Raw genomic sequence first — 287,227 nt, forward strand, 5'->3', positions numbered from 1 at the left:
GTGGAAAGATTTAAAGGCAAGAATGTCAATAGGAAAAACCAATTAAATCTTTCAAGTATGGTGTTCTATATTCCCTGAATTTTACATTGATATCTTAGGAGAAGAATAATTAAAAGCTGTATCGTTTGAGGTTCCTTCAGCTGCAAATGCAACTGATAGAAGGAAGGGAATGTGCACAGTAATCCTCTGTGGGAGTCACAAAAACATAGACTGCTGGATATACTCGTCGCCCCAGAGAAATTGTTGTCATCTGCTTTCCACACACTGAGCTGTGGAAACAGTGGACCTGTGAGTCGGGTGGATGAAGAAGATGGTTAGCATCCTCCTAAAGTGTGAGACCTCCTGCGTCATGTCCCCACTACACCCTTGCAATGCTGGTACTCTATCTACACAGTTTTCCTGTCAGCCACCCAGAGGTTCCCAACAAACATGTGTCATCCTACCCTACAAATCACCAATCCCCCTCACTTGGGATCCCTGCTGTGCTGTCCCTGTTAGGGAATTCTGCCTGTATGTAGTCTGGGTGCTACAGCACCTTCCCCTGTCCTTAGTAATGGAGCTGCAGTCAGTACGGGATTGGCACCTGGCATTTGGGAACTGCAGCATACACAAATTAACTTCAAATTACTGAAAGCCATGCACTTGCAGCTGCAGAAAATGCAATTCAGGTTGCAAAGCTTGAGGTCCTCTATAAGCCCATTGATGCCTTGCTCTGCACTTTAGGACTGACTCAGCAGCTCAGAGCTTTGCATGACTTTCATTCACACCTTTCCCTCAAGGCAGGCATTCACTTTTGTACAGGACATCAACTAAATCTAGTTTAAGAATTTGAGAATGCAGGTCTTTTGCTGGCCCCTGGTGTTTGCCTGAATCTGAAGTTTACTGTTTTGCAAACCGTTCACACTTACTTGTTCTATTTTGCTTTGACTTCCGTTGACTCATTTCCATCAAAGTCCAAGCCATGGCCTGGGAAGCTACCTAAATTCAGTGAAACAGATAGTTCAGGGATACTCAGCCTTTGCTTTGAGAAAGACGTGGCTGGACAGAATTATATCCCCTGCAGTGCTATCTAGGTGTTAAAGATCAGGTGAGTGTAATGCCATGTCTCCAGAGAAGCACTGCGGAAAAGGCTTTACTGACAGCAACAGCATCAGACTGTGTTTTCACCCCTGTCTATATTTTGTCTCAACAGACCTTTTTTCTTTAAGGTTTCTCCATAAGGATTCCTATACAGTAGAGACCACTGAGCTCAGTACTTCTACTTCAGAGAGCAGATGCTGCCACAGCTGTAGAATTCACCTTTACAGTTCCAAGAAGAGACAACTTCACTTTACTTTTTAATATACTTTTGATGTTAGATAAAGAGCTTGACCGGTTAGGAGCGTATTGTGGTAAGGGTCATATAAAGATACAATAAATTACAGGTCCTGTCCAAAGAACACTCAAAATTTCAGCCCAGTCACCTTTTCTGCTGACCATCAGTCAAGAGAGGTATTACATCCTTGCATCAAAAAGTCAGTATTGCACCTTTGTGTGCAAACAACAGTTTCATGAGTATTTTGCTTTCAGCTGTGATTGTCAAAAAGGAAGTGTATGGCAAACAGGATGCAATCAGGCAGTTCATAAGATGGGCAAGACTGTCTCACCGGAAGGGTTACAGTGAGGCGAATTTCTCGTTGTTGCTAAAACTTAATCCAAATACATTTATGTATGCTTAGTTTTGGGCTTTGGCAGGAAGCTTTAATGCAGAAACAGCATGCCCTTCCGTCCTCCGTGTGTTTGAAAGCTCTTTCGGTGTGAGTCATCGGAATCCTGTGGTTTGTGTATCCTGAGAGGAGAAGGGCTCTCTGTGATTATCAGACACCATGAAATAGTAGCAGTTTGAAAATAAAATGATAAGGAAGTCCATTATTTCATAGGAAATGTCTGCTGAAGCCTTTTTTTCTTCTCCTGTAGGTTTACTGTTTTGTATGGAGGTCTTGTGAGTGTACATGGTCCTGTGTGGTTTTGCTTCACAGGCACATATCATCTTTCAGAAGTGCCACTGGTTGCTAGAAGGGGGATCTCCTTACAAGTTGGAGAAAATAAGATAGATTGAGAAAATAAGACTCCTTGAAAAAAGGGAGTCTTCCTGAATGGCTGACCGGTGCTGAACTGATGTGCAGACTTGTGCCACTGTGTAATACTGTTCAGTAGCTGACAAGGTGCATCATATCTCACAAGACAAGATGAGAAGTTGTCCATTGTTACTGACTTTCTGTTAGTGCCCCATTGACACATAAGTGGGCTAATCCAAATATGGTTCCCCAAAGTGATGTGGATTTCTCATGGTGCTTTCTCAAGATGGTTCTCAGCAATTGTCATTGATTTCTTTGTCTTTATACCCTGCTGAAATCAGGGGACATTCAGGGTCCTGTCATTGTGGCCGATTGTCGTGACAGAACATGTTAACAAAATGGGCAAATGGGATGCAGAATTAAAACTAAGGTTTTTTAATCTCCTGTTATGCCCAGAGTGAAGCTATCACTATGTGGGATCTCCAACATTTTGCAAAACTCTTTCACAAAAGAGCATTGGAAGAACACCCTCACTGACATGGTTGGAGTGTATTTCCCTGAGGGGCTGCTCATTGAGTGAACAGAAGCACCCTTTGAGAAAACTCTCTTCTTCCTGGCAGTAGAAAGGAAAGGAAAAAAAAAAAAAAAAAAAAAAAAGAGAGACATAAAGTAACTCCATGCTGACTAGTTCAGCAAGCTTGTAAAGCTGAACACCACCTTGGAGAATCCTGGTATGTGAGTTTATTTAGAAAAATCAAACAGTCTTGTAACCTTCTCAATGATCTTTCATCCTGCAGAAGCAGACCTTCTACAAATGTAGAGAAAACCCAAATTCTAGGAAGTGCCTGGAACACCCAGACTCGTGTAATATTTGAAGGATGAGTTAGAGAGTCTGTAGGCTGAACTTGAAGTGATGCTCTTACAGTACTTTCCGTGTGTTTAAAAGGATTCTGTATAGATAGCAACCAAGTTGCTGTTTGACTAGCAAAGGTGTGCATGCACCCTCTTCTCCCCCACCCAGGTGCACAGGCACGCTAGCACTGGAAATACCTTAGTGCAGGAGCTGCCAACTGGAGCAGTGTTGCAATGGACCACACCACCACTCTGTTGTGTCTTGTAAGCAGTGCCTATACAGGTATTCGGAGCAACATAACTAAGTCTGTGGCATTTAATTTTGGAGCAAAGGTACAGTGTGCTATATTATTTAAGTAGGAGCCTCTTAGCGTATGAGTAAAACCAATAGCCTACACAGTGCAGTGAAGTGTGTTGTCGTTTGAAATCATAACTGTTTTTCTCTGTGTACTGTGCCTTAGAATTTTATTCTCCATGTGACCTTTATCTTGACAGTCACTTTGTCGATAACAATAAGAATGCACATCACTTCTAGAAAATATTAGAGATGCTACTGATCTTAGAAAGAAGAAAGGGTTATAAAAGACTGACAAATTCTTTTATGGCTGTAGGACATAAATGAGGTCAGTCTCAAGTTAGGTAAAATATAATTTATGTGAACATCTGGGTTACATCCAAAGTCTTTGGTTAAATAGAATTACAGTGAAGAAGAGAGTTGCAACCAATAAAATACTAGTAATAACAAAGTTAAGTACAGTTGGTGAAATTCTTCTCAGCTGAGGTAAAAATGGCAGACCACCCTTTGATTTTCATTTGGGCAGTGTTTCACTTTACTTCTGAACCCAGCAATTTAGGGAAAATAAACTTAAAAGCTGGTTAATGTGAAAAAAGGCAAAAAATCGTATGAAGCATTACCCGGGAGGATGAAGTTGAACTCTGTTTAACCCAGCGTCTTGTGTAATTGGGATTCCATTACAGAGGACCATGCAGATTTCTACAGGATATTGATTCATTCTTAAGTTTGGTAGGGAGTCTCCATAAACGTCCCAAGGCATACACAGAAAGCTAGTCATGTGCTGTGTGAAAGTCTTCTTCAGTAACCTTAGGAACTGTAATTAGACACTTAATTTCCCACACAGAGCCTGATGCACACGAAATGTACAGCAACATTTGCAGTGGCTTGGTTGTTCATTGTTCTTCTAAAAATACACAGCTCACTTCTGCAATCTTATAAACTATTTGGAAATATCGTGCTGTTGCTAATCACCTGAGTCACATACATTAGTCAGCAATTTGACATGAAGTGGTTTGCAATCTATTTTATAGTTTGGAGAAATTTGAAGTAATAAGCAAAATGACAGCCCTAGAAAATGAGGGCCTTTGACATGGGTGTAAAGGACTGTGGTTGACCTTGTCATAATTTATTGCCATGTAGTTCATTCTGAATCACAAAACACAGAATTCTTTCCTATTTTGCATAAAGTATTTTCCACCGTTCTCTTTCCAGTATTGAGTGAAGTCAGGAGAAAAGCGTAACTGATGTTTTCTTCACTATGTGTAACTTGTTTCACTGTAGGAAATTAAACAGCAGCATGTCTCAGAAGAATTAGAAAACCTGTATGTGTGCTGATTTGAGTGAGCAGACATGATTGATTCAGGTTCAGTACATATTAGGTCAAGACATGATGTTTTATCAAAACTGTCCTCCTCGTTCACGGTCTCAAAGGTTAGTGAGAAGTACTCTGCGTCTGGTCCCTCCAAAACAGCTGACATGTGTTGGCGGGGTTCTTTTTTGTTCCCACCTCTACCAGACTGACATTTTTGTGACTTCTTATTTCACTCAGAAATAATATCTGTGGTGGATATATTTCTGTTATGTGAATTTTCTCTTAGTGGAAAACCTTAGAAGGCAAGCTACAGACATCAAATGCATTGCTGAAATTAGGGAAAAGAGATTTTGACTCCAAGCTCTCTCCTTCTTTACAAGCAAGATGACATAAAGCACAAAAGGTGCCTGTAGTGACTGGCATGATTGCACAGGCCTTCTGTTCGCTGATAAGATGCTGTAACCCACCCAAAAATTTAGGGTTTTATTGTTAGCAGTTGAAAAGTGGTACCAATCGCCAGCTGATGTAGAGCTTCTGGAGAAGTCTATAGATATTTAGAAGGACAGTGCATTTTCATGGTGGTTGAAATATGCTCACTTTTATGTACACCATTTTGTGATCCCATAACGTACCAAGTCCCATATATTTTGGATAAATTCAACATTTTTTCCTTCACAATGAGATTCCTCCTACCAATAAAGGTGCTTTTCACAACATACATTGCAGATGGGAAGTGTTGCTAAAAAGCTACATTTAATATGTTTTAAAAAATTAACAGCATGCAGGAATAAGAAAATCCCACTAATTTTGAAAGAATCTCATCCAGAGCAGAAATTCTTCCAGGCACAGACATATTAATATATGCATTTCTATTTTTATATATACATATATATACACACACACACACATAGGTATATGTGTGGTGTTTCTTGCTTTTTTTTTAACCTGGCTGGCCCTTTACTTCATTATTTGTGCTGGTAGCTCATACATCTGGTGGAATGTGGTTAGTCCTATCTAAGCACAAAGTTGTTTTATTAAGACCTCTATTTTCTTTAACCTATCAGATTTTCATGTGTATTAGCAGTGACGCTACACTTTGAACTCAATAGGATATCAAATAAAAAATAATTCATATAGCTTTTATGAGCAGTAGAAGTCATAGACTTTAATAAGCAGAGACCCATCCTTAGACCCTCTATATTTTCTAAACTAGGTAGGTATTGCAGGTAACTTTCTGCTTGAAGCCTACTTTTATTTCATAAATTCAAGGAAGCAAACAATGGTAAATCTTCTTTTCTTTCTTTCAGGGCAACTTGCTCTGGCCTTCACGACTGCTAGCTCTAGATATAGAAGATGCCTTTAATTTCTGCATTAATTACTGTTACCTGCTACCGGGAGAGCATCTGATGTTCCTGTCAATAACCAAAGCAAAACTTCAGTGGAAGATTTTTTCAGACTTTGCTGATATCTTTTTAATAGCCATTCGGCTTCATCCATGGAGTGATCTTTGATTTGTCTTTGGTCATGGTCCTCTGAGAATCCCTCTTAAGCCCCCCTTGGATCTCTATTAAATATAGAAAGTCCTACTACAGCCAGGGCCATGAATATCCCTGACTTAGATTTGGGTCATCTGTCCTCCTCATCCTCATGACCTTCAAATCTTCTTTCTCTTCACTAGACGTACTGAATTAATGAGTCCATGGATTCCTTTTCCTGCGTTTCCCACACTGCTTTCTAGGTGTCTGACCAGTTCCCACAGCAGATATCCCTCCCTTCCACCACATTAATTGTTTCTAAAGGCTTTTCTTTGGCCTTCCCAAAGCACGGATCTTCCTCCATAAAAAGCCGTCTCCAACCTGTTCATCTGTGCATTGGACAGAGCAAGAGCAAAGCTTGCAGTTAAGTTCTCCATGAGACATGCAATGTCTAGAGAGATGAGCACAGACAGCACAATGTAAGTGTGTCTGTAAGACCATGGAAATGAAGCAAGGAAATTCAGCAAAGTGCAAACTGAGTGTGAGATGAGAAACCAAGCCAACACAGTTATTGTGAAGGAAAGTAAACAGTTAAATTCCCACTTTTATGCCGGGTGTCTGAGTGAAAATCAGTTTGCTTTATGATTAAGGATGTTCTTTTCAGGTGTTTGAGAGAGGAATGTGAAACTCAGCAGAAGAAAGATGAATCAGAGTCTGTTGCGGTTAGTTTGTAAATTTCCACTGCATACTGTAAGACGCCAATACCCCAAGATCTGAATTCCTCCACTTAGGGGAGGCCCAACAATAACATCAAGGCAAGGTTATTTCTACACATACGGATGTACACGCCTTGAAATTATGGATCAATTTCCTGTAAAAGTTTACGTGAGAGAGAACATGGGTAAGAGAGAAACGAATATACAGTCTGGTGACTATGAAAGTGAATTATTGTGGGCTGCTTGGCAAATGGCAGTAGATTTTTGTGGAGGATAATCCTTGTGAATAACAAACATGAAAGGTATTTATAAGGGACTTGAGGTGTATAAAGATGATACCAATTAAATCAGTCTGAACTTCTAATGTCCACAATAAAATTGTATTTCTATTAATGCTGTGTTAATTGGTGCAACAGATGACTGAATAAATTTTAGCAGGTTTAAATTCTTGTCACTAACTTACATGTAGTGACTACAACCTGTAGAAGCTCAGAAAATATAGATGACTTCCATGAAGACAAGTTCAGATACAGAGACACTCAAGTGAAAAGAACATAAAAGAAATTAAATTAAACTCATTAAAGAAATTTTCAGGAGGATAGTACAACAAACAAGATCACCAAATGCTGGAAAACTACCTGCAGTGTGTTGGATTGATAACTATTGATTGTCTTCTGTCAATCTAAACCTGTATAACTTATCTTTTTTCTGTTGTGTCCTGAAGCACTAAGTTTTTCCATATAACAAGACAGCCCGAGTTAACTGTTCAATAAACATTAAACTTTAACTATTCTTAAATCTCTTTGTTCTGAAATTTTACTGTTGATTCTGCTTTTACAGTCTCCTCATTTTCAGTGACCAGCCTCTCCCAAGAAAAGAAGAAAGACTTTGCAGTTGGAACTTAGTGTTAAGTCCAAAAGAATTAGTGTGGTAGTTAAAGTGAAAACTAGACGTTACTTACAGTGTCCTGTCCTCTAGTGCAAAGTCTGCAAGTGTCTTGTATATTTTTACCTGAAAGTTATTAGGAACCAGGGCTGGCATCTCTGGGCAGCCCAAAACCAACCCTAGTGTGAAGGGGGCTTTTTTCCATGTATTTCACACCTCACTCCAGTCCAGAAATGGGGCATGACTACTTTCCTGGGGGATCCTGAGTCAGAAGCTGCTCTCAAAACACTCTCGAACATGTGCCATTGCACAAAAGGGCCTGTACGAGGACAGACAGGGAAAGATACACCATGAGTGCGGCCTTCAGACAAAATAAGAAGGCATATCCTTCTTCCAAAAATTACTCTCCATTTTATTCCAAATATGTTTAATGTAGGATAAGAAAATTATAGTTGCATCAGGGCTGAGATACAGTGTTATTAATGGCCAGTTATGTACTCTTTATTTTCCATTAGAACTGTTTTGAGGGAGCATTTTCATTAAAATGGTGAAGGCACCAGAAAAACAAGGTATTGCACGCAGTTCATGACTGAAATGTTGTGTCATCTGTCTTTGACCTGTGTTTGATGTTAGTGAAGCTGGGCAAAACACACTGAACTCTTTTTCACCCATTACATTGGTTTGCTATTGGCAGTATTTACCGGCTCAAGTCCTCAAATAGCCATGTAACAAATAGCCTTTTGTACGATGCCACACTTTGCTTTCTCATCTGTTCTTGTTTTCATGCCAGCTTGTCTATAACATATAGGTCTTTTTATTGCTCTTATCAGATACTGTCTGCCTTGCAGTAGTATGAGGCAACAATATCCCCTTCTCTTACCTAGCAACATTTAACCTGCTCAGTAAGGGAAAACACAATGTTTGCTGGAAATGCAGACGCACGTGGCATGGCGGAGGCTGTGTGACACCTCTGTAGGATTTCAGTGGGAACCTGAAGAGCATCCAGAACTCACGGCTCTTGAAGTCAGGGAGATGCAGCAAAATCAGTTATCACCTCTTCAGGACATGGATCCCCACATTTATGGCGTTATAGAATTGTTTTGGTTGGAAGAGACCTTTAAGATCATCAAGTCCAACTGTTAACCTAACACTGCCAAGTCCACCACTAAACCATGTCACTAAATGCCACATCTATCCATCTTTTAAATACCTCCAGGGGTGGTGACTCAACCACCTACCTGGGCAGCCTGTTCCAATGCCTTACAACACTGTTGGAGAAGAAATTTTTCCTAATATCCAGCCTAAACCTCCCCTGGCGCAACTTGAGGCTGTTTCCCTTTGTCCTATCACTTGTTACTTGGGCAAAGAAGCTGACCCCCACCTCACTACAGTCTCCATTCATGTAGTTGTAGAGAGCGATGAGGTCTCCCCTCAGCCTCCTTTACTCCAGGCTGAACAACCCCAGCTCCCTCAGTTTTGAGCCCAAGTCCCTCATAAGGCTTGTTCTCTAGACCCCTCACCACCTTTGTTGTCTTTCTCTGGACACACCCCAGAACCTATATGTTCCTTCTGCATTCAGGTGTGACAAAAAAATTCAGTTATAATTAGAAAGGCTATTCCGGGCCTGGGCTGGATGACTAATCCACTTTTGTCATGCTGACTGAATGGGAGAAACTGCTGACTGAATAAGCAATAGAAATTAACTAAAGTCTTGCTGAAACAGAACTACTTTCTGCAAACCAAAACAAACCAAGAACTACCTCCAGATTTATTTGGGTCTTCCCTCAAACCAAACATTTTGCATATTTCTCAGTAACACCTCGTCCTTATTTCTAGATTATTTAATCCCTTTCTTTTTTTTTCTTTCCCTAAATTAGGTCCCATTTAAAAAAAAAACTCAAACGTTTTCAAAACTGGGAGTAAAATGTTCTGTTTTGAAAAAGGGGAACAAATGTGGACCTTTTCCAAGGGGAATACATGCTGAAAAGCAAATTGTTGTGAAGTTTTAAAAATCTTCCTATGCTTTTTTTTAAGATACATTTAGATAAATTTGCTCATGATTTGTGAATAATTTTCCCCCCTGTCCTGCTTCTTTTTCCATTGATGTGACAATTTATTTGAATGCTTGTCCAGCTCTGTTGCAGCCACTTGGCTTGCCACATGCAAGCATGTGAGTATTATTTGTGGTTCCTTATTCCTTGGATGTGGTGAAGAGCAAGAAAAAAGAAATCATCTTACTTAAAGAGCTATGTGTTAGTTATCACTAATTTCCTGCAAAAGCTTAGCCTAAGCATATCCACCGAACCACTCCTACTTGCATATACTATTCCCAGCTCGATTGTTAGTGTTCCTGCTGCACAATACTTTAGAAGATGCTCAGACAGTCTGTTGATCTTCAGGGAAACCCCTAGATTTCCTGTGCTATTATTCATGGGGATTTCCCAGTCTGCTGCAGAAAAACAAGGATCAAAGTGTTTTACATGCTGACAGATGTCTCCAGCTTCTTCATTGCACTTAAAAGCTTTAGCAAGTGAGTGGCCCTAAATAGAACTATTGAAACAATAGAAGTGGGAGGACCACAAGCATATTTTACGAACTGTTTTATTAAAATAGCATTCATAACACAGCTCAAAGCTTTAGTTTTTACCATACATCAGGGTGTACTGGAGAACAAAAGAAAGGCAATCTGTAGTTTTATAACTATACTTCTTTCTAGCAAGATAAGCAGAAGAGAGAGGATAAAATTAGGGAGAGGTCTCAAAATGAAATTAATTAGAGATACGCCTGAGTGTTCTGTTTGAGATCTGTCTGCGTAATCAGCCTGTTTAAGGACGAAGTATTCAACAACATAGACCTTTCAAGCCAAACTGAGGGCATTGGGCTGGAGTGTGGATTTGTGTCTGCTTTGTTAGTTGAATACAGCAGAAGAACAGCCCAGTTCTGCAGTTTGCTCGTGGTTTCAGAAATCACAGGTCTCCCACCCATGCGTCCGGAGTGCCTGGCCCTGCCTCCTGTAGCTCAGCAAGGAGTTAAAATAAATGGCATGTTTATGCAGACACACATTTCCCTAACACTTAGTCGAACAGAATGCCATACCCAGAGAAGATATTTTCACATGTAGTGGGTAATTACTGGTGATTAGCATGTTTCCAGGCTGTGGAGAGATACTAGAACGAGCTACCACAAGAGCCACTACCCAGGAACAGGGTGCTCTCTGCTTTGGCTCATTTCCCTTCCTAAAGGAGTCATTTAGACCCTGAGACCTCCATGCTAATAAAGCAGTGATGCTGCAGGGCTGTCTCTCCGTGGTGGCGGCCTCTGAGGCCGCTGTTGTGGACAGCAGTGATACTGTCAGACTTGCTATCTGCTGTGGAGGGGACTGGAGTGGGGAAGAAGACATATCTCTTGCAGTAATGGTGGTTGCTCTGTGCACAAATGCATGTATGAAATACACTGCTCATGTGAGACGTAGCTGCAAAATACACATGCATTCAGATGTTGTTTTAATGCATAGTCTTCAGAAATTATGAAAACAAACATCCTCGCTTCTTTTCTTTTAAGTAATGTAAATAAAGCAAAGAGAAAACTCTTATCCTAAAACCAAAGGCTTCATTAACACCAGTCTGGATAGTAAGCGTAAAACTTAGAAAAGCAAAGCTGTCCAAGCCTGGCAGCTGCCTGATTTGGTAAAAGTTAAGCACTAAAATCGTCACAGCATTGTACCTCGTTTTCTCGAAAGATGTACTCCAGGATGTGTCATTTATTGTCATGCAGGTTGTTTGCTTTATGCTTTGTCCCGATGAACGCTGTAGTAGCAGAGTCGGTAACTCTCCCTGCCACCTTTCTACCTGCCCACCGTGGTTTCGGTGGGTTTACCGGGTTGGGTCACACCGTGCACTTTCCAAATGCCAACGCTAGATGGTGTCCCTAAACCTCCCGAAAAAACAGCCTGGTTTCGGCTTGGAAATCTCGGAAACAGTTAAAAGAGTGGAGTGATGTGATGTGGTGTGATGTGATGTGATGTGATTGCGTGTGTGTGTGTGTGTTTTAATCCCCACACATTATTTATGTGCTTGGTTAATGACATGTGAAAGAATTTTCTCTGCTAGTCCCTGGTAACAATTATTTTAAGTAGGCGCATGCTTTTCCTTTCCTGTTTTCCTCAAACACCCACACGGAACTGGAGGCAAGTCAATTCGAGGGCATGTTAATGATATTTCCAGAAGACAGGACAGATGTTAGCAGTTCTGGTCCCAATCAAGTGAGCACTCTCTGTGTAAGGGGCAGCTCTCCTAATGCAAGTTGCCTCCTTGAATTTCATGGCAGCATTTATGAGCATGTATCTTTGCCAGACTGCACTCTGCATGTCCACAAATGTCTCCCTAACATAATGTTTTGTGCATACTATGCTGAATCTAATAGCAATTACAGAATGGTTTGGGTTTGAAGGGACCTTAAAGTTCCAACCCCCTGCCCTGGGCAGGGACATCTCCCACTAGACCAGGCTGCTCAAAGCCCCATCCAGCCTGGCCTTGAACACCTCCAGGGATGTGGCATCCACAGCTTCTCTGGGCAACCTGTTCCAATACACACTTAAAGCTTCATTCTGCTTATACCTGAGAAAAACATATATAACTTCATTTGCAAGAGAAAAAAGCATAGGCATGTTTTGTCTGAAAAACTGGATAAGAAGGATTTTTCACCCAGGTTTTATAGTGCTTAGGGTGTTTTGGGGTTTTTTTGGTTATTTTTTTCTGTGTTCAGCAAGCAGCATAGATATTGCAGAAAGGTGTGCAGCTGACAGTGTGAGGAATATATGAGAATGAGGAATAAACACTGAGCTTGCGCTCTTGTTGCACCTTTCCTGAAGGTGCAGCATCTTTTAAAGAGGAGACAGTTCAGTCTTAAACGCTTGCAAAAATCCATCCCCTGTAACTCAAGACACCCACCTGGACCTCTAAAATCAACTGGCTGGCTTCCTTGTATAGACAATGAGCTGGGGAAACTGGGCGTTTCCAGCAGGTGATCTTGAGGAGAAGCTTAATTCCCCTGAGTAAACAGGGGGAATCCCGTGGAGACAAGTTTCCAATTTAGCTGGCATGAAGTAATTCAGTGGGTGTGGAAACAGAGGTGAAATGACTGCCACTCACCTGATTACTCACCACAGAATGTATTTTTTACTGATGTTAGCCTTTACTTTCTGTTATTATGCTAGAACTGTAATTGGTATTGCCTTGTGGCCAAGTATTTCAGGTTTTTTGCAAGATATGTTGTACTTAGAGGTTTTCTTCAAGCCTTACTTCCTGCAAGAGGCACAGTGTGACTTAATCTCTTCTTTTTTTTTCTCTATTTATTTCATTTCTAGAAAGAAAAGGATCATTTCAAGATTTCTTGACAGATTTGGAAGGCCTCTTTAACATTTGAAAGATGGGAGCTGGCAGATGATGTGAATCCCACACTGTTTCACATCTCCTTGCACCCCACCCCTGGCAAATGTCACCGAGTGTGTCCCGCAGCTCCCCACAAGCTCTCATTCTGAGGCTGGACCAGCCCAGGACTGGGTTGCGAGTCCATCTGGTTCATCTGGGAGCTCTCTTTGCTGCCTGCACAGCCCTGAAGGAAGCGATGGGAAGAGATGGACCGAGGCTAAAGCATGAGTAGGTCCTGAGCAGTGGCTCGCTATCGCCCGCACAGTAGGTGGCACATCAGCACTTTCTTTAGCATCTTCACGGGTTTTTCTGTGGTTGTAAACTGCAGGGCACCATCTGCTGACCGTGCAGTGGTGGGGTTGGGTGACTTCTCTAGACGAGAGGCCAGAGTCGTCCCTCCAAGTGCCCACAAGACACAGCAGTCAGATTGGGTGTGTTTCAGTTCAGTTTTTGCCCCTTTGCGCAGCTTGCACTGGCTGGTGTGGTGAGGGCTCTCTCTCCCGTTCCCATACACGCCTCCCACATGCCTGCGCCAGGCTTTTAAAGGGTGGTTAATTCCCCCGATGCTTGTGGTCATGGCGTGGTTCTAAAGGTAAGCCGTGCTGAGGCCAGGGCTGGTGACACCTGATTTCAACCCTCTTGCTGTTCGCACAGCCTCACGCTTGGGGTTAAACTCCATCCGTGAGCGCTACATGCATGAGATAATTGTTCTGGACCTCAAGGGGAGATGAAGTAACTGCTGAGAGAAGAGGAGGCTTAACCAGCTGCTTCCCCTGACGGCATTCACTGCTGATGTGACACTACAGCTGGTTTATATCTCTAAGGTTAAAGACGTGGTGAGCTTTTGGGTTAGATTTTTGGGAAGATAGAAAGTGTGAGCCTGGGTAATTTATTTTAGTTTTAAAAGGTGGAGTCAGATTAAGGTTGGAAAAGCGATGCGATTTGATCATGGCATTTGATCATAGCATACTCAGGATTAGAAGGTGTTGACATCTTGTTGGAGGAGGTGACTATGCTAAGATGCTGGTAAGGACTGACAGACACCTTTGGGAGAGGGAAGGCATGAAGGGAAGAGGAGAGCAGGCTCTGATTACACTTCCTACCACTAAGGTCTTTCCTTATTGCCCTCTCTTCCAATTGAGTAGACACAGTAGGGGGACTCTAAAACTGGGATTACAGTCTGGGTTATTAAAGTGCAATGAAAAGTGGAGGTAATTCTAATTCAAGACTGCTTCTAGTTAAGATCACTGAGCAATGGTCAGACCTGGGCTAAAATAGCTCACTATGGGTGGGTGAGCTATTTCTCCTTTGACAGGGAGGACTGCGGGGAGATGCAAGAAGGGCTGGAAGGTATCCTGGTGATGGTGGTGGTGTGTGGGCAGGGGAGCCATGTTGCTTTTATGGCTCTTAACAAATCACTGTGTTCCCTTCTGAGTTAATAGGTTACTTGGTGGGTTAAGTTTAGGGTAGGTTTAGGGTTTAGGAATGGGAAAAACATGGAGATAGGGTATTATGTGTTCACAAAACTGGACCTGGATGATTTTAGGAGCGGCACCAAAGAAGGTCTTCAGGGTATTCTCTTGGGCAGGCCAACTCAGCAGGCCCTCACTGATGCTTTTGTCAGAGCTGAATTTAAGTGAGTACTGGACATTGAGAAGGGTCTGTGCTGTGGTCAAAAGTGGCAAGCAGCCCTTTTTAATGCCTGTTGCCTAAAAGAGTTTGCTGGCTGCTGTCTCTTTCTGCAGTTGGTGGTTACAGTTGGGCCAAGGTCTTATGCTGAGGATCTATTAAAGGAAAATATACGGAGTTAGTGCAGGAGTATGTCTTAGATGTTGCCAGGCTGCTTGAGGCTGGTTTGAAGCTTATAATTTTGAAGCTCCTCACAACCATTCTTTTGGTTGAAACTGAGTGCAAAACTCTTGCTGTTAGAGGAAACAATTTGGAAGTTTTAGTGCAGCACACAATTTCTCTCTTTTTACCTATTTTCTGCTTATTTCATGGGGCTTATGGACAGGATTATGACAGTAGAAATTTAGCACTCTAATTGTAAACACATGCATTAATCACATTGTTATGAGTACCACATGTGAAAGACGTACTTGTGAGTCTGCACTAAGTTTTTAAGAAACCTTCAGAAAAGCATAGCAGGCAAAATAAAAACAAATTTGGGAGGACAAGCAAAGAAAATTATCACTAGGAGAGCTTTGTTGGACTTCCAGTTGGTTATATCATCATAGAACATTGATCAGTGAGTCTTTCAATTTTTTCCTTTTGTAAGTCACCAGAACATCTGCAGGTGTTGTGTTTGTCATGCTTTTGAATATAATGTTAGAATTTGATCATTAGAAATGAATTCCCCACAACAGCGTTATTTAAGCGTCACTCTGTTGTGGTAGAAATCCTTGAAAAGAGTAGGAATAGTTTGAATGTAGTTTAATTTTTTTTTGGTCAGAATTTGAACCAGCTTTTTAATTGATAAAATATCTTAACAGACTTCAAATTTGTGTATGCCAAATATGTGTATGATTTGAGCAATTCCAAAATGAGGTTTTGTTTTATAAAGGGTTCCGATTATAGATAAGTCATGCATGAAAAATGGGCAACTTAATCCATGCAAGGAATGTTTTTATGCAACTACTTGCAATACCTCATTTTGCCAACAGAGAGCTAAAGGGAAAGCTGTAACTGAATTTGAGGCTGTCAAACACAGCAGCATCATTTGGCTTCTTTGCTCAAGAGAATGGAGGCAGTATGTCTTCCCTGACATTCTGACAGTGAAATTGTAATGGGGCTCAAAGAAGCGCTTTAGGTATATTTGCAAAATGGGTCTCTTCTGCTGTGCTGAAAATTTTCCTGTATATTTCCCTCCCACCCTGGGAAAATGCAGCTCCAAGCCTAAGTTACTGAAATCAACTTCACTTCTTATCTTTTGAACTCTTGGGTTGTTCTTGGTGGTTCTGTGCAGGTCCACAAAGACAGGCTTATCAGCCATGGACAAATCAAAATAGTGAGTGAAGTGTTCCTAGTTACACATTCCTACACAGAGTCAGAGGTGGTGTCCTTTTTTTTGTGAAGTGATATTTGTAAATAGGTTTTACACAAATTTGCTAAGTCTTAAGTCCACATTTTTTCAGATTTGGCTTATCAATATGTGGGTTAATAATGGAGGATAGAAGTACATTCTGAAAAATCACCAAAGACTAATCAGAAGGTGCGTGTGGATATCTCTCTAAATACAACCATGCAAAAAGCAGTTACTCGTTTAAAGGCCTGAAAGACTTTACCATATGGATTTCCAGAAGTCAGATAAACAAAGAAGGGAATAAAAGAGAAATATTAAAGAGTCTGAGATCATTACAATGGATTCTCAAGTGGGGAAAAAAAAAAAAGCTAACTGGCAAAAGGTAGTGTTTTGTTAAAGATGTCCCATAACTTGCTTTTTGTTTCTCTGTGTGATTTAAAGAGAAATAAATAAAATATTTACAGGTATATCTGGTTAGAGATGCTAAGTAAAGAGCCAGATTCTGCCCAGTAGTGCCCAGTGAAAAGACAAGAGGCAATGGACACGAAGTAAAATACAGGAAACTTTATTTAAACACAATTAATATTTTTTTTCACTTTAAGGATAATTCAGCAGTGGAGCAGATTGCTCACAGAAGTCGTGGAGTCCCAGTCCTCAGAAATATTCAAAACCTGAGTGGAAACAGGCCTGGGCAACCTGCACTGGTTGACCCTGCTTTGAGCAGGGTACTTGGACTAGGCAATTTCTGGAGGTGCTCCCAATCTCTGCCCTTCTGTCATTCTGTGAAATACACTCTCGTATAGAATAACCTTTATGGTTTTAGATGAACTACAATAATAAAAAAGAGGAACACACAATACACTAATAGTAAACGGTCAAGGGAATTAAGAACTTAAAAATTTTTACATTGTATGACTGAGGTTTCAAGACCTAAGTGTCAGAAGTCTGTTTTGAGAGCGCAAGATGTGCCCCATCTGTTTCTGTATTAGTTCGCAAATCTGGACTTTGGCTCCTTGATCACTTAGCTTATTTTGAAAAACATACTTCAAAACTGGTCTTTTACCAGAGTTGCATGGGAATTAAGCTTTACAATGAAGTTTTGCTCTGAACTACAGTGCACATTTTTCAGGCATGCTCTAATGGCTTGGTGGGCTGCCCACAAGCATTAACTGCTGCTTGATCCAACCCTAACTCTGACAAAAACCATTTCTCCCTATGCTACTTCATCACCTGATGTTGTGACATTTGAAATGATTAGCTGATTACTTTGGGCTTCATAATTTGCTCAGGAAAGCTTTTACAGCCACAAGCTCAGCCAAAGGGGGCAAATTTATTGTATTTCAACATTTCCTTCTAGATGTGTTTTCTCAGAAGAGCAACAAACTGGCTCCTTAATTTCATTTTCCATTAAAAACTCAATGATGTCCTCTCAGCATATTAATAATTGTTGCAGTTACAGAACTGCAAAGTGAGGTGGTATTTTCCCATGTACAGTTTTGTCTTCTCTGTGCAATGATGTCATGGATTCCAAGTTGAAAGTATTGAAGTTGGCTGGAAAATAACTTCTGACTTTTTTTAGGGTGGTTTTGAAGACCCCTGCTTCAGTGCCATGAGTATGGGGTGCATACTCATCAGCAGTGTCAGTATAAGCAACAGTGTACTTTAAACATGAAAATTTTAGAAACATTTCATTGTTTAATCCACGTTCCCAGTGGGGGGAGGTCCGTCACCTGTGGGCAGGCACGTCCTCAGGGAGCACCTTTGCCAAACGGCGCAGGTGGGTTCCTGGACCTCACCCCTGGTGAGAGGTGGGCAGGCAGTGCCTGTACATGGGAGCAGGACAGCGGGGGAACCCCTGCCTTGTCTTCCCCACCAAGTCTTTCAGGGCTTCCGTGCTCACAGCCGATTTCTCAGCCTGATTTCTGCGGGGAGGACCTTGCCTAGTAGGTGCATTAAAATCAGTTGTGTGCAAACCACTGAGACCAGCAGATATTTTTGGTTTCCTAGTTTCCAAGTCCATGATCCATGACATGTCACAGATTTCTGTCCGGCAGACCACTGTGAACATGAATTAAATGATTAATTATTTCTGAAATGCACCAGCAAGCACAATTGGGTTAGCAAGTACAATTTGATGTTGGCAAAAACAAAATTCCACATGTTTTTATACACTGGCACTCTGTTTTTCACCGGGAAGTTAGCCTCCATGCTGCGGCATTTCCATGAGCCACCTTTTAGTGACTGGACTGTAGGATCACATGTGGGAATTCAGGAAACGTAAGAAGCTGCTGGGTATGTTCATTTAATGAGAACTGTGCATTTATCAGAGGATAACACATGCTCTTAGGATAGTACACCACAGTGCCCATCTCTGCTGAGGGACCCCAGGACTGCCTCTCATCTTGCTGCTTGGGTTGCAGATGAGGGGCACATCCACTGAGGTCAGTGGTGTCACATCAGCGGAAAGGTGGCCTGAGAGGACAGTTGGAGGTTAAAGGACTTGTCAGACCCACGTGAGTCATCCTGTGCTTAGTCCACTGACTCATTCGTGCTTTCCGGTGTGACTACCTTTACTGTGTTTTAAGCACAGATGCTGAAACAACAATTCCCACTTTTTCAGAAATTCTTGGCTCTGAAAACATCACAAAACTTGTTGACAGCTCTGGACAGACTGAGTTTTTTCCCTTGTACTTTGAAAATTAGACCTGTTACCCTCCTGTGATAAATATCGAAGAGAAAAATTAGATACTCAGGATAATGACTGAAGGAATAACCAGCCACATTTGAATAGCATATCACACAGTTAAATTCAGTTTCTGATTCAGATCACTGGCTGATATAATCAGTTGATAAATAAGCATCTGCTTAACTGTATTATACGGCTACTGTTGTTACTTTAAATAATATGATTAATATTTATTTTCTGTAAAAGTGCTAATGGTTTCTGGCAAGAACAGGACAATATTGTCCCTTCCCAGGACAGGTCCCCTCAATACCTGAGTTTGCTGGGTTTGAATGTATCATGGAGGGAAACATATCACATAGTTTTGTTGAACAGGTTTCAATTAAGACATAAATCAGAGAATGGAAAAGATAAGTGGGAAATTGTATGTTGATTAAAGGAAAAGGACTTAAGAAGACTTAGGAGCGGCTGAGGTCACTTGGTTTGTTCAGCTTGGAGAAGAGAAGGCTGAGGGGTGACCCCATCACAGCCTACAACTTCCTCAAGGAGGGCAGTGGAGGAGGAGGTGCTGATCTCCTCTCTCTGGCGACGAGTGATAGAACACGAGGAAATGGAATTGGAATGAAGCTGCGTCAGGGGAAGATCAGATCGTACACTAGTGAAGAACACTAGATTGTTCTTCACTGAGAGGGTGGTCCATCATTGGAACAGGCTCCCCAGGGAAGTGGTCACGGCACCAAGCCTGTCAGCATTCAAGGAGAACCTCGACAATGCTCTTAGTCTTATATGGTTTAGTTTTAGGTAGTCCTGCAAGGAGCAGGGAGTTGGACTCAATGATCCTTATGGGTCCCAGCCAACTTGAGATATTCTATGATTCTAAGGAAAAAAATCTTTTACTGTAACTTGTGGATTGGAATTAAGAGTTTCTTGTAAAAGTTGGCAATATTTTTCTTTCATATTTCAATTTCTCTTTCATACTATTCTAAGAGGAAAACTATATTCTGAGACTGAAGTATATGTGGTGTGCATACATCACTGAGTTGAACATAATGTAGTGAATTTCACAGTATATTTTGTAGTACTAAAATTGAAGGTCCAACATGTTGTTGAATTATGACCAGATTTCTTCCATTTTGAATATTTCACAGTACGCTGAGGATGTTTGATCTTGGACCAAAAAAAGGTCTTTTGACCTTCACAAGGAAGTGAAAAATACATTGGTCCAATGGCTTCTGCAGTATTTTGGAGCAGAGGATTGTGGGGTACCAAACGCCTGCTGAAAAACAGGAGTGATATATCATACGTGTTGGTTGACAGAAAAGCTTTAGAAGTCTTGTGAAAAGTCAATGAAGCTCCCAGATGTGCAGGGTTTCTTGGTGAGCGGCACTGATTGGCACTGCTGGCAGCACTCACCGGGTCTGCTCCTTAGGCCACAAACATTAATGACAGTGGTCAGCCCCTGTGCTCTTCCTTCTGACTTTTTGTATGTTAAACTGCTGGGTTTAGGTGTAGCTTCTGTCTCACTGTATCAGGACCCAAAGGGCTTGAGCAAAAATAAATTGGAATGAAAAATTGTCAATTTCACAGGGGAATGCTGGAAGCATCAGAGGAGATCCAGGTCTTCTTTAAATGGTGGCACCTTGAAGAGTTCCCTGGAGCCAAGGATAAAAGAGGGCAACAAGGCTCATTTCTCTGTTACAAAGCTACTTGTGATCTGTGCTGAGTTCCTGACATAGTACAGGCAAAGGTAATTTAAATAATCTTTTCTTCTATTTCTTTTCCTTTGCCTTGCCAAGGGTAAAAATAAGGTCTAGCATAATTTTATTGTTTACTAAGGGCTTTGCATGGTGCCTTCCCATACCTTTGTCAATGATGGGATATAGAAATCTTCAGAAAAGAGAAACATTTTTTAACGTGGAAAAAAGAATTTTAAACCATAGAGATCATGTTTTTCCCATGAAACATAAAACATCATGCCAAACATCACTTTCAAGGGGCGTTGGACCCTCTTACAGGTTAACCTGAGGGGGGCTCACTGGAACCAAATGGAGGTGTTTGTACAAATGCTGTTCTGGAGCCTTGGCTTAGAGACCTGTGAGGATCCTGCAAGTGGAAGCTGCCAGGAAGACATTACATACCACAGCAATACACCCAGCTCAGGTGCTGCAGCTTATTTTGAAGCATACCCATGCGTTCTGCAGTAACAAAAGGATTAGGACAATTAGGGCTTGCAGCCCTCGTCCTGTGTTGTCCTCCATCAAAAACTTTGTGCTTTTCTCCTGCCACAATGGAATCTAGCATCTAGTCTCTCATGACATTAATTACTATTTAATGATTACATTTAGTTAATTATTCTCTGCATAGTGGACAGTTATTGAGGAACTTATAACAATGGGCAGTTTTAAAGACCACCTTAGATTCATTCGTCAGAAATAAAACTATGCTCAGAAAGCTACTATTAACTTGAATGTTAGGTCTGATACAAGTCTTGATCACCAGGGGGAGTAAGAACATAATTTATTACAGCATTTCTGAGGTGAATATGCGGTCAGTTTGTCTTCCACACAGAACACGAGGGACTTAACAGATCTACTTCATTGTGTACTTCTTTTCCTCAGTCTTCACTGGCAAGGGCTCCAGCCAGACTCCAGGAGTCACAGAAGACAATGGCAGGGGTTGGAAAGAGCTGCCCATCATAAGTGAAGATCAGGTTCATGACCATCTGATGAACCTGAAAGTGAACAAGTCCATGGGACCTGATGGGATACACCCACGGGTACTGAGGGAACTGGCGGATGAGGTCACTAAACCGCTCTCTATTATATTCCAAAAGTCATGGAAGTCTGGTGAGGTCCCCACTGACTGGAAAAGGGGAAACATAATCTCCATTTTCAAAAAGAGAAAAAAGGATGAACCAGCGAACTACAGGCCAGTCAGTCTCACCTCCATGCCTGTTAAGATTATGGAGCAGATCCTCCTGGAGGCACTGCTGAGGCAGAAGAATAACAAAGAGGTGATTGGGTACAATCAACATGGCTTCACCAAGGGCAAATCCTGCCTGACAAACCTGGTGGCCTTCTATGAGAAGGCCACAACATCAATAGACAAGGAGAGAGCAACTGACTTCATTTACCTGGACCTGAGCAAAGCCTTTGACACTGTCCCACATGACATCCTGCTCTCCAAGCTGATAAAATATGGGTTTGATGGATGGACAATTCAGTGGATAAAGAACTGGTTTGATGGCTGCACCCAAAGAGTGGCTGTCAATGGGTCCATGTCCAAGTGGAGGCCAGTGACAACTGTAGTCTCTCAAGGATCAGTACTGGGACCGGTGGGACCATGACGCTATTTGTCAGCGACATGGACAGTGGCATAGAGTGCACCCTCAGCAAGTTTGACGCCGCCGCCAAGCTGTGTGGGGCAGGTGACATGCTGGAGGGAAGGGATGCCATCCAGAGGGACCTTGACAGGCTGGAGGGGTGGGCCCATGCCAACCTCATGAAGTCCAACAACACCAAGTGCAAGGTCCTCCATCTGGGCTGGGGCAATCCCAAGCACCGATATAGGCTGGGCAGTGACTGGCTTGAGAGCAGCCCTGAAGAAAAGGACTTGGGGGTGCTGGTGGACGAGAGGCTCAACATGAGCCATCAATGTGCACTTGCAGCCCAGAAAGCCAATCGTATCCTGGGCTGCAATAAGAGAAGCGTGGCCAGTGGGTCAAGGGAGGTGATTCTGCCCCTCTACTCCACTCTCGTGAGACCCCACCTGGAGTACCGCATCCAATTCTGCAGTCCCTACTACAAGAGAGATATGGATGTGCTGGAACGTGTCCAGAGAAGGGCCACGGGGATGGTCAGAGGGCTGGAGCACCTCTCCTGTGAAGACAGACTGAGGGAGTTGGGTTGTTCAGTCTGCCAAAAAGAAGGCTCTGAGGAAACCTTATAGAGGCCTACCAGTATCTTAAGGGGGCCTACAGGAAAGCTGGTGAGGGACTTTTTAGGATGCCGGGTAATGGTAGGACTAGAGGGAATGGATTAAAACTAGAGATGTGTCAATTCAGATTGGACGTTAGGAAGAAGTTCTTCACCATGAGGGTAGTGAGACACTGGAACAGGTTACCCAGAGAGGTGGTGGAAATCCCATCCCTGGAAGTGTTCAAGGCCAGGCTGGATGGGGCTTTGAGCAACCTGATCTAGTGGGAGGTGTCCCTGCCCATGGCAGGGGGGTTGGAACTAGATGATCTTTAAGGTCCCTTCCAACCCTGACAATTCTATGATTCTATGATGCTATGATATTCATAGTTAATATTTCTTAACTGCTCACCATACTATGCACTCAGGAACATCAAAGAGCTCTTCTGGGTCTCTGCCAAAGAAACACTTGCTCCTGTGTACTGTACTTTTACCAGCATCAGGCATGGAAAGCCTAGGCAGCAGTCTGTGCACATTGCAAACAGCCAAGGACGCTGTGAGCAATGGAGGATCCCTGGGGAGCGAGTTGGGGATGCATGTAAGGAGCTGGGCTGGGAAAAGGGCACTCTGGCTCCCACAGGGACCTGATCTGCTGTCAGGTCCCCTTGTCCCACCACAGCCCCACTCACGTGTTTCGAGCCAGTCTAGCCCTTAAACAGAGGCATCAGCCCGCAAGCAGCCTCTTTGCAAAATGGAAATGGACGATGGAAAGAAGCCCTCTGAAATTCCTGGGTTTTCCTATTAATATCCTCTTGACTTACAGAAGGGAAATGCAATCACCCATGGAAGACCAGCTGCCCTCGCCCAACCCGTCGCCACAATCCACGACCCGCTCTGGCTCACACTGTCTGGCATCAGGTTTGCACGGCAAGCCAAGACAAACACTTTTGCAAAGCTCCCTAGTGAACTTTATAGCCTTTTGTTTGGGCTATCAGGGAGGGGAAGACAGCTGCCTGTGACTCTCCAGTCTCTCTCCAGAGGCAAATTGAGGTTTCTGTGTTATGTGGCACAGGTCTCTGACCATCAGCTGAATCACAAGGGGGTGCTCATTATCTCCAGCAGTGTAAAAATAGCAGTTTTAGACAGAATATGGCCATGTTCTCTTAACTCTCAATTTGTAGGGTTGGAATATGGGGGAATAATTGCATTTTATTTTACACTGAACGTTATTTAAAACGGGGTGCTGGGCTAAACCAACCTCATCTTTCCTCTTACTTAAGAACTCCTGAAAACTCTGGGGACTTCATTTTGGCTTTTTTTCAGACTTCAGGCCTGTGGTAACTTCCTGAATGGTCCTGCTTGACTGGTTTCTGGATTTTTTTTGACACCACCATATGCCTTTTTCCCCCATCTCTGTTGCTCTGTGCATCCAAAATGTAAGTTCTCCGTGGCAGCAACTGTCTCTGTCCACATGGTTGTACGGTTTCTGGGAGTGTTGCACAAACAAACAGCAGCAGCAAGGCAAATTCTATAGTGTGTCCATTCGTATTATGTTACAGAAAACCAAGATGCAGCTGGAAGTTCCCCAGTTAAAGTGACATCCTCATTGTTTGCGGCTACCAAAACTTTTATGCTTTGGAACTTGTAATCCATGTTACTTTGTTTAATAAAACATAACTCAAGGACAGGCGTGTCAGCATACCTTCAAACAGGCTCAGCTATCACAGCCTTCCTTTGAAAAAATATATCCCATATAAAATTTATCCCCGTTTTTTCTGAAGGAGTAAATTGTGTCTTCTGCTCTATATTTTCTATGGGAGGAAAAGGTATGGCATTAGGTTTTCTGAGGGCTTTTGGCTTTTTTTTAATTTTTTTTTTTTTTATTTTTAGTAAAGGGAAGCAATATGCATCATCTTAACTGCAGATCAGTAAGGGAAATCAAACGTATCACGCTGTTTTCTTCTAATATGTAGCTCCTCCCTGCCCCTGCTTGGGTACTGATCAGAGAGTTTTGAAATGGTGTATGTGGCTGTGAGATGTGACTGTGAGTGCAGTGCATGGGCAACACCTGCCACCATGTGTCTCTTGCACTGAAGTGTCTCAGAGACGTGCCCAGTCTGGCCAGTTGCACGCGGTTCGGTGCGGGCTGCCTTCAAGCAGCACACAGATCTGGGTATAAGAAGTGTGTTATTTCATATTAGCTACGCTATTTAGCTATTAGTTCAATGCATAGAGTCATCTGCAGCACAGAAAAACCTGCTGCCCTGTTTGTTTTAAATCAGAGGCTTTAATATTGAAATTCAAGAATTTAAAACCTGTCAGGATTTGAAGAGAGCAAGAGCACGATATTATGCAAAAAATTGCAGAAACCAGAGCTCCTCTACTCCCCAGCATTTGTTTGCCTGGGTGATTTAATATATCTTACAAAAAATAATCTTTTCCTTAGAAAGACAATGTTACTTTAATCCAGTGTGATATATTTTAGGTACCTTATATACCACCTTTTTGACATGGCGGTGTCACTTCAGGTGTCAAGTTCAATATGAAAGAACACTCCAACTAACCCTGATTTGTTTTCTAATGCTTATATAGTGGTGTTCTTTGCATATGCAAGGTTTAGGGTTTTGGGTTTTTTTTTTGATGAAATGTACTTAATGCACATGTAAAACAGTCTCTGGCAGCATATTTTATTTTGTTCTCATCCTGGAGGTGACAAAATTCAGTCTGACCTACTCTGCCAAGAAGCCTTGAGTTGGCTCCGCTCAGGTACACCAGAATGTAACAACACAAACACTTGGGCAACCTGGGGCTACAGTCGCCGTCCCTTGTACATTGCACTTTATCATACCCACAGAACAGATATAATTATGCAAACAGATGTGACTGGGACAAGAACTGACTGAGAATGACGAAACTGAGACTCTGAACTATTACAATTACATGGGATTATTTATACAGACCTGAATGATGGCACTTGTAAAATGTATCACGGGTGTGTCTGCTCGCCGAAGCGGTTTAGGACTCATAAATCATTAAGGCAACCAAGCACAAGTTTATATTTCTAGTCCAAACAGTGCAAACATTTCTTTCAAAGGCCTTTTGCAATAGAAGACAAGTTAAATGGATCTGAAAATCATGTGGGCCAATTTTATAGACTGGCATGTGTTTGAGTAGCTACTTGCACTGCCAAGTTCCAAATGCAGAAAATTGAGTTCCATATTGGGGAAAAAAATTACTTTCAAGAAATACTAATATGTGGTTGTGTAGAAGTGTTATAGACACTTTATTTCCTTTCCAGAAAACGATTTTTTCTTCCTTCCTTCGTGTGTATTGAGGCGCACCTTTCCATATGCCATTGTGTACCAGTGTAGAATTTAAAAAGTTCAGTGTTGTCTTTGCCTTTGCTACTATTTAGTTCAAAATAAAAATAAGTGGCAATATATTTGCTAGACTTTGGTGGATGTGTATAGAAGTATTTAGGATATACATAGTTGCTCAAAGGTCTTCAGTAATCCACGCCCCAGTGTGGTTGTATGAAACTCGTATGTATGTACTACAACAGATACGAACTAACAATACCTAATGAACTTGTCAGAAAATGCGGAAAATGAGGAAATGCTGGGTTTTCTCATTTTTTTGCTTTGGAGAGGAAGAAAGTGTAACATAACACTCTATATCAAGCTTTTTCCCCTCATCTTTTTAATAGGAAAAACATACTTGCCATTCCTTTTTCGAAAGACTTTAGGCAACTCTCTACAGCTTAGAAACCTAGGGAGACATAATCAGATCCTCAGTGAATTCTGCCATATAATTTCATTACTTACACAGCAATTCAAGCCAACCATCTCCAGGAAACACAAACTCACTTCTCCATCTACAGCAGGGATGATACTACTTCCTAACAATTAGCTTCCTGATCACCAGCATGTGGAGAGCTGCTAATGCATAATTAACAGTCCTGTACAATCTTAACCATGAATAATGGTTTAGTCATTGCCACCATCTGTCTGTAGCTGAGAGACTAAAGATCTAATTCCTAAGGGTAAATTCTTCTCGCCTACGGAAAAAGAAGTGTGTTTACATTGTGTAGAGACTCCTGATGGCAGACCAATTTTTTTTTTTTTTTTTGAGGTTTTGGAAGGACATTTTTAACACTTGACCTTAAAATTTGCTAGCTGAAAGTTCTTGGAAGAAAGGATGATGTGATGAAATTTATGTTTTCTCTGTTCATGGTGAATCTAAATACATGTACCCATTAAAAATGAGAAAGACATCTCTGGAAATCATAAACAGAATGAGTGATTAAATAACTGGGGTTTTTATAGACATATGAAGCTATTATATTAATAATACCAAGAAAACATTTATAAAATGTATCCTATGCTTAGGATATAGGCTAAACAGGATATACACATCTCCTATGTATCCCAGTTTAAAAAAATTATCCTATGTATCCCAATTTTAAAAAATTATCCTATATTGCAAACTTTACAGATGCTGCAGTTGCTATCCAATATCTGCTTGAGCTGAAGGTGAATTACGTACTTTGGCTTCCAAATCCTGGAAAAATTAAGCAAAAGTTTTGCTGTTTTTCAGATTTGCGCTCCCATTGACAGAAGCTGCCGAGTCCATCAAGGGCCCCTTGAAATGAGCAACCATGTTCCATTGTGCACCAGCACTACTGAACAGGTCACTACTGTGAGGAGACACAGTGTATTAGAGATGATAAGTCTGTGAATTTTTATGCTACTTGTGTCGGGTCCTGTGTGACCGGAGCAGCTCCAGACACCTCAGTGCTCACACCACTATCTTTCTGTCCTGAGGACTGGTGTCTGGGGACAAGATCGCTATGAAGTCTAAGCTGTACGTAGTTTTTCACTTCATATATGATGCATGCTTCACCAGAAGATCACACAACATCCATCCATCCTTCTAGTATCATCCCTCAGTGCTACAAATTCCAAACATAAAAAAGAGCAAGGTCTTGTTTGTTTTAACCCACCTGTGAGAATAATCAGAAGGGGAATTGGCAAAAAAAAAAAAAAAGAGAAGATTGATTGCAGTTGTAGTGATATGGTTTCTCAGGGTTTGTTCTGCATGATAATAAAATCCTTCTTTTCTTCCCACCCCCCACCCCCCAAATGAGGCACAGAACTTTTCCTGCAGTAAAGTACTTTATTTTCAAAATGCAAGAAATTTGAAAAATCCTGATCGAGTAAATTTGGTAGAGATTTTCACCATGTCGCTGCCTTCAGATGTGACGACTAACCATCATTTGAGTCAACGATGGTGAAGCAAAAGACAGATCTGTGAGTGGGAAGAAATGCTTATGGCTCTGTTTTGTTAGCAACAGAGCATTTTGTTCAGCTCTACTGATGCAATTCCATTTTCCTTTCCATTACACCTAAGAGCACTTTTCAAACTTCAAAATAATTTGTTTGAGGAACACATTTTGTGGTTTTTTCAATATTAAATTGACTTGGTGACATTATAGGGCTTGTTTTCACTGTACGAGTTAGACTTTATGTGCCCATGAGCTGTAGCTGTGGGTTGGCCATCTGGAAAAACAACCTGCTCAACAGCCATGTAATTTGTCTCTTGCCTGGCTTCTGGTACTGTGGCAGGTTTTTTTGTATTAGCTCTGAGCAAACACTGAAAGAAAGCTTTCCTTGAAGCAATCCCCCTTCTCTAAGTGGCATCTTATTAAGTTACAAATTAACAAATAGTCTAATGCTACTAAAACCTTTTATTAACAGCATTTCTGTATAACTTGATTGCACAAGAGAAAACATGTCCTTTTCTTTCCCTTTCCTGTGACCACAAAGCAGAAATAATTCACAGACTTAACAGCTGTGGAAGAAAACGTGTTCCTGTTGAATTAAAATGTAGCTGCCTGACACTGACCTTGATGGAAAGGCCGGAGAGGAAACACTTAACTCCATGTCCCTCTATCATTTTAAAACAAGTGGTATTTAAGAAGAGAGCATCTTCTCTATAGAATAGCATTCCATATCTCCAGCGGTGACCCAACCTGGTGATCAAACGGAGGCACTGACATGGGGCTTAAATTATTAATGTTTAACTGATTAGGTGAGACACAAAACATCAGAATTGGCTCCTGAGGGAATGCGGATATTTAAAATCCTAATAGGAATGATTTAATTTACTGTCCTGGCCAAAATCCAGAGCTTGGCTCATTCTGTTCTTCCAAAGGCTTCTGATGCTTGTCAGCTGGAGCACTGCTCCACCCTAACTTGCAAATTAAAACGTGGCAGTTAAACAGATGCCAAATTATATCCAAGAGGTTTGCATTTAACTGGCATTTTTAGTAAACGTAAGGGTACTATATATGCTCTTGATGCAAAGGCCAGAACTGACCATTGAGCTGATCTGGTCTGACATCCTGTAAAATGTAGGCTGAGGAACACAAAACACTTACTTCCCCTTCAATTTAAATATTTTCATTTAAATTACAAACATGACTTTTGAGAAAGACATCCAACTTTATCTTCTGTTATTTCAACATAAAGTAAGGAGGAAGTGACGAGGAATAGTCAGAAGAAGATCAAACTTCCAGCAAGAGTGACCACGGTTTTCTCAGAACACATATATAATTCACAAACCCTTTTAGACATCACAGCCTCATCTTTTGATTTTGATTTCGACAACTGCTGTGCACTGCATTCCTTGTTGACTTACGTTGGAAGAAGATGGTTAAATTGGTAGGTGGAGAATTGACAAAGGTCTCCCACCACTGCCATAAACTACCTGTGGCAGCACAGGCAACCCAACAGGTAGTACCTTACCTACCCCTGCTCACAGGCATGAAAGCTGGAAGCCACTGAAATGGCAAAGAGTGCAAAATATGGATATCTATCTCTGGGCATTGATTATGCCTTAGTTTCCCCTTTTTAAAATGGAGGTCATATGAAAGTGGTGTGAAGATGTTTGGGATCTAAAAAGTAAATAGGACAGGGAAACTGTATGTATGCATAATTGCCAAGATCTGTTCAATTTCTTGATCTGTGTTTCTTGCAATAGCACAATATGAAACCTGTTTCTTGGATCAAAAGCCTGTATCATACTTCCCTGTTTCTAAGGAGTACTCTTAGTATACATAAAGCTTATTTATGTTGTCCAGGTAGTGTACACAAAATGGGATACTTTCCCAACAGCTGACAACCCATAAGAAGACAAAGAAACTTTAGCATTTTGATGACACTGAAGTTTGCTGTGAGACTGGAGTAATGTTAGATTTTTCCCACTGCTGGTTACAAAGGCAATAATTAGATGGACGTCCTTGGCAGTTAGCATAATAAAGCAGAGACATTCTCTTGATCATGTTTCTTAACAGCTTGGCAGCGAGTGCTTATGAAATGAAAATATTCTTTTGAAATCATACAGTAATGGGTATGTTCAGTTACATCATGTTGTAAAACAGCTGACGTAATAGTAGGTAGTTGGGTAACCTACCCTTGCTGGTAGGTTGGCAACGCAAATCAGAGTTTTGCTTCATACTGGTCATATAAGTGTGGTGTGTCCTTAATGTACCCAAGCAGCCACTGAAGGACCTTGGTGTCACAAAGTCGCTTCAGCTAACGGGCACTTCCCTTGGTTTAAGTAATTTTTAGCCTGGCTCATTTCAAGTAGACGTGGTACAGGGGACATGTGGTTCGTGACCCAGCATCACTTACCTATCACATGTCCTGGCATGGCACTACTTCTGAATGACAGTCTCTCCCTTTTTTCTTTTTTTTTTTTTTTTTTTTCCCAGACAAGGTGAGTTTGCAAAATAAGCACCTCACTTTCACTGATAAAAATGGTAATTACAGAGAGGACTTTCAAGGTAATTTGGCAGGTGCCCTATTCCCACTGTATTTTAATGGGATTTGGGTGCTCTGTTTCATTTGTGACCCTGAAGTGAGGGCATGGGCCACAATAAGTTCCTGATGATGGATGGTCAACCTTCTTCCCATTACAGAGCTGTGCCAGTTGCACGCCCTTTTCTTCTTTTTTTTTTAATGCAACTGCTAAAAATGCCTGGAATCCACTACTGTAGTTAGTGTTGAAAAGCAATAGAGAAGAAAATATGGCTTGGAGTTATTAAAACAATCACAATGTTTAGAAAAATTCCAAATCTATTTGACTCTGACTTAGCATCACTTGTTTGGAGAGATAAATAAAATGTGATAAAACATTACTCAAATATATAGCTTTGGAAAATGTGTTCTCTGTTTTCCTCTGTATCTTGCCCAGAGATGAATAGCTTATAATTCAACTTTTACTAAAGGAAATTACCATCCTTGTATTCTGATGGCCCAAGTAAGACATTAATTCAAATATTAAATGCACTGAAATGGTCAGGTTTGGGGTTGGGGTTGGGTTTGCTTGTTTTTTTTCCTTCCAGAATATGCCCAGCTGTTTATTGCTTCAAAGTGCAAAAAGGTACCTGAAGGTACCTACACTTGGTAGCAGCTCCAGAAAATTCGCTATTAAGATTCAACATGGAAACTCATTTCACTTATGTGCTAACCTGAAACAGAACAAATTGAGCAACGTTTCTCCCACATGACCAGGTGTGCATGTGTTTTCTGAGAAATTCGGAAAGCATGCCTGTGCCCCACTGAATAGTCTGTTGATATCAAACTGTAACAGACGAAAAGAGGCTGTCATGCCTAAAAAACAAAACAAAACAAAAATAAAAATAGGGGTTACTCTTTGTATAATCTTCATCTGGGGAAGATGGACACTCAAAAAATCATGGTGAGAAGAACACCCTGTGTGTTTCTGTAGAGCCCAATGGTTACCTTTGCATGGTAGGCTGGATTAGTCAAAGCTATCATGTTTAATAGAGTTGGTATGTGTAAGAGGAGGCAAGTTTTCAGTCATTTAGAGGCAAATCTTTACTACAATCCTTTCTGCCTTATCTGCTGTCTCTTCTCCCTCCTGCTTTTCCAACCTCATTATTCTGTGGCAAGAATGGGGAGCAATGACTTTTGTGCTCCTTTCTTTGACCTTTTACATGTATTGTCCACAGCATGAGGGCTGCCTCATCACCTGGCTTTTCACTCCTGCCCTTAGTCATTGTCTGAAAATCAGCCGCACCTTCCCCAGCCGGCCCATGCCACAAGTGTCTCATGTAACATCAAGTGTTATGTCATGTCTTGCTGTCCCTAGAGGTTCTGGGCTTCAGGAGAAGCTGAGGACAGATGTGAGCGGTGCTGGCTTACATGGAGTATTTGCTTTAGACGTATGGGAAATTTTGACAACAAAGGATGTAAACAGAATGAAATAGTAGGGACACAAAAGGAAGATCAACAGCTTTTCAACTAACACATTGCACTTGGCAAAAAAAAAAAAAAGTATATTTTTAAAAGCAACAGTTAGTTTTCTCTCAACTGTTATCATGATCCCTGAAGAACAAATTGTATCTTGGAATGTTCTTTTTCCTGTTTAACATTTGCACCTCAGTGTAACTCCAGTGAACACGTGTAACTGGAGAAGGTGTTCTGAAGGTAATCCTGCCCAAAGGCTAAGCTTTTACACCTATAGTTACATATTTGTTGTTCTTTACTAAATCATTCTTGAGCTCACTATTCCTAAATTAGCCTGGAGCCACCCCACGCAGTAGGTACCATCCCACCTCCTGTACACAGGTGCTTTTTCCCTCTGCCTGCCCTGAGCGAGAGCACATCAGAGCACGTAGGGGGTCTTGCCTTGCTGCAGAAAATTATGTTTCAGTCTTTTAAGAACCAGGATACAACCTGTAAATCCAGTTCAGGGTTTTCTGGGGGCAAAAGGGAAGAGGGGTTAGAGCAATGCTCTTATTCGCATCACCTCGCTGTGCCCTCCCTCGCCCCCAGAGCCGCAAACCCCGGGCCACAGCCTTTCCAACCCTGTGCATGCGCATACGTTTGCCTTTTTATTTTTGGCTTTTTCTCCCACTCCCCCCCCGCTCCTTTCCCTTGCTACGGGCGGACGCCAGCGGCACGCAGCGCGCTGGCTCCGCCGGCGGCCCGGCCCCATCCTCCGGGGCCGCTTTCGGTTTCCATTCTCCCTCTGGCCTGAAGTTTCTTTTCCCCGTCCTCTCCCAGCCCAGGGAAGGGAGGGATCCTCTCGCTCCCCGCCTGCTCTCCAGGTGCCAGGGCAGGGTGCTACGGCACCGGGACCGGGATCGGGATCGCGAGTGGGACCGGTGCCGCCGGCGACGGCGGTGCGGAGCCGGCCTTGCCATGACCGCGGAGGAGAAGAGGAGCCTGCAGTGCTACCGGCGGTACATCGAGAGGAGCCTGAACCCCGTCTACATCCTGAGCAACATGACGGAGTGGCTGTCCGATGGTGAGGGGCCAGCAGCGCCCACATCCTTCCCGCCGCCGGCTGGGACGGGGGGGGTGGCTTCCCCCGCCCCGCCGCCGCTTCTGGCCCCTTCCCTCACTCTTTGCCTGCTTCGGGTTTTTGCCAGAGGTGAAGGAGAGAGTGCGGAAGGAAGAGGAGAAGGGGGTGACGGCGGCCGCCGCGCTGTTTCTGGATGCCATCCTGCAGCTGGAAGTGGAGGGATGGCTGCGGGGCTTCATCGACGCCCTGGTCGCAGCAGGTGGGTTCCCACTCGCAAGCGAGGTTCCCAGTCTCCTCCGCTTCGCCCTTTCCCCGCCAGACCCGGCTCTCCTCCGCTTCGCCCTTTCCCCGCCAGACCCACAGCCCCCCGGCACACCCACGATGCTTCTCCCTTTGCCTGCCAGCCCAGGCCAGCACCGCTGGGATGAGAAGCATCGCTCCGTTATCCTTGGCCTTCTGCTGTCGGGCCTTGACACATCAGACGAGATGCGGTAGGAAAAAGTAGGTTGACAGAGGATGGAAATAAAACTCCTCGATGGCATGGGGAAACACCCACCTGCAAAGCAGCTGGAACATTTTTGATTATGGAGAAAGCCAATGAAAGATGAAAGGATGCAGAATAAAGCCTCATTGAGAGGAGATTTGTATGTCTTGGGGCATTTGGAGAAGAAATATGACAGCCATTGTTCTCACCAAGTATAATTAAAGGAAGCTAAATCCTCTGAAAGAGAAAGCTAAATGGGCTTCAGGATTTGTGTGGGGGTTAACTGGTAGTGGAGGAGAACTCAATTCAAGGACAGAGACTTAAATTAGAAACTGATTTTTAAAAATTATTCAGAAGTCTTAAAAGTCATATGTTTCAAGAAGTAAGTAACTATTAATACTTTAAAATGAGATGATTGTTCCTCAGTACCTATGACTGCTTGATGTGTGAGGTCCTAATGCAATTTCCTTTCCAAAATGTGACAGAAGAAAGGTGTAAAATTATGGGGATTTGCCAGCTTTCCTCTGTACATGTAGGTTGTATCATAGAATCTTGTTGGTGATTTGTTAGGTATGTTGAACCCCAAAATCTCATGCCATAAGCCCCCTTTTTTTTGGGGTGGTTTTTTTTTTTTTCATTTGCTCACTATTAACTATGGATAATTACTGTATCTCAGTGAGCAATTATTACCAAATTTCCTATCACTTGGATGTAGCCTGCTCTCCCCTTAAAGCAAATACTAGGTCCAGAGCAGTGATAGTCCTAATACCAGCCTGTGATAGTCCTAATTTCTGACTTGCAAAAATGTCTTCTTTAAACATGTTGATAGCATTCAGTTTGGTGTATCTTCAGCAGAAAACTGGAAAAGTTAACCTGCTGACTCCAAGTGCTATCCTAAGTACTTACTAATTGGGCCTGAGACTAGAATATAGCATTACTCTTGTATTTGGCAGATGCAGAGATAGGTGATAATTAGATTAAAGACATTGTGGTGGTAAGTATCCACACTTTTCTTCTGCTCCTCCAAAAGAAAATAAAAAGTTAAGCAAATTCCTTCTGTTTGCCTACAGTTCTTCTGGGCCCCTGACCTGCTTTCTTCCACCGCTGGAGCCTACACAGCACATCACACAAGTCCTCTAAATACAGTTCCCGGCCACTCTCTGTTCCAGGACAGTATTTTCAGCTGTTTGCTGACCGTCTAGGCTGCAGGTGTCTGGGTTGCTTTCAGTCAGGGACTGACTTGAATCCAGTATGAAAAGGGTTTTTGAAGGAGGGTGGAGCCAAGGACAGGTCTAAAAGGTAAAGAGCTGGTAAATAAAAGAAAAAGGCACCAGAGGTGTTTGTGGTTCTGAGCGGTGTCCTGTGCTCTGGGAATTCCGGTGGAAGAGTATCATGGCCTGCAGGGATCAAAGGAAGGGCGTTACGGTTGCTTGGGTGATGTGAGCTGTGACATTGTGTAGCTCTTTTTCTTTTTCTTAGCAAGTGTTACTGCTCTTTTACCATAGGATTTTTCATGTTATGCATACAAGTGCTGTAAAGGATAAGAGTCACTTAATCTATAAAATTTTTTTGCGATTCACCTAGGTTTTTTGTCAGTTACAGGCCAAAATAATTTTAATTTCTCCAGTGTGGCTGAGACAGTTGGGGTTTTTCTCAGCTTCTTCCTACCTAACCTACCTATCTACCTATTCTCCTAGGTGGAGACTGAAGTCATAGTAACAATTTGTCCCTTTTTCTGAAAGGTTACACCGGACTGGCAGAAGCAATTGAAAACTGGGACTTCAGCAAACTGGAAAAGTTGGAGCTGCACAGACAGCTGTTGAAGCGGATAGAAGCAACGATGCTCGAAATTGATCCGGTAGCACTCATGCCTTACATAAACACGTGCCTGATAGAAAGGGAGTGTGATGAGATCTTGCAGGTACGGTACATCCTGGTATTTACTTGTTTTTTCTGCGGAGACGTGCTGGCTGCCTCACTTGCGGGATGAATTGGTGCCCATCCATCAGGCTACTGAGATGAGGAGGATGGCCAGCCACGGTCCCCTGGGGAGGGACGTCACTTCCTTCTGCTGAGAGGAGGCTTGGCTGTGTGGCTGCAGCTTCCCACAGCAGCGCTGTCTGCGACACCCGCACGTCTCCTTCTTCACCCCTCTGGCGCGGTGGATGAGGCGGCGTGCGAAAGGGTTGCAGGCAGGAAAGCAGGATGGGGTGGCTTTGGCATTGATGGTGCTCAGCTGTGTGTCTTTGCAGAGTCCAGGCTCCCACAAAGAGACCTCAGCGAATCTGATGGTGCCACATTACAGTGAAATGGGTGCCTTGCTAGGCCTTTGAAAGAGAACCCTTTCTTGAGCATTCACGCTGCATTAACTCTCCTAAAAATACAGATGGAAGTAGGCAAAGTGGCATTTAGATGTTGCCTAAATTGATTTCTGCTTGTCATGGGATTTGACAGAGTCCATTACCTAAACTGGGGCAACCCCTGGAAAGGGCAACAGCTAAAGGCAACCCCTTAGCCCTAGAAACTTTGTGTGGCCCTTTGAGTTTTGTCAGCACCCAAAAGAATGGTCATAGAGTGAAATGAAACTTTTGGTCTGAAGTCATTAGCTAAATGCTATGTAGAGGTCAACAACATTTTCGTTGCCTTTGGATGGGAAGCCGCGGTGCTGTTACCCAGTTCTAGCTCAGTGTCGTTATTGTTGACTGATAACAAGTGACATTACCGATCGCTCATCATTTACAACTGGTTAATAATAAGTTACTGATGCTGTGTGAAGGAGCCTTTTAGGTGTTCTCGCTCCTTGTGGCCCCTGAGAAGGGTTGTTTGCAGCTATTTTATTTTTAAAGCAGTATTTCTTTGTGGAGATACACAACATTTGGAAAGCTATTGTATCTGACCAAACATCAGGCCTGCCATAAATTTTGTACTTCTGCATTTTCCTGTTCTGGAATGTTTTTTAACCGGTTTGGCCTCAGAGGTTTATGGCAGATATGGCTTATTACCAGGATGTTGCCAGGTGAAAATTCACAGAATAGCTCTGCAATTTTTCAGACCTTGTGAATATTTAAGTAAATAACCTACCTGTTGATGTAGTCCAGCTGAGTTTAGTGTATGCTTAGGCTGGCAGAATTGCAGCAGTAGTAGGTAAATGACTGAATTTTATTGGAAACCCTTTATTCTGTGGGAAGGAAATGCAATTTTCAACTGAACATCAAACAAACCAAATCAAAACATCAATCAAAGAACAGTGGTTTTGGTCACTCAGAAGCTACAGCAACTTCTCTTTGTTGTGTGTGCAGATTAGCGAATACAGAAGCAAAACAGCTGGGATAACTAAACTCATTGAATGTCTCTGTCGATCGGATAAGGAAAACTGGCCGAAAAGCCTTCAACTGGCACTAGATAACACAGGATATTACAATGCAAGTGAACTATGGGATATGAGAGAAGGTAAACTGCGAATTGTTTTTATGATGATTTTTTCCAATTCTTGTACCAACAGTAATTTTTTTTTCAGGAGAATAAGACTAATTTAAAAGGATACCATCGGACTGCATTGCTCTTTGTTTTTTGAAAATAAAACCTTTTTTTTTTAAATTAAAACATCTTTTCTATAAAATGAGATCTAGGTACTACCCTATAAACCATCAGAAATTTTTTTTTTTAGTATTTTTCCTCAAACTGTAACACACAAAATTCTATCTCAACATGAGAAAAAACTTCTTTACTTTGAGGGTGGCAGAGCCCTGGAACAGGCTGCCCAGAGAGGTGGTGGAGTCTCCTTCTCTGGAGACATTCAAAACCCACCTGGATGTGATCATGTCCAGCCTGCTCTAGGTGAGCCTGCTCTGGCAGGGGGGCTGGACTAGATGATCTCCAGAGGTCCCTTCCAACCCCCACCGTTCTGTGATCCCGTGATATGGTTGTGAATGATGTCTTTTTTTTGGTAAGCAGAACTGGACAGCATACAAGGCTCTGAAGGTACAAAGCTAACAAAATGTTTGTCTTCTTCCCTCCCTTCTTCTGTAATTCACCTTTTGCCATCTTTTTGGTTGTTTGAGTTGTGATAGATGCAATGTTTTCTGATAAAATATGATTAATAATTTGATGGTCTAGAAAGTGATACACTTCTGAGACCCATGGAGCAGATCATATACTTCTTTGAGAAACCGATAGGCTGCCTTTCCTAAGTGATTATGTTCATTTTTTTGTAAAAAATGCAGGATTTCTCCTAATGAGATTTTGCTTTTGTCATTGAATTTACCTTTTTCCACTTGAAAAATACCTATATGAGCACCCTGAAGCATGGGAGGCTTCAGAGCAGAATATGGCATTCCACTACAAAATAATTATGAAAGACAAGTGATTTTAGATAAACTGGATTGTATTTCTTTATATCTACATGTGCTTTCTCCCAAACCGTAAATGATTGTTTGAATTGCTTTTAATTAGCAACTGGGACAAGCTATTTTTAAGTGGCTTCTTAAACAATATTTCTTAATTTTAAATGTTTTTATTGCTGTAGCATGTCATTTCTTATCTAGAGAACTAATTGTTGTACATATAAAGTTATGTATGTAGTTAATCACTTTATAAATAATTATATATATAAAATATATGAGAAGAATATTTATATATATATAGATACTATTTTCTGTAGCTGGTGGCTATACATATTATTTATTTAACAGTTATGTTTTGTAAGTTAAAGATATCCCTGTCTTTTGGGGCAGCTTGTGCTAACCTCCAACTGAAAAAAGCCACAGTCGGTCCACTGAAGAAACATTGTCCGTATTGTAAGCATTTTAATGCTAGCAGTTAAGAAGCGTTGCTAGTAGAAGTTAACTGGAGATACTGTGTGCTTTCTGGAGCTGGATTAGGGTGGAAATCTGCTCTTTCTCCCTCTCCAAAAGCAGCGCTTTGTGATCATGTTTTGTGTTTGCAATGAGACTCTTCATGCAAAGTGCAGTGACAGTTCTTTGAGAAGGTAATAATTATGCAGCCAAATAAAACTTTAGCAAGCGTTTTTGGAACCTCTCTTGATTATCATGTAAGATAAAGGATGGAGATAGTCGTACAATTTCTAGGCCCTTCCAAAAGGTAGGGGGAAAGGGAGAAAAAAGTTTTGAATTTACAAAACTTCCTTGAACTCTTCAGTATTTTTCATGCTTGTGGCTAATGTCCATGTTAAATCTGTAATCTTGTCACTAAACACAGACAATATAACTTTCCTCCCATTCCATTATATCCCTTGATTTTTAAGTGATAGATAAATGTGCTTTGATTACGCAGGTCTTCTAAACTCAAGACTCAGTGCTATCCATCTTACTTGAAAGGGAGCCTGTATGCAGCATCATTTTGTGTAGTCTTTCCATACTAGCAATGAACTTCTTCACCTTGTCATCCCAGCAGACACAACATTTTGAAATCAAAAGGATCAACAACATGCCTTTTTTTGTGATTGTACAGATAATGGCAAAGATGTTGACGGTGAAATCACAGATGCCTCTGAAAACACCTTTGAAACCACTATGACATTCTTTGAAAAAGCAGAATGTGATAATAATCTCAGTGAAAATCTCTGTTCAGCTTTAGGTAAGACTTAGCAACTTACAACAGTTTGTGGCGGGAATTCTCCATTTCCTTAGACTCCTGAAGGATGCAGATGCAGTGTGCCACAAAGGAAGGTACTGAGGAACTAGTACAAATCTCTGACTTGATTTAATTGTCTTCCGTTTTAAAGAATCTCATACTGGGCATTGCAAATGTTAGGGGTTGCGTCTCACTTACCACATTTCTAGTGCAAAGTTGTTCTGTCGGTGTATTATCAAAAAGGTCTCCAAACACCGGGCTGTTGTTGATGCACCTCTTCTCTGATATAACTAATTCACATGTGACCTGATATTAGCCAGTTTAGAGAGGTGAGTGTGGCTGCATAGGATCCGTGCAGTGGCTGTTGTGTCTCCTATGGCAAATTTTGTTCCAACAGTGGTTCCTAGTTCCTGTTCCATAAGTGCAAACCCCCTGACAAGACTACAATTTAAGAGAATATTAACTTCAAAAGTCTGTAGAGCAGAAGGCTAAAAGGCATACTGTGCATATATTTGGGAAAAAATAAGCCCTTGCGTTTTCCTTCTGAGTTGAAAAAGACCAGTTGAGGTGAGAGCTGTCAGCCAAGACCTTGAAATTAGTTCATTTTAGGAAGCACAGTCGAGTGGTAACAAAAGTATGCCATCAAACCTACACAAAACTCTTTCTTGTCTGGTGCGTATGTCCTGTTAAAAGACTTGTCTGTCAGAGAGTGCTTTGTGTGGGGACTGCCAGGACTCTACCTCTATCATTTTAGATAGCAACTGTATGGGGTGCAATATATTTTATGCATTTCTGTTGCAACACTCTTCACAAAAACATGGTTCTCTCCTAGAAGGGGTTGATCAGCCTTTGCCTGTTTATGAACCAAAGAAGGCTCGGAGCTATCAGATTGAACTCGCGCAGCCTGCTATCAATGGGAAAAACACAGTGATATGTGCCCCCACGGGTAAGAAAACACACGTTTCTTTGAAAAATGCTCTTGGTGGAGAGGGCTGTGAAGGATAGGGAAGGGTAAAGGTTGAGTCAAACGTTTCTAGCTGTTTATTTAAAAGCAGTCTTTCTTGCAGGAGAAATTAACGACCAAGGGCAGCACAGAGACTGAGCAGGACAGATGAGCCTCTTGGCACTTCAGTGCTTGCATTCAGATTTCCATGTTCTGACCTCTGCTTTCTCACTTCCCAGTGCAGAGTTTTGAGTGAAAATCACTCACTGATCTCTGCAGATCTTTAAGAAATTTGGCTTGCAAGTTGAAGGAAAAATAGGATGAGTTGCCCTGAGACTCCCTTGCCTTCTGTACTGCAATGCCTGCCACATCAAAACAGCCCAGGAAACTTCTGCAGTAGCTCAGGACTGAATTAAGAAGGTTGAAGGTCAGCAGTGAAAGAGATCCATCAGCTCTTTCTCTCCACCCATGTTTTCCCTGTTGCCCGCCTGATTCTCCCCTGGGCCCTGGAGAGGCAGGTGGGTTAGCAGAGGCAGGGACACAGAAGAGCTCTGGGTGGCCTGGACAGCCAGCCTGAGCGCTGAAGGAAAAGAAATGTGAGAGGAGCAAGGATGCACGCAGAAGGATGGAACTGAAAGTCCCTGTTGCCTGTATCACAGTCTGATTTGATGTGGGAGCACACTCTAAGAGCAGAAATAGACTCAGTGATTTCAAAGAACTCAAATAAAATTGGAAATGGATTTTCCTTCCCAGTGACTGCCACATGGTCTTTACAGACTGAGAAAGGGCTGATTACCCACCTGAGTAGGCAGCAAGCATATGTTCAACTTTGTCCCCAGAGAGTCTGGAAGTGTTACATCCCCCTTGTCAGCTCCCCGTTGTTACAGGGCATCCAGATGATGCAGGCTGCTGCTAACAAATAGCCCCTTTCATACTAGTGCTTTACCTTTCACTTTCTTTGTTTAAAGGATCTGGAAAAACTTTTGTGGCAGTTATGATTTGTGAACACCATTTCCAAAATATGCCTGCAGGACGAAAGGCGAAAGTTGTCTTTCTTGCAACTAAAGTGCCAGTGTATGAACAACAGAAAAATGTATTCAAACAGCATTTTGAAAGAAGTGGGTAAGTGTAATTTGACCTGGTAGCTTCCTCCGCAGAAAATAAATTGCCCTCTAAGTCAGCTGTGCCTAGGGCAAAATGTAATGGGTTACTGGTGACAAGAGTGCTTGGCATTAATGTAAAGATGATGCCTAGTGCTAAGAATGGCAACTTACCATGGTAGACTTTGGTTGGAGAGGCTGAAGTCTGCTTTTGGAGAGATTAAGCACTGCTTGTGCAGCATCTATGGAAATGGCCAAAGTATACCTGTGCTTGCCTCTGGAAAAGGGTGAGGTGGAACTCTTGAGGCTCCTTTCAGCCCTGCTTCCAAAGATGAGGCAGTTCCAGGCAGCAGCAGTGGGATTCCTCTTGCCATTCTTAAATTGCAGTCTCTCTTTCTTTTCCAAATGAAAGGGCCCAAACTTCTTTGGGTTTTCAACCTTTAGTCAGAAAATGACGTTCCACCTCTCAGATGGAATTGAAGACTACTTAGGGGGGTATTTACAACCTATAGCTTCTGACTTCGAGGGAACTGATTACTGAATACCCACACGTGAATCCTTATAATTATGGGAAGATGAGGCTGCTGGGCAGAAAGCAGTCCTGTGCTGCCAGACACATGCAGAAAAGGGATGAAGGGCAGGATCTCCAAATGTGGCTTACATGTGAATTGACAAATGCAGCTTAAATGTACAAAATCACCACCCTTCAAATCTAATATGTTTTAGTTAATTGGCATTAAAAATCTAGTTGTTTACCTTCAGCAGTTTTGTTCTCAGCTTCTGTGGGTCAAACTGCTGGCCCCAACAATTTGACATTTTGAACTTAGTCACTCCCCCTCAGGATTGCTGAAAAGTCCATCCTTCTAGCTTATTTTTGCAGGGCAAGACATACTTTTTCATATCCTATCTTTTGCCTCTTCTTCCTAGATATTCTGTTCAAGGAATTAGTGGTGAAACAGTTGCAAATGTCTCTGTAGAAAAGATTATACAGGACAGTGACATCATTGTGCTGACGCCCCAGATTCTTGTGAATAGCATTGAGGAAGGGATCCTTAGCTCCCTCTCCATCTTCACTCTGATGATATTTGATGAGTGCCACAACACTACAGGCAACCACCCTTACAATGTGTTAATGACCAGATACCTGGAACAAAAATTTGACTCCTCTGCAAAGCAGCTGCCTCAGGTAAGGCCCAGCCTGTCCGTGGTGGAAAAGTTAGAGAAAACCATTTTGCAGTGCAGTCGGCAAAGCCTGAAGGCCTGCTTTTTGTGTTAATCCCGTTCAAACTCCTGTTTAACAATGGCTGCAAATTGAAACAGTAGCATCTGGAACACTTTTCTCCCTCTTCCTGGACACCTCCAAGCTGTTCTCCCATGTTACGTCTTCTCTCCAGCTGCCAAGAAGGACTGATCAAGCATGACAAAGGCTGGAGGACTTGAGAGCAAACAGGATTGCTGGGCTGGGAAGAAAGCATGTGTCCCAGAATTTAGTAATAATCTTGTCACCTCTCTGTTGCTGTCTTCTGCAACAGTAAAATGGGGCTCCTGCCTCCACTGACAGGAGGTTTTGGTCCAGCCGAGGAGACATCTCCTCTGAATGAATGTGGAGGACCATTCTGGGGATGAATTTGTTCTTTCTGTGTATGATGAGCGCTGGCAAATACAGCTGGTTATGGATTTAAGTGAGTGGATAATTTATTTTGAGTTTGAATACTCTAAGCTTGAGTGCCTTGGAGAAGGCACAAGTGGGGACAAGGTTTGGCTCTCAAGATTTAGTCCTTGCACTCACGTTTACTTCCGCTGCCTGTTTTGTTTCCTTGTTTTTGAGGACGGTGACAACTTGGTGATTGGTAACAATGTCTTCTGATTTTTTTTTCCGTTTGTGACAAAGGAACAGCCACTGCTATACATGTGTGTGCTCAGATTGTAGGTTTAACTGCTTCTGTTGGAGTTGGTAATGCCAAGACCGTCAAGGAAACGATCGAGCACATCTGTACCCTCTGCTCCTACCTTGACATACAGGCCATATCCACTGTCAGAGAGAACAAACAGGATCTGCAGAGATTCAGAAACACTCCAGAAACACGTAAGCACGCCGCCTTTTTATTTCCCCGTGAGATGCCAAGCACCATAATTAAGGCAGCTCTCCAGTTCCCCTTTGATCAGGTGAAATTAAAAGCTTAAAACTAAGCTGGAGCTTTGCTTCTTGCTGTCTTGAAAGGAGTTTAAGCATGCACTTCACTGTTGCCCTGCAGTAAGGCAGTGCCCATTTGGGCATATTTTCTCTTTGCTGAGATCCACAATCTCTAGTTTTTATTCAGTTCTGCCAGTGACGATTGAGGGCCATTTCTTTCTGCGCAACTATAATGCTCATTAACAATAAACACCATTATGATTGCATAGAGCACCATATGTTTTGTTCTAGACAGGAGTTTGTTCTGTGCCGCTCAGGGAAATGTTTTACTTATTCTGGCCACTGACTTCCATTTCTTGTCTCTAGATGTCAGATGGGTTAAAATGCGAGTTCAGAATCACTTTGCAGACGTTATCTCAGGTCTGATGTCTGAGACAGAAATGTTGATGAGGAAGATTTACTCCGTAGGTAAGATACTGTAATATGGCCGTAACCGGTATTCAGTCTTTGATTACATCAGTGTGAATCCTCGTGGCTGCTGGAACAGTCACTCTTTTTCCATTTCCTTTCTCCTCCTCCCTTTTTACTTGCCTTTAACCAATATTTCCTAAATAAGAGAATACGGGTAGAAGAGAGCCAAGTCTTTTACTGTTATATGTGAATAGTTTGATAATCACAGATATTTTTGCTTGGATTTCAGCCTGTGTTTCATGCAGCTAAGGATGGTGCGCTTTTGACACTGTCACATCACTTTGAATGTTTAAAGAATCGGAAAAAAAGCTACCAAAAGGCTTGCTTTCAAAATGCAACAAGCTGGATTTTCTTGATGACAGATACCTGTATGTTCTTATTTAAGCATTTCTCCAGATGCTTCATACCTAACTATGTCTCTGTTATGGTGTTAGTCTGAATGTTGTGATTTCTTCCTTTCAGTGGAAAGTTTACTGTCACTCTTGCTGCTCTGACACTTCTTCTCCTATTTTCTCTGGCCTCTCTGAGTTGCACTCAGAGTTATTTCTAGGGGTGCTCTGATCACCTTTTCTGCTCAGCATTTCATCCTCTTCGTACCTGTGGGTACTCCTGTTTCCAGTGTTTACCAGGTCTTCATTATTTCCTACTGAGAAGCATTTAAGGTAATTTTACAGAGGAGGATCTGTGGAGCATGAACACCACTAGAGAGAGGATATGGCTGCCTAAAAAAGGAAACACTTGTCTGTAGGACTCCAACCTCAGGAGCTGCAGTGGTGTGAAGGTTTGCAGAGGGGGAGACGCATGGCTTTGAGAAGAGAACGGGACTCACGGTCATGAGACCTAATTCTGCAGCCCTGCAGAAATCAATTGATGTTTTCTGCTTTTGCAGAGTTCCCAAGTGGTGTCCAGTAAGTGGCTGTTATCAACAAATTTGAGAGCTACAGGGGGTGCAGAGCGGAGACCCATGGATGGCTATGCTCAGGATCAGCTTTGGTCTATCCAGCTCTGAATTACAGGATTTTTTTTCTGTCTTTAGACTGGTTTTTGCAAACTGACTAGGGTGCCTTAAACCTGTTTACCTCAGTCCTAGACTTTCTAGATTCCTTCCCACCTTAACACACACACTTTCCAAATATTGTAGAGTGAACTATATTCTGGGGCAGAGAGGGAGAATTAAAAAAAACAAACCTACTAAAGCAAAACAAAACAAAAAAACCCCAACCAAACACATACAACCCAGCCAACCAAATAAAACACAGCCCCAAACCCAAGAAATGCCAACAAAGAACAAATACCATGGAATTTTTGAACTGCACCCTAAATTAAGTGAACACTTCTGCATCACTGTTCCTCTTGCATGAATGCCATTGGCGTCCCTCTGTGGACCCTCTGGTTACTGAAGTTTGTGAAGCACTGAGACAGAGTATGTATGTGGCAAGCAGGTACTGACTAGTTCTGCCTCAGGAACAGGCCCTTGGATAATGTGCCTTTAAGTAATGGACCATTTAGCAAACGGATGCTTAACTATTGAGTAGCTGGTAATTCAATGAGCAATGCACATGCAGCGTCCTGAATACTGGAGGCTTCTAATAGGATAAGCAAGCTCTAATTTTATTGCTAAAGACTCTGCAGGTGTGTGTATGTACACAGATCCTCAGCTGAATTTTACCGAGTTAATTTTAGCCTAACATCTGGGCATACACTGAAACACAGGGAGTGAAGAAGACAGAGCCAGACTCTTCTCAGGTGGTCCCCAGAGGTGGGACAAGAGGCAGTGGGCACAGACAGAAATACTTAAACAATAGGAAGAACACCTTGGCTGTAAGAGTGGTCAAACACTGGAACAGGTTGCCCAGAGAAGTTGCGGAGTCTCCGTCCTTGCAAGTACTCAAAATCCATTTGGACATGATTCCGAGCGACTGGCTCTAGGTGACCTTGCTTTGAGCAAGGGGTTGGACTAAAGACCTCCACAGGTGCCTTCTGTCCTCTGTGATTATATCATACAGCATTCTTCTGCGTAGACTTTTTAGACCTAACATTCATGGAAAATGTGTTATTTTCTAGCTAACTGTTCTGGTTATTTGTGAGTCAAGATGAAAAATTGTTTGTTTCATCCTTCTTCACTAGATACTGTCTCCCAAATCAACAAGAATGATTTTGGAACACAGAAATATGAACACTGGATAGTTGCAACTCAGAAGAAATGCAAACTGTTGCAACTGGCAGACAAGGAGAAGGAGAGCAGCATTTGTAGAGACCTTTTCATTTGCACTGAACACCTGCGGGTAAGTCTATATTCTCTTTCCTTCCACACAGAGGTGGAGCCATCCTGTTCCTTCTGATACAGGTATATTCATCTAGGAGCAAGTTTTGAACCTAATAATTTTGTTTGACACAGGCACAAAAAAAGAGTTGCATCTTAAGGTACTCGTTAAGAACAGTATAGTGCAGAGGAGACTTTGTAATGCTTATGTTGTCATGCAAATGGAAGAACAACACAAGTCTGTAATACTTGATCTAGCTAAATAAAATTCGTGTTCATTCTCTGCCCCTTGGAAAATCAGGTTTAAATGTGTATGTCTCTCTTTCTGAGCAGAAATTCAATGATGCTCTCATCATCAGTGAAGATGCCCGCATCGAAGACGCTTTAGCCTACCTCACTGAATTTTTCACAAATGTCAAAAACGGACCCTATACAGAGTTAGAGAAGCAATTGACAGCCAAATTTCAAGGTATTTCACACAGTACCTGTGACAGTAGCAGGGGAGAAGAGGGCTTATGGTAGGATGGTATAAGTCCTTGCTTCAGAGTAAGCGAAGTTGTTTTTCCGGAAACTGCACTTTTCAGGAGATCTAGTGTCCATGTGGATGCGAATGTAGTGTTAAGGTAGGTGGGGGGAAATTACTTTCTGGGGCTTCAAGCTTCTAGTGCAGGAGCTAAGGAAGTAGTAGTGTTGTAGCTAGATGCTGTAGCAGGTTCTTACATGCCTGACTTGGAGGTAAAGCAGCGGTGTCCTTAAGTAGGGGGATGGTGTACAATCATGTCTGCTGGCAGCATTAAATGAGCCACCATACACTGCTCAGCGCACTGCCCAGCCTCCTCCTGCCCAATGCTCCTGGACGAATCCCAAACTTCTGGGAAGAGGCAGGTGGCTCTTGTATGCTTCTGATTTAAAGTTAGAGGTTGTGCTGTTCTCTAACTTCTGGTTCAGTAGCAGGGTGCTGTGAACCAGCCTGTGATCCGGTGTGTTGCAGTGTTGGCTGCAATTTTAAATCGCTGGGGTGTCTGCCCTCTAGTGTCAGTTGTTTCCTAAGAAGGAATTGCACCGCTCTTTGCAAGACCTGAGTTAGTTTCGTTGCTGTCTTCTGATGCACAGTATGTCACAGAGGTTCTCCTGCATGTTTGCTACAAAATGTGAGAGATTCAGAATTTTTTTTTTTCCTGGGGATTTTGTTGAATTTAACCTATAGCTTTCTTTGCTTGGATCTTAAAGGGTGGTATAGAAAATAAAAATAGATTCTAAAGAGAATGTGAGTGGTATTTGAAACTTAAGTTTGGATGAGAACTGCATTGAAGAAGGTAAATTATTCAAGACGCTGATGTTTTCTTCCAGAGAAAGAACCAGAACTGACTGCCCTTTCAAAAGATGAATCAAATGAGAATCCCAAGCTGGAAGAGCTTGCTTGCATCCTGGATGAAGCATACCGCTACAACCCGCAGACTCGCACTCTTCTCTTTGCTAAGACAAGAGCCTTAGTAGCTGTAAGATGTTTCTTTTTAACGCTCCTAAAATGGGCAGTAAGAAAAAATAATGCTTTATCTATTACCCTTCACATTTTGATCTGGAAATATAAAAATATGCATGTATTTGATCTTCCTAAGAAAATTCTTGTCTTTCTATGTCTTCCTAAGTACTGATGCAATGAGACAGGATGAGGGCTTTTTTTCTTTTTCTAAAAACTACGGTACAGGGGTGGTTCCTTCATCACTTTTTTCTTGCTACATATCATAGCTGATCATTAAGCTGTCAGATTTTTACTTTAGGTCTGAAGTCAGTTTTAACAAGATGTGTTACAAGGTTTTTGGCTTTAATGAGGCAGTATTATAAACCAGCAGCTCTGCTCTATGACCAACTGCACATCAGGAGGTATTTAGAGGTTTCCCAGAGGATTCCTATGGGCCCAAAGGAGGTCTGTGCCTTAGCATGTGTTCTTGATCAAGAACAAGTAAAGACTTTGTGTGGCAGGTGTTCTCTGGACCCTTCTGATGCATCAAGGATCTAGGCTGGATGATCTTTCTCTACCTTCCTTGTTCCCACAAAAAGTTCATGCTTGATGTAAGTGTGCTGCTAATCATTAGCTTCACTGTCTCTTAAACATTTACTGCGAGGTAACTTAGTCTCTGGCTACTGTAAATGGATTTATCAGCTGAGGGTCCCAACCCCCATTTTATGCTTGGGTATAGACTGGATGAATTGCAAACCAGAAGAAAATTAAAGGCAGACTAAAATCCAAACTAACGCCACCAAGCATCTGCTGGCAATTTTCCATTATAGATGTAAAAGCCTACCATAGCTTGGCTAAATTTTGTTCTTGGGTAGGTGCAGTTTGAAGGTGCGACTTTCACTGTTCAGTGATAAAGTGCAGTTTGTAAATAGCAACTCATTTCCTTTAGATCCCAGCGGTGGTGTATTCAGTGATCTGTTGGTTTATAAGAGGAAAAGGCTTGCCTTTTAGCAGTGAAAGGCTGCTTGCTGTCTTGCCAGCCTTTAAGTTGCAGGGATGGGAAAAGTGGAAATTAGTTGTGGTACGGTTGGAGCTGGCATCATGGCTGTGTCCTTTGCTTTCTCACCTATTAATAGGTGTTCATTCCTAACACACGCTTTCATCTTCTTTTCTGCTTTTGGTTCTTGGAAATATTGATTTTTCTAGGCACACACAGGCAGGATCTACCTATCTACCCCAAACTAGCATTTTATCTGGACAGGGATCTAACTCCCTTATTTGCTTTGCAGGCTTTGAAGAAGTGGGTAGAAGCAAACCCTCTACTTAGCTACATAAAACCAGATGTGTTGATGGGTCGTGGAAGAAGAGATCAAAAAACAAGTACGCAGGTTTGCACAGAGGAATACCAGTTGCTAGGCCTATGGTGGCTACACTGCTAAAATTGTTCTGCTCTTCCTGTGTTCATCTTCTGTGCTCTTAAACAGAGGAAGGCCATGCAAGTTTGCGCTATGCTTTCTTCCGTATCTGGAAGAACTTTAACCAACCCTAAGGAGATGCTTGCTTTTTCTGTTCAGAATCTTTCATTAAAGCAGCATAACACTGTCAGTGACCCTTTGCTGCAGGATTCTTTCACTAGTTCAAAAGAAGTTAAGAAACTGTTTGCTATCCTGGCTTCTTGTGATTACTTCTAGTGGTATTTTCTCTGTTCCTTTTACAGATCCCTCACTTATTTTGTGTTTGGTGTCACAAAGACATTTTAAGGGAGAATGGAAGCTACAGCTGAAATTTATTATGCATGGCTTAAGTTAAGACTTAGCTTGGGCTTAAAATAACTAGGCCGTATGGGTGTGTCTAATAAAGATCAACTAGGTGTTTTGTCTGAAATGGTGTTTCCCAGGCCGACAATTCTTGTGGCATATCAACAGGAATTCCTGCTCAGTGTGTATAGCATGCAGCCAGCTGGATATGCAAACTTAAACTACTTTTCTAGATCAAAAGGACTCATTTCTAATCACTTAAGTAAGAACAAATGCAGGGATCTTGTTCAAGGAACTCTCCAGTGTTTTCTTCCTGACGCAGTTTCTTGGTACTGTAGGTATGACCCTCCCAATGCAGAAGGGGATACTGGATGCCTTCAAAACCAACAAAGACAGCAGACTGCTAATTGCTACGTCAGTTGCTGACGAAGGCATTGATATTTCTGAATGCAACCTTGTTGTGCTCTATGAATACTTCGGTAATGTCACCAAAATGATCCAAGTCAGAGGTATGGAATTTCAGAGCTATTACTTTATAAACCTGTTTTGGCCTAGAAATGGGCATAAAATGCTACTGAATGGCACTCTGGAAGTACTGTAGTAATATGTGCACATCTTGCTGTCGTTCCTCTGTGCCCCTGAGTGAAGTCAGATGAATGATGGCATCAGACATGACAAACTGGTTCACAGAACGGAGTCCTTGATATTGTGTGACTTCTCTTTTGCCATGCAAATTAGCCGTGCTGCACAGGGTTATTGAACTGTTGAGTACTGATTCCTCAAGTGGGTAATTATACATATAAGCAGAAGTATGGCTAGAAGAGCTGTGGTCAGAAATAGTACAAATTGTTCCGACTGTGACAATTTACAAAGGATTGCTGCAATGGAGTTTCATGTGTTACCTTGGCGTCTGAAGACCTTCCCCTGCCCAGTGGCTTATTCCCAACCCAGCTACTCATGGGGTCCCTGAGGCCTTTGCATGTGCAGGTCTCTAACTTTCGAGGCAAGAAAAGAAAAAAGAAAAAAACCCTGTTTCTGTCTTGGCTTGTCTAAAGAAGTCTGTCAAGACTTCGGTCTTGAATCCTGGTGATTTTACAATACGGCCAGTAGAGGGGAATGAAGGGTCGCACCAAATACTGGCTTCTGTTTCACATTCATAAATGTCATAAAATTGCATATGTCTTTCAAGGGTGCATCGGCAATATTTTATCGTATAACCCAAGTAGTTAATTTCCTAACTTGATGGGAATTGATCTCCATTGTACTTAGCCCTCTGCTTTCAGGGTTTGTGTCCTATGATTTTCTTATTTTTGCCTTATAATGAAATAATTGGTCCAAAATTCACATTTATGGGTGAAAAGGTAGTGCTTATCCTTAACAAGCCATTAAAGATGCAAAGAAAATAGGCTGTGTCAGTTTTAAACCACATAAAATCATGATTTTGGGGGAATGGGAGCTCAACAACAAATGTGAGCTTTTTTTCTAACTGAAATACTTCTAAACTGGTATGAGATCCCTGTAGTTCTTAGTTTGCCTGCGTCACAGCAGCAGAAAGCAGGCAGACAGTAGGCATAGGCAGGTGGAAGAGATGGCATTTGCTCTTGTTGTCTCTTCTCTTGCCAACACGGTATTTCCAGTTCGTCAGGTTTTTTCCGATAGAATTCTTTTTTTTTTTTTTTTTTTTTTTTAGTAGACACCAATTAGCAGGGCAGAAAGTAAGACTAAGATGAACTTTTGTCCCCTAGCTTTTGTTTCCACAAGAAGGCAGCAAGATGCTGTAAAATAACTGAAGTGTGAAGTATGCCTGCGCTTAACTGAGGCACGCCTAGCACTGGCTGGGGGATATCCATGAGGATGCCTGGAAGGGCACATCTTGTTCTGGTTTGTGATCAAAGAAGAAAGAGCTGAGAGAATGCTGTTCAGAGGCAGCATTATCTGAATCTGAGCATGGGAAACAAAAGCAGCCACACAGAAGTCCTTAATGTTCTTTTGTGGCATAGCTGCTGCTTTTGCACATCTTGTTAAGAGTAACTAAAGAGGATAACTCTGTTGCTGTATAGGTCGTGGAAGGGCAAGAGACAGCAAGTGCATCCTTGTGACAAGCAAAACAGAAGTGGTTGAGAATGAGAAACACAACCGTTATAAGGAAGAAATGATGAATGAAGCTATTGAGAAGCTACAGAATTGGGATGAAACAACATTTGCAAGAAAGGTTTGTACTTCTGTGGAATTTTCGTACTCATAGATAGGCATAGAATCATAGAATCATAGGGTTGGAAGGGACCTCTGGAGATCATCTAGTCCAAGCCCCCTGCCAGAGCAGGGTCACCTAGAGCAGGTTGCACAGGAATGCGTCCAGGCGGGTTTTGAATGTCTCCAGAGTTGGAGACTCCACCACCTCTCTGGGCAGCCTGTTCCAGTGCTCTGCCACCCTCAAAGTAAAGAAGTTCCTCCTCATGTTTAGGTGGAACTTCCTATGCTCAAGTTTGTGCCCATTACCTCTTGTCCTGTCCCCGGGCACCACTGAAAAGAGCCTGGCCCCATCCTCCTGACACCCACCCTTTAAGTGTTTATAAGTGTTGATAAGATCCCCCCGCAGCCATCTTTTTTCCAGACTGAAGAGACCCAAATCCCTCAGTCTTTCCTCGTAAGAGAGGTGTTTGAGTCCCCTCATCATCTTGGTATCTTGGTAGCTCTCTGCTGCACCCCCTCCAGCAGTTCCCTGTCCTCTTTCAACCAGGGAGCCCAGAACTGGACACAGTACTCCAGATGCGGCCTCACCAGGGCAGAGGAGAGGGGGAGGATGACCTCCTTCGACCTGCTGGCCACACTCTTCTTGATGCACCCCAGGATGCCACTGGCCTTTTTGGCCACAAGGGCACATTGCTGGCTCATGGTCATCCTGTTGTCCACCAGGACTCCCAGGTCTCTTTCAGCTGAGCTGCTCTCCAGCAGGTCAGCCCCCAACCTGTACTGGTGCATGGGGTTATTCCTCCCCAGGCGCAGCACCCTACACTTGCCCTTGTTGAATTTCATAAGGTTTCTCTCCGCCCAGCTCTCCAGCTGGTCCAGGTCTCGCTGTATGGTGGCACAGCCTTCTGGTGTGTCAGCCACTGCCCCCAGCTTTGTGTCATCAGCAAACTTGCTGAGAGTGCACTCTATCCCCTCATCCAGGTCATTGATGAATACATTGAAGAGGACTGGATAATCTATATCAGCCTGTCTAGGACCAAATGATAACCTGAGGAAAGTCTTCACTGTATTTGATTTCAGACCAAGGCTAGATCAGCAGAGAAGAGATAGTGTGTAGTGCTAGCTTGCAGAAGTTCATCTGTACTGTAACTGTAAAAAACTTAGAAGTTAAGGTAGAATTTATATAAACTTCTGAGCTTAGAAATAAAATATAAGCTATTTTGTCCACTGAAAGGAAAATATTGCTGTGTGTGCTTGGGATAGTGGACAGGAAGATGGGAAACTATGCAGATGGTGGTAATATGTCTATCCATATTCATGTTCAGAAGCACTTTATCTTTGCTGCAGGTCAGTACAAGTGCTTTTCTTAAAGTTGTTTGTCATCATGTCAAGTGCTTGTTGATTTCAGAGCAGTGGTTTCTGGGAGATTTCAAGAAATGAATGCCTGGGACAGTAATAGGATGACATTTGGGTTTGTACATTCTCTTCTGCTGGTGACTTCTTTTGTACAGTGTACAGTACGGTTCATCTTTGCTTCAAGCGATGTCTGGTAGATGAACAAGCGTAGTAGAACACCTCAGCACACATCCAGTGCTTGACAGTCACCCTGCTGTGTGCTGCACACTTACCAGATCAGAAAACATCATGAGTGTGGAAGGAAGTGTCAAGAACTTCTGGTGCTGAGGTGACATGCAAGAGATGTCTCAGGCTAAGCTAATGACAGAATTTTGGTCAGGCAGATTCCTGCCTGGCGCAGCAGGCACGTCTGCTCCATGACCACCCCACCTTCCCAGGTGCTCTTGCATAATAGGTACAAGGCTCTGCAAGTGGAACCAAACAATGACAAGGACAATGGTTCATCTAGCTTAGAGGTGTCACCAAGGTCATGTCAGCCCATGCCATGTGTCAAAACCACTTCCACAAAGAAAAAAAGATGGATCATTGTCATAGGAAACTCCTGAGGGACACAGAAGGCCCAATATGCCAACCAGACCCACTTCTCAGGGAAGTCTGCTGCCTCTTTGGAGCCTGGGTTAAAGACGTGAAGAAAAGACTTCCTACTCCAGTACGGCCCTAGAATTATTACCCATTATTGATTTTTCATGTAGACAGCAATGAAGTTGCAACAAGAAGTCTGAGGGCAATCAAGAGAGACTTCAGAGTCTTGGGACGACTGGTTAAGGAATCTGCAGCAGAAGTACTGTTCTCCTCTGTCCTTCCAGTTGCAGGGAATGATGAGGGAAGAAACAGGAAGAGCCATCACATCAATACCCGTCTCTGAGCTTAGTGTCGCTGGCAGAATTTTGCATTTTTTGATCATGGGTCAGTCCTGGTTTATATCAGGAATAGTGTGGCCAGCAGGACTAAGAAAGTGATTGTCCCCCTGTATTAGGCACTGGTGAGGCCACACCTCAAGTACTGTGTCCAGTTTCAGGCCCCTCGCTACAAGAAAGACATTGAGGTGCTGGAGCACATCCAAAGAACGGCAATGAATCTGGCAAAGGGTCTAGAGCATGTCTTATGAGGAGCAGCTGAGGGAACTGGGATTGTTTACCCTGGAGAAAAGGTGGTTGAGGGGAGACCTTTTCGGTCTCTACGACTACCTGAAAAGAGGTTGTAGAGAGGTGGGGGTCGGTCTCTTCTCCCAAGTGACAAGTGATAGGATGAGAGGAAACAGCCTCAAGTTGCAGCAGGGAAGGTTTAGATTGGATATTAGGGAAAAATTCTTCACCCAAAGGGTTGTCAAGGATTGGAACAGGCTGCCCAGGGAAGTGGTTAAGTCACCATCCCTGGAGGTAATTAAAATACATGTAGACATGATGCTTGGGGATGTGGGTAGTGGGGCTTGGCAGTATTGTTTGTGGTTGGACAGGATGATCTTAAAGATCTTTTGCAACCTAAATGAGTCTATGATTTCATCTTCCTAGACCTTTGTAACAAATTTCCCAAAGAAGACTGAAATAAGCCAGTGGCAGCCACTATAAATAAAAAGGCTTTGTAAAAAAAAAAAAAATCCTGTGGATTTTGCAGATCACCTCGTGTTTCCAGGCAAGAGACTGAGCTGTGCAACAAAGGATGTCCAAGACCCTATAGCCTTTGTGAAGTTTCTTCTCCCACCTCTGAGGCTTAGTTTGGCTGCTCCTGCTTCTTTTCAGAGGAATCTGCTTCTGCATGAGCTGCAGGTTCCCAGCTCCAGGCTGTGGCTGTTGCCTCTTTCTCTGTGTGCAATTTCTGTGGTCTCTGGAGCCTACTTTCCAAATGGCGATCTTCTCCTATAGCTACTTCTGCTATAGTGAGTGTCACATGACTTAGTCTTCACAAGGACTTAATAGTGTTACGACCAAAGGGGCCATAGTGGGATAGAGGAGGGGAAGGAACAGACAGCATAAATGCTGTCCATTTTGTAGTCGTATTCTAGCCTTGCATTCTTAACCTGACAAATGTACCATGTTCTGTCTTTGGTATGAGTTGCTAGAACAAGGCACGTTTTGTTTGTTTGCTTTTAAGTAATAGATTCCCAGATGTTACATATCCTGAGTCATGTTTAGACAGACATTGGGGCTTCTCTGCATTTCACAGTGATCTTGATTTTTATTTATTTATTAAAGATACATGACCTGCAAATGAAGGAAAAGGTATTACGAGATTCCAGGAAGAAAGAAACAAGACCTAAGGTAGTGGAAGGGAAAAAAAATCTTCTGTGTGGAAAATGCAAAGCGTATGCCTGCAGTACAGATGACATCAGAATTATAAAGGTATGTCTCTGTATGGAAGCTTACACCCATGAACACCAGGGAAGTCAGCATTATTGAACTAACAACATTGATTATCAGTGTGGAAAGTAGGCTATTTTGTGCAAAATGGAGCAGAAAAAAATTTTGATATGTATTATGTATTGCATAGATACTGTATATCAAGTATTCTTGGTGATGTCCAACGTGTGCAAACATGTGATATGACAGGAATCACTTCAGTTTTCCTGAACCCCCTTCTGCTAGAAATTGATGAATTTTGTGGAAAACTATGTAATCTTCAATGACATAACCTACTTGTAAAACTGCTGGATTTTTACTTTCCTAATTAGCATAAGACTGGAAGTCTTCCTGCAGCTGAGAGATTTCTCCCACCATTTCTGTTGACTGAAAATTATGTGTACAAAGTACTGAGATCAGCTCACTGTTTAGCTCCTTGGCTTATAGGCCAGTTTTCAGTTTTGATAGGTAAGGCAAACCATGGTTTTACAAGAGGAGCCCTTTAATTTTTCAACATTACTTTGTTTTTCATTGTTTAGGTAGTTCACATTGCTTCTATGTATCTCATGGGGACATTTTTATTGCACTCTTTCTGAACTTGAAGAATTTCTCTGTAGGCCCAAGAAGCCAATACTTCACACATGGAAAGTGGTGATCATGAAAGAGAGCCTTTTCTGGGCACTTTGAGCCTTTCTAGTTCTGAAATTGAAGCTGCTTCTATTTGTACTACTCTGAAAAGTGCAGTTGTGATGTGATAAGGGACTTCAGGCCATAGCTGAGCGTTACAGAGTGTTTGCCTTCAGGCACTTCCCTTTTTAATCAAGGAAATCTTTTTGTTTGTTTGTTTTGTTTTTACCAGCTGTTTTTGGAACATAGATGGAGTTCACTGCTCCTGTGCATAGGGAAGGTCCATGGGTGAGGAGCTGGGAATAGTTCAGCCTTGTGAAAACCTAGTTATGGTTCTTTTACAAATAACATGGGATATCTAACATGCACTTCTGGCTATTACTCCATTTTTTGCTGATACCTGTGAAAATAGACCTGAGAGTTCAGAAAATTCTTCAAAATGAGTTTTTGGTCAGTACTCTGCAAATAATCTCTACAAACTGAGTGCTGTCATAGTTCAGCCTATATATTTAATAAAGTTGGGGGGGGAGAGGGGGGAAAGGAATGGTGTTTTTACTGTTAAGCATTTCTGTCCTGTGTTGTTTCAGGAATCGCATCACACTGTCCTAGGAGAGGCATTCAAGGAGCGCTACATAACAAAGCCTCACCATAAAGCAATCCAGTTTGATTGTTTTGAGAAAAAAAGCAAGATGCATTGCCAAAATACTAGTTGCCAGCATGACTGGGGAATCACTGTGAAGTACAAGACATTTGATAATCTACCAGTGATCAAAATTAAAAGCTTTGTAGTAGAGGACGCTGAAACTGGGACACCAATGGATTTTCAGAAATGGAAAAATATTAATTTTTCTTTGAAGAATTTTGATGAAGAAATGTCCAGCTGAACTCGGCATCCTACTCCACTAAGCTGAAACAGTGGATGATCTATTTCCATGTAGAAAAAAAATCTTGTTCTAGGCCCCTCATCAGCATCTAGTTAGATTAAAAAAGGCTAATATGTCCACTAAAAAAAATTTGCTATCTGATTAAATATTTCACTAGAAGTTTTAATATAAGCATGGACAAACAAGTGCCTAAGCATCTAGACCTTAATCCCTGCTGTTATGAAGAAGTTGGTCTGAAAAAACAAAATCAAGTTGAATGACTAAATAAACGTCTAGTTTTAGGTGACAAGCCACAACTTCAAGCATTTCTGTGTGAATCAGAATCTTCTTTGTTACTGGTAACTTCTGGTTGGATTGTACCTCCATGCAGACAACATCGCTTATGCACAGTGACACTTTAAGCACTACTTTAGCTACTTTTAAAGCGTTTTACAAATTACTTTTAATGCTCTAGGGAATTTGGTATATAGAAAATTAAGACAATCTTTCCAGTAACTTTTCTGCAAGGAAGATACTGCATCTTTTAAATTCATCTTTAATAGTGAATGCTTCTGCCAGAGTCTGAGAAAAGCAGTAGGGCTTCATAGAGCCCTCCTGGGGGAGGCATCTTCTGGATTGAAATGGTAGCACTGTTTTCTGCTGTCACTGCATGTTCATCAGGTTGCTGCTGCTGAAGTTGCAGAATGGACATGTTTCTATGTGTTGCTTAACTGAACAAGCCCCAAGGGGAACAAGGCAGCGCCCTGTAAAGTGGATGAAGGCTTAATTTAGATGGTGATTAGCATTTACCCTGATGTCCTGTCTCATGAATTGTCACCTGAAAGCTCTCAGGACACTTATATTAATTCTGCAGATTTCATGTCAGAGCTGATCTAGAATTAGAGCAAAGTCCAGGCATTAGTGTGTTTAAATCCCTCCTCCCCACCCGGATCCCAGACTTCTCTCAGAAAAACAGAAATTGCTACACACACAGTTATGAAACATTGTTAATGATTCTACATATCTGCAACCAGCTTAATCTTAAAATGTGTTTTCCATTCACTTTATATACTTGATAGTGCACTGAGGCAAATATGTAGAAAAATTGTATGTCTGAAACACCTGAACTCTGAAGAAAACAAACCACCTTGAACAGGAACCTAACGCAGATCACAAAAATGATTTCAACTACATAAGCCCTAGTCAGGGAGATTTGTGGTGTTCTTTTAAACAGTGTTATGTGGCATTAAAAGCAAAACAACTTTTTAAGCACTGCTTCACGTTCCACCCCAGTCCATGTCCTTTACTGTGAAAGCCTCAACCTTAGTCCTACAGTAATGTACTCTGTGCTTAGTTTTTACCTAGTAACTTTGCTGTTCTTATAGCTGCTTCCAAAAAGGAAACACAGAACAGTGGATAAAGATGATTTACGGTTGGATAATGCCTCCCCTCCAAAAATACTAGGTCTTCTCTTGGCTTGATGATCATGGAAGATGCTCTAGACTTTGCAACATCTTAGTGGGCTTCCGCTGGACTTGCTAGAGAAACTCTGTTTGTTGTAATCAAGCAAGAATAGCCTGTTGCAGAAACAGTGCCATCTCTGTCCCCTCCTTAAGCCTCTTGACTTGTTTCAGAACTAATTTCATTATTTTTTTCCACATCCAGATGGAGCCAACTGCACAAAAAATACATTAGGAGGTTACTTTGAATGAATTTCTCCACTATGCTAATTGTTGTGCCAGTTGCTCTAAATGAGAGAGTAAGAATTGGTACTATAACCTTGTTTATCTCTGAGTAAAAGGATATTTGTTATCACTGTAACTAGATTCATGTGGTATTGTGGATTTGGCAGTTGCTGACTTTAATGAATGCATTACTGTAATCATTGGTTGCTAACAGCCATAAAAATTGCAGACGAGGATCCTGAAGTTCTGATAGATTGCCTTCTTGAGGACACAAAACAGAGGGAAATACATCACAGTAGAATTCTGCTGGGTTACAAAAGACTGCCATTGTCTCACAGTATTTGTATTCATCCTGTCTCATGAGGATTATTCAAAGAAACAAGAATTAAAATACAAGAAGTCAAAACTTGTATGACTCTGCTCCTACAGGGACAGTGAGAAGGGTTTAAATACAAAGCTTTGTTCTACATCTTGGTACTAAAGATAACATGACAAAATGCACCAAAAACTTTTTGAAAATAAATTTAATTTTATCCATTAGAAATATTATCCCCAATAGGTCCACCTTTGAACAAAGGCGTAGATTTTAAACAACAAAGTTCACATTTTTTAGAATAAACAAACAGCTAAATAATTAATTTCAGTATTAGATTCAGATTCTGGTCAACTGAATAAGAAAGCAAGTCAATATCAGGTAATCAGGAAGAAATAAAAGTTATTTTTTTATACTGTCAGTTAATTTTTGGACCACTGATATGAGCATAGAACTTAACTTCAGAGTCAAACTAAATGGACAAAATATATGAAATCAGCACATCATCTTCAACAGTTCCACAGATTCCAGCAGTATTTTAATGACTTTTGCACTGTATTCTAAGGTAAGTCAAGCCAACCACCATACAAAACAAATAATAAATGCTGTTCATTTTAATTGGGCAAGTGTGTCCAGTTTCCTCATACACAGAATAATTCAGCATTGTAAACAAGCCTTCTAATACAATCCATGAAAAAAACTGTTCACTTTATGGTTCACACTTTCAAATTTATGATTACCGTAGTTTTATTGCGCTCACCAGAAGCAGGCTTGTACCTGGACGTTTTTGCTTAATGTTTTTGATTAGGATGCCATTTTACGGATCATGTAGTTCAGAATGCCGCCGTTGTGGAAGTAAGTGAGCTCCACGTCAGTGTCAAATCTCATGATGGCGTGAAAGGTTTTCCCGGTATCCAGCTGTTAGGGTCAAAGAAAGTCATTCAAGCAGCAGAACTTTCCCTGGCTCACATGACATCATAGTAAAATAAAGACTATTAAGCAATTGTGATAGAAAGCTAAAGTGAACAGGCACTGGACATCAGTATTTCTTTCCACACTAGACTACAGCCAGCTGCTCAGGAGGAAAGTAGTTTAAAATAAACCATAATAAACACACTATGGAGTCTTCTTGCACTGTATTTCCCGGCTTGCCTCATTTAGGTTTATTGTTGATATAAGCCTAGAGATAAGCCCTTAGATAAGCCCTAGATATAAGCCCTTATATCAGGGCAGTTAGTGAGGCACATATAAACAACTATCGTTAGAAGCTAATCCAGGTAGACCACCTGCATTAAATGAACATGCAATAAGTAGATTGTTTTGCTAACCACAATAAAAAAAGCAGACTTTGATACTGTTAAATAAGTCAGTTATACAGATGTTCCAATAAAGAATAAACAAATTTTTTATTGTAGATGCTAATATTTTTAAAAAAGGGCATAGGTTTGGAGGCAAAGCTAGACAAAAAGCAGTCTTTCAAATACAGGGCTTGAAGCTTAACTAGATTTTATGCTGGGTATGCTTAGCCTTCACTTTGACAATTCATAGAATCATAGGGTGTGCTGGGTTGGAAGGGACATTTAAAGGTCATCTAGTCCAACCCCCCTGTAGTAAGCAGGGACATCTTTAACTAGATCAGATTCAACTGACAGAATATTGTATATTGCAGCATTCAATTAATTATTTTAATTTTAAATTAATTTAAATAATTTAGTTTAACTTATTTAATTTCATACTTACAGTTCACTTTTTATTGTGCTTCAGATATTTAAGTGAGACAGAAAAATGCATAGTGTGCTTTGAAAGACTGGTCCAAAACACAGGACTGCTTTGTGCTAAATAAAGCAGTTTGGACATGTTGCTTTTATATCCCATCATAGCAAAACCCTATTACAATTACTGTTTTCGCTCCCTTCACCATCTTAATTCTTCCCCCTTCTTAAGTGAGAGGAGCTTACTGCCATGTAAAAGCACATTGCTTGAACAGACTGTTAATTTTGAGTGACATTACAGTGATTCAGAAAATTAATTCCTTAGGTGTCTCATACCTTGATCTGGACCTTCATCTGTGGTTTTAGTTTTTCAGGAATGATAATTGTGTAACGCTCCCGTCCAGTGAGTCCTAAAGTCATTGCATCCTCTCCAGGTAGATACTGCAGAGGAATCACTCCCATCCCTACTAGGTTGCTTCGATGAATTCTCTCATAACTTTCAGCAAGCACAGCCTTGACACCCTGGGAAATACACAACAAGTATAGTTACCTTCATGGTTCCTGATAGTCTTTCTGTGCAAACAGGAGGGAAACTGACACATTTGTGGTCCACTCCATTTCATTTACCAGCTACTGGTAGAGTCAGCAGGTCTGTCTGACAGCGGATTTGATTATATGTTAACTTTCAAACATCTTTAAAAGACGTCTGATTGTCAAAAAATTACATACTCTTTCTCAGGAATTCTGCATCCTTCTTTAATGTGTCTCACATAGAGCACCACTAGTCTAGTCATGTCCGTAACTCTCACTAGTTCAGTGTTGCCCTCCTACACTACAAGGCCAGGATGCATTTTAATTAATTTCTAAATTTTTACATGTTAATACAAAAAAATCACCACTGGGAAAAAAACCCCAACAATTTAGACAAATGTAATCTTAAACATCAACTCTCCTAATCTTTGTTAAATAATACACACACTTGCCTTCTCAAATTGCACACCAAGAAAGCTTCCATCAGAATTCAGGCTGGTAAACAGTGTAGGACAGGACAGACAATGAATGAAACATATTTCACTGTATGTGGATTTCTATTAGGCTCCTGTAACAATACTAATAAACATCCCTGCAACCTGCATGGTGAAGCCATGCTAAATTTCATTTTCAATGATACTATTTTCTCTTACACTTTCTATCTTCCCTGTTAAGTGAGCTGAAGGAGGCACCTGGAAGCAGACACAAGGTTTACTGGGTTACGGGAAGCAGAAGTAAAGAAAGTGGCCTTTCTGGTGTAGCCTTGTGGATTTCTAGCTGAAGATTAGTCAAGGCTTCCAGTCTGAACAGGATCTCTTAATATTTAAACAGCTTTTGCAACTCTGCTGTGGCTGTTGGAGGCAGCTGAGATTTCAAAATCGCTCTTGCTACCAAAAGTGAGAATGATCTATCCAGGATGTTGCTCGTAAGCTAGTCTTCCTGACAAATAATGCACTTTTAAGTACTGTCCTCCTAGTTTACTGTAGTTACTCACCAAGAGGAATGGTCCTTTAGCTGCCCAGTCTCTGGAACTTCCTGCACCATATTCCTTCCCAGCCAGCACAATCAGAGGATGGCCAGCCTGCTTGTATCTTTCTGCAGCATCAAACACATCCAGCTGGAATGAAAATGCCAAACACTTTATACACTTTTTGGAGGTGGAATCACAGTTCCAGGGAAACAAAGGAAAAAGGGTCCCCACATAAGTAGCTGAAGCCTGCGCTTTCTGCCAAACAGGATGTTTAAGGATATTAACCATACAGTCCTTTATGGCTTCTCGCCTGATCTCACTCCCAACACAAACCTGTGCCTTCCATTACCACTTCTACAGTGGTCATACTCTCTACTGATATGACTCGTAGCACCACACTACATAGGTATGTTTGACCTGCTTCCCCAGGTCAATACAGCTCCTGTCTCCTCATTAGCTTTACTTAAAAGGCACTTAAGTAAATGACCTAAGCTGTAAGAAGGAAAGCCAGTAGTAATCCACTCTACTGTCAATGAGCCTCAGTTTAGAGTAGCGTGTGTACTTACAGTTTCCCCAGAAGGGAAATGGATGGTCTGAGGTCCTTGTTTATCAATAAATTTGTTCACCAAGCGAATGTTTGCAAATGTTCCTCTGGCCATGACAGCATCATTCCCTCTGCGGGAGCCGTAAGAATTGAACTCTCGGGGAGTCAGGCTATTAAGGGAAAAGAAAACAAAGGAAAAAGGAAACTGGTTTTTTTAGACTGAAGCACCCTGTGCTTTAAGAAAAGTAAGTAACGAACTGGTATTTCTGAGGCAGGTATGTGCATGGTTCCCACCATGGCAGTAGCATCCAGTTAGCTGATACTTCTACATTTAAGATTTTTTTTAAAGGGAAAAAGAAATAATTAAAAAAATAGAAGCCTGCCTACAGCTTGGTCACAGAAAGCAGCTTCCACAGTATTCTCATCCCTTGCCCCAGAAAACAGTATCTGATAGTGATGCAAGGATAGAGCTTGTGTTAGCTCAGAAGACACAATACAATTCCATTCTTAATAGCTGGCTAATGAAAATCCTCCTCATTATTTGTATCACCACAGCATTTTGAACAAAGGTAGACACCACTGTGCTAAACATCCAAACTGCAGAGAGAGCCCCTCCTGCAAGTTAGAACTAGAGAAGAAAAAGTTCATTTGCAGAGATAGGGGAATGAGGGGACACTCCAGCCTAACCAGTAAACAAAACATGTGCTGGAATGTGACAGAAAATTGGACTGTTTGCATTGGGCTACATCCAAACAGTAGCTATGACACACAACATCTGTTTTGTAATGTGTGTAAGACTATTTAGATTTCAAAGAGACTGATAGAAGAGGGACAAAGAGTCCAGAGCAGATAGTTTTTAGTAAATCACACTAGTTGAATTGATTTCCTCTCCAGAATTAGTAGATCTAATGAAAGTATTTTTTTTTAAATAACGTCAGTGCTGTTCCTCAAAACACCACTGAAGCTGCAAGAAGTACTAAACCAGAGAATAAATGTATTATATTATCCGTGAAGACTGAACAGGGCAACTCAGCAAGTCCTTGTCTTGCCTTAAGTTGAACCCAGAGTACTAAGCTGACAGGCTGGCCATAGAAAGAGACCAAAGTTTCACAGCAATTTGGACTCCCAACAACAATACCTTTGACAGGTTTCACAGCTGCACTGAAACCTAAACTTCTGGATGTTCTAATAGCTCCTGATAGCCTAGATCTATGAAATAGTTGCACGTGCTAGCAGAAGTGAGAACAACCAACTTTTCACATTAAGGACCATGATCGTTTTGCTTCAATAGGGAGACAAATCCTGATTTCATTATTTATGAATAGAATTACTGCAAAAACTAGCCTGAAAGTTATCTTCTGCCCCTCTCTCCATACAAAGGTCTTCAGCTCTCCAGTGTAATAGATGTGCACACTCTACGCAAGTTCTTACACTTGGTCAGAGCTGCTGAAAGAGCAGAGAAAGAAATGCTTTTCTTTCTTCTGTTATATATTCTCCGGGCATCCATCAAGGAATACAAGCATATGTGAACGGACAGCAGATGTGTGCCTGTAACACAGTATAGTAGCTGTGGCTTGTATCCCCTTCCCAATTTATAAAAAGAACAAGAAATAGTGCTTACCCTCTGCTGGTCAAGTAACGGGCTGCAGGACTATTTCTTGCTATATTCCCAGCTGGAGATATGTGGTCAGTTGTCACAGAATCCCCAAAACTCAACAGGACATAAGCGTCTTCTATTGTTTTTGGGGTCTGAAGAGCCAAAGTCTAAACCATCAAAAATACAAGCAAAATCATTAAAATATGACACAGAATTCCTTTACCTTTCTCAAAAGTGCAAATTGCAAAATAAAGTCTCCTTTTCTATATAAATTAGAAGAAAGAAAAAAATCCAACCCTACTAAAAATGTTTACGTTCTTGAATAAAAGATGATGTCCTGGCTGTCTATCAGGAAGGTCATGCATGAAGAAAACAGATGAGGCAAAAACATTAGCTGAGGCTTCCTGTGGTACACGCATGAACACAGATGAAAAATCCAAGATTCCTAGAAATCTGCATACATTGAAATCTGCATTTGCTTTTAAATGGTACTGAAACAGCAATCTGAACACTGAAGTGGTGCAAAACGCAGGCAGGCAGAGCTGTAGGTTTTGTTTCCTGTCCTTTTACCTCACTTTTGTGACTATTTAAAAGTATTTCAGCTCAAAAGGAAAAGGAGACTTTTCAAAAGCCCTGAAGTGACAGAGAATCCTTACAGTTTTCAGATTCACTCATGCCTTTGTATTAAAATTAATACAATAGTGTAATTCTAACATTTGAGAACCAAGGCCTCAATAGGCTATGATGGATGCTTCCAGGCCCCCTGAAGTGGCTTTGCTTTGCCCTTCACATTAGTCAAGGTCACTACACACTTTGGCTTGATTCAAAAGGGCAGCATGCACATACCAGACCATCAAAGAAAGGTGGAGACTTGATGTAAGTTGACTTGGGATTCCAAGTATATAGTTTATCTGAAGGAGCATCTAAGGCATTCCAAGATTTGTTTACTGTCTGAAAAACACACAAAACCACCACATTGATTTCTAAGTTTTCAGAAGCAATGGAATTACTTCAGAATCCAGGTAAAATTACACATTGGGCTTCAGCAAAAGCCTTGTGTACCTCTTAAATCACTTTGTGAAATTATTATGACAATATACATTATGTTTGGGGTTTTTTTTAAATGATTCTATCTATTAAAAGAATTAGGCGAACCCTCACTTCATTACAAAATAAGAGCTGCTCATCCAGTTTTCTGACAATAACCGGTATTATGTACCCAGATAACACATTATAATTCTCAAGTGTATTTATCATTAATCTTAAGAAGCTTTCCTAACACGTAAGCCTTAAGAATATTTTGTTTCAACACCTGAGAAAGGCTTGCATGAAAGCATTACCAAGTACGAGTTTTTTTCTGATGTTAATGCTATTAAGTAATGCAAATTAATTTTGTCAGGTGAAAAAAACCAAACATCTGTGCAGCTGGAATATCTCACTTTCTAATATCAGCCTGTGATGACTGTTTAAAACACATAAACTATACGTTACATTAAAAAAATCATTAATGAGCAATTTTCAGGACACAACTTCCTGTAAGAACCAATTAATTAACCAGAAACCACTTAAAAAAAAATAATCTCATTTGAATACTTGTCAGAAGAGAAGCAACAGCAACAGAAGGAAAATGTTTGTTTCATTATCAAGACCAGCTTATTTAACAACATCAGAATAGCACAGCACATCAATGAAAGCACTGCCCAGGGAATTAATTCACCTCTATTTTTTGGTAGACCTCCTTGAACATCCCAGGAATAACAAACTGACGCTCAACAGCCTGAATCTCATTTCTTGTTGGCCAGATATCTTTCAGGAAAATCTTCTTCCCTGAAGCATTTATTCCTGTAGAAAATGGTATTGTTATGTTTGTTGCAAGTTTTCCATTAAGAAAGAAAGAAAAAGTTTAGAATGGTGTCCTTTAGCTATGTGTTCCTTCTAACCTTGTCAACACTTGTGAGACACACTATATTTCCCCTACAGGGGTCTGACAGAAGAGGGCCTCATAAATTTCATGATGCCTGTACATACATCTTCTTTTGTGATTTCAAATGGCCTTCCAGAATAATTTATAGAATAACTGAGGTTGGAAAGGATCTTTGAGGGTTATCTAGCTGAACTACCTGCTCAAAGGAAGTCTACTACATCAGGTTGCTCATAAGAGACTACCACCCAGATATAACCAAAAAGATACCTCTGTGGAATTAGAATACTGGTCAGGCTTCGCTTCCCCCCTTCTCCGTCATAAGCGTCCTTGTTGCTCTGTTTCTTAACAATCGCATGCTTTGTATCCCAGAGGTACTCAGTCATTTGAAGCACCTCCCTAGGACAAATGTTTCTCAAGAGCTCAATTCCAACCAATTCAGTTTATAAACTGTGAAAAGAAGCACCCTGACACTGTCTTACCCAAAGGCTCTTTCTCAAAGTCGATCCGGACAGTTCCTGCAATTGCATAGGCTATTACCAGTGGCGGGGAGGCTAGGTAGTTAGCACGGGTGTTGGGATGGACACGTCCTTCGAAATTCCTATTGCCAGATAACACACCCACTGCTACGAGGTCTCCCTGTAAGAAAGAGTTTGAGACAAAGGTAGCAGAGGTGCTTGCAATCTCCACACACCCAGCAGGTCTGTGGAGCTGCACCATGCTGCAATATCAATGACTGGACAGTCACAGAACTGTCTCCTTCCAAACAATCCCAAAGCACTTCCCACAAAAAAGAGAATATAGACTGAATTTACTTTGCACACAGCTAGGAGGAGTTAGTGCACAGTATAACACAGCTCAGAACAGCACAGAACAGAGAACAGCTTACCTAAATAAGCTGCACAGCTATAAGCTGCATACCTGTGTAATGGCCTCAACAACAGGCTCTGGTAGGGGTCCACTATTGCCAATACATGTCATACAGCCATAACCCACCACATCAAACCTAGACAGACCACAAAAATCATCAGCGAACAACAGGCTATTTTGGAGCAAGACATTTAAACCCTTAGCAGTTGGCAAGGGTTACTTTCAGAAGATGTACTGTTTTAACAAATGAATTGCTGATGGAAACAGTGTTTTTGAGAATGCTCAATTCTTATCATTGCAGTGACTGTCCGTGCACACAGAATGAAGATCTGGGAAACGTTTTACCTAGCAAGATGAACAACAATGTAGTGTCATTCATGCTATTTAAAAACATCAGTCTTGAAAAATAACCCATTTTCCCACTTAAGAATATGAGTCTTCAAGAAACTAGAGCAGGCAACAGGCCTTCTCTCTCATTTGCACAAAGTCAGACAGCACAAAAGCAATGCGTTAACTCATGCAGGATCATGCCGCAGGGTACCTGCCATATATTTTAAGCTGTACAGAGAAATAGTCATTCTATTGCATCACTTGTTGTCAATGCGTTTAGTTAAGCAGCCATAGGACAACAGTAAGAAAAGCACTCTTACCCTAGTTGGGAAAGGTAACTCATAACTCCACTCTCCCTCAGGTAGTAAGTGACAACCCCACTTCCTGGGGACAGGCTAGTTTTAATGTATGGCTTCACTGTCAAACCAGCTTCAACAGCTTTCTTAGCAAGCAATCCTGAAAAATGCAAAGGATAGTTGCAGTTTTTCCTGGAAGTGGAACAGTTTGGTGGATCAACAGGTTAACAGAAGTACATTAAATAACTGGAAAACAGAAAAGGCTCAATTTCCAGCAATGAAATAGTAAAGTGAGCCAATGGCACTAATCCCAGAATAACTGGCTATAGAGCTCAAGTGCTCTGTTGAACTGTAGATCCAGTCTGCAATTTCTCCTCCACTGGAAAGCTGCTCAAAGTTGTATATAACAAGATGAACTCACACTGGGGCAGCAGGTAGACATTCAAAACTCAGAACACTATTTGTAAGACAAGTGACTCACAAAAAATGCAATGAAGAATAGCTAACTTCCCACTTACAGTGGTCTACTGACCCGGTGCTGAAATAATGGCCAGCATATGACTCGCTGCCCTGAGAAGCAGATGTCTATGAGAGCACCAACTCTGGCCCTTGTCACAAACAGGCTATATCACAATCTACAGCTTGTTGCAGGAGTGCTGTTTTACCACTCCTGGATTTGTAACATGCATAGAGATGTTTTAGTGGAGTGTATGTGTTACCAGAAACATATTTATCCCGAATTTCTTCCTTTTAAACAAGTTGTCCATACATAGATGAATGTTCAGAAAACAAGCCCTCTCCAGCCCTTTTCAGGATAGACATAAAAGAAGCAGCAGCTATGCAAACTATGCAACACTTCACATTCCCATGCCTTCTCATTCTCTCAAACATCCACTTAGATAAGAAAACATACATCAGCTCCGCTTTGATCCAACATGATGTCCAACAGGAAGACATCATCAAACTGTTTTGTCTTTGCCAGCCGTTTGGCAGCTCTGTTAGACATGACATGGAGACCTCCACTTAACTGTTGCGTGAAAAGGCCTACACCGATAGATTTGGAGGCCTAAAGGTAGATATGTGAATTTAGAAAAGCAGTCCTATTCCTGAAATTGCTGAGGCTCCTTAGCTGCCAGAAGAAGCTGTGGAAAGTGGAGCTCTTGTATACTTTTGAAAATGTGACCACAAGCAAATTATCTCAGGACCTGAGAGCCTGACAGCCTGTTTGGCTTCTGTTGGCTTCTGTTTTCCTGCCAATACCAGTTCTGAAAAAAATGCAAGGTCAAACTCTATTAAACTGGCACAGAAATGCCAGAATTTAAATTGCTTGAGCAGCCTTAATCCAACACCTTTGTAAAGTTGGATTAGGCTGTCAAGGCTACTACAGCATACACTCACTGTCCCCACAGACACACAGCCCCTGCACATCATTTAGTGCACAGGATATACAGCAGTAGTTGGAAAAAAAACATTCTTATTTTGGATTTCTTTTACCTTTGGATTTGGTTACTTAGTGTCGGAGCACTGCATCTTTTGTTTACTTTCATTTCAAACCCTACTCTGAAAGCCAAATTATCATGTTTCTTGTGGGTATCTCGGAGGTCCTCAACACCGTAGTGTACAAACAGTTACCAGAGACTAACAGAAATACTTTTTCCCCTCCTTGTCAAGGCTAAAGCATAAGTGCTGCTGTATGGAAAGGCAGCAAAGGTACAGTACCCACTAAATCTGAGTGCATATGCTGAGATCCTTAGGACTATGTTCTTCAGGGTGCTATGCATTTAGTAGTAGCGAATGTGTTCAAAGTACCAACTTTACTTGTATCTGCAGAGCGTTCTACAGTTTAAACCCATGAAGTAACCCATATTAAGCCAAGCGGCTGAAAGATCAGCATCCCCACTGCCACAGAGAGGGTTAAAAATGCTTGCCATTAGCCTGGAAGCCAAACACTTGGGGAAACTATATCTTAAGAAGGTGGCACAACTGAGGGATACATCGACATAGAACTAAGGGATAGGACAGAGAAAAGACAGTCTGCCCGGAAGAAGCCTAATTCTTGATCCTTAGAAGAAAGAAATTCAGCTCTATTTTTGTGATCGTGATCAGGATGGACCCAAGGAAAGAAGTATGCTGATGGGGCTGTCCTATCAAGGGCAAGTGAATTGGGTGACTTTGTTCAATTCTGTTCCTCTCAAAGGGTTAAGAAACAGCACAGGTCTCCACTCTGCTTCCCTTTCCACACCACATCCTTGTTTACGATAGACTTTGTCCCTGTTGCTTGGAATTAAAAGACCTTTTGCGTCTGCGAAGGGGGTGAGCTGCTGCTACTGTGGAGTACCCAAAAAAAGATGCTAGATGACAAATACCCTATCAACAAACTAAACAGAAAGTGACTGTTGTCAGAGGCTGTCCATAAGCCAAGGTCTTCCCAACACCACACAGGAACAAATGAGACAAATTACGTTACTTCAGCCAGTAAGTAAACCTCTCTGGTCAAGGGCCGTTGCATTGCCCATTGCACAACCCTTCCAACCTTTGTAGAAAATAAGCCTGCATTCTACAAACAGTCTGACAGACTAGAAAGTCCTAATACAGTGATGATCTTGCAGTGACAGATAACATCTATGTATATGTTCGCAGAGGAGAGAAAGAAATATGCGAGCATGTAGCCAAGCACCTGTGAAAGAGGGCTGAACCAGGCTAGTATAGACTGAACCCTTTGAGCTGATCTCTTCATTCATATTTTGTTGCCAGGAACGTGCATTCAGAATGAGAAATTTTCTGCCCACACTAGCCAGGTTAGAAATAAACAACCTCCTAACCTGAATTTTAACACAACCAACTCAGACCAACTGTTTTGTACTATTTGAATGGTGATAAGCAAGAAAGTGGGGGATACAAAGTCCATGTCCAGCCACTTCTTGGATGCAGTTAGGATGTAAATGACAAGGCTCTGCAAGACAGCAATCCTTGAGAACACAATTTTCCTTGTCTACAAACTCCCCACACGTGCCCTCAGACTCTTGCAGTAACAACTTGATACACCTCTAGCTAAGTGTGTGTTTTGTACTCTGCTGCCAGATCAGAGCACCTTCAGACTTAACCCCATAGACTATTCTTCACTGTCCCTCTGCCCATGGCTCTGACTTTCGATAGGCTCTTCTCAGCTCTATATAACAACTTCTGTGCATTTAAACAAGTGTCAGAGGTGCTGGTTAATTCATTTCCAGTTTCCCCTGTAGAGAAGACAGGGCAGGAAAAATACATTTTCTTCAAATGATGTTTCCAGCTACCATTTCCAGAATTCCTTCTGCTGCCCCTAGGGACTAAGCTCAGTTTTAGCACTCCAAATGCCAAAATCAGCATTATGCATGTAGAATTACATCAGTGTTGTATTTGTCTTTAGGACACACAGCCAGAGCCATAAAGAAACTACTGCACATTAAACAAATAAACTTACCTGCTCCCAACATAACTGAAGGGTTACTGGTGTTTGTACAGCTTGTAATGGCAGCAATCACTACTGAACCATGAGCAAGCTCGAAGTCACAGCCTTCAAAATTAAATTTGACTATGCTGTTTTGTCGGTCTGGGGCAATTTGGAATCCCTTGAATCCTTGCTGTAAGTGGAGAAAGTAAAAATCAAAAGGATGTGGTTAATATAAATATTTTGACTGGAAATTCATATGGGCTGGGAATTTCACTAATGAGAAGCATCTGTCAGTCACAACCATGCTTGCACTTTTAGGTCTGGTGGTGAAGGGTTGCATCTCTGGTCAAAGTGGCAGACAAAAATAATTTTTCTGGGGTCTATCCTATTCTCTGTTTACTGGTAAAAGCAGCAGGCTTTGCATCAAAATGTATTTGTGTTTTTTTCCTGCATGAATATATCCTTTGTCAGATTGCTCAGATGCTTCTCGCTCTCACATGCTCCACATTCCTGACCACGTATAGTCTGGTCACACAAACTAGTCCTGAGATTCTAGTCATAACATATAACATTTGTAAGCCACGAATATTGAAGAGCTCAAACTTATGCTTAAAGCTGACTTGAGAGGCAAAAGCCTGACACTTGAAGAAAGAAAACTAACCACCAAAGGCCAAGAAGGCACTGTTCACATCACAAAAAATTATAATTAGAGATCTGAAAGCATAAGGTCATTTAACAGAGTTTGGAACACATAACAAGCCAAGAATTCCTGGGAATTACTGTAGTTTAAGTTTCTTGATTTACATTACTAGAGCTCTGTACTGCCTTTAACAAGGGCAGTTACTGTATCAGGTAGGGATTCAAACTGATTTTGGAAACTTAATTGTATGGGTATATTAATTCAAATTAAAATCTTGCTCTTCCTTCAATGACCATTTTTGACTGGATGATGTAGAGAGAAGTCTTTTTTCTTCTGTCTTTACCACCAGCATCAAAAAGTCACAGAGACACATGCAGTTCTGATTGCCTGAATAGATTCAGCACTGAATGCAAAATTATGTTGAGGAGCTCGGGACATAACCAGCTTGGAAAGCTGAAGAGCTGGGTAGTTAACAGAGCTCAGTGCAGTAACTACTTAGTCCACTCTACTAAAAACACCCACTGTGGCTAGTTCACAGACATCCCTATGTATGTCAAAACCATGTTAGGCCTAAGACTGACCTAAAATCAAAAAGAACTAATACTTCAAAAGGACACAAACATCTTCATGTCAGAGAAGCATTACCCCAACTTTAAACTACCCATTGTTGATGCCATCTTCATTTACATCACAACATTTACATCACGAACATCCTCATTTACTTTTCAATAGGCAAACAAACAACACACAAGTTAACCCCAGAATGTAGTTCCTGAACACTAGACAACTTTTAGCAGCATGCATTAGTTGTATGCCCAAATGTTCCTAGTCTCTACCTTGGCTCCCAGACAAGTCTCAAAATCATTCTTCATATCTGACACAGCAACTTTGTCCTGAGGTCTTTTTGGTCCACTGCAGCAAGGCACAACAGTATGGAGATCCAACTCAACAACCTATTCAGGAAGAGGAACAGAGAGCAGTTCAGCACTGCATGGCAAGTTGAAGCCAGTTAAGGCACAGGTATGCTTACCTCTGCTGTTGAACCAAGGCTAAGTCTGCACATCTTTATGTTTGTTTGCAGAAATTGTCAAAGAGAAGGGAAAGATCAGAAGAAAAGGAACAGTTCTGCTTTTAGACCTTGCCAGGTCCCAGGTATGGCTCTCAAGAGTACCCCAGTTACTGAAAACCCGATGTGTGACTAAAGCCTCTAAACAATACAGATGATTTTGAGAATTATGTCTTTTCACATGCTAGCAGCAGGGTCCTCTTCAGAAAACAATGGTGTGAAGAAATCCTGGTACTGGCATAAACCAAAGCATACTATTCATCTTGGCCTTGGGGAAAACGTTCAGTCTATTATGAAGCAGAGATTATCATATTTTCCTATTCCTCACCCATGCCTGAAATTTATTTTTATAGTGCCCTGCATCTTTCCATATTTAATAAGGTTTTTGCATAATTGTGCAAACGTGAACCTAAGTTACAAGATAAATTCTTACTGTAGAGAAAACCAGAAATATTCTTGAGTTTCCTGGATACAGAATAAGATCTTGATTTTCTTGCATAGAAAACGTCTCTTGTGGTCTGCGGTTACCACACAGAGCTTCTAAGTATTCTGATTCACACAGTAAAATAAGGTGCTGAACAGAAGAAGGATAAACTGGGACAAGGCTTACACAAACATCCACACTATCTTCAGAGCTGTGTTTGAGTCTGGACTGGATTTTTCAAAACTACACGGATCGAATTGCACAATCTGCACCAGCCAGAGCTCAACTGAGAGCTAATTTATACCTATGCCCAAGTTTTCACACCTGGAGAGCCAGCTGACTCATTCCACTGGGCCCTAAGTTAAGACAGCTCCATGGACCAAGTCAAAGGATAAGAAGTCCCTTGATTATTTCTTAGTTTCAGTGAAAAACAGACATTTGTCACATTAAAATAGGGCCGGGCATAAAGCAAGGAGCCAGAAGACAGAGTAGTTTCTAACCTGTGTGAAGTCCGGATCTTGAGAGGAGTTCTTGAAATCTCTCAGCATTCCCACAGCCTCAAGATACCTTTTTGTGCACATAACTTTCTCTTTATCACGGCCTACGGTGAAAGCCAGATATAGCAAAAACAAAATGCAAACACAGTTGAGGAACTACTACGTGACAGAAAAAAAAATGCATAACAGGCTATTTCACTTCACACTGTACATTACATTACAAGACCCTTTCAGCACCAATATTAAAGACTCACTAGAAGCAAAGCAATTAAGCAGACTTAGTGGCTTTTGCAGAACAAAAACTTAAGTTCCTGCATCTGTTGTCTGGACAAGCTAGGTTCATGCAGGGCTAAGCAGGCAGTTAGCTGTGAAACAGTCTAAAACTTGGCTTTTCCTAAATATGGACTCTAAAACCAAGAAGCAGACTGAATAAGCAAGTATGGATAAAAAAAAGCACTCAAGCTCAGAAGGCTCCATCTGACTCAACTCCATTGCTGACTACAACATATAGGCCTGGAGTCCTTGCTTTCAATTACACCTTTAACTTGTGGTCTCTTCTTACACTCACCAGTTTGTATCAGGTACCCAATGCTTATATCATCCACTGGAAAATAGGCAGCTGTTGCGCCGTACTCTGGACACATATTGGCAATAGTGGCTCGGTCCGCAATTGACAGCTGGGCTACACCAGGACCAAAAAACTCAACGAATTTACCCACAACTCCAACTTGGCGAAGGTGCTGTTATAAAAATACAGTGCCTGTGTCAAACAACCTGAGTGTGTATGTTATGAAATCCAGCTTTCAACTTCAGAGAAATCTTTTTCGAAGGTTTCTATAGACATTTGAAACCAGGAAGCTTTGGTAAACTAAATCATGAAGGTGAGTTCACAGAGATGTAAAGTTTCAATAATAAGTTACAACACAGGGGTGTATTCCTTCTAAATTTGCTCTTCCTCTCATTTAAATTAAAATCTATAACAACTGTATTTTTCTCAATATGACATTTTAAGGGGAGGAGAACACTGTGGGCTCTTCAGCCAGCAAACCCTGGAAGATGAGGAAACAGGAAGAGCCAACTGCACAAGTACATGAATCAATGTGTAAACGACCGAACACACATAGTATCTACATGAACTCACAAAAAACTATTGGCTTTCTCCATTTGGAGGTTCTCTCTAGAGAGAGCATCCTATGGCGAACATGTGTGCCAGATTTCTGACCTCCAACAACATTAATGCTGACCCAGTAATACTCTTCAGTCACAACCCACAAAGTGAATAAAGATATTTTGAACATATGACACATGACCCAAACACCTACAGACCAAAGAAATCAGACTGCAGTGCTTACTGTCTGTTTTCAGGTTTCACATTGCCTTATTTTAAGCGGGAACTTCAAAAAAGAAAGTCATCATGTTTCTTTTGAGGCAGTACAGAAGCAAGATCCTTTTACAAGCACTGTTGATCCAAAATAAGTCTACACACAAGGATTGCAATGGGCCATGAGACATCAGCTCTCTGTTCTATTTTGTCTGACTTCGGGAAAACAGATTTGCCTAGCAAATTTGCAGTTGTCCTGGGGCAGGTGATTCCAACCCACACAGAGTAATAAAGCTTCAAAGAAGTCCAGAATGACTATGTGGAAGCACACACAGGGCTCCTACACATACAGTACAGTAGCTCTCTCCTACAGAACGTGCAATAGATTTCAGCAGTACTGTCAAAACAGCAGACACGTTCATTACCTTGGTGATGGTGAGCACAATGTCAGTGGACGTTACCAGCGGCTGAGGGTTTCCTACCAGCTTATAGCCAACCACCTCAGGAAGCACCATGCTGATCGGCTGGCCTAACATCACTGCTTCTGCTTCAATGCCACCAACACCTGTACACAACAGGAGTAGACAATCCAGCTATTCAGAGAGATAGTAACATATCAAAGATAAACCCATGAAGTACGATTGATTGATGATTACTCGATTTAAGGTGTGAAAAGGGAGAGAAGACAGACAGACAGAGGGCTTAGCCTTCTGCTGAGGGGGACTCCTTATCTTGCTTCAGTTTCTGCAATGTTGGGTTAATTTCTTTCTTCATCCTTGTTTCTCAGCCATTAGATAGGATATTAGGTACATCTAAGTAACTTACTCCAAGGACACTTGGCTTTTACAATAGCAGATGTAAAGGTTTTACTTAATGACTTAAACATGCAACGCATAAACAAAGAACGACTGACGTGGCATTGAACTTGGTGTGCTTCAGTGAAATGTGTGCAAACCATGACTAATGGTCATCAAACAAAAACTTAAAAGTTATTTTGAAGGAAAGAAAGATTATTAAAGAGGATAGACTGTTCTAAAGAATACTAACAGAAAAGCTCCTTGTTAAGATAGAAATACCTTCCTTATGTCTATTAAGTTTCAAGAAGGCTCGGCCATGCACAGGTGGGAACCTTTGTGTAAGCACACCTTCAGTATCAGAGGAATGCAATTCAAGTGACTACTTCATTTTGCTAATTTAATAAGGTAAACTATCAAGACATCATAAGCAATCTAGAAAAACCATATTTACTAGCAATTTGGCATTAGGCAGCAGTTTCATAACTTTTTGCCTGTAGAAAGTCCCTCTCATGTTTATCTTTCACTTTCAAACTTCTTTCTACCTTTTGTTTAGCTTAATTAATGCTGAGCTATAACAAATTGCTTGTATAGTTGCTTATGTACAAAATGATGTACCTATGTTAATTAAAAAGATAATTCTGTGACAGATCCAATCACGTAACTTCTTTCAGTAGGTGCTGAATCATTTTTAAACAGTCAAGTTAGCCAACATGACTAACAGGCTACCACAGACAGGCATGAAGGAAGTTCAGCACTACCAGCCACTTGCAAGAAATGCTGGATATAAGAGCGCGCACTTTGAGCGTGTATGGTATGGACTATGCCCAGACATACTTTTCAAATTCTGGAGAAAAACAAGGGTAAATTTACAGACACACTCTTTCAAGCAGCTATTAGTGTTGTGACATCATCCAAATGATGGCTCCATGTGTAAGGTGCAAGCAAATACAGAATCTTATTCCAAAGATGTCATTGTTTTAAATAAAGTGAACTTGTTTACATTTGTATTCCAAGCCAGCAGGTATTCTTCCACCCTTGATGGAAAGTCTCAATCAACCAATATTGCTACAGTAGTATAGGTGGATTTAGAAAAAACACAATGTCCTACTTCTGTCGCATGTGGTACTTGGAACTTGACAAGCACCTTTGTGAACTAGTAAATGCTGTTTAAAAACACAGTGTCTTTCGTATTTGTCCCTCCAAGCTGATAAAATATGGGTTTGATGGATGGACAATTTAGTGGATAAAGAACTGGCTTGACGGCCGCACCCAAAGAGTGGCTGTCAATAGGTCCATGTCCAAGTGGAGGCCAGCGACAACTGGAGTCTCTCAAGGATCAGTACTGGGACCAGTCTTCTTTAACATCCTCATCAGCGACATGGACAGTGGCATAGAGTGCACCCTCAGCAAGTTTGACGACGACACCAAGCTGTGTGGGGCAGGTGACATGCTGGAGGGAAGGGATGCCATCCAGAGGGACCTTGACAGGCTGGAGGGGTGGGCCCATGCCAACCTCATGAAGTCCAACAACACCAAGGGCCAGGTCCTCCATCTGGGCTGGGGCAATCCCAAGCACTGACATAGGCTGGGCAGTGACTGGCTTGAGAGCAGCCCTGAAGAAAAGGACTTGGGGGCGCTGGTGGACGAGAGGCTCAACATGAGCCATCAATGTGCACTTGCAGCCCAGAAGGCCAATCGTATCCTGGGCTGCAATAAGAGAAGCGTGGCCAGCGGGTCAAGGGAGGTGATTCTGCCCCTCTACTCCACTCTCGTGAGACCCCACCTGGAGTACTGCGTCCAGTTCTGGAGCCCCTACTACAAGAGAAATGTCAACATGCTGGAACATGTCCAGAGAAGGGCCACGAGGATGATGAGAGGGTTGGAGCACCTGTCCTGTGAAGACAGACCGAGGGAGTTGGGGTTGTTCAGTCTGGAGAAAAGAAGGCTCCGAGGAGACCTTATAGAGGCCTACCAGTATCTTAAGGGGGCCTACAGGAAAGCTGGTGAGGGACATTTTAGGATGCCAGGTAATGGTAGGACTAGAGGGAATGGATTAAAACTAGAGATGTGTCAATTCAGATTGGACGTTAGGAAGAAGTTCTTCACCATGAGGGTGGTGAGACACTGGAAGCGGTTACCCAGAGAGGTGGTGGATGCCCCATCCCTGGAAGTTTTTACGGCCAGGCTGGATGGGACTCTGAGCAACCTGATCTAGTGGGAGGTGTCCCTGCCCATGGCAGGGGGGTTGGAACTAGATGATCTTCAAGGTCCCTTCCAACCCTAACAATTCTATGATCCTATGATGCCTATTTCAGTAGGGCTTCTATCACCATATCACAGGAAGATAAAAAGCTCAACTGAAGTTTTTGCTATGATGTGTGTGATGATTGCAAATACTTTAATTTCATATCTACTTATTTAGTTAATAATCCAAATGCCGCAGTTTGCCGCTACAAGCCAAAAAAGGAATTATTAGTATTTATTTCTGTAACAAGTATTGTGCAGACTACTGGTATTGGAACATACTTCATAGTGCTGTTTTTCACAATGGCCCCTCTGTCCGTATGTAACTGACTCAAACTCAGCTTTCAGCATCTTCTTTTTAATAGACCAATCACAGTACTTTTTAATAAGGCAGCACTTTAAAAGTAGCTAAGTGACTAAGGAACAAAAGGATGCATCAACTCCCTTGCCTTCCCAAATGACTAAGATGCTTCCAGAAGTATTAATATTTTCCTTGCCTGCTATCTTGTGATTGAAATGCAGAACAGAAAATATATAAAAGAAACAAAACCAAACAACAACACCTGCACCAGATATCATCTGAGGCTGCTATAAGAACAGGGAGGTTAGTTACAAAGTCTTAAATAACTGAAAGAGACCTTATCAGGCTCCTTGAATTTGGGGTTAGTCTGTGTGATATGTCTGGCTGGCAAGGAGATAACTTTTCTTTACAGCAGCCCACAGTGCTGTGTTTTAGATTTGTGACTAAACCAGTGCTTGTAACACACCAATATTTTCACTGTAACGTTCACCAGTATTGCTGAGTAGTGCTCACACAGTGTCAAAGTCTTTTCTGTTTCTCACTCTGCCCCTCAGCAAGTAAGCTGGGGTGGGCAAGACACTGGGAGGGGACACAGCCAGGACAGATGGCCCGAACTAAAACAAGGAGATATCCCATGCCATATAACATCATGCTCAGCATTAAAACTGGGAGGTGGGGAGTGGGAGGAATTTTTCCAAAGTAGCTGTTGCCCAGGGACTGGCTGGCCTTTGGTGTGCTGGTGGGAAGTGGTGACTGATTGTCTTTACATCACTTGGTTTTGTTTCCTTCTCCCCTACCCCCATGCCTTCACTTATTAAACTGTCTTTGTCTCAACCCATGAGTTTTTTTCCTGCATTTGCCCTTATGATTCTCTTCCCCCATTCTGCTGGGAGGAGGAGTGAGCGAGAGACTGGGAGGGGGCTAATATGACAGGCAGAGTAAACTCACAATTCACTGTCTGAAACACAGCTTAGTCAGCCAACAGACTATTCATGATACGCTATTGCACGTACCCCAGCCAAGCACTCCCAAGCCGTCTATCATGGTGGTGTGCGAGTCAGTGCCCACCACACTGTCTGGGTAGTAGTAGCCATCCTGATCCATCACCACTCTTGCCAAGTACTCCAAGTTCACTTGGTGGATGATCCCAGAGCCTGGCGGAATAATCCTCATGTTTTTAAAAGCCTGAGAGCCCCACTGAAACAAAACAAATTGAGTAAAAAAATTTTAACACACATGAGCACTGGAAGAACTTTTGTTCATTGCACTTTTCCCTGTGCAAATAGGATTAATTCTTTCAGTACCTTTAAGAATTCAAACCTTTCTTTGTTCCTTTCAAATTCCAGGTCCTGATTTTTCTGCAAGCTGTCTGATCTGCAAGTGAAAACAATCAGCTGTCAGAACCAATTCACCTGAAATTTATGTCTGGTCAGATATACCCAAAGGTTGAAAGGAAGGAAGAGTATTAGCTAATGTTAATGCTGATCAGTCTCATCTTTATAATCTCACTGCAGCTGTGAACTGCAGGCAACCAATGAACAGGATTCAAGAAATCTTTAGAGGTAATACCTGATGTCTGGTTCAAATGTGAGTGCTAATCTGCATAGTACATAAGTGGCAGGCCTAAAACTTGTAGCTTGGGAAAAGCTACACTACGTGTTAGAGCAATGTGAAGCTTCCAACACCTAAATCAGACCCAATCAGTAAAGCAGTAAAGGGAACTGGGACACAACTGCCCTGTTAAAAAGAGGTTATCACTGATTATGCAGTGCTGCCTGAAGCCCCTGTGTTTCAAAGTAGACAGGGCTAACAAACTTTTCACTTGAATCAGCTGCCTAACTTAGGCCTGAAGAGATTGAAAGAAGTGAAGTGTAGGGCTGGCCAATGTTCTCTCCATATATATATTAGCCTAATAGAAATAAATTAAGGCTGTGTCAGAAGGTAACTATTAGCTACAAATTACCTAAATGAAGTCTTGGATACTACTGATAACATAAAATGAATGTTATTAAAATAATACAGAAAAAAACATAATAGTTGATTTTGTCCTATGGTAGAGAGGAAATTATATCTTGTCCACAAAAACACCACACTGTTTCCTGAAGATCTTAAAAAATGAGGTGATGCAAATTGAAAATAAAAAGGATTAGGCTTCTAGTTTAATAGATTAGTGCTAGAACACCCATTATCCCAGAGATCAGACTTTAGGTGATTATTTCTAATTTTGCATCTGTTTCTAAACTCCTTACTGTTATATTAAGAATAGATTTCTAGAAAAAAAAAGTTGAAGTGAGTTAATTTTCAACAGTTATGTAAGTCAAAATTTTTTGACCCTTTTTCTCCCCTGCCAACTACAAAATGGCATCAGTGAGAATTTGTATCCTTACTAGTCTACAGTTTAAACAAAGTAGGAAAAAAGTTGTGTTTAAAAATTGTCTGGCAACATTCTTCTATGAAGCAGGTTTCACAATACATTTCTGCTCAGAAGTTCAGTATTTTTATTCTAAAGAAGCCTCTAAATATTGCCACTGAGAAAGTGCTCTTTATGTTCTTTAATTTCCACCTTCTAGGAATTTCCTTCTTTGCAATGCTATAACTTAAGTGGCCCGCTTCAAAACTGTCTCCTATAGACAACAATAAATACAGAGTATTATAGCAGGCAAGGTAACTGCAGACCAAAAAACTTCAGGAGTTTGGGAGATGGAAGGAAACCACTAAGAAACATGTAATTGCAGGATATGTTTGGAAGACTAGTTCAGTAGGTCCATGTTTAGATACCAGGGAGAACAGAAGAACCCATGTCCTGGTCCTGTATTTCACTGTAGGTCTAGTGAGTGCTTGTCTCTTTGTAGCATGCTGAGGACTGAATAGCATTATGTTTCTTTCCTGTATTTATAGGGGCCGTATTAATCAGCGCCTTTTGCTCTTCTGCATGGAGGCACTGAACTCGCAAACAGTTCCTCAGAGCTGGGCTAGGGCTGCTCAAGTCTATTCTTATATAAATAAGGAGACATTCTTGTTTGTGCTTTCCAAAAAGCTCTGCAGGGTCAAGAAAGTGCATGTGGAAAAAAGCTATTTCTGAGCAACTAATAATAATGCAGTATTATTACGGAAAATTACGATCACCACAGGTCTGGACTGAGCCTGTTTCTATTAACATTTAGTCCAGGCTTGTGCTGCTGGGAGACGCACCACAGCAAAAACAGAATTCCCCTCTCTAATTCACAGCAATTGATACAACAGTCTAACCTAAACACATCTTAGAGTCTAGGATGTTTTAATCCAAATGTTAAGAATATTACTAATGGAGCTACCTTTTTTATCAGTAATTGGATCCAGCTTACTTATTACTATTAAGAAGTAAGAGTTACTTTGTGTCCTTACCGCCTGTTAAAATCAACCTGGATGGAGTGATCTATCACTAGGTCAGCAGGACAGATAGGATTGATTTTTTCAGGGTCCCCACCAAGTTTCTTCACAGCATCACGCATCGCAGCAAAGTCAACCACAGCAGGCACCCCACTAAAAGAGAAGAGAAATAGGCAAGATGAAACCATTTGGAAATGAAAAAAAGAACAAAACAAATGCAACCGAGACCCTGAGATGCAGAACAGATACCTCCTGTCCCATACATAGCAAACTGCAGCCTTCCCCTAAGTCTTGGGATCATTACTCTATGTCAGAGACAGTACCCTCGGGAAGACAAAGTCATAAGAGCAGAAGGGACGGAACTGTGTCTATATCCTGAGCCCTGTAAGAACGAAAAGCTAAAACCAAAATTCATCAAGTAACAAGCTTGGCTGGGAATCTGGAAACTTACTCCTAGTCAGCATTCCTTTGGGACCTTGAACTGGTTTCTCTTCTTTTGCTCTGTTCTCTCTCTCCTCCCCAGTCTGTTTAAAAAGGAAGGGGGGAGAGAGAAAACAACAATGTCCTTTCTTTGATTCTTTGCTATGTTTATTTAGCTGATTTTAAGGCAAGGGTCATCTCTTCCAAGTTTTGCAAAGCACAGGAGAATCCTCTCCATAATTAGGGCTGTTTGGTACCTTCCACACTTCAAGTAAAAACTGGCAGAGCAGGGCATCGGATTTCTTAAATTACAAAGGACATGATTGCAAAATACCTTTGCAGAATAACTGTATTTTCAGAAGTGGATTTAACTGCCCTGGCAGATCATTGGACAAACATGAAAGGCAGAAATAAGATGTATGAATCATCTTTACTAACAAACTCTTGCACTTACCACTGACAAAAGACCTTATATCACAAATGACATTCAAACAGCACGTTTTCAGGCTATGGGCCAACATTCACATTTTTGTCTTCTCACATACCTTGTGACAATCCTGCAAGGCCTTGAACTCCAAGTGACTCAGAAAAAAGTTAACAGACCTTTTTCTCTCTGTTTGTATGTCTCATTTATCCAAAACAATTTTTAAATGCCTAAATTAAACCTTCCTTCCTAAGTGAGGTAGGTAAACTATGCAGAGGGTCAAAGTAACGCACAAGTCTTCTGTCCATCCACCACTTCCAATCCAAGTTTAGACATCAGCAAACAAGGACTAGTAACCAGATGTTCTGGCACTTCAATACCCACCTTCCTAACAGATCACACATGTTTATTTTAACACAGTTTCTGGCGCTTCTCAGCACATACATTCTCAGCTTCTACCCAGGTATGTACTACCATCAGTTTGGGAAACCCTCTTGCATACTAGCTTATCTGATTTTGCTGGCTGCTGAGACAAGAAGAGCAGACTGTGACATGCTCCCAAGGATCTGGCATCATTCAGTAACCCACTGAGAACACTACATTTCTGCAAGAGCAGTCCAAAGCACTGAAAGTCTATGTTTTCAACTGTGATTATAAGGAAACTATTACAATTTTAAAATATATCAGAAATAATGTAAAAAGAAGAGAAAAGGGTCTGTAATTCCCACAGAATTTTACCTTGAAAATCCTATGTGTTTAGAAAAACAAACTGAAAAAGGGGCCCAAATTATGTAGCCTTGACAGGACTAACTGGTGTCATTCAGCAGTTTGAAGCAGTTTGTCATCCCAGGATATGAATATTCCAACAAAAATAGCAAATGCTATTTTACTACCTAGATGGATTTAGGAGGGAGCAGGGGCGGGAGGAAGGGAGTGTTGTATAGCTTCTGGAAAGCTGCCTTTTCCAAAAGATCCTACTCAGGAGTCTGTTCAAGAGATCGTTTTTCATGAATGCAGCTGCTCTGCAGACTTACAGGCAAAATTTTGAAACTCAGCAGGAGAGCAGGGGACAAGAAAGAAGTGCAGGAACAATGAGAACAACGTTTGCCTTGAAGGTTTGGCTTCCTCTGTGCTTCAGCATTTCCAAATGTTAACAACACCCAGTGGGTAAAAAATAGCTTGGGAATTAGCTTTTTTTTTCAATTGAGGTTTTGCCAATTTTTCCTAGTATCTTTAGGAGTTGAGCTGTACTTAGTCTGTAGCACCTGGCCAACCTTTGGGAAAATGTAAAACAGAAGGTATGACAGCTAAGATACTTTACTGTTCTGAGAAATAAAGTGAACTGACAGCTTAGCAGCATGGGTCTTGTCACAGATGAACTAAACTCTCTTGCAAAGGCACAGGACAAAGGTACAAAGCACAGTGGACTTGCAAGTCAAATGCTATATTAAACAGTTAGAAGCTACTGTTCCATATGAAAATTGACCTTCCACATGTATCAAGGACTATTACAGAGTTTTCAGAGTCCATTTGGTAGGAATGTCAATTCGCATTTCTGGAGAAAAATGGACATTCATTTCTTCAGTAGCAGAGAAGTCTTTAAAAATATATGCGGAATAATACTGACTCAGAAGAGAAAATAATGATGTGGGCTACAAATGAGAATTGAAAAGGGTAGAAAATTCAAAGTAAGAGGACGTTGGCTGACGGGGAAAACACATACACACAGAAACACACCAACACACCCCTCCCGACAGCAACACAACCTCTAAACTCTGAATTCACTCATTTGGATGCAATTTCTCCATCCCATTTTCTTCCCCTCTGTTTTGAAGAATTTCATAAAGATATTTATTTCTCCATCCCAGAAGCACTTCATTTAATGCTTTTATCATGAGTGTTTGCCTCTCCAAGTGTTGTCTGTAGCATGACAACCAGGAAAGATGAAAAAGGTCTCTCCAAACTTTTCACTGCTATTCTTTCCCTCAGCTCACCCCTCCACACCAAGTTGAGCGTTGCCGCACTTTCAAGACCCCCTCTTCCTAGCTTTGGAGAGCATCAGACTCACGTGAAGTCTTGCAGAATAACTCTTGCAGGCTTAAATGGAACTTCAACATTCTTGTGTTGCACCACTTTCCAGTTGAGAATATTCTCAACATCTTCCTTCTTCACTAGAAAGTCATCACAGTTACGGATTGCTGCTTCCAAGAGGACTCGAATAGAAAACGGCAGGCATGCTGCATGGGCAAGAGGCAATAAACGAATTCAGTTTTTACCTTAGGGCATATGTTAGCAAGTGCAGATTTCCACACCTGGGGTAGACGGGTCCTTGAGTGCTGTCCCCATGTTCTCTCAAGGCTTTATCCCAAATAATCAGACACCCTTTTCTAGCATCCAGCTTTGTCAGCAGGTCAGTGCTAACTGACCTGTTCCACCCATTTCTTTGAGCAGATTTATTACCTCAGTCCCTGTGAAACAGTAGACATCTTTGCTAAAAGGACTCTTCTACAGCTCTTCCATCCTGCACAGCAATGTTACTCTGAAAAGATGCTGTGCTCACCTTGTTTCCTCTCATTCTTGCCGCTGAACATGGTCATATAAATGCATTAGAAAACCATAACTTTCTACCTGACATGTTGGAAAGCATAGCTTTAGTGGTCTAGGCAGTCTCTTCTTCTCCAAAGATGGAGAATGAAACTGAATGGCAGTAAGACTGTGCATCTGCTGATCTTCTTTTACTTCAAGATAGAAATATTTATAGAAGAGAACATAAAATATTATTAGAGCAGTACTGTTAGCTTTACTACAAGCAATGGGCGTGAAGAAAAAAAAAAGGTTCCTCTGTCCTTCCTCCTCATGTCCACTGTAATAATAGCTGTTTGATTTCCTCTCAGAATATTTACAGTCAAAAATCTCAAGAATTTTGTCCCAACTTTCTATACAGGGCCCCCAAGACACAAAAGTTGACTTAATCACAGCGAGACCTCATTACTGCTATCAAAAAAACCCCCAACTATTATTTAGGACACAGTCATTCAGAATAATTTGGGATTCTTTTGGTTGTTTTTTGGTTTTTTTTGGTGCTGGTGGTGGTTTTGTTTTGGTTTTTTTTAATCTTCTCCTTCCTCCCCCTGCCCCGTTCTTCTGTTGCTAAGTTATACCATTTTTCTGCTGGATAGTGAGAATTGCATCCTTTTTTCTTTAAAGAATCTGAAGTTTATCACTCTTGTAATTCTGGAATGGATCAACTGGTAATACCATACATGTGTTTGTCTATTTCTTAACACTCATCTCTGCTTTTCACACATGTCCGACTTCAACTGTTCACTATCTGAGCCTGAAATGGACATGTATTGCTGATGTTCAGAGAAAATGTTCCTCCTATGCTTCCTGCATACTCTTTCATCACCTGTTTCCTTTCTGAAAGAGAAAAAAGCACCCAACACAGAGAGCTATAAGCTATAGATACTCACTTTGTAAGCCAGTGGCACGGACTGTAGGATTTTTACCAGTGCCACATGAAAGATGCCTAAGTACATGCAGGAAGTGCCGCAGGAACTAAAGAAAAAGCCTCCTCAGAAAGTATTTCTTAGCCACTACTCTTTCTGGATGATTCAGTCATATCAGTGTTAGGTCCTTTCCAGCCTTTCACAATAGCATAGCAGTATATAAGATAACTTGTGCCCTTAGTTTTGCCTAGTCCTCCTCAACCACTCAAGAAAAACAAGACTGCTGTGTGCACAGCATGTTGAGAAAATAATACTGTGATCTTGCCAGTATTTCCATAGTTCTAAATTTCCAGAATTAAGTCTTGGTAAAATTTTGTTTCCAAGAACCATCTTTTGAATTCATAGTTTTGTCCAGAGACCAAGTATTATCCAATGTTGCAATACCTCTTCAGGTTCTATTCATCAACAGTAACAAAATGCTTTCCTTATGTTGTCAACATACCATATCTCACATCTTCCAATTTGCTCAGATTAAAGAACTTCTTCAGAGGTTGCTTAGGGTCCAGCGGCTCCACAATCCGTACAAAAGGGTTGCTCATGGTTATGCAAGACTCTTAATGTCCCTGAAACACAAATGAAAAAAATCAAAGCCATTTTCACAACATCTGTCCCGCATACAAAGTACATGTCCCACAGTCCCGCAATGTATCTTGTCCCACATACAAGGCCTGTACCAGGCAAAAAGGTCCTCCGTCCTCCACAGTCTGTGTTAGCCATGCCCTTTTCCCTACAAATCTACTTCTAACACGTTCTCAGAAATAAAAGGTCTGCAGGATGATAAAAGCATTGTGAAAAATACGGATACACCACAGGGATTACAAAGGACCTTCAAGGTCTGCACTATTCTCTTCTTTATGCTGCTTCTAGACAGCCCTTTGTGCCCTCGTGATCCACGAACCACCATGACAATGTGGTCCCATTTCTTAAGTGGCATTGGTCTAAAGATAAACAGAGAGACATTTGCATCTTAAGTGGCATTGGTCTAAAGCTAAACAGAGAGACATTTGCATTCAAAATTGAGAACAATTTAGCTAAAACGGAAAACACAATAGTTTTATTTGAGCCAGAAAGTGTTACAGACTAAGATTACAAACCCTGACTACCAGAGACACAAGGAACCCTCCTGATTTCAGCAAGATTTGTTAGGATCACCACCAAAAAAAATAATAAATCAAAGTAGACTCTACTGTAAAGATCATTTTAGTTTGAGATCTTTGCTTTTTTGTGGCTGTCCTCATGGTTTCATGGATAGAGCATTCTACTGGGATGTAAGACTTTCAGGGTTCACTTATACAAGTTAAAGTACCCTGAGATATTCCTAATATCAAAGCCAACTAGCATAGAGGGGTCTAAATTCACTCTAGAAACATCTCTCAGTCCAAGAAAAGGTTAACTGCATGCAAACTGCCTAACGTAACAGTTCCTAAGACACTTTTAAGACCTGAACTCTGCCCAGGGCTCTTCTGTGAGCACTGACTTAGGCCAATACATGCCAAGGAGCAAGCTAAAGATTTAACAGGAAGGACAATTCTCTTCCAGTGCCTGGCAACATTCCCAGTCACGATCAAAAATTTTTTTTTTTAGAAGAGAGATAATCACAGGTCTGATTTCCAGATTCATTGTTGTTTTCCCACAGCACTGTTCCTGTCTTCATTTAAGTAACATCATATTCCCTCACCCTAGTTTTTCAAACAAAAAAACCCCAAAACCAACAAGGTATGAGATATACATCCTTTGACAGGCCTCACAGACTGTTTGGTGCAAGGGGATGCACAAAGCCCAATATTCTTTAAAAACAGTTAATGCAAGGCGAAAGAGTGAATTAATTTATCTCACACGTCAGGGTGTCCTGGTTCCGGCGGGGATAGGGTTAATTTTCCCTGGTATTCCATGCCATGTGAGCCATGCCTGCCCTGATCTGCCGGGGGAGGGGGCAGGAAGTCGCCGCTCGGAGCGGGCGGGGGCGTCCCGGGTCCGGTCGGGGAGCGGCGGTCCCGTAATCGTGTTTGTATATGCCTCTGTCCGTGTTATTGTTGTTGTTTGCCTGTTCCCTTTGCTGTCCTGTTAAACTGCCTTTGTCTCAACCCAAGAGTCTTGCCTTTTCTTACGATTCTTCCTGTATTAGGAAGGCCCGAGCGAGCGGCACGTGGCTCTTTGTTGCCGTCTGAGGCTAAACCAGACAGTCCTTTTTGGCACCCAACGTGGGGCTCGAAGGGTTGAGATAACGACAGAATCCAACTAGAGCTTGAAAAAACGAATGTGTTGTATGCGTTTATTGTATTAGGCAAATAGTCGCTGGTCACCATGTTGCTTGGTTTGTTCTCATGGCTGTGTTATGTGAATTCCTATATGGCTTATGTACTCCTTCTGATGATTTTTGTTACTTCTGGGAGAGGGATGAGGATTATCATTTTGTTGTCCTGTGCAATATCAGCTTATGAGATGATAACATCACTTGTTAGACAGTTACTTTGGGGCTTTTATGTGGTGTTGCTGTCCTGTCCGTACCTTGGGCATCGCCTCTCAGAATTTATTAATAATTACACCCAGTCTGTGGGGGAAATGGGGGGGGGCACTTTCCCCAGCTCTTTTGCCTCCCTTTTCTCCTTCGGGTCAGGTATGGCAGCTTTTGAGAATTTTGAATATCCTTGGGATACTCAAACCAGCCTGGTCCTATTGTTATGTCTGCTGAATGTGTTCCACGTCCTGTTTAAGGTTAAACAGCTATTTAAGACTGCCACCCGGAGATCTGCTCCGAGGCTGGATAGTCAGGGGTGGCATGGCATGTGGGAGAACATGGGCAGGTACCTAGAGAACTTCTCACCTCCAATGGTCTGGGACTTCACCCCTGAACAATTACAGGACCCTGATAAAGTGGTAGAATATTTGAAGGGAAAATGCTGTGGCTATTCTAGAGAGGCACAACTCACCGCGCTGTGCTGGGCCCTGGCCAGTATCTACCAGGCACTGCTCAGAATTATGCAGCACCCTCAGGGGGAAGAGATGGAGACCAGACCAGCAGCCACTGCGGCTGCTGCAACCCCTGCGATGGACACTGCGGCTACTGCAACCCCTGCGGCAGCCACTGCAGTTACTCCAACCCCTGTGGCAGCCACTGCCGCTGAACCAGGGAACCAACCCGTGCCAGTATCAGTTGCCCCCATACAGAAGAAGTAGTACACGAAGAAATCAGTTCGCTTAGTAAGAGATGATGATGAACCAGGGTCATCACGAGAGCAGGAGGAAGAGGCAGAACCAGAGGTAATTACTCGATCCCTATCCTTGAGTGAGCTGCGGAATATGTGAAAAGATTTTAGCCGACTTTCAGGTGAGCACATTGTCACCTGGCTGCTCCGGTGCTGGGATAACGGGGCCAGTAGCCTGGAATTAGAGGGTAGGGAGGCCAGGCAGCTGGGATCCCTGTCTAGGGAAGGCGGCATTGACAAGGCAATTGGGAAGAAGACCCAAGCCCTCAGCCTCTGGAAACGACTCCTGTTAGGCGTGAGGGAGAGGTACCCCTTCAGTGAGGATGTTGTATGTCAACCAAGCAAGTGGACTACCATGGAAAGAGGTATCCAGTACCTGAGAGAATTAGCTGTGCGGGAGATGATTTATTATGACTTTGACAATGCAGACTTACCCACAGACCCTGATGAGGTGCAATGCACAAGGCCCATGTGGCGGAAGTTTGTACGGAGCGCACCATCGTCATATGCCAACTCACTGGCAGTAATGGAATGGAAAGGTGAAGAGGGACCAACGGTGGATGAGGTGGCTGGCCAGCTCCGGAGATATGAAGAAAGTCTCTCTTCCCCCCTTGTCTCAGCTGTGGAGAAACTGTCACGGAAGGTCCAGCAACTTGAAGAGAATATGTCCTACTCCCCACCTGCACGGGCCAGCGTCTCAGCTATTAGAAGCAGGCATTTCCCCACTCGAGAGAGAGTACAGAGGGTACACACCACGAGGCACCCTGTGGTTCTACCTGCGTGACCACGGAGAGGACATGAGGAAGTGGGATGGACAACCTACTTCGACCCTGCGGACACGGGTACAGGAGTTGCAAGGAAGGACAACCACAAAAGGGGATCCCTCCAGGAAAAGTGCCGCCCCAGTTTCCAGTGGGCAGTTCCCCAGACAGAGCAGAAGGCCTGATCTTGCTTCTGATCCTCTTGAAGGAACTTCCAAGTCATTTATGCAAGAAGTGAGTAATGGATACTATGACCAGTATTAGAGGGGCCCTGCCTCCGGCCAGGTGGAGGAAAGGGACAACCGGGTTTATTGGACGGTGTGGATTCGATGGCCTGGCACATCAGACCCACAGGAGTATAAGGCTCTAGTGGACACGGGTGCACAGTGTACTTTAATACCATCAAGCTATAGAGGGGCAGAACCCATTTGTATTTCTGGGGTCACAGGGGGATCCCAAGAGTTGACTGTACTGGAGGCGGAAGTGAGCCTAACTGGGAATGAGTGGCAAAAGCATCCCATTGTGACTGGCCCAGAGGCTCCATGCATCCTTGGCATTGATTACCTCAGGAGAGGGTATTTTAAGGACCCAAAAGGGTACCCTTGGGCTTTTGGCATAGCTGCCTTGGAGACGGAGGAAGTTAAACAGTTGTCTACCTTGCCTGGTCTCTCGGAGGACTCTGCTGTTGTGGGGTTGTTGAGGGTCGAAGAACAACAGGTGCCGATTGCTACCACAACGGTGCATCGGTGGCAATATCGCACTAACTGAGACTCTCTGATTCCCATCCATGAGCTGATTCGTCAACTAGAGGTTCAAGGAGTGATCAGCAAGACTCGCTCACCCTTTAACAGTCCCATATGGCCGGTGTGAAAATCTAATGGAGAGTGGAGGCTAACTGTAGACTACCGTGGCCTGAATGAAGTCACGCCACCGCTGAGTGCTGCCGTGCCGGACATGCTAGAACTCCAGTACGAACTGGAGTCCAAGGCAGCCAAGTGGTATGCCACGATTGATATAGCGAATGCATTCTTCTCAATCCCTTTGGCAGCGGAGTGCAGGCCACAGTTTGCTTTCACTTGGAGGGGCGTCCAATACACCTGGAATCGACTGCCCCAGGGGTGGAAACACAGCCCCACCATTTGCCATGGACTGATCCAGACTGCACTGGAACAGGGTGAAGCTCCAGAACATCTGCAGTACATTGATGACATCATTGTATGGGGAAACACAGCAGAAGAAGTTTTTGAGAAAGGGAGTAAAATAGTCCAAATCCTTCTGAAAGCTGGTTTTGCCATAAAACGAAGTAAGGTCAAGGGACCTGCGCAGGAGATCCAGTTTTTAGGAATAAAATGGCAAGATGGACGCCGTCAGATCCCAATGGATGTGATCAACAAAATAGCAGCTATGTCTCCACCAACTAGTAAAAAGGAAACACAAGCTTTCTTAGGCATTGTGGGTTTTTGGAGAATGCATATCCCAGATTACAGTCAAATTGTAAGCCCTCTGTATCAAGTAACCCGGAAGAAGAATGATTTTAAATGGGGTCCTGAGCAACGACAAGCTTTTGAACAAATCAAACAGGAAATAATCCATGCAGTGGCCCTGGGGCCAGTCCGGGCAGGACAAGATGTTAAAAATGTGCTCTACACCGCAGCCGGGGAGAACGGCCCTACCTGGAGCCTCTGGCAGAAAGCACCAGGGGAGACCCGAGGTCGACCCCTAGAGTTTTGGAGTCATGGATACAGAGGATCCGAAGCCCGCTACACTCCAACAGAAAAAGAGATATTGGCAGCATATGAAGGGGTTCGAGCTGCGTCGGAAGTAGTTGGTACAGAAGCACAGCTCCTCTTAGCACCTCGACTGCCGGTGCTCGGTTGGATGTTCAAAGAAAGGGTCCCCACCACACATCATGCAACCGATGCTACATGGAGTAAGTGGATTGCACTGATCACACAGCGAACTGGAATGGGAAACCCCAGTCGCCCAGGAATTCTGGAAGTGATCATGGACTGGCCAGAAGGCAAGGATTTCGGAATGTCACCAGAGGAGGAGGTGACGCGTGCAGAAGAGGCCCCACCATATAATAAACTGCCAGAAAATGAGAAGAAATATGCCCTGTTCACTGATGGGTCCTGCCGGATTGTGGGAAAGCATCGAAAGTGGAAGGCTGCTGTGTGGAGTCCTACACGACAAGCTGCAGAAGCCAGTGAAGGACAAGGTGAATCGAGCCAGTTTGCAGAGGTGAAAGCCATTCAGCTGGCTTTGGACATTGCTGAGCGAGAAAAATGGCCAGTACTTTATCTCTACACTGACTCATGGATGGTGGCAAATGCTCTGTGGGGGTAGTTACAGCAGTGGAAGCAGGGCAACTGGCAGCGCAGAGGCAAACCCATCTGGGCTGCTGAACTGTGGAAAGATATTGCTGCCCGGATAAAGAATCTGGTTGTGAAAGTACACCATGTAGATGCCCACGTACCGAAGAATCGGGCCACGGAGGAACATCAGAACAACCAGCAGGTGGATCGGGCCGCTAGGATTGAAGTGGCTCAGGTGGATCTGGACTGGCAACATAAAGGTGAACTATTCATAGCTCGGTGGGCCCATGACTCCTCAGGCCATCAAGGGAGAGATGCAACATACAGATGGGCTGGTGACTGAGGGGTGGACTTGACCATGGACACTATTGCACAGGTCATCCATGAATGTGAGACATGTGCTGCAATCAAGCAAGCCAAGCGTTTGAAGCCTCTGTGGTATGGAGGGCGATGGCTGAAATATAAATCTGGGGAGGCCTGGCAGATTGATTATATCACACTGCCACAAACCCGTCAAGGCAAGCGCTATGTGCTCACAATGGTGGAAGCAACCACAGGATGGCTGGAAACATACCCTGTGCCCCATGCCACTGCCCGGAACACTATCCTGGGCCTTGAAAAGCAAGTCCTGTGGCGACATGGTACCCCAGAGAGAATTGAGTCAGACAACGGGACTCATTTCCGAAACAGCCTCATAGACACCTGGGCCAAAGAGCATGGTATCGAGTGGGTGTATCACATCCCCTATCACGCACCAGCCTCTGGGAAGATAGAACGATACAATGGATTGTTAAAAACTACACTGAAAGCAATGGGTGGTGGGACTTTAAAACACTGGGATACACATTTAGCAAAAGCTACCTGGCTAGTTAACACCAGGGGATCTAACAATCAGGCTGGCCCTGCCCAATCAAAACTTCCACGTACTGTAGAAGGGGATAAAGTCCCCGTAGTGCACATGAAGAACATGCTAGGGAAGACAGTCTGGGTTAGTCCTGCCTCAGGCAAAGGCAAACCCATCCGTGGGATTGCTTTTGCCCAAGGACCTGGGTGCACTTGGTGGGTGATGCGGCAGGATGGGGAAGTCCGATGTGTACCTCATGGGGATCTGATTTTAGGTGAGAATAGCCAATGAATCAAATTGTGTGTTGTTAATTACTAAGTAACACTGTCACTGTATGTCCTCATTGCTATAATTGCTATCAGTTGTACTACGAGTAAGGCACAGGGATGATGGGATAAGAACTGACCTCAGCAGCTGGCGCCCAGCAACTTCCTCAAGATCTACATCTTCAGCCCACGGACTGTGAGCATGAGCCACACCGGGTGCACCAGTCACAAGCTCCAAAAAATACAGCATGCAACAGACCAGCACCACACAGCATCTCACCTGCCCTGAGAGACTGTTCTAACAGATGGAGCCCAAAGCCATGGATTACAAGAGCTCAACGGACACTTTTGGAGGGATGGCCCATAAACTAAGGGCATTATATTTGCATGAATATATATGTATATATATATATGACAGGGGAGAGTGGTGGCAATTCATTGGAACCTGTAAGATCTGGGCATGGCATAGATGGTATGGAATAAGGGGTGGATAATGTCCTGGTTCCGGCGGGGATAGGGTTAATTTTCCCTGGTATTCCATGCCATGTGAGCCACGCCCACCCTGAGCTGCCGGGGGAGGGGGCAGGAAGTCGCCGCTCGGAGCGGGCGGGGCATCCCGGGTCCCGTCGGGGACCGGCGGTCCCGTAATCGTGTTTGTATATGCCTCTGTCCGTGTTATTGTTGTTGTTTGCCTGTTCCCTTTGCTGTTCTGTTAAACTGCCTTTGTCCCAACCCAAGAGTCTTGCCTTTTCTTACGATTCTTCCTGTATTAGGAAGGCCCGAGCGAGCGGCACGTGGTTCTTTGTTGCCGTCTGAGGCTAAACCACAACACAGGGAATACTACTATGTGTAACACATTCATGGGGGTATTTTAAAGTATTCCAGCACAAATCGCATTTCATGTATTTTGAAGACAATAACGAAGTTAGAAGTTAGATTGAGACAGAGAGATAGCAGAAATGGTGACAAAGGAAGGTCCAAGGTATAAAGCAGCAACATACTGTAAAAGAAAGGAACAATTCCAGAATTCTGTCAAAGAAAACAATGGAAGTTTCTAGTAAAAAAGTTGAATGCCCAGGGAAGGCAGAAAGGTAAGCAAATGAACAGACTGCAAACACACACCTCTCAAACATATCACCTCTCACATTCCCATCTACGAGTTATTTTCTGAGATTCCTCTTCCCAGCTTTGCAGACAGCCATCCCGCATGCAAGCACATCATGTTTTAGGTATCATCTTCTTTAACAGCATTAACTACTCAGCTATTCCTCTCCTTAAGAAAACTCTGTGCTTCTACAATTGAGCACAATCAAAATAAACTGCTTCCTTCCTCTCCTTGACAGCTATGCTCCTGATGAGCTTTATTTTCTGCCTTCCAAGCTGAGAACTTTATTTTATGCACATCCACTTCTCATGGGAAAGTGTAAGGATAGCTGAAGACAGAAAACGCTGGGATATTCCCTGACAGATAAAGCAGGAGATCATTACTTTGATATGACCATAATGAGTCTGCTGTACTCAGTTCACATATTCTCATCAAAGTATAAATTGCAGCTGTGACATTTTCCATCCAAGTCAGCGTCTTGGCAAACCACAGCAGCAATTCAGGATGCTATGACACATTATCTACTTATTACCATTTCTTTGCCAGCCATCACCCTCTCCCCTGAACCCAGCTTTTTTAGCTCACAGTATGAGATACTTCAGTACAAACTCGCTTTCATCACTGAGTTACACAAATATGCCAAACTGTGGGATGACCAAAGCCTCAACACTGTTCTTTTCACATGCCTGGTCCCACTGATGAGACCAACTCTTGTAACCATGAGACAACCTTGTAACCATTTAGAAATCCCCCCAAAGAGGTCAATTACCTAGGAAAAACACCAACTTGCATCACTGCTGTAGCAATTTCACAGAGCTGGAGAAGCCTCAGTCACAGCAACTGTTTCCAGAGAGTAAATTATAAGCCAAGCAGCCAGAGCACAGAGCTCAAGCTAGTGATCCACCACAAAGATGTGAGTAAGCAATACTCTGCAGGCCGAGTACACCGATTTTTTTTTAAGTAATCACTGCAATAGATACAGATTAACTTGTTATTGCAGCACAGAATATTTATTGAAGTCTTGCAGGCACTGAAATGTAAATAAATCTGTCAGCTAGCAGGCAGGGGAGCGTAGATCTGTCAGCCAGTGCCATGCCACCACAGTAAGCACTGATCACACCTACCAAAGAAAGCACTCGGTCTTCTGCATAACAACCTCAGAACTGTTTGCGTGGATGTCACATCTGAAATGGGATTCCACCGAGTGGCCCTCAGGAAGACAGAAGTACAGACTAAGAGGTTTCTAATGATAACAGCCAACAGCCATGCACACAAGCTGGGCTCATCCTGGCCTTGGAAAACAGCAGCAACTCTAGCCCAAGCTATTCCCTCTCCACAATGATCCACACACACGTTCTTGGTGTTTGTGCAATTCTGGACATGGCCCTAGGACTCCAGGGGTTTCAGCTGACTGAAATCTATGAAAATTGTTCAACTGGGGAGACTAAAAAAAACAAAAACAAACAAAACCCAAAAAACAACAAACCAGCAGAATCTCATTACTGGAACCTTCTCAAAGGGTTGCATGACTTGTATAAATTGTACCAGACAAACAATAGCTTTATTTTAGCCCTTCCTGTGCCTACTAATACAGTTCTGTGAACACTGATAATTTGGCTCACACTAATGCTGATCATCTTTAAATCTACACTGCCTAGCTATCAATACTGGTTTCCACTCACCTTGTCACATCAACACAGGTGCTTAGCGCTGTGCCACCCAGCTCCATCTCTTACTGGAGCATGCCTCGAAGCCACCGCAGACCGCGCACCAGCTCACCACACAAAGTCTGACTGCTGGCTTTTCTCTCCCCCAGCTCGACTTCTCTCTTCCCCAGAGAAGCAAAAGTGCAGAGGGATTCTAATCATGCATACCAAGAGGGGCGAACTTATTTGGACAAGGTCATATCTTTCCAAATAAAGAAAAAAAAAAAAAAGGAATCTGTTTTTTGTGCACGCAACATTTGACCTTCAGAGTAGAGAATGAACCCTTGGCAGCAACAGCTGTTCCATACTGTCGCTATCCCTAGATATGACACAGGAGGGTTCAAATTTCTGTGGCAACACAAGTTTTACACTGGGATACTCTAACAAAGCATTTGCACTAGCAAAATCTGAGTACAACAACGTTCCTCACTTCATCTGTACTGAGTGAGTCAGTGAACTCAGCTTTTGCCATGAGAGCTCAGATGTTTACCAGCAACAAAAGATCAGTGCAAAAATGCCTACTGGCTGTACTCTGTGTGTGGACCCCTACGGCAGCCTGAAGACCACACCATTTGATGGTCATCACATAGGAAGTATGCACAAGCCCAAGGGGACAGAAGGAAAAGGGTGTCTGTACCCTCCTCTTTGCTTGTCTTCGCTTAAAAGTTAATGAACTAAATCAAATATACTTGGAGCATATTAGTCTCATACAGATCCACAAAAAGGATCAAAGTATGCAACTTAACTTTTTTTTATTTTTTGTTAAAGAAGATTAACAGGAGATTTAAACATATGTTGCATGTGTTGATTTAAAATCTTAAGTTGAAGTAACTTTTCTGAGTATCCAACATAAACACAGTACTAGTCACATCTCAACATCTTCTCCTGGAAAAGGACTCAGTTCAGTAATTGAGGTATTATATAAAGCACATTCTTGATTGACTGTGGGTCCTGGACTCTACTTCAGAACCCTTTAAAAGCAGCAGTGTGACTTTGAACAATTTCAACAAGCTGAAATTTTACTTCAATGAACAGCATTGAGAAAGCATCCTGATACATTCTGTAGTTTTGCACTTGTGGAAATTATCTCATGCAGACCATATAGAATGGGAAGGTGTGCTGTTTAGCCTCCCACTATACCCAAGAGAGAATATGAAGACATCAGAGCTGTTCTAGACATTACTTTAATATATTATTCTACCCTCTTCAGAGCTGCAGTAGAGCCTGAAGGTAAAAATTAATACAGCTAATCAGGCTAAAAGCAACAATCTCTTTCATACCAATAAAAAAAATTATTTTTTTAAAAACATAACTGCTCTTAACTTCATTTGTTGTACCAGATGAATACCAGCAACAATATTGGTTTGCGTTTTTTCAGGGATCTCAGGACAGCCCCCTCATCTCTCACCATCCAGAATAACTTAAAATATTAGCACATGGAGTACTTTTCTGCTAAAATACATGCCAATAGTAAATCATGCTCTGTCTGTAGTACATGAAATATGTGTTGACAAAAGACTGCTGATTAGTAATAATCAAATTTATTACAGAAGTGCCCGAGGACAAACCAAGGACACAGATTTATTTTGTTTGACCTGCAGAAAGAAAAAAAAGTAAAAAAAAAAAAAAAAGCCTCTGGATGAGACAACTTCTGTCTAAGCATCAGGCCATAAAGTAGGAACAGAACAGGCACAGTCATTCAGCATTTTAGTACAGACATATTAACGTCAATCAGGGAAAGGGAACATGCCTCCACCACCACCTTTTCTATTCCGTCTTTGGTTTCTTAGTTGTTGTCTTCAAATTATGGACGGGTGCCTACACTATTAACAGGAAGAGTTTTTTCAGCATCTATTCATAAAACTAAACACCAAATAGCTTGACTGAAACAGATTTCACGTAGTAAGAGCTCTTTTTCCTGGAGAGTGGGTAAATTCTCAGCCAGCACCTGGAAGCACACTCTCAGCTAAGGAGCAGTTTCATTTGAACACTCTACCAGATGCTAGAAATGCTAGAAAAGGGTTTTTTCTCTCAGCCAAAGCAAAGACGGTATTTTATCAGCCATCAAGAAAAGGGGGAAGGCTCAGACTTGCCAGTACTTGCAGGAAATCTGTGAAGAAATTTGCAACTGAAAATGGGGAAAAGGAGGGGAGAACTGGTAGGACTGCTATGATAAAAGCCCTTGCCTGGTGATAAGGCAGAGGACATAGGGAACACTCACAGCCTTACCTGCCAAATACAGCATTTGCCACCCATGCTGAATCTGATCTTACCACCCGCTATTGTGATTATCATTCCTTCTCCTGCTCTCCCAAGTAATTTTGCTTAGTTTTGTTCACTCAACTGATTGACATTGTGTGTGTGTGTATCTGTACTTAGCTACCAAGTACGTGACAAGCACTTCTAACTAGCAAAAGCAAGTAACTAAAGAAAATAATCTAAGGAGAGCTGCAACACAGCAGCAGGCTACTGAGCTCTAAATCCATCAAGACAATATTAAGCATGCATTTTCTGATATTACTAAGAATTATATATAGCTGAAGAGCATTTAAACTGAGAGCTATTGCCCAGCTCCCCAACAGAAAACAAGTCTCTGCAACTTAGATAGCTCTTCTCATTGTTTCACATTCTATTCTGCAATGAGCCTTAATTAAAAATGTTGATGACTACTTTCAGTTTGCCTAAATTACAGATCGCTTAGCTATGAACAAAGATCTCTCAGCAGGTCCAGCATGTAGGAATTTCTGTCCTATTGGAATTGTAGAATGCTCTGTTTAAAAGCAAGGAAAGAAAATATCCATGTTAAGTATGTTGCCAGGAGTCTGCATCTTTGATATGGAAAGAGAACACCCCCTGGTATTACTCAGGTGTCTGCTGCAGTAAAATTTTTGTAAGTGAATCCATCCCTAATTTAAGCTAGTTTAGGAAAGAAACTAATACAGATATTTGTGTGGTAGAAAAAAAAAATCAGTTTAAATATCCAAGTTGCCTAAGAAAAATGTTTTTGTTACCCTGGCAAAAAAATGAAAAAAAAACCAACACAAATGCCCCCAGCGTTTGGATAGAGTTCAACACCACTACTAGAACAAGCAGAGTCTTGTTGTATAATGTATCTAGCTATAATTACTTTTGGATGCACATAGAACAGACAAGTACAACTACTACTGCAATAAACACAGGTCTCTCGCTTTAAGAGAAGCTCTTACTATTTACCACTTACTCTACCTGTGACAAATAAGGCCACTGCATAAGAAATACACAGTGTTGCACTGCTGTAAGCAGTCAGTGACGAGATTTCAGCACTAACAGAGATTTGAGAAAGAATCTTTGTGTTTCTCTGTTACAGAGAAGTCCACCGTTACGTACAGATCCTTAAAGAGAAGTCCACCAACAATTTTATGACTGAACAACTACTATGCTGCTATAAACCACATCATTATTGCACACTGGAAGAAACTGCATTAATATATAAAGGATTTTTTTTTTTTAAACACTCTCTAAGCAAAGTTTCAAGAAGCCCCTTTCAACTTTAACGCTCAAGAGGGACTCTGTACTGGAACACAAATGGGACTCTGGATGTCATACTTTATTGCTTTCTCCTGATGTCTAAAACTTTGACCACAATGCTAAAATACTTGTTTATTCAGAGCTATAATGTGCTACACTTCCAGTGCACTGGACAGGTTACGATTATTCCTATAATTTATGTATTTCACAGGCTGTCATAAGCATTCTCACCATTTCACTTCTGTTAGCAGCACTGTATTGCACATATAGGAATTGAAGATTTAGTTCAGAGATCAAGCTTGTGAAATCAAACCTTTAGGTCTTGAAGTACCTCCACCTCCAAGTCAGCTGGAAGTTTAGATGTGAGCCTAGTTCCAGGATGTGGATATTAAACTCCCAGAAGTCATCATCCCTCTGGAAAGCCAAATGCTGCCTCCTCCCTCACTTACTGCCTAAGGGACAGTCAAAACATTTCTCTTGTATACATCTCACCAGCTTTTGGTGAGCAAGGGCAAGCACGCATCTCTAGTACCCTCAGCCAGCCTCTGGAATGCAATCTAATCTTACAGTTAACAAAATCCAGATCCTAATTAAGCAGGCATAAGTGTTAAGGGAATGCTGTGTCAGCAGACTCACCGCTGAGTGTCCTAGTTAAAAAGTAGAGACTAATTTTCTTTTTGCTGCAGGAAAATGAGCAGTTTTATGTCTGAGAATACAGGGAAGCTTATTTGGAGGCTACAGAACACTGAAAAATGAAGCCTTGGATATTTTTTGTTCCCCTGAAAGAGCAACTCTGAACTTTAACCTACTTCCTACCTCTGTACAAACTTGCTGCTCATTTCCCCTATGTTAACAGTCTTAGACTGTTCATTAAAAATATGCAGCATGGACCAGTTTTAACAAAGAACCAGCTTTCACTGTAGTAAAAAAAAAAAAAATTTAAAAAAAAAATCCAGCGTAACACACACAAACACGTTCCAACTGATAAGTTAACACGGAAGCGCTGCAAGAAGCCTGGAATACAGAGAGTGCCGTAAGTGTGTACAAAGGTTTGGTCTGAAATTTGCTTTCAATTTCAGTAGGCACGATTAAAAGACATCTCAGTATTGGTCTGTTGGTTTCAAAAAGCTCAAGTGAAGGGGGGAAGGAAGACTGCAGAGGGGCATGGGAAGGGGAAACAAAATGGGAGTATTGTGAACCAGTCCTCTCTACTCACACCATTACCATCGTACCAGCTCTGTAAACTGCTGTCTGTGCACCCCTAAAACTCCTTTTGTGCAACTTACCATCTGAACTGTTTCAAAGCTACCAAAGATACGTAGGTGGAAGGAGTCTTTTCAGGATGAAGAGCTGATGAGAGGATTACTATGGTTGTGAAATGAATCTGGCATTGTGGGGAAAGAGTCCTAACTTCTCATGCCATTTCAAGACAAATCCTGAATTTGTGCTCTGGAAACAATGAAAGATAATTTTCTCACAACAAAAATTGCTGCCTGCAATCTCAGCAGCTATTCAACTATTTGTGTAGATGAATACAGCTTTCAAATGTCCCTGGCTTCAGTCTCTAAGCAGAACAAGTGTGTATCTGATAAGATTTCATCAATTACAACTAGCTGTTACCAGAGTTTACTAGCCAAGCTCCGTGGGGAGGCAAATTAGGTTTCCACAAAACACTTTAATTCAACTGGCTTTTTCAGAACAGTTTGCCACAAAAAGGCTGGGGCGGGGGGATGTGTGAGCAAACAGAACAGACTGGAAATGAAGACTCCTCGCGACCTTCTCTCTGCTTCAAAACAAGGAAAGGGACCACTCTTCAACTCCTACCCTTCCAGTGATCTTAAATGGATCGTTACTCCAGGGAGGGGGAAGATTTCCAGCTATTATGTGGTGAAATCCTACAGTGAGAGTCTACATTGGAAAACACTAGCAAAAGAGATTTGCTGCTACTTTTACTATTTAAATATTAATACTATTTCTTCTGTGGTTTTCTGCTATTATTGTTTCAGCTCTTCCACCATTACTATAAAAACTTCATTGAGTAATATCAAAGTGGGAGTGCATTATCTTCTCGCTAAAGGAAACCAGAAAAAAGAAAGGTGCCAAATTACAAATGTGATACGACAAAAAATGCAGTTTGAAAGCACTACAGTCTTCGGTTCAGCAGTAGTCTGCATGATATACTCTGCAAGGCACTGCCAAGTGATCAGACTCCTTCATACAGTGAAAATCTCTCCAGGAGGAGATATTACAAAGTCCAGGATGAGTATTTACAATTTTCTGAATAACTCCTCACACGCACCACAGATCCTGGAGGGCACAAAAGTCAGCTGCACTTCCTACTCTATGCACATTAAATTCCTCTTACTTTCTTTGAAGAAGTAACAATCCCCAGAAGTTTATTAGGACATTCTGATGGAGCACAATTGCTTTTAAGCAAAGCAATACTAAATAAACATTCCAGTGTTAATATTTCTCTAGGGTGGTCTTCCTTTACTTCGGTATTGCGGATTGATAATGAGCCAGTCTGAACAATAGCAACAGCACTGAGTGCTCAGAGATATTAATTCAATTCTAGTTGTTTGGAGAGAGAATCCTCTGTTTTACACCAAGTTTCCTGCTGATACTAAAGAATACTGAATTCCAGACCTCTCCGTCTTTCTCCTCTCCAGCTCCCACACCTATGCTAGCTTTAGAGGTGGAAACTAAGTATCAAAGTACAACTTCCAGTTAAAAAATAAGAGAGAACTGTGGTGGTGTTATAAAACAGGGCAATACGCTGAACAGACACAAAGAAACTAATCCGAACATACACCTAATCCAGATTCTGAAACCCGACATCTCCTGGCAGCCGCAGTCCGCAACCAGGTGACTACCAGGCAAGTATCTTTGCTTCAGCCTCCACGACTGTTATTTTGATGGAGCACGTGCACCTGCCATCTGCGCCGTGAATACAAAACAGAGAATTTTGTCATCCAAAGCCGAAAAAGAATAATTAAAATCTGTCACTTCACCTTAACACAGGTTTCACCGCCTAATGCTTTTCTTCCACCCCTTTTCTGTCTTACCTACTCAAGTTGCAGTTTTATTGGGTTTTTTGCAACACAGCAGGGCTGCTGTATGCTTGATATGTGCCCTGTGCACTATCCTCTACTACCTAGATACTACTGAAATACCCATAGGCAAGGCTGGAGCTGTTTTCCAGTAGGAAAACCGAAGGAAAAGCTTAGACAAGGATAGGGCAGCACAACTTCTCCTCCATTCCCGCTCTTAGAACCACAGAATCGCCTAGGTTGGAAGGGACCTTTCAGATCATCTAGTCCAACCATCGACCTAACTCTGACAGAAGCCATCACTAAACCGTATCTCTAAACACTACGTCTACCCGCCTTTTAAATACCTCCAGGGATGGTGACTCAACCACTTGCCTGGACAGCCTGTTCCAATGCTGGATAACCCTTTCAGTGTAAAAATTTTTCCTAATACCCAGTCTAAACCTCCCCTGGCGCAACTGGAGGCCGTTTCCTCTTGTCCCATTGCCTGTTACCTGGGAGAAGAGACCTCTAGCTGAGGCTCTTCGTTCCCAGCGCAGCAGAAGCCGAACTCTGTACCCGCTGTAAGGGGTCCAGTGCCGGCCCCCGCAGCCACCCGGGTTGAGCCGTCCAGGGCCCGGCCGTTCCGCTCCGCTCCCTGTGCCCTTGCAGCCCCGCCGGCTACTGCTGCTGGCAGATGGTGCCACGAAGCCGCTCTCCGACAGCCGCCTTCCCCCCGCGGCCCTGCGCCGCCCCGACGGCCCTTCCAGTCCCCCACCCCGGCAGCCAGGCCCCGCCGGCGGGCCGGCCTGGCCTGCCTTACCGCCGATCCCCGCCCTCCGCCCGGGCCCGGGCCCGCACCCGCCTCCGCTCCCCGCCTCGGGGAGCCCCTCACCTTCCCCCGCGGCAGGCAGGGCCCAGCGCCACCGCAGCAGGGTATGGGGGGATGCAGCTTCAAGGCGCCCGAGCCGCCGCCACCGGGAAGGGGGGAAGCGGGGCGACCGGGGCCCGTACTCACCGGGGAGCGAGGAGGAACGGACCGCCGCCGCTGGCCGTCAGAAGCCGCCGGGCGCAGGGAGGGAAGGGGCGGGGGCAGCTGGCTCCGCCCCACCGCCCTCAAGGCCGTCAGCGGCGGTGCGGCGGCCCGTGCCGCGGGGGCGGGAAGGGAGGGCAGGACAGGGCTGGCGGCCAGCGGGGGCGAGGAGCGGGCTGGGCTTCTCCTTTCTGCCCGCAGCCCTGGCCCGGGCTCGCCCCTTGTGGAGCTTTCCCCACTGGGGGGACGAGCCGAGGGAGCGCTACTGTGTGTGGAGAGGTGGCCCCCGAGGGCAGGGGGTGGCCGGGCTGGCGACCACCGCGGCCGAGGCCGGATCGGCTGAGGGCTGTGCTGGGGGCTGGGCCGTGGCAGGGACGGGCACTGTAAAATGGCAGCGGGGCGCGGGCCGTGGGCTGCTTTGCACGGGCCGTGGGTGCTCTGTGCTCAGGCTTCCAAGGGGTTCCCAGAGTCCCGTCACTGCGGGCAGGACCTGGAGTCAAAGGGGTCTCGCTGGGGACACTGCCCGACTGCTGGGGACACTGCTTCCTCATGGCAGGGGGACAGTAGAGGGACCTCCAGTTGCTTCTCCAGGCCCAGGGGGTGGGGGAAGAGAGAGCACACTGGCCTGGCTGTGGGTGAAAACAGCCTGTTACTTATAAACTGATCAAGATCAATATCCTGACGCCAATATTGAAGAACAACGTCAGAGTACAGGGTGTCCTAATCAACATCACCTCCACAGCCGAGTGCCCCGGGGCGTTTTTCAGTGCCCAGCGTGCCCGTGGTAGAACAGTCTACGGCTTGGGCGTGAGTAAAGTAACTTAAAATCATCCAATTCTAAGAAAATAATTAGATAAATAGGAAATGGGAGTTGTGTGGAAAGGGCGTAGATGTGTCTTACAAGTCTGGAGAAGGTCTTGGAGAGCAGTGGCTAGGAGACTTGCCAACCACTGAGAGTCAGAGCTGGAGGAAAAGGCGACCACTAATGTTTTGGTTTTCCTCTGAAGAAAGCTCAGGCCAAGAGCGAACATGTCTACTTGCTGGCTTTGCTCCAGAGGAGCAGGCCTCAGAGGAGCAAGCTGATGCAAACTGTGAAAATGGAAGTGTTTTGCTCTGCTCAGGAAGTAGTGTGATACCTAGAAAATGCCCAAGATGTCTCTCCTGGTTGTTGGTGGGTTGGATTCCTGCTTACCAACCTGTACTGGCAGATGCTCCTGCCTACACACTGTCCAGCTGGAACTTGCAGACCAGGGAAAATCAGTGGTAGGATCTCAATGTCTAGCAAACAAGATATGTTGTGCAGGGTTTTTGGTTTTGGGGTTTTTTTTTAAACTAAATACTGAAATCCTGGCTTTGGCATACCCACTACTGATTTTACTGGTACAATTAAGACTTCTAGGGCCCCGCTGTAGTTAAACCTACTATTCTCTGACTTGATACCTCTAAATGTCCTGTCGTCTACAAAATACAGTACTTTTGAGTTATCATGCAAAATCTTTTCCAGGTTGGCCTGTTTTCTCTTCAGCATAAATTATCTCATGGAGTATTTCACATGCACTAAGTTCTCTTTGTAGAACTGAATGAGTTTTTAGAACATATGATCTGCTCTAACAAATAGTTAATTTGGACATGAAACTGGACATTCATTCACAATATTTTTCAAACACTTGGCCAGAGAGGTTCACAAGATTGAGTTTGTCAGAACAAAGTAATATTTGTAGTTTGGCAGTGTTACCAAAGACAGGCCTCTGCTTTGTTTCTAAAATAGTTGTTTCTTACTAACCTTCTTACTGTGTGAGAAAATAGCTAATTACTGACTTTCTTACTGTGTAAAAATAGTTAGTCACTGAGCTAATGATACAGATAGTGATAATGAGGAGACAACCAGAAGCAGTTAATCACTTCAAGGTTCTTTTATGTGTCAGGGATGTACTCCTATAGCAATTAGGACCGAGCTGTGGCTACTTCAAGGAACACCCTTATCATCCTCAAGAAGTTGGCAAACTTACAGTAAACTTTTACTGTCCTGTGATGACTCAATACCTTAAAAGGATAACGTGAGGAAGGGTCTTCTTACCCAAACGACCACCAAGAAGTGTTTTGCTGATGCAGAAAAACTTGATACACATGGGTGCAAAAAGGCTATTTGGCCATCCTAATGAATATGTGAGCCTAGGTGGAGTTATGTATTAGGTAGGTGGAATTATGCGCATATTTTGTGTATAAATAATGGGTGCATATCCCCAGTAAGGGGTGCTAGATTTGTGGGTTTTCCCCCTAGAATGTGACGTCAAATAAAGCAATATCTCCTCTCTAAACTACTTTTGGTTTTGAGGGCTTTCATTTCAGGTAAGAGCAGTGGAAGCAGAAGGCCCATGTTTTCTTCAGGACACCACAAAAGAGTAGATGATTCTGGTGGTATCAGAAGCCAGAGAATTTCTAAAACCTCTTATTGCTTGCCTTAGAGGTTTAGATGTTTCATTAATTGATAGAATTTTTTATTCTTTTATATGTTTAGTTAATAGTAATAAAAGTAGTTCAGTATGTTCCTCTTGGTGAGATAAAGTCCTGCAATAAATCTTTGGGTCACTTCCTTTAAAAAAAAAAGATTGTGATTTTCTTTGTTACTGTTTTTTCTAACAGAACAGACTTTCAAAGCCCACATGCATCACTGAGTTCTGAACCTTAAATAAAATCCTTCATACCTAGATACCAAAGCAATTGCTGCAAAATCTGATTGACTTAAAATCTCTTGGGCAAAGAGCAAAGAGTAGTGAAACAGCAGGTCAGGAACAGAAATGGGAAATCCATTTGTCGCCTCTGACTTCTCCCAGTGAGTATCTGCAAGGTTTGTATTTTCTGTTCTGTGTGGAAGGGAGGCCTTGGAGGTTGGGGGGTGGGAGAGAAGATTTCTCACCACAGAGAGACAGTACTGCTGCAGCATCTGCTGGTTATATGTAAGGACACAGAAGCTACGATGGAATTGGAAGATATGCTGTTCATTCAAGGGTTTATGGTAATGCCGTCTGAAGGTTATCGCAGGCTGGTTCTTGCAGCAGGAGTATTTGAGGCTGTCATTCTTCTCAGCCAGGCTGAGTTTACAATAATGTGGCTATTTAGCAGATGTTTAAAAGTTTGTGGGTTTGTCTCTCTCCCAATGCTGCTAGGAGATGAGTATCTCATTAGATCCATTGTGTGTAAGGACGATGTTTACTGAAATGGGTTCTTGGTTTTAATATCAGTTTGCAAGGCTGTCCAATAGTTTTCTTGGGCAATCATGCATTGTGCTGAATCATGGTTAAAGGAAATGACTTTCAGTTCTTGCACTAAAGATGGACAGAAGTAGGAGTAACAATGCCTTTTTCATTGCAGTCATGAGCATCCCAGTGCTTGTGATTTCCTGTTTTTTAGGGTTTTTCACTAAATTATTTTACAGCAGATGAGGAACTGTGTGTCAGTCCTTTGTCCTTTCTGTCTTACTTGGGAAATCCATTTACAAGAGGCTTGACCTAACCTCAGATTCCTTCTAGAGTGTTCTTTGAGGTTATTCACCAAGCAGTGTGCTAGAAGTCCAGCTGACTTCACTGTCATGCCTCTATAAACATATTTCAGTCATTCTGATCCTACCAAAAAGTTATAAATACTTGGGATTCCCAAGAGGCAGCTTTCAGCTCATTACAGCCAATAAAGCCTTAACGCTCAGCAGTTAGTGGACTTCTGTGTTGTGGTAATACTCCATGCAGTCTCAGCTGATTGCTGAGGTTGCAGCAATCGCAGGATTGCTGCAATCGGTCTCAAAGTGGGATAGGACTGCAAGGAGGGAGAGGCAATAAGCTAGAGCTGTCAGCCCAGAGGACCCAGAGCTGTTTGCTCTTTGAAGTAGTCATCCCAAAGAAGCATCCCTCAGTAGCACAACTTGCATGTGTCCTGCTTTTCCTGGCTACCTGCAGTATAATGAAATCACTTGATGAGGTTTGCTCTGGAGTGGTGTTTCCCCACAAGCAGCACCTAAGGGTACATCATATAACATACTATGTTCGCAGACCATGACATGAATTAATATTTTCAAATGAAGTCAGCACTCAGTAAAAGTGTTTCACTCCAGGAAGCCACCTGTGAATGAGGTTGGGAAGGTGGTACCTTGGAGGTTATGGCCTACAGCTTGTCCTGAGTACAGGAAAATAAATTTGTTTGGCAGCTCACAAAGGAGTTCATGCTCAGATTTCATCGCCGGTCATATACACCCAACTGTTTTAAGCTGTTAGAATTGTCACTGTGCAACAGTAGTACAAGTCTGAAAAGAGAGAACCTAGCGCCTCTCAGAAAACCGGTTAAAAATACCAAAGTGGGTTCTGGTTATTTAATTAAGTTACGGCCTGCTGCTTCTGTATCTTTAATGAAATGATTGTGCATCCTCCCAAAGAAATTCCATGGTCAGCATATTTTAAGAAATATATTATAATTTGCTCCTGGCCTTAACACTGATTTACTTAAATGCCTTTCTGTAAACAAGTCTTCAATTCATATAATTGCAGTAATACTTACTGAACTTCATAGTTTAGCTTCAGTATCAAACCAAATCTTTAAGTTCTGTCATCTACTGGTTCGATAGGGTTTAGCGGAGGCTTGGTGTCAATTTACATGTTTGCTGCAATGTGGGAACAAGTTCACCTTCAAAATTCTGGACTTGATAATCGTGTGTACATACAAATAAATTCTGGGTTAGGACTAACTGGTATTTAAGAACAGATTACAAAAGCTGCATAATTGTGCAGATTTAGCCAAAGTGATGTGCTGTGTTCACAAGTGAATAAAAGCATACAAACTTGGAAAATCCTGTGCCTTTTCCTCTTAATAAAGAGTGGGTTTCAAGCATCAGTTACTCCCAACGTCAGGGAGAAAACGTAACATTTGTAACCTACCTAAATTAATTGGATGCATTAAATATCACTGCTGCAGAGTTCTGAGTCAATGATGGGATGGAGGTTTTAAAGCTGTCACTGGTAGAAATTACATAAAAGCAGTTTGACATAAAGTGTGAAGGTATTACATAGAACAGAAGGGTGATGCCAGAACAGTTGTGGTCATTTGCAGTCAAATTAAAACAATTTTGAAGTCAATTGTAATAAGATTGTTTAGAAAAATAAACATTATGTAATGATCCTCCAAATGAAGAATGTGAGAACAAGTCACAAGGAATGCTTTCAGAATAAAAGCAGGTTAGAAAAAGAGGAAACTGGGCCAAAAAGCAAATGTGTTGAAATTCAAGACAGGCACTGTTAGTAAAATGAGTAGGAAACCATTCATAAGTAAATTATACTATTGTCATAAAAATATGGGTAAACTTCTGGATAGATTCTGCAAGGGATAGTATACTAGCCATAGATGATGGAAAAGGCTCAAAGTAATTCATTCAGCAAATCTTGAGCTATTTTTGTGCTGGCTAAAAACTCAAAGTTTGGAGTTTGGCTTGGTTGCAGCCACGCTGCCGTAGCTGCTCAGCTTTTGGTGGGGCTGTTCTGACTTTCAGCAGCCAAGGCATACTGTGACATTTCACTTTACAGACAGCACAAACAGCACTTTAGCTCTGCAGTGAGGAACTTAATCTGCAAAACAGTGTGCAAAACTTACTGTAAGCCTCTCGGAGGAGTACAGCACCTGGGCTATAAATCAGGAGTCAAAGTGCTGCCTTTCTCGCTGCCTTTGCACACTAGCAGTGGTCAAACAGCACAAGACTTTGCTAAGTGGAAAGGATACTGTTCGTCTTCCTGTGTCCCCAGTTGCTAATTTCTGAAGGGAAAATACATCCGGACATGCCTTACTACCTTAGCAAAGTACCTTACCTCTGCATTAACTTAAGTCCTCTGGAGTCCCTGTGGGTCGTTAAAATGGAGCAGTTAAAGTCTTGCTCTAAAAGGAAATAAAAGCCACTACATTACTAATGAAAGATACAAGAACAGCAGCAGGGAATATTTCACTTTCCTTAGGTGTCATTCATCTATGTGTATGTTTAATCCACCTACTAACATTAATTTCAGTGCTTATTTAGGCCTTATTTGCAAAATACCATTTTTACCCTTGGACAACTCATTCAGTCGTAGTAGAAGGTTGTGCCAAACCTTTTCTTAAAGAACTGAGAGAAAAGCAGAGCCAGGTTCAGTGCAAAAGTTAAGAGCTGTGGATCGCTATGCTTTTCTTCCTACTCATATAGAGATGGAGGACGAGGAGGACAAGGAAGCATCTGGAAATGAATCTCACTAATCTCTCTAAGGTATGGGGAGTGATAGAAAAACTTGTTTTCTACCTGAAATTTATCATTTTCCAGTCTCTCTTTCTCTTCTTATTACCCATTTCCATACTCATGTCAGAAGAATTTCTGATGTAAGTTGTAATAATTTCTCCGAAGCGTGAAAAAGGGAACATTCTTCTGTCACTTTGAAATTGACTATTTGACGCCTGTATCAGAAGAAAACACTGAATCAAGCTGTAAAGAACAGGTGGCACATTATAGAAGGCAATAGAGAATGTCCTTCTTGAAATGAGGTCTGTATGTTATACCGCCTATACAGGCTTGTTTTGCTCAAAGAGCATTAAAGACGCAGAGAAAGCAGTAGAAACTCCTCTGCTGCACCCTAGTGGTAGGCTGTTTGTCCATAACATTTCACTTCTATTTATGCCTTTATAATCTTTATGCCTAATAATCTTTATTAACTGTTCTTAACTACTTTTCAATGAAAAGCTGGATATTGCCTATTTTTTCCCTAAATATTTGTACTAGTAATTTGCTTTTTGATTTATCGATTTTCCTGCAGAAAGTTAACATTCTGAATAACAACATCAGTCACAATTCAAGAATCTTCCACTAAGTTTCTTCTGAGGCTTCCTGGCCAGACCAGATCACTTATGATATGCCACAGTCAGGCTGGATCTTTCTCTGACATATTTTCCTGTCTTTGAGGGCAGAGAATAATGCATCATGAAGGATATAACCTGACCTCTGGCAAAAGTGAGAGCACGGAGCTAAATTACATTTCACACCAGGCACTGCAATGCTATTTCTGTTTAAAAAGTTGTCCTTTTTGCCCCTTTGCAAGTAGTCCAAATCTTTCCGTACAACCAAGCTGTCATTGAGATCTACCCACTGAACGTAGCAGCTGAGGATAACACAGTGAAGAAGACAGAGTTCGGTGTTTCTTTTTATCCTGTTTCTTGGCACAACATTTGGATGCCACAAGAGTGGGTAATCCTCTACTACTGCTCAGTGTGCAAATAGTACCTTCATTGTTGATTTGTCTTTCAGTGAACAGACTGCCTCATTCACCACAGACCTTAATCAAAAGTTGTGGTTTTGCCAAGAGCAATCTACCCAATGGGACTTACTGTGAAATGTTAATTTGAATGCTACTGGACTCTCAATGCTTCATTTCCATCAGGGAAATCCCATTCACCTTGCTTTTTTAGTGCAGTATCTTAACTGACCACAACCACCGATAACCTGTTTACTAAACATTGATGAGATACTTCAGTCGTGTTCCCTATGCAAGCAGTACCTGAACAGCCAGATTTAATTCTGTGATGCTTTCAACATATGCCAAGGCTAAGCCTCTTTTTAATTGCCCACCTCCTAAAATTTAGTTGCCTGATGCAGCTCTTGCTGTAATTCTGTCTTTCAGGAGATTTTGTAAATGTGTTATTTGCAGGGTGATGACTCAAAGGGGCTTATTCCACACTAAAGTCCCATCTGGATGGTCTTGTTCTATACTGACAATTACACTGGCAGTACTTAGTTTAGTCCATTTGCAAAGAAAACTTACCTAGGCCACAGAACCCTGGTTCTGGAGTAAGCATTCACATGGAAGTCAATGGAGGAGTATCTGCTGTGCATGTGCTGTGCTTTAACACTGCACCCTGTTATTTCACATTTGCTTTCCTCTGGCTACACCGCAGGCAAATGGCAAGCCATCATAAAATCCCACCCTGAAGTCTGCTTTCTCAACCTGAACATAATGCTAACATACTGGAAGGAAGACTTGAAGGCTGTTTTTTTCCATTTGAAACTAATTTAGGATTAAATCGTCAAACCTCAGCAACTACTTGATGTGCCTTTGATCTTTGAAACTTGTTAATGAATAATTGTGATGATGCATTCAAGTATTTGTTGGTAAATTGAACGTCTTAAGCTTTCAGAAGCAAGCATAAATTACTTTATATTCCAGTGTTGCAAGTAGGCATCTGGGAGTAGGAGCCTTCCAGGAAGATGTAGTATGCTGATTAAAAAAAAAAAAAAAAAAAAGACGACAGTTACTGTACATCTTTAGTGAAGAATGGAGCGCTGCATAGAATCATAGAATGGTTTAGGTTGGAAGGGACCTTAAAGATCATCTAGTTCCAGCCCCCTGCCCTGGCCAGGGACACCTCCCACTAGACCAGGTTTTTCAAAGCCCCATCCAGCCTGGCCTTGAACATTTCCAGGGATGGGGGATCCACAGCTTCTCTGGGCAATCTGTTCACCGCCCTCAGAGTGAAAAATTTCTTCCTGATATCTAATCTAAATCTCCCCTCTTCCCATTTAAAACCATTACCCCTCATCCTATCACTGCATGCCCTTGAAAAAAGTCCCTCCCCAGCTTTCTTGTAGGCCCCCTTCAGGTACTGGAAGGGGCTATAAGGTCTCCCTGGAGCCTTCTCTTCTCCAGGCTGAACAACCACAACTCTCTCAGCCTGTCCTCACAGCAGAGGTGCTCCAGCCCTTGGATCATCTTTGTGGCTCTCTGCTGGACCTGTTCCAACAGGTCCATGTCCTTCTTGTGCTGAGGACTCCAGAGCTGGACGCAGTACTCCAGGTGGGGTCTCATGAGAGCGGAGTAGAGGGGCAGAATCACCTCCCTTGACCTGCTGGCCACGCTGCTTCTGATGCAGCCCAGGATGTGGTTGGCTTTCTGGGCTCTGAGTGCACATTGCTGGCTCATGTTGAGTTTCTCATTCACCAACACCCCCAAGTCCTTCTCCTCAGGGCTGTTTTCAATCCATTCTCTGCCCAGCCTGTATTTGTGCTTGGGATTGGCCCGGCCCATGTGCAGGCCCTTGTGCTTGGCATTGTTGAAATTCATGAAGTCTGCATGGACCCACCTCTCAAGCCTGTCCAGGTCTCTCTGGATGGCATCCCTTCCCTCCAGTGCGTCAACCACTCCACAGAGCTTGGTGTCATTGGCAAACTTGGTGAGGGTGCACTCAATCCCAACATCCCATGTCACCAACAAAGATGTTAAATAGTTAGGATCCCGGTACTGACCCCTGAGGAACGCCACTCATCACTGGTTTCCACTTGGACATTGAGCCATTGACCAAAACTGTTTGAGTGCAACCGTCCAGCCAGTTCCTTATGCACTGAGTAGTCCACCAGTCAAATCCATGTCTCTCCAATTTAGAGACAAGGATGTTGTGTTGGACAGTGTCAAATGCTTTGCACAAGTCCAGGTAGATGATGTCTATTGCTCTTCCCTTATCCACTGATGCTGTAACGTATGAGTGCTTTGGAATGTAATCATCAAAAAAAGGTTGGGAAAAAAAACAAGAGGACTTAATTTTCAAGAGAAACATTTTACTCGTGTGTGGGTTAAACCTCTCTGTAGACACCCTTTACTTAGGTTAAAGTAACTAAGCATACAGAGCAACCTAAGAGTTACTGATGTTAGTGGGGCCTGACTCCCAACAAATCCCAAGCGCCTGCAATGGCACTGTCTGGGGATTGAAGTATTTTTGAGGGTGAGTCCAACTTACAGGTATACTTAAGCTGAACTGATTCTGTCATCAGCTGAGCGGTGCTCGTGGAAGGGGAAGAGGCTGACACAAAGCCCGGGAGTCCACCACAGCCAGAGGCATTTCCAGGAGAAGCATCTTGGGCCAATGCAGTGTTTTGTAAGGAAATTCCTGGGATGAAAGGCAACAGCTCTTTGTTGGTGATCTCTGAGGGAAAGCCAGGCTGGACTCCAGTGCTTAGACTTTCATGATGCCAGTGGTCTGTAGTGGGAAACTGCAGGGTTTATGGCTTTTCTGTCCCATAACTATCCTTGTTCCGAATGACACCTGCAGGTGGCTCCCTGGATTGGGGCTGTGCAGACAAATTCTCGTCTTCTCTCCCAGGGCTTGCTTCCAGGCCTGTCACAGCTTTGGTGATGGAGGTGCTGGTGCCTGTCCCCACGCTGCGATGGACAGGTGCAGGATCCCTGTTAACTTAGCTGTGGACCATGTTTTGATGTTGGGCGCTCATTTCCTCAGGCCTGGGAATTTAAGGGCATCGGCCTCTGCAGAGTTAAGTGCCACTGCCACATTGCTTTCCCTGCCTGACCCTCCGGGATGTCATGCCATTGCCTGAGCCATTGGCTGCCCTGCATACCTTGAAAGTTTCTATTTTACACCCATGACCACCTGCTGGCCCTGTCCAGTTATGTCACAGAGCACACAAGCACATGTTTAATTGTTTTACTTGTAGGATTGTTATCTGAAATAAAAGCTCTGAAAACCAAAAGCAGTTTAGAGAGGAGATATTGCTTTATTCGATGTCACGTTCTAAGGGGGAAAACCCACAAATCTAGCTCCCCTTACCGGGGATATGCACCCATTATTTATACACAAAATATGCTCATAATTCCGCCTACCTAACACATAACTCCACCTAGGCTCACATATTCATTAGGATGGCCAAATAGCCTTTTTGCACACGTGTATCAAATTTTGCTGTTTCAACGAAACACTTCTGCGCAAACATGAGAGACTTGGTGGTCGTTTGGGTAAGGAGACCCTTCCTCACGTTATCCTTTTAAGGTATTGAGTCATCGCAGGACAGTAAAAGTTTACTGTAAGTTTGCCAACTTCTTGAGGATGATAAGGGTGTTCCTTGAAGTAGCCACAGCTCGGTCCTAATTGGTATAGGAGTACATACTTGGCACATAAAAGAACACTGAAGTGATTAACTACTTCTTGTTATCCCATCCTTGGTGATTAGCTATTTCTGGCTGTTTCCTCATTATCACTATCTGTAACAACAGGTCAGTGACTATTTTCTGACACAGTAAGAAAGTCAGTAATTAGCTATTTTCTCACACAGTAAGAAGGTTAGTAGGAAACAAACAACATTTTAGTTAGCATATGGTTATAAACAAACAGAGGTCTGTCTTTGGTAACAGCATGGGTTGGAAAATTCACACTCTCCGCAAAATCTTGAACGGAGTTACACATTGTAAAGTTTTGTCTGAATAACGAGGTGATACAGCAGGTTAGCAGCCCTGCTGGGAGAAAGCAAGGAATTGTTTTAACACCAAAGCTGGATCTAACTTTGAGGTTGCCCCTTCTCTGAGCTCCAGAGACCCCTCCTATCCTGCGTTATTCAATGAAATAAACAACTACAAAATTCTTGCAGCATTCACAGTACATATCTTTCCATGAAATCAAGCCTGGACTGCACTGAGCAGAGCCCGTTTTAGTTACAGACTTACTCTATTATAGAGTAGAAGAACGAAATGTTAACGGTAACCAGGTGGAGAAAAGAGGGACTTTGCACCTCACAGACCAGTGTTTTGTCGTTCAGAGATAGAGACAGGCTTCTGCTCCTACTTGTTTTCTCCTCGTTATGGAGCCACTTTATGCTAGAGATATCTATAGCCCCCCGAGCCCACTGAGCTCTCCTGTACAGCAGCAGGCTGCACAGCGGTGATCTCCCTTTGAGCAGGACACCTCTCAAGGTTACTCTTCGAGGCTGAAGGAGCCCTTACCCAGCATCTGGTATCTGTAACGAGGGAAGTGACATTTTTTATTAGGCCTAAAAGTATATTGTATGCTAGTGAGATTTATATATCCAGCTAGAGCTTAATTATTAGAAGTGTAGTAAGTAGTAGAATGTTTGACCACTGCCTAATCACCGTTTAAATCATTATTTAAATCATTGTCAAATCATCATCAAACCATTGTTTAATTACTATTCAATTATTGCTTAATCACCATTTGATTACTATTTAATTGTCATTCAATCATCGATTAATTATTATTTGATCATCATTTAATCATCAATAAAACCCTTTTAGTTAACCCCAAAACAATGTCTTCTCTTAATAATTCACCTGTGACAGCTGTGTAAAAGGTGGGACAGCTAAAGGCTACGCTTGACTTTCTAGTAGGTTGGGACTCTCAAGGTGGGAAGGTTGGGAGCTGGTGGCTCCTGGCAGCAGGAGAATGGCTCCTTCTGCTCATGCACTCTGGTCCAACACCCTGAGAACAGGTGAGCAGGAACAAGCTCGGACAGGAAAGGCATCTGAGCCTGAAGCACATGTCCCCTCATGAGGACAGGGTGAGTGAAGGTGGCTGGAGCCTCTACTTTCGCTGACCAGACTTACCGTCTCAGGAGGTTTGCAGCTTGCCAGGGCCTTAGATCTGGGATGCTTTTGTCCAGCCCTGGGACCATCACCCCCTGTCATCCACATGGACACTGGTGAGCAAGTGTGGCCACATTGCTCTGGAGTCTGGGATGAAGGGCATGGGAGCACAGGCGGTGTTTCCTTATGTTCTTGCTGGTGCAGGAGTGGATGCACCCTGTGGGCTGGCAGGTTCAATCAGATGTGAAGAGAAATAAGGTTTTATTAAATGTTGGTTTATATACCATGTTTCTGATAAATAATTAGGGTGTAGAAAAAGAAATAGATGTGGTTTTAACAACTTCATGGAATTTTTTTTTTTTAATGTGCACAACTCGTATCAAACCTAAACAGCAATCTGTTATTCCGTACATGGATGTTTCTCCATATTTTGTAGTTCATAATGCATTGAGTTAGCTACTCCATTCATAAGAATTGCTTATGTGTTCCCTACGTCCAGAGACAAAACATGAATAAATAAATCAAACTAACAATCTTTTACAATAAATAAATTAAACCCTAGTTGGTTTTTAGTTTGTTTTTGTGGGTGGCTTTTTTTTTCCCTAGGGAAGTGATTCCTTAACTCTGAGAAAACCCCTTGTGTTCTTTGTCAGGAAGTCACTTGTGCTAAAATGTAAGAGCTGGAAATAAGCTATTAAATGTTAAAAATCAGTGTATTTGGAACACAAATGGTTTGCCTGTCTTATCTTCATATTTGCTAGCTGACTGGACATAAAGCTTCAGCCTCTTGACCTTGCTGTGCTTTTACACAGTTGGGTTTTTTTTCCTGTCAGCTCTGATATGGCTTATTATTTACAAGTCTCAAGTTTTGTTAGCAGAACCAGAGAAGCCACTGAGATAGCAAGAAGTGCAAATGCTAAAATATGGTATAAGTTGTGCAGCTATGTCTGCCCGTGATAAGTGTCTCTACTTTCTTGTTAAACACTTACTGGTGCTGACTATAATGATTTTGTAAAAATAAAGCTGTATTAATTGATGTTATCTCTGTAGGCTTTTTCCCCACAGGAGATGGATGTATTTAAACTGAAGCACTTCCTTCTGTTCTAAGTCTCTGTACCCATGTGTGAGGTGGTATATTTTATTTATAAATATTAATATATAATGTAATATATAATTTATTTTCTGGAGTTCAAGAGAATAGACATTTTAATTTCTCTCTTTTTTTTTTTAAGCTTGTGTAGCCTAATGTGTTCTTTATCATTACCTTTATCTGAAAATTTATAATCTCTTAATCTGGCTATATAAAGAATCAAATATTGAAAGACATGCCAGCTATTTTACTGCATAATTTGAAACTGAGCCAGAACTTTGTGTTGGCTGCCCATATCTGAGCTTTTGCTTCTCTTACTCAGGGGCGATTGTGGCTGCTTTTAACCAAAAAGTCTGCACTTGACTTATTCCTAATGTGATCAGAACAATTGTTGTAAAGACTTTTTTTTTTTTTTTTTTTCAGGAAGTAAGCTGTAGAGCTACTACGAAGCAAAAAGAAAACTAATTTAATGCCAGCTACTAACACTTTTTTGTAGTGTGGATATGAGAAGTTGCATTTCTCTTCTGCTTTCTGTTGCAGGCCGTAGAGTGCAGAAATGTGATCTAATATTTTCCTTGTCTCTTCAGCTGTGAAACTTTTGGAAAAAAAAAAGTATCCCATTTAAATAAACATCAGGATTTGCTTTTGGTTCAGACATCACCAACTTAGATTCTGGAGAGGTGACAAAGCTACAAATCTGAAACTTCTCTTGCCTAGGAAGCTGATACTCCATGAGCCAAACCAAACCAAAACCCCCATAGCCCGCCCTTCCTACTGCCTGCCAACAGTAGGACACATTCAAAGCCCTGCCTGTGTTTTCAGTTCTACATTCTTAGAAGCCACAGACTATTTTAAATTTTCCTTTTCTACCTCCACATATACTTGGAAGCATGTCATGCCTCTCTTTCAAGGCGTAGCGGCAGGGAAAGAAATTCAGAAAACAGAAGTCAGCAACATAGAAGGTCCAGCTAAGCTCAGAAAGGCTTTTGCTCACAACTCATCTATGAGATGGCATACCACCGAATTTCAGACCTCACCAATATGTAAGGAAAACTTTACATAGAAACAGAAGTTTAGTAATCCGATGTGGCATTTGGGAAGCTAATGGCTCTCACCCCTGTTCTGCAAGTGGAGGAAAGTGTTTGGCGCTCTCCAAGAAACCAGGAAATTGGAAAGCCAGGAAAGTCCATTTAGGCTGCCACATTTCATCCCACTGCTTCAGTAACAGCCTCAGTCAAAAGAAGGACTGTCAGTCTTGCCTCTCTTCACTGCCACACCTGCTTCACCAGACCACAGATCTGCAGAGGCTGGCAGGCCTCTGTGGGGTCATCTATCCCACCCACTGATCAAAGCAAGGTCACCTACAGCAGGTGACTCAGGGCTGTGTCCAGTTGGGTATGGAGTATTTCCAAGGACAGAGAGTTCACAACCTCTCTGGACAGCCTGTTCCAGTGTTTGACTAGGCTTAAAGTAAAAAAGGCTTTTTCTTAGACGTAAATGGAATTTGCTGTATTTCTGTTTGTACCCATTGCCTCTTATAATTTCACAGGGCACCACTGAGAACACCGTGCTTTCAACCCCCTGCTTTCCACCCTCTAATCCCAAATTTATAGACCTTTATGAAATCTTCCCTGTGCCTGGATCTGACTTGATTATTTATCGTCAGGTTTTTGCAGCTTGCTTACAAATAAATTGCTTCATGAAAGAGTTGAGTAACTGGATTTCATTGTACTGAGTGTCAAGAAAGCACTGATACAATTTACTGTATTACTTAAAGGATAAAAATATGATGTGATATTGACAGCACATAAAACTCACTTAATCCTGTACATAAAATGGGGGTAATGTACCAGAACTTGCACTTCTCCGTTGTATCAAAGGCTTTCTGTCACAGTACGTTCTCTCCCTACATAGAGAGAGCACAAGAACATTTCAAAAGGTTCAGAAGATCCAAGGTGTAAAGATTGCTCAATTTACAGAATATACCTCTACCAAGCCAGGAAACTTGTAAAAATGAGGATTTTCCTGTATTGCCTGCCATAGAGTTGTATTACTTGAGTTTAATGAGGTTACAGCATACCAGGTACTGCAAAATATTTATCTGGGTATAAAACTAAGTAAATAATCTTTTCAGAGGCATTTCATTTTGACCCATTTTACTAATCCTGTCAAAAAATAGAAAATGGATGCTTTTAGAATTTTGCCTATTTTCATCATGTAGCACTTCTTTATTAAATAAAAAAAAAGTATATCTAAGAAGTGGTAATTGTTCCTGTTGGTTCCATCTTTCAGTCTGTAGAGCAAGAATTCCTGCATGAACAAAAATCCCCTCATATTTACTGCAGCTTGAAGATTTATGCAGATCTTTTGAAACAATCCATTGAGACATGATGGATATCTCATGCTTTTACATATACATACATACGTGTGTGTATATATATATATATCTCTATATATATAAAGACTGCAAGAGCCACCGAGCAATATTTAACAAAAGCAATCCTTTGATCTCTATCAGCTCTATATTTTACAATTAAAGCATAAAGGTAGAAATTACTTCTATTACATGGGTATCTGTTGTTTATGCTAGAGTATGTGGGAATGTTTGTTCTTAATCAAAGGCTTGCTGGAATTCCACAAAATCTTGTAAGCCAGAAACGCTCCAGGATACTTATCCATGAGAATATAAGATTTTTTTTAGAATTAACGAAGATGTTCAAGGTCAGGCTGGACAGATCTGTGAACAACCTGATCTAGTTGAAGACGTCCCTGCTCATTGCAGGGGGGGTTGGACTAGATGACCTTTAAAGGTCCCCTCCAACCCAACACATTCTATGACTCTATGATTCTATGTTTGTTCCCCATAATGTGCTTTGATTGTTGATAACATCAGGTTATTCAGATCCAAAGCAGATCTGAATATAAAGTTGACTAATAATTACAGTATCTGAGGGATGACTCCCCTCTGATAGCCTGACCCAGACAAGCAAGCACAGCTTGACCACAGCAAGCTGCCAGCCAAGAACACACTGCTGCTTAAAATGGGTGATAATTCTGTCCCAGCAGAACTGTCAGAGACAAACAGTACTTATCCAACTTCACATAAATATGTTCCAGATTCACATCACTATAACTGTGACCCTGACCAGTAGCAGCCCTTTTGAATGCTTTGCTATGATCCAGCCACCTCAAACTCTTTCTTTAGGCTGGCTGGTTTTCTGGTTTGACATTTCTGAAACAGGTAGCTGCTTTTATTCTTGTTAGCTGCACAGGTTCCCAGCATTGTGAGAGTGCAGTTAGTTATGCTAGTTGCATGTAACTCCATCCTCTTTGGCTCATGCAAACTGCTGTTTCTTCTTCAAAAACACTTTATCACTTTTGTACAAAGATCAGTATATGTCCTCCTTATAAAGACCACCTTGATAGCTAAAAGAAAAAAAAAAGGGCCAAAAAAAAGCTGGAATTTCTTCCAGCTGTCTTATCATTCTTCTGTTTTTGGATGAGTATCCTGAGTGCAGACATAAAGGCAGTCGAAACCTTGCATGATGAGCTCTTAAGCTCATCGAAACCTTAAGATGATGAGCTCTGAGTCAGGAACTGATACCAAATCCCTCTAGTGAGCTATCACATTTATGAATGTGACAGCTCCGATAATAATTCTTTACCTCACGCTTTTCCTCTGCCTAGGATGGCATTCCTGCTACACAGGTGAAACGGAAAGGATGGCTAGTCTTCAACTGCTGCCATATTCCATGGCTGCTGGCAGCAGAAGTGGCGGCAGACTCAGCTGAAGAAAATCATCAGGTGGTTTATGTTGTTTTGACTGGTTAGACTGGTTGCTCAGAGATGAGAAGGGAAGTTAAGGCACAGTAAGTATAGGTCACACATGTCTATGTGTTACAGCATATAAATATGCATCTGAGGAGTCAGATACTAAGAAATAGCCAAAATCTCACATTTCATTTGCACCTTAATATTAAAACCTACCATTCTACAGGTAACTTCCAGGAAGAAAACCCTGTGACTGGCAGATGATGCAGTAATGTATCTGAATTACTTGTTAATTGAATGCATTTTCATATTTCTATAAAATGATGTATTGATTACTTCCTCAGGATTTTGAAACAGGGCCAAATTCTGATGCCCTTATAAGGCAGTGTATTTTCCTGATCATAGGAAAGATTTGTTCAGATGAGCTTCAGCTTTCCAACTCTTGAGCCTCTGTCTCTTGAAAGGGGAAGGACTATTAGATCCATGAAAGAAAGGCAGTTCAAGAGGACAGTCTATGTGGAAAAGAAAGGCATGACAAGCCAATGGAACAGGTGAGGCAAGATGCGTTGTAGACAAGCTCCTGAAGAAAAGTAAGAGAAGAGGTCTCTCTGTGAGAATATGACAACATGGGCTAGGCACATAGGGAAGGGTCTTCCTCTCCTAAACAAGGAGGAATGTCCCAAATAACAAATCTGACAAACAGCACTGAACTCCATCTGAAAAAACACCGGCACGTCTAATCTAATTGCAACTTTTCTCATGATATAGTCAAACTCAGCTCATTTGAAAGCACTGAAATAGACTACATGGGAGTTGGGGAAAGCAGACAGCATGGCAAACAGGCTGCTTTTGTTAGTCTCAGTTTCCCTTTGTCCATACTCAACAGGAATTTAAACGTACCTGTAGTCTCTCTGAATTCAAACATCCCCTGTGAACATCTGCACTCTCAGCTGGTGCACAGAGAGATAAAACTCAAGGAACTCTGTCAGCTTGCACCAACTGACAACACAGACAAATCTCTAAAAGGGATAGTACTTGTGTGTGTTGAGGTCCATTCACATTTGAAATGGCTGAGTGCAAACTTTTGAATCATAATATCACGGGGTAATTGAGGTTGGAAGGGACCTCAGGAGGTCACCTAGTCTAATTTTCCTGCTCAAAGCCCAGACATCCATGAGGTCAGACCAGGGTGGCCATGGCTTATCCAGTCATATCTTGAAAACTTCCAAGGATGGAGATGGCATAAACTTTCCAGGTAACCCGCTCCTCTGCTTGGCTGGCTTTAGGGTGAAAAGGTTTCTCCTTATATACAGACTTAATGCCTTGTTTAAAGTCCTGCCCTTTTTCTCTTGTCCTCTCAGCATGCACCACTGTAAAGAGCCTTGCTCCATCTTCTTGAAAACCTCTGTGTTGTTACTAGAGGGCTGCTATGAGGTCCCCCTTGGAGACATCTCTTCTTCAGGCTGAGTAAGTCCTGCTCTCTCAAATTCTCTTCACAGGGTAAGTGCTCCAGCCCCTGACCATTCTGGTGGCCCTCCACTGCACTTGCTCCAGTTTGTCAATGTGCTTCCTGTACTGGGGGACAAAACTGGATGCAATACTCCATAATGAATGCTGAGGAGACAGGAATCATCCCTTCTCAGTCTACTGGCTGTGCTCCTGAAGGGCCCAGGATGCCATTTACCCTGGTCATTGCCAGGGTGCACAGCTGGCTCATGTTAACTCATTGTCAACCGAGACACCCAGGACCTTTGCCACAGAGCTGCCCCCCTGCCTGTCTGCTCATTTCTCCTGCCTGCCAAGGTTTCTCTGGATGGCAATGTAATGTGTGCTCCCCCCAGCTTAGTGTCATATGCAAACCTGACAATACTGCTCTCTATCACCATCTCTGTGTTGTTGATAAAGATGCTAAATGCTACAGGTCTCAGGAGAGACCCCTGCAGTACTCCTCCCTGGCCTCCAGCAGACTTCAAGTATGACCCATTAATCGCTACCCACCAAGCCTAACTATCCAACCAGGTTTTTTACCCGTCTCGTTGTCCACCCATGCTGGACCATAACATTCCAGCACGGATACAAGAATATTGTGGGAGACCATGTCCTAAACCTTGCTGAAGTCAAGGTTCCATCAGTCTCCCCTCCTACATGGATCTACCCATTTTGACATGGAAGGCAATCAGGTTCATCAGGCACCACTAACCCTTGGCAAATCCATACTGTCTGTGCCTAATCATCGTCTTCTCTGCCATGTGCCCAGAAATGTTCCATGAGGCCTTGCTCTGTGATCTTCACGAAGACCGAAGTGAGGCTGAGTTTGTGGAAGGTGGGACCTGTCATTATGGGCTTTGGCTCATTCATTGTATTCAGCAGGCACACGTCTTCAAAGGAAAGGGTTTCATACGGCTTCCCTCTTCCCCATCCTCTTGTGTATTTGAGACTCCATAAAGCTCTATAGTATCTTAGGTATGTTTCCTAAATCGTGTTTGTAGGAGCAATTAGAAATATTTCAAAGCTTTTGTATCTTAACTGCTCACTCTTTCTCCAACCACAAAATTACACACCATGCTTTCTTTAGTCTCTTAAGTTATTTCTACTGTTTCTCTTTGAGATGGTCAAATCCTTCTTGCTCTTGATCATAAATACCTTCACATTAACAACAGGTAAGGGAGAGGTAAACTAAGATTAGTAGAAACTAGAAGATGCTGAGAAATTTTAGAAGGACCTCAGTGTTGGTCTTCAGGACAACAGGATGGTTTATTAAACCTTTCACCAAAATACAAATAAATCAGAGTCAGGGATGAAAATCTAAACTACTCTTTTCTTGTCTCTCATGGCTTAATGAACGTACCTGGACATCGTTCCAGACAGCTCAGTGGAGATTAGTACAAAGCTGAGATCTAGGACCCAACCAGACAAGTGCGGATATGGACAGCAGACATCCATATACACAAAATCCAAGGGCACAGCCTCCCTTCTTGTCCCAACCTACTCCAGCGACGATACTTTGCCTAATATAGTGACAGTCAAAGAAACACAGGCATTTCAGAGGCGAGGAGGAGACTAGCAAGGTGGAAACCTCCCAGGGTGTAAATATTTTCAAAACTAGCACCAACTAGCTAGTTTTCATAAAGGATAAAAAGAACCCACAACAAAAACCACACACATCCCCCACCCCGTGCTATAGAGAGAAGAGGCTGCTACACAGAACCCTTTATCTTTTCTCATAAAGGCAGAGATGGCTTTCCATCTCTGGCAAATCCAAAATCTATGGCAATCCATCTTCTCCCAATGCATCATCACAAAACTTCTTGAGATGGAGCTTTGTGCACTCCAAAATCGCACGAGGCTGTGGCAGCGACACTATCCAGTTCTGTGCCATGCTAAGAAACTGGAGGTCTTCTCAGCCTTCACAGCTGTAAATTGCAAAGTGAACCCGCTGCTGGTTTGTGATGAGACCTTCTCACAAGCAGGCCTCTCCCCTGCCTCCACCTTTCCTCCTGCGGCGTTGTCACGGATGGCGGTAGCGGCGGGGCACAGAAGTACTGCCCACCTCTCTGAAGAATCCATACCACACACACTGCTGCGGGGGAGCTCCTTCAGCGCCCTTCCACCTGCTCCTCCAGCGCTCACCTCAACCTCGGTGCGCGATTCGACCTCAGGACGAGCCCAGGGCAGCGAGGCCTGGAGCGGGGCGGAACGGCAGCGGCCCGGCGGGGCGGCTGCGGCCTCCGCTCAGGGCGGGCGGCGGCGGGGCCGGCAGGGGGCAGCGCGGCGCCTCCCAGGCCCAGGCTCTGACGGGGCACCGCCCCCGCCGCCGCCGCCGCCGCCGCCTCGGGCGGAAGCGAGGCAGAAGCGGCAGCCGGCGCCGCGCCGCGGGGAACGGGCATGGCGGAGGGGACGCGCTCGCTGCGCGGCGGCAGCAGCCCGGCCTCCAGCCCGGTGCTGGGCGGGCGGGGCCGCGCCGCGGTGGTGGCGGCGGCGGCGGGGGGGAGCAGCCCGCCGGGCCACGGCTTCCGCAGGGTGACCCTCACCAAGCCCACCTTCTGCCACTACTGCACCGACTTCATCTGGGGGCTGGCCGGCTACCAGTGCGAGGGTAAGGAGCGGGAGCAGGGCGGGGGGCGGCCGGACGGGGGACGGCGGCGACCAGGGTGGGGGACGGCGGGCCGGCTCCGCGCCGCCCTGCTGGCCCGGGGCGAGCGGCCGTGGTGAGGGACCGGCGGGGAGCGACCGGGGCGGGATGGGGCGAGATGGCGGGGGGATGCCTAAATATACTAGTAACAAAAATTATCGTTAGTAATAATAATTAGTAATCAGGCAATTCTAATACTAATTAAAAATCCTAATAGTAAAAATAATATGTTCTACTAAAAACAAAATAGCTAACAATAGTAATAATGAAAATTCTAGTAGTGATAATATCTAGTAATAAAGTGTAGCGACAACTATAATACTAAAAATTCCAATAACAATAGTAATAAATTCTAAAATTAGAAAGTCTAGTGACAATGATACGAAAAATTCCGATGATAATAATAAGTTCTAAAATAAAGAAGTCTAGCGTAACAGTGATACTAAAAATTCCAATAATAATAATGATAAGTTCTAAAATAAAAAAGTCTAGTGGCAACAACGGTACTAAAAATTCCAATAATAATAATAAAGTCTAAAATAAAAAAGTCTAAAAACAATGATAATACCAAAAATTCTACTATTAATAGCAATAAATTCTAATAACAATTAATTCTAATAATAAATTCTAATAATAAATTATAAAAACAGATCTAATGAAAATTTGGTAATAATTATTAAAATTTTAACAAAAATAATAAAAAATCGAAGGTACAGCACTGCCTCCTGCTAGGATCACAGACTCATAGAATAGTTTGGATTGGAAAGGGCCTTTAAAGGTCATCTAGTCCAACACCCAAGAAAGGTCCAAGAACCAGTGTGGTGATAGGGGTGTTTGTGTGATCCAGCACTGCCCCTGCCCATCCCAAGATGGATCCACTGCGAGCCACCAGCCACTACCACTGTGGTGGAGTTTGAACCTTCTAAACCTGGGCTGATGCCAAGGAGGGGAGAAGGAATCTCCAGGTCTCCTTGTTGGCCCTCATGGCAGCTGATGTTCCTGCAGGTGACAAAATTATGGCTTGTTCTGATGCAGAGAAACCAAATGGTGTCAGAGGGAAGAGAGGGTGTCTCCATGGCCCGCTTTTAAGAAAGAAACAAAGAAACAAACAACAAAACAACACCTTGATGTCTTCTTGAGACTATGCAGCGCAACCGGCTTGGGTTGTATGTCCAGGACCATGTCTGTAGGAGTCGAGGTGTACAAGGGCCTCATTGTTCGGGTGGTATCAAACAGGGCGGTGGGTGTAGAGCCAGTAACCTGCAGCGCTTGAAATAGCTCCTGCCTTTTGTCGTTGTGGGTGAAGAGGGTACAGGATGAAGTTGGGTGGAAGTCATGTTCCTGTGTGGTGCAAAAAAAAGTCTTTCAAGAATTGTTTTGTATTTCCTTACTTAAAACTTCGCTGAGAGATGTGTCGTTCTGTCTGCGTAATGGAAAGTCACCGCCTGCCCTAACAGCAAAAAATCCACAAACTCGAGTGAAAATTTCTTAAGTTGTGGAAATGCACAAAGTTGGTCTTTTGTAGTTAATTTTATTATATCACTGCCTTAAAAAAGGGGCACATTATTTGAGTCACAAAAGCATACATTCAGGTGCTAGTTTTGTTACTTGAAGAGCTGAGGGGTTTTGGTATGTTAACAGGTAAGAAAATGTGAAAGGCTTTCATCCGGGGTGTCTCACTTTTTTTCCCATTCCCATACTAGGTATATAAAGGTAGTGCATAGCTGTAACTTGAATTTAGTGTCTTTTACTAGTTTGAAAACTGCCTTGACAGTTTTGTGGTCTGGAATTGTTTTTCCCCTTTGGTTTTTCAGGCTGAATTTTGGGTAAGGATTGTTAGTGCCACTGTCTAATGACCGTGTGCTAATGAGGCACTTCTAAGCTGCGCTGTTAAGACACCTCTTTTTAACCTACATCTGAAAAATCCACCCCAAACCAGGTCGTGTGTGTGAGGCGTAATAAGAGAGAGAAAAATACTCTTTAGTCTTCATTAGCTGAAATATTTCCTGCTCAGAGCGTGGGGGAAAACCCTGTGGTGTCGCTTGGCATGTCAGTGTCTCCTCTGGGTGAAGAACTGATTTTTTTGGTCCATTTGTCTATTTTCAACCAGCTGTGCCTGGTGGCTTGTCCGTCTGTTCCAACAACTTACTGCTATACAACAAATTTCAAAAATACCCCATGGGTCATTTGCTGACGGTGGCCCCTTTTGCCAGCCAGTTGTACACCTTTGTGCCTTCTTGAATAGGTTGGCAGCTCGTTCTTTTCGAGTTATTTAATAAATGCTAATACGATTTCTTGAAAGATATTTTAAATTAATTCTGCTTAATAATTACCTCCTGGTCACATTTGCTTTAACTAATGGAGTTTGATCATTGTCCTTTAGAAAGTAATAAAAGGGTGATCTCTAGGAGTGCCAGGCTGATTAAAATTAAAAAAAAAAAGCACAGCTTTTTAGTGAAGGACATGTTTGCAGTAGCCTGGAAAACCTTGGTAGCTAATCGCTATCTCCTTTTTCTTCTCCCCAGAGAGACTAGGATTGTGTGTGTAGTTGCAGCTGAGCTGATGTTGTCCTTGTTCGGGCTTCTTTTGATAAACCACCCACTACAGGCTTCTAAATGAAGCCGCTGAGTGCCCCTTTTCTACGTGAATTTGCAGTGGTTTCTGTTCCAGATCTGTGGGTTCAAAATGTTCACTCTCCTGGTCCTGTTTGTGTTGATGTTCCCTGGAGCTGCTCTTCATCAAAACAGAAAGTTTCCAAACTTTGAGGGGAACTGAGCATGCTGATGGTAAGACTCCATCAGTTAAAGAAAGGAGGAGGGAGGGGGGGGAAGCTCCTGCCTGTCATTATTTTGAGAGGTTGTGCGGCCTAAATGACCGAGATTTGAGCTTTAATTGTGGTCGTGCTTTTGACCCTTGGAAAATGGCATCTTCTAAACGTCAGTGATCAGGTCTGTGGGGTGTTTCAGCAAACTTATCAGCTACTCAGCAGACTGGCACATGCCCATGTGGCCTACATGGCTGTGTAGCAAAAATGCGAGAAAGTACAATGAATTCTTAACACATTTCTGGTAGTGCAAGCCAAGATAAGTGGTCCTTCCCTTTTCTTCTTGTGTACTCTGAGAAATGCATAGAAGAGATGCTCTGATGCTCTCCGTACAAGGCACAAAGTGTCCTGGATCTAATCCCTCTGTTTTAAAGTAATACTGTTTCCCTCTCCAGTTCAGGGCCAGTACTGCCATTGCCAGCACTTTGTACAGGACAGGAGGGGCTCCTGGGGAGAACTACAGCTCTCTTCCTAGATTGGCAAGGTATTTTTATAACTTAAGTTTTACAGGGAAGACAGTCTTCCCGTGTGTATTAGGTGTCCAGTTGGGTCCGAAGATGTCACTGTGTTAAGCTTTTTGTGCACGTATTGTTGTAATCTCAGGCTTGTAGCTGTGGTTTATTTTTTCTTTCTTTCTCCCTTCCCCCACTCCCCCTGCAAATTTGTTTTCTGTAAACCCTTGGTAAATGACTCTTTATTTTTCTTGTCACTTTACTCTTTGTAGCTGTCACTTCCTTTGATAAGTGTGTGTGTGAAAGAATAAGTGATGTTTGTATTGTAACATGAACAATTGCTCTCTTATATTGCTCTTGCTTTCCAAAGCCTGATCATTTCAGTTTTGAGTGGGTTTGAATTCCCTCCGGCTTGGCAAGGAAGAGCCAGTGTAAGTGACTGGGTTTCTGTGCATCTCTGTGTGCATCTTAAAAATGAAAAATATTAAGTATATGAAGTCTGCATAAGAAATAAAGAGAGCTGAGTTCTCGTTGGTAATGCACAGAGAAACAAATTTCATACACTAAAAAAGTAGCTAGCAGGTATTTTAATTTGGAGTTTGGGATTTATTTTATCCATCGTTAAATGTATTTCTTTTCCCAGTGCTTTTTCTTTTTCCATGAAAACTTTAAAAAAAAAAAAAAAAAAGGTAGGAAGAATTGTGAATCTGTACGTTTTGGGGGCTACAAATGCTTCCAGTGCTATAAATCTTTCTAATGTGAACTCGGTTTGGTTTATTTTATCCAAAGGTAAAAATAATAAGCAATTTGGTTAGCAAATTTAACAGAATTATTTATTTTTAGGTTACAGATAAATATCTCTTTCATTAGAGCATTTATTGGAAGCTTCTGTCAGGGACTTTTTGGTATGTTTTGTGTCTGTTTTTACTAGGGAAATGTCATTTGAGCAGGTAGGATACTTGTCTTGATATGGAGGCACTAAGTCAAATAATACTTTGGGAAATAGCATCCTTGTTTTCTGGTTTTGTAGTTTTGGGTTTTGTTTGTTTGTTTGTTTGTTAGGCTTTGTATTCTAAGGATAAGCTCCAGACTTAGTCCAAGATGCAGAAATCCCGGTTTCTCCTAATACCTGGTTTCAATGTTGGCTAACAACACTGCTGCTTTTCTAGAATAAAATGTACATGGTGAATTGGAATGACGTTTATGTCATTAATCTCTGACTTAGAAGGACAGCCATAAAGCTGCTGTGATTCATACAGGCATGTCCCAGACACGGTCAAGCCACGTTGTGCCTCATTGGTGTAGGAGACAGCATCAGTGAACGCAATCCAGGGATACACATTCTGGGCATGTTTTGAATGGAGTCTACTCCGTTTAAAGACTGTTCTAAGTAACTGGAGTCAGTTAGGGAAGACGTGTTTTAGTTTAAAACTGGGAGTTAAACCAACAGGGAGTTCGTAGGGATATGGAAATAGTGGTAGGGGATAGAGGGATGAGGAGCAATCCCCTAGAACTCTCATCCTTTCTGTTTAGTTGGGCAGGCAGCTGGAAGATCCTTGACCCTGCTGGTTCCATGCAGCTCAGTTTTGAAGGCAGTGAATGATACATGAGATTCCTCAGAAAGTCTTAATGCTTGCAGTTCAAAAGGAAAGCAAATTCTCCCTTCTCTTCTGGCAAGCTTGGCTTGCTTTTGGTGCATTTTGAATTAAAAATTAAAGCTGCAAGAAGGTAGCGCCGCAATGAAATCTTGCCTCTATCCCACAGTCGGTTTCAATTTTCAAGACATGCTCACTTTATTCTTTAGTGGGTTCCTTGTCAGTGGCGAGGCCTTTCCGTGCAACAATGAGATGCAGTTTGATGTTGAGATGCAGTGTGAGTTTGTGGTTGAGATTGTTGTTGGGTGGACGTGATTTTGCTGCATCTAAAATTTAGATTGAGCTGTGTGACTCTGAATCCATCTTGGGAACAAACACAAAGACTGTCAAAAAAGAAAAAAAGAAAAAAAAAAGAAAAAAAAACAAGCCCCAAACCAATAAACCCACTCCCTAAAAGAAACCTGACACAGAAACTTAGCTCAGTTCTGGTCAAGCTGAAATATATGTTAGGAAAAGTATTTGGAGGATTGACTGACACACTGAAAGATGCAATTTACTTACTGGTCTGGATTTGAAGGAGAATCCATTTTGTACTGGTGAATCTATGCTCTTCTTCTGTCCCGCCTTCCTCTGACAGTGCTTTGGAGGACAGTATCACTGTCACCATCAGTGAAGCAGTGGAAAGGACAGGGAGCTTCACGAGGATGCACGCAGCTTTTGTAGCTGGAAGCTATATTTTGTGTTGACAGTGTTATCGCAGATTTCGGTTCAGAAACTCAATTATGTACGAAATAACTTGCCACAGAAAGTGCTAAAGCCAGTAAACCAATACCAGGCTTTGCACGGCACTTTCGTATCTCATCCGTTCTGCTGCTTCAGTCTGACTCGGTGATAAATGACAAAAGCAATGAAGAAGGTGCTCATCAATCCATCATGGTCTGGAGTGGCTGTGGCTTGCTCTCTGCAGGTTTTCTTTCTAGGTGATCTTTCATCTAATATTGCTCAGACTCAATATGCTCAGGTGTTCCTCAGCTATCTTCTAGGCTAATATCCTCTGCTTCTTCCCATCTGGCCAGAAATTTTTCAGCCTTCCTCTGCTGAGTTTCCTGTGGACCATAGCTCTTGCAGTGCTGTGCTAAGGGTCTAAAAAGCCTTTTTGTTCTTTCTTGCAGTTGTGTGTGGGATAAATGCCTGACTAGTTTTTTCTTTCTGATAAACAAAGGACACTGAGCTCTAAGGCTTTCACCCTAAAACATTTTCTAAGCACTGTACTGAGCCACCTACAGCGTTTTCTGTAAAACTTGGGTAGAGTTTCAATCAGAAGTGACCTCAGTACTTCATGGGTGCAGAAGCACTTGCCTGTTCCTATTTTCTGTGGTGTTTGCCTGCATTCGCTGTGTGTTTCTCCCTGGTTCAGGTGTGGTTTCTTTTTAGGAACCAGTACGTTTTGGTAACATCTCCCCTTCCTCTAGAGGTGGTGTGCTACATCCTTCCTTTTGGATTCTTTCCATTCTTTATGGATGTAGATGTTTATATTAAAATAGGATGTAGCACATCTTACTCAGAAGTACACATCTCTGTGTGTGATTACTGTGTCCTTCAGTTTTAGTCCTCAGCAGTTTTTTTTTTAGTGGTGATGTTACTTTTATTTCAATAAAATACCTGATACCATTAGACAGTATCCTGGGGTTTTCCATGTGAAAAAAACCCCAACCCATTAAGCAATCACTTTGCATTGACAATTGTTTTATAACAAGGGAGCGGGCTGGGGCGTCCCGGGTCCGGTCGGTGAGCGGCGGTCCCGTAATCATGTTCGTATATTCCCCTATCCGTGTTATTGCTGTTGTTTGCCTGTTCCCTTTGCTGTTCTGTTAAACTGCCTTTGTCTCAACCCAAGAGTCTTGCCTTTTCTTCTGATTCTTCCTGTATTAGGAAGGCGCGAGCGAGCGGCAGGTGGTTCTTGGTTGCCGTCTGAGGCCAAACCACGACAGTCCTTTATGGGCGTTTGTTCCCTAAGCATAGATGCTGATCTTGAGGTGCGGTCTCCTGCTTATGGTGCCATGGAGGATGACATGCAAGGAATTTCGTCTTCATTCTGCTCTTGGCAGTTTGTAATGGATGTTTCTGTTGATTTCCACCCCCCCCACCTTCCGAACTCCAAGTCCAGGGATAAGGAATTTTGCTGTATTGTTTCCAGTGGGGTCCCTCTGGGCAGGGTCCCTGTTGCTTGTCTGTTTTCTGCTCTTTGATCACATACTTTTTCTAACTGCCCATAATGTTGCTTTTCTGCTTACTATCCCGTAGAAACCTGGTTCTCTTCCTGATTTTTTAGAGCTCTTTTCTCAGGCGGCAGCTTTGAATTATCTTGGAATCAGGCTGTCCCTGGATGACCTTTGCTTTTTGGTTCTGTCATTAGTTTTTTCCAGAGTCGTTTCTAACACTGCATTTGATCAGCTCAAACTGTTTTCCTTCTGGGTGACTTGTTGCTCATTAGGGCCATCCTGAGCTGGCTCAGGAAAATCCCTTCGGCGAAACTGCTTTTGCAACACCTATTGAAAACACGTGACTAAGTTACATTCACATATTTAATTTGACTCAGCTCCAGTGGGGAAAGAACAGGATGTATGTACAGCATATAGCACTTTACAAATGATAAAATAGTATGTGCTCCTTTTCTTTTTTTTTTTTTTTTGCCAGCCTATCTTTTAACAACACCTTTCAGTTTTGAGAGAAAGACTGTTAGGAAACACTCCCAAGCAGAGAGCAGAAACTAACATTTGTATATCACAATGTGATAAGGAACTAAGTGGAAGTGTACTTCTTTTTTTTTTTTTTTTCTAAATGTGCCACCACAGTATTCTTCCTTTTAAACCGTATTGTTGTCTACTGTTTTCTCACTTGTGGAAATTTGTTATTCACTACAGTACAGTCAGCCCCTACTTTCACTTCCTGTCTTTTTTTATTTTAATACTTTTATTTACTTGGCTCTGGAAGAATGAGGGTGTATGCGTGTGTGTGTATATATTCATACACATACGCACATATATAGATACATGTGAAAAACATGTATTTTTATGTATGTTTGTTGCTTTTTATCTGTTTAAAATGGAATATGAGTGATTAACTTGGAAGTATGTTTAGGATTATGAATGTAATACGCTGATATTGCTCAACTGCTTGGCTTCTTTTTAAATATCTCTTGTATGATATAAATGCCGTGCCACTTTCTATGTAAAAATAACGTTGTTTAAAACCTAAAGCAACTAAAAGTGAGAAAAAAAAATTGCTGTATTTGACCACAATTTAATCCATCCCTGGAGGTTTTATGTATAGAGAAGACTGCAGCATGTTGTTCTGCAGGGTGGTATTAGATTACAATGGCTAGGAAATAGGACTTCCAGTTTGAGTGCAAGAACGTGTGGCAGAAGAAATCTCTGTTCCTCATTGCATTGTTTTCTCCTCAGCAGAATGTGTCATATTTTAATGTCTTGCTGTGTTATGATGCAATTCAGGAAATGAGTCTGTCCTTTTTCTGCAGTACTTTCTCTACAGCATGTGGAGATAAGAACTGGTACACTTTGTTAACCAGCAAGCATAGGAGTACTCCATTAATCAGTTCCTTAAGTCTTTCAAACAAAAATACTTCCTCAGTGCTGAAATCATTGCGTGTCTGGGAGCTTCAAAAGAAGGCAGAAGAATACAAGGAAATGGCTAAGATTCCTCTAAGCATGAAGAGGGCATGAGGGAAGGAGCTGAACATGAAGTGAAAAGGCTAGTCTTGTTTGAGACTGTGGATGCTCTCTTTCAGAAAAAAAAAAAAAAGCCTTTTGTGAGATGAAAGATTTTCTTCAGAATCTAGTTAGGATGCCAGAATGAGTACACACACATACAAATTTGCATGGGAAACTGATTAGGACTAGCAATCCTGGAATGTATCTGCTGTAGAAAGAAGCCCTTCAATTGAAACAAAGGTGTGGGCTGAGTAGCGTGACCTAGGAAAAACTGCTTTTTCACATTAAATCTCTTCTCAAAACAGTGTTGATACGGAGGAATGGAAAACCCGCTTTCAAACCTCTTGGATATTCACAAATATTTAGAGAATTTTCAAGTCTCAAGACACTTCTACAAATTTTAGGTGGCCACAGGTGCCATTGGATATACAGTTGGCATACTACTGCAGTGGGACAGTGGTGCCTGGCAGGTGTCCGCGTGAGCTGTGAGCAGGGTCTGCACTCACCGATGCAGAGTTGTCATGGGTGGTAACGGCAGCCCTTCCAAAAGTAATTGCAACCCCTTTGTCCTAGAAGAGGCTGAAACTTGAGGAAAATAGTCCTTACCATTATGTTTGATGCTCCAACCCTCTGTCTGGATGCTGAGGAGACTTAACTCTGCAAATAGAAGACGCTGAGTGAGAAACCAAGTATGTGGCCCCAAAATGAGGAGGTTTGAAAGCAGAGAGACGTAACCTTAAAAACGAAAACAAGTGAAAAGGTTCCTGCTTTGGTTTCTGTGCCATTGACTTGCATTCCTGTAGTTTCTCTTGTGAAGAAATGAAGTTAAACAGTGCTGCCTATTCCCAACAGCACCTGGGATGTCTGACCTTCCCAGTCAAATTTGTTTTCAGAAACAGGCCAAAGTAGGAGGTAAAAATACCGTAATATTAAAAATGCCCTTTAAAACAGCTAAGTATTGTTATGTCCTTTCTGGTTTTGACCTCTCTTGTTCTGTTGCTCTTATCTTCTCTTTGCTTCAGAATAGCTCCTGTCTGGCAAGTGCCTTGAGATTTCTTGAAGCCCTTGTATTTGTCATTCAGGCACTTCTTTAGGAGGAGCAAATAGATTATTTAAAAAATAAATCCTCCTCCCCTTCCTTTTCCCAAGTCTGGAAAGATAATGGAGTTATATTATTCAGTACTTTCACCTCAGTGTAACTTCTTTTGTAAATACTGTCTCTTGGGAAGGCTTGAGAACCTTTCAGCATGCATTGGAATTCATGTGTATAAATTAATAGCTGATTATGTAACATAATAAATTAAGAGCAAGTGCTACAAAAACTTGCCCTGACAGCCTGATTGATTAAAAAAACCACACCAAACAACAACAAATGAAAATAAAACCTTGAGATCATTTGGTCCCTCTTTAGGAATGATTTATAGTTTCTCAGGGTTAGATTTTGACTTCTGCTGCTTTGTGAATAGAGCTATTGCACCTTGCAAGTTCTGGTGTACTCATAAGTGGTGTATACAACTTGACACTGCAGGATTCTGTTCTCTAGATAGATGTAAATGCTCAGCCTCTATGAATTATGTATGATCTTACTCATGTGAAAGAGACTGTTCTTTAAATTCAAGATAAGTATAGTCCTGAGTCTCATTAGGGACTCAAGCCTAAGCGGTGGAATTGAATTCCTCACTCTTTCTTAACAGGAACCTTTTTTTAAATGCTTGAAATTCATAATAAAACGAAGAATGGCGATTCAAAAAAACAAACAAAAAAAAGTAGCTCAGAGATAGCACCTTTAGTTTGCTAGCTTTTCTGGAAATAGCGCCTTGTGAGTTTCCTCTGATTCACCACTGTATGAATCATTTGCCTTTAGTTTCCTGACCATGTCAATACCCTCGTAGCAACCACGTTGAAGAAAATACTGAATGTACTTACCCAGCTGGCACAGGACCCTGTTTCTTTGCTTTTTGCCTTTTTTTTTTCTTTTTTTTTTTCTGTCTTCTTTCTCGCTCTGGTTTTCACTCAAATCCTACAGTTTTGTACATGTCTGTCTGTGATGATGCGTGGAAATGAAGCCCTATAGGAATGAGGGGTTGAGGTTGCCATGGCAACTCGGGTGTTTTTGTTGGCTTTTTTTTTTCTTCACTTGTTTTATTTTGTGGTGATAAGAAGTGTTGAGATGGCCTAGATAATGCTGAGATTACCCAAGTTAAAAGAGGAAGAACACTTACCTTGGGGTTACATATATTAATAACTTGGCCTACATTTTAATTGTACTCAGCATTTCTTTTAAAATAACTGTGCTGTGGAGGTAGGTGGGTGCTATTGTAGCTAAGATTAGCAGTGTTTTTTATTCTAGTCTCTTCAGGATTTTTTTATTAACGTTTTTATGTCCTGTGTTCAGTTTTTAAGAGGCATGGTGCAAGGAAGTGCACCTCCTAGGGGTTGCAGCCCTCTGTCACTGAGTGGAGGAGGCTGGTTTTACGTAAAATGCTGCCTGTCTCTCCTTGCTTCATCCATTCAAAGTCTTATGTGTGTTCTGGGTGGAATTTGTGGGTTTTTAGCCCCCTTGGAGCACTGAGCAAACTCATCAAGGCTCGGTGGGATGCGTGTGTGGTGTATGTTGTGTGCCCTTGGTGATACACCCCATAGGTGCAGGACTACACTGCAGCTGCTATGAATGCTGTAGTGCTGAGAATGTCTCCAAATCTTTGAGTATTGTGAGGGATTCCAGGCAACTGTGTCAACATCACATTTTCTGCCAAAATGCCATCATGGCTTATTAAGTCCTACCATGCATTAAATCCTGCTGTGATCTGCCCCGTCTATTTAAGTGTAACTCGAATTCTTCTTTTTCAAAGCTGAAGATGTTCTACTGTTATTTCCCTTTTATAAGTGGGGAGGCATTTTGGTTTGAATGTGTCTAAAATTGCAGAAGCGTTACCAGGAGTGATTTTTGTAGGAGACATCTGTGTTGTCCACCTGGGTTTTCAGAAACTAGTTGTTGAAGTATGATATTGACATTGTGGTGTGTGAAGTTACAAGTGCTGTACCAGGCAACCAGAGATAGTGGAGCAGGAGGCCACATTTGTGGGCCTGGATGTGGGGGGCTGGAGGCCTGCATGGTTTATGTCAGTTCCCTAAGCGTGATGAAGTTTTAGTTATAAGGATGTTTGCAGTAAACGTCAAACTGTTTTAGTGGATTTTCCTTAAAATGGAGGGCTGGGTCAGACTGCCCTGTGGTTTTTGTTGTGTTACTCTGTTCTGAATACTGTAAGCTGTAGCTCTTTGTTTTGACCAGTAGCTGTGAGTCAGCTGGAGACTGCTGATAAACAATTGACAAAGTTTCTCTTTGTAAACCATCATCCTGAAAGCAGCGAATTGGAGAAGCTGTTGCTTAACATGGTTAAGTACCACATCTTCAGCATTTGTGGTACTGGTGTGCATGTCCTACAGTAGGTGGTTCTGTGGTCCAGCTGGGTCTTCCTTGTCACTCTCCTGGTTTTAAACATTACACGTTTGTCTGCCCCTGCTGTCCCATTTCACTTACAGAAGCTGCAGAGCTGGCACCTCTCTGTTGTAGCCACTGTTTTTGATCTGTGGTTCAGTTGATCACCTGGGCAATCTGCAGGAGAAGACAAAAGAGGCCCCAGGTTAAGACAGAGCCAGGGGAAAAGGCTGATGTTTAGGTGGTCTTCAAGAGGTTTGTTTGTAGTGGTATCTGATTTTTCCTCTGACCCCCATGACACCTTGCTGAAATTTTGAGTTGTGTGTCATTGGAAGATGTCTCTTCTCTCTTCAAGGGTGTTAGGAGCTATAGCCTTTCACTGAAGGTGCAGTGAGGGTGATCAGAGGTTTTTCTGTTAGACTTCAAGCTGGCTTGACCCTTTCCTGCTGTGTAAAGGCTGCAGTCTGGAAGACCGGGCAAAAAACCACGACTGTTACATGGGCTGACATCTGATTTCTGTGGGCAGCCTTCATCCTCTAGCCTGTACAAAAGAGCTGCTGGAGTGCTTAATTGTTTGCTCTTGGATAGACATATTTCTGTGGTTCAGAGATGATGTCTTTTCAGGATCCTTATCTTCAGCATCGCTGAGTATCACTGCTAGCCGCCTAAGATTGGGAGCTTATGATTCCTCCTTGCTGGAAGGAGAGTCACAGCCATCCCAGTGGTCTGTGGCTGTTACATGGGTGGGTGTGAATTCCCAGTAGTGCATACCAAGCTAGAATCACGTAGTGGAAAGGTGAATTCAGTGGACAGAGGGCAAAAACTGTGTCCCCTCAGGCTCCCTTTGCAACTCCACATTGTGAGTGGGTTGCCTCTCCCTCTGGAGGATCTTTTTGGGGGAACTGTCAGGAGATGAATTGCTGAGCACTCTCCTGATGTTGTAGCCCTGTCAGATTTCTGGTTTCCTTTAGTGAACCAATGCCTTGTCCCAGGGTGCTGTCCTGTCTTTGCCCTAAACCTCTAAGAAAAGAGAAGGTGTTGGTGTTTTCTGGATCTGAATGTGAGTTTGACACTAGCCATCTTTCATCTGTCTGAAGAAGAAAAAGCTCTTAGTGTCAGGGACCTGTTCCATGCTAACATCACGCATCTTTGAAACTTCACAGGTGGGAAGTCTGATCCAGCTGTTTTTCAAAAGGGAGAAAGTAAAGTCTATGCAGAACTCGCCTTTCTCATAGGATTTCATAGAACAGAGTCACAGAGTAGATCTCAACGAGATCAAGTTGCTCAGAGCCCCGTCCAGTGTGACCTTGAATGTTTCCAGGGATGGGGCATCTACTACCTCTCTGGGCAACCTGTTCAAGTGTTTCACCACTCTCATCATAAAAAATGTCTTCCTTCTGTCTTGAATCTACCTTCTTTTAGCTTAAAGACATTACCCCTTCCTTGTCCTATCACAACACGCACTAAAAGTTTGTCCTCATCTTTTCTGTAGGTCCCTTTTAGGTACTGGAAGGCTGCAATAAGGTCTCCCTCGAGCCTTTTCTTCTCCAGGCTGAACAACCCCAATGCTCTCAGCCTGTCCTCATAGGAGGGGTGCTCCAGCCTTCTCATCATTATTGTGTCCCTCCTCTGGACTCGCTCCAACAGGTGCATGTATTTCCTGTGCAGGGGGCTCCAGAGCTGGACACAGTACTCCAGGTGGGGTCTCACCAGAGCGGAGTAGAGGGGCAGGATCACCTCCCTCAACCTGCTGGCCACGCTTCTTTTGATACAACCCAGGATATGGTTGGCCTTCTGTGCGGCAAGCATGTGTTGTCAGCTCATGTCCAGCTTTTCATCCACCAGTACCACCAAGCATCAAGTCCTTCTTGGCCAGGCTGCTCTCAATCCCTTCATCCTCCAGCCTGTACTGATATCGGGGGTTGCCCTGACCCAGATGCAGGATCCTGCACTTGGCCTTGTTGAACCTCATGAGGTTCTCACAGGCCCACTTCGCGAGCTTGTCCAGGTCCCTCTGGACAGCATCCTGTCCCTCAGGGACCCTCCCACCACCCTCAGGTGGTGCAGACCCCAGTGGGCCACACTGAGATGTTGGGACAGGCCAACGTTCTTGTCTGTGGGCTGGGACTGTTTGGCACTTTCTTATCTTGGTTGCAGGTGCAGTGAGTTTGCACAGTCAGGTGTACTGTCTTGTCCTAGGACGATTAGGCACTCCCTAACCATGCCTGAAACTCCTGTTGCCTGGATTGTAGCCCACTCTGAATTATTATTATTATGAGATAATACTGACCAAAGTCAATCATCTCTCAATCCTATACATGGCGATCGTAAGTGAGACACTTTGAGCTCTCTGGGATCGCAGCAGGCTGTGACCCAATATCTCCCCCTGAGCTGGGACACCTCTCAGGGTAGATTTCTCGAGGATTTCAGAGGTAGGTTTCATGAGGATTTCAGAGGTTGTCTGCTGACAAATGCTGACGAAGGAAAAAGAGTGAGTAATTCACTACTGTTGGATTTCTCAAGGTTTCAAATATGGTTTGGTACCAATAATTTACTACTTTTTGCAAGAAGAGAAACAATTATATAGGTTAACCTCTATATCTCTATGTGTGTTTGTGTGTTGATTTAGGAAGCTCTGTTGTAAGTCTCATGTTTGTGTGTGTATGCTTTGATTTAGGAAACTGTGGTAAGTTTTGGGTGAACCTTGCCATTTTCAAATCTTTAACTAAGTCACTGTGTTGATTATAGAAACTTTTGTTAAATCACTATGATCATTGGCTGATAGTTAAGTATTGTTAAAAATCATACCACCTAATCCTGTGTTAGTAAATCTTAAATTGATGCTACCTCTAAGTTGGACGGGGTCCTAAATTAACATTTCATGACACAACTGCACCACTCAGCTTGGTCTCATCTGCAAACTTGCTGAGAGTGCACTCAATCACACTGTTGTATCCCAGATATTGGACAGTACTGGTCCCAGTACGGCCCCTGAAGGATACCACTTGTCACTGATCTCCATCTGGACATTCTGCTGTTGACTACTACCCTTTGGATACAACCATCCAACCAGTTTGTTTCATTGAAGCCCATATTCAGCCAGGCCATACCGTTATTGACCATACTGTACAACAATGGCAGGAGAGTGGACTGCAGCACGTTAAGTGGAGAGAGTGGACCCCTCTTTGTATAGGTGCAGCTGTTAGGATGTCTGGGAATTCTGCTGGCTGTGATTATGGCCTAGAAAAGCCTTTTGACCAAAGGGAGTACTTTTGCTACTGAGGTATAGCTTGCTTGTGCAGTTGTTATTTGCTCCTTGGAGCGCGAAGCCCTGGTGGAACTGAGCACGCAGTGTAGGTGCCTTTGTCGTCTCTCCAGCTGTAGGTGCGCTAGCTTCGCCTGCTTAGCAGGATTTAGGAAACCGGCTCTATGTGAAGTCAGGAGATGGGGAGGGTGCTTTTCTGACAGGTGAAGTTCTTCTGTCAGTTCATTTGTCAGTACTGGGCTTACTATATCAGGATGTATAAGCTCCAGGATGTATGTTCTCCAAGATGGAGAAGCAAGATAGAGTTTGTTGTTAGACTTCAGAATATTTACAGCCTTATTGGTGAGAGAGAAAGGTTCTTAGGGTAGCCCACATGCTTTGCAAGGCTACCACCGTTCAAGCAAACCTACTGTGCCCAGATTGGTGCTTTTATGATTGATGGTTCAAGTATATCATTGAACTCATTTGACTGTTTCGTTATTCAGTAGCTTGTCTTGTTTTCACTTGACTTGTTGCTATGTTATTTTCTAACAGCATATCTGACATACTAATGAATAGCAATTCAAATGTGCTGCCTTGAAATTACAGAGCTCACATGTTAAAAAAACATTTTTTTGGGTATCTGCACCTATAAATAGAGTTTGCTCTCGTGTACGCAGTTCTGGAAATAAAAAATTCAGTGCAATCCAAAATTCAGTGCAGGGAGAGGGAACTGCATTTTTATCAGACAGGATATATGCTGGTGTCTCCCTTGAAAGCAGAGGCAGGTATGGCTGGTTAGTTGGTAAGACCAGAGAGACCTGAAGAGAGAAAGGTTCTGGCAAGTACAAGTGATCTATAAGGATGTTCGGTAAGTATTCGGAGAACCTTAACAGCTTTCTTATTTCTTCTGGATTTTCAGGGGAAGATGATCCACAATGTGGTCTCATTGAACTGTAAGACAAGCAAAGGCCCAAGGTCTCTCAGCGCAGTGAGAGAGGAGGGTGTTTGTTTTTAACGCCTGTTCTTAAAGCTGTCAGAGATTTTTCTATTCCTGTCTTGCCATTGTTTGAACTGTTCTGGGAAGACCAAAGCTTCTAGTGACAACTTTCCTGGTGACATTTAGCAAGCATTGCACAACAGACTTCTAAACTTAAACTAGGTTGTGTTTTTGTCTGAGAGCACACCACTATTGCATGCAGGTCTTTGCATGTTTCTGATGAATTGGGAAATAAGCTGGCAAGGTCCATGCACTGCATCCAGCATTCCTTTCGGTGAACAGTCACAGTATTCAGGCTGGCCTGTGGTCATGGTCCTAAACAAAGAAAGCTAAATGTGTCTGTGTTGGCAACCTGCGACAATGGAAAAGGAGCTCAAAGCTGTGTAACAAATGTTAAAGTTAAGTCCCACAAACTTCCAGTGAAAAGAGAGCATTGCTTTTAAGTTACTCATGAAAATAGCATCTCCTCCTCCATCAGCTTGAATGGTCCTGTCTGCATAAGCAGTCTGATAGCAGTGTGTTTTATATAGTAATTTAAAAAGATTGAGACTTTTTTTTTGTTAAAAAAAGTCTTTTTCTCCAGTCTATGACTACTTAGCCTGTGGGCATTTCCTTGAAGCTGTTGTCTTCCAGTTATCAATGGATCTCTTCAGTGAACTCAAAGGCAGTCCTGCTGAACAAAACAGCCTGCTTGCAGGATCGAGGACAACTTTAGGAGCGAGTGAAAAAGCCCCTACAGGGTAAAGGGGATTAAGGGGATGGAAGATTAAGCCTGTATTCTGGCTTCTGTCATGTCAGGCACGTGCTGTGGAAGAGCAGGAGGAGAGGAGGAAGTAATGTACTTAGTTTTGACCAAAATAAAAATTTATTTTGATAGAGTTTTGATAGACTGACTTGGCCTGAATTGTTTTGGTGCTGATATGCCCTTTAAGTCTCACTGATTCATTGTTTGGAAAGTAGAGACTGTTATTGTCGTCTTGTATAACAGCTTTGAAGCTTTGGTTTACTCCCTGGCTTTGCTTGATTTCTTGTTTGTTTTGCTCTGTCCATCTATAGGCAGTTGTCCTTCCTCCTTCCCTCTTTTAAGTACACCGCAGTAGCTACGCCTCCTGCACTGGGTATCCTTGCCATCGTGTGCATGGCTGTACTTTTATTAAACTAGTTTAAGCAAGCTGATTCTTCCATGTTTGGCTTTTCTGCACCCATCCTCCTTCCCTGAGCGCTCATAACCAGCGCTGTCGTTTCACGACTGAGAGTCCTGGCAGAACCAAGGTGGAAGCTAAGACATCTCTACAAATGCTGGCAAACAAAATGGGAATTTTGGAAGCCTTTCCACGTCCTGGACTAGAGCAGTTTGGTTTGGTGATCCACCAGAAGGCAGAGGGCCCTGCTGTGCTTCAGGGTAACCCTGGGGAAAGTGGCTGGACTGAACAGATGTTTGCATTCTCTTCTTCAATAAGAGGGGTAATAAGAGAACATGTTGTTTTCTCTTATTCTACCAGTGATTGCCAGTGCTTTTAAAAAGAGCTGGTTTTTCTCTTGCTGAGCACTACCTTTTTTTCTTTTTTTTTCTTCTTTTGGTGGGTGGAGGGATGAGAATAACCAGTTGAAAGACTAGGTGAGATTTTCCACCTATGTGTTTTTTGCTGTCCTTTCTGTTCTGCTGTCAGCCAGTTCCCAAAATAAGCCTCTTTGACTTGCTAAAATAACCAGCGCCTTGCCTCGCTTAAGGTACCTAGCTGCAGAAATAGTTGCAAAGAGGAAGGAAAATAAACAGCTCTTCATGGCTTTAGTACGCAGGGCAAGAAATGCTTGGAGATGAGTTGTAATAAGGGAGGTTTGGTTTGGACATCAAGCACCAGGCTCCTAGCTGTAAGGACTTTGGAGGACACAGAGTTGGCAGCGCGGAGAGGCTGTGTGTTGTCTCTTCTGGGTGGGTTTTTGGAGCAGTTTTGCTGACATTTGTCAGGAACACAGAAGGACAGACTAGCTGAGCTCTTGAGGTTGCTTGCTGCCCAGTTTTCAGTTTTCTGTAAAAATTAATGTGTTACCTACATGTTTTCGCTACAGTTACTTCTGGGACATACTGAGATTCATGCCCAAAGTAGTGAATATCTTTGTAGAAATTATTTTGATGGTGTACGTATGTGGCACAGAAATAACACACTGTTTAAACTATAAAACGTGAGAATACTTGCAGTCAGCTGAACAGAGTTGTTACTACTCTTTTATCTTTCTGCTTGGAATGAGTTTTGGTTTGCAGATCTAAGAAGAAAAGGATGGAATCCCAATGCTTTCCTCATCGTTTGGGCTCTGGAATGTCCTCATCTCTTCCTTCCCAGCAGGTGTCTTCTCACGAGCAAATCATGCAAGACCTCTGAATTCCCACAGTCATATTTTTTGATAAATGCCAAGACTTCCCTGTTAATTGCTGAATTTGTAGCATTCTCAGGCTTGGCGTCTGGAGTAGAACATTTTGTAATTCTGAGGAACATGCCTGTTCTGAAGAATAGCTCTGACTTTGAGGAGAGGAAATGCCTCTAATTGCAGAATAGGTTGCAATAATGGCGTGATGTAGCACAGGCAAATTCAAGTACTCCCTCTTGTTCTGGATTGTTGATGCCTTCTGTAAGTTGGTGATGTACAGAACTAAGATTTGTAATAATTGTGTCGGTTTAAGAGAAATATTTATGTTGCTAGAAGTACTGACAGATATCTCTTCTCATCGGTAAACCTTATAGGAAGCCTGGGAATGTTTTTGAGGGTATAATTTACCCCTAATTCATTCTTTTCTCTTGATGAAAACAAGATATATGTTACATGGTCTAATTTATAATCTGGTGTATTGACCTGAAGTAAAAGAATCTTGGCTTTTGTAAATTGTTGTGCTTTAGCAAGCTGAAAGGAGTTGTGCTGATTTACAGCATGTGAGAGTCTGACCTTAACTCTTCAGGCTATGTAATTACATGTACAGCACACTTAACAGTAATGCTCTCTACTGGAGTTAATGAGAATCACTGAAAGTGTTGAAAAGGAATTGAAAAATTCACCCTGCTAGAGTGAATTACCCCTCTGGAGTAAATGGCATAAGCCATTATTCTTTCTATGGTACCTGTGGCATTTAAAACATAGTCACCTTTGCTCTGAAGCACAAGGCTTCAAGCTGCGCTGCACAGCCTCAGTGCTGCCCTGAAGCTGCTGATAAACTTGATGGCTCTGATTTCGTCATGGGGGTTGGTGGTCTGTTGCACCAGGCATGTGGTAATACAAAAAGTGCCTGTGCTGTCACTTTCCCAAGGATTCTAACCCCAAAAATTCTGTGGGGAAACAGCAGCAGAGTCGCATTCCTGGTGCTTAACACCCTGGAGTTTGCAGCCAGGAGACAGGTGGCTCTTGGACCCATCCGCTAGCAATGCGGACTCTGACCAAAGTTATCACAAGGTACATACCTGTGAACTTATCCTTTTGCCACCTCTAAGGAGCTGGACTTTTTGTGTACCTTTTCTCTTCAAACAGTTGCCCCTCTCTTGGGGCACAAACTCTGGGGCAACGGTGGCCTCTTGCAGTCTTCCCATGGCTAAGTCTGGAAATGTGTGGTGGGAAGGAAGCGTTAAGGGGCATGGTCTTGGTTTTTCAGAGACCTGCCCACCTTCAGTTGGCTTGCTCCTTGCAGCTGCTGGGATTTGTTCAGATGGAAAAAGAAAAGTTTGATTACAGGTGAGTTTTATTTGATGTATAAAATACAGTAATGACTTGAAGATTGTCATGTGAAAATGGAGGAGAGAGAACCTGGGGGTATGGGGGTTTATGATAAAGAGTGGAAGTTGCCGTAAAGCTGAGATTAGGAGAACACAATTGTACCACCTGCGTCTGGTCCAGGAAGCTATTTGTAAATGTGTTTGATTTTTAAAATGAATGCTTCAAACTTTTAGGCCTAAAATACATTTTGAGGACAGAGACACATTCCAGTTCAGGATAGGAGAGGTAAAGTTGCACTGTAGATACCTGATGAGGACTTTGTCTGTGGTTCTCCATCTACTGTGTTTCTTTTTTTCTTTTAAGATAATCTTTTAAAGATGATATGTTTGTATGGGCATCATCTGTAACAATTGCAGACACATGTTGTTGGAAAAAAAGCTACCCAATATTTAGTCTGGTAGAAGCTTTTTTTTTTTTTTCCTGTACAATTTCAATGCGCTCAAGAAAACGTGGACAACGTTCCTCTGGCCACCCAAAGGGTAGTCTAGTGCCAGAGTCAGTTGCTAGCCATAACCACAGCCGTTTCTTTGTCTTGTTTTCCTGAGCATCTTAGCAGAAGACAGGTATAACCGAGGGTTCTGCCCATGGAAGGTTCCCTCTGGAACTGAAAGTTGGCATTCAGTACGTGAAACACTAAAATAAAACCATACTGACTGCAGGCCTGGGTTTGGGTGGCAAACAGAAGCCATAGAGGGAAGCAATGAACTCAAACAAGGTTGCAGGTGGATTGATGGCAGCAATGGCTTAGTAGGGCATATGTTACTACTCAGCTCTTGTTAACAGCCCACCACCCCCTCTACAAAGAGTAGCAGAGATCTGAGAGTTCATTAGACATCAGCTGCTAAGGAATGCAGAAGAATCTTTTAAGTGAATGAATTTTAATCTACAGCTTTATTGCCTGGGGTCAATGAATGTGAAGTGACATATATGAAGAGGGGAAAAATACTCTTACAAGTTGATGAGCCTTGAGTCAGCTTTTACAGATCGGGCAAGAAATGAAGTTAAGAGTTGTAATGATGCATCCAAGGAAATACATGCCCGGTGTGTAATTGTCAAAAAAAAAAAAAGGCAAATTAAATACTAGACGTTACTAGGAAAGGAATGGGGAGGAGTGGCACAAAAGCCACCTCTGTGCCACAATATAAAATTACAGTTTAACTTATACTGTCTATACAGTGGCTGAGCTGCTGGCAAGTCCATAGGAATTTCATGCAGTATTAGATCTTCAAGAAGGCATTTTTGTTTCCTTTTTTTTTTTTTAATCCCCCTTGTAATTCTTTCATGTAGTTTATGTAAATTTATAGGGCTTATTGTAGAGGATTTTAGAGAGTTTTCATTTATGTAATACTCCTACGTGTATCAGGCCATCCAGTCAAGTAAACTCTCCAAGGCAGGGACTTCTTCCAAGTCTTACATTTAACAAGATGCCCCAGAGAATTACTGCTTTTCATTTAGTTTTATTTATATTTGCATTAATGAGCTGAGTATGTTCTTTAATGCATTGCACTTCAATTTTTCCAGAAATGAAAAATTTATTGTGCACTGATAGCTGGGAAAACAATTCTGAGTTACTAGGCCATTCCTGGCTGAGCTAATGGTTTGTTTTAAAAACAAGAATAAGCCCTTTAGTCAGCTAGGACATTCAGTAATCTATAACCTTTGTTGAAAGATTAGAAGAAACGTTGGCAGGCACTTGCTGGAAGTTACAATTTGTGCAGGTGAATAAAATGCAAGTGAGTGAGTTATGGCACTCACAGATAACGCTGAACAAAAGTAAATAATTATTTTCCAAGTCATCGGGGCAATATCGAGGAGTTGCGGTGTTGTCACTTCATGTCAGGGTATGAAATTTTGCCAGAGCTGGCTCTGTGACGGGCAGTTGGCCAAAACACTGCATTGTTTCTTGGGAGTTACTGAAGTTTGCTGTGGGTCTGCTGTGCTGTGAGTGTGTGCATGGGTAGAGCCCTCGGCTGCAGGAACCTGCTCTGCCTTCGGGCGCAGGAGAGTCCTCTTCTTGAGAGTCTCCATGCGACCTGTGTCAACAAGAAGAGTGATGGCTCCTCTGTCAGCACCAGACCACCTCCTGCAAAACCCGTGGGTCCGTAGCACCCTGCAGTGGAGACAACAGGAGGGAATTGTTGGAAGAAGGAGAGAGTGTAACTGCTGCTCGTGGTACTGGCGCAAGTTAGTTGAGAAGTAAGAACGAGAGACAGAGGGACAGGTGGCAATTGGCAGGACAGCAAATCCAGACAACAGAGGGTTGGAGGAGGAGGAATTGCAGTTTACTTTGCAGGTGCTTCTGTTAAGCTTAAAATAAGTGCTCATGGAAATGTGGGAAGTGCTCTTGGGTTAAGAACACGTGTGTGAATTGGTCCACAGTGAGTCTTGCCTTAAACTGATCACACTTCCAGGGGAGGATCAAATCCATTTTGGTCTTTGTGTTGACATTCCTTGATTCTCTTTGGAGAGCAGCTTGGTAGCTCTACCGTTAAAAGTGTTTAGCAAATGTAAAATTCGATACATAAATACAATTGTTAAAGTTAAAATAAAAAAATTAAATAGATTAACATGTTAAAATATAAACTTACAAATAAACTTATATTTGAAAAACAGCAAAACTGAATTATGGTGAACATCTCCTCAAAGAGGAAACAGAAGTAATTTTCAACACCTTCTATGATTTTGCTCAGGACTGGGCGGTATTCAAAAGTGGGAGATGATTATGTGTTAAATTTGGTATTTCATAAGCAATTCTCACCCAGCCATCATTTGCTTGGGACACTTAAAACGTTGCTAGAGTCTGTACAGGACATAATCCACCTTTTCCTTCTACCCACTTCTGGGATCTGCTTTAAAGTCTGTCTTGAGGACAGAGAGAAAAAGGGTTATACGGAAAAAGTGTGGCATATTGGAGGGTGTAAATAGCCCTTGCTTTGCTAGCAAGGGTTACACAGCTCATGAGTTATAGTGATGCCCAGCTTTTATCTCTTGGCTTTCTAGGGAGGGCTGGAGAGAGATGTTTTCTGTTTCCTTGCACGTATATGTTGGAGAGCTACTGGCTGTATGTTCACTGAGTGTTGCCGTACATACATACTACCTTTTTCTTTACTAAATCACTAAGTCAAACAAAATGTGATAGGGAAGTGGCCCTGGGAGGTGAAGGCTTATGGTCAGGGACTGCTGTAAAGCCACGTCTCAGCTTGATGTGGACCAGGAGCAATCCTGTGGTGCGTGATGGCCACCTGTCTTCTTGCTGTGCATTAGGATTATCTAATTTTTCATGTGAATGAAGTCACTTATTATTGAGTAGAGGAGGAGAGCAAGGGAAAGTTGTTAAATGCAGTTGGTGCTGTACACCCGACCATAAAGTCAGGTGCTCAGAGAGGCTACCTAAAGTCCCCCAAACCTGCAAGGAAACAATTTTGTGGATTCTGTCAATGTCTCTTGAAATCACATGTTTGTTTTCCCTCAATGTTGTACAGCTTCATGCAGCTTAAACCTGGATATAGGTGCCTTGTATTCAAAGTCCAGTTTGAAGGTCGCAGGCACTGTTTTCTTCAAACATACCTCAAGTGTTTGTCTCTCCCTTCATCTGTGCTATTAGGTACTTTTGGCAGTGTTTAAAATGCTGAGCTGAAGGATGCACTGAGCACTCCAGCCTTTCAAGCCCAGTGAAACCAGCAGTTTAGTATACAGTATCCGAAAGCTGTAATTGAAATTGCTTTGTTTTGACTTACAGTCCATAGATGTGTCTGCTGGTAGCCCATCACTGTGTTTGTATGTATGAGGAAATCTTCATGCTAGAAGTAGAACAGCCTGTCATCTTCCTTTCCCTTTACATGCTTTTTCCTCAAAATTTTGCATTTCATCTCTTGAAACTTCACATAGTGTCTTCTGGCTTGTTTATCCTGATGAAAGGTCACCCCTTTAGAAACACCAAATTACTCATGGCTGTCCAAACTTCAGGCTTAATTGTGTTGCCTCTCTGGGGATACTGATGCAAATTCAGGATTCCTCCCTAAATATTGTTCATGATTCAGTTTGGCTTGTTGATGGGTTGGTTGGTTTTTTTTTTTCTTTATTTCTTTTGGGGAATGTGGAAAACAAAAACGAAATGATGACTTGTAAGAGTTACCTCAACCCCTGAGGAATTTAGTGGGACAGGAAGAAGACACATAGCAAGAGTGCATCCTTCCCTGCTGAATTCAAGGCGTGTGACAAGCAGAGGAGTGGTGCGTGAATACCTCCTGAAAAACACATGAAAATCCTCCATGTAGAATGTTACAATCTCTGTTTGGGCACCACTGATCTCCTGCTGTTTGTCTCCTGATATTCCTTAACTTGATTCTTTGCAAATGCTTCGATCTTTCCCATGTAATTTTAGGAAATTAATTATTTTGCATGCTGTCTTTTTCTGCATGCACTCAGTCAAGCAGTTAAAACCTTTATGCACCTATTTTACTCCTTGTCTGAAACCTCCATTCACCTTTTGATTTTACTGCTTGTTAGAAGTTGCCAGTTTGAATTCTTTTGTAGTACATTTTTCTATTGATGTTCCCTCAGCTGAGCCATGAGATGCTGTCTTTATACAGAACTATGTTTTGTTGCTTTTGTCACCACAAAGAGAAAATTGAGTGGTATTGTGTGGGGACTTGAGTTGTCCGAATAAAGGGAGAACATCTCTCAAGGTCCACGCTCATGGAAGGAGCCTCGCTTCTGTTGGCTGATTCAAAGCCTCCTTCTCTGAATTCTCTGAGGTGTTTGCATAGGGCTTGGGTAACTTGTGTGTTGAGTTATTTTGTGCGTGCTTAAAATAAAGCTCGTAGCCACTTGGAGATACACTGGTCTTGCAGACTTCAGTTGCCTGCTGCTTCTTGCAGACCATAAAAATTTTGGGGAGCAATCTGCAGCACCTTGCTGTCTTGTTCTTTCCTTTCTCGCCTGCGTGCTTCTGAACCAGAAAAATGAGGGAAAACAGTGCCATTTCACTGAATTTCATTAGTCACTGGTGCATTCTCCTTGGCTAGCTCTCACCCCTTTATGAAGTTCTTGACAGCTGCCTGTTTATATTTGAAGCTTCATATTGTCACCTTTTGTGGGCTGGAGCCATGGGAGCCTTTGTCACTATCCTTCTGCCTGCAGAGGTTGGTCCCCATCATCTAGCCAGGTTCAGCTGACCTTTGGGCACCACCTGTGAGACAGTGAAGAGGTCACCTAAATAAATGGATGGAGCGAATGTCTTCTGCTGGTGGCAGGGCATATGTGGTAAATTTCAGACTAGCTAGCAACAGGCAGGTAGCTTTTCTCCTGCACTGTCTGCAGACCTGCTTTCACAGTAACCAGCTGACCCTCCTAAAAGCGTCAGTAGAAATACTGCAGACACCTGAGAAGAGAGTAGGTTATGTCCATCTACATCCATGTTGTGATAACATACATAAGTGTGTTAAGAATTCACCAGTTCTCTGTGTGGGGTTGTACCTGTTTTGTGGACCAGGAGATGTGTCTTTGCTCTGCCTGGAGAATCACTTTGTTCTCTTTGGTCTCCTCTGTGCTGATGGGCTGCGTGCTCCTTCCTCCACAGTGACCATCTCCAAATGTGTTGGGCATCTGCATTTCCAGCTCTGAGAATCTGCTTTATCGTCCCTTCGTACTGTTTCCACCCCTTATCTGCCCCATTTAGTCAGGAATGCTGTCAACCCTAAAGATGCACATGACACTTCGTAACACCCAGCCGGCAGAAGTTTTGGATCTGCTCCGTTCCCACTTTCTTTCATCGGTGCAGTAATTGCTCTGTGTTCAACCACGGATGATGAATAACATGTTTGTAGGCAGTAGTGGCTTGCAGCGCTGCTTCTTTTTCTGACTTGCAGATTAATAAAAAACATACATCTGCCTGCTGCTCCCATTAAGATGAGCGCCAATGTAAAAAGGGTCATCTTTTTTTTTTTTTCTTTTTTTTTTTGTGCCACAAAAAGGAAAGATTACTTTGCATGGCCTGGCAGTAAGCCACATAGAGAAGCGGACCTGGATTTTAATGCTTGAGTTGGCATGGCAGAAGGAGTGTTGTGAAATCAGGAGTCAATGAGCTGGAGAAGGGTGAGGAGAGGAAAATTGTCTGCTTTTGATGGCACTGGCACATGCAATCAGTAACGGCAGTGGGCTGCAGGTGGGAAGCTTGGTGCGCATGGGGTTTTTCTCAGTTGCTGGTGAAACTTCAGAAGCGGTACAGTGTGCTTCTGAAAAGCAGGGACGTGCGAAAACCTCCTGCGTACAGCAACAGTTGCCACTGGCAAGTGATCTTCTGCCCAGGCACTGGGAGAGGTCTGGGCTTCCATGGGAGAGGTCAGGGCCTGAGCATGTGTGTCCAGGCTTCACGCTTGAACTGGTAGAGGGTAATTCTGAGAGGAGCAGGACTCTAAAGCCATAGCTGCTTGGCTTCTTAATTCCTAATAAAAGCAAAGCGGTAGGAATGAAATAAAGAATCCCTTGTTTTCCTTGCACAGCTTAACATAATGTAAATCTGTGGTAAGAAGCTGTGGAAAATATCACCCCCATGAGAAATTATTTTTTTCAAACACTGTCTTGATTGAAAGCATGCTTTGTGGAGCTTGGGTGGAATTCGAAACCTGTTTTTTCCACAGTTAAAGAAATAATTAGTTGCTCTTGACTTTCAAAGCTGCATGCAACTGGTGACCTTTAATTTTGTTTCCTTCATCCGTTACACTCAGTGGGTAACAGTGCTGTGTTTTCTCCCATTTATTCCTGTGACATGCGCTAGTTTATAGAATAATTCACTTTCAAACATGTCCATCTGCATTGGCTACATGAAAGAGCTGCTTTGGACTTATGACTGTTTAAAATCTCATTTGAAATGTAAGAGCTCGTTTTGGTGCTTATGGAGAAAGAGTGTGGGAGGGCATGACTTGTTGTAGGCCTGTAATGCATTGGGATAAACTCTCCTTCTTTTTCCATTGCCAACATCTTAGTAACAAAATGAGCTGGAGTTCACCCACTGCAAGAATTGTGACAGTCATGTACGTTCTCAAACCTAAGGGAGAGCAAATGTCATTAAAAAGATGTGTTCCTGATTGTATTTGGCTCCATATGATTTTTGTGTTTGTTTGTTTTTCACAAAGTCCCATGTTTGTGAAGACTTGCTCATGGTTCTTACTTTATTTCTACAGTTTGTAACTTCATGTCTCATGAAAAGTGCCTCAAGAATGTCAAGATACCATGCTCATGTATTGCTCCCAGCCTTGTAAGGGTGAGTAAGCACAAGCTGCCTTGGCCCTTTCTTGGGATAATGTCACAGATTTATCACTAATGAACATGGTATGGTACAGTGGTGGCTTGTTAATAGCGTAATGCTTAAATCAATTGTGTTAGTCATCACTGAGGGTTTCATAGCTGCTCAAAGGCAAAGTTGCATTTCCTTTGAAAAGTCCCTGCTATGGGCAACTGTGGATAGTCTGTCTTTGAAGAGCAGTTATTTGCATTCTTTGAACATTACTAGATGTTCTTACTTGTGTGTCATTACCTGGAAGCCTCGCAGTAATGGAGTGGGGTGACTGATTGATATCAGTGCTCTCAGAAAATCATACCATGTGTCATACTAAACAAAAACTCTGTACAGCATCAAAGTTTTTACAGCAATTACACTGTACTGAGAAACTGCAGAAGCTACTCTGCCTAGTGAAGGGGCTGTGTTTGTCTTCTTGCGGCATCTTAAGAATTTGCTTGTTGGTAACAAAGCAAACTTAATAAAGTACTTGTTTTCAGATGCCCTGTGACTTTTTCTCCCACAAGACTTCATGCTTAAGAGGTTGGTTTTAAAGGATGTGAAAGATTAATCAACTTTAAAGAAGACAATAGGATGCACCGAAGTTATTAAGAAGCTAAATTGAAGAGAAAACAAAGTGTAATATCCACTTGGGAAAGGATGACAAAGGAGGAAAAAAAAAAAAGGAAGAAGGAGAGAGAAACTTAGTAGAGAAATAGTAAAACACTACGAATACCTTAAGGAGCCATATGCAAAAGTCAAATGAGACATGGCTGTAAAATCAGAATCATGTGCATTACAGACCTCACTGACTAAAAGCACATTTATGGGAATACATTGTGTACGTTTGGGAACCTGTGATGGGAAACTAATTCCCTTCTTTGTATCCTAAAAAGCTTTACAAGTTCCTTTATGTTGTGGAAACCTGTGTAGGGGGTGAGATGGGAAAGTTCGAAACAATATGTAACTTGACTTACAGGAACTGGATAGAGAGAAGTTAGCCGCTCGTTTTTCTTACGTTTGCTTTGTCTAGATGATAATGCTGCTAGGTTTTGCTACACACTTCCTCTTCCCCACATACTTTGCATCTTGAGTGGTATAACTTATGTGTCAAAAAGGTGTCTGAGGCATTGAAAGTTGCCGGTGAAATAGTAAGAAATACTACTCTAAGTCTTAGAATGCACAGTAAAGGGACATGTAGATAGTGGGAAATGCTATTACTAAGATTTAGCATCTATTACTGTTTCAGTATGCTGGCGATCAGCCCTTGTAGCATGGGAAAAGAAACGATGCGTCAGATGATATAGGTATCTTCGCAAGGGCCTTTAGGGTGGATGGTACAAATCCAACTGGGAAACATTCGTTTAATTCAGAGTGTGAGAGCTGCAAACATTTGTGAGTTGCTTCTTTTGTGAATTTGCTCTAAATATAATTCATTGTTCAAAATAATATTTGTTCCTTTGCTTTTGCATGGTAAAAATCCTGGATTTGAACTTCCTAATGTTTCCACTCGCATCAGTCACGGATGTCAGTGTAGGTTTTTTTTGTTTTTTTCCCAGTCCCCATTCTCTACATGCTCTATCACGTGAATTTTATCTAATTGTTTATTGTTTACACATAAAATCTAACAATCCTTGCTTTGTGGTAGAGTTTGTTTTATATGAGTGGTGGTGTCAGCCCTCAATGCTGTTTGCAGTTCAGCGTTGCTGTATTTAGCTGCAAAGAGTCTTGTGTGTTATCCGTGTTGAGTGATAATGATTATGTTTTGAAAATACTGGATTATGCTTTTATTTCTGGATGATCTTGTCCTCCTTGACGTGGTCATCCAAGTTGCATTAATCCTGGTCTGCTGTGCAAGTGAAGTCTGCCGTATGGGAGACATGGTTTTGCGTGCAGGCTCTGTCGAAGTAAATATTGAACTTGGCATTTGCCTAAAAAACATAACAGAGCAAAAACCAAATTATAATCGTTTATAGAACGTGTGGAAAGTTTTCTTAATCTCCCTGCTCTCCTTTCAGATTATTTATTATTTATTTATGAAAAGGTCTGACGTAAGAGGGAAGACTGGTGGGATTTTTCTTCTCATAGTTCCTTCTAGTATGTCAATAGTCAGTGTATTACAGAAATGAGTTGGGTTTTTTTTCATCCTCTGGATTTCATCCGGAGAAGATGGTAATTGTTAAAGCTCACCAGAGTGTGTGTGTCATTTGATACTAAGTCAAACTGTCAGAGAATAATTTTTTAGCAGAGTTTTCATGGAAACTTTTATCCCTGAGAGTAGGGTTTGCTTCCCAGGGTCAAGTAAAAGCCCACAGGGTTACAAGCATGCCATGGCTGCTCCAGCCTCAGGTCATTCCTGATGAATTCACTCTTCAGGCTGCACTTACAATTTTTTTGCACTATTGTTAATCATTATCATCTGCATTTAGTATTCCAGAACTGGATCCCAGTCATGATGTTTCAAAACAAGACTTCATGGATCAGTCTTCTGAACAAGTTTGTGTTTTTGTGGTTTGCATGGGACGTTATTTGTTTCACTGGTAAGGTCTCAGGAACTTTTAGAAATTCAAACCTTCTCTCCCCTACGCTCCAGTAAGTGTTTGCCTACTCTGAGGTATGTGTAAAAACTAAACCAAACCAAAAAAAAAACCCCCCAAAACCCATAAACACCAAAAAAAAAAGACAAAGAAAAAAAGAGGCAAAAAACTCCCCACCCACAAAACACCCAACAAAAACCAAAACAACAGTGAAAACAAACCCTCTTTGATGGGGTGTGAAATGTGAAGTTTTATTTTCCCTTGTTAGTTTGGAATTGAAGCTGTATTACAAGTTTTTTACTCCTTAGATTTGCCTTAGAAGTGCATGCGTGTTTGTTCTTTGAAAACTAAATGGAAATGCGAGTATATTAAAAGTGGTTTTAGTCAAGTTTGGCAGTTGTTATGCTTGTTTTTCCTTGTTGTTGTGTTGGTGCGTTGCTGTGATGGTTTCTAAACATTTCCACTTCAAGAAGGGTTGACAGGCTGCTCATGAAACTTTCTTGTGTGCTTTTGTTTTTAAAGCCAGGTTGTCTGGAATGGAAAAATGCTGGTTTAGGTCATCAGCTTCTCTTGAAGCTTTCTGTGCTAAAAATAAAACTGGCTTTGTAGTTCAGAACGTGGGGAGCTGCTTCGTTCATGGGTTGTGATGGTGAATGGGCAGGTTGTGGTGCTTGCAGAGGTCTCTGCTTGGGCAAGCAGGTGTTGCCCTTGTCTGCTGACCTAAATCACTTCCTCTGGCTGCTGGATTCATCTGTGTGCAGGTGGTTAGTTGGGTCAGTTCCTCATGAACTGAAAGCAGAAGAGAGGAAAAAAGGATACTCGAGTTAGGGCAAATCCGCCTAGCCCCCCTTCTGATAATCTGTTCTGTATTGGACTTCATACTTTGTATACACAACAGCAGCATCTCATTTTTCAGCAGCTGAAGGATTTCGGTACTGGGACACAACCTCTTTTTTGTTTTCTTTCTCTCCCTACCTCTGTTCCCTGCCCAAGAAGCAATGGGCGGCTCCAACAAAGTGCGAGACAAAGACCATGAAGGTTTGGTTGCTGTTTCACTTGCCTTATAATAATAAATCCCCCCGTTTCATGCAGCTGTCCGAAATGTCTGATGGATTTTTGTGTGAGTGTCTCAGAGAATTAGCGTTTAAGGAATGTTGTTGCAAATGACTCGTAGACACTTTAACAAACGTGAAAGAGCTCGGCAAGCTGGGAAGAATTTGGTGTGGTTGGGTTCAGTGGGAGTTCTGGAGAGGACAGGGGGGGAAAAATCAGAATCCGATTTTGGAAAATCATTCCTTGGTTGTAGTTGCAGGTGTTGGAGGTTTTATATCAACATGGGTTAAAAAACGCTGCAGTGAATGCTTGCTGAACCTGCAGACTGTCATAGAAAACAGGCTGAAATGTAGTATTTGTGAATAAACTGGTTGGCATATTAATGTTACATCTCATCTTCAAATTACTGTATATTTGGCATGCATCAATCAAGAGACTTTTTTTCCTGCCCCTCTTATTGTATCTTTTTGATGGTGGCGGTGGCAGAGTTAGATCTGTAACATGAACTTGACCCAGAAAATATATGCTTAATATTTTTCCTCTTTTATATATTATAAAAGCAAGTTTGTGAAAGTTTGTGCTTCCCTCTCTTTTTCCCCTTTTAACTATCCGTGATCAAGAGGCTTTGCTGATGAGAGGGTTAGGACACAGGTTGTCCTAACAGCGGTTGGACCCCAAGCTGATCTTTTTAGCAGGGCCTGTTGCGAGAGGACAAGGGATAACGGTTTTAAACTTAAAGAGAGTAGATTCAGACTAGATACAAGGAAGACATTTTTTACAATGAGGGTGGTGAAACATTGGAACAGTTTGCCTAGAGAGATGATAGGTGCCCTCCTGGATAATGGGTTGGATGGGACTCTGAGCAACCCGATCTAGTTGAAGATGCCTCTGCCCATGGCAGGGTGGTTGGACTAGATGACCTTTGACCTTTAAAGGTCCCTTCCAACGCAAAGCATTGTATGATTCTACCTGGGCACTTTCTGGATAGCCCTGACCACCTTCTATGAGAAGGTCCGTCTCTAGTTCTTCAACACTTGACCCATGCTTGTGTTGTTTCAGCAAGGCAGTCGCTTGGAGTGTGTCAGCCACACGGCATAATTTAGAAGCCAAATGATGGGTAAAACTGCTTGCTGGCATTCTTGGCAGGGCACCAAAGTTTCCTCCTCTTCCTCCCCAAAGCAATAGTCTCTTTAACGCTGAGGTTAAAGGGAAGAGCTGGCACCCCCGAGTTCATCAACTGAGGAGAGTTTATTATGCGGTATTGAAACTTGATGCAAGCTGCCTGGTAGCCTGTGAACTCTGAGACAAGCCCTGTAGCTGTATCAATGACTCCTCACATTCAGGAGTGGTATGGGATGTCACTATGTTTGTTTCTTTTAATTCTTAATCTTTATCTTGATAAAAGGAGATGGACATTGATTTCCTCTGTAGTAATAAAAGCAAGGAGTGACTTGTCTTTTGCACATCGTTTTCTCTTTCCAGTACAAACAGTGCTAGTCCAAGCAACTCTTAATTGCACTGGAAAGCTCTTATACAAGTTTTGTTTTCTAGTAGAAATATCATATATTCCTGATTTGAAATGGTCTGGAATTCACTGTATAGTTCCTATCATGAAGTGTCCTTGAGGGCCTGTAGGTAAGGCCTAGTGTCCTGTCAGAGATCTGTAGGATGGAGAAAAAGAGTCCTGTATATGGTTAGGTTGCATATGGTTGTATGCATTATTCCCTTCCATCAGCCCCAATTAAAATTTTTATAACTAAGTATTTGATTTTTCTCGTCTCTCCTGTCCTGTGATATGTTGAGACACCATTTAACATTTTGTATTTCTTATCTAATTTCAGAATTTCCATATGAAACATGTACCTAAAGTTCCTTTTTAACACCAACTGATGTATCAAGGGCTCAGAGGAAGAATACCAATTTGGACACAGCTGACTAGTAATTAACGGGCATTGTCCCTAGAAGGAAAAAGTAGAAGTGGAGTGCATTCAAGTGCATACAGTGTATTTAAGTTGCAGAAATCTTCTGCTATTAAAGCAGACAGGTTACAAACAAACTAAAGTGCTCTTTGTGATTCCTGAGTAGTAAGTAAGTGAAAAGATGTCAATAATGGGCAAAGTTGAATCACAAAGCTGTTAGCTTCTCTCAGAGAGGGTGTGGTCTAGACACTTAATTAACCCGAACAGAATAATCATGGGGTGTACTCAGTTGTGATCACCTCTCTATAGAGCAAAGGTTTTTTTGGTGTCAGCATGAACCTTAGCAGCTTTAGATATGGAAGTACTTTTGCACTGGAAACATCAGAATCCGTAGAAGTTCTTGTTGAAGAAACACCATTTAAATTTGTATCAGCAGGGTTTTTTTGACTAATGTTGAGTGCAGTCTTTGTGAAAGACCCCGTGTGGCTGCCCTTGTGCGCATTTCATGAAAGTGGTTGCTTCCAAGCTGGTTGTGATTATCCTTAAAATGCCACAGTATTTTTGAACTGAAAACTAGTGACCTTGAGTTAATTTCCTTTTTGCTCAACCTTTGGAGGCTATTGTGTTTTTATCCTTATTTCTGTGTCCCCTTTTCTGCTTGGAAGCTGATCAGCCCCATGCTACTGTAGGTCCTTCAGCCCTGCTTTCTCAGTATCTCCGGTGTGCTTTACAAAGTCCTGCCAACTGCGAGTCTCTCTGATGTGATGGGGAAGGAGATGCGTGGGCACAATAATATTTAGACACAGGCCTAGGAAAAGTTTTTAGTAGGTTGTTCTTTTTTAAGACAGCGAAAGACAGCAGCTTTCTCTTTGGCATTTGGTATATCAGTATTTCTCTCATTCCCCTTTGAGCCTGGAAGTCTTTGGCTCAGGATTCAGGCTAAAAACTTTCTTCTACCTGAGCTGGTAGAAAAGGAGCGGCAGCTGGGTGAAGAAAAGGCCTTCCTGGAGCTGTATTTTTCCCTGATGAGGTATCCGGAATGTTGCAGAGCAGTGAGACTTGACCTGGCCTGACTCCATCCGTGAACCGGAGGGGTTTAGGTGGTAGCTGGGCCTGCTCTGCGCATAGTGATTCCACCTCAGTGGAAGAACGCTTAAATTCATGATCTGCTGTTGGCCAATTGCTTGACACCCTGTGGCATTTCAGGATGAGGAACAATTTTGAAAGGCACTATGGAAAGAAAACAATTCTATCCTTTCTTTTTCTTCTAAAGTTTGAAAGTTAAGAGCAGTTTATTGCAGCTCTTTCTGTATGATGCAGAACTGCTGTGCGCTCACACAGATTGCACTGAAGGGGTTAGAATCTAAGTTTTAGGTTTCTATAGGATCAAATTTTATTACAGGCTATTATGAACTTCTACAGAAACGTGTGACGTTCTGTAATGCTCTGGATTTCTTAACAGATGGCAGGAAACAAAATAGGAACTAGGCGCATGTTGTCCATGAATGCAAAGTCATTCTGGAGCTTATACTGGAGTATTACCACTATACTTTCTGCTGATGGGCTTCTGATCAATACTGTAAGGGCACTTAGATGTCATTTAATGGCATTACTAGCAGAAATTTTCTGTATTTTTCTGTGGAAATCGATTTTAGTGGTTTGCATAAAGTCATTTATGTAGTTGTATTGAAAAAGTGGTTTTAAACTCATCAATTATTAATTTTCTGTCTGTAGGCCACCTTATGGGTCTGTACTTTGCTGTACTTATGCAGGTGGATATAAATTAAAGAACAATACATAACGTTTCATGTTCTGACATGCTGCCTCACTGGCGTTCCCAGTCTGAGTTTTTATTATTTTTTTTTTTTATTTAAGGTATTGGGTGCTTGGAACTTGTTCAGCAACAAAGAAATGTAGGGAACTGCTGGGAGGAACATGATGTGATTGATGAGTTTGTTATGTTGTACTTGCCGTTTTACCTTTTCTCTTTTTCCATCTTACTCCCATCCCATTTCCCACCAGGCTCTGCACTTCTGTCACATACCTGTCACTTCTAAAGCAAGCTAGAAAGACTAGTCATAATAAACAGAGTTTCTTTGGCTTGTTTCAGAAGGGAAGAAGTTGAAGGAACAGATTTATTTTTTTTTTTCTAACCAACATTTCAATCAGCAAGTTGTTCCCTTCCCTTCTTTTCGGCAGTGACTTGAGACTTCAGAGGATTGTCACCAGGGTCCTGAACAGCTGCAGAATTTTGACTTGGTCTGCTTCCCTTGAGTGTTGTAGATAAGTAGAGACAAACCCTCAGTAAGGTTGACTCTTGTCAAAGTCTTCTCACAGTCTTTCCCAAAATAAACCCCGTTTTTCACAAAACTCTACTTTGATCCTTTAGTCTACGGAGCGTCCTCTTTCTTCAGTAGAACGTTTCTGTGGCAGTAATGAAAAGCCTGCATTTCTATGCCAGTATCTTTGGAGGACTGTTTACTAGTGTATCCAGGTGGAAACGAAGCTATCTGTGACTATGTGTATCTTAAGTCATAATTTCCAACTTTTTACTGGGAATTATTAATTTCATTTCACTCCTAAGTAACCATTTGTCAGCCTTTACTGGCAATATTTTTTTATTTTGTTTTTGTGATGCGAGAACCAGAAAATAAATTTGATACAGTTGTCATATCACGAAGGGCGTGTGAGATGCTAAAACTAAACACCTAAGTCATGTCAGACTTTTGTGGAAGTCATTTGGATTCTAAATTTTAAAGATGCAGTTATGCTTCTTCTAATGTGAATGTCAGTTTAACAAAGGTGTGTATCTTGTAGAATAGTGGTCTCTAGAACAAGTATGAAGCTCGAGTATGTTTCTTACTCATTTTTCATCTTTCCTTCTGTTGTTCTTTTGGTAAGATCACTTCCAGTCTTCATTATTAATCACTAAACAAGAAAAAACGGCTACCTTTTTAGGATAAGTGAATAGTATACCAGAAATATATTTGCTAAAACTGTTGGTACAGCTGTTGGCAAGAGAATATTGAAACGCGTCATGTTCCACCTGCAGTCAACAGGAACCTCAGTATGGACGTACTTCAGGAGCTGTGTCTCTGTACCATCCAGGCTTTGAAGCTTTTGGGGCGCGGGGGCAGACTGATGCCTTTCTTCTGATCAGCCCGTTGGCTGGGCTCTATTTGGAGAAGAGGTGGGAGGCACGTGGAGAGTACTGGACTGTGGCAGCACTGAGGTTTTAAAAATTGTCTTTAGGGTGTTTTGTATACTGTTAATCATCCTTGATTCAATTAAGAATACTTAGGAGAAAAATTGTGACTCCGGGTAAGTCGCATGGCACTGAACCCAAAGGAAACCTTTGGATTCATGGCACTGGATCATCAAGAAGCTGACTGGCACTTAAAAATGTTACATATTAAAATGAAAGACGTAAAAAAAAATATTTAAAATAATTATTTATAATAAAGTATTTTAAATGTATTTTTAAGTATGAAATTTATTTTAAAAGGACGATTTGCCTTTATGTTTGTTCTCGGGCTTAGTTAAGTCTATGTTGTGTATACTGTCCTGTCTTGCATGATAAAGCAGTTTCTATGAATCGTAACTGGCACTTTGAAAGTTGTGGCTGATGATGTCTTATGCATTCTTCATTGGCAGGTTCCAGTTGCACACTGTTTTGGGCCTCCAGGACATTACAAAAGAAAGTTTTGCACTGTGTGCAGAAAGTCACTAGAGTCACCTGCCTTTCGATGTGAAGGTAACTGAAAAAACACTACTTGTATAGCCATCTGTGTGTTATCCAGAAATGTACACTTGCTCACGTGTGTACCTTTGAGGGTGTGTGTGTATACACACGCACATATGCACTTACTGTGTTTGAGAGATTTTTGATTGTTTATCATCCGCTCACTGATAGTGGAAATGGGTACTTCAAATTAAGGAATAATAAATCATTTAATATCAATAAACCACAGACTTTCTCAAATGTGTATGCTCTTTCATTTTCCCCCCAATTTACTTTGAGCAAGTCTGTGGCGTTGAAGGTGTGCAATGAATTCATGCCCGAAATGTACAAAGAATGAGAAGCTATTATGGCAAAAGAAAGACTTCTTCTGTTGAGGTAATTTATTTCTGTTTCCAATGGAAGCTTTTGATAGAGAGAATTATCAGGTATTCATATTTCTAAAACCTCCCCCTTTCTACAAAAGAATGGAATATAACTTTTCTATGTTACTGGTCTCAGATATCTGTTGCTTGTAATGGGGATGGGGTGCCTTCAATGGAAAGATACTTGAAAATATTATTTGTCAAAATAGTACTGCTCTGAGTGTTCTGATATGGGTTCTCTGAAAAAACAGTGATTAAAGAAATCACCCAAACACCAGAATTTTTCTTTGAAATACACGTTGGCATGAGTACTTGACTGATTTTGACGTGGGGCAACTCCTTAATTCTCCCTTGTCTCCCCTGTCTTGAACGTCTAGTAGTTGTTGTTCAGTTGGTGGTGTGACGTTGAATAGAATTTAGTATTTTAAAGGAGTATTACCTGTGAACTGTTTAAAAAAAAAAAAAACAAAAAAAAAACCAAACCCAAAAAAAACCAAGCAGGGCATTTAGACTTACAATGGTGCAGTGGTTTTGTTTCTGCTTTTGTCTGGTGAGTTGCATAACGAATCTAAACTATGTTCTTCTGGCTAGTGGGGATCTGTCACTTAATACAGTTACCGTCTGAGTTGGATATTTGGTGTGAGGTCAGAGAGCTGCAGATACCGCACAGTCTTTTCTGATGGTCTACCTTAATAAACCTCAGAAATTGTGTGGCATAAGATAAACACAGAGAATTTGAAAAGAAAATTTTCGATACCTATGTCCTCTTAACTCTTGAAAATACCTTTGGTTTAGTGATCTGTTTCAGTTAAAGCTTTCTATGTTTTGCTTTCATACTCTTACTTTCTTAATTCTATTGTATTAGCGTTGTACCAGTTGCAAGGGAATATTCATTTTTTCAGATGTTTCCATTTAAGTGTTAATTAAACAAGAAGCACATGAAAGCCCATGTTATATTTAGGTATTACAAATGCCCAAACATTTTTTTTTCTGGTTCGGTGAAGGTTCTGAGTTGTGTGCCTTGCATGGATTAAACAGTTTCCTTGTTTTGTGTGGTGTGACTTGTTTGCTATCCCGTTTTCAGAATACCAGTAAGTCTACAACTTCTTTCTCTGATACTTTTCCAAAATGTAGCTTAAAAAGGGCGGTTGAGGTTCATAAAACGCACACGATTCTTCCTTTGCTCTTCGAAAATACTTTCAGAATTTTGTTTTAGAAGTCAGCTGTTTTAAGCTGTAGAGCTTTTAAATCCAGATGGAAATGTAGAACTTTCTTCCTTTTTTTGCTTACTTCTGATGACTTAGTTTAATAGTAGAAGTGTACTGTTGGTTATGACAATCTCTTCTGATAACTGGAATTTAAATAATTTTTCCTGTAATCTTTGCTGTAATTAAGAGAGAAAAGAGGGTTAAGATGAAGTTACCTTTTCTAAGCAAATGATTGACATAGTAAGATGTGCTTTTAAAATAATATAAGTTAACTTATTTTGGACTCTATATCTTACAATAAAATAAATTTCTTGAAAAGAAGTTGAAAATTTTCAGAAAAGTAGTAAACTCTGTGAGTGCATGGTGAGGCATCCGTTCTCAAAAATCAGCTCGCATGTATATTAACCTGGGGTGAGATTAGTACATACACTTCATTGGCAAAAAGTACAATATTTGGACTCCAAATTCTGCTGACAATTAATAATGGCTTTGGATAGCTATTTTTTGCTGTAGAATTCACTGGTAACAGTTGAACCTGGACTCATGATGGTGAGAGTTGCTTTCCCTTTTCTTTCCAAGGAGAAGAGCTGGAAAGAAAAAAAAAAGGAAAGGGAATAACCCAAACATTTATTTTTTTTTTAGTGTTGGATCCTTTACAAAAGTTTCTTATTAAGCATCAACCGGAAGCAGCAAATTTACTGTGGAGGGAGGCAGTTAACATTTTAAAGATTATTCTGCCAAGTTTATGTGTCTGAAATTAACCAGTTTGGTTTTTTGGCAATTATAAAGGAAGTCACAGCACTGTCATGATGAGCTTGAACAGAAAACTTCATCCTGTTATGAGTTAAAAAGTTGTGTAGATTATGGAAGGGCTGATAACGATTAAACTTCTTTTTTGTAAGCCCTCTGATTTGAGTTGATCTTTACACACTAAACTGTGTTACTTTTCCTATCTGCGGGATAGCTCTCAAAGATTTAACTCCTGTGACACTCCTGCCCTTCTCAGGCACACATTTTCTTATTAATTCTGAATTGAGGGTGGTGTTAGAAGCAGCAGATGCGAATTAAACCAAGGGGAAGAAGAACACCCCTCTGTTCTCTACAAAGCATAGCAAAGGGCAGTGTATGCCTGCGTTAGCAGAACTAACGCTAAAAAACCTAACACTTCAGTTAATTCCTTGAAGCTGTAATTTGGTCTACGGAAACTTTTGCTATTAGTAAGGGTATCACTCAAAGCATCTAGCTTGCCTGGTAGCTGAATTGGCAAAACCGTAGAATATTCCTGTTATATCTGTGAATACAGAGAAATGTGGGCGGTGGAGGGACTGTGTCACACCTCATATGAAAGCGGTTGACTCCAACTACGCTGGAGTAGGCAGCGGTTCCTGTGAAACTGCGAGACAAAGCTGTAATAAGCCCTGTTAAAAAAAGACTTTGCTTTGGTGTGGTGGTAGGTCATGGTCTTCTGTGGGGTTAGAATAAGACGGTGTTAGTGCTGATAGCCAGCCCAAAGAGCGATTTCAAAGTAAGGTATTATTCTTTGTGTCATTTAATACTGTCTTCAAAATACGTTCAGCTATTCAGCTAATGTGTAGCTAATACACAGTTGCCACCCTCCAGTCTTCAGGTTACAGTCTTCGGATTTTTGTGATGTGCTTGGAGCAATAACCTGTTTGAGCCGTACATAAAAATATTTGAAGAATTTGATGCTTGCCTCTCTACTTTCATTTACTCAACAAAAAATAGGATGCCTTCCCAGACTACTTGTGTATGCAAGTCTTAAAAAAGCAGCTAGAGGAGGATCTTTTTCAGCCATCTCTGTCTATGAGGTTTATGGAGAACTTTCCTAACTCTTGAAGTAGTGAAGCTGGGTATTGGGGTCTTTTGGTTGTATTCTTTTTAATGACTGATCCTTTGCAGCATTTTAGCTTGGGTATTTTTTTTTTTTGTAGATTCTCTTTTCTTTCATATCTGATACTTCAAGACAGCTTTTAAATAATGAAAGTACTTTATCCAAAACCAAACTTGCCTAAAGCTTTTATAGGCTTCGCTAAAACGTCTTCCTACTACAGTATCTAACAGGTATTTTGGGAGATAATGTTAAGCTTACTTAGGAGAGTGTGCTGAAAAAATTATTATTTTCCTTTTCCTGACAATGAAATGGTGATTTACCATATGCAGACATAGCTTGGACAGATCTTCCCAGACATGAGCATACCAGTTTATTCTGGTCAGGTTTAAAATTAAATCAGTTGAGTGTCTCTCTTTCTGTTAATGCTTCTAACATTCAGCTTTTTTTTTTGCTTTGGTTAAATCAAAGCAGACTTCAGGCACGATTACGCTGGAGTAGGCAGAGGTTCCTGTGAAACTGCGAGACAAAGCTGTAATAAGCCAAACAATTGTTAAAAATTTAACTTGCCGTATTGGAGGAAATATGGCAAGTGCTTGTGAGCAAAATTAGCTCAGCCTTTTCTTACACTTGCTGCATCAGTTTAACACAAAGGAAATGGAGCAACACGCAGGACAGTGCTGATAAACTTCTATTGCCTAGCTTTGCTCAACAGAAAAGTGCACAAAGGAAAGAAAGTGTGGTGCAGTGAAAGAAGTCTTGGAGGGATGGAGGTGGACAGGGAGGAACTGCAAAAAATCCCGGAGTTTCCAGCTTACAGAAGTTTTCTTGTTTTCATGTTTTTAGTTTGTGAGCTACATGTGCACACAGACTGTGTCCTGTTTGCTTGCAGTGACTGCCGGCAGTGTCACCAGGACGGGCACCAGGACCACGTAAGTGACGATGCCTCTGCAGCACAAAGTGGTCGTGCATTTCGGGTGTGAAAACATGGGCTAGAGGAGGGTGAAGGACTTTTGGCCTTTTCTTTTACATGCTGCCAATTATCAAAGCACTTTTGTGCTTTTTGTGCCAGCTTGTTGGCTGGCAAAGGAAAGGTGTGGCTTCAGCATGCATCGCAGATAGCCGGATGAACTTAAATTCTGGCGCATTCATGGTGCTTATGGAAGCTGAAAAGTCTGTGCAATGTATACAACATCTTAAATAAAAAGAAAAAAAAATAAAGCATCTTGTCTAAAAATTTGCGTTGCAGCAGCTGGCGTGGAACTCTTTTTTTTCTGTATGTTGAGCAGTTGGATGCATTGCATCCCTGGCAAACATTGTCATGTTCCTCAGGCTTCCTGCAGTCTGTCTGAGGCAAAACTGCCTAGATTCTCACTGTAAAACACGTGCATAAAACTGACCTTTCAGGATTTTTTTTTTTAAAGAATATTGGTTTTGGTGGACTGTGAAGAAAAAAAGCACTAGGTGACAAATTTATTGATAGTTTGATAAACTTCTTTTGGTGAAATATAAGATTGTTCAGGTTCATGTTTATAGTGAGAGAATACTGAACGTCGTGGTCTGTGTTGCTGTTTCCTCAGAGCTGCTTGAATTGCTGACTTTAAAGCTAGGTTGAAGATGCTTCTGTATTTATTTTGTGTAATGCTAAGTCGTGGTGTGTTCCCCCAGGATACTTACCACCACCACTGGAGGGAGGGAAACCTTTCTTCCAGTGCTCGCTGCGAAGTTTGCAAAAAAACCTGTGGCTCTTCAGAGGTGCTCTCTGGCATGAGATGTGAATGGTGTGGCATCCTGGTACGTTGTGCTGTTTTGTACAGTTGTGGGAACCATATGTATATGTCTATATGCACATTCTTATTTAAACACTTTATATAAGTACACTTTACTCGTACACTTTAGAAATATACTTTATATACACGTCATAAATACACTTAATTTATACACTTATTTATATAAATATATATGTTTATGAGTTAAATGGAAAATCTGACTTTTTTAACACCCCATTATTCATTCAAATGAGCAATTCTCAAAATCACAGTTAAATTTTCTGTAAATCCAATGGAATTAAAATTTATCAGGGACTAATTGTTATAGATTTCTGCTTAGAAGTCTGCAGTTACTTTTCCTGTGTGAAATCGTAATTTCTTTCAAATCACATGAATTCCGCAAGGTCAGAGGCTTTACCATTATAATATGCTTATTCCTCTTTCAGTGTAGAATAGTTGTTAACCTGTGTGGCTGGGTTTTTTTTTTAAGCTGTCAGTATTGGTTTCTGTGTTTTTCCGTTCACATGACGCACGTTTAATTCCTGTGCAACATGATGGTACCCTTCAACAATCCTCATGAAAGCCACAGCTTTTCACATACTGATACTCAGCCTGCTGTGTAGGTAATAATTGATCCATCCCCATAATGCTACCTCTAACTGAAATATGATGAAAGTGCAAAGTAGCACCAGATGGGGCGGGAACTGACAAGTATATGTAATAAGTCATTCATTTGCCATTTAATGCAAGAGGAGGGGTTATATGTAATAATAATTTAAAATGAAACCTGAGGTTATTCAGTATCGCAGGTGTGATTTGAATAATTTAACTTTTTTTTTTTTAATATTGTGAGGTTTTTATTTTTAATCTGATTCATAATTTCTGAGGTGGGAGGGGCTGTCTTTGAGAACCGTCTAACAAACATAACATACTATGTGGCCACGCATACAAAAGTATGTGTGTTCAGTAATGGCAGAAGATGTTGCACAAGCATAAAGGCAGAAACCAGCCAGTCGTGTTTTGGAGTAAAACTCTAAACATTGTTATCTCTGAATCTGCAAGTGGGGACAGCTGTGTAAGAGGATATTGCTATTTTCATGCTATCCAGTTTCGGTATAACCTGGCCTACCTTTCCCGCCTCCCCCAGTAAATATCCATATAGAATGGGAAGACCCAGGGCTTGAGACCAAAACTTTAAACTTCTCCATACAGCTGTATAAAAACCTTTGTATTTTAATAGAGCGGGTTTGTAGTACTTGGGAGTTTCTTCGCGTGTTAAAACTTCCCATTATTGGTTATATAAAAACCGAATGGAACAAATTAAAATCTGGGGTCAAAAAATGGGTCACTTATTTAATGAAGGTGATTTACAGAATGTCTATATATGTCCTAGCCTGAGTTTTGCAATTCTAGTGCAGATTTCGTTGTAAACAAATTTGCTTTCTTTGTGTCTCACTAAGTTCTTAATTGATGCTTCTACTTATAGGCTCATGCGGCTTGCTACGTAATTGTCACACCAGAATGTACATTTGGAAGATTAAGGAATATGATTCTTCCTCCGAGCTGTGTGCAGTTATTTTCTCGCAACTTCAGCAAACTGCATTGTTTTCGAATATCAGAAAACTTGCAAACAGAATCAGGTAAAAACTTCCAAAGATGAATGCAATTAATTGATGAGCACATTTAACCTAATGTTGTAATTCACTGAAGTGTATGATTGCTAATTTTTACAGGCTTTTGTGGCGATACTGTAAATTCTTGCTATTTCTGGGACAGGATAGAGATTTTTAAATGCAGTCTGTGTGCAAAGTGCTGAAAATTCTGTTTCCTGGTGCAGGGCAATTTGAAAACTGTTGTTTAAATAGTAAGCATGCATGAAGTGAAAACTGAAAAAAAAAAAAATTTGCTTAGCGGATTAGTGTTATCATTGCTACAAACACTTCCTGATATACATGTTGGTTTTTATTTAGCATATCATGTATACAGATATTTTTATTTGCCTCTTTGATTAAGCATCTGCCCTTTTAAGATTTCTGTGCTGAAAGGAAATCATGTATTTAGCAGTTCTGCTGCCATCTAGAGTGTGTGTTTGTTTAAGAACTCTTTAGGAACAAGAGAATTTTTTTAGGCAACTGAAGTATTTTCTAGTTTGAATTTTTATTATTATATTCTTGTGGTGCTTGAATACGATAGGAAAGCAAACAAAAGGCAGGCAAAATATAGGTCGTGGAAGTTAAATGTTGGCAACTGCATGTTTCTCAACCTGACAGGTTGTTCCTGAACTTTCTGCTTTGAAGGTGTAGGTTTGGTTTTGGTGAAGGCAGTTGGTCGCTAGCAGGAGCCGTGCATTCTCATGGGCAGAAGCTGCAGCAGGAGTTTGTAGCCACTGCAGGAACCTAAGCCTACATAACCTAAATACAATGAAGTGATCTAGGAAAGTGTGAAGGGGGAGAGGAGGTGTTAACGTTGCTTTTTTTGGCTGGCATGTTTTTTTCAGTGAGTTATTTTTCTTTTTGATGAATTTGCTTGTTGGTGGGGGAAGGTGAAGTACAGCACATGCTTGAAAGTCATGGAGTTTTTTAATGCTTCCAACATAAGAAATACCAGAAATAAACAATCTGGATGAGCTCGGTTTTGCTGGAAGACTCATTATGAACCTTGATTCAGATCTATTGTTAGGTATTCTACAAGTGTCCCAAAGGCTTAAGGGAAGATAAAGTTGTATTATTATTAACGGAAGTTAATCACAAACCTTTTAAATAGCCTCTTCAGGTCTGCCTTTTCTGATGTTAACTGTTTGACATATTAAAAGAACACACCACTCTTTAAAAGACAGACTTAAACTTTTTCCTTTTTTAATTTTTAAATCACCCTTAAGTAAAAATTGAACATGAAGCACCTTGAGTGAAAAAATGCAAGGTTATAGCTGCACCTTCTGTTCTCTTCCTTCATTATTTACATGATAGAAGAGAAGGTTTTCCATTTCAGGACTTTGTATGCTAGGGATATGAGTTTGTGTTACACACATTTGAGTTTTTTTGAAGTGCTTTTTGCACTCCTTTAATTACAATATGTCTTGTACTTTGAATTGAGAGTGCAGTGCAGATCAGTCATTAGCTGGTGATCAGAAACAGACGCATGGGGAAGGGGAAATACTCACTAACTTAATTTGGACCATTTCCAGTGCTTTAATGTGATATGAAAAAAGAAACTAAGAAAACCCCACCACATTTGGAAAGCCAGAATGCATTTTTATAGTGCTCAGCCTGCACACACCCAGATAAAATACAGAAACACCATGAAAAACCTGTTTTCTAACAGCCCGTCTCTTTCCTGCGGGTCTATGAGGTTTCTGCTGCCTGGGCTAAGCTCCCTGTGGTGTGGGGGCCTCCAGCACTTGACATCTTCCTTTTTTCATGTCAGTGGGCCACAGTCCTGGCTCAGCACAAGGCATGGAGAATAGCATTTGTGGTATGGTACCTGCCTTGCGGTCTGCTAGGCGTAAGGCATTTTGTTCTTTTTTTTTCTTAGCTGATGATGGTATGTGACACTTGTTTTAGCACCTAGGTCCCTGATGTTCAGTTACAAGTCTGGTGTTGTCATGCTCCTTGTTACACTATTAGCATCCTATTGAAGCTTGTTTTAAGACCTGCTGCTGGAGTTTTGCCGCTCTTCATCATCTGCTGGAGATCAGCTCTCTGCAGGTCCCTGCCAAAGGCACCAAATACCATTGCTACATAGGTCTTTCCTTCTGCCCAGGTTCGTTCTTAAAGGTAGAGCTGGGAATTGCCTTAAACTAATTCTCGCATCACCCTGTGTCGAGGGAGCTCAGTGCTCTGGCCTGGTCGTCCTTCATTTTACCCATGTTCACAGAGCGGACCTGCATGTGCTGAAAGTTACCAAGATGTGTCACAGTTCCAGCAGCTCCCTGACGCTCTTCAGGACTTACTTGAAGCTCCTCTGACCATGGAGCAGCTCAGGAGAGCTGCCCTGGGAGTTCCTACGCTTTTCCAGGGAAAAGTGTAGGCTCCAGATGGCAGATCTCAAAGATTGAATGCACGTTAGGGATATTTCCAGGGAGCAAGGAGCATTTCAGCTTTATTGGAGGATGATTAGCATTTCTGTGGGATGCATCATGCAAGCATGTTTGTTCAGAAGTCCTCACACCGCGGCGTGCACGGAAGGTGCTCTTCTGTTGCCACAGCTGACGAAGGGCATCACTCAGAAGATTGTGAAAAGATCAGTCTGTGGTACCAAAGAAGTGTTGGCGGTTGCCTGGATGAGTTAACTGCTGCAGCACAGCTCTTCCAAAGCTGATGGTTGGGAAGTGCCAGATGACTTGTCCTAGATGGAGAATGAGCACATCATCGTTGACCTACTGGGGAGCATTTGTCCAGATTAGCTTCACTGAGTGAACATTCAGTGAACATCTCTGTGCTGAAAGTGGCTTTTCAAAACTCTTGGGCTAAGAAGAGAAGCGATGTGGAGCAGTTGTCTCCCTGTCCTCCAAGTAACTCCTGTCTCTGCCTGTTTCATAAGAAGTCATTGAACTTCACTGGAATAGTTCCAAGGTGCTGTTAGCGTAGACTTCCCTACTATCCAGACTGAGAGAGAAAGAGTAATAAAAAAAAAATGTCAGCTTCTTCCCATCTAAACTTAGAAAAAGGCGAGGGCTGGGAGCAATCAGGAAATCTTTTATTTCTTATTGTTGTATTTATTTATTCTTTATTTAATTTGATTTTATCCAAAGTGAAATTCGAGAAGGCATTCAGCTTCCATTTATTTCAGGCTGTTTCAGGACCACATTGTCTAAATTTCTCTCCAGTTTGAAAGCTAATCTGTTTGTCAACTATAACAGGGAAAGTATTTCAACCCTTCTTTTATATTTTAAAAACCCCAACCCAGAAATATTATTGTTGGTGTTTCTTGTAGTCAGTTGAAGCATTACACAAATATTCCGTAAGTTACCTGGTCTCCAGTTTAGGACTCCTACCATGTACCCTTCTTGACATGCGGTGATTCTGCTTCTTGGAAGGTTTTCCTGCGTTAGGATTCTGGCTTTCCCAGTACCTCTTTTGCTCTGAAGATCTGTCTTTACTGATTTTATTTTATTTTTTTCTCTCCTGTTTTGTGCTTTGATTTCATGCTTTCTCTCTCGACTGCAAGGCATAGATTTTATGAAGGTGTTATGTTTTATAAGGTGCCTGGCTTATATCTTTGGGAGCTTTGACCGCATCCCAGTCAAGACTGACTGTGAGTTTCAATGGGTGGGAGTATGAATACTATTATATGATCAGCACGCTGGGTTGGCTCGTGTTGCACGGTATTGCTGCCCTTAGAGAAGAAAAAATTATCAGGTTTGGATTTTTACCAGTCTTCCTGCATGGCCCAGGGTGTCAGGAATGAGAATGCAGTCAGGATGTTATCTTCACAGGAGCAAATGTAAATGTTAGTAGTTTTTATTTTAATCTTTTCTAAGTATTTTATGTGTGAATTGGCAGGCTGTGTTATCTGACGTGTTAGCTCCTAGCTTTTAGTGAGATTGTTGAGCAGCTGTCAAATTCCTCTTCTGAAGTGCAGTAATTTCTTTTTGGGTGTCAGCAAATCTATTTTTCAGTTATGGAAATTATTCATATAATACCCATACTTCTGACTGGAAAGCTATTACTGCAATTTCTGGACCGATTTGGTGGTTTAAAACTTAATGGAAACCATATATACTTACTTCGATCACATGCAAACATTGCAGCTTGAAGTGGATGAAAAGCAGTGGTTGCGATGTTAAAGCTAATAGTAGAAGGACTTCAGGTGTGCTTTCACTGTAGTTACATGACAATGCAGGTTTGGGGGGGGTTGTTATGCTGGTTTTATAGTATGGATTGTTATCGTAAAAATAAGCAGAAGAAGAAAGTGTTCTGTTCCTACTGGATTCTTTTGTGTTAGCTTCTTCGAGGGAAACCATCCTCAAATGACAAATACTTTTTTTTTTCCCCTTCTTCACATTAACAAGAATCCTTTCTTAAAATATTTTTGTTTTCACAGATGAAGATGATGATGTTGATGGGTCAACACAGGGATCAGCAAAAGATGTCCAAATTTCAACAGATTCAAGTAAGCAGAATTTTAGTAAATGGTGAATTCCAATCTTTATTAATGTAATCTTAAATTGCTTTGCCTTATGTAAAGATATTAAAAGGCTGTTTTTCTAATGCTGGGTATCAATTTGAGGTCCAAAGTTTTGATCAAACAGACTTATCCAGGGTCTTACAAATATCTCATCACTGTTTTTCCACTGGTAGTTTGCCATAAGTAACAATGCATTCATTACCCTGACAAATAGGTCATTTCTCTCAACATGGTGGTCAAAGCAAGCATAGTATTAACAATCCATAGTTAAGCAACCAATTTAAAGGGCAGACAGCATGTCTTTTCAAAGCCTTTTTCTTTTAAGATATCTGGATCCAACCTTACTGAAGACACCAGGTGATTAATTTTTATTTTTTGCAGGGGGAGGGGTTGGGTATGTTAGAATAAAAGTGTTTGTATTCTTCTGTGTCATGATTGGGCTGGGCTGGTTGCTTCTTATGCAGTTGCATTCTTATGCATTGGAGATTTCTGGGGTTGGAATTAGCCAAACTTACTTTCAGAAGCTGAAGCCAACCACAATTTAAGGGCATCCCACCCCCTGTATCTATATGAGTAACTGCAAGAACATAGTACTTGCTGCCTAATGTAGCTGCGTGGATTGTTGTAAAAAACAAAATTTCAAATCAATAAATATGATTAATCTTTTTTTCTCCTTTTTTTTGTTCAGCCTAAAGTTCTTAGAAAATTAATAGGATAATTGGGCAAATGCTGTTTGGATTTTAAAAAAATCCAGCTCAGTAAATAATTAACTCAGTTATGGAAGGATCTCAAGCATGCTCTTGTTTCACTTCTTAAAATTTGAAGCTGGTGTCTCTTTAATGACTAAGTTATGATCCACCACCATGCTCCCTTATTATGGCGCCAGGCTCTGACTAACTGCAGTTTATGTAAGAAACTTTCACTTTTTCCATTTTTTTTAAGTGACATAAGTCGCTGAGTGTCAGTCTTGTATATTTCACCAACTGAAGCTATTTCCCTTACTCATGACTGTCAAAGAGAGCAAACTGCGTATCCAGTTCCGCTTTAGACAGCCTTAACAAAAGAAGGAAAAATAATATGAAAATTAGGGGCAGGATACAAACTTTAATATGTCTTTTGTTCATATACAGTGTCCGGCTACGGACTGGAGAAAGCAGCATCAGATGTTACATTTTTCAAGGCTCATGTAAAGAATTGTTAGTTGTGTTTTAAATAGAACAGTGGCATTAAATAACATTGCTTCCTCTCAATACATTTTCACAAAACAGAAGTCAGTGTAGAGCCCTGTAACTTTTCTGTGATTTAGAAAGCTTAATTAGGTAGGCAGTGATTCTAATGTCTCTAAATCCAAAGCATTCACAGAAAAATGAAATGTTTGAAAGCTTTAGTTTAATGATGTTAGGGGTCTCCAAGTCTGGTACCCCAGTAGAGGTGAAGCTGATGCAACATCCTGCCCCCAGGGACTGGGGATGGATCAGACTAAGAGGAAGGTCTCTTGGATTCTGCGTGTGTTTACATTTATGTATTCTGATACTTAGATATGTGTATATATATACATGTGTATGTGGCTGTGTGCATACATATATGCACACGCAGGCCTTCCTCCCCCTAGGTCTCTCAGTGGATCCCCAGCCCCCACGGTCCCTCCAGCAGACGTCCTGGACCTCCTGGTCCTTCCAGTAGTCATCTCTGCCAGGTGCCTCATTCACAGAGACACATGCAGATGTGGCTCCTAGCCCATGTGCCAGCAAGTCCAGCCAGCTCATGCAACAGCTGTTGCTCTGGTTGCTGGCACCGTGGACACATGGGTCACAGTGACCTGCGGTCGTGCTTGAGTTGCTGCACTCACAGACCCACGTGCACACATGCAGGAGGGTGGAAACCACACCCACAAAAAGAGTTAGAAATAACATTTAATGAGAAGACAGGACAGACCGTGCTGCAGGGTATGGCGAGGATACACACCAACCAGCAGCCTCTCCACCTGTGACCACCTTCTTTTATCTCCTTACATCTATTTTCCCATGCTTGTTCCTCCCCAAACCACCTTGATCCCTTCTTTCCCCTGCCTCTGGTTACTCCCCTAAACATCCAATAAAACCTCTTGTACAAGCCCAGAATGCTCTTCCCATCCACCGCATGGAGCCCCACACCCTCAGTGGCCTCCTCAGTTGGGGAGGTGACCCACAGAGCTTCTCCTGTGGGCTCACCTGATGGGTGCAACCGCCAGCCCATGGGGTGATGCCCTTGCACCAGGGCAGGGCATGGCTTCTCTGATAACTTGTCTGACAAAGTTACTGGGGTTCACCTACCAGTCATTGTGTATCTGTGCCTCTGTGTGTGTGTGGAGTCATAACCCATCAAATTAAACATGACAGAGGCACAGTTATAGCCTGCTGGACCTCTTCCACCCTTATCTAGATAATACCACTTGTGTAGCATGGGTCAAGAAGGAGCTGCTTGTTAGCTTCTGTGTGTTGACTCAGTACATCTGCCGCATCTTTTGGGATGGTATCATGCCCTCCCTCAGGAGTGTCTGAACTGAATTATATTCCAGAATATTGTAGCTTTTCTTAATTCCAGCTCTCCATGTTTTACAGATGCATGTTTTTTAAAACAGTGAAAAAAGTCAGAGCAAATTGAATAGTATTGACTTGTAAAGACATGCTTTTCTGTAGGAAAGAAGCCAGTAGAAAAGGATGCAAAGTCTGTAGATTAATACTGGAAAAAAATTGAATTACTGGTCTGCATTCCCTTTTGCTTCTTTGCTATTTTAGTAGGCTTGTTGAGTGAAGTGTAAATTTAGAAGATTTAAATATCAATTTTGGGAGCTAAAATATGTTAAATCAACCATGGAACTTAGCCTACCAAGATACTGAAGCCAAAAGCTAACACGACCATAAAAACAACCCTACACTTTCTGAGATGATAGATGTAACAGACTTACAGAGCAGATTTGGAAAAAGACTGTAAATCCTTGTGCCTGAGAACATGAGCCAACTTCTAAGGACTTGTCTACATAGTGGACAGCTAACCTAAGGAGAACTGAATGTTACAGGGATAGTGGGATAAACATCATGTGGATGCTGTCAGTAGTGTAGTGGGGAAAGAGTTGGGCCCCAATGTCCATTTTCATACTAAAATAATTTTTGGACATTCTGGGAATATATAAGTGATAAAACTGGTCTGTATTGACAGACCTCAGATAGCTGGCATTGGAGGTAAAGAAGGGAATTAAAAGTGCTCCTTTGGGGGGAGCCTTTCGGGGGTGTGCCTTGTCTGTCCTTTCTGGGATGCAATGATGAACTAGGTTTCAGCCAGCACACATTATTCTAGTTTTCCTGGAGACAGAATTCATTGGTCTCTGCTAAGATGCAACCACAGATGTAATCTGTCAAGCTTGAGAAGTCAAAGGCAAACTTTTGAAAATCATTCCTATTACTTCATGGTAATATGAAGGCTTAGTGGAGGGGAAAAAAAATTTGGCTTGTTTTGTATACAACAAATGAATCCTAGAGGAGGTATTTCATTAATTCCTGAAATAAAAACATGAGTTAAGAGCTCTTACTTGTGTGTCAGTCTGCAGGGGTCTGGGAACATGAAAAGACATTAGATTCTGCCCTAATTGCTTGCCAGGAATCAATAAAAGCTGAAGGTACTTGACTACTGTGTAGTGAGGCCTAGGCAGCTCTTATTTATTGTGAAGCTTATCCATAGATAGTAGTTAAAGGATGTTGAGGATGTGGAGAAGTACTTCTTTCCTCACAAAAGCTTCTGTTCAGTGGTATTTCAAGAGATACTCATTTACAAATTGAATTGTCATACCCGGTGTCACGGTGAAAACATTCTTTTCCCCCAGAACAGTTTGCTTCACCTGCGTTTGAAGATATTTTGAAAAAGAGGTTTATGCTCAACTGTGTTGAATGAACTAGTGGCTTAAGTGCTGGAAGAGGTTGTGTATTTCCATTTTTTCGTTCAGTTGCCTATAACAACTGGGAAAAGAAAGACGAGTGTTCTGAAAAATCACGTTACTTTTCTTTTGCTTCACTTTCCCTATTGTGCATGTCTTCTTTCCTCTCCTTCCCTCAGCCCCCTTCATCTGCCTTTTCTGTCACTTGATAGTGCCCGCTATTGTTCTTGCTTCTCACCAGATTGTGATTTGTGCACTTCCCCAACTTGTTCCCTCCCTTCCCCAAGCACAACATTTACTCCCCAGTATTACTGCCCCTTTGGCTTGGTTCCCTTTCAGTCTGCCTGTCCCTCTCTTGTTCCCTGGATTATAGAATGGTTTTAGTTGGAAGGGACCTTAAAGACCATCTAGTTCCAACCCCCTGCCATGGGCAGGGACACCTCCCACTAGACCAGGCTGCTCAACGCCCCATCCAGCCTGGCCTTGAACACTTCCAGGGATGGGGCATCCACAGCTTCTCTGGGCAACCTGTTCCAGTGTCTCACCACCCTCACAGTAAAGAATTCTTTCCTAATGTCTAATCTAAATCTACCGTCTTTCAGTTTGAAGCCATTAACCCTCATCCTATCACTGCATACCCTTGTCCCTTCTTCATCCTTGATGTCTAGTATTAGTTGATAGTCAAAACATTGGCTGCTCTAGATGTCTCTTTCAGGGAAGGCAAGCACCTCTTCCTAACTACTTCATCTGAAAATGTAAAGAGGTTTTATAGAAAATCTCTTCAAGAAGAAAGATTGAAAAAATCTTCCTGTAGTTCTGTAGCATCATTGCCAGAAGGCTATAGAGAGATGTTCGCACCATTCTTACTTGCTTTATTGCTGAGGTGTAGATAGTGAATGGTAGTACTGAAATATACAGGCTGAAAGAGTTGGGGTTGTTCATCCTGGAGAAGAGAAGGCTTGCGGGAGACCTTATAGCAGCCATCCAGTACCTGAAGGGGGCCTACAGGAAAGCTGGGGAGGGGCTGTTTGCAAGGGCATGTAGCGATAGGACAAGGAGCAATGGTTTTAAACTAGAGCTGGGTAGGTTTAGATTAGCCATTAGGAAGAAGTTCTTTACACTGAGGGTGGTGAGACACCGGCACAGGTTGCCCAGAGAGGTGGTGGAGGCCCCACCCCTGGAGACATTCAAGGCCAGGCTTGATGAGGCTCTGAGCAACCTGATCTAGTTGAAGATGTCCCTGCTGACTGCAGGGGTGCTGAACTAGATGACCTTTAAAGGTCCCTTCCAACCCAGCACATTCTGTGATTCTATGAAATAAACCAAAATTTTGCCAGTCCACACTGTTGTAATTTGAAGTAGCAGTGACTAGAGAAGGAGAGCAGAAAGCATGTGGATAGCGCAAGTTTTGTTGGGAAGAATGGTTCTTGGTAAACAGCACTGCTAGAATTTAGTCTTTAAGAGTAAATTCCACCAATATGTTTGGTGTAGGCCTCTAACTTTCTTCTGTGGCAAATACATTCAGGACTACATCATTTTCCTGTCTCTGCTACAAGGCGCACATAAGTCTTTTTAGGAGCTGTGTCCTCCTGTCTGTGGGGATTTGGAAGTCAAAGGACATGAGCTTTGGACTCATCAAATGCTGTTTAGCCTTTTCCCAGGAAAACTTGATATCTTAGCCACTGAAATCAAATTCCATAGTTTGGTAGATTGTGCCTGGAGTTGACCTTTTTGTAGTCATTTTCCCCTTGAAAAGCATAAGCATGAAGAACAGCTTTTTTTCAACTCAGTATCCCATGATAAGAAAAGAAGTAATGTGTTTTTCAGGAGAAAGTCCTGATACTGTGTAGCCTGATCCAGCAGGAAAAGATGAAAGACATTTGGCAGTGAAGTGTCAGTCCAATAAAACAGGCAGTAACTCCTTTAAATACCAAAATTTTTTATGTGCATCTGTTTGCATATTAGCAAGATTTTTTTTATACTAAGTAGGGGTATGTAGACTTCACTTCTCTAATTGGGTCATTTTCTAATTTTTAAAAATTGGAAGAGGAGGGAGAAAGAGCTTTATCTAACTTTAAAAGTGATGATACTTTATCTTCTTTCCAAGGCTAGTTAGACAAATCAGACTAGCGTGAGACACCTCTTCACTTTCATGTTGTGGATGTACACTTGAATTAGTTGGTATGGTCTTTCGTTAACCTGTCCCCATAAGCTCATACACAGGAAAGCCATCTTTCATCAGGTTGCAGTAAAAGTGACCACTGTGAGGAGGACAATGACAAAGTTAACCATGATTTTTTTGCTGATAAATTGCGCTTGTTTTGTATGACGAGTAACCAGATTGCCTCAAGGAAAGCAGGACTGAGCATACTGTGTATTTATCTAAGGAATGTACTTGAGCTTAGGACATTAGTACTGGTCTGTAGGTCTAAACTCCTCCTTGCGAACCAGTTTATTTTAAGAGTCAAGCCAACTTTTTGCAACATTTGGCTGGTCTTAAGAAGCAGAGAGCTCATAAAAAAAATCTCCCGTCGAAACTGCTAGGGATTCTCTCAGGCCAGCTAGTATCTAACAAGAGCAGACTGCAAGGGCAATTCGGATGAAAACAAGTACTAAAACCTGGATGAATGTTTTTATTCTCAGATGGTTGTCTACCCTCTGGATTGCTAGCGAAAACAGTAGAGGTTTTGATAATCTTATGAAAGTTCATACTCAGAACATTTGCTGTGCTGTCAGTAACCAGCATTTGCTGTGTTTTCTGAAGTTGTGTTAGCCTTAAAGAAGGTCACGCAGGACACTGTGTGTCTTTTGCTTAAAATTTGTCTGTGCTAAAGTCACCATGGAGATCACTCTGACAGAAATCTGTTTCTAAAAGAATTTCACTTTTTCTGACATTAATCCAGCAGGGTTTAAAGGAGTGAATCACTTCCTGACGTGTGCTATAGTCTCAATGCAATGGCAATAGAGTTTCAAGGATACTTTATAAGTGAGAGCTGATGTTTACATGTTCCTTATATTGTGACTGAAAAAAAAAAGACAATAGACGCAACCACTAAGTTGATAATTTGAAAACTGAAAAGACAAATCCACCTGGTAAAACTACTTCTCATACTAAAAAAAAATACTTAAAAAGTCCTGCTGTATCATATCATATATCCCAAGCTCACTTTATCTGTAGAATAATTTATGCTCCATTGCTGCAAAGAGTGTACGCTGCATGTGGAAGTTGTGTGATTAGTTTTCTTAAATAGCTGGTGTAAAAGGTTTCAGCTAACTACTCTCAAGAGTACGTGAAGAACAGTCATATAGGAAAGAAGAAATAAGAGCTGTGCTTCCAAAGTTCATTCTTCTTGACAGGAGCCAGAAGTAAAGCTGCAAAACCAGAAGCCCAGAAATCTGTCATGTTGTAGATACTGTTTAGAAAGGCAGTAATTTTTGCTTCTTCTATTTGACTGTCATTTAGGATTTTAGTTCTTTTGCTTCCTGCTTAAACCCTTTGTTCTTTCACATTGATGTCCAAGTGGAAACCAGTGACAAGTGGTGTCTCTCAAGGGTTCATACTGGGACAAGTGCTATTTATTATCTTCATCAATGACAGATAGTGAGATTGAGTGAACCTTCAGTAAGTTTGCGGATGACACCAGGCTGAGTGGTGCAGTTGATTCACTAGAGGGAAGGGCTGCCATCCAGAGGGACCTTGAGAGGATTAAGAAATGGGCCTGTGTAAACCTCATGGAGTTCAACAAGGCCAGATCCTGCACCTGAGTCAGGGTAATCCCCAGTATCAATACAGGCTGGAGGGTGAGTGGACTGAGAGCAGCCCTGTGAAGAAGGACTTGGGGGTATTGGTGGATGAGAAGCTCAACATGAGCTGACATGTGTGCTCACAGCCCAGAAAGCCAACTGCATCCTGAGCCGCATCAAAAGAAGTATGGCCAGCAGGTCGAGGGAGGTGGTTCTGCCCCTCTAGTCTGCTCTGGTGAGACCCCACCTGGAGTACTGCGTCCAGCTCTGGAGCCCTCAATACAGGAAAGGCATGGACCTGAGCGGGTACACAGAAGGACCACGAAGATGATGAGAGGGCTGGAGCACCTCTCCTATGAGGACTGAGAGAGTTGGGGTTGTTAAGCCTGAAGAAGAGAAGGTTCTGGGAACACCTTATTGCAGCCATTCGATACTTAAAGGGCGCATATAAGAAGGGCATAGAGAGACTTTTTACCAGGCCCTGTAGTGACAGGCCAACAGGCAACCATTTTAAACTGAAAGATGGTAGATTTAGATTGGACATAAGAAAGACATTTTTTACAATGATGGTGGTGAGACACTGGCACAAGCTGCCCAGAAAAGCTGTGGATGCACCATCATTGGAAGTGTTCAAGGTCGTGTTGCATGGGGCGTTGATCAACCTGATCTAGTGAAAGATGTCTCCGTGGCAGGGTGTTTGGACTAAATGATCTCTGAAGCTCCCTTTAAACCCAAACTATTCTATGGTTCTATGATCTTACTTATTCTGTTTGTCTCTCTTTCTTTCTTTGTACAAGCATCTCTTGTACAGGCTTCCCTTTTCAGAGTCACAGCATGGCTGGGGTTGGAGGCAGTATGGAGATTGTCTAGGTCAGTCCCCTGATCAAGCAGTGTCTATCAAAGCAGTTTGTTTAGGGTCATGTCCAGTCAGGTTTTGAATATCTCCAAGGACGGAGACTTCACAACCCTGCCTGGACAACCTGTTGAAGTCTCACAGTAGGAAAGGTTTTTTTCCTAGGTTTAAATGTAGTTTCTTGTGTTTCAGTTTGTGCCCATTGCCTCTTGTCTGTTCACCTTTATACCCTCCCATTATTACTTACAGATAAACACAAACACACCCGCACTGACTCCCCAATCCTTCATTCTCCAGCATGAACACTCCCAGCTCTCTCAGCCTCTCCTCATATGAGAGATGCTCCAATCCTGTCATCTTCATGGGCCCTCCCTGCCTTTGCTCCAATACGTCCATGTCTTTCTTGCACTGAAGAGCCCAGGACTGGGCACCGCTTTCCTGATGAGGTCTCAGCAAGGCCAAGTAGAGGGAAATAATCGTCTCTGTCAGCCTTCTGTCAATACTGTTACTAATGCAGCCCAGAGTGCAGTTAGCCAGATGTCAGGGAATGTTGCTGACTTACGGTCTACTTGATGTCCACCAGGAACCCCAGGCTATCTCTGCCAAACTGCTTTCCAGCCAGTTGGACCCCTGCCTGGGTTATTCCTGTCCAGGTGCAGGGCTTGGCATTTCACTGTTTTGAACTTTATGAGGTTCCTGGTGGCCCATTTCTCCAGCCTGTCGAGGTCTCTCTGAATAGCAGCACACCCATCTGGTCTGTCAGGCACTTCTGCCAGTTTTGTGTCCTCTGCAAACATGCTGAGGATGTACTCTGTCCTATCATCTAGGTCATGAGTGAAGAGATGAAACAGTATTGGCCCCAATATTGACTTGCAAGAGTGCTCCACTGGTGACTAGCCTACAGCTGCACTTCACATTTCTGTAGAAAACCCTTTGAGCACAGCAGTACAGCCAGTTTTCAGTCCACCTCTCTCTCCACTTGCCTAGTCTGTGCTTCATCCATTTGTCTGTGAGGTTGCTAAGAGACATAGTGTCAAAAGCCTAACTAAAGTAAATAAAAACAACATCCAATGCTCTTCCCTTAGCCACCCAGTGAGCTGTCTCATCATAGAAAGCTACCGTGTTGGTTAGGCACAATTTCCCTTGATAGATCTCTTGCTGACTACTCCCACTCTTTAATATGTTTAAACATGGTTTCCAGGGTTAATTGCTCAATCACTTTCCCAGAGATCGAGGTCAGGCTGGTCAATTTGTGGTTCCTCAGAGCCTCCTTCCTACCCTTCATGAAGATACAGTTGATGCTTTCTTCCAGTCCTCGGTTGATACTGCTGTTTGCTTTATTCCCCACCATTCAGGCTCCCAAGCACCAGCATCTGGTCGTCACTGCAGCCAGGGCTGTCCCCAGCCTTTACATCCTCAACCAGTTCTTCCTTGTTTGTAAGAATCAGGTCCAGCAGAGCATCTTGCCTCATCAGTTCATTACTTGTGTTAGGAAGTTGTCATTAGCACAGCCCAGAAACCTCATGGATTGCTTATGCTTGGCTGTCTTGTCCCTCCAGCAGGTGTGTCAGTGGCTCAAGTCCTCAGTGAGGACCAGGGCCTGCAAATGTGAGGCTTCTTGCAGTTGTTGGGAAGAGGCATCATCTGCTTTATCTACCACTTCTTCCTAATCAAGGTGTTTGTAACAGCCACCGTGATGTCACCCATACACTGGTCTGTCCACTACCCATAAACTCCTGCTGTCTCATCATCTGTCTCAAGGCAGAGCTCCAAGCATCCCTTCTGCTCTCACACTGAAGGGGCTCGCAAGGAACTCCCCCTCCTTGCCATTCCAGCCCATCATTCCTCAGCAGCCTGTGTCCATCCCCAGCGGCACACCAGTTGTGTGAGCTGTCACAACAACCCATGACCCCAAAGAGATCACAGCCCTGAATGACGTGCAGACCTCCAGGTTCTTGTTGTGTGCCGTGCTGTGGGCACCTCAGAGAGGTGCCCAGCTGTGCCCATTTCCAGGGAAAGGTACACAAGTTTTCCTCAATACTCCTGGCTAGCAAGCATTTCCCTCTTTACATGTGGATGCACACGGGATGGGTCACCTTCAGCCCTGCTCTGTTCTCAAAGTGTCAGCATAGAAGACTTTTTTGGTCATACACACTTTACCATAGTTTTATAAATGCAAAAGAAGAAGGGCAAAACTTTACGCTGAATTACTGCCCAAATCCTGCAGTGGGAGTGGTTGCTCCTCAAGGGATCCCACTCATTTTTCTTCTCCTGTAAGGGCAAGTGCTGCTGCTGAAGCGCCTGCTGATCAGCATAGACACTTTTGTTCCAGGAGTGACTCGGAAGAGTTTGGAATAGGATTGGAGGCTGTACTCGCAATTGCTTTGCTGTGCAGTTAGATTTTTATGTTACCTAATGAGAACGTCCTTGCACGCACATTGTGCCATGCCCAGTGGAATCATTAATGAGGAAAGACCGTAATAAGTGTGGACAAGTGGACACTGGTGAACACACGAGTGGACAAGTCTAAATTGAAAAAGCAGTCTAAAGTGTAGCTGTTGCATCTCAAAATGATGAGAAATAAAGGTGATGAGAATGAAGGTAGCAGGATTTTTCTTTGAGGGTTAGAGTCTTCTTTACAAAAGGCTGCTTTCAAACCTAGTATTGGATGAACCTTTAGCTCTGCACAGTGTCTGCCTTTGATTGAAGTGACAAAATATACACAGAAGCAGGAATAGGTGGGTTAGACGTGGCGTACCTGAGTTTCAGGTGGCTCTAGCAGAGCAGAGCATCATTGAAGTGCTCTTGCAAGGCAGTTACTTGCCGCAGTCTTTCTGCATAATCTGTCACTGCAGTATTGAGATACTCAGTAATGCACATTTCTGCCTGGGGTTCTAGCTTTCTTTTTTGATCTGTCAATTAGAGGTGGTTTGGTTTTTTGCTCCTCCAGTTCCAGCTCCCCTTTTTCATCCTTGTATGAGAAATGGTAGTTTGCTTATGTGGTTCTTTGAACCTCAGTGCTAATATTATTTGAGACCAAAAGGTTTTCAGCACTTTCTGCTGTACTACAAGCTGTTTCCAAGCTGTAAGAGAAAGATGGAAGTAGACTCCAGCATGGGATGTATCTCTCCTTTCCAATGCGTATTAACAGACTTCATAATTAATCAGTTGTGTGGGTGTTACAGCTGGTGTGTGTGGCTCTCAGTTAATATTTCTAATATTCAAGTCTGCAAGTGATAGCTTCTGGTGATTTTATTACTTTGTGGTGAATGCAGGCGTACAGATTAGTTATGAGATCAGAGTCTGTAACAAAGAGTGACTTTCGTTAACAGTTCAGTCCAACTTTGCAATAAAACGGGCAGATTCTGTCCATGAAGAATAGTCATGTATGTTGTAAAGCATGGGCTCTCTGGGGAGTACCTGAAGGAACCTGCAAAACTGAAAAGCTCATCAGGTCTCTTTGTAAAGATGTGTCTAGGAGAGGATACAAGGCCTGTCTGGTTGGAATCTCCTTTTTCGTCTGGATTGATTGACTTGATTCCTTTCTATAGGCGGTAAGGACACACCTATTGGACTGGTAACATTCATTTGTTCTTAAAACCTCTCAAAACCTGCCTGTTCTATGAGAATTTGGTTACGCTTTGCTATTGCTCTTACAATGGCCACTTAAATAAAAGAGAAACTTTGTCATACACTGGACTGTGCCAGACTGAGTCTTAACTCATCTTTGTGAAAGGTGGACCTGAAATCCTTAACTCTTCACCCTTTCTCTGTGCAGCAACCTGTGCTCCGTGGTTTGAGCATGGATTTGATAAGGCTTTAGAGCCATGAAACACAGAAAAGGGTTGTAGTTCTTCATTTGCTGTACCTTCGTTCTCCTAGTTTTTTTCTGTTGTTTCTGTATTATCTCCTGTTGTCTGCAGAGTTAACCAGGTACTTTAAGGACTTTCTTTGGAAGGATGCTCTCAAAACTGGCAGTGCTTTGGGAGCTGTTCTGAAAGTGATGTCTCTGTCTTGGTTTTCATGTTGTTGAACTTGCCAATAATGAACAGACTTGAATGGTGAGGATGAAGATGTTGTAACATAAGCAATATAATTACATATAAACAGTTACATCGAAAGCCAGGATAAAACTATGATAACTTGAAATACTCTTCCCGCTTTCCTCCACAAGTGTACGCCTGTTTTAAATGAACAGTAACAAAACAAAAATTACAAGATTAAGCCTCAAAGCTTATTGTAAATAAACAGTTTGGTGGGTTAAAAGCAGATTTTTAACAGTTCCGTTATACGCTTCCTATTCAGGTAGCTTTATGATTTGAGGGGTGTGTTATTGAAATACAGTAATTGTTTTCATTTAGGTAAACAAACGTTAAAGATATTTGATGGGAACGATGCAGTGAAACGCAATCAATTTCGACTGATTTCAGTTCCAAGGATTGCAAAAAACGAAGAAGTTGTGGTAAGATACCCGGTGAAGGTCAATATTCCAGTGTGATAAAAGGGCATGTGATTCTATATTACAGTACTCAAAAGCTAATAGTTTTACAAATATAACAACAACAACAAAATCTGTAAATAGGCTATAATATTACAATGCAATTTGGTTTCATGTGGTGCTCTTATTTTGGAGCAGCTACGTATCTGTAGCATAATGGGGACCAGAGCATATCCCATGTTAAGCAGTCATTCTCCTTGCCTGTGTGACACTGTAGTCTGATTTTATTGATGTGAGCAATACTGGATAATCAGCCCCTTAGGTCTTGCTCCTCTTCTGTAATATTTAGTGGTTTGATGTTTATCCTGGGCAGACGCCACTATTTTGCTTCAGTTAATGAGCTTTGAAGACTGAAGCACGCCATAGTTACCTCCGCTCCTTGGCTGTGAAAGTAATGAATTATTGATCACATGGCGGACACTCGCTAGCTTCTCCAGTGCTCCATCTGGGGTGGAAACACGACTCCGTACTGAATCGACTGCTCTGTAGAGATCTTAATTTACCCATGCTGTGCAGAAATGGAGCCCAAAACGGGTGTATGGTGGTGCACAGTAGAACCGAGCATGGTGAGGACTCAGAGTCATAAAGGACTTGGCAAAGGCGTCTGGAGAATTCATTACATCAGAATTTTGACAATTTAGACCTACAGCTCATTAAGATTTGTATCTTGATATTGTGCTCAAAATCAACAGGAGTTTTGAAAATGGTTGGTAGCGTTCTGCAAGTCAAAGATCTTCAAGGAAAATTGTGTACAGTGCTGAAAACACTTGTATTTAGGAGTGCTGCTTGCCTTTCAAGTGCGTTTTGTCACACTGCTTCTTCACATACCAGGACAGATTAACACCAGTTCTCATAAGTGACCTACTGGGCTTTATTCACTGCAACATCTGTGTTAGCAGAAGTACTGCAGGCATGGGCCAGTAATCAATGTAAAATTCCTGTGACTCCTTGCATCTTCCAAGGACAGCCTTTACCTTTCCTTTTCACGGGCGTGGGGGTTCGGGGCAGCCTTGTGGCTGAGAAGCTCGCTAATTTTCATCATCCCCTTAGTGCAAGAAGGTTGAATATGCAGAGTTGGGCACATTTAAGTGTAATTTACCATTTTCCTTGTGGAGTAAATTTTGCATGCAGTGTAGCTTTATTGGTGCTGAATTTTTACATTTGATCTATGGAGTTAAAAGGACTGTCACTTGACAAAAATACCATGGGCTGTGTTCAAATCCATTGATATCTCAAGTTTTGTTTTTGTATCTTCCACTAAAATTTGTTTTCAAAACTTCACTCTTGTTTTGGTTTTTACCATTGCTGTTTATCCACTATTCTGCACTTAAAACATGCATTAAAGGTTGGTTCCATAAGTAAAGTATTTATAAATGTCTGTGGCTACATAGGTATTAATGGTGTCTTTTCAAGAAAATGTTAATTTATCTTGCTCTGTTGTAGGAGGCTGCTTTGAGGGCATACTACATAAACGATGACCAGCAGGAGTATGAGCTTCAGACTTTTACGCAGCAGGCGCTGCTGTCTGATGATGTTATCAACAGGAACGATGCTGCACAGGACACCAACTTGGGCTCAGTATTCCGAGAATCTGTTCCTGAAGCTTGGATCATCAGAGCCAAACCAAAGGAGGAGGAAGTGATCCGAATTTATCCTGCCTGGTTGAAGTGAGTGGTCTCCTTTACCCCAAGGTTATCCTGCTTTGCTATATCTGTCCTCTGTAGTCTAGCCCAGTGTGTTTCAGTTATTGAAGTCGCACAAGCGTAACAGAGAATGTAGTTTCTTCTTCTGTGTTTCAGGATTCTTCTGTTTATTTTTCTGAATGAGTAATATGCATATTATTAATTTCCGTGCCTGGAAACCTGCTTGTGGATTTCTTTACATGCACAGAACATACCGTGCAACTTGTGCAGTTCTATTATTGTGCGTTTGGCAAAGGAGATACAGCCTTTCCATCTGTAAACAAATCATGACATACACAAGTCATTTGAAAGCTTGATGGTTTTTTGGAAGATATTAAGTGGGAGGAATTCAATGTAACTTCTGTTGTGAGAAAAGGAGGAAAAAATGAAGAAAAAAAAATCTGTTCCGTTTACCCCCACTGAGACAATATATATTCTAAGGATATTTAGCAGTGGAAACAAGACTGGCAAGTGACCTATTCATTTCTTTAAGAGCAGTGGGATAAAATTGAACTATTTTTTCATTTTACTAATGCAACTACATTGCCAAATTCTATGAAAGACTAGTACGTAATTCTGTGTGTAGGAAGAAACTAATTTGCAGTGTTGCAATTGTAATGACCAGTTCCTTGAGAGGAAGTCTTTGCTTGTCTGTGGGTCTAATACTGCATCTTCCAAAAGCCTCAGTGAACAGCTTTTTTCAGCTAATACAAATTTCTGCCTACCCCCTAAAAAAATTGCCATTTGGGTAAAAAAGTACACATAGGATAGGTCAAACAATTGTCCTAAAATAACTATTTGTTTTCTCTTTAGGGTGGGAATGGCGTATGTTTCTCTACGAGTAAATAAGGATAGCACTACGCAGACTGTGATCAAAGAAGTGCTTCCATTACTTGGAAGGCAGGTAAACAAAGGATCATAAGCATGTCCATATACCACCTGAGTGACCCTGAAGTGTGTGTTTTTCTCTTTAGAAAAATTATAGTCAGTCCATTTGCAGTTAACGTGAATGTTGTTAATGTTCGGTAGATGGTCTCTTATGACGGGTACGATGCACAAAATTTTCTGCAGTCTTGGTGGTGGACCTGCTTTCTGGGCACTGGAAGTTACCATCAGTCTTTCTGGGTCAAGCAGAGGATTGACCAAAAATTCCGATTTGAGAAATTTGTGGCCTGTGTTGAGGTCACCCCTCAGCCTTCTCCAAGCTGAACAAACCAAGTGACCTCAGCTGCTCCTCCTAAGTCTTGTCCTCGAGGCCATTCACCATCTTGGTTGCCCTCCTCTGGACACACTCTAGTCATTTGATGTCCTTCTTTATTGAGGTGCCCAAAATTACACACAGCACTTGAGATGGGACCGCACCAGTGCAGTGCTGAGTGGGACAGTCACCTCCCTTGCCCAGCTACCTCTGCTGTGCTTGATGCACCCCAGGACATAGTTGGCCCTTTTGGCTGCCAGGGCACACTGTCAACTCATATTCAACTTGCCATCAACCCAAACCCCCAGATCTCTTTCTGCAGGGCTGCTCTCCAGCCTCTCATCCACCAGTTTGTATGTGTAATCAGGATTACTCCGTCCCAGGTGGACAATTCAGCACTTGTTATATTTCATATGGTTGGTGATTGCCCAGCTCTCTAGTTTATCCAGATCTCTCTGCAAGGCTTCTGTTCCCTCAGGGGAGTCCACAGCTCCTCCTAGTTCAGTATCATCAGCAAACGTACTTAATATACATTCGTTTCCTGCATCCAGATCACTTATAAAAACATTAAAGAGCACTGGCCCTAATATCAAGCCCTGGGAAACCCCACTGGTGACTGGCTGCCAGCCTGATGGAGCCCCATTTATTATAACTCTTTGAGCCTGATGTGTCAGCCACTTGCTCACCCAATGTATTATGGACTCGTCTAGCTGCGTGCTGGACAGTTTATCCAGAAGGATACTGTGAGAGACAGTATCGAAAGCTTTGCTAAAATCCCAAACCACCACATCCACTGGCTTGCCTTGGTCAACTAGATGGGTGACTTGATCATAAAGGGAAATTAAGTTGGTTAAGCAGGACTTTCCCTTGTGAACCTGTGCCGGCTATGACCAATGACTGTGTTGTCTCTCAAATGTTTTTCAGTAACTCCCAGAATAACCTTCTCCATGACTTTGCCAGGCAATGAAGTGGGACTGACAGGCCTGTAATTACGAGGGTCTTCCTTTTTACCCTTCTTGAAAATCAGGACAGCATTTGCCAGCTTCCAGGCAACTGGAACCTCTCCAGACTCCCAAGACCATTGAAAAATAATGGAGAGAGGTCCTGCAGTAATATCAGACAGCTCTTTGAATACCCTGGGATGAATCCTGTCAGGCCCCATAGATTACGTACATCCAGCTGGAGCAGCAAGTCTTGAACAAGTTCAGGGTTGGCTGGGAGCTGATCATCCCTGCAGTCAATGGTCTTCCAACACAGGGCTCTGGGGATCCCAGGGTCCATCATCAGTGTTGAAGACGGAGGCAAAGAAGGCGCTAGATGTCTCCACTGTGTCTGTGTCCCTATTTGTGAGGTGACCAACCTCATCAAGTAACAGACTGATGTTATCTCAGATCCTTCTTTTGCTGTTAACATATTTTAAAAAGACCTTTTTGTTGTCCTTCACAGTGCTGGCCAGCTTGAACTCTAATCGAGCTTTGGCCACACGAATTTTCTTCCTACATTGGCGAACAGCATCTCTGTAGTCCTCAAGGTGTACAGGGAAGGACTCAAGGCTGAATGGCACTGAATGGCACCCATGTTCTTTACTATCTGCATTTCTTCCCACCTCATTGGAAATGGTTAGATACATCTTGTAATCTTCCAGATGCACGTGTTATCCTTGGAAGATGATCTCTTTTCAGTCCGCCTGTCTTTCTTACAGTTGGTGCCAAGATAGCCTGACTTTTAGGAAACGCATTAGTAGAACTTGCAAGTGTACCAAGGCACTGGCAGTCTCAATCAGACACACAGGTGTGGAGACACGAAGCCATAGCATTCTCATTTAATTCAGCACTGGGGGCTTGTGAGCACACCAGCAGATTGGCACACTTCTGCAGCTCCAGGCTTCTGCCATGCTCAAGAGGGTGACCACCGCCTTTTGTGGTTATTTACAGGGTGCATAGGAACATACGTGTGGCTAGCTATCTACAGTAGATGTTAATTGTAGATCTCTGTATAGGTGTACACAGCTATGTAGTGCACACAACTTTTTATGTGCCATAGGATGGTTCCAGGATTTGATTTCAATCCTGTTCCTCAAGTGCTGGGGACCTTTTAACAAAACTTGGAAAATCTTTACTGAAGTCTTGTCTCATCTGAAAAAAGCAACTGTCAAACAGGATAGTCAGATACTCTGTTTGGGGAAGATCCTCACGTCTCTATTTGGAAAGCTAGTTTTGTGTTGTCAGAGACTTAATTTCTTAGCTTAGTTGCAATTTCTCTGATACTGATATATCAGCTTTTAAACCGTTTTCTCCTTTTTCTGTATGAAGATGCGCATACACGAAACCTTTCTTTAATATCCAGAATTTGCCTGTGCTGAAGATCCTCACTGAGTTCACAGAATCATAGAATGGTTCGGGTTGGAAGGGATCTTAAAGATCACCTAGTTCCAACCCCCTGCCCTGGGCAGGGACACCTCCCACTAGACCAGGCTGCTCAAAGCCCCATCCAGCCTGGCCTTGAACACTTCCAGGGATGGGGCATCCACAGCTTCTCTGGGCAACCTGTTCCAGTGCCTCACCACCCTCACAGTAAAGAATGTCTTCCTGATGCCCAATCTAAATCTCCCCTCTTTCAGTTTGAGGCCGTTACCCCTTGTCCTATCATTACACTCCCTGATAAAGAGCCCCTCCCCATCCTTCCTGTAGGCCCCCTTCAGGTACTGGAAGGCTGCTATAAGGTCTCCTCGGAGCCTTCTCTTCTCCAGGCTGAACAACCCCAACTCTGTCATAGCAGAGGTGCTCCAGTCCTTTCATCATCTTCGTGTCCCAATTTGATGAGTTGCTCTCATCAAATTTCAGGCAAAGCAAATGTAGGCAGTTGAGGCTTTTAACAGCCCTGTTCATGATGTGTAAAGCAAGATCATTTGTCCTCTGAGTCTCAAGGCCAAAAATTAAGAGACTTCCTCAATCCTGAGTGTCACATGTTTCCAGGGTTGCAGTAATCCTAGTAAATGGTTCAACTCTTGGCTGTGCCAGCTTTTCTTGTCCAGCCGTGGGGGACTTGGATGGTCCCTGGCAGTAGAGTTCGGAGAAGTGGCTGTGGCACATGAGAAGAGGATTTTGTTCCACTAGTGCTGGTGGAGTGCCCCAGGAGATGGGGACCAGTCAGCCTGCTTTTGTTAAGCCTAGCTCCTGGGCCATGCTCTCAAAGAGCAGGTTCATTCCCAGTCCTGGTTAATACTCACTTTTCCTAAGGAAGGACACTCTGGAAATATCTTAGTTGAGCTGCTGGTCGCTGAAGGGAGGTAGAGTTAATCGTGCTTTACAAGTGCCCCTTCACCATGGGGCTGCGAGGATGCCACCATAGTTAAGGGCACAGGAGCCTGACACCATGTGTGGGAGGCTGGGTGTGTGAAATTAAGATTATTCCTAGCTCAGGAGGAGTGGGTTAGGGGAAGAATATCGTGGTTGATTTAAAAACGTTCAATTTTCTATGCTCTGTGCATGCAGTGAATAACATAACTTTAACATAAACATCTGGCAAAATTATATTTCATTCAGAAATTACATTTACGTGTTGCATCTTTGACAGATGGAGTGCCTCCAGAATTTCAAATTGGTGGAAGTTCTTATGGGCAGTAAGCAAGGTAAGTGAGGGAGCGTTGGCCAAAGGCACATCTGTAACTGATCTTCTAGCTCTTTTTTCTCGCCCCTTGTAACACAGTCACAGTTAACTTTTTACAATAAATGCCTTCACAAATAAAAGTTCCCCATCATGTTGAAACACTTAATCAGAAGCGATGTTGGTTCCTTTTGGTCTTGTGCGTCCTGTGGAATGTTGGTCCCTTCTTTTTCTTCATCATTGCATAAAGGTTTATTAGTGGTTTCTGGTGGGTGTTGACACTTTGGCATAGAGCCCTGTTTTGGGGAGCTGCCTTTAGCTGACATAATTTTCTTAACTGCAGTTATTTAGTAAAGATTAATTGTAAAGTTCAGTTGTCTCCCTTCCTTCTCTCCTCTTTCCCCCTGACACTGCCCCTAGACAAGAGGAAATTCAAGTCCTGAGACAGTCCAAGGAGTTATGTGCGTTATGAAGTACAGAAATACGCAGCCCTAGCATTGCTCAAGAGATTTGTGATCCTGCAGGGCCTAAGCTGGTGTTCTCCAAGTTCACATCCCTTTGTGCTTCATTATTTGTAAGGCTGCATGGAGACATAAATAAAAAACCACAGAAGCAGTCTAATGGTGCCCTGGCCACACCCAAGTAAATATCTTTTTAGTTCAAATACTGGCCTGATACTTTGCTTTCTTTCTGAACATCAGCAGTAAGTTGTTTTATAAAGTTATTGTAGCCTTGTGAATGTCTTACCTTGGTTGGTTCCTGCTGCTCTATTTTAAAGCATCATTGACAACCTCGCTTTAGCTGGAAGTTTTTGCAGTTATTTTAATATTTAAATAAAATACTGAAGTTGGTTATTACTGTAGCTGTCAGGGAATGTAGTTTTAAAGTCTCCTGTCAAACAGTTAGCCTGTTACCAATGTGCTGCTTATCATTTGAGTGGCTTCAAGCAGTGTCTCTGCCTTTTTTTAATGGAGGGTGGTGTTTAAGAACTGTGAACAAAACCATACTGTTGAAAGCACCTGTGTGTTTTTTCTGTTGAATAGTGAGTAGTCGAGGTTTGCGTGGTCCTTTGTGTTAATGTTAGTTGTGTGCAGAGTTGTGAATTTTCCCTGAAATTTTTTGTATTGTTTTTGCTTAATTGAGCCTCATAGTAACTTGCAGTGCTTTCGAATATGATTAATGTTCTTGCTGTCTCTAGTTCAGCGCATGGTCTTGGACAATCAGGAACTGATTCTCAACAGACTCAAGGACATAAGAAAGGTAAACCTGAAAAAGAAACATGATCCTTTTTATAGCAAGTAAGGAGTCCCCTTTCATACAGAAAAAGTAAGTAATCAGTTACCCCCCCAGCTGGCTCCTCTGTAGAGAAGCTAAAAGTGCTTGGGCTGAAGTTTGTTTCTGTTCGTGGTATTCTGTAGGCATAGAGGACTTGATCGCTAAGTTCAGAACTATTTGGGATTTTGTTTCATGGTATCTTTTTGCCAAATGTCAAGTCATTTATTTTTCTTTATTTTGGTAGACTTCAATACGTCAGATGAATCAAACAAGATTTTACATTGTGGAAAACAGTAAATCCATTGTACGAGTGAATTTATTTGTTGGTGGCCTTCCACCTCAGCTTTCCTCTGAAGAATACACAAATATTCTCAAGGACGAATTAGCTATCAAAAGTAAGTAAATAGGTGCATTTTGAGATGTATTCACTTGTACAGAATAAAATGTAGTAGAATCTATTGCTCCTTTCTATTTTTTTTTTCTTAAGGTTTTCTGACCATATTTGAGAAATCAGTCTGCCTTCTGCTCTCACAGGGGGCTTTTTTATTAATTTTAACATGTTCATGGTTGCATGAGAGACGTGCATGCTCATTATTCACAGAAATCTTATTACATGACTTGAGTTATATGTGACCACTCCATTTTTTTTAGTGGAAAAGCTGATTAGAAATTAACCTTACATACCTTACACCATTCAAATTATGGCAGGGCAGTTTAATTCCCTGTGCATGAATGTTTCTCTCCTTTATTAACCTCTGACATTTTCTGTGTCGACTCTCCTCCATGTTGTTCATTAGCTCTGTGCCTCGTGACGGGGAAGTATGAGCAGTGGGTGCACACACATAGGGACAAGCACGCAGTGAAATGAATTTATTTTTCTTTTGCAAAAAAGTGTAATTGATTTCTCATAATACTCTCTCAACCAACGTGTTCTATAAACAGTATCAGGAATGCGTCATGCATTTTGTTTCAGGAAATGAAGCATTTTTCCCAGCCTTTTATGTAACTTCAAGAGGAATTAAACTTTAAATGCCAGAAGGAATTCATAGTCACCTTCTAAGAAAATCAGTTTAGCTTTTCTAACTTGCAAAGTAAACTTAGGAGAGGGAAAGTGTTAGCTGGAGGTTCTTCCTGTATTTGTATAACATTTAGTATTTATTTATATTATATTTATGTAACTTTAAAAAATATTTTAAATATTTACTCTAAATGTACCCAAGGTTTTATCTGTTTATATTTTTAACCTTTGCAGCAAATGTCGTATCTGTGAGTCATGTTTATCAAGCACAAGGTAAGCATTAAGATTTTTAGTCTTGCAAATAATGTCTATTTTCAAAGCTGCAGCCTGATACTAAGAGGCTCTAAGCTCAGAGTGCATTAGTGTTATTGCATAAGCAAAAAGCCCTTCAGATAAAATGTAACACATTGAATTTATGAAGAGCGGTGGATTAGTATTACCTTATTAAACAAAATAAGAAGATTGGCTTCAAGCCTTGTATACCAGAAAGTGGTAATATCTCATCACAAAAATGAGTTTTGAAGTTGCACTTCAACCGAATAGTCTAACACCGCTGACCTGTTAGAAACCTTTCAAGTGCTCTCTCTTTATTTTGTCTTCTAAAAGACTAAAATTTGGTATTGCTGTTGAACTTGATGGGATTGTTTCACAGCCAGTGTTTCCTAGCACGGTGTTAAGTGGGGGTTCAGTGGCTGTAAGTCTGAAGAAAATCAGTACACTCACCTCTGCGTTCATCCTTTGAGCCGCTGCATTGCTTTTGCTGTGCGAATTTCATTTCAGCAAGGTCGGAGAAGCTGCAAGGCTTCCGAGACCCGGAACAGCAGTGGCTCAGGGCAGCTTTAGCGCAGTGGTCAGGTGGAGATCTGCGTTTGTCAGAAGTTAAAAGTGCAGAATTTATCATTCGTACATTGAGGTGTCCATGTCCAAGGTGCTTCACTTCCTTTGCAAGCTTAACTTCCACGTAACCACTAAATGAGTCTTTGTATAGCTTGGTTTTGAAGACTGACGTGTGTTTCCTTTGTGTATCTGCTGTCTCCACATGGATGGTTAATACTTACTTTTCCTAAGGAAAAACATAAAGCTTTTAGATGTGCCTTCTCCTTTTCATATTTGTCAATGGATAATAGGGGTTTCTGTGATACTCTTCTCATGTCACAGATTCATTTAACCAAGTTTACCTGCATGTGTCTTTCAGATGTCTCTGCTTGTACGTGATTTTTATTGTTCTTTGGTTTTTTTCACTTTCTGAGTATTTTTATGTTTTTCCAACTTCCTAGCTCTCACTTTTGGTTGCAACCAGGTTGTGTTACCAACTTATATCTCACGTGCTGTCCGTTACGCACTTTGATTTTGTCCTGTCCTGTTTGCTCCTCACTAAGTGTCTTACTTTAAACTAACTTGGCAGTATTTTGTTTTCCTTTATTTTTCCTTTTTGTCTTCCCAGCTTCCCCATGCAGGACCTAAGCCTGACATAAAGATCTTAAATTGATTCTCAAACCAAATCTTTGCTTGTAATAATTCTTACTGAGGTATTGTCAACAAATGGAACCACTGGATTTTTAATAACGAGATACAAAATCTGATACCTTTGTCACTTTTACATGATGAGATCAGCCTATTAGCTATGATAAAGAGTATGGAAATCAGCCATGCTTCTGAAGCCCAAATGAAATCTTTAAATACACATCAGTTCTGTGCTGCAGTTCTTCTTGTCCTCAAACTGCTTTGCTTTAACAAAAGTCCGGGATGTGTTTGGGCATATGAAGGAAGGCTTAAAAAACAGAACAGCCCAATTCACTGATAACCAACAGCCCCAAGTGTTGCAGAGTAACTTTTACTGAATAATCCCCTGAGTAAACAACTTTTGTTGTGATATGATGATACTGATTTATTAATAATAACAGAATATATGAAAAATAGGTCTGATGCCTCTTCACAGGTGCTGTTGTACTCGAAATTTCATGCTTTTCTGAAGCTGAAAGAATATATATGCTAGTTAAAGATACAACTGTCAATGACAAGCCTCTGAATGCTGTGGTGATTCCTGAAGTTATGGTAAGAGATGGGTTTTAATTTAAAATATGTCTTTAAAAGAAAAACAACTACCCTAAGACTTTTTCTGCTGAAAGTAAATGAAAATACATTTTATTCAAAAGAGCCATACAGTGAGTTTCTGTGAGTGGTGTGATAAAAAAATACTTGAGAGCCTGTACTTCATGTATGTCATATACTTCTGTGAGTAAAGTCACTTGTACTGTTAATGTTGAGTTGTTGGGAATAACTATACAACTGCATAACTATGCAGTTATAAAGGGGAGAAAAACAAATATTTTTTTTTCCTCTTTATTTATTTCAATGATCAAAAGGTTAGGTTGGGTTTTAATTTTAGCTGGTGTATCTTAAAATGCTTACAACAACTTTGTTTTGGAGACTAAACCTGTCTCCGCGCCAACCATGAGGTAAAGTGCTACTGCTAGTTTTTACATTTACAGTATCTTCATTTCCCCCATTCTGTATCAGAGGGAGTTTGAGCTTGTTTAAGTGCTACATTGTGGATTTCAGAGGAAAATAGTCTTTTGAAAGACTTAGTGCAAGAGTCCTTTCACAAGTGCAGGGTTCATTCTGATTTATTCATTTTTATGGTTATAAATCACTTTCCTATGAATCAGTTGGTTTAATAGTAGGTTTCATGGTAGCAAATCAGATTGAGGGTGAAAAGAGGCAAGTGGTTCACTGAAAAAAGTGATTTTTAACCAGGGTGATGTGGGTTCTGTCCAAAAGAGGGTGTAGCTGGTTACTTACTTTCTGCTGAACTGTTGTGTATCTTGCAGTTACTGTCTTTCTGGAGTTGCATTATGGGAAGTGAAGTGAAGGTCTTGATTTGACTTCTTAGAACTTCACAAAGGGTTGAAAACTTAATAAATTACATAATTAGTGGGAACTATGAAACAACTTTAGATGGGAGGCTCTCAAGTTCAATAGCCATAGTTGCATACTTAATGTGCCTGCTTTTACCATTTAGACTCCTATGCTTTGTCAAAGTTTTCTGAAGGCAAAATTATTTTTTTGTATGAGCAGATACCAGTGGTGGTGCTTACATGAAACTGGCAAGATTAAAAACTACCCACCCTTCAAAAAAAGTGAGAGCCTTGTTCTTACGCATGCACAGGCACTATGTTTTGTGAGATCCTTAGAAACCAAGGTTCCCCCCCCTTGTCCAAACTAGGTTTCAGGGTTTCTGTTGTCAGAAACAGAAGGCATCATGAAGATGGGACTGCTTTTGGATGCTTGGTTTTGGTGGTTTTTAGGCAAATGTGTTATGAGCCTGATTTGGTGCACGGTGTGTGAGGTTGAACATACTCCGTTCTCTTGATTACGTGTGTTTGGTTTTCTGACACTAGGTATGTTTGAAGTGAACTTTTTGGTGCCAGGGAAATAGGGATAATGCTATCTGTTATCTGATGCAAGATATTTTTTAGAAACTCCAGTTCAGGGGACTGCTAGGGATGAATTTCTAGTATGTAAGAAAGAGAGACCGGCTGTACATGTGCACATACATTTTGTGTTCATTTCAGCGTGTATTGTTTATATTTGGTTAACTCACTGAAATGAGCCAAGAGTTAATCTAAATAATATTTCAAGTGTTGTTAATGTGTGCTTTGGCCACTCAGTTTACGCCGTTCACTAATTATCCAGGGTAAGCTAATGAGGGATTGTTGACCCTACTTTGGTAAACAATTACATTAGATGACCTCCTGAGGTACCTTCCAATCTAGATTATCCTTTTATCATATGATACTGTTATCCTTTGTCTATAATTTGTATGTGTGAGCGTTTAAGTACAACACCAGGAAATACTTACGCAGGAACTGAGCACAATATTAAATTTGTGCTGTGTTTGACATTCCTCTCGTGGGTGAAATACAAAGAATTTGAGAATGAAGGGCTAATGCGTAGTCTCAGAAGAAGAACGGGTGATAAAACAGTGTTTTGGTTAATGAATGATTTTTCCAAATTGCAACTTAATTAAAAAAACCCCAAACAAACAAAACAAAACAAACCTTCTTAAAAGTCAATAAAACCACAGAAGTAAATTGGTGGTTGGCAGGTTGCTAGTCCTCCTTCGTTCTCCCAAGGTGAGATTCACTTACTCTGTGTCTGATACACCTTCTGAGGAGGAGGCCCCCTTCTACTCTGGCATGGTCAGGTCTGGCGGAAGCAGTTCATCCTCTTACTGTCATTACTGAAGCGTTTGAATGCAGAAGCTGTTTGCCCTAATTGCTTATTAGAAAGTCAAGCAATTAATGTGATCAGATGTGTTGATCTGTTCTGCTGTTTCACGATCTTGGGCCTTTAAGAATTTAATCAAACACTTTTTCATTTCACAATATTCAAATAAATGAAAATACTGTCTTTGTTGGAGTGTGAAAAAAAAAAATACAGTCCCTTACAGAGGTGTTTAGCTGCTGTGTGTGTGGACCTGCAGGGGCAGTTTAGTATCGCTCTTTGGTAGCGTGTCAAGGTGAAAGACATTGCAGAGCTGAATCTTTGAATTGAAAGCTCATTTTCCAGAACTCCTTTTGCCATACTGGCAAACAAGGAAATCAGCAGAGAGTTGTACGAGGCCAGTATCGGCACAAAGATGACAGGTTTTTGCAGCTTCATCAGTGCCCTCTGAAGTACTGTGGTTAGCTTCCTTAAAAGTAGTAGAAAAAGATGCGTGAGTTTCACAAATGGGTGAAACTTTCCATTTCATTCATTCCACCAATTCCTCACCCAAATATGTCCAACTTAAATGATAGTTTAATGACCCTCTTAGCCAAAACTTGGTGAAAGTTTACTTTCCACCCTTCTTCCACTGCTGCAATTCCCCAAAGAGCAAAGAAAGGCTTTGGTGTCCCACTGTGTTGACACAGCTGCTGCTCACGTTGCGTTGAGACACCTTGCACATCATTCCTCATCGGACACGACGGCTCCTTTCCGGCCAGGATGGAGGAGGTTTGTGCTTGGGGCGTCATGAGTCCCTGCACATGGCGGATGCTTGCAAATGTTGAATTTTACTTGTCGTTTAGAGGTATCTGCAATGCCTGGAGACTGCCCACCACCCTGGAAGATGGGTTGTCGTGCTGGCAGGCCTGTGGCACAGAACACCTTGTTCTGCTCCATCATGAGATGTGATTACACAATACGCTCAACAGAAAGGGGATTAGCGTCGATAATAAATATCGTGCCCCAGCCTGAAGCCACATTGTGCTAATCCTGACAAATTAAGCGGTTCACAGCGATGGACAGAGTGTCTAAAATCACACCGCCTCCTTCAGCTGTCTCTAAGAAACAAGCAATAAATTCCTTCCTGAACGCCAGCCAGTACAAAACCCCTCTGCAGATTTCGCTCCTCAAGCAGCGCTCTGAAGGCAGGGCTGAAGGGGGAAGGGAGTCCATGGGCTGTGAGTCACACGTCCCCTTCTGCCCAGTAACAAACTCGTTCTCCTGTCCCCGCTGGGGCTTTGTTAAGGGATTAAAACAAATTCTGCAGTGTAAGAGTGCCACCCTTGTGGCCGTCTGTAATTGTAACGGAGCGCGTGCTTTTCAGAAAGCGAGGCAGCAGCCCTGCTCTGCTGTGCAGACTGACGTGGAGTTTTTAAACCCTACTGAAAAATAATCGTTTTCTTAGAAGCTGGCCTTTATCTAGGGATTTAGTGGTGTTTCTTACACCTTTAGGTTTAATGAAGAGTGATGATGGGAAGCAAGTTAACTTCCTAGAATAACTCTATTCCTTCTACATAGGTACGTTTCATCCTAAATAGGTATAGTTAGGGATTTATGTTAGAAGATACTTGAGAGGTGGTTTTGAGTGGTAGGACTGCTCGGTTTATGCTACATACAGATACTTTCTTAGCTCCAGGCATTCTCCGCAGCAGCATGTGTCTTAGTGGCATTCAGGGTGAATGTTTCGCTTTTTCTTATTTTTTTGGTACAATATTGACACTTGAGAGTTAGGAAATTTAGATGACAGTTTTGTAGAAACTGTAAATACATATTTGCAAGAATATATATTTACTTGGGTAAGATCTCAGATGACTTTCCAAAACACAGCTGTGCTTTTGGATGCCTTGGAGCTTACTCTGCTTCAGAAATCATTGTCATTCCCTGAAGTTCCTCGTGAATTATTTTAGTTACTTGGTTTTAAACCCAGTGTGTTAGATCTTGCCTGTAAAAGCAAGTAATGTAAAACACATGTTCAACATGTCACTTCTAAATGTCCAAAACCAGTATTTTTAGAAACTGATTTCCTGAAGAAGAAGAGGTAATCAAACATTCTTGTCCATATTCAAGTAAGATACTTGTTTGACTTGAATGCTGGGCTGGTTTCTTTGCTCTCATTCTTTTTTGAAAAAGTGTTTGTTTTGTCTGAGCTGCAGAACTGAGTATTTATTAATTTCTGTTATCCCCTTACCCCCCTTTTTTTAAACCCCACAAGTTTCCAGGTATTGAACCAAGCCTGAGGTGGTGGCAGGTGTCGGTGCAGGAGCTGTTGGAGTAATGGGAAGGGCTTTACTTCTGGAAAAGCCAGAGCTCTGATTACTATTTTTATTAATGCCTGTGGTGACTCAAGGAGGGGAAATCCTCTGGTTGAGATGTGTGGATCCTTGAGCTGTTAACCTTACAGCTCACGAAGTCCTTCCCTTTTGTGACAGTGGCATGCATTGTTTTCCTCAGACTTCCTTTGCTGGCTGCAGGTATCTTTTCCACGTGCTTAACAAGAATAAATATATTACCCTTGTTGTGTGTTGGGCATGCTCTCAATATTTGCTTCCGCTTTTCCAATAATGCCTGAATATGGAGGCAAGAGGTGTTTTGACGTAGCAGTCATCACAGGTACAGCGTGAAGGGGTTCTCCTCTGGAGAAACCTGTGCGGAGAGCTTTGCAGCCACCTAGGTGTTTTGCCAGCAGTGAAACCTTTCCAATAAAACAAAGTTTGAGGCTCTTCTGTTTTTTTATCAGCCAAAATCACCTTTGTTTGGCTAATTTTTTTTGGAGAAAAAAAATACGTATTTTCAATGGTGTAAAGGATGGGGACAGAAGGGGCAAGAGAAGTGTGTTCCTGCTCCACCAACCTTCTTACCTTAGCATTCCTCTCCCCAGTTCGTTTTCTGTTCATGCCTGTGAGTCACGCTGGATGGCAGAGGGCATTTCTCATGCAGGCGGTGACACTGAGGAGAAGGATTTTTCTGTGTTTGCGGGTATCTTGACAGATCTGTCAGGGTGTGACTTGCAAAGGGTTGGCACACAGCTCCTTTAGGAAAGCAAAATTTGAGGAAATCTCTCAAATACTGGGAAGCCCCAAAGGGTCGTCTGCTTTTAAGCGTACAAATCAGCTCACAGGTAGAGGGTGGTCTGGCATATCTCAACATCAGACTCCAGTTTGCTTCCCCTCAAAGCGACTCATGAATTTGTCCTGATTTCTGCGTTCTTTGCCTTAGTTCCCACTCTCTGGTGGTCACTCACAGACAGTGGCCGGGGGGCTCTCTGGGTGCTGTCTCCTTCCCTCTGGAGCTGTTGGTGTCTCTCCACATGTTTGCACGCTGCGGTCATGCCGCTGCCTCACCACCCCCTGAATCATTCTCGTCTAAATTGACTTATATTTAGCACTGTTGTTCTGTTCCCTGAATCCATCCTGTCAGCTGCGTGACAAATTGCTGTTCCCTGAATGCCGTCCAATTTGTAAATACAAATTACCACGACTTAGGGACTGTGGCGAACATTTCTGTTTTGAAGCGCGCTCGGTGAAACGCCTGATGGGCTTCGCTGGCGCATACCTGCCCCGCAGCCCGGTGGATGGAGGGGTGAAGGGTGTGCTGGCGGTTCCTGATCTTTTTAGAAGCACTTAGAAATCATTTTATGAAATGATTTATGGGCTGGCTGGCTGAAAACCAGGCCCGAGGGCGGGCTTCTGGTGTCTGGGAGTTTTGGCCTCTGGTGAGGCTGCAGGTACCGTTCCTGTGCAGTCCGTGGAGAACCCCAGGAACTCCCTCCTCTCCCATGTGCCGGGGCTTCCTTTGGAGTGGTTTCTGGATGGATACCAGGCTCCCCCACAGCATGGCCGTGCTTTGAGAGCCCTTTCAGCAGCAGCAGCTTCAGCAGAGAGGCGCGAGGATTGGAGGATACTGGCACCAAATCCTCCTCATTAAAAATTTTAAATACTCTTTTTTTAAAAGACGCTTTTCAGCCTCTCATTCCATGGGGCTGTAATGTAACATGCCAGTGTCTGCCCCAAACACCCTCGTTCTGAAATGTTTTGTCCTTCTAAATTAACGTGTAATCTAAGACAACCACAAAACTTAAGACAAATGTTTCAGTTGTCTTTGGGAGAAGTTCTCGCTTTGTAAGGAAAGCATTTGAATTGCACATGACTCTCTGGAAGTACCATATACCCTCACACTTTTCTTCGGCATAGACTGTTTACCGAAAATGTGTAGGGGGGACCACTTACAGTGCCTTTGTTTTTAACATTGGGCTCAACTGTGTAGTTTGAGTGGGTTAAGGAAACTTCAGTTCCCAGAAGAAACAAGATCAGCAGCTAACCTGTCCATTGTCTGGACATTGAATCTTTTTATTTATCAAACCTGCATTTTCTTACTAAGCATCAAGGAAGCAGAAGTACTTCTGAGATGCAGTAGTAATTTTCCTGCCTACCCAGGTTTGGCTAATCCTTTTTCTTGCCTTCTTTCAGGCTTCCAAGATACCACGGAACTGCTGCCCACTTCTTGTATTTGTGAATCCAAAAAGTGGTGGTCTAAAAGGCCGGGATCTGCTGTACAGTTTTAGAAAGCTGCTAAACCCACATCAGGTCTTCGAGCTTACCAATGGTGGCCCACTGCCTGGGTAAGTCATCATATCTTGTAATATTTTTTTATTTATGTTGGATTTTTATTTTTCGAAAGGATGGATCAGATTCACTTGCTATGAAGATCTGAATTGCTTCTGTTCTGTGCCTGAAGACCAAAGCAGTGGGTCACTCCTTCTGACTGGTTCTCACTGTGAAAATAGATATATAAACTTTTAGGTTCTCTAATAGAGTAGTTCCTGATACATATGCTTGTGTCAAGTTAATAGAGTCCAGTCCTGGGAAAGTCATATGTACTTTACAACAACACGGATTTAATAATTTTTGAAGATAAAAAGATTTTACGATTGAATAGGGGTGGAAAGAGAAATGTCACATTGTCTGACGAGAGCTCATTTTTGCTTTTATTTCCTCTGGTGTCTCATGGGAACTAATAGGAAAGTATAATAAAATTTTCTATCCTGACTCTTGAAACTTGGCCACATCTGCAGAATTAACAGAGCCTGCCTGATCACAGCTGCAACATTTCTAAATACAAGGAACAGAACATAATGTGCTTGTAGGGAGGCAGGAACCGATTACTTGATTTAATCAACATGACTTTGTTACCAGCTTCATAAAACTGAAGGTGATGGTTGTAGCCTACTCAGAGTAGGCTCATTCCTTCAGGACGACTCTAATAAAGCACTGTCTTGACAAGCTCTGCAAAACAAGTTTTCCTGAGAGAAATGCAGCTTATGCAGAAGGCAAGGAAAACAAGCTGCACAAACCAAGTTATTTGACAGAACTGTGTAATTCTTTTGTCTTCCGAATGCAGTTCAAGCTGTAACTTCAGTAATTTGTTCATGCTATTTTGCATGGAATCCTTCTGTAGCTTTCTGGCAAAATGCTTCCACTTGTTCTTTGCTTCTTGTGCAATGGGAAATAAAAATTCCTTTGTGGGATATCTTGGTATGTAGGATGAAAAGCCACAAAAGGTAAGAACGACCAGGAAATAGTACTTTGAGGAAGAAAATGTACTATGAGTCCTATGACTAAGTTAAAAAAAAAAACCACCACTAATCAACATCTCTACTAGAATTGAGAGTTCTAATATTCACATTGAAATTATGAATAGTTAGATCTCTGTGTCTTTGATGAAAAAGGAAGTGATTAAAAATTTAACCCCAGCTCTGAAGAATTTTAGAAGAATGTGTGGTTTTCAGTCTTTTTAAACAGCGTTATGTAAAAGTTCCTATTTTCAATTCACTTTGAAGTTGATCCTGAAACTGATGGTGGTCGGGAGGGCCGGGGGTGGGAATCTAATAACAACGTGTTATCGTAAATAGCCTGTCAGGAGGCTTTGCTTTCCCTGTACTACGTTGTAACGTTTATTTTCCCCTTTGCTTTGTTTCTCAATGGAGGTTTCACACATTCTCTAAAGTCCCCTCCTTCCGAGTGCTGGTGTGCGGAGGGGATGGCACCGTCGGCTGGGTCCTTGGTGCGCTGGAGGAGATCAGGCACAAGCTGGTGTGCTCAGAGCCCTCGGTTGCCATCTTACCTTTAGGAACAGGTGAGAATCACAGCGAGCACCGTTCTTCTGAGGGCAGAAGTCCTCCAGAAGATTTATCTTTCTTTATTCATCTGACAAACAACTCTGTTTTGCAGTAGAGGTGCCATGACTCAGTTCTGGCCAGTGTTGGAGAGCAAATGCGGTATCAGCTTTTCAAGGAAAGCCAGTCATGGTTCTTGAAGGAGAAGCAGAGGTGTTGGTGTGGGTGTGCGTCTGAGTGGGCAGGAGTTGGAGAGGGCAAAATATTCTCCTCCTGACAGCCCGAGGTGCATCAGCCCTTGCTGTAAACCAGTGAGCTCAGCTGCTCCCTGACTTCTCAACTCCGTAACAGGTTTTTCTATCGCTTTTTGTGAAAACTTTTCAGATGAGACAGCATATCTGCATGTGATACTGAGCACACATGTGACCACAACAACGCTTAGGTATTTTTTCTGCTTGTTAACTTTCCGGTCCAATCCAGCTACTTCAGTGACTTGTTTGGAGCACCTTAGTGCAATTTTATTTGTACAACAGGGCTGATGCACTTTTTTTTATGCTTTTAGCTGACTTAGCAAATGCAGTCATGTTTTAGGGTTCTTCATTGTTGCCCAGGTAATGACTTAGGGAGGGTCTTGCACTGGGGAGCTGGCTACAGTGGAGAGGATCCCTACTCGATTTTGGTTTCCGTGGATGAGGCGGACGATGTTCTTATGGATCGCTGGACTATCCTTTTGGATGCAGAAGAACCAGCTGAAGGCGCAGAGAATGGCATTGCAGAACCTGAGCCTCCAAAGGTGAGCTGAGCACTGGTTTGGGTTTGATTCTTAGGAACTCTTGTTCCAGCAAAAACCACAAAGTAGATAGATATTAACGTAGTTTAATCTTGTATTGCTTGCTTATCTTTGAGGTTTGGATTACTGGGCTATTCCTTAGTGAACACAGCATACGTCTCATCTGGTGCTTCTGTTTTGGTAGGGCTGCAGGTTGGCTGCCGAACACACTTCATAGCTGTTTGGCAAAAAGTATCTGATAGAGGATTAATGAAAAGATTCAAATGATAGTGGCATACCTGTTTGCTTCAGTTGGAAATATTTATATTTATTTATAATAAGAAATAAGAAATAAGAAGAATAAAGAATAAGAAAAGCTTTTTGAAGGAACGCCAAACACTTTCCAGAACACTAGTGAAACTGGAGTGTCGACCAAAAAAATACCCACCCCCGCCCCAAAGTACTCTCATCTTTCCTTTAACAGTTTAAAAAATGACTACAGGTTGCTAGCATATACAAGAAGTTAATCCTTCTGTCATCTTACTGCTGTTGTATGTCTGTATATGTGGCATCTGTTTTATTTTTTTTGAGTGAAAAATCCCTGTCCCTTGGTTCGTATTACTTATTTCTGTTTAGGAAAATAAAAATGTTAGTTGTAGATGGTAACTACAGAGCTTTGTGTGAATCCTGGTTCTGTTTATCTTCAGACAAAACAAAGAAATTGCGCAAGGGGGTGGCAAAAAGAAAGTAGGAAATTGTAATAGTGATAGCAGTTGTCTAAGGTTTTAGTCCAGTCACTGGAAAATCCTAGGCATTATGTGTCAGTTGGATGATTTAAGATGCTCAGGTTCCAGGTGTTTTTCACTTGGTGGAGGCAGGGGTTGATTTGCCACGAGTGCCTAATCTGCTTTTTAAAGGTGAGTGATGGGAGAGCCAAGGGCTGGGATAGAAAAGCTATGGAATTAACTGGCAAGTAAAGGAAGAATTAATTGCAGTAATGGTTGAAATCTGTAGAAACTTGAGACTGGCTTAAAGGGACCTATTTAAAATGCAGCTGAGTAGGTGAAGTCAAGTTCTTCACTCATCTAGCGTAAGCTGGTCACCTTCCGAAGTACGGAAGAGCGGCTTCCCGATGATGTCATGATAAATCCATGGCTGATGCCAAAAATAATAGTGGTGTTAGTGTTCAGCACCTTTTGTAGTTATTGCATAGAATCGCTTTGAGAAGTTGTTTTATTTCTGGACTTGTTTTTATTTCTGCCCTATTATGCTTGTTAGTTGCAATTAAGGTTAAATTTTGAAGGTTTTGATACTTTACAAATGATGATTACACGTGTTAGCAACTCTCTGTACAGCTTTATATTTAGTTCAGTGTTTCTGGAAAATGTTTTTCAGAATCTGTCAAGATGCAAGTGACTTGGAAGGATCATCTGCAAAGCTTGCTTTTGTTGAAAAACTTTGGAACCTCTTTATGTATAAATGTAAGGAGGAAATAATACATTTTATTTTTTTTTGTCAGATTGTACAGATGAACAATTACTGTGGTCTTGGCATTGACGCAGAGTTGAGCTTGGACTTTCATCATGCTAGAGAAGAAGAACCAGGGAAATTTAATAGCAGGTATAATCCTGGGGAAAACAGGGGTGAAGGGCAAACTCTGTGGTATTGCATAACTTCCGATTTAAGCTATGGCTGATAATCTTGAAATGCTACAAGTATGCACAAAAAATTGTGGCAGAGCTGGCACAGGAAGGAATTAAGTTAGCCAGGAACTCGTAGACACATAATTTGGGGTTTTGTTTGGTTTTCATTTTTTGTCCTTTTTTTTTATTTTGTTTTCCTTTACCAAGAGAGAGCACCAAAGCAGGTTTTGGAAGCCCTGTCACTATTATTCAATATACTCATTTGCCAATAACTGCAGTGTTGAGTTCAGTGAAAGTCTGAGGTAGTGGAAATATCTCTTGTTCAGAGCTTTTATCAGGAGGGACCGCAGTGCAGCTACGTGAGCAATAAACACGCTGTTCAGAACTTGTTTGTACCTTTCCCACCCTTGCTTAGTGCTGTGGTAGCACCTGTGTGCTGGTAATAAGGATAAGAAAAGATCTCTGTATCTCACGTGAGACTGTGTGATTAAAAAGCTATGGAGAGAGAACTTCCTCCTTTCTGGCATGCAGATCAACCAATAATAGCACTTTTTCTTCTTCCCGTAATCACTGGAATGGATGAAGGAAAAAAAAAAAAGAAATCACATTTGTAATTGACCGTAGAAGCTGTTTTTGTCTGCTTTCCCCTTGGTTTGTGAGTAAACATCCTCTAAATTGTCTCCTGGTTGCAAAAGAGAGTCACAGCCAGTTGCAACTATGCAGTATTGGAATTGGAACTATTAAAAATATTCTCTGCTCAGTTATGAGTGTAATGATGTGTAATCCCACCTATCTTGCAAGATGTCTGTCATTACAGGCATTGCTCATGTTTTTTTCTTAAAAACGGAATAATACAGGATATTGTTTGTGGTACATAAGTTACTCTTCGGCACTGGTTTGCATTTTCAGTCCACTGGATTAAAAACATCATAGGTAGTAAAATCAGGCAATAGGTTTGTATATAGCAGTGCCTGTTCTAGTGTGTAAAACTGTTCCGGATTTACTTCTGCCGTTATTATAACATAAGAGTTATGTTCGTTCTGCCTTTAAAATATACTACTCCGACTTTGCAAAGCTGCAGGCACTTTAAAAGATGCGTCCTTTTCTTATTGCCGCTGTATTTAAGGGTTATACTTTGACTTGTATTACCCTGTGTACTTTTCGTCCCTTGAATCTTTATCTCAGTTCACAGTGTGCGGCACCTGCGCAGCAGCGGGCGATGGCTCGGTACCGCACTTGCAGACCTTTTACGTGCCTGTTTGGACACTGTGCAGGCAGGGTGTCTTGAAGGGTGTGTGGGAAAGCAGAGATTGTTTTTATTATTTTATTAATTTTTTTTGTAAATCTAAAGGGCTGTATATTTCTGTGATTCAGGATCTGGAAAAGACACATGAAGTAATGAATTGAGACTGAGGTACAGTTTTGCGTGAGACAAACAGCTTGTTCAGGCCAACAGTGCTGACGCATGATTGCTGCCTTTCACTGCCTGTGACGATGATTGTTAAAATTACCGGCTTTACCCTTTCCCATGATACGCGAGTGCATGCTCTTGCCAGCGAGATTAGCATATTTTTTAAAATTATTTTCAGTAAATTAACTAAGAAGGGTGGCGACTTAATGCCAGATGCAACAGCTGCTGGTGTGTGAACTGGCTGCTCTTGAGTGCAGAACAGGAAGTTTCAGGTTGTGGCAACAGAAATTACAGGTAGTCCTTGGAAGAAAAATGGGTTTGAGTGCTCTTCGGAATCAAGACCTTAAGCTGGTAAACGTCCCAAGAGCTGTGTGCGCTCTGGCCTCACGCTGCGCAGTCTCTCTGTGCGCTCAGGACTCCTTACCTTTGGCTGGCAGTGCACAGGGCAGTGATGGCTTCCCTGCAGGGAATTTAGAGCTAAACTTGCATCCTGGGACAGTAGAAATAGCGTGTGTTGTGGCAGTGATGTTTTTTTACGTTGCTGAGTGCCAAGCTATGTGAGGGGTTTTTTTCACAGTGCAAAATTTAAGGATCAGGGCATCTGCTTTCATTCCCCCATTTCCATGGGCTCCTGGGACAGTCTTTAGGGCTGCCTGTTACAGAAAATACCACATGTTGTTTATGCCATCCAAAATTGCAGGAGACTGCTGTGGCAGGCAGTCTCATGGATGTGAAGTCAGGCAGAGATAATATTCTGCATGATTTAATGCAAGTTGAGAACCGTACAAAGATACAGAAGTGTTCTCTCTCTTGGTGGGGGAGAGTTTGAAAGTATTGGTTGTTTGATTTGTCAGTTTTGGGTTTTAATATGCTACAACAGCCTCTGTCTAACTCACTTTTTCCATCTTGGGTCCTCAGTACGTGAACCTGGTAAAGTTTTTTCCCGGTCAGTAAGATCACTCGAATAAAAGCATCCAAATGGATGCTAATTATTGGTCAGAGCTCTCAGCTTTTGCGGTGGTGGTTTCCCACCCAGTGGTGGGCTTGTTGAATTGCAGGACTTAGGTAAAAGGTGGTCATTTGCTTTTGCTTGATAGCTTTCCGTGCTGTGTGCTGCAGTTCTGAGAGGTTTGCTTATGAGAGATGCCACCTGTCTGTTTATCGGTGCTCATGGGAAATCAAAGTTCATTTTAAAAGATCTGGCACACAGATTTCTTATCCATCACCTTTAAAAAAGAGTTCTGCAAATCTACCCTTCTGCGTGTGCAGCAGTTGGCAAGACCTCTGAAAAATCTGGCTTTCTGCCTCAGCTTCTTCATGGCTCTTTTGGACCATCGTCTTCATTTTGTTTTCATGAAAGCTTGGGAAGTGGTTACTGATGGTCTTACTTCCTCTGGCCACCAGCGGTGCTTGGGCAACAGCCACAGAGATGATGAAACTAACAGCTTAAGTTGGTGCTGTGGTGTCTCCCTGAGTCTATGAAGACTTTTTCATGGGACTTCTTTGAGAGTAAAGGGTGTTTTTAAATTTGGTCTATCCAGGATGAATTACAGGATTGCAATACTTAAAAAATACTTATTTTTTTCGTAATCCATGAAACTGGTCCTATACAGGATCACCTTTTAACTTTATTCTGAGATATACAATTAGCTAAATTGATGAATTAGTCCAACCGAATGTCCCTCAAGGAGGGTGTATGTAGCTTTATGGGTGTAGCCAGTGGGGCCTCAGGTAGTATGTGAATGTTGGCTATACTTGCAGTGCACCTTTTGTAGAAAAAGAAACCAAAGGGTGATTCCTGAGCTGTGTGGGTTAAATCCCCAAACTCATCTGAGCAGTAGGATATTACTTCAGAATCTGTACTCTATAGAACTGTCGTGGTTTAGCCCCACCCGGCAACTAGGACCACGCAGCTGCTCACTCACTTCCCTTGGTTGGGAAGGGAAAAAGAATTGGAAGAGTAAAAGTGAGAAAACTCACGAGTTGAGATAAAGACAGTTTAATAGATAAAGCAAAAGACGTGCACAAGCAAAGCAAAACAAGGAATTAATTCACCACTTCCCATGTGCAGGTGTTCAGCCATCTCCAGGAAAGCAGGGCTCCGTCACACGTAATGGTTACTTGGGAAGACAAACACCATAATTCTGAATGTACCCTGCTTCATTCTTCTTTCCCCAGCTTTATATCGCAGAGCATGACATGATATGGTATGGGATATCCTTTTGGTCAGTTGGGGTCAGCTGTCCCAGCTGCGTCCCCTCCCAGCTTCTTGTGCACCTCCAGCCCCTCGCTGGTGGGGCGATGTGAGGACCAGAAAAGGCCTGGACAGCTTAGCAACAACCAAACACATCACTACGCTGTCATCACCGTTTCTCATCCCAAATCCACAACATAGCACTACACCAGCTGCTAGCAAGAAAGTCAACCCCATCCCAGCTGAAACAATGACAAGAGCTTTCCAAATAATTCTGGGATGACATAACGATGCAAGTGTTACAGCCGAGATGATGCAAGGACTCACTGGCTCCGTGGGGATGGATGTCCTGCTTGTAACGCCCTGCCCTCCTCTCTTATCCCCATCAGTGTCATTTACAGCTGTGACTGCAACGTCAGTCTCGCCTTACACAAACCTTGATTTCCTCCAGCACAAATAAGGTGTTGGAGACTGCTCCAAGGACAGCTTCCTCCTTCCTGCCTTTCTAATTAACTGGTGAAACTACTGTCTACAAAATGTATCCAGCCAAGGGTTTGCTTTAGGAGATGCTTATTCTTTCTACCCAAATGGGCAAGCTGGTATGTTATTGGCTACTGCTAGCAGTAGACTGATGACTTCCACTGGCCCGTTCTCCCCAAATCATGTCCCACATGTAGATGTGCAGGGAAGGCTGGTGATTCTCTCTAGCAGTGGACGTGCAAGGGTCACCCTCCTGAGCTTGGCTGGCCATTTTCATCATAAAATCTTTCAGGCACCTTCAAAACCATTAGGTAGGAACTGGCATGGTAACGTTACAGAAATCAGTTTGTTCATTCTTATTTGGTCTCAATGTCCTAATAAGATACATAAACGGAGTGGGATTTTTATGCAAGAATGGAGTGGTAGGATTTAATCTCTGACAGATTTTCCCTTTGTTGTGTGTCACGGGGTGCTGCATCCAATGTCTCTGGATCCTGTGGACCTCAGTGGTCTGTAAGTGTTTCCTAGAAGTCATTAATTCAGGACTCTGCTGTTACGGCACTGCGTCATATTCTTTCAGGTTCTGCAGGCTTCCTTCTTCGTGCAACAAAAATTAGTACTTCTCGGGGATATTTAAAGTATTGTGTTTCCTACTGATATTCTGTTATTTTTCAGTTGTGTCCAAATCAGACAAAGCCTGTCTTAGCATAGACACATCTTATTGTCTTGTCTGGAGTAGAAGCATATGTTAAACATATATTAAATGGTGTTATATCATATACCTTTAATTCAACGCTGTCTAAAACTTGTTAGCATGTAAGACTAATTATTCCCAATGTAATAATTTAAAAGAACTGAAGAGTCTCCCTCTGAGGAGTTGACTATAACCCACGCGCTGAACTGTCTGTCTTCCCCACTTGAATGTCTACAGCATTTAGATGTAATGCTAGAGAGATTTTGCAGCACTGATACCCTTGTGCTACTTGGGTCAAATAATGGAAGTTTATGCTTTTTATTTTAAGGTTGCCCTGAAGGCCATGTATCTAAAGGTTTCTACCGCAGAAGAAAATACTGTGTGTTTAACTAAAATGTGTTTGTGTTATTCTTAAAATACTTTGACACATCTAGGGATGCCATAAAATCTTCCTCATCTTTTTTTACTTTAAAAATAGAGATGTTAGAACTCTGTCACAGGTTAACGCTACTGAGCATGTTTTAAGTTTCTACAGCTAAGTATATTTCAAATTAATTAGCAAATGTAAAGCAAAGACTCGCAAAGGTTTTTGTACCTTAATTATTCTCGCACTGCATGAGAAAACATTTTAAAATGCTTCTTGAAGACCCCTAGGTCTTAATTAAAAATACAGTTTTTCAGCCCAGAAGTTTACCTTTCCAAGAGGCGCGTTGCATTCAGGCAGCGCTTTAAGAAGGGATGATTTTTCCGTATGAATGTTCTGCAGATCTCCGCGTGCCTCAAGAGCACAAATCATCCCTTAAGTAAAAGGTATATGAAGTAGCAGTTCATGACTTATGCTTTGTTTCTGCGGTAAAGGGTTTTGACTGAAAGAGACTGCAGAGAGGGTTTTAACTGAAAAACTCAGGGCAATACTGGTGTGCGTACGAGGAAGAGTGATATGCTGGGCCTTACCTTTTAGTTACAGGATGCTTGTCTGCCCCCAGGTTTCACAACAAAGGAGTTTACATGAAAGTTGGGCTGCAGAAGATAAGTCATACTAGAAATCTTCACAAAGACATAAAGCTTCAAGTGGACCAGCATGAGGTGGAGTTACCGAGCATAGAAGGACTCATTTTTATTAATATACCCAGGTAAAAGGGAGAGAAGGGGTCCTGTGTGGATGGATGCATGTCTGGCTGTGCGTGTGGAAATGCTCCTTGGTATTTGAGCATCAAACGTTAAACGGTTAGATAAAATGATAAAAGGTCTAGGTTAATAGATGGTTGTTCGTGGGTATTTCTGATTATTGCCTGACTCACTGGCTTTGCAACTGCACCTGAGGAGCCAGCTCTTAGTACCATTTTGCCATAGTTTTTCTGCTCCTTTGAAACCCACAATCTCACTCTGCATAAAGATGGTACTGTCTCGTTTTCCTCATGCAAACCCCCATACATTTGCTATTTCTTCTGTGTCCTAACAGTAATTTGGAATGATTTCCTCACCAAAGGTCTTCAGACTTCTGGAGCAGTTTTCTAGCAAAACATGGTTTTTTCAGCTTGGTTGTAGGCCTGTGGCTTCTGCCCGCTACCATTTTACCCCTCCCCCAAACTGTTTGAACGGTTCACCAGATTTCACCATGACTAGTAGAAGGATCAAAGATGATGAGCTTGCGTGCCCTTTCTGGCATGCTGGAGACACGGTGCCTAAGGGGTTCCTGCAGGGAAGGCCAGCCGGGGCTCAACTGTCAGACACTGCCCAGGTCCTACAGCCAGCTGGTCAGTGTGGGTGGACTGGGAGATGCTTCCCAGGCAGCTGTGGAAGACCCACCATTCAGGTACCTTTTGTGGGGTTGTGCCACCTGCAGGGAGCTAGAGTTGCTGCTGTGGAAGAAAGGAAGGCAAATCCGCAGGAGATCTGGCTTAGATGTGCTGTTGATAGAGGCAGGTTTTTTGTTTGCACAAAACCAGCAGGTAATTAGTGCTGTCATACTACTTTATTTTTTGTTGTTGTTCAGGTACACTCGTATCTCAAACTACTTGTGTCTCTTTCCATTTTAGTCTGAGAATGTTTCAACTTTTTATTCAAATATGTATATTTACATGTACACACACGTATGTACACATGCCCATACACACAGGTATACGTTGCACATGAGAACTGTGGAGAGGAAAAGATCATAATTAGTACTGAGCAGTCAATGCACTAAAACAGGGAGCGAGCGATTTGAGGAAGGAGGGTCAATACTGCACAAAAAGCAACACGGTGTTAAATTGTCAGAAGCATTTCAGAGGGCTGAAGTGCGGGAATACCTGCTTAAATACAAGTGAGTTTGGGCAGGTGCAAGAGTCAAAACTTGCTGCTTGCTTTAGCTTTAGGTTCTCTTCAGCAGCTTCCCTGAATATTGCCAAGACCAGTAAGATATATGTTCAGTTCTTAAGTCTTGGAAGTTAAGGGTTAGTGTAGCTGTAACCTCTATTTCCCAGCAAACTAAAACTCTTGGAGCTACTTTGGTCTTACCTGCCCTTTTTCTTTCAAATGGAAACTAGTTATTTCACTGCTCCTTTCACTCCTAAATGATCTGGTTAGAAGCCTTAAAAATTTTAGGAAAGTGCTCCCTGCTTTTGCAGTGCAGGAAAGCTGTGCCATCTCTGGCTTTTGAGACAAGTGTCTGGCTTTTGAAGCCTGGCGGACCAGCCGCCCCTGGCAGGGAACCAGGCAGGGTGCTCTGTGGCAGACGGCAGGTCCGCAGGTGGTCACTGTGGTGTTCTCTCCACGCAGCTGGGGGTCCGGAGCCGATCTCTGGGGGTCTGAGAGCGATAACCGCTTCGAGAAACCACGTATCGATGATGGCCTGCTGGAAGTTGTTGGTGTGACTGGCGTCATGCACATGGTAAGCTGCCATCCCAGTAAGAACAGAGGAAAAGTATGCATCGATCTTTGGTGTTGGCCAACTTTACCGTTTTGCATTGTACATCTTTTAAGGAAGACAAATTGCATTAGAAGTGCTTTGCTAGAGATCCTTAAAATTTTTGTGAAGTTAGAAGCAAAAAGGAGTGTACCCGTTGCTTTGGAATATAAATGTTAACAAACCCATGTTGTGGTTTTGTGATCTTCTGTTAAGGCTTTTACCCCCACGTTTTGTGTCTGTACACATTCCCCGAGAGAACGTGTAGCAGCAAACTTCACCTTGCTTCACTTTTTCCAGTTACCACTGAGCTGTTCGTTGTAGTTGACTGTATGTATATGTAGTTGAGTGTAGGTATGTATATGGAGTTGAGTTTGGCAAAACACTCTCTCCCTGTCTGATAAAGCGCTTTTAGACTTTTGTGTTTCACACATGCCGAAGTCTGTGTGTATAATCAGGTGTTTTGAGTATGTGTTTTCTACGTTATGGAGCAGGGAAGTAAAAGCAAACGACCTTTGTGAGTGCACGCTCCTGGGCCAAGCTGAGTGTACAAATGATTTCACTGTGTCAGTTATTTTGCCTCCGGCAGCCTGAGGGGTATCTGAGCTCTTCTTCATGCATTAACTTAAGTAATTAATGCTGTGTCAGTAAAGGCATCCCATGCAGCTTTTGCCTAGGCAGTTCTTTTACTTGAAATTTGTTTTGTTGGGTGAGAATGAAATTCTATCCACAGAGTTTTATGTGCAACTAATATTTATGCTTCTTGTTTATTGGGGTGGTTGATATCCTGGCTTTTACTTCCTACCAGGGTCAAGTCCAAGGTGGTTTTCGATCAGGAATCCGCATAGCCCAAGGCTCATATTTTCGTGTAACACTCCTAAAGCCAATTCCAGTTCAAGTTGATGGAGAACCCTGGATTCAGGCCCCTGGCCAGATTATTATTTCTGCTGCAGGACCAAAGGTACTGGCTGTAGGTTTGTCTTAGCAAGTTGACTTTGTTTCTCCAGTGGATATTGTCGTATTACCTTCCTTTTCTGTTGTGTTCTGATGCTTAACTTTAAAGGAGCTCGTCGGCACGGTGTGGTAACTGTTGGAAACGTAGCAGTTTCTACAGAGGATGGCTTGAGGGCCTTCTCCATTGGCTGAGATGATGCTTGTGTTTAAAAAAAAAAATAGTCCCTGAGCCTAGTGACTTAATTTTTTCCCCTGTATTGAGATCTCTCTGCCCTGACGCAGGTCACAGTTGTGAGGGCCGTGGTAGCACTGCAGTGTGTGAGGTAGGATGCAGTCTGCTGGCAGAGCTGGAGAAGGGAAGGTCTGTCAGAGAGCAGCAACGGAGAAGACTGAATAATGGAGGAGGAGGGTCTGAGAAAAAGAGACTTTGGAGTAATCGGTGTCTGTTTTTCCATGATATCTCAATGTATATATGTAGAAGGAAAAGAGCATCAGCTACCTAAGAATTTAACTTCTCTATTGACATTGAAATTGTGAAATAAACATTTTGCAGTAATACACTCTGGTGCACGCCAGTCTACACGTTTGCCTGCTACCTTAAGGGATGCCCTGTTAACTCACAGAAATTTGTTGCTACAGACAGTCTCAGAGAATATGTACCCCTACCGGGAGGGCTGCCAGAACAATGGTTCTTTGCAGAGGAAAAACGGGTGAAAAAGAGGGTCAGACCTGACATGTTTTGGAATATGTCAAGCTTTGTTCTTTTCCTGAGGGAAAGGGGGAAAAGGAGAAAGAGAGAGAGAAGAAACCTAACTTGTTCTTCCAGTGAGAAGTATTTCTATCTTTCTGTCAGGTTAGTGACAAATAGTGTTATCTGTTTATATATGTATGTGTGTACATGAACATACATGCACACATGTACATATCCTTACACATCTATATACATATACATACCTGTGTGTATACGTTTATGTAAAAAAAGCAGTTAATCCTATAGCTTTATAAGGATAGGCGCTTCAGGTAGTTGTGTATTTAGATGTTTTTCTGTTGCAGTTCCAGCATTTTACTTGTTTATTAGTTAGTTGCTTTAGATCTGCTTATAGGTGACTACAGATATTTTAATACTCGCTTTCTCTTAAAACTTCCCATTTCAGGTCCATATGTTGAAAAAATCCAAGCAGAAACAGAAGAAAACTGCAAGCCTGAAAGAAATGAGAGTGTATAGTATGTCAGCCTCTGAAGGAGGACGCTAAGTGGAGACCCGTGCTCCGAAGCGATGCAGCACACCTACTGCAGATGCCAAGACGGTTCAGTAAAATCGAGCGCAGACAACCAGTGAAGAGGGTTGCTTATGAGCGTGCCTTTCATTACATTTTGATATTACTGGGTTCTCCTTCATCTCTCAGAGATAGTGCCTCATTGTTAAAAATAACTGTTATGTACCACTTGTCTCATCTGAAATGTTTGCTTCGGGTTGCTTTTCCGTAAGCCGTTTTTCATGTATATAGAAACTGAGGCCAAACAGAAATGCCAAACAGAAATGCCAAGATGCTGAGATTTCTGCATCTACCTTCACAAAGACTCTTCTCCTCCTCCCAGCTTTTTCTTAAAGAAAATCATTCCATAGATAAATTCTGGTGCATTGTTCCAAAAATGAAAATGTGTTCCTTTAAATGAATGCTCACAGTAGCCTCCCAACCAAAAAAAGGCAGAGACATGAGCTGCTGAGAACTCCTTGGATCGGTCCAAATAGCACAGCTGAAACAGTACTACCGTAAAGAGAAAAATACAAAACACAGGAGAGATTATTTCTATAAAAGGAGCCCTGTGCACTGGGAAGAGAGAAAGTACTAGAACAGTTGAGTCAAAATATTTCAGAGAGTTTACTTCAGTATTTGGGCAGTGTGAATGAAGGGGAAACAGCTTGTGGAGCAAGTTTTCAGTTGCAGCTTAGTTTCCCTTATATTATTCAGACAAAGCCTGTTTTAAAAGGTGTTTGAATTTCAGCAGCTACCACTCTAATGTAAAAAAGGAACAAGAATACCTGAGGTGGTATTATTATTATATGCATTTTTTTTTTCTATCGTTGAAACCATTATCTTTGACACCAGACATTTCTGCTTGTCTTTACTTGTGCTGTTTCGTTTTCATTAATTTGTCACAGTTGGACTGATGTTTAACAGCAAGCTCAAAGACTAAAAGAATTACCACTAATTAGGATAAAAGAAGTACGATTTAGTGTTCACTTATGTAAATTAGCTCAGTCATACATTAGAGCTGAACTGAAGTCCAGTGTAGCCTTGCTGAGGAGCTGTAGGAGGTATTGAAGCCTGTATAGTGTGCACATAACATCTGGTAGGCTTCAGATGGCTGGGAGTGCAATAGTTGTCATGAAAACTCACCTGGTCGGCCTGCTCAAGTCCTTGGTGGATGTTGTATCAGGTGTGGGCCCAGGGACACACAGTGACTGTCTTTTCTCACTTGGACGAGCTCTTCAGAGGCTGGTCTTCTGTCAGCTCCTGTGAGACCAAGATCACCTCTCTGTGCTTAGCCATCTCCTGAAGAAGTGGGTATCCAGTACTTCTTTTATAGCTTCCTTTTAGAGACTGGCGCTAGAGCAGACATGCTGGTCCTGTCATACGCTACATATATCTGCTGTCTGTAGTCGTAGTCGTGTTAGTCTTTACTCAAATCTCTGCTGGCCTCATGTCGCCGTGGTCCTCGAGTGAGTGAACCTTTCACTTCAGGTCAGCATCATACTCAAGGGGCCCTCTGAGTCCCTTCGCTGGCCAGCGGGCTTACGTGTCCTCTATTGCACGGTAGTAACTGATTCAGCTATGGATGGCATGAATTCATCACTCAAGTGGCAGCTTGCCAGTGTGTCTATACAAAAACACCTCCAGCTGCTTCAGGGGACTTCAGTGTAGCTTTGAAATACGCAAAAGCTGTTTTTTGTTGGAGCCCAGTATGTGCTGAGGCAGTTCATGCTGGGTCTTCTTGATAAGTCTGTACTTGAGGCACTGTGCCAGCTTCAGCAACATCATTACCTGTGCTTTCTACTTTCCAGTCACGGTGCAGATGAGGGTGTGAAAGTGGGTGCTACAGGACAGTCATCTAGAGCAACAGAATGATACAGCTAACGCTATAAACAGACAAAACAGCTATGCAAAAATGGCAGCTGCCTGCAGCCTCTCCTTCCTGTCCAGTGATTCCTTCTGTTCCTAGTGTTGTGGTACGGATGCATTTGGAGGACTGACTCCTGTTTTCAGTGAGGCCTGCTATTAATTAAATTGTTAACTTAATTTTAGGGGTGTTCTTGAGGTACCATCACATGGACTACAGCTTCTCTTTTTATTCAACAAGCAAAGTGAACTCATGCCGTGAAGGAGGTAGCTAAAATCCTCGTCTCCTGATCCTTAAACACAGGGTTGTCTCTGCTTCAGAACCTGGGTGTGAAGGGTCACACGGAGCTCTTCTGGTGTCCTGCCACCAGCACTAGAAGTAAGAAGGGTAAAGTGTTGTATTTCAAGTTATGCCCTCTCAGGATGAAGCTCACAAATTAGAGAGCAAATCTGAAATAGATTGCTGCTTTTAATTGTCGAGAACGCCAGAGAAACTGCTTTGTGTCCTCAGGGCAGCAGAAAGAATGCAAGGTCGTCTTTCCAATTGCTGACTCAGTAACAGAGAGGAAAACTTTACCTTTTGTTACAGAAACCATGCGTAAGCTTTAAGCTTGCTGGTGCTGACCATCTTCTGCAGCCCAAGTAAATAAACCTGTCTGGCTGTTGCTACAGACATATATAATCCTGCAGCATGCAGCTGACAGTGTTTCATGTTCTTGGCTTGTTAGTGGCTTGGCTGGCAGTCCCTGTTGCTTATTTAGTATCTGTTATCTGAAACAACATGAAGCTCGGGTCCCAGTATTTGTAATCAGAGGGCCCCTTGCTGTGGCATATCCTTCCATGGGGATTTTTCATCCCTGAAGCAGTGCAGGAGCCTGTCTCGGGGTAGCTTTGTGGAAGCAAGGCGACGCAGAAATGTGAATGTGTTCTCCTTGCAGCTGCCAGAGGGGATCCTGGTGGAGGACAGGAAGACTTTGAGTTTTCTTTTTTCTTTCTCCTTTTCTTTTCTTCCAGAAACCAGCTCCCATGTGTTGTTTGAGCCGGTGAGTGCCACACTGGAATGAAAACGTACCTTAAGTAAAACACACTTGGCATTTAAGGTCTCTGTGCATCATATAATGAGGCTCAGTGTGTTTGGAGACAAAATAGATTCCTGGACAGCTGAGATAGGGAAGCTCCTGTAAAGCTTTTAAAAGGAGAAACTTACTGTTTAACCCCTCTATTAAGATGTTGCAGTTTCAGGTACTGTAAAGGCCAGTATATCAAGATGTTTTGGGTTTTTTTTCCGAGATTTTCATTACACAGAGTATCTGAGAAGGCCTAGTGTTTTCTTCCATAGTATGTAAGACTTCCTTGAAGAGAGGAGATAACTCTGCAGTGAATATAAAACATTTTAACTTAGCCTTTACGTTGAACAAAATGATGCAGTGTAACTTACATGATAGCGGGCAGAAAAATTGTTCTCAGCACTGAGTCTTCAAGTAACATTGTGTGAGAACCTAGTGCTCTCACGGACAAGTGCTTTAAATAATGCAATAACAAAAGTGTTGGGGAAGAGGCTGGGTTCTTTCGAGACAGCTGTTCGTCAACATCAGGGACACAGGGCCAGGAACCGTAATCCATAGACAGGGAGGAGATGCAGGCTCGTTGCTCTCCTCAGCGCACTCCTCCATCCTCTCTCCACGCCCCTGCCTTTTTGCCGTGCCTGTGGCCCGTGGCAGGCACCAGCAGGACAGCACAGCCAGCATCCCTCCTGCTGAGCTACGCGCTCCTGACCTTTTGCTTTTGCTGGCGTCCAGCTAGGCTTTGCCAGCGTGGGGGAGAAGAAGGGTCCTGAAAATCACAGTGCATTTCAAATACCCCGCTACTGCAGGCAAGAGAAGGTGGTCAGTTGATTAAAATCCATTTCGATGGGTGAACACATTACCTCTGTCTTGAATTAGGGTAGGGGAACCGAAATTCAAAAGCTCGTCCCTGAGATACAGGTGCTACTTCAGAAAAGTTGCTGCTTTTTCCCCATGGCTTTTACACTTGATTTGTACCGTTTAAATTGCTGATGTTTTCATTGTGTTGATTTTTAAATGAAACAGTGTTATTTTGCCAAAATGATTTGTTTGTTTATATATGTGTATACATGTGTGTGTGTATGTGTATGCATACATACACACACCCCCTTTTAAAAATAGGCCTTACTATATTTCCTTTCACAGTGCCTACTTGTACAGCTTTTGCTGTGTTATATCATTTGGATAGCGCTCATTTCTGGATCTTTCTCTCACCAGTTTTGGACAGAAGGCAGAGCTTGCTTTCTTACTGGTCCCACTGAGGTTCCCAGCACATGCTCCTGATGGACATGTGCTTTCTGACAAGACACGATGGCAATATAGTGAAAGCACAACTGTGTTTAGAGTCTCTGCGCGTGTACAGTTTGAGCTCTTCTTGCGCTTTCTGGATTTTCATCGAGTCTCTGTGTGTCTAAAATCAATGGCAATGGCTATTGCAGCATTCTAAAAACTAGAAGAAGCTGTAGCACAGTCCACTGCAAGACTTGAATAAGGAACAAAACTAAATGAGCTGTTAGATAGAATTGTCCATTAATCTTCATAGTTACCCTCTTAAAAGTGTTGTACAGATAGCATTTATTCAAAGAGGAAGTAACGTACTTACTATGAATATCAGCTCTTTGGAATCACTAAGCATTTACGCATGCACATTACTTTACAGCAGTCTGTTGGTACATAAAGGTGTCATCGAATGAAGCCTCATTTTGTGGGAGGAGAAGGTACGAGGAGCTGTTGAGATGCTGGAAAAGGACTTAATGTTGAAGACACAACAGGTTTAGCTGCCTAGGTGTTTTATAATGTACTGTGCCCCGTGCTGCACAGGCGCCGGTCCGTACTCCAGCACTGGAACTGGGGGAGCGTTGGAGCTGTGCGCTCCAGAGACCTGGCAGTAGATGTTCTTTCCGCCTGCCCCTCTCACCTCCTCCGTACAACCTTCATAGTATCTGTGCGTTTTCCTCTTGTGCTGGGCTGCCTCCCTGGCCTTTGGGCCCAGCTTTGTACTGAAACTGGTAACAAAGGCACCAGTCGGTGGCGGTGAATCTGTGCGGAGAGCGGTGGAACAGAGACCCTGCTCTAAAACGCCACTCTGGCTCTCGGGCTTAGACTGGCCATTAATTTCTGCTTACTTCAGCCATTTAACATCTGTGCAGCAAAGACTCGGCATCTACTGAACTGGCTTGGACTCAGGGTGACAGCGTTGCCTTGTTTCCAGGCCTTGATCTTGTATGCGCCAGGGCATGTATCACTTCATATAATACTTTTTGCACTTAACAGAAAATGCAGGTTAGATAGGCTTAGAGTGTGGCAAAATTGCAATGTTTGTACTTTTTTGTAAATAATGGGGATGATTCTACAGATACAAAGATGCACTTTCAGGTAACAATGAAAACAAGTTTGTTGTAGAATGCAGCTGCTGAGTTTCTCTGACTGCAGCGTTCCTTTTTCCCCATCCATCTATAATACTGCGTTCTTGAAAGCCTGCTTGGGGATAAGAGATGGTGTCTGCCTACCATCGCAGCATGTATTTATAGCTGACTGACTGAAAGTTCACATGTATTTTCTAACAATTACAAATTGGCTGCTATTCTAAGATGTAGGTTTATTAGACAGATGTTACAATGCGTAGAAGTAATGGTAAAGCTTTATTTATAGTGTCAGCGTTTACTGATTTGACACTTGGCTTAGTAGGAGAGATCCAGCTCAAAGCCTTCATTCCTTTTGCTATTTAATGTAATTTTTTTTAACAGTGTAGCCATTGTATGTGTAGAATACAGTGAAATGAATGCAAATTACTAATCTTAACGCGCAGTGAGACCAGCAGTTTCAATGTTTACAGGACAGTGACTATTGATTGTAAACCCATACGTGTTGGCTGAAACAGTGCGCTCTTTCTGTGTTTTGGAAGCATTGTTTCTGCTTCCCATGACAATTAATGAAATAGTTGCCTTCTGGTTTAGGTTCCTGGTTATGTCCCTTTGGCAAGATTTAAATGTGGATTCTGACTTTTCAGCCATGGACTTGTAGGACAGAATTTCTGCTGATACAAGTGTTGTATTGAACATGTTTTCCGAAAGAGTCGCTTTATTTTTTGTGAAGATAATTTATGAGAAAGTTTTATAAGCAGATCTGTGTTGTTGAAAAAGTTGGTCTGAGGTCTCGAAATAAATATGTGTAGATATTACAGGTGTATCCCAAAGCAAAGTATTTTTTAATAGGGCACTGTTACTGGTGTAGTTATCCCTCTGAGCTCTCCTAGCAACACACCCATTTAACAGGTCACTGTGCACAGCTCATGTGTGTTATTTAGGAGACGACTCGATTTCAGAAGATGTGGCTTCATTTATATTGTGCGTAGCCTGTGCCACGTCTCTGGCAGCAACTCCTGATATAAACATCAGCTGTAGAAGGCAGAACTCTTCCCCTGTACAAGTCACTGCAGGGTAAAGAGCAGAGAGCGCGTCCTTGTGCTTGACTGCAGGAATGTGACAAGTCTGGTGACTGTTTGGCACTTGGAGTCCTCTCCCACTGTCCACAGGGTGTGCCGCACATCACGCCTTTTGCTTTCCGAAGGAAGGAAGTGTCAAACAGCTAACAGCTTGCCTCGCCATGGCATCCCTCTCTTTGTGCTGCTGAACTTGCCAAATGGGGTAGCAAGAGGTGCTTGAAAGAATTACTGAGTATTTATTGTGTAATTTTAGGTGCTTATAAAGCGTTCACTGCTATTTTAAAGCAAAATTCTGGGGATCTGTAGCATAGCAATAGCTGTATAACTCCAGCTTTCTGAACATGCCAAAAGCAAGTTATCCTTGGGACAGTTTAATTAGCAATGGTGTAGATAGTAGCAATCAATACCTTGAAATTGCAAGTTCTGATTATTGGAAGGGACCATCTCTGCTTTGAACGCAAAGCATCAGAGTTTGTAATTCGCTATAGATTTCAGCGTCCCTCCTATTATGAACCACCCACGACGTCTTAACTCACTTAATACTGGCCTAAGTATTGCTTAAATAACTGTGTTTTTCACCTCTGGTTATTTAAATCCTCCAACTTCAAGCCGTTTTATGAATGCTACTTTAATATCGAGATACTCTAAGATCTCTTATAGCATTTCTTGTGAATGTTCTAATGCATTGGTAATAAATCAGCTAGGGCCAACAAGCTAAGGTAAGCTGACCATTGAACAGTTTCGTTGTTGTCTAGTGCTTACTCTTTGTGCATCTGCCTAATAATTCTCAGAAAAAAAAAAGCTTTGGTAAGCATTAAAGTGATTGAAAACTGTTTCCACATCGTGTGCCTCAAACCAGTAATGCATTATCACACAGGTTTACTTGTGGATTGTCTCAGAAACAGGCTTTTAATGATGTAACTTGTTTCTCAGTGTCTGCCTTGCAAATGAGACACCTCGCTATGCTGTGGTAACGTCAACAAATAACATACCTAGTGTTACTAATTGGTTTAAAAAAAGTAATTTATTAAAGATGGACTTTTCTCTTATATTTAAACATCTGTTTGTCCTTTGGTTATGTTCCTAGAACAATTCTGTATATATTTTGCAATACGTGTTTTGTGTTTAATTCAATTGTACATTTTGCACTGATTTGAAATTCTGTATTCTAAGTATTATTTACAAGTTCCAGAGATCTGTCACTAGAATTTGTCTGTGAAAAATACAACATCTCTTCTACCCTGGATGTTTGTGAAGTAGTCATGCTTTAAAAACAGTGAAATACACTTCTGCAGAGACAAATGTACTTTGTTTTAGCTGGGCACTACTTTTAGAGGTATTCTGTAGACCTGTTGTTTGAGATTGGGTCATGCTCTGTGAGAGGGTGGCTCTGTTATAGCGGTGCTATTTCGTAGGTTTTAGTTTTTAAGTGACACCTATACACTAAGTTTGACACCCCCGCTGCAACATTCAAGCTCTTGTGGAACCCTTATTTCTGTGGGTAGCCCTTACTGTAAGTGGTAAAATCCTTCTGTGACAGCATCATAATGTGTTAAGCATTTTTGTTTTGTGAGTGATCCAGAGTGATCCAGAATTTCCAAGGTAGTTTTGTACAATTGCTTGCCCGATTTGCGCTCCTCTAGAAAAAAGCATGACCTGGTGTTTTCAGGCTGTGCGTAGCCCTGTTGTGCTTGGCTCAGGTGACCAGTGGCGGACCTAGGCTGCACAGCCCAAGGGCCAGACCCCATGGACCTTGGCTTGGAGGAGTCAGCTGGGGCAAGAGGGGAAAGGCTGTCCAAAGCACAGATGGAAACTGCTCCACTGTGGGTGGACAGCCCACCCCTGCCTGGAGGTCAAGACCCTTCAGCTCCTGGCATGCCTCACATGGCTGATGGGGTCCATCAGCTTGACACCTCCACTTAGGATGATCCTCCTGCAGTAACCCACCCTCTGGCATAGAGCAATTGTTTCTCCCCGCTCTTTTCAACAATTGGTTGCAGAACAGAAGATGGCTTGTTCTTGCCCTAGCATCTCCAGGTAAACCTTACTGTTCCTTGCTGAGCTGCAAATCAAGCTCTGAAGCAGCTACAACCACGTTTTAAAAATATATATAGAAAACCTCAGCTCAAGACTACTGCTCTGGGAAAAGAGGGGAAGCAAATACAATATTGACCTTTGTGTAGAGGGGGGAAAAAAAAGACAAAACACCCAAACCTTAAGTGTTCATGATTTAACCAAGCTTTATGCCCACTAGCTTGCCTTAAACGTGGAAGAAAAATTATCCTTTCTCTGTTAACTGGAGAAAGGGAAGTAACATTTTCCACTTATTCTTTCTTCAGGTCCTCGTGGTGTTACAGCACACTAAAACATGCTGCTCTTCATGTTGTATGCACTTCTTTTCAACTTTTACATGTTGCGATGCAGCACCGATTTCAAATATGCAATTAGAGGAGCCAGCCAGGCTGTCCAGTGGGTAAAACACATCTACCTGGAGGATTTAGGGATTCTCTGTGAGTGCTGAATATGGTGAATTCCTTCCAAATGGTGCAGGTAGACTTGTGGTACACCTTTGGGAGACAACTGCATGCAGTGAGCTCGGTGAACTTCATTTTTCAGGAGACATGACCAAAAAATTCATCCTTGTACATAGTCCTGAAAACAAAAGAGAACATGATCTAATTCTCCAGTAACGGGGAAGAAGCAGGCAGTGAGGAAACCATGATCTTCTTTCTTAGCAGTGCACTGCTAGAGGCACTTTTTTCTTCTTCACTCTTCCAACTCAGCTTCCCAACCTTTGGCTCCTGCTGGTACCTCCATCTTCCTCCTAGCTCCTCATCAGCCATTCCCTTTCCAGGATTTGTCATCACTCCTGTGTCACTGCTCTGTACAATGGCTTGCCATGTTTGCTCTCCTCTAGAAATATTTAACAGTTTTTTTCAGGCTTCTTTGGATTATAAGTGAACATTGTGTGGACATTTTTTTTTTTTCAGTCTCGTTAAATTTGTCACACTGGTGTGTCAGCAGCTCTGGTCATAAACGTTAAACTGCACCCTGCTGAAATCTGTCCAAAGTCTCAGTTATATCTGCCTTTTAGAGGGAGCTGCTTTAGTTTCTGTTAATTATAAATATCTTTCCTGGTGTCCGCCAAGTTTTATACTGAGTGTTGGCACAAAACAAGCAGTGTCATTAAAGTAAAGCTACTAAAACAGGGACCTTAGTTCTGGCAATTCCTTTATATACAAACAAGGCCATTTGCTGCTGGGCACAGCTTTTACGATGTTGCGGTCTAGTTGCTTACTCACCGTTAAACTGGAGGTTGCTGCCCTCTTGCTTTCTGACTGAGGATAGCAAAACCCTGCGCTGAACTAGGAAAGGCTTCCAGTAACCCTGCCCAAGCACTGGGTGTGCTATTGCTGCGGGTTAAAAATTACTGTAAGAGAAAGGGTGTACTGCAGTTATGCAAAGATGCTTACATTGTAACTGTTTGATTCATGGATAAAAAAAGATTGTTCCACTTTTTTTAAAGTCATCCTCGTCTGATGAGGAGTTAAAAAAAGGCAGTAAGGTGGGGTGCTAAGGGCACAGGTTTCCGAGGCTGCTCCTCCTCTGGCTGTCTCCAGCTTTCTTTGATGGTCCCTCATGCTGTGTTCTCCGTGGTGCCTGTCTCCATCCCCGCCATGGGGTGCTCCCCTACACCAGGACATGTTGTTGAACCCACGCACCCACTGCCCATGCTGGGAGAGCGGTGGTGCCATGCCATGCTGCAGCACGGAGAGTATGGGCTGGCCAGCTTCTTCTCATCCCACGCCAAGAAGAAAGCGGATGCGAGGGCTGTGCCTTGGTGCACAGAGAATGCCAAGCCTTTTCACACATTAGTGTCTCCAGAGGCTCCTGCTTTGTCCTGCCCCTGCCAAGGAGTACATCACCAGTGCGTCACCAGTGTGTCTTGCTGGGTCTCGTTGGGCAGCAAGGTGGCCCAGATCCCAGAGCAGCATGCAGTACTGCTGGGAGGAGCAGCAGGAAGGTCCGGAGTGCTGCTTTGCAGGTGCCAGTCTCCTTTGGAGGGGCACATGCATGCTGGGGAACCACTGGCAAGCTGTAACCTGGGGGTGGCCGGCCTGTCCCCAGTGGCTCCACAGAGGAAGGGCACAAGGGACCCACTCCCCTGTGGGGGAAAATTTGGGACAGGGAGTTTGTCGCTCTGAAACCTGCCTGCAAAGGGACACAGGGCAGCCCAAGGCATGGTCAAGAAGCCAGGCCCCATGGTGCTGGGCTTGGGGGGAGCTGAGGGAACAACATCTCACATAGCCAGCAGGGACCAGGCCCTGCAGCGCCCAGCACAGGGAGGTCACAGCATTTCACAGCACAAGGGCCAAATCCCAGCACTCAGCAGCATGGCACTGCTCCAGGCCCAGATCCCAGGGTGCTGAGAGTGGGGGCAGCCATGGTGGCAAAGGTCTGCCTGCCTTAAGAGCAGGACTCATAGCTCTCCTGTTCGAGTACGAGCCTGAAATTCACAGCCCAGTGTGGCTAAAGGCCTCGCCCATGGTGCTCTCCATGGGTCATGGTGGTGGACATCGATGGCACGACCCCAAGCCAGACACCATGGGCCTTGGCTTGGACAGAGGTGGAGAGCAAAGCCCTCAACAGCCTGAGGGCCAGGCCCGTGGCTGCAGAGGCATGGGGAGGTTGGTGGGGCGTGGCTGGCATGCTCTGAGGACTTGGTCCCACAGTGCTTGGCTCAAGGGCGACCTGAGGTGCAAGGTCCTGCAGAACAAGCCTCTTGGCTGGGCCCTCCTCTCGTCTCCTGCAGCAGCCTCCTCGACAAAACAGAGCACAGAGCTGGTGACATCTTTCTCCGCTGCAGATCCACCCAGCTTGCTCAGGAGCAGATGAACGGGGATAGCTCCGTCCACACTGAGTTATTAGGAGCTCTGGCGCAGACAGACAGGCCCATCTCGAGTCTCCCTTCTCCTGTCACAGTCCCGGCCTCATCACCTTCACCTGTCACATGCAGCACGTCTCTCTTCCCTGGCCTCTACCTCCAAACCCTCCGCTCCTCACATGGCCACTGCCAGCTCCTCTGGCTTCCCCGCTGCTCCCGCCACTGCTGTCCTCTCACCCACCTCAGCTTCACAGCCTCTGGCTCCTGCCCCCACCACCACACACCTCCTAACTCCTCCAAATTTCTGCCCAGGCACGCTGCTGCTACACCCACAGCCCAACTGCCCACGAGGAGCACCTCCTGCCCACGAGAGGAGCCCTGCCCCACAGCAAAGCCCCGGCAGATCTAGCCGGCAGCCACAAGGCTGCCTCACCCTCCCCGGGGCACCTGCTCACTCCATTAGCACCAGCACACGGGGGAACCTCCCAGAAAGCACCACCAGCAGAGCACTGCCATAGCCAAGGGCCCTTCGCCGAGCAGCAGGGAGGTCACGAGGCGGTGCTATCAGCCATTAGTAAAATGCTGTGCACCCGGGCACAAAAGCTGAAGCGGCTGCTGCTCTCACGGGGGCTCTGAGCGCATCCTCATCTCCCGCTCTGGCACCCAGACCCATCCAGACATGGGACTCAGGCAGGCGACTGGGGCAGGATGCGCCTGCTTTCTGTGGGACTTCCAGAAAGAACAGGCTCCACGGCGGAATTAAGCTGTCATTCTGCTCCGTGCCACCTCACCGCTATGCCGCCATGGAAGCGGCACACCACTGCCATTTCCATTCAGCGCAAGGCTCATTTCCAACCCATCCCGCTGACCCGCAGAGGATTACCACCACAATCACAGCTCCAGGGGACTTAGGCAGCCACAATGAGGGAACACCAAACACCTTCTCGCCAATATCAGCTGATGGCCCAGGGCGGACAAAAACAACACAGAAAGAAATGATGGGGCCAGCAGTTGGGTAAGCCACCTGGATTAGAGAGGCTCAAAGTGGGACGAAAACCAGCATGTACTGCTAACCCAGCGAAACTGCAGCTCCAGCCTCATCTCCATTCACCCAAACACGGTCAGGCAGCCGCTGGGTCCAAGCACAGTGAGAGGGGACACAAACACTAACATTGCAATGGAGAAGTCAGGCAAGAGGTAAAGAGCAGCTGCCTGCAGATAACCAGGACTCTGAATGCACAGTATCGCCTGTCACCTACACACAGACCTCCTGCTTTCTATCACGCTGGCCACAACAGCTCCCAGGATCCTGGGCCTGGCAAAAGCGACATCCACACACACCCTTGGCGTGACACCTTTGGCCTCCTTTCTCCCCAGAAGAAGACATGAAGCAGGCCAAGAGCACAGGTAGCTACGGCAGCATCCAAAAAGACGAAGGATCACCGTCTCCCTCTTCGGTACCGACCCACATTCAAACTTCACCTTCCGCAAGGGTGGGAGCCTGCATTCCCACGTCCCAAACGCACTACTAGCACAGCAGCATCCAAGGCTCCACCACACTTCATTTCACCTCGCTCACAGACACACATGTGCACACACTGACCTGTTTACCACAGTGACGTGCCTCTGCATGGGAATTTCTTTAGATGGTCCACTCCCAGTGGCTGGAGGCAAGGCAGACCGTGCACTCTCCACAGTGGGTTTCACCACTCCACACGCCACTCCTCTGCCAATTTGGGGAGGCTCAGACACTTCCAAGGGATATCACCATGGAAGACAAGAACCAACATGCAGTTAAAATCATTGTCTTTTTACTGGGATATGAGTCACCATTGCAGCTTCCCAACTAGAGGGCACACTGTTGGCGTGGTCATAGGAGAGCAAGAAGCAGCAAACCCTTTGTTAGGAATAGGGGAATACAAACAGACTGTGAGACCTACTGTTGCTCCAAGATGCCAACTCACAAGCAGATGGGCCTGATCCTGGGATACCCCCCTGAGAGCAACACAACAACAGCACAGCAGTGAGGGAAACCTGACCCACATGCTCTGGGAAAACACTGCTGCACCAGGTTACGCAAAAGGCACAGAGGTCCAGCTGATCCTCAGCCCACAGAAGGATTTACAACCATTTCCATGCCTGTAACTGCTGGGTCATGTGGGCCTGCAGACAGTTCAGCAAATGCCTCAGCAGCAGACACAGACCTTGGAGACTGCCCTCTTCTTTTGCAGTGCACCTCAGGAATCAGCACAGCAAACAGCCAGAGCCTCTCCATCACCTTCCCACATCGAGCTGAGCCCCACCAGGGAACAGCCTGTTTTCTCGCTCCTATCCCATAGGCCCACCATCTCGTTTTACAACACTGTCCTGTGCCCTAACATCCCAAACCAACGTAACAGCAAGACATGGGGGGAAAGAATGCCCTCTTCTGTCTCTCTCCATGCTTCACAGAGGTGCACAAAACACACGGGAGCAGTCCCAGGCTGTAACCAGCCCACACCACTGCACAACTGCACTCACTAGCCCTGCTCAATGTCTGCTCAGGACACGCTCCTTCAGCACGTGTTTCAATGGATGGATGGGAACAGGCCTTGGGATATCTGAGACCGTCGTTTGCCTTAAAATCCCCTCAGATAGGAAGATGATGTGGACATGACCATGTGCACATCCTCAGGTGAGGGGATGCAGCTTGGAGCGACCCTCCTGTGTACAGACCACACTAGTCTGCCATGCAGCCCTTTTGCCCTGCTTAGCAGTTCTGCATCTGTCAGATACCCCACGGCCATACACACCATGAGACTCCCAGCAAAACCCAGAGTATCCCTGTTATTCAAAGCTAAAAGTGCCTCCAGACCTTTTATCACGACCACCCTGCTTGCTTGGGCCCCAAAATAATCATGGTCCAAGCTGAAAAGCTCTGCAACACCCCAGCACTCCTACCCATCCACTGGCTCTTTCTGCAGGAGCTCTGGTCCCTAAGGGCACAGGCCCTGAAGCCTTGCAGTAACCATTGTCTAACAGGACAGTCCGGACTGCACGTGCAGTCTTCTGTCTTCCATCTACGGCATCGACCTAAGGACATTGACCTAAGGATAAGGAAGCACATGTGGTCTTTTTGGCGATGCTCCCTCAGGTATTTTCCTCGCCGTCCCCCCACACATGTTCTGACAGAGGAATTTTCTTCCAGCCATCCATTTTTTCAAACTGTGCTGCCCATGTCTGGTAGGGCCATGCAATGCCCAAAGCCTGCCCCAGTGATACATACTGCATGACCATCCCATCGGGCTCTGCCTGGGCATGGGGACCTCTCAGTCTGGCTCACAGCACACTTTCTTATTGGCACATGACAGGGTTTGTGCCAAGATCGGCTTGGTGCCATCTCAGAGAGGTTCATAGCCCTCGAGCACATCCCAACTTCTCCACGTCACCTCTTACTTGCCCCCCTGACAGGTCAATGCTTTTTCTGCAGACGTGCAAAGTCGAGGCCCCCAACCTGCGTTTTATTTATGTTTAATTACATTTCATTTACATTTAATTATTCATTCCATTAGCTCTTAATAAAGACTTTATACCTATGCTTTTACAGGTATAAATATTTATTTTATATACCTCTCTATATATACATAATTAATGTATCTATGTATAAATAAAAATGCATATTAATACACTCCTTTATACATATATTTCTAATTAAATACATGTTGTATGCACTGTATGCAAATGCATATATTTTTATATCTGAACACTTCCTGGTACAAAGGAAGCAGGAGTTGCAACGCTGAACAAAATGTCAGCTCCCTCCCACAAAATGTGGCAGAAACCTGCCAGCAAGGGCTCCTGCCCGGGAAGGCTGGGCAGTGAAGGATGTGGTTTCAAAGTGGGTGCCAGAGCTGCCTAGAGCCCTCCCACCCCCTCAGCTCACAGGCGGGCGCACACTCAGGGCTTCTCCAGGGCCATCCAGCCACACTCACAAAACACCGGGGAGACCCAGGCACAAGTGCTGCCGGGCAGGCGCTGTCCTCCGGGGTAGGTCTTCTTCTCGCAGACCCTCACTCCCCAAAGGGACACTCTCAACAGAGAAACCTCCCCACCAACATCGTGGACTGAAGATGGACGGAGCTCTCCCACAGCCCTGGAACTACCCTGCTCTCAAAATGTGTGCTGCATGCAGGGTCGAGACCTAGCGCTGAGCTGCCTTTGTGCTTCAAACACCCCAGCTTCACCCCCCAGCAACTAATGCCCAACGTGAGCAGAGTCACTGGTTCCGGAGAAGGCCACCTCATGCTCCTCAAGCCCCTCGAGCTCAAGACACAAGGGGAGACTCCCTCACCTCCAGGCACACGAAGGCGACCAATTGCCGCTCGTATACCTGCGTGGTGCTCTCTCCAAACGGCAGCAGCACCAGGCAGCTGCAGCCGCAGTAACGCTGTGCGAGACGCCATGGGAAGGTCGTCTGTGCTGCTCTCGGCAGAAGCAGCCCCTCTCCCCTCACCATTTCCCTTTATTAGAGGAAATCACCCTGGGCAACACACCAAAAGAAAGAGAAATCCTAAACCTCAGCACATTTCAGACACCGTGCCACACATTTCAGTCTACGCATGGACACCAACACTGTCTCTACCTTCCTGCACCCAAGGCCATGACGGCCCAACTCAGGTGCCGGGCAAGGAGACACAGCACCAAGTCCTATTCTTCACCGTTCCTTGAATGGTTTTACTTTATGCGCGCAGGGCACTCCACTGATCTGACCGCGTCTCTGTGTGTGTACACATACAGTTACACACAGGTACACCCACGCACCTACAACTATTCAGACAGCCCTGTGTATACATGTGTTTACACAGGCATGGCTCCTTACCCCACCAATTCCTGCCCTTCCCGGTACAGTGTGGTTCCCTGACTGATCCTGGAACAACCTCTACCACAGCCACCTCCACAGCATCCCCTGCTCAGCTACAGGACACAGCGTTACTGCACCCACAAGGAGGGGCACACGCTGCTCACGCACACTTGCACACCTCCAGATGGCAACAGGCGGCAGCCACACAGGGCATTTAGATCCTTCCCTCATCCTTTTAGAGGCTTAGCAGCTGGTGAACAGAGCTTCAAAGAGAGGAGGTAGTGGTCACCTGCTAGAAAAATAACGAAAACCAGCAAGTTCATTATCTCATTTGGATCCGCTCAGTGTCATGGCGATATCACGTGTTGGACAAATGCATGTTTTAACTCAGTATTAAATATTTGATGGTAAAAAGCATTCAAAATCCTCTTCTCCTGTGTCTGCCTGCCCATCACCCCATGCTGAGATAGTCAGGGGATCTCATGAACACTGCAGCATTAACAGAAATGAGGCGATCAGCACTGCACTGTCACTAACAGCGGTTTCGGATACCTGCCCCTCTGTAGTTGTGGATTTTAGTCCTGTGCACTTCAGTGAACCACTGCCACAGTGGGCTAATGGGGCTAGGAGAAGAAGATGCTCCCTCAGCTGTGTTGAGTGCCTTTCCCAAAGCAGAAACTTCCTATCAGCCCTGATACTGGTGGTGTACTTTATTACCAAGGTACAAAAGATCAGTGTCGTGAAACTCTTTTGGCCCAGGCTTTTGTCTCACAGTCCCAGAAATGCAAGCCTGCACCCTGCGTGACCATGTCCATTCACCTGCTCGGACTGGCAGAGAGCCAGCAGCAGCCTTTGCAATCCAAACCCTACCCTAACCTTCATGCATTTATTGACTTTTTTTGTGTGTTTTTATTGAGAAGGTTGAAACCTTTTGAAGTTGTGGGCAGATACAGAGCCACCTGTGTAACAAGTGCTCGACATTACCCAACATGGTGATATCTCCCCCAAGTTTCCACTGCTCTTCAGCTGCCCACACAGTGCTAAGGAACATACTGAGATAAACCAGATGACTGTAGACTAGTAACTGCCTGTATTTGCTCCTCGTGTTAGGCTCAGTCTGCAGGGAGACCATGCTGCATAACCTGGGGACCTGCGCAAACAGCTGTGTTCCCAGAGATCTGTAGAGCGAGACAGCTCATGAAGCTGCCCCATGCCTCACCAGGCCAGCCACCAGACCATGGCTCAGACCAGGTTGAAGGCAAGCCTTTCCAGCTATGTGGCTCACTCACCAACAGCTGAGAAACATCCGGGAGCAGCTTCCTGAACTGCCTGTCAGCTGGTCAGGTTTGCATGCTGCAAGCATCCTCAGCAGTCTACCTGGGCTATTCTCCGTCTCCTGGTCATCTTACAGCAAAGCCCTGGGACCAGGTAGTAAAAGTGTTAAGCTTCTGCTCCACGCCCAGGGCTTCACTACCGTAACTGTGTAGACACACCCAGAAGAAACACAAAACAACTATTTCACATTTAAGAAACATGTCCCTTTCCCATCTTTCCCTAAAATTTTGTTAGAACTTTAGGACCAAGGTGCATTAAATATATATAGAGAGAGGAAGTCCTGACTGGACAGGTAAGAGCAGAGTTGACCTGCACCCTGCAGACACCTAGTTCAGGCCAATTCCTATCCAAGGTCATTCTGAGGAGCACATGAGAAAGAAGTTTTTGGGGCACAAGACACAGACTTCACACTGCCTGGGGACCGTGGTCCTTCATTCTTCCCTGCATGTGGGCCTGTCCTCTGTCCCTGACCCCATGCCCTGAGTGTCTGATAACCATCACTATGTTCCCTCATGCCCACCTTCTGGCCTTGCTTCAGGCACTGTTTATTCCAGATTAGTAGGTTTTTTGTTCCTGCAGGTGCTCTTGCTGTAGTCCTCATGCAGCATTGGGACTTGCTGGCCTCTCTCTCAACTCTCAAAGCCTCTTTAGCTTTTTTGTGACTTGCCAGTGTCCTGACCTCCTCCTCTACCATTTTCCTTGGCTCCTCTGCCTGCTTCTGTCTCTGGCTTCTGACCATCTTGCTGGCACTATGGCTCTTATCCCACACTCCCTCCCAGCAGCTACCTCTTGCCACGTTGGGAACAACCCTTGGGAGCTCCTCCTCCTGAGCAGCTGGGGACTCCAGGTGAGCACTGCCTGCTCCTGCCAGGAGCTGAGCAGATTTGGCCACAGCTTTCAGCAGAGCAACCAGCCATGTCCTCCATTGGCCTCTGCCACGGCTCCATTCCTTCCAGAGGCTAGAGCAGCTCCAGCTGGTCTCCTTTGTCAAGAGGAGTGTCGGGAGGAGACACTATTGTCTTTGCCAGGACTACAGCTGGACACATGCTGGTCATGCTCCACCATCAGAGCCTTCCTACAGCTGCTGGGGAGACCATGATGCTGCAGGCATCTCATGGGAGATGGTGTATGAAAAGCTGGGAAGCTCCTTGTGCCCAGGGACCTAAGGGCTACCAGTCCAGGATGGACCTGGGGCTGGTGCTGGAGGTGTGGCAGCCACTGTGCCAGCTGCCAGGCTCAGTGAGGCCAAGGGGCTTCCTTCATGCTTGCCAAAAGGATAGCCGACACATGTGGTTGTAAGCATCCATGCTGCATGAGGACTTTGCAAAGCTGATAAGCTCATGGAGGAGCTGCTTGGTGCAACTCATAAAGAAGCAGCTGTATGTCCCCAGCAGTGGCTTGGCTGTCCAGGTTGTACTTCCTCATGTTCATGAGGACAGTGAGCTTCAGGAGAGTTGCTATTATCTGGTGGGCTCCAAAGACGCTCTCAGCAGTCATGGGGCTGTGACTGGTTCAAGGACCCCTTTGCCCCCCACCACACACATACAGAGGAGGCATGCTCTGAGGAGTTAAGGAGAAGCTCCATGTCCTCGAGGCTTAGGGGACAATAATGGAGTCACTGACCAGAACTGTTGCAAAAGAAGCCAAACTCACTTCCATAGCAGAGGGAACCAGAGGATGCCTTTGTTTCAGACAGACTGGCTGAATCAGCTGAGCGTAAAGAACAGTTGTGTAACCGTCTGTCCCAGAGTTAAAAAAATGCAGACTTCAAGCAGAACAGTGTACCTCTAACTAGTTTTAGGGGTATACTTTGTTAAGATAATACAGCCTGTGTATGTATTAGATCTGTTTAATGCTATGACCCTATGACTCATATATATATATATATATATATATATATATACACATACACCCATATTAAATGCAGGTAACCATAAGAGGCATTTAGCTTATTGTTTTATACTTTTCTGTAGAGCCCTGTCATTCTCTTGGGACAGGACTTTGCCTGCTGTGCCTCCACCTACAACCAAGAGCTGGAGCAGTGCAAACACCACGAACTCTGAGGCAAGACCAAGCAGCTGAGTTACGTCCTGCAAGAAGAACCTCACTCCACAGTGGTTGTACCTTCAAGTTGCATGTACCTATAGCTTGCTCTGCCAGACCCAGAGGGTGAGGAAGGAAGAAATATGCTCCCCACCATTCTGCCTTGTGGACAGGTCTCTTTAGCTGCATGAGTTCTCAGCTTGGCTCTACACCTTATCATAGTAAGATAGCAAGTATCATAGTTTTGTGGTTTACAGGAGTTATCTCAAGCACCTAACAAAACAAATAATGGCTCAACTCTGTACTGAGTTTACAAGGCCTCAGGCTGAGGGCTGTGAAGCTTGCCTGTGTGAGAACTTTTCTTGGCCTGCCTGCAACTTTTACTTGTTTTAGCTGCAACAGCTAAATTTACAAGGTTGGTATGGCTTCTTGTTTTGTGTTTCTTTATTATTGTTCAGTGTGACCATAATTTTGTAAAAAGAATGGCTGGAAACACTTGTTCTCTGTCAAATGAGATATTTGCAGCACTAGCACAGTGATGTAGTGAGAGAAATACAGATCTGGCATGACAGTGAAGGCCTCGAGAAGTTACAGCAAGAAGCACAGAGGAGTACAGGCACGAAGTGGGAAGATATGGGTCACAGACTTCACACTGCAGGCTCCATGGCAATAAACTCAAGCATGCTAGCATAGGGAGTGTATATGTGACTTATTCCAACAGTAAGTACAAAAACGTTGAAAACAATGAACTGACTGAACCTCTAAAGAGAAAGCTCCAGGCCTCAGCTGGCTGCAACCCACATATCCCTTCCTGGCAATTAGGGACTGCCAGTGTTGTGACAGTAAGCATATTCTAAAGACCAGTAATGAGATTCACAACTATACTGTGATTACACAGTATACTGGAAATGCAATAGTCTGCAAAATGTAACGTGTATTTATACTATGACTGCTGTATCACCCTACTAAATGGAAAACTCTTGTAAATGCAAACAGCCTCAAATGAGTAAACTCTGTATTAAACATTGTATTAAACATTGGGTGGACTATCTAAAAAAGCCTGGTCAGAGAATACCAGACCCTGACAGGAAGCAGTCTCTGGAGGCTGTCATGGTTATGGCAGAAGGTGGCTGTCACCGAGTCTTGGGTCGCCATCATTGGGAGCCCTTTGAAGGCACACCCCTGGTGAGGTTCAGCATCTTCACCTCTGCCCCTGCATATGCCCCTGCAGTCTTCCTCTGTGGGGCCAGCCTCTGACTTGGCTTTGGCAGCCCTCCATCAATCCTCTGTCATGCAGCTTGACCTGACGTTGCCTCCAGTTTGTCTCTCAGAAGTGGACAACATCTGCAGAGAAGGAAATGCTGCTGCAGGGAGCTACAGGGTGGCAGGACCCCTGATGGCAGAATGGTGAGGGGCTCTCCATGACTGGCAGTGGGCAACAGGGCTGACTTCACGAGGCCTGATGGCATACAGCTGGTGACCATCTTCTGCCCCTCTGTGTGGGGCACTAATGAGCCACGCGTGTGGACCGCTAGAGTGGTAACAAAAGCCAAACCTGTGGGATCTAAAGGTTTTAAATGTGCAGCATTGCTCGAGGTGCCCAGACAGACACAAGGCATCTGGAGCTTGGCAGCTGCCTGTGCAGAGGCTGAGCAGGCCCAGCCCCATTGAGAGGATGCTGTGGGCCCAGAGCAGTGCAGTCAAGGCCCAGGTGATGCCTGGGCACCCAACCAGCCCCTCCCTGATGGAGAGTGCACCCGTGCAGTGGTTTTGTACAGGTGCTCAACAGAGAGCTCCAACTATAGAATTAAATTCAGTGAAGCTTTCAGTACTCAGAAATTGAAGGAACTAGGTTAATTAATTTAAAACCTTTAGAAGAGACGCACCTAACTGTCATTCCTCAGTCTCTCCTTCAAGAAGGCGACTTTAGCTGCTGCCGTGCAACAGATCCGAGGTTTCCCCGGCCCCATGGTAAGAGCGCATGGGTGCAGCAACGCCGACCGCGGCGCCTCCCGCAATCCCAAAATGGCCGCTGCCGCCTCAGCGGGGCGCCGCCTGCCGGCAGGCGGAGGCACCTGGTGCGCGTGCGCGGCGGGCAGGCTCGGTTGAGGCGAGGCCAAGGCGCGGCCGGGACGGCGTGGGAGGGGGGGGGGCGCATGCGCGTGGGGCGGTTGGGCGCGAGCGGGCGAGGAGTGCGGGGTGGGGCCGCGCGGGCGCTGAGTCGGCGCAAGGGGAGCGGGCGGCGGGGTCGCGCCGTCCCCTCACAGGGAGGCGGTAGCGCTCGGCCCGGCCCCGGCTACCGGCGGCAGGGCGAAGCGGCTTCGGCTGGTGTCTGAAAGCCCCTGGGGTGAGGTGGTGGTAAGGAAACAGCGGAGCCCCGCCGGGCATAAGCCCTGCCGGGCTGGGGGGAGAGGCAGTGTGGAGGGCCAGGCTCTGCCTGTCAGCGAGGGGCTGCTGCTCCTCGGTGGTCAGAGAAGGTGTCCCGACTTCAGCAGGTTAGCGACTACTTTGTGCCTTCTGAGGAGACTTGCGTTCCGTAGGGTTGCGTTTGTAGTCTTCTAAAAGTATGGCTGTGAGGGAGTTATTCTAAGCAGAAAAAGTGTCCTCACTTCCTTGTTTTGTTAGCCTGAGTAATAATCTGCAGCATGGAGACTGTTCTGCAACTGTAGGCTCGTAATCTGTGTTAAGAATATTGGAAAAAAGTTTCTGTTCATATGCCGGAGAAGATTGATTTGAATGATGTGTCCTGGCTTATAGATAGAGGCTCCTCGGGCTGTGTTTCCAAGGAATTGTCCTCCCGTCTGGATGCGGTGAGCTGCCAGGTGAATGCCGTAACTATTGAATGACCTAACCTTACAGCAGCTGACCACAAAAATAATTTTAAAAAAGGTTCGGACATGCTCTGAGCTGTGTAGCTTTCTACTAATGTATCAGTGTGTTACTTACTGTTGTCATCACTGCACTGCATTGCAAGTCTGCTGCATTATTGATAGCTGTAGGAATGGGAACATCATTGAGGTGTAAATTGAAGACTGCATTCAGTTTAACCTTTGTACCTTACTATTTGTCATCTCATTTAACTAAGTGAATTGCCCTCATGGCTGCTCCTCATAATATAATTTAGGAGCATATATTTTATGGTATCCTGTTTGCTAGTTCTGATCTAACTGAGTTCTTTAGTGTTTGTGTACTACAAAGCAATCTGATAGCGGCTTGATGTTGTCCACCCCACGTCGTCACCCCCTTTCTGTTTTTATTGAAGTTACTCTTGTGTGTTGTTATAGATTGTGGCCCAATAATTGACAGGAACCAGTCCAATTAATCAAATTAGTTTATTAAGCAAGCGGCAGCAAGCAAAACAGCGCTGGGCGGCCGGGGAGTCTTTGCTCCGCCAACGGTGCACACCCACTTCCCGAAAGCAGCTGATTATATACTCTTTGGTTCCCGTATATGTGTCAATCCTGGTATATTCTGTATCTGAGCGACGTGTTGCTAGGGGGTCGGTCTTGTCCCGCCTCCTGGTGGTCGTGAGGCTGAAGGCTCCTCATCTTTATCAGTGTCCTTGGGGAGACTCTTTTCAGCTTATCGCACAACTTAGCTCTTCCCTTTGAAGTGTTAAAGCACACCAGATGCCTGTGATTTAGGCCTTGAGGTATCAAAGCACCCCAGACAGCACACCGGATGCCTGTGATTTAGGCCTTGAGGTGTCAAAGTGCACCAGATAGCACACTGGATGCCTGCGATTTAAGTATGTGAAGAGTCGAAACAGTATAAGTTTTCACCAGCCTTTAAGAAAGCCTGATTTGATTAACAAACATGATTCTCTTTATTACAGTGTCAACCTTTGAAACTGCCTTCCCAGGTTATTGTAAGTTTTCTTCCTTGTCACTCTGCCCAGCTGTAATGGATATTGCATTAATTTTTTCTGAGCAGTAAGTTCAATTCAGATAGTTCGGGTAAGAGGATGTTTAAGAGCCATATTAATGAAATATGAATTTGGGTATATTATTTAAAAGACAGAGTAGAGAAAAAAGCCCCAAAAATGCTTTTCACTGACTTTTCCATACCTCTTGTGTGTATGCTACTTGGAACACAGTTGCGGACAAAACTGTGGTTTTGGTGCATTTCTCAATGTTTGGGGGTTTGTTTATTTATATAATTGAAATGTTAATACCAAGTGGAGACTTTTGCATTTGTCCAACATATGATATCACCATGACACTGAGTGGATCCAAAGGAGATAATGAACTTCCTGGGTCTTTTCCTTCTGGCAGGTGACCACCACCTCTTCTTACTCTTTGGGGGGCCTCCTGAAGCTCTGTTCACCAGCTGCTAAGCTTCTAAAAGGATGAGGGAAGGATCTAAATGCCCTGTGTGGCTGCCGCCTGTTGCCATCTGGAGGTGTGCAAGTGTGCGTGAGCAGCGTGTGCCCCTCCTTGTGGGTGCAGTAACGCTGTGTCCTGTAGCTGAGCAGGGGATGCTGTGGAGGTGGCTGTGGTAGAGGTTGTTCCAGGATCAGTCAGGGAACCACACTGTACCGGGAAGGGCAGGAATTGGTGGGGTAAGGAGCAATGCCTGTGTAAACACATGTATACACAGGGCTGTCTGAATAGTTGTAGGTGCGTGGGTGTACCTGTGTGTAACTGTATGTGTACACACACAGAGACGCGGTCAGATCAGTGGAGTGCCCTGCGCGCATAAAGTAAAACCATTCAAGGAACGGTGAAGAATAGGACTTGGTGCTGTGTCTCCTTGCCCGGCACCTGGGTTGGGCCGTCGTGGCCTTGGGTGCAGGAAGGTAGTCCATGCGTAGACTGAAATGTGTGGCACGGTGTCTGAAATGTGCTGAGGTTTAGGATTTCTCTTCCTTTTGGTGTGTTGCCCAGGGTGATTTCCTCTAATAAAGGGAAATGGTGAGGGGAGAGGGGCTGCTTCTGCCGAGAGCAGCACAGACGACCTTCCCATGGCGTCTCGCACAGCGTTACTGCGGCTGCAGCTGCCTGGTGCTGCTGCCGTTTGGAGCGAGCACCACGCAGGTATGCGAGCGGCAATTGGTCGCTTTCGTGTGCCTGGAGGTGAGGGAGTCTCCCCTTGTGTCTTGAGTTCGAGGGGCTTGAGGAGCATGAGGTGGCCTTCTCCGGAACCAGTGACTCTGCTCACGTTGGGCATTAGTTGCTGGGGGGTGAAGCTGGGGTGTTTGAAGCACAAGGGCAGCTCAGCGCTAGGACTCGACCCTGCATGCAGCACACATTTTGAGAGCAGGGTAGTTCCAGGGCTGTGGGAGAGCTCCGTCCGTCTTCAGTCCACGATGTTGGTGGGGAAGTTTCTCTGTTGAGAGTGTCCCTTTGGGGAGTGAGGGTCTGCGAGAAGAAGACCTACCCCGGAGGACAGCGCCTGCCCGGCAGCACTTGTGCCTGGGTCTCCCCGGTGTTTTGTGAGTGTGGCTGGATGGCCCTGGAGAAGCCCTGAGTGTGCGTCCGCCTGTGAGCTGAGGGGGTGGGAGGGCTCTAGGCAGCTCTGGCACCCACTTTGAAACCACATCCTTTGTTGACCAGCCTCCTGAAGTGTCCCACCGGCACTCCAGCAGCCTGTGGCACCTGGGAAGTTGCTGTTGGAGATGAGGCAGCAGCCTGCTCACACCTTTACCGGTGCCGGAGTGGTGGGCGCATGTTTCTCCGGACAGGGCAGTTGCCTCTTGATGAGAAGGGGCATTGTTGGCACTGGCTCTGTGGTGCTCCTCCTGTGGGCAGCCCCTGGCTTGCAGGGAGCAGGTTTTGCTTCTGTGGGGTTTTCTCTCTGAAGAGACACCTGTGGATTTGAGGAATCGTGCGCCTGTGGGTAAGACGTGGCATGGCCCGGGTGCATGCGATTTATATGGCGGAGCAAACACGCGTCCCGTGGGCATTCGTGCGGGCATGTGGGTTTGTGTGTGCGAGGAGCGGCCATGGGTGAGCTACATGATGCCACGATGGGACCTGAGTGGAGAGGGCACTGGGCTCCAAGTTGGGGGGTGGCGGGTGGAAGTCCTGGCTCTGCAGGCAGTGACATGGGCCAGTTGCGTGGCAGCCCTGCCCCTCTTCTGGTCACGTGGTCTGTGGTGATTGGCTTGGCAGGGCCAGCCCATGCACAGGGGCTGCTGTGCTCCTTCATCTGCTTTTTTTTGACAATGTCATGTCCCGTATATTTCATACCACCCACTTGGCTGGCAGAACCAGCCTCCTATAAGTGTACCCAGAAGTATCAAGGTCTCCAAAGAAGAGCCACTGAGCTACTGAATCCTTGCTTATTTGGGGAGGGAGGCTGAATAGTAAAAGTTAGTATTTTCAGCCTGTGTATGAAAAAATGCTTTTTCTTTTTTTCTTTTGGAATGGAGGGGCTACAGGTGAAGATGCAGGACCCTGAACTTATTGCAAAAACAGTGCGAGCTGTTCTTCATCCCTTTAAAAATGGAGTACCTTTGTCAGAACTTCAGGGTGAATACAAATCCCTGACCGGCGACTGGATTCCCTTCAGGCACCTAGGACATGGCACACTGCAAGGCTACTTGGAGAGCATCCCAGGAGTGGTCAGAATGGAAAAGAACAAAATGGGAGAGGTAAGAATCAGTTACAGTTCAGAAATGGCTTTTGTGTTTGTGAAGTGTGTATAACTTTACTTCTGCCTGTGCTGTGGATTTCTGAGAAAAGTACTGTACCATGTGTGTGGTGCACTAATGTTGAGAGAATTGGAAGCTGTGGCATAAACCAAGAGCCCCTTACTTTCCTGTGTCTGCATGCAGACTGGAAGTTGTGTTTGCAAAAGGTGCAAGGTTGCAGGGCATTTTCCCAGGAAAAGGAGTTCTGGCTAGAAAGGCAGTTTGTGTGACTGTAGAGCTCTGGTCCCTGTCTCGGCATTTCTAACTCTCGGGGGAATATTGGTGGGTTGTCCTGGGACCTTAAAGAAGGTTAACTTGTGTGCATGTGTCTTGATCATCTCTTCAGGGTGGGGTTTAGCGTCATCTTTTACCTCAGCTTAGCAAGTGTACAGGGTATAAGGAGTCAGTGCAGAGATCAAGGAGAAGGTGGACCAGTGCTCAGCAGAGAATATTAGTATGTTGGGAGAGTCTTCCCTTATTCTTTGGTCTTGGTGCACTAGCCTGTGTCTCATGGTGGCTGCCAGCTTGGAATCAGCTTGCCAGGACCTTTGACAAGTCTCCTTCTCCTTGTCAAAGGAGTCAGAAGGCATTCTCTTGGTGGTTGGCATAGCTGCGTGACGTGTAGATGATCAGTTTTGAGTGGAGGGCTTGAAGCATCTCCCTTGTTGGAGCCATGTCTGGGTTCCTGAACACTTATGTAGAGTGTGGGAGAGCAGAAAGCTAGCAGATGTTGGGCACAATGCACAGCACTGTCGCAGCAGGTCTAGAGAGACAGCAGGGCTGAGCTCCCTCGTTAGGACAGCTGAATATGGATGGCTGGGAACAGAGAATTAGTTCTTCCTGGTTAGCTGTGAAAGAGTGTGACGAGAGGTGTCCTGTTTTTTTTGCTGATGTCTGGAAATGTGGCTATTTTTAAGCAAGAGGTTCCCTTGCTGCATTTTTACAACTGTCAGAATTTGCCCTTTTGCAGCAGATGTCCAGTTTGGGGTTCTTTTTCACTTGCTCCAAGCCTGCATTGGCTGCAGCTACATCAGTAACATAAATGCAGGAACCTCTGGGAACATTTGTAATGATGCAATTTAATGCTTCCTCATAGTGGCTCTGGCAGATAACCATCTGTTTCTAACTAGGGCCTTGCAAGGTGTAATCGGGTATCCTCCCATTGCCTTGAGAGCCTTTCTTATCCTCTAATACTATGTCTGCTGAGAGCCTTGTGGACTCTTGGATATCAGTGCCTTCTCTGTGGCAGCTGTAAGGAGAGAGTGAAATGTGGCTTTAGGAGTTGGAAAAGGACAAACCTAATAAACAGGAGACTTGAGGTAGTTGAGCAGGACTTGCTTTGTGGATTCTTGGATAGCAGTGCATTCAGAGGGACCTCAACAACTGGAGAAGTGAAATAACACTATGAAGTTCAATGCAGGGAAATGCCAAGTCCTGCACCTGGGGAAGAACAACCCCATGCACCTGTACAGTCTGAGGGCTGACGGGCTGGAAAGTAGCTTGGCAAAGAAATTCCTGGGGGTCCTAGTGGACACGAAGTTCACAGTGAGCAGCAATGTGCCATTGCAGCAAAGGAGACCAACAGCGTACTGGGTTGAATTGGGAAGATGGTTGCCAGCACACGGACAGAGGTGACTATTCCCATCTGTTCAGCTCTGGGAAGACCACATCAGGGAGCCTGTGTCCAGTCCCATGCTCCTCAGAACAAGAGAGACAGGGACACACTGAAGCAAGTTCAGTGAATGGCTGTGAAGATGATGAAGGGACTGGAACATCTTTGATGGAGGGCTCAGAGACGTGGGACTGTTCATTTCGCCCTATCTACAAGAAGGGCTTAAAGAAGGATCCAGGAAATTATAGGCCTATCAGTCTTATTCAGTCCCTGTGAAGGTTATGAAAAAAATCCTCCTGTGAACTCTCACAAGTCAAGCAAAGCACGTGATTGGGAAAAGGCAGCATGGATTCTGCAGAGGTAAATCATGCTTGACAAACCTGATCACCTCCTACAACAAAATAACCTGCTCGGTTGATGTGGGGTGAGCGGTGGCCATTGTCTACCTGGATTTCTCCAAGGCCTTCGATACGGTTCCCCACAGCCTCCTCCTTGGGAAACTGATGCGTTACAGTCTAGACAAGTGGTCTGTGCAGTGGGGGAACTGGCTGATAGGGCACACACAGAGGGTGATGGCAAATAGCTCCTTTTCAAAGCGGCAACCTATGACAAGTGGGGTTCCCCAGTGATCGATACTGGGCCCAGTGCTGTTTAATACAAGTGATCTGGATGACGGGATCAGGTGTACCCTGACGAAGGTTGTTGGTGACACCAAACTGAGTGGGGAAGTGTACGCTTTTGAAGGGAGGGCCACCCTGCAGGAAGATCTGGATAGGCTGGAAGTTCAACAAGGACAAGTGTAAGGTCTTGGACGTGGGAGGACATAATGCAGGAGTGCAGCACAAGCTGGGATCCACCTGGCTGGGAGCATCTCTGTGGAAAGGGACCTGGGGGTCCTGGTGGACAAAAGCTCAACATGAGCGAACAGTGTGCTGCAGTGGGAAAGCAAGCCAACAGGATGCCGGGTTGCATCAACACGGGCATCAGCAGCAGAGATAAAGAAGTCATTATCCTACTCTCCTCAGCGCTTGTCAGGCCACACCTGGAATACTGTGTTCAGTTTTGGTCACTGCTGTGCAGGAAAGATGTGGAATGAGAGGGTCCAGAGAAGGGCCACCAAGATGATCAAAGGCCTGGGAAGCCTGCCGTATGAGGAAAGGCTGAGAGAATTGGGTTTGTTGAACCTTGTGCAAAGAAGGCCTAGGGGAGACCTTATCACCATGTTCCAATATGTAAAGGGTGGCTACAAAGAAGATGGAGACTCCCTTTTTACAAGGAGTCACATGGAAAAGACAAGGGGTAACAGATGTAAGTTACTTCAGGGGAGATTCCAATTGGGCACAAAAGTGAAATTTTTCACAATGAGAACAGTCAGCCATTGGAATAATCTCCCCAGGGAAGTGGCGGTTTTCCCAATGTTGGATACTTTTAAGATTCAGCTGGACAGGATGCTGGGCCACCTTCTCTAGACTGTGCTTTTGCCGAGAAAGGTTGGACCAGATGATCCTTGAGGTCCTTGCCAACCTGGTATTCTATAATTCTGGAGAAGGGAAGGCTCAGGGGGATCTTATCCATGTGTATTAATACCTGTTGGAAAGAGTAAAAAAACATGGAGCCAGCCTCCGTCGCCAGTTCTCAGTGGTATCCTGTGAACAGACAAGACACAACAGGAGCAAAATGAAATACAGGTAATTCCATTTAAACATTTAAAAAAACACCCTTTTTTCAGGGAGGGTTGCTAAACACTGGGACAAGCTGTACAGAGTGATTGAGAAGGATCCATCCTGGGAGATACTGCACCCTAGACAGCACAATATCCTGAGCAGCTAGGTCTAGTTGATACTGGTCTGAGCAGAGAGGCTATATGAGATGGTCTGTAGAGATGTCTTTCAGCCTCAATTTTTCTGTGATTCCTTGCCTTTAACCACTGCAGTGGTGAGGCTGCTGCTATGCTTTTTGCATAGGTGTTGACTGCGCAGCAGGTACGCTGCCTGATTTCTAGCAGGAGGTCCTTGGAAGTGAGAGCTGTCCCTCAGAAGGAGAGAACCTCCCTTCACTGGCTGTATGTTGAGCCAGCCCAGTGCAGATGCTGGGTGTGCAGGGGAGGAGAAAGAGGAGAGGAAGGACAAGCTGGAGTGCTCTGCTGGAGGCCAGAAGTATTGCCTTCTTCCTAGTGTTGTCCTCCCTTGCCCGTGTTTCATGGGCTGTTTGGGTCAGCCCTAGAGACTGAGGATGACTGTCGAGCAATTGCTAAGCCGCAACAGCTTGCTTCCTTTTTTGTCTTGGCACTTGTTTTTTCTGCTTTGTTTGTCCTGCCTTGCTTGTGGGAAAAGATCCTTTCTGGAGCTGCTGTTTGCTAAATTTCAGAGGTGCTGGCCAAGTCCCTGAGTTTCTTCTGTGCTGAGTTGTCAGACGCTGTGCTTGTTTGGGGCCATGGTTATGAGGGTAATGGTGCTTTGTGTGAGGGCCCCTTTTTCAGCCTGTACCACCACCACAGAGCATGGCTGAGACCCATGGAGAGAGCCTCCGAGATCACGGATTCCCATTTTTCATTTGGGGGTTTCTGGGTGGCTGCCTGCGTCCTTGTGAAGCCCTGGAGGAGTACTGGTCCAGCTGCCTTTGCAGGCTGTTAGCAGTTGAATGGCCCAAAAGTTAGGGCTTGCATCTCCACTGTGAGGCAAAGTACATGCTAGGCATGTGGTTTGGGGCTTGATGAAGCAGTGTTCCTGATCCATGCAAGGGATGGCCTGTGGCAGCATGGCTGAGACATGGCAAGGGGAGGTTGAGGTAAGAGGCTGTTAAGGAGGCCAGGGAGGTGGCCTCGGGCAAACCCGAGGCCGGGCTGTTGTTGGAAGCCAGCCCGGTGCCTGCAGAGGAATTGTGCAGCCAGGGTGGCTATGCCACTTCTTTGGTAAGTGGGTCAAAGGCAGCCGAGCTCAGCAGGGTCAGAGTGGTGCCAGAGCCCCTGGCAAGCCTTGGCAGGAGGAGCAAGGGCAGGCTGGAAGCCTGTGGCTTCCTGGCACTCTAAAGCGAAGCCTGTAGGATGGGAGTGAGAAACCAGGCTGTTCCCTGGTGGGGCCCTAATGTGGGAAGGTGATGGAGAGGCTCTGGCTGTTTGCTGTGCTGATTTCTGAGGTGCACTGCAAAAGGAGAGGGTGGTCTCCAAGCCTGTGTCTGCTGCTCAAGACTTTGCTGAACTGTCTGCAGGCCCACGTGACGCAGCAGTTACAGGCAGGGAAATAGTTGCAAGTCATTCTGCGGGCTATGGACGAGCTTGGACCTCACTGACTGTTTCCCCCCTGTCAAACAAGGTCACTTGCCATGCTGTTGCTTGCAGCGAGACAGTGCCAATTGCTCAACTGGTGGCCCGGCAGAGGAGTTCCAAGAGGAAAATGGGACGGCAAGTGAACTGCCAGATGAGGCTGAAGAACACGTCTCCAGTCACATTAGCAGGTAAGCCTCAGGCAGCTATGGAGGGCCTGCCTTTGTGAAAGAACTGTGTGGCTGCTGGAGCAAAAGTCTTGGCCGTGAGGGTGTGTTACTAATGACCACAAGTTGCGTGGTCCCAGCGAAGGAGTTTCTGGGAGCAGGGAGTGTTGTTGACAAGTGTGCTTTTGCTTACAAGCCATGGTCAGTGAGGAAGCCCTTCTCGAGTGCGTACATGAGATGTGAATGATCTTGAAAAAGAAAGTTCTCAGAGTACACTTGACTACTTCCACCTGCCCGTGCTTCTGAGAGGAATGTGGTTGACATGCAGGTGAGGAGTGTGGCCATGAGCCTGCTTGCTCTTTGAGGCCAAGCTCAGCCCATTGTGGAGTGGCAGGGATGAGCCGTGCTCTTGCAGTGAGAAGGAGCCCCAGCAGCATTGTCTGTTGCTGTTTCAGCAGCTCCTGGTGCTGCTGCAAGTTCCCTGGTGCCACGACATTGCTGATGCCCAAGGGCTGCTGTTTGCATCTCTGTGCCTTTTGCATAAGCTGGTGCAGCAGTGTTTTCCCAGAGCATGTGGGTCAGGTTTCCCTCACTGCCATGCTGTTGTTGTGTTGCTCTCAGGGGGGTATCCCAGGATCAGGCCCATCTGCTTGTGAGTTGGCATCTTGGAGCAACAGTGGGTCTCACAGTTTGTTGTATTCCCTTGTTCTTGTCTGTAACAAAGGGTTTGCTGCTTCTTGCTCTCCTATGACCATGCCAACAGTGTGCCCTCTAGTTGGGAAGCTGCAATGGTGACTCATATCCCAATTAAACAACAATGTTTATAAACGTGTATTGGTTCATGTCTTGCATGGCGGTACCCCTTGGAGGTGTTTGAGCCTGGCCAAATTGGTGTGGTGCGGCCAGCAAGTGACCAGCGAAGTGACCAAGAGTTTGTTTATCCCAATGTGCCCTGAGGGCCAGTTTGTTGTGTTCCTCTGCAGTTGTTATGTGGTAACGACTGCTGTGTGGTAGGAGTTTGGGAGGAGGGTGCTTGCAAGCCAGGGTAGAGAAGAAGAAATGCCTTGGGGGGTGATGCAGGAGGTGTCCAAGGAGATGGGAGTTAGGCTGCATGTGCTACATCTCTGGGAGCTGCTTCTGCTGCCATTGGGTGGTAAAGGGCAGCCTGACCCCAGGTTCCACCTGAGGCATGACCTGTTGTGGTACCTCACAGGTGCATGGCTTTTCCAAGAGTGTAAGGGGAGATGGGTCTTCTGTCTCTTTCCCTGCTGCAACACAGTGCTGGGGATTGTGGTTTGTGAGTCCTTGGGTGCATGCCATGATGTTGTAGAAGAGAGACCCCCCAACCATGGCTGAGAGCATCCCTCTTAACCACCTTTTGGAGAAGTATGGGATCCCTGGAGGGAGTTATGTGCTGTGCTTGAACTCTGGGTTGCGTGGAGGAGAGTGCTACTCATGTCTACATCTGCAAACTCTTTAGGAAAGCCCAAAGGAACTTTGCGACAGCCCAGGTCTTTGAGCGTGCCAGAAGAAGGCAGCAAGAGGCCTGTTCCTCGCCCACCACGAGGCAGAGGAGTGGCGTGTGGAGTGGTGAAACCCACTGTGGAGAGTGCACGGTCTGCCTTGCCTCCAGCCTCTGGGAGTGGACCATCTAAAGAAATTCCCATGCAGAGGCACGTCACTGTGGTAAACAGGTCAGTGTGTGCATATGTGTGTGTGTGAGCGAGGTGAAATGAAGTGTGGTGGAGCCTTGGATGCTGCTGTGCTAGTAGTGCGTTTTGGGACGTGGGAATGCAGGCTCCCACCCTTGCGGAAGGTGAAGTTTGAATGTGGGTTGGTACCAAAGAGGAAGACGGTGATCCTTCGTCTTTTTGGATGCTGCCGTAGCTACCTGTGCTCTTGGCCTGCTTCATGTCTTCTTCTGGGGAGAAAGGAGGCCAAAGGTGTCGCGCCAAGGGTGTGTGTGGATGTCGCTTTTGCCAGGCCCAGGATCCTGGGAGCTGTTGTGGCCAGCGTGATAGAAAGCAGGAGGTCTGTGTGTAGGTGACAGGCGATACTGTGCATTCAGAGTCCTGGTTGTCTGCAGGCAGCTGCTCTTTACCTCTTGCCTGACTTCTCCATTGCAATGTTAGTGTTTGTGTCCCCTCTCACTGTGCTTGGACCCAGCGGCTGCCTGACCGTGTTTGGGTGAACGGAGATGAGGCTGGAGCTGCAGTTTCGCTGGGTTAGCAGTACATGCTGGTTTTCGTCCCACTTTGAGCCTCTCTAATCCAGGTGGCTTACCCAACTGCTGGCCCCATCATTTCTTTCTGTGTTGTTTTTGTCCGCCCTGGGCCATCAGCTGATGTTGGCGAGAAGGTGTTTGGTGTTCCCTCATTGTGGCTGCCTAAGTCCCCTGGAGCTGTGATTGTGGTGGTAATCCTCTGCGGGTCAGCGGGATGGGTTGGAAATGAGCCTTGTGCTGAATGGAAATGGCAGTGGTGTGCCGCTTCCATGGCGGCATAGCGGTGAGGTGGCACGGAGCAGAATGACAGCTTAATTCCGCCGTGGAGCCTGTTCTTTCTGGAAGTCCCACAGAAAGCAGGCGCATCCTGCCCCAGTCGCCTGCCTGAGTCCCATGTCTGGATGGGTCTGGGTGCCAGAGCGGGAGATGAGGATGCGCTCAGAGCCCCCGTGAGAGCAGCAACCGCTTCAGCTTTTGTGCCCGAGTGCACAGCATTTTACTAATGGCTGATAGCACCGCCTCGTGACCTCCCTGCTGCTCGGCGAAGGGCCCTTGGCTATGGCAGTGCTCTGCTGGTGGTGCTTTCTGGGAGGTTCCCCCGTGTGCTGGTGCTAATGGAGTGAGCAGGTGCCCCGGGGAGGGTGAGGCAGCCTTGTGGCTGCCGGCTGGATCTGCCGGGGCTTTGCTGTGGGGCAGGGCTCCTCTCGTGGGCAGGAGGTGCTCCTCGTGGGCAGTTGGGCTGTGGGTGTAGCAGCAGCGTGCCTGGGCAGAAATTTGGAGGAGTTAGGAGGTGTGTGGTGGTGGGGGCAGGAGCCAGAGGCTGTGAAGCTGAGGTGGGTGAGAGGACAGCAGTGGCGGGAGCAGCGGGGAAGCCAGAGGAGCTGGCAGTGGCCATGTGAGGAGCGGAGGGTTTGGAGGTAGAGGCCAGGGAAGAGAGACGTGCTGCATGTGACAGGTGAAGGTGATGAGGCCGGGACTGTGACAGGAGAAGGGAGACTCGAGATGGGCCTGTCTGTCTGCGCCAGAGCTCCTAATAACTCAGTGTGGACGGAGCTATCCCCGTTCATCTGCTCCTGAGCAAGCTGGGTGGATCTGCAGCGGAGAAAGATGTCACCAGCTCTGTGCTCTGTTTTGTCGAGGAGGCTGCTGCAGGAGACGAGAGGAGGGCCCAGCCATCCTGCTGTGACAGAGAGATGATGGGAGCAGGTGTGCACAGGCCTTCTGTTTTCTGTGTTTGCAGATGAGTTTGATTTTTTTTTTTTTAAGTGGCATTTCCCCAAAAGGGAGAGATAATTTGTCCTGGGACAGACAGCAAAAAGAGCACTTACATTTCTCACCAGGTCAGTTGCTGGTCAGAGGTGTTTTGTATTACTTGAAGCTTTGTTATGCTTGAAATAAAATTAGGTAGATATCCGCCCTATTCTGGCTCTTCTAATGGAGTATACTCCATCTTGTGTTTCATCTTTGTTCTTCTCTGTCAGGTACCCCTGAGCTTCTTTCTGGCAATAGTGTTCTGCGTTTGTTTCTGGTGTCTGTTCCTGCCATACTCATGAGGAGAAGCTACAGGCAAAGTGTACTTTGGCCCAGGTACTTCTAGAGGAGAAAACATCTTGTGCTGTTGCAAAGGGTCCAAATGCTGTCCTGTTAGCTTTACTAGAGAAAGGGTTTATGGAGAAGAAGATCATATTCTGTTTTAATGCAAGGTTGCTTAGTGGCCCATGTGACTGGATTGATTTGTTTCAACTTGGCCAGTTTGAAGCAGGACTGGCAAGATCCATGGCAGATGTCCTTGCTGCTTGGGGGTGTTTTGTGCCCACAGTGCTGCTGTAGTTGCTTGTGCCCTGGGAATTGCAGGAGGGAAAGCTGCTTTGATCCAGGAGGTCCTGACCTCAAAACAGTGTTCAGATGAGTGGAGGTGTGAGCAGCATCCACAGTCACCCTGGGCTCACACCAGCCTTGTAGGTAGCCAGCACAGACTCGAGGGCACTGTTCCAGCAGCAGTGCCAGTGCTTGCCTGTGAGAGTGACTGAGCAATCACAACAGAGATTGGCTGAGAGAAGTCATGAAGGTGGAAGAACTTGTCTCTGACCTATTTCCCAGTCTGTGGTGAGGCGCTGTCCATGTGCAGTTTCTCTGGGTTTGTTTTCTGAGACCCACCCTGCCCTTCTGCCCCTCCATTTACTGAAGTTGTAGCAAAGCACATGTGTGTCTTCAGGACTGCACTTAAGGGTCTTTGATTTCTGCTTCTGTTGAGCATCTGTGGGAGGTCTGTGTTACTTGCCTTGGCAGGATGTCCTCCCAGTAACAGGCTTTGTCTGAGTGCTGACTGGTCTGGGTGCTCCACCCAGCATCACTTAGTGAAGCCCCACAGTGAGGTTTCAAATGACAGTTCCCTCGTGGGTGCCAAAGTCTGTGTCCCACCTCTCTAGCACTCCCTGGTGTTCTGCTGAGAGATTTTCATGACCACAGCTTCTGGGGCTTGCTGCTGCGTAGTCTTGGGTGGAAGGGGAACAGGCTTGTTTCTCCTCCCCATCTGTCACACCCAGATGACAAGGGGGAGATGCTGAAGGTAGCTCCAAGTTGTGCTAGGTTGTTTCCTGATGCCCTCCTAGGCCTTTTTGCAGACCCTGTTTCAGGATCTGAGAGGCTGTCTTTATAGCAGCAATCACTCAGTAAGTGCATGTCACGAGCATGTTGCTGTGGACCTGCAAACCCACAGAAGATGGGAAAGACCTTTCTTGTAAGGCTAACTGCAGAGATCCGTGAAGCTGGAAAGCAATGGCATGGATGAGAGCAGGTTGAGATGCTTGGTGACCCCGTTGCTTTGACCAGCAGGCAGCATTTGCCGCTAGCTGCCACCTGGCACTGCTGTTGAGATAGCACTGTCCAAGGGCTAAAGAGCGGAGCTGGATGACATGGACCTTACCAAGGTAAGGTGATAGGCGGGGAAGAGCACATCATCCCTTCACTCTGAGACAGTGGTCTGTGGAAGTGAAATGTAACTGCTCAGCTACAGCTACGCATGGGGACTTGTCAGGGCTGCATGGCTGGTAAGGCAATTATGAAGGGCCGGACTGCTGTTGTGTTCTCTTGTTGCTGGTGTGGCTAGGAGGCCTCTTGCTGGGAGCAGTTTATAGCAGCTGAGGAACATGAGGCCTTGCAGGCAGCTGAGTTGTCCATACCTGCATGCTGTGGAAGAAGTGTGTTGGCCCTGCTGCTGTCTGCCTGTGTTCCATCCCATCTCTGGAGTGATAAGACCATGGTCTGTGTGAGCAAGCTGTACATCACAGGATCCTTGTCTGATTGCAAGGCTCGAAACAGATAAGAACTGGGCTCAAAGCTGATGTTAGCACCACTTTGTTGCATGGGAAGCTGTTGAACCACAGCAGAAACATGGGAAGATAACCACATGAAATCTCTTAATACTGAGAGGATTCCAAATCCAGTTTTCTTTCACATGCAACATAAAGGAATCATCAATCCTCTGTTCTGGGTTCCTTTCCAAGGTGTTACAGATGGCATGGCTTGAGAGGGAAACATCTGCCGTCTTCCTCACTGAAACCTTGCTGCAGTTCCTGCTGGCTTACACTGCATTCATGTCACCTGTGTCACCCAGCGTGTGGCCTAAGGTGGTAGAAATCATGTGTGGCACTGAGGACTAGAACACAGGTATGGATTCCTACTGGGAGGCAGCAGTAGCAGGACTGTCTCCATTACCCATGTGGCTAGCCCATGAGGTTGTTTTGCTTGCTGCCTAGCAGTGGTGATAGTGTCTTTTGAGTCTGCTTCCCTTAAGGTTTTTTTTTTCCTTGGGTATCTGTCTATCTTGGAGTTGTCCATACTGATAAACACATGTATAGAGAGGTGGGCTCCTGGTAGGATCCTGGGTTTCTTGTAGGGTGTGCATGGCCGATCACAGCACACCTTCTAAGAAAAGACTGCTGCTGCTTTGTGAGGGGATCTGAGCTGTGCCCAGAAGGTAGAGCTTCTTGTGATGCAGGTGGAGTGTTGGAAGAGGCTTCTTAGATACCCAACAAGTACAAGGTGTGAACATGTGTTTGGGTTTCATGTCAGTGAAATGGCCTTTGTACTTTTTGAGTCCCGTCCCTTGTGTGTTTCACAAATGTGCTTGTATTTGATCTGCTGCTCAAAGCTTCTGGGCATGCCTTTCCTGCTTTGGAAAATGCTGTGCTGTGCGCTGGCTGTCCTCATGGATAACACTGTGGCATGTGACCCAGAACAGAAGTATTCTTTTTGGTACAAGTGACACCCCATAGCTGATGGAGGAGCAGTGGTTTCATCTTATGGGGACAGCAAAAAAGTGAGGGAGACAAGTTCATGTTAAGTCTTGTAAGATGCTGCTGAGAAGAGGTGTAATGTGGGAGGTCTCTTTCTGATTTGTGGCTCTACTCTGCTTAAAGGTCAGTGTGAAGGCACATAGGGTTACCTTAATACTGCTCTAGTATTGAATTCCTGTTGCTGCTAGCCTCAGCATAATACTTAACCCCTCTCCTACCTTCTGAGAGCCCAGGTGATGCTGGGAAAATTCCCCTTGGTGTTTCTGTGGTTGGTGAAGTTCGTGGTTTCTTCCAGAGAACCCTGAACTCCAGAGGTGTCTAGTCTCCTTACTGGCCTCTTGAACAGAGACCGTCTGCAGAGCCTGCCCAGTGCATCTACCGTGGCTGCTGTGGTCTTGAAATACTTAGTGTTCAAAACAACCTGCCATGTGTCTGTGGAGAGCTGTTTTGGTGCGTTTGCCACCCTGATGTCTCTGCTGCAGTTCTTTCTTGGGTATGGAACAAATCCTCCTAGGGGCTCTCACAAGTCAAGCAAAGCACGTGATTGGGAAAAGGCAGCATGGATTTGCCAGAGATAAATCATGCTTGACAAACCTGATCACCTCCTACAACAAAATAACCTGCTCGGTTGATGTGGGGTGAGCGGTGGCCATTGTCTACCTGGATTTCTCCAAGGCCTTCGATACGGTTCCCCACAGCCTCCTCCTTGGGAAACTGATGCGTTACAGTCTAGACAAGTGGTCTGTGCAGTGGGGGAACTGGCTGATAGGGCACACACAGAGGGTGATGGCAAATAGCTCCTTTTCAAAGCGGCAACCTATGACAAGTGGGGTTCCCCAGTGATCGATACTGGGCCCAGTGCTGTTTAATACAAGTGATCTGGATGACGGGATCAGGTGTACCCTGATGAAGGTTGTTGGTGACACCAAACTGAGTGGGGAAGTGTACGCTTTTGAAGGGGGGGCCACCCTGCAGGAAGATCTGGATAGGCTGGAAGTTCAACAAGGACAAGTGTAAGGTCTTGGACGTGGGAGGACATAATGCAGGAGTGCAGCACAAGCTGGGATCCACCTGGCTGGGAGCATCTCTGTGGAAAGGGACCTGGGGATCCTGGTGGACAAAAAGCTCAACATGAGCGAACAGTGTGCTGCAGTGGGAAAGCAAGCCAACAGGATGCCGGGTTGCATCAACACGGGCATCAGCAGCAGAGATAAAGAAGTCATTATCCTACTCTCCTCAGCGCTTGTCAGGCCACACCTGGAATACTGTGTTCAGTTTTGGTCACTGCTGTGCAGGAAAGATGTGGAATGAGAGGGCCCAGAGAAGGGCCACCAAGATGATCAAAGGCCTGGGAAGCCTGCCGTATGAGGAAAGGCTGAGAGAATTGGGTTTGTTGAACCTTGTGCAAAGAAGGCCTAGGGGAGACCTTATCACCATGTTCCAATATGTAAAGGGTGGCTACAAAGAAGATGGAGACTCCCTTTTTACAAGGAGTCACATGGAAAAGACAAGGGGTAACAGATGTAAGTTACTTCAGGGGAGATTCCAATTGGGCACAAAAGTGAAATTTTTCACAATGAGAACAGTCAGCCATTGGAATAATCTCCCCAGGGAAGTGGCGGTTTTCCCAATGTTGGATACTTTTAAGATTCAGCTGGACAGGGTGCTGTGCTTTTGCCAAGAAGGGTTGGACCACATGATCTTAGAGGTCCCTTCCAACCTGGTATTCTGTGATTGATTCTCTGTGTCTTTGTGAGGTGCTTGGTCCTGGTCTTTGAACTCTTTGCTACGAGTCTTGTTCCCTTTTGCTTGCACTGTATGTAATCGTTCCAGAGCTGATGGTTTTCAAAACAGTCTCAGTGAGCTACACAATTCTGTGACCTCTTCATTGTCAGGAGCTCATTGTGCTGCATGTGCTCCCAGTATAAGCTGCTGTTCTCTGAGGCACCTCAGAAGAACACCTGCGAGCCTGACACTTGTATGCTTTCTGTGGGAGAGCACTTCAGAGAGGATTCTATTAAACAGTGTAGCAGCAGTGTCCATGAAAACACCTTGAGTTCTTGTGTAGTTTTAGGTATTCCCCTGAATTCTGAAGCCAAATACTTCCAGAAGGCTCTGATACGACTACCAAAAGGTGAGCATAATCATGTTCAACAGCAAGACTGAGATGCCATCCAGATAAAAGTCCAAAATAGTGAGGCTGAATGTATGAAGTGTAAGACCATCAACTGTGTTATGAGGCCTAGATGCTTTCCTTTTGCTAATGTCTTTTTACTGTGCATTTTGTTTCTCACAATAATCAGGATAATAAGAAAAAAAACTAGAAACTACCTGTTGATCTGTCTTGTTACTGCTGGTCAGCTTGCCTTCCAAGGCAGGACATTGTGAGTACTGATCTTGTGCAGGGCACCTGCTAGAAGTATGAGACACACATTTTATTTTATGTATAGGTCTTGTAAGAAAATGGAATGCTATTTGGAGCCAGGAGAATGATTTAAAGCAATTTTCTTTTCAATTTTAGGTCTGAGAAGAGACTAACTGTCCCACCACGGTTTCAAAAGGAGTTGCAAGTTCACCTGTCCAGAAGTTCTTCCGTAGATTCAAATGGTATGTTTGTCCATGAAGAAAATTTTTGTTAACTACTCACATTAGATTGGGTGTCATCTTAAGAAAAATCCGTCTTAGTGCTTGTTTTGAATGAAGATGGGTTTGTGTGAAAGACAAAGTTCTGTGAGTGGACCTTTTCACTCTGATTTCATGGTTTTTACTTGTATGTCCGTCTGTCTTTTAGGAGAATCCTTGTGTAGTAAGTGTCAAAGCCAATCATAAAGCTAGTGTGAGTAGCTTGGAAACAGGAGGAGTATGCTTAACTTCACTGCCAGGGTAGGGATCTGATATAGGAGAGTGAAATCCTGGCTTTCAGGAGCAAGCAGCACACAGAAATACCCTTCTGCATGCCTGTCTCACAGCAGTTGTGCAGTTGATGGACTTGTAAAATTATGATTGCTTTCTTTGAGACCTGTCAGGCTGATTTGTGAAGCTTCAGGTCTGGTAGCAAATACATCCCTTTAAAGGGAGGAGTAGAGATGAGGGGGCGGGCAAGCTAGTGATGTGAACCTCCAACTGGAATAATGACCGCCGTGCTCCTACACACAATGTATGAAACTGTCCAAAGTAGCTGGACAGTTGCTGTCTCTGTTCCCTGCTCAGCTGGAGGGGCTTCCTTGAATGCAGGAGCACAAAAAGGCTGGGTGCTGGTTTCAGACTTTTCCTCAGGACATATCTTACAATGACAGGCAAATCATTCATCTGTTTTGTACCTCAGTCTGAATTTAGAAGAACATCCTTGGGTGTTTTGCTGTATTTTTGTTGTTGTGTTTGTACTCATAAAGAAATTATCTTGTGTTCCTCTTGGGACACTGCCTTGGTGCAACCTCACAGGAACAGTGCAGCTGAAGGTTCTGTAACCTCTTCCAGGATCCCATGAGAGGAAACATTTAGCAGCTTCTTATGAAAATAACTACAGTGATTGAAAATTCACCTTCAGGTCAATTGCTAAATGTCTGATGTTTCCATGACACTTTCCAATAAAAAGTCACTGAAACAGCTGTGCTGGGCATTTTAAAGTTGGTGTAATGCTGGCAGCTCCTATGTTTACTTTTTAAGTAGGTAGGTAATCATCTGTCTTTCTCTTTGCTGACAAGGCTACATTTACTTCAAGGCTGTATTTCTGTTTAACAGATAACTTGAAAACTTCCATTGCGGAGACACATGCTGTTGCCTCTGCCCCTTCTGCTGCTAATGTCAATGAAGTTCAAAGTCGCATTATAGAGATTCTGAGCAAGTGCAGCAGTGGTGTCTGGGTGTCAAAGATGCCACAGATCTACCGGGAAATGTACTGGGAGGAGCTTAGCACAGCAGTGCTCCGTCAGCTTGAGAATTGGCCTCATGTGTGCACAGTAAGTATTGGATGTCATTTTTGTGGAAAATAACAATAACCTAGATTGCGTGTTCATTTGCCAAATGTTATTTTATGTAGTCCTGTGTTTCCTTTCATTATCTGGAGCAGTGAGGAAAAAAAGAAAAAGAAGAAGGAAGAATATTGTGCCCCCACCCTTCCCCAGATTGTAGCAATGCCTTCAAAATGGTACCCAAAATACCACTGTTGGCTGGACTAGCATTGTTTTGGAGAAGAAAGGCCAACCTCTGTGGCCTCTTGTAGTAAGTGCTCTGGGTTATTGAGTTGCCACCTTTAACTGACTCCAACACCGACAACCCAAACACCCATGGCATGTTTGGTTTTTTTCCCCATCGCATCTTATGCTTTTCCTTGTGGTGCATTTATCTCCTCTTAAATCTATAAGCTATCAGTAAATCCTGTATGAGCAGTCTTAGGTCTATCTGTAGTTATTTTCTTTCTATAGGTTTTTTCACAGGTCTTTCTCACATCTTAAGTGAAGGTTGTGTAATTTTGCTGTGTAAGTTAGGCGTATGATACAACAATAAATTAAAGTGAAGAGTGATAATGTTGCAGCGAGATTACAGCTCAACCGCTTCCTGCCCATCCCCTGCCCCCGTGTCTGTTACCTCTTGATCACCAGGGATGTCTTTGTCCTTCATATTACGAGCTGAGCCTCCGTTCACAGGTCTGCCATGTGAGTTGCTATCACGACTGTGTTAAGGGTCTTCAGTTGCTGTGTTTTTTTCTCTTCTGCACTCATGATTCATTTACGGTATAATGCAACTTTGCATCAATGCTTTGTTTAGCTTTACTTTAACAGGCCCATCGTATCAATGAAACTTTCAACTTCATCAACATCTGTCAAACTGTGGTACCAGAAGGGTATTGAAGTAATGAGAATACCTGTCTGCTTGAAATGAGTTTTCATTTTAGTGTAAATAAGCAGTTATTACATCTATGGATCCAATCTAAATCTAATCTAAATCTATCCTCTTTCGGTTTAAAACTGTTACCCCTCGTCCTATCACTACAGTCCCTAATAAAGAGTCCCTCCCCATCTTTCCTGTAGGCCCCCTTTAGGTACTGGAAGGCTGTTATAAGGTCTTCCTTCTCTTCTCCAGGCTGAAAAACGCCAAGTCTGTTGGCCTTTCTTCATAGGAGAGGTACTACAGCATTCTGATCATCTTCATGGCCCTCTTCTGGACCCTCCCCAACAGGTCCATGTCTTTCCTGTGCTGCGGGCTCCAGAGATGAATGCAGTACCCCAGATGGGGTCTCACTAGGGTGGAGTAGAGCGTCGGAATCATCTCCCTTGACCTGCTGGCCATGCTTCTTTTGAAGCAGCCGAGTACGTGGTGTGCCTTCTGGGCTGCAAGCAGACATTGTTGGCTCATGTCCAGCTTTTCATCCACGAACACCCCCAAGTCCTCCTTGGCAGGGCTGTTCTCAGTCTATTCATCCCCCAGCCTGTACTGATAACACAGGTTTCCCTGGCCCATCTGCAGGACCTTGCACTTGGCCTTGTTGAACCTCATGAGATTCACGTGGACCCACTTCTTGAGCTTTTTCAGGTCCCTCTGGGTGGCATCCCATCCCTCACACACGTCAACTGCACCATTCAGCATGGTGTCATCTGCAAATTTGCTGTGGGTCCACTCAATCGCACTGTCTATGTCATTGATGAAGATATTAAACAGTACTGGTCCCAGTACAGACCCCTGAGGGACACCACTCGTCACCAGTCTCTATCTGGACATTGAGCAGTTGACCGCTGCCCTCTGGATGTGACCATCCAGCCAATTCATTATCCACCCAGGATCCATCCAACAGTCCACCCGTCAAATACGTATCTCTCCAATTTAGAGAGAAGGATGTGGGCGGGACTGTGTCAAGCCTTACCAGAAGTCCAGATAGACAACATCCATAGCTCTTCCCTTTTTCACTGATGTGGTTATTCCATCATCGAAGGCCACTAGGTTGGTCAGGCAGGATTTGCCTTTGGTGAAGCCATGCTGACTGTCTCAAATCACCTTCCTGTCCTCCACGTGCCTTACCATAGCTTCTAGGAGGATCTGTCAGGTGAGGCTGACAGGTTGGTAGCTCCCAGGGTCCTCCTTTCTAACCTTTTTAAAAATGGGTGCAGTGTTTCCCTTTTTCCATTCTCTGGGGACTTCATTGCCATGACTTTTCAAATATCGGGGACAGTGACTTCGCAACTACAACAGCCAGTTCCCTCAGGACTCTGGGATGCATCTCATCGGGTCCCATAGACTTCTAGATGTTCAGGTTCCTCAGGTGGTCACAAACCTGATCTTCTCTTACAGTCAGAGGGACTTTGCTCCCCCAGTCCCTGCCCTGAGGTCCGTTCACTTGAGAGGTGTGGGAAGAAAGGTTGCCAGTGAAGAGTGTGGCAAAAAAGTTGTTGAGTACCTCAGCCTTGTCCTTGTCCGTTGCTACCAGTTTGCCAGTGCTGTTCATCAGGGGGCTATGCTTTCTTTGACCTTCCTTTTCTGGCTGATGTACCTGTCAAAGCCCTTCTTGTTATTCTTTGCATCCCTTGCCAAGTTCAGCTCCAGCTGCACCTTTGCCTTCCTGACCCCATCCCTACACAACTGGGCAGCTACTGATGAATAACACCACCATTGTGAATCTGGAAATTTCAGTTGTGCTGGAAGAGATCTACTTGCTTTTCAGCAGTACTAAAACAAAGATGCTCTTTTTCGTAAAACATCCTACTGGCTTTGGCTACCTACCAGTTTAACCATTAATCTTTTGTCATCAGAAGCGGTTTCATCTTCAGTAATCTACCATTCCACAATCAGTTGTTTTACTGCTTTTTAATAAGCAGATGGCTAAAGAATGTGTAATACCTGAGCACATTCTTTAGTGCACTTAAGGTCTTTGGTATTGTCTTGGCTGATACTGTGTAAAAATGCTCCTCAGACTGGAGAACATTTGCCTGGCTATTTTTTCTGTGGAGGTGGTTTTACACAGTAAAGGAAAGCTTAGTGTTCTTTGCTGCATCTTGGATGTCTGGGATGGTGCTGGGCAGGTCCCAAAGGCTGGCTGTTGAAGATAAATAATAGGAAAAAATCAGAGAAAGGACGGGGAAAATTGGCATGTTTTTTGTTTGTTGGGTTTGGGGTGTTTGTGCTTGGTTTTTGTTTTTTGTTTTGTTTTTTTTTGTTTGGTTGGTTTTTGTTTGGTTTTTTTTTTTTTCAGTAGTCATTACAAGTTGAAGTTTTTCATTACAAACAGGAAGGTAGAAGGTATTTTCAGGCAAGTATAGGACTTGCATGTGTTGCCTAGTTGACAGGTAGGATATTTTGTTGTTTTGGGGTTTTTTTAACAGTGTCTATTTCTCAGAATATTCTTCATTTTTTACATTTTATAAAAGTTGTGATCGTTTGCAGAAAGTGAAACTAAAGGCTTAGGAAGATGTCAGGATCAGCTGGTAAACAGATTGACAGAAACAGGATTAGGGGCTGTTGTTATCTGAATCTCTGTTCCTGTGCAGTATCCCCTCTCTTAATGAAACAGGTACTGCATACTACTACATCTGGCAACTGAGTTTTTACTGTAGTGTTCAGAGTGAATTAAACCAGTCCAGTCAGAGAAGAGGAGGATTGCCATAATAACCAGTTGTATTCCTTGAGCGACTTTGGTTCTGTCAGGTTTTTACTCTCAAGCGAGGAATTTCTATCCCATGATTAAGCTATATGAAGCAAAAGTCATCATTCCAAACAGAGAAATGGACTTGAGAGAATAAAAAATTCAGCTCTAATTATAAGTAATATATAGTGTGTTCTTATGAGCTGGAATGTACTTTGCATATGGAGGAGTCAATGGAGCAGGCTGTTGTGGCTGGAAATGCATGTGAATGAGTAAGTTTGCACAGTTCTACACAAACCCTACAAACCGTCTTCTGCAGATGAGCTCTAGCATTGTGGTAGTTAGCTTTCTCTTGCCGTGATTGTTGAAGAAATCAGTGTTTGGTCTTAGAGTTTGCTTTGGTGGGTATTGCAGTAGTAGAGACAGAGCCACTAGCCATTTAGAATGGACATCTGTGCACAGAAGACATGTTCTGTCTAAAATTTAACTAGATGTGTTCCACATATGTGTAGCTATATTAGATATTAGGAAGAAATTCTTTACTGTGAGGGTAATGAGACACTGGAAGAGGTTACCCAGGGAAGTGGTGGATGCCCCATCCGTGGAAGTTTTTAAGGCCAGGGTGGATGGGGCTTTGAGCACCCTGGTCTAGTGGGAGGTGTCCCTGCCCATGGCAGGAGGTTGGAACTAGATGATCTTTAAGGTCCCTTTCAACTCAAACCATTCTGTGATTCCATGATATAGTACAGCACAGAGCGTAATACAGTTGGTATCAGCCTCACTGAGAAGATGGTGTCATAGTACATGTGGAAATGAGCCAGTTGAGGACACAAGATCCAGAAAAACTTTGCTGTCCAAACACAGTGCTAGGACAGGCTGTAACTCGATGTTCCTGAAGCTGTCTTACTGATGAGTGGTTACCAAATTAAGTCAGGCACCAGCTGGGAGCATCTTTCCTTGTTCCTGCTTCACATACGCTTGCAACTCCCGGTGTGTTAAATCTTGGGCTTCTCTGACCCCTTAGGAAGACTTCACTGCATTATGAGGTGAAAACTAGTGCAGCCAAAAAGAACTGCTACAAAGATGTCTGCTGATCCTCTGCGCTGGCGTAAGGATGTGAGGAATAAGGGCAGCCCTAAACGGCATGGAATTGTTACATTGGCTCAGCTGGCTTATGCGGTCACAGAGTTTCACTTGTAACTATGTGTTTTCAGAAGTCAGAGTCTCAAAAGCATGAGGAGCTGTGGAGAGTAATTATCTTTACTGTAATATGCAAGGTAATAAAGTGGGAGGGCAAGGAGAATAAGCAGAAATGGCAACCTAAAGACACTCCTGAACTATGCAGAGCTTACCACCCCAGCCCTGAGTACTAGCTGAACCGGAACAAGGGATATCTTGACAAGGATCCTTTTGTCTAACAACAAAAGAAAATACAAAAATATGCCCAGTATGACTTGTATTTTAACATTTCAATTAAGGACAGAAGTAATGACTACCAAAACCAGAAAGGTTTCACTGTAGCATCTGAAAATTTTCACTTCAGTTGAAGGTTTGAAAGTATCTTTCGTATTTGCCCTCAAGAATCCACCAACATTTATTGTTGTCATTGCCAGTCTGAATATCATAACTGATCTTTTCTGGGCCCTTTAGATGAAACTGGCATACCTGTCAGGGTTAGTGACTGAAAAGGCTATTAAATCAAAAACGTTTCAAAATAATTTTGCCTTCCCTAGTTTTGTAAGAGGTCTACAATTTTTGAAGCTATTTCTTACGTCCTGATAACTGAAATTCAATTGAAATTCAGAAAAACTGAGACAGTTCTTCTAATATTGCATGAAGATTTCACAGAACACAGAATCACTGAGGTTGGAAGGGACCTCTTGAGATTATCTAATGCAACCCCCCTGCTCAAGCAGGGTCACCGTGAGCAGTTTGCCCAGGGCTGTACCTGCTCATGTTTTAACAATGGACACTTTGCAGCCTTTGTGGGACATATTCCAGTCCTGTTCTGGTCCTGTTCCAGCTTCCCAGTTGAAATGAAGTTTGGCTGAAGACAAGCCTTTTAATATGTCCTTTTCACATTTAGGGTAAGAAGTTAGGTAGTGTAGCTTCCCATCCATTTTTCTTTTTGCCACATATGATGAGACTCTGTCACTGACATTAACTGCCAACCTGCCCTGCACGTTTCCTTTCCCTAGCTTGCAGAAGAAAGGCAGAAAATATTATATATGTTAGTGTAGTGGTTTATTTGCACAGTGTCTAGCACACGTATACAAAGCTTTTGTCCTAGCAACATATACAGGAGCATGTCTGCCTTCATACCCTCTATATGTATATGTCAAAAGGAGTGGACTTGCATTCCAGTTGGCTTACGTAGTTGCAGTGTCAGTATTTATCTTGGCAGTATTTTTTTGTTTTGAAGCTTTGTTATTCTAGGCTCCAGAATTTAATTTTTAAGAGCTCCCTCTGTTACTCAGGTCCAGGACAAACATGTTTTTCTTTTTCTCCTCTGTAGAATAACTTCAGTCTCTGTTGCCCTGATAATACATTCTGACAGCTGTTAACTCTGCTTTGTGCTCCATAATGGAGAGGTGATAGCAGGCGTGTTGTGCTTGCAAAGCAGGCCTGCCAACCGTGCTAATGGGAAGTACGTTGCAGGCAGATCTATAAACTCAACGGGAAACCAAGTTGAGATATTTGTGCTAAAGAAAGGATGGCTGTTTTGAGGCACTGCTCACGAGTGAAGCTGTTCACTTTTAATTAAAAGTTGCTGTAGTGTTCTGCATCCTTGATGGCCGCAGCACTGTCTGGAGGAGTTTGTTGCATCTTGAACATTAAGTTCTATGCAAGAAATAGTAGCCTGATGGTGTCCACATGAGCTTATTTATATTGAAGTAAGGTGAAACATTTACTGAAATAGCTTTTTTTTCTGTTTCTAAATGGTTTGCTCAGTCAGCATCTACAGTCTCTTCAAAACAGAGCTTCAATGTCTAGAAAACCTCAGAGCTATTATTGGAATTAAGAGGCTTAAATGTCTCTGAGGATCTTCTCTCTTTAGCCTGCTGCCAGTCTTTAGTGTGTAAGGTTTAATAGTCCATCAGCTAAAATCTCTGTTGCAGCACTAGTTAAAGAGAGCTAGCTAAGAGAAAGGGTGCATAAAGATAGCCTCTGCATACAGCTTCTTTCAGGATGAACTGCCATATGTTCTGATACAGTCTTCTCAAACAGATTGTTGTCCTGATAATGCCAAGTATTTTCTGGAGCTAAAAGTTTCAACAAATTCCTCCATCTTGTGCATGGACAGTTGGGACATCCTTATCAATTCCTCTGTATCTATGGTGTGATTAACCTGCCACGGTGGTGTGCCCTGATTTTTTCTCTCAGCCACTTGATATACTTTGGTCTCTTGACTGTATATCAAAGCCCTTGCAAGGCTTTGGTAAGTTTTCATTTGTTCATTTTTTTTAACCAAGCTCCTTTCTTCGCCTGTGGTTCAAGAGGCACAGTAAAATTCCTGATACCAGAGGGTACAAATGTAGGTTCTTTGTGTCATTAATAAGACATCTTTGGTCCTTCTAGGTTACGTGGCCAGATATGTTTCATCCTCTCTCGTATCAAGATGACTAGTAGAGAAGCTTAAGAACTTGGTGAATGTATCACTGGTGCATTTAAGTCCTTTTTATGATTTGTTTATGTTTTATCCTATAGTAGATACGTATTCTTTACTAAATGGATGTCTATAGGACACTACCTCTCCCTTCACCCCAGTTAAGAGAGAATGTTTCCTTGGTTTAGTGAGCCTACTTGGAAAGACTCAAGTCTTAAACCTTGTGGACCGGTTCACATGAATTCGGGGTGTTAGATAGGTTTGTTTGCCTTCTCATGTCTTATTTTTTTCAGAAAATAATTACTACTTTGGGTTTTACTGGTAAAGAAGGATTCAGACATGCCACCATGAATGCATGAGAACTCTTTAACGTGGTTAATGTTTTGGGGTTTTTTTATATCTATGAAAGCTATTTCCTTTGTGTCAGTTTTAAATAGCACACATGCTAGTGTTCATGAAAGTTGACCAAGGCTTATTCTCAAGAACAATTTGATGGCTTGCTTTTGCACCAGTCTAGACAATGTAATGCACAGCAAGTGTATGGAAATGCATTTGTGTAGTAACCCTTAGGTGGTTTTGTTGACTCTCTCAGCTCAGATCATCATGTGGCAATTTGGGCTGAGTGTGAAGAAGTGCACATAGGAGAAAACACATGGTTCTTGACAGAGTAATGGCCATTTTTTCATTTTTTTCAATGTATTGTAGCTAAACATTCTTACCTTGTTAATGTTATCTTGATAATGAGTGACATGTATTATTCTTGTTATTTAAGATAATACTTAAAGTCTTCTTTGATATGCTTCTGTTGTATGTTGCTAAGACAGAACAGCATAGAATGACTTTAGCAAGGTCATTCTACCTACTTTAGAATGACTTTATAAAGTTCTGATGGGTATGGACACCAGTATTGTAAAGGTAAATGCTACCCCTGAGTAGCAGCAAGTGATTCAACTACTCAATGTTCTGTTCATTGATCTGCCTCTGAAAAGGAGACTTTGGTGTGATGTGGACCCAGGAAACTGATGAAAGTCTTTTTCCTCTGAGGAAGGAACATCAAGGTGGAGCTATGTAAACCTTAGTAACTTACTTTATTGCAGGAGTTGTTCTTGCTTTGGGACTAATGTGAAAACTGAGAGCTTTTGTTACCTCAATTCTACATAGATATTCCTGCTGAACTACAGTTAATTTGATCTAGGTTGAAACTGCACAGGGTTAGGAAGTGGAATTTTATTGTGAGCTTGTTTCTGCAGTTCTCAAATGATGCTTTCAAGGTTGTAACTTCAGACCATGTGAGATGCTTATTATTGAACTTTGCAAAGGGTAGAGATATACGGACTTGCAAAATGTCTGTGTCTGGAGGGAGGCTGTGGACATAGTTTACAATGGCCTAATGAAATTTGTTATGAAATTTATTATGATCCAGACATTTCTTCCTTAATTTCAGAACTTTTTAAAAGAAAAAATAATTCCCTGAGCATGACAGCAGATAGCCTTTACAACACTGCCTGACAGTTGTCCTTTTGTTTCTGAAGTGGACAATCAAATCCCCTTTCCCTCAATAAACTCAGACAGAAACTTTTGTTGATGATATGCTTAACTGCATAGAAGATCAAGGGGAGTAATGTGCAAAAGACCTAAGTTTGTGGAGCATATCGTTATCTTCTACTCCCTCTAGAAGAAAAGAGAGACTATACTACTTTTGAAGCACGTCCGATTTGCATTGCGTATTTGCCCTGTACTATGTAGTCATGTGTGTTCAAAATGGAGGACGAAGCATTACAAGAAATAATATCCTGTAGTAACTGCCTCAAGCTCAGCTCCTTGTGCGTGTCCACTTCAAAGTCTGTACAAAATGCATGTTATAAAAATGTAACTGGCAAAATGATTTAGACTTAGAGATGCAAGCGATGCAACTGATTATTGACTCTACTTTTTGTTTTCCAAGGTGGAGAAAGTACACAGGGGTGATCAGGTGGATGGGCTTCTTTATCCTGCTAAGAAAATACCACCGGTAGCAAAAGGTGATACAGAGCAAGAAAAGGCATCTCAGAATGTCACTTCTTCAAAAGTAGACCCTTTGTTAAAACCAAATGTGGAGACCACGCCTGCATCACTTAGTAGTGACGTCAAACAGAAAGTTGTTAACATATTGCTGAAGTATTCCAGTGGTCTTTGGGCTAATGCGCTTCCCAAATTGTACCAAGACACCTACCAAGTAAAATTTCCAGAAGATATTCTAAATAATCTAGAGTTGCTCTCAGATGTATGTATAGTGGACTATGTATCTGAAGTCCCCAGAAAGGCCATCCTCTATGCTAAACCCCAAAGATGCATTGATGAAAATCTGAATGTCACTGAGAAAGTCCAGAGGCACGACGGTGTGAAGGCCACAGCTGAACAACAGTATGAAGAATCCAAGGACCAGTATCCAGAGAACATAACTGTTCCTCCTCTAATCATTCCATCGGAAGGATCTGTGTCCGTCATGGTGTTGGAACTGAAAAACACTAATGAGGTCCTAATTAGGCAAGTTTATACTTCAGAATCTATCTGTTTTGCTTTATTTATAAATCTATATACTCATATGGTGCAGGTCTGCCGTAAGAGAACAGATGAACAGGAGGTTGCAGGACTTTGTTATTTACTTATTTTGACAGTGAAACTTAAGAATTCTTTTGTCTCTGTGCTTAAGTGGAAATGTTCTGAAACTTCTTCTATGCTGAGCTCATCAGTTCTATCATTAGCTTGTCTGAGAATCAAAGCAGATTTGACTTGCCGTTGGAAGACTTTTTAAAATAACCCTACTGTAACACATAGTAGCATTCACATATTACTGCAATACTTATTTTAATATTTTTTTTTACTTCTATAACTGACTTACTACTAACCAGGTATGACGTGAATGTGTTTAGATTACACTGCAGTTCTCACTTTTGGCAATGGATGAGCTTCCATCCAGCAATAAACTACTGGTGCTTCTTGGTTTGGTTGCTAATCAGCCCAGCCTTAGAGAACAGTGTAAGAAGTGCATTGAAGTGGCTGTCTTGCATATATATTACTGTACTGTTTCAGAAAATACCATGATAAGCTTTCTATACTTGATTGTTGGGATAAAACACACAAATCCTAGCAGTTCTTTAAAACAAACCAACAAACAAAAAAACCCAAACACTTTTTATAGAGGATATTTCATTTTGAAAATTATTTCAAATCGAGCCAAATCTTAAGAAGTTTTGTATGACACTTCAAAGGATTAATTGAGGAACTGTGTGGTAATCTACTGTATTGATAGCTCTGTTTTTTCCTACTAGTTTCTGCAGTTTCACTTTTCATTAGATAGTTCCAGTCATTGTCAGAAGTCCTTGTTAGGATCAAAATAACTATGTGTGCAGTTTACTTACAGATTCTTTCACTATGAAACTAATACCCTGTTCTTTATTGCTGGTTTGCAATATTCAAGACTCTAGCCTTCAGGCTGAAATTTAGCCATCCTTTTTCTCTCTAGCTGTCAGTAATGTACTCAACCTTGAACTTTCTGTGTGTGTCACTCCACCCTTTTAGTTCTGTGAAGTCATGGAATCTTAATGGCTGGTGATGTGTAGTGAAAATCCCCATACTTAGGGGTTATCAGAGAAATTCTCATTTGAGAATGTTGCCACCTTTGTTTTAGCTGCTAGCACCATTCCTATATTGTGCTTTTTCTCAGATAAGCTTTTTTTGCACATTACTTATACATTTATTTAGTATACTGGTCTTAAAACAAAGCATAATTTAAGGCAAAATTCTTCATCCTTCATTAACGTTGAATGAGTCAATCATTTTAGTGAATAAGACCCAGCTGGAATTTGTGAGTGAGCCAAAGCTTAAAACAAGAAATCCCAGGAGGAAGAACTACATCAAAGAAAAGAGAGGCTTTATGTTTTCGGTTGTTCCTGTGAGAGCTCTGTTTGAATTTAGTCTAAGACGTGGAAGATGATGAGGATGAATTGTTCCAAGAAATAAAGACAATTTAAGACATATAATCATCTGTACGTAGAGATACTGAAACAGACATGATGCATATTGCATGTTTTGTATTGGGAAGAGCAGGAACAAATTACCTGTCTCTTAATTCCAGTTTGCTATGCAGGTGGGACTTAAATCTGCAAAGCTTTTACCTTCTCACTGCACACCTTTTAATTCTGGCAGCATTGACAACTTGCTGTATATGTGGAGTAACAAATCTTGGCTTTCTAATCTGTTATTTTAAGGATGTTTCCACTGAGTATTTGGGGGAATGCTTCAAATCCCATGAATTAAACTACCATATGACACTGATGAGCTGAGGGTGATTATGTTAAAATTTCTCTAAAGCAGCAATTTCCAAATTTTGAACCATGCTTCTTGGTCTTATTGAAGTCTTTTTAAAATTTCTGAATTTGTCAGTATATGGTGGTGATTAGTGGTTTCTTGGCCCTAGATACAGAAATGATTAGAGTTATCTATGTACTTCATGGGCAAGGTCATTTCTCTTCAAGATGAAACTAGCCCTGAAGGGAATAGTTTTTTGCCATGATAAGAAAATGTTCGTGTAGACTTATAGGGAGGAAACAATGCATGGACTCACCTTTCCTGTGCATGTACTAGCAGTTTTTACCTGATCTACACAAGAACTGTGTAACAGCTCTTGGTTGATGTTGATTTTTGCAGGCTCAATAAAATCAAGATTCCTCTTTCTGTCTTGGGGATGGAGCAATATCTGTTTACTTTCTTGGTATGTGGCTAAGTGTTGTTTGGCTGAAACCTTTCAACTGCAGTACTAATTAAGACAAAGCTGGAAGGTTTGTTGCTATTTCAATTTTGAGACAATTCTGTAAGAATTCTGATGTAGTCAGAATGAAAATGAAGTGGTAGAAACACTCCTAGATATTTGCTATACATCTACAACAGTGTGGTTGGAGGTGGAGATGATATGCTAGGTGCTACATTTGAATTCTCACAAGAAATAATTAGCTATCTTGTTTTATTCTCAACTACCTTGAGTTTCTGTGCTTCAGCTCAGATACGTTTTTCCCTCTTCTTTTATCTTTTTTGACAAAATTTTATAGCTTGTTTCTCTATGGAAGCATAACCCTCTGTGTGTTTCACAATGAAGCAGCAAGCTTTAGTTGACATGGGAATTGATTGCAGTTGAGACTAAGAATGGGGCTGAGTGCATCCTTGCTGTGTCCGGCCACCTGCACATATAGATTACTCTCTAACTCACTTTTTTGAGGTTGCTTTTTCTAAAGTATCTGAAAAGTAATTTTTCAGTTGGCTTTGAGCAGCCAAAAGCTTTTTCAGTATGATGCTCACCTATGACCAGAAAATAGTGAGCGAGGCAGAAAATTCTGAAAGGTCATTCTACTTTTTGTGAAGATACTCCTACTGTCTGTTAAGTATCTTTATGAAACAAATGTTAAGACATTAACTTTTAAGTACCATGTGTGTGACTGCCGCCGCACGCCATGTCCGTTATGAAGTAGATGAGTGCTTACACAGAAACAAAAGGGACATCATTCTGAAAAGCAATGTATAGTTGGATAGTGAGGCAGCAGGCTGTCTTAAGGAAAATGAGGATTCCCTGGAATGTTATCAGATTTAACTTAATCTTTATAACAAAGTTAGCATAGTATGTCATAGTACAGTATCTACACTAATCCTGGGCACATAGCAAACCTTCAGAATAAGCCTAGGTTTTCATAGGGTGGTAATCTAAACTGTGTGGTAGAAATAAACAGTATTAATCATAGTATGAACAGTTAAAGTTCATAAACAGTATATAAACATATATAAAACATAAACAGTTAATAAAACAGTAGTGACTAATACAAATTTGGGAATAAATTTTCCTTTTGTCTGCTGTAATCTGACTTGTTTCTGAAGCATTCAGAACTTCCCATTTGGAGTTTTCATTAAGTTTATATACTTTATTAAAGAATATCTATGCAACACAAACTGCTTCCATATGAACCATCAGGTCAACAGCCTAATATCAGGATTGGTCTGAAGGCCAAGACTAAACAGCACATGTTTTGACAGCTGATTTGTAAAGTTATTTTAGATGCCTTGGTTTTGATCAACCTTAGCGAAAACCTGATTAAACTGGTGTTTGTTATTGACAGAGTAACTTCAGAGATGACATATTAGTTCTCTTTTTATACTTGGTCCCAGATACTATTCTGTTGTTGTGGTCGAGTTGCCTTACATGATTGTAATAATCAAGTAAGAGCTCTTACTAAAAATCTAGTTGAGCATGTTAGATTATACGCTGCTGGACTACCTTTAGCTGTCAACAAACGTACTAAATTTTATGTCCGTTACTTTTCTATAGCCCTTTTAGTGGGAAAAGAGTTTGAATACTGATATGCTTAGGAAGAGTATATATCCATAATTTACTTATATTCATATATGCCTGTAAATGCTCTTAGTTTTTATTCAGCTTTTTGATGTTGCATCCTAACTTTTGTGGTGTTTTTTGTTTTGTTTTGTTTTTTTGTAAAATACTGTAGATATGTGGGCAAAGATTATTCTTCTGCCCAGGAACAAATGGAAGATGACATGAAAGCATACTACAGTCAGAACAGTACAGTGTCACTAGCTCAATCTCTAAGCGTTGGGCAACTTGTTGCAGTACACGCTGAAGAAGATGCCTGGTTGCGTGCTCGGATAATTTCTCTAGAAGACAACAGAATAAAGGCAAGCAATTACTTCTTTGGAGTACACTGGAGAAAGACTTGAAACAATCTTGGGTTTTAGACAGGCAGTTAATTCCTAAATATGCTGCACTAGCATTCTCTTCTTTCTTCCCCTGAAGTACTTCTATTTTCAGTTATATGAGAAATTAAGGCTATTTTGAAGTTATGTGATTGCCAAATTTAAATGGTCTTTCAGGGTTTTTTTCCATAAATAGTTTGAGTTTTGGGATTTTGTTTTGTGGTTTGCATAGGGCTGGGCCCTATAGCACTTTTGTACTGAAAATGTACCTTTGATTGTCCTTAGGGGGAATGGGTGTAGTAGCACTAGTTGGAGAGGGACAGAGGAAAGGAAAGAGAAGAATAAAATTCACTTGCTGATAGATCTTGTTTGAAATCTTGTACTGAACTATGCACTAAATAGCAAGACAATGAGATGGATATACTTGTGTTCCCTTCCGGGCAGATCTAATATCCTGGGAGTTAGATGTAGCGTGCATTTTAGTTAAACCCCTTCCAGATTATTTAACTCCTCGGTTAAACTTTTCCTGGGCCAAGCAGACTCTTCTTGCCATCTGCAATGAAACTAGAACATACAATAAAACTGTAAAAAAAGATTCAAACTTCTCAATTATTTCGTGCCACTCAAACATTAGTGATAGCTTTTTATTTTTTGTTTCTTCCCTCAGTTAGATCACTTTTTACCCAGGTGTGCTTAACATACTTCTAAAGTTGATCCATTTCATAAATATTTAAATAGCACGTGTATTAGAATTGAGTTTTTTTCTGAAAGTTAGTGTGATACCCTTCAGGTGGAACTTGGAGGGGGCAGTCAGAACTCAGTTTTGTGAAAGATTGTTGGATTTAGAGAAGTGGCAAGGACATTGGTAGCAAGCTTGCCTCTAATTTCTCTCCAGCTAGAGCTATCAGACAAAAGAAGGCTACTGCTTTATTGCAGTATTTGCTGATTATCCTCTGAAACAGTTTCAGACTCGCCTTTCAGTGTTTGGTATGCAGACATTTTGCATGATAGAGTTTAGAAAAAAGTTGTAAAAAGTCCTGTCAAAGCCTTCTTACTCTCACTTTAGTTCCAGTTATTTGCTGTCAAACAGCAGTTTCCCTACTGATTTCCTGCATTGACTGTGGTATATGTATAAGCATAAATCAGAATGATTCTCTTAATGCTATAAAAACAAAAGGCAAAACATAGAATGGCACTTGAGTGGTATTTGAATTTTCAACTCTTTCAAAACTTTGCAAATAAAAATTTTTTTATTACCTTTCTTCATGTGATTTGAGGTAATATGTGCTAAGTCCTTCCAGCACTGTTCCTATTCAGAGTTGAGATTCTGTGGAACAGTTGGAGAGGATGTTTTTACGGAGATCTTGAGAAGGCGGCTTTCCCTGAAAACTCTGAATGTTCAAGCAGTGAAATAAAAATGAGATGATTGGTGTTATATAGTACTAAATTAGTGAAAAGTGATTTGTTTGTGACTGCACAGAGAATGTTGTAACAGAATACATTTTTCCTAGACACAAGAAAACATTTATAATTATATTCATGATCGTACGCTTTTATTCCCTTTTCCATTATTAGGTATGCTATGTTGATCATGGCTTCAGTGAGTTTGTTGAAAATAACAGTGTGTACAAACTACAGAAACAGTTCCATTCACTTCCATTTCAAGCTGCAAAATGTAAACTGGCAGGTAAGTGAACCTGCAAAATGTAAACTGGCAGTGTTGACTATACAGCTTGCTGTTGCATGATTTATGGATTGAAGTGTCTCAGTCTGGGAGTTTTGATCCTTGTTTGTAATAACTCTATGTATGTTAGATTTTGTCCAAGACAGCTGGTCTAAGCAGGTAGGCATCGAAAGGAGGAAAAGGAAGGAAGGAAGGATGTGAAGGAGAGTTTTGTAAAGAAACCTTGATATTAGAGGACCTTGATAGCAAGTATATCTGTAATGGACCTTAGTTGTTTCTGCACTTAGCTTGGATATCTTTGTCCCTTTAATATATGCAAGCCTAAAGAAATATAAGGAAACATTTGCTGTTGTGTGAAGCAATGTACTAGCACAGCTTCTTTTTCCACAAATGTGGCACATCTGTTCTGGCTAGGTTGGGCAATATTTCTAAATGTGATCCTATTTAGTTATTTCAAGTGGTCCTTCCCCTTTCAGTACTTGCATACTTGCAGACTTCTTAGACTCTGATGCAAATTATTTACCTTCCTAAAACTGGTAGGCATTTCTAACTTTTAAAAAATATTTTATTCTAAATATATAAAGTGGCCATGAATGAGCTTTTTTTTCTTGTTTCGTTGGTTTTTTTAATACTTGGATGCATTCCTTTTTTCTCTGCCCATTTCCCTTGACTCTTTCTGAAGAGGATTTTTTTCTTTTCTTTTCTTTCCGCGCCACCCCCAGCCCCAAAGACAGTTTTCTGTGTTAAAAAGGTGGAAATTAAGCAGAATATAAGTAGAGGTGCAGTACAGCTTTCCTGCTACATCCTGATTCTTGGAAAGATTCCTGTTGCAAACACAGACCTGGTTGTTATTTTTCCCTTTGAATACAGTGATACATAAAAAGTATGGTGTGTCTTACAGGACTGGAAGCCTTCTGTGATGATCCTGTCCTAGTAAAGACTGTGGAATTGCAGACGTGCTTTAAGATATTTGCTGTGGAAATACTGGAAAAGAGTGATATTCCTCTTCTTGTTCTCTATGACACTTCCGGAGAAGACGATATCAACATCAATGCTACTTGTCTGAAGGCATTGTATGACAAGTCCCTTGAACTGCACCTACAGGTACCGTTTTCCTGTTTTCTTCTTAATCCATTGAAAATCATTGACTGCTAAGGTCTTGGGTGGACAAAAAAAAGTACTCAGAAATTTGCTAAGTTGGTGTGTATGGTTTCCCCCCCCCTCCCTTTCTTGTGAAAATCTTACCGTTGCAGGTAGATGCACTCTATACAAATGTCAGAGTAACCAGTGTTTTCTCTGATGGAAGCCTGTATTGCCAAGTGCCATCTAAAGGCTTGTCTAGACTTTCTGAAATCTTGCAGAAATTAGAAGACTACTTCCATTACAAGGTATGTTCTATGGTGAGAGAAATGGTGAAGTCACGTAGCCTTTCTTCAGACTGTACCAATCATTTCCTTGCACATAAGTTCACATTTCTGAGGTAGCCACAGACTATTCAAAAAGGCTATAAATTCTCTTCCTAGTTTTTTGGGGTGCATCCTTCAGCGTGAAAAGTGTCTTTTTACGCTTTTCTGTTCATAAGCTGTCTCTAAGGTTTCAGTAGCTGCTTACAACTTTCCGTGAATACTTATAACTTCCCTTGAACAGTGACGATATGTCTCATAACGGGAAGCTTACAATGGAAACTGCATCAGATCGGTATAAAGCCTGTGGAGATACTGCCATTTTTTTTTTTTCTGGAAGTTTTACTTACGTGATGAAATTGAGGTGCATAAGCAGCCTGGCCCACAGCATACTGTGCAAAGTGACAATAAAAGCAGTGTGATCAAGGTCTGTTCTTTTTAAGCTGGCTTCCTTGGACATTGGATGGCTTTGATCTGATGTCTTGTCCTTGTACCCTTAGCTTTTGAATGTTGTGGCTGATTTCAACTACAACTGATGTATAAGAGGCATTTTCAAAAGTCTGAAGTTGCTTTGAAATAGGCATGTGACAGAAGTCCGACATTCCACCAGCCATTTACAGACCCATGCAACAACCCTTAATAGACTCAAGAGAATTTATACAAAAGAGAAGAAATCTTAAGAGAATCTAATTTGTTCAACATTCAAGTGAGCCTTAGAGATTTAAACCATGAAGTGCAGATCCTTAAAGGTCCTGTTAGAACTGCTGCTTGTGAAACTACTCCATCAAAGTAGGGCCACGAAGATGATGAGAGGGCTGGAGCACCTCTCCTATGAAGACAGGCTGAGAGAGCTGGGGTTGTTCAGCCTGGAGACGAGAAGGCTCTGGGGAGACATTATAGCAGCCTTCCAGTACCTGAAGGGGGCCTACAGGAAAGCTGGGGAGGGGCTGTTTGCAAGGGCCTGTAGCGGTAGGACGAGGGGCAATGGTTTTAAACTAGAGCTGGGTAGGTTTAGATTAGCCATTAGGAAGAAGTTCTTTACACTGAGGGTGGTGAGACACTGGCACAGGTTGCCCAGAGAGGTGGTGGAGGCCCCACCGCTGGAGACATTCAAGGCCAGGCTTGATGAGGCTCTGAGCAACCTGATCTAGTTGAAGATGTCCCTGCTGACTGCAGGGGGGTTGGACTAGATGACCTTTAAAGGTCCCTTCCAACCCAGCACATTCTATGATTCTATGAAAGTGGTTTTAGGTGTAGAAGTTGAGCTTTAGGCTTGTTATGGAACACACACCATCTGGAAATACTTTACCTCTCAGTTATCAAGATTCAGTTTCAAGCAAACTAAACACTGAAGGAAAGCGTATAGAACCCTGAAAGCTTTAGCGACACAAAGGCAGCCAGACAGGTATTTCAGAAGTTCAGATTTTCTGGACAGAGTGTATGTTAGGTTCTCAGGGAGACTTTGACACTCACCATCTCTTAATCTGTGTATGGAGCTAAAAGAAGCAATCTTGACTTTGCAGCTTATCTTGAGGGTTTTTATTTTGCTTGAGAATTTAAACAAACTAAGGTGTCGATGGGTCTTCAAATGGAGTTTCTTCATGCTTTTTATAGTGCAGCCATTGTCTTGTTATGTTATTTAGGATCATGATGGTGAATGTTACCCCCATAAGACTTGCATTGGGTCAGGAGTAAATTTGGGTTGTTAAATATCTGAACAAATGACGTGTTCTAGAATATAAAGGTAGGAGCTTTTTCAGTTGTCTGTCACAGCTCTAAACTGCTCTTGCTTTCAGAACATTAAAGGCAATGGTCAGTGATTTCATATTCTGTGTTTCCAAATGTGTTTTTTTTTTCCCTGGCACTTTATTTTCTCTCAGCTTGTGTGTAAGATATACAGCTTGGAATTAAAGCTTTACTGATTGGGGAAGCTTAAAACAACATGATAAGAAATGCTTCTGAGGCTGGAAAGAGACTTTATATTTGAAATAGAGTTCTTGCTTCTCAGAACTGTTTATTCGATGTAGGGCTTTTGAAATGGTTGAGTGCCAGATATTAATAGCTCCATGCGTTTTAACTTCTGTTTTTATATTTGCAGCAGACATCTGAGTTTAGTGTATCACTACCTTTCTGTGGCAAAATCTGCTTGTTTCCTTCCAAAGGAAAATGGGCACGTGTAGAGGTAAGCAGCATTCAAAGAACAGCTACAGTTTTCCCACATAGGAATGGCTCTTTTTGTTCAGCTAAATCTGAATCCATAGTTTCTATGAAACTTGTTATAGTGTATGTGTCACTGTTGTGTTTTTAACCTCAAAATGGTGCTTTTGTTTTCTTCTTTCAGATAAGACTTATTCACTCTAGGCGGGCGCTTGATGTGCAGTTCATGGATACTGGAACAGCTGCAACTGTAAAAATATCAGAGCTTAGAGAAATCCCACCACAATTCCTGAGAGATGTAATTGCAATACCTCCTCAGGTATAAAGACATGTTAAAGCTAACCTGTGCTAGATGTCTTGGCAGTGTTTGTGGTGCTGCTGCTTCAAGGTTTATGTAATGAAATTTTGTTTTGTTTAATAGCATTCAACATTGGAGTGTGTGTCATTGTGCATCTTTGCCTGAAATAAACCATAAGGTCCTGTGTATCAACAGGATGTTGTGTATGTGTAATGGTACTGGTTTTACTTGTTCCTTTGTCTCTTTCTGTTTGTCATACATTATTGAGTCTGTCAGCATTAATGAAGTTTCTGTGAATAGGAATTGTGGACTAGTTCCCATGTTACTAAATTATACTTAATTCTGTTCTTAGGCTATAAAATGCTGCCTAGCAGACCTGCCTCCTAACACTGGCATGTGGACTCCAGATGCTGTACTGTGGCTGAGAGACACTGTAACAAATTGTCCTGAATTTAGCATGAAGGTAAATAGTCAAAATGCCTATGTGACTTGAAATCCATAGGCGTGTGGAAAGACCATTAAAAGAACAACTCTAGAAGCTTAACCAGTCATCAAATTGATTTTTGTTATGGAAGTTTAAAAGTTTGTAGCCAGCTCTTGGGCATAAATTCTATACGAAGTCCTCTTCTTTGGACATTTGGCATAAAACTTACTTGCTTAAGCCTGTTAGAAGCTTATCTTTTCCCCTTAAGAATTTCACAACTTTCACATTAGCCTTTCACATTTTGCTGTTTGTGTCCAAATAAGCAGCTTGAGTTATTTTACCAACTGATAAGAAATAAAGAAATAAACACAGTTGTTAATGTTTCACCACATAAAAAACTATAACTGTTGAGTTACTCTTAAATTATTGTTATGCCTCTTGTGAGCATGTCTTTTTCTTCTTATGGTCTTCGAAAGCAGCTTTATTTTTTGTTTGCTTTTTCTAATCCAGTGTGATTTAGTATATGCTGTTGTATACTTTGAATTTCTGTTATCTTTGAGATAAAAGTATTTCCACTTGCAATGTGACCTCTCCAGTTTAATGAATGCCCTTCTAAAGGAAATCTATTACTAGCTACAGGCTAAACAAAGCTAATTTCCTCTTAAAAATCTGATTCCAGGTACAGTCACAGCACTTTGAAAAAAGTATTTTATAGCTTTCCTTTACGTTTTTGCTTGCTTTAACGCTGGAGACGGTACAGTTAAAACATAACTCCTCTAGTCTGGGACATATGACTGTTGAATCTGGCTTTTCTGGACATCCTCTTCCAAGATAGTTTGAGTTTGGTACTAATTCTTACTTGATTAAATAATAGGTGATAAAGTGTGCTTTAATTGTGGAAAGTTTTTATTCCTGGTTAGGAAAATCAACAGAAGAATCTGTGAAGAAATGTTATATACTGTGACAAATTGAAATTTCAGTGCTTCACTATCAATAATGCTAGCATATCTGATGTTAAATAGGAAATATTTTTGTGTCAGTGCTTGAAAATTATGCATGATACAAACCTGGAGGTTTTTTTCATTTTTTTTTTTTTCCCATCCTTAAGTTACTAGGCTTCATCTCCCAGAATGACAGGAAGAGAATTTTGAAGGATTAAGTGTTAATATTTAATAGCTTTACTTAGTTGTTTAGGTATGTATGGACACTGGCTGCTGTTTTGAAAACTAGGATTGTTCACGCAGTACTGAGATTGAACCTGTTGGGCAGAACAAAATTCAGTCTTCCTATTTGCTTTACATTAGTGGAATAGCTGCAAATGCTCTTCTTCCTGCTGTGAGTTGCTTACTATTTAACAACTTCATTAATGTGTTTGAGAGAACCTTAAAAATACTTTTGTGCATATAGAATGCAATGAACTGTTGCCACTTTTCTGTTAAAAGATTTAGTCTTCTATACAAAATCAGATGTGCATTTAACCAGTTTAATTTCCAGTTAATAACTATTTTATTTTTTTTTCCGAGGTGGTTAAGCAGGATGGTTCAAAGGGAATTACACACATTTACTTGTTTGCTCCAGAGAATTTCCCGGACACGGATCGTAGCGTCAATCGACAGATCAAAAATGCAGACTTGTGGAAGCATCAGAAAGATGTTTTCTTGAGTGTCACACCCAGTGGGACTAACTCCACAAAAGTGACAAGTGATGCTGTTTCAGCTCTACAGTTAACTAGTGGAAGGGTAGAGAAGAGTTTGTCTGATTCAGCCAGAGAACCCAGCAGTGCAGCGTCTACCATTGATATGCCCCCACCTCTACCCTTGTCAAAGACTGGTGAGCTCATGGATGTCTATGTCTCAGTTGCCTGCCATCCAGGTCACTTTATTGTCCAGCCTTGGAAAGAGCTACATAATCTGGAAGCCCTAATGGAAGAAATGATCTTGTACTATAGCAGGGCAGAAGACAAACCTGTGAATGTTGAAAAAAACAAGCTGTATGCAGCTAAAATTGAAAATCAGTAAGTAAATACTTAAAAACAAAATCTTCGAAGGCAAGCCTAGCTCTGCTTTGTCTGCATTGTTAACAAGGTGGCAGATGTCCAATGATATCTGAGAGATTAAGGGAGTAAATGAGGTTGCAGTCTCTTCGTGCTTCCAGGCTGTAGTTGGAAGAGTTGACTTCTATTTAGATAATACCAGATCTGGGAAGCCTGAGACATGTTGGTTAAGATCTTTTGGTCGTGTGTTATTTTTCTGGAGCCATGACCATGTGTGAATGTGAATTCAAATTGTCTATTCTTGTTCTCCCCCTTTTCAGGTGGTACAGGGTCATAATAAAAGGAATTCTTAGAAATGGGTTTTTGTCAGTATATGAGCTGGACTACGGTAAGCATGAGTTTGTCAGCATAGAGAAAGTACGGCCACTCATGGATACATTTAGAAAACTACCTTTCCAAGCTATAACAGCTCAGCTTGCAGGTAGGTAGTAAGCATTGACAATTTTTTTTTTTTTTTGTTAAAGTCTTATATCAGTGGGGAAAGCAAATGAATAGAAATGAAAAGCCAAAGGTTAGTGATGTAATTGTTTTTTTCTAAAGTAAGCATATACCTGCTTGCAAAAGCATGCTTCATGCATGTTTATGTCATCAAAGTAGCTCTGCTTTTCTTCATGACATATGTGGTGATGGTCCTGTTTTATTATTTCTTTGTTTATTTGAATGCAGCACTTTTAGTTACCATGTATAAAACTGACGATTGCTTGAACTTCCCCAGCAGCTGCTTTTCATTGTCATAAATACTTACCATTAAAGGTGTGTGATGTATAATACGCAAAGGACACACAGAAATCAAAACTAAATGGGTTTTGGATCCTTACATATAACCCATTATGAAGTGTGAAAGTTATGATATATCTGTTGCTAAGAACTTATGTTCTGATTCTCTTAATCTACATAAAGTTAGGAACTAGATGCTGAGTTTCTAGAGAAGTTTTTCATATATATCTTGCCCCTATTGTAATTCACTGTTTTCCAGTGCATCCAGTGGAATCCAGAGTTGGCTGAAAAATATTGGTGTTATCAAACAAACAAACTCAAAGGGGGGTGGGGGCTTTTAACACACTTAAGTAAGATTAATTTCCTTGAGAATGTGGGGCATAGAGAGTGTGCATACATCTGATAAAATTAAAAAAACAAAACAAAACAAAAAAAACCCAAAAAACAAAAAAAACTTGATCTTTCCTCGGTGTCTTTCCTTTCCCTTTCCAAACTTTTCTTTCATTTCTATATTGCTTTCAGGTGTATGTGTCTCTTTATTGAGTTGCTGCTTTCTGCTGCTGTTCGGTCAGCACTGGTCTAGACTTCAGTTACAGGATATGCTTGTCTGAAGTTGACAAGCCACAGAGTTTTTGCCTTCTGTGGATCTGCTTTCCTGCATAGCCTCAGTGTGACCTTGGGGGTTGCTTTAAACTAGTGATGATGGATGTGTTACCAACAACAGGGGTCCTAGGAGGGCAGTGCTGAAATGAAGCTGATTTCTAGCTGTGTCTGTCTACTGGGGTAGTACAGGATCCAGCTGAGCAAGCCTGCAAGTCATCCAATTTTCCTGCTTCACAGAATCCCAAGTAGCTAGTTGAGTTGGCCTCTGAGCTGCTTCATATTGTCAAAGCAGGCCGACTGAGACTGGTAATTATTGTCTTGCTGTTCTTCCACTTTTTTCTCTCTTGTTTCATGTCTGCTACATCTCAGTCTCTGGTCTATTTCCTTGTAAAATCCCATTTGCTTCCTCACCAGCCTTTCCTAGCATTAATTGCCCTTTCTTAACTGTTGATGAACTGTTGACTTCTCATTCCTTCTGTAAACTGCAAGGAGCTGTGTTCCTGTGTTGTCCTGTCCTATCAGCAGCAGCAAGCTGCTGCTAATAGTAAAAGCAAAGCATTGTCACTTTGCTGTTTTGCTTCTTTTATCCATAAGTTGTTTTTTGGGTGCTTATGCACGGTACTTGAGCCCTGTATGTCTAGATGCTGTACACCAGCAGTGGTCTGGGGAGACTGAATTTCAAGTCTGCAGGAGCCACTTCTTTCTTACAGTCATATTCAAAAACCTGGTAGAGTTCTAGCATCACATCCCTGAGCAGACTTGACTTTGTGAGTTGGCTGCGCTCAAAAAAACAGCAGCAGTTGTGAGGCATTTAGGCAGCATTTCTCTTCGTTTCTGCTCTTTACAGATCTAGTTTGGAACTTCAGGGTTTGGCAGATATTTTAGTGGCTGATGCTGCTTTGAGATGAAGAAAACTTACTCTAAACAAGACGAACAGGACAAATAATTTCAGTAACCTCAGGCAGCAGACAAAATAAATTGTTTTGAAAGGATTTTTAGTTTCCTTTTTGTCATGTTTCCTAATATACCTTGATCATACATGGCAGCTGATACACTTTGAATTACTCGGTGAGTCAGTGAATTTGCCTTTCACTTCTGCAAATTTGCCCCTATCTTTAGACTTCAAGAAAAAATAAATGTCCTAGTCTCTGTAATAATTAAGCTCGTTTGTGTGGGTGATGAGTCAGCTTGTGTTTCTTTTCTAGAGTTAAGCTGCCTTCAGTAGCGCTTGAACATGTGTTTTCTCAAGTATTTAAATTCCCCCCACTGCTTTATAAACTTAATCATTCAGATTGGTCTAGTCTATAAATGACCTTCTATTTGCTTTACATTTGTCCTAGGAGTGAAAAGCCAGCAGTGGTCAGAAGAGGCATCAATAGTGTTTCGGAATCTTGTAGAGAAGAAACCCTTGGTGGCACAGATAGAGGCAGTTAATGAAAGCACTAACTCTTGGGATCGAAAAATAGTGACTTTCCTCGTGGACACATCTCATCCAGATACTGATATATGGATTCATGATTTTGTGTCTCAGAGTCTTGTGGAATTTTCAAAGGATGATTAATCACCACTTCTGAAATGTAGCAGCTCAGATTCTTTAGCAATAAAATAAGTAACAGGCTTTGAAGAGAAATATTACTACTACATGGCCTTGAAGACATAAAGGGGATAAAATTTAAAAACCTGTGTTATGTGAAAAGGTTTTGTTTAACAAGTTTGGGTTCTGTTGACTTCAGTTGACTTCCTGAAATTTGCACTTTGTTTACCATTGTAATGCTAGAATGTTTGGGTGAAAATATTAAAAATTATTTATCAATAAAACAATGTTGACTTTTGTTCTTGGGATCGTTCCCTAATATTGGGGAGCTTTTTTTCCTCATAACTGTTACTCAGAGCCATTACTGGGTACTTCTCCCATTTCCTTTAACTAACACTTTTATTACTTGGGAAACATGGAAGCAGTCCTCAATATTTCTGAATTTAGAGACATGCATTATTGGTGGGGTTTTCCCCCTTCTTTAACTTCGGAAGAGTTGAATAGTTGAAAGTGCCTCACAATCGGCATTTGCGGGGCATGACTTTCGCAGAAGGGTATGCGCTTCGTGTGCTTACTAGTCTGCTTGCTGTTCTTTAGCAATGACACCGCTTTTCTGAATTCTCCACTCCCCTCCTCACCCCACCCCCCAACCGGCTGCTAAATTGAAGGCATTCCTTTCCGTCTTTTTTGATAGCTCGTTTTCAAGTATGCTTCTGAGAAACTTTCAAGGACGGATGCTCCCCGGAGACAGGAGCAAGCAATGTCCACATGCTTAAAGTCCTTTGAATACTGTATTTTTGGCCTACTTTAAAGCCTATTTTATTTTTGGTGTTAGAAATATTTAAAGGAGGTATAGACATGATTATATTTCATAGTCTGCTACCTAGATTTGAGTTTGCTTGCCATAGTCCCTTAAGATTGCTAAACACAGTATTAAAGCTGTGATTAACACAGTGAATGGCAGCAGAAGGCATTTTTCTGCTGCGCATAGCTATATAATCTTTCTAGTAATACACAAGTTGAGCTGAGAAATCCTGCCAGCATCCTGTCCACACGGGTAAAGGGGACTGGACAGAAAGGGAGCTGGGACTTGAAAGGTACAGTGCAGTACATGACATTAGGAAAGAATACGCATGCAAATATTCTGAGTAAACAAGCTGTTTAAGCATGTAAGACTTAAATTTGCACCCTTTTAGTCTAATTTTGGTATAGTTCTGGAGGAGGTCTGAGCTAAGCAGCGAGGAGTCTTCTTGATAGTCTGCTGAGTGTCTGCCGGGACTGTACACAGGGTACAGCAGAGCCCTTATGAATAGAGTAGGCAGTGATAAACTAATCAACCGCTAATCTAATGCAAATTGCTAGTTAACATGGTCCTGTCCATATTTAAGTATGCTGAGGTGAGACTCTTTAAGTGTGCTTGTTGAGAGGGAATTATGTTAATGCCTGAGGTACTAATATTTTTCTGCATTAATCAATTTCTCCTCCCTCAGCTGCCACAGCAGAGGTGGAGAAGAATGCAGGTGAAGGACTTGATGTGATGATGATGAACTGCTGTAGGATAAAGGTCCGTGCAGAAGTTCCCTGTGTGGGACTGCTTCTGAGCCTGAAAATCTGAATGGTGCGGGTCATTAGGATGAGACAAGGACAAGCACTTTCTTGAGCTCCTGAAGAGAGTGAGAGTTTTCGTATGTGTTTAAGAGCATATACCATCTTTATCCGCAGTCTTGCAAAGTTTGATGGCTTATTAATTGATAATTGTAATGACATAGGGTGTTTTGCTGGAGCTGTTTGAAGTTTGTCTGGTTGTGTGAGAAATGCCCATGCTGTGTTTGCATCCTTTGCGGCTTGGGGATCTGCTGTTGGCCTGTAGTTGATTTGCCCCTGTGAACTGATGGAGCAGGGTTTGGGGCTCCACACTTGTAGTGGTAGGGCAGATGTTCAAGAGACTCAAGGTGCTTTTTGAGCTTGTCTGCTCCTTCTGGAGTATGCCTCACCCTCTCCTTGGTTTTCAGTGGCTGCTCCAGAGTCTAAAAAGCCCAGATCAGAAGCAAGGACAATATTCACATAGTCTTATGCATTTAGGCAGCTCAGTGCTGGAGTTCACATAGGCTGCTTCGTATGTCGGTAAAACAAAGGGCAGTCTAACTGATCAGCAAACCCAAGAGCACCGCGCTCCATGTGGTGAATCATGTTATGTGTGCATTGAGCGTGCACCCACCCCAACCCACAGTTACTGACACAATGCTGTCTGGAGTTCATACGCTGTGTCCAGAGGCTGTGTTGAGACATCTCCCCGTCTCCATACCCACTTATGTAGCTCCGTTACTAGTCCATTACATTACAGGTACTCTCCTGTTAGTTTACTTACCTATAGTTGTCTTACACCGCCTGTGATTTCAGTCGCAGAGCTATGATTTTACGCCTGTTTTTAATGTTGGGTTTTTTTACCCCACTGACGAGCCTATGAGATTCTCTGGTACATTTGCCAACTGACTTGCTGGTGCTATTTGAGTACAGTTTGTGCTCTGGCTTTGAAAAACATGCAGGAGGTGTTGCCTGTGCACAATGTTGAACACTCTGAGTTTGCTGACGATCCTGATCCATGAAGTAGGTAGCATAACTAGTAGCTGTCCTTAGGGAAGAGGGATGAAACCTGCCTGCTCTGTGTAACTTCTTAATTCACACAGAATGCTGCGTGGTTTTTAACCTCAGTTTTTCAGCCGTCTGTGTTTGGGGTTTGTTGTGAATGGTTTCTCTGCTTTTGTGAATGCATGACACTTCACCAGGCATGTGTGTGTCTGAACCGAGAAGGTGGTGGAGTTGTTTCACGTGATCTTTCCATTCTGAGGGCTACTAGAAAGGCCTCCACAGGAATCCTGCATGCAGTTCTGGCAGTGTGCTACAGGAAAGATGTGGATTAATTACAGAGGATCCAAACAAAAGCAAGAACAATGAAAGTCTAAAAAACCTGTCTTAAATAGAAGAATTTGTAGTTAGTCTAGGTAGGAGACAGCTAAGGAGGGGAGCACTTTTAAAAGTTCTCATTGATAAAGAATCTGGGCTTATATGTAGGGAAAATAGGACATAAAAGGGCTTGAATTGCAGAAAGTTAAGTTTAGGTTAGGTGTTAGGCAATCTTACTAAAGAGAGGGGGAATGCCTGAAATTCACTGGAACTCCAGTTCCATTATAAATGCCAAAAAACAGGTAGGCAGTATCTGCAGAAGTCCAGCCGATCCTCCCTTGGAATGTGGAGATGCAGTGTGTAATTCTTGGGACTCCACCCAAGATAACTTTCCAGCCAGAGAAAAGGAATGCAGCATTGTTAGACGTGTGTTGTGGATCATTGTGAGTTTTATAAACAGGAAAATGAACATTCATTACCTGGGGAAAACAAATGACACTGTAATAATTAAACAAAGTAGATCTCTTACTTTCCCAAGGCTGTGAACAATAAACAATTC

At 42.9% G+C, this 287,227-nt stretch overlaps 4 protein-coding genes across 20 annotated transcripts; 3 read left to right on the plus strand and 1 right to left on the minus strand.

Moving 5' to 3' along the window:
• The first annotated feature begins 32,616 nt into the window (after window positions 1–32,616).
• RIGI (RNA sensor RIG-I) lies at window positions 32,617–58,530 on the plus strand. Of its 2 annotated transcripts, none has more exons than XM_074569377.1 (18): window positions 32,617–32,978; window positions 33,103–33,234; window positions 35,202–35,380; window positions 36,759–36,909; window positions 38,929–39,054; window positions 39,887–39,997; window positions 40,963–41,116; window positions 42,022–42,280; window positions 43,018–43,180; window positions 43,595–43,696; window positions 45,827–45,984; window positions 46,296–46,431; window positions 47,313–47,461; window positions 48,714–48,804; window positions 49,520–49,690; window positions 51,242–51,393; window positions 54,983–55,129; window positions 56,341–58,530. In XM_074569377.1, exons 1-18 carry the CDS (start codon window positions 32,873–32,875, stop codon window positions 56,635–56,637), a joined length of 2,784 nt encoding a protein of 927 aa, XP_074425478.1. In that variant the 5' UTR covers window positions 32,617–32,872; the 3' UTR covers window positions 56,638–58,530. The 2 variants fall into 2 exon arrangements, with proteins under 2 accessions (XP_074425478.1, XP_074425479.1); XM_074569378.1 differs by having other exon boundaries at window positions 32,676–32,978; window positions 39,884–39,997.
• A 277-nt stretch (window positions 58,531–58,807) lies between these two features.
• ACO1 (aconitase 1) lies at window positions 58,808–103,673 on the minus strand. Of its 3 annotated transcripts, none has more exons than XM_074569379.1 (21): window positions 103,585–103,673; window positions 86,270–86,390; window positions 84,387–84,555; window positions 81,490–81,627; window positions 79,410–79,479; window positions 79,119–79,302; window positions 75,189–75,328; window positions 74,011–74,182; window positions 73,446–73,546; window positions 72,292–72,408; window positions 70,846–71,005; window positions 67,410–67,545; window positions 66,811–66,895; window positions 66,372–66,528; window positions 65,686–65,810; window positions 64,815–64,919; window positions 63,993–64,135; window positions 62,394–62,541; window positions 61,852–61,974; window positions 60,663–60,848; window positions 58,808–59,532 (listed from the first exon to the last, which is right to left on the minus strand). In XM_074569379.1, exons 2-21 carry the CDS (start codon window positions 86,364–86,366, stop codon window positions 59,419–59,421), a joined length of 2,670 nt encoding a protein of 889 aa, XP_074425480.1. In that variant the 5' UTR covers window positions 86,367–86,390; window positions 103,585–103,673; the 3' UTR covers window positions 58,808–59,418. The 3 variants fall into 3 exon arrangements, with proteins under 3 accessions (XP_074425480.1, XP_074425481.1, XP_074425482.1); XM_074569380.1 differs by having other exon boundaries at window positions 103,462–103,639; XM_074569381.1 differs by lacking the exon at window positions 103,585–103,673 and adding an exon at window positions 96,007–96,025.
• A 21,000-nt stretch (window positions 103,674–124,673) lies between these two features.
• DGKQ (diacylglycerol kinase theta) lies at window positions 124,674–217,911 on the plus strand. Its single transcript, XM_074569598.1, has 23 exons — window positions 124,674–124,924; window positions 152,189–152,268; window positions 161,447–161,546; window positions 165,800–165,885; window positions 166,622–166,747; window positions 168,209–168,362; window positions 172,765–172,833; window positions 185,717–185,817; window positions 187,297–187,520; window positions 188,349–188,439; window positions 192,310–192,364; window positions 193,538–193,599; window positions 193,859–194,009; window positions 194,867–194,905; window positions 196,572–196,687; window positions 203,368–203,519; window positions 204,885–205,033; window positions 205,625–205,806; window positions 207,302–207,402; window positions 213,191–213,337; window positions 214,965–215,076; window positions 215,900–216,052; window positions 217,200–217,911. Exons 1-23 carry the CDS (start codon window positions 124,714–124,716, stop codon window positions 217,296–217,298), a joined length of 2,760 nt encoding a protein of 919 aa, XP_074425699.1. The 5' UTR covers window positions 124,674–124,713; the 3' UTR covers window positions 217,299–217,911.
• A 21,069-nt stretch (window positions 217,912–238,980) lies between these two features.
• TDRD7 (tudor domain containing 7) lies at window positions 238,981–284,080 on the plus strand. 14 transcript variants are annotated; one of them, XM_074570103.1, is made up of 18 exons: window positions 238,981–239,137; window positions 239,537–239,601; window positions 243,153–243,374; window positions 248,337–248,478; window positions 249,935–250,148; window positions 257,498–257,583; window positions 258,718–258,935; window positions 268,102–268,682; window positions 272,687–272,873; window positions 274,467–274,578; window positions 275,477–275,679; window positions 275,829–275,963; window positions 278,077–278,160; window positions 278,320–278,454; window positions 278,786–278,896; window positions 280,381–280,871; window positions 281,171–281,331; window positions 283,571–284,080. In XM_074570103.1, the coding sequence occupies exons 3-18, from the start codon at window positions 243,168–243,170 to the stop codon at window positions 283,789–283,791; spliced, it is 3,288 nt and encodes a 1,095-aa protein (XP_074426204.1). In that variant the 5' UTR covers window positions 238,981–239,137; window positions 239,537–239,601; window positions 243,153–243,167; the 3' UTR covers window positions 283,792–284,080. The 14 variants fall into 14 exon arrangements, 13 of the variants coding, with proteins under 13 accessions (XP_074426204.1, XP_074426198.1, XP_074426199.1 ...); XM_074570097.1 differs by adding an exon at window positions 242,335–242,617 and having other exon boundaries at window positions 238,991–242,213; XM_074570098.1 differs by adding an exon at window positions 242,335–242,617 and having other exon boundaries at window positions 238,991–241,815.
• Window positions 284,081–287,227: the final 3,147 nt, after the last annotated feature.

The sequence above is a fragment of the Larus michahellis genome, chromosome Z (genome assembly GCF_964199755.1).
Source record: "Larus michahellis chromosome Z, bLarMic1.1, whole genome shotgun sequence".
NCBI lineage: Eukaryota > Metazoa > Chordata > Aves > Charadriiformes > Laridae > Larus > Larus michahellis.

Bases quoted from the DNA above. Each gene is read 5' to 3' on its own strand.
- RIGI (XM_074569378.1), top strand. From the start codon at position 32,873: ATGACCGCGGAGGAGAAGAGGAGCCTGCAGTGCTACCGGCGGTACATC. The intron at 33,235-35,201 runs GTGGGTTCCCAC...TTTTTCTGAAAG, and splicing joins CGACGCCCTGGTCGCAGCAG to GTTACACCGGACTGGCAGAA. The intron at 42,281-43,017 runs GTAAGGCCCAGC...GTGTGTGCTCAG, and splicing joins CTGCAAAGCAGCTGCCTCAG to ATTGTAGGTTTAACTGCTTC.
- DGKQ (XM_074569598.1), top strand. From the start codon at position 124,714: ATGGCGGAGGGGACGCGCTCGCTGCGCGGCGGCAGCAGCCCGGCCTCC. The intron at 188,440-192,309 runs GTAAACAAAGGA...CATCTTTGACAG, and splicing joins TTCCATTACTTGGAAGGCAG to ATGGAGTGCCTCCAGAATTT. The intron at 196,688-203,367 runs GTAAGAGATGGG...GCCTTCTTTCAG, and splicing joins TGGTGATTCCTGAAGTTATG to GCTTCCAAGATACCACGGAA.
- ACO1 (XM_074569379.1), bottom strand. From the start codon at position 86,366: ATGAGCAACCCTTTTGTACGGATTGTGGAGCCGCTGGACCCTAAGCAA. The intron at 79,480-81,489 runs GTAAGGACACAA...TTTCACTTGCAG, and splicing joins CAGGTTGATTTTAACAGGCG to ATCAGACAGCTTGCAGAAAA. The intron at 66,896-67,409 runs GTAAGAGTGCTT...TGGTCTGTCTAG, and splicing joins AGTTACCTTTCCCAACTAGG to GTTTGATGTGGTGGGTTATG.
- TDRD7 (XM_074570092.1), top strand. From the start codon at position 239,494: ATGCCGGAGAAGATTGATTTGAATGATGTGTCCTGGCTTATAGATAGA. The intron at 257,584-258,717 runs GTATGTTTGTCC...TCTGTTTAACAG, and splicing joins TTCTTCCGTAGATTCAAATG to ATAACTTGAAAACTTCCATT. The intron at 258,936-268,101 runs GTAAGTATTGGA...TTGTTTTCCAAG, and splicing joins ATTGGCCTCATGTGTGCACA to GTGGAGAAAGTACACAGGGG.